The 288,358-nt window shown below is 38.3% G+C and overlaps 3 protein-coding genes, 1 long non-coding RNA gene and 1 pseudogene across 8 annotated transcripts; 3 read left to right on the top strand and 2 right to left on the bottom strand.

The window, feature by feature from the left end:
• Nucleotides 1-49,019: 49,019 nt before the first annotated feature.
• Nucleotides 49,020-146,899, top strand: STAT4 (signal transducer and activator of transcription 4). Of its 2 annotated transcripts, XM_024564177.4 has the most exons (24): nt 49,020-49,092; nt 51,533-51,661; nt 52,976-53,120; nt 107,416-107,514; nt 109,736-109,828; nt 110,745-110,823; nt 113,719-113,804; nt 115,266-115,417; nt 117,024-117,182; nt 118,115-118,207; nt 122,963-123,022; nt 123,328-123,345; nt 123,433-123,526; nt 125,600-125,644; nt 135,982-136,065; nt 137,560-137,658; nt 139,201-139,336; nt 141,255-141,304; nt 141,933-142,027; nt 142,334-142,470; nt 142,739-142,930; nt 145,307-145,373; nt 145,743-145,851; nt 146,776-146,899. In XM_024564177.4, exons 2-24 carry the CDS (start codon nt 51,534-51,536, stop codon nt 146,800-146,802), a joined length of 2,247 nt encoding a protein of 748 aa, XP_024419945.1. In that variant the 5' UTR covers nt 49,020-49,092; nt 51,533; the 3' UTR covers nt 146,803-146,899. The 2 variants fall into 2 exon arrangements, with proteins under 2 accessions (XP_024419945.1, XP_045054437.1); XM_045198502.3 differs by lacking the exon at nt 125,600-125,644.
• Nucleotides 146,900-159,328: 12,429 nt separating this feature from the next.
• STAT1 (signal transducer and activator of transcription 1) lies at nt 159,329-198,766 on the top strand. 2 transcript variants are annotated; one of them, XM_024563939.4, is made up of 24 exons: nt 159,329-159,486; nt 163,493-163,621; nt 164,551-164,695; nt 165,994-166,092; nt 172,340-172,429; nt 173,450-173,528; nt 174,669-174,760; nt 174,976-175,127; nt 177,430-177,588; nt 179,196-179,288; nt 180,773-180,832; nt 182,869-182,898; nt 182,991-183,084; nt 184,289-184,330; nt 185,551-185,634; nt 186,085-186,183; nt 187,275-187,410; nt 188,816-188,865; nt 189,560-189,654; nt 190,391-190,536; nt 192,075-192,260; nt 193,232-193,307; nt 194,199-194,301; nt 197,691-198,766. In XM_024563939.4, exons 2-24 carry the CDS (start codon nt 163,494-163,496, stop codon nt 197,703-197,705), a joined length of 2,253 nt encoding a protein of 750 aa, XP_024419707.1. In that variant the 5' UTR covers nt 159,329-159,486; nt 163,493; the 3' UTR covers nt 197,706-198,766. The 2 variants fall into 2 exon arrangements, with proteins under 2 accessions (XP_024419707.1, XP_024419708.1); XM_024563940.4 differs by having other exon boundaries at nt 159,330-159,486; nt 193,235-193,307.
• On the bottom strand, nt 160,615-161,256 carry LOC112307782 (U1 small nuclear ribonucleoprotein C-like; annotated as a pseudogene).
• A 4,824-nt stretch (nt 198,767-203,590) lies between the features above and the next one.
• LOC128780263 (uncharacterized) lies at nt 203,591-206,728 on the top strand. The gene is made up of 3 exons (XR_008426196.1): nt 203,591-203,896; nt 205,504-205,639; nt 206,119-206,728. It is a non-coding gene; the product is annotated as an uncharacterized lncRNA (long non-coding RNA).
• GLS (glutaminase) lies at nt 205,184-286,288 on the bottom strand. Of its 3 annotated transcripts, XM_024563941.3 has the most exons (18): nt 285,678-286,288; nt 272,647-272,743; nt 272,169-272,290; nt 267,382-267,511; nt 266,583-266,662; nt 261,862-262,025; nt 252,505-252,563; nt 244,727-244,759; nt 244,586-244,644; nt 240,949-241,015; nt 240,337-240,387; nt 237,796-237,972; nt 235,915-236,046; nt 234,608-234,700; nt 209,910-209,971; nt 208,734-208,810; nt 208,582-208,645; nt 205,184-205,604 (listed from the first exon to the last, which is right to left on the bottom strand). In XM_024563941.3, the coding sequence occupies exons 1-18, from the start codon at nt 286,079-286,081 to the stop codon at nt 205,448-205,450; spliced, it is 2,028 nt and encodes a 675-aa protein (XP_024419709.2). In that variant the 5' UTR covers nt 286,082-286,288; the 3' UTR covers nt 205,184-205,447. The 3 variants fall into 3 exon arrangements, with proteins under 3 accessions (XP_024419709.2, XP_053774856.1, XP_024419710.2); XM_024563942.3 differs by lacking the exons at nt 205,184-205,604; nt 208,582-208,645; nt 208,734-208,810; nt 209,910-209,971 and adding an exon at nt 232,430-233,578 and having other exon boundaries at nt 285,678-286,287; XM_053918881.2 differs by lacking the exons at nt 252,505-252,563; nt 261,862-262,025; nt 266,583-266,662; ... (2 more) ...; nt 272,647-272,743; nt 285,678-286,288 and adding an exon at nt 245,567-249,666.
• Between the last annotated feature and the right edge of the window lie 2,070 nt (nt 286,289-288,358).

Raw genomic sequence — 288,358 nt, 5'->3', positions numbered from 1 at the left:
TGGTAGGGCTGGGATTTGAAGAAAACTGCATTTGAATTTGGATTTGAAACAGACCTGCATCTAACCACTACACCACACTGTGTACCTGAGAACTCTTTTCTCCTCCACAGCAAAATAGGCAGAGCGCACTGTTGGGTGTCTCCTGGCTCCCCAGTTAGCCCTGGATGCAAAGCTGTGGGCCTAGGGCCAATACACTATTTGAATCTTTGTACCAGGATGAGGGGTAGGAGTGTTGACAGCACAGTCAGAAACGCGCCCACCCACACCCCTCAATTAGAGGCACTAGCGCCACCTGGTGGAGACAGATTTTGTGCTATTTTGGATCCTTAACATTTATCTTTAACGTAACTCGTAACTCGACATTCACGTGGGTTTTAGGAACTTGTTAACAGATTTTTACGCAATGACATGTGTAAGCACCGTGCTAGGCTACTCAGGGATGAATTATTTTGTCTTTTTTATTGCACTTATTTTTACTGAGTCTACATTGAAGTTTGATAAAAAACAAACAGAAGAAACTTTTCCGTCATTGTCATTTAGCACTTTTTTCGTTTTTATAATAAGAAAGGCACAATTTACATGTAAGTGGACTTAAATTCCTTGGTGCAGTTTCTTTATTTTTAAAATGGTCATAATAATAGCATTTACCTCAGAGGGTTGTGGTGAGAATAAAATAAATTATCTGTATAAAGTGATAGACCAGTACCCAGCACACAATACACATTCAATAAGTGTTATGCATCTATTATTTTTATTATCTCACAGGGGAATTGGATACTTTCATCTCCTAGAAGACTAAGACAAAGATAAACATTTCAATATCTGGCATGCTCCAGAGTCTTTCCTTTTGAAAACAAGGGTGGGATCAGAGAAAAGATTAACAGTTACAGCCAGGCATAAAACAATGGATTAAAGTTTCATTCATTCTGTATTTCCTGAGTCTACTATAGGCTGTGAAAGGCTGGAAAACAATGCTGAGAGACAAGAATCCCTACATCCAAAACACTTAGAGCCTAGGGACAGGCTTAGTAGGTTGACCGGGCAAATAAACCCAATGTGATGCACACTGTCAGAGAATGCAGGGACTCCGCCAGCAAACCACCGAGGCACCCAACGTAGGTTTATGGGAAGGGTTGGTTGGAAAAGAGGCTGGAGAGGTGGGATTTGTCTCGGATGTGAACGCTCCCTCCCTGCCTGGAGGCGTCTGCCTCTTATTGCTAACTTCCTTCACCACCTTAAAACCCTTCTCTTTCTTTCCAGGTAACTGCCAATCAATGTTAAGATGTGAACAATGACATTTTAAGCTGTTACCTAGTAACATAACCTTTCCAAAGGGCATTTGCATTTAAGGAAGAACTCTAGAGATCTCACAGTCCAAGTCCCCGATTAAAAGATCACCAAATGTCCTTTCCTACCTTAAGATTCTTCGTTAAAACTGAATTCAACAACACAGTCTATAGAATGGTAGCCAAATGATCATTAGAAACAAAAAAATTAACAGTGAATTTTAGTAACAACACAGTTAGAGAACACAACTGTGTTGTGTTTTAGAAACAACACAGTTTCATGTTCTAATAGATGTGAAATTCTTTTAAAGAGGAAAAAAGCACTATGCAAATGTAAGGCATTCTTCCCTCTCTGTAGGCAAACTCACTCCTTCACGCCATGGGTGTTGAGAGGTTCAAACTGGGACAGTGTTTCTGGCTCCTGGGTCCGGGCAGCGTGGTTGTAACAGTTGTCATATGAACGAGCTCCATAAACCAGAGTGGCCTTTTTGAGCTAAATACCGCCTGACTTTTTGAAAAGATCCCTTTGAATAAAATCTTGGGTTGAGTCCTGACCAGTGTGGCTCAGTTGGTTGGGCGTCATCCTGCAAAGCACAAGGTCTCTAGTTCAATTCCTGGTCAGGGCACATGCCTGGGTCACAGGTTGGGTCCCGGTTGGGAGTGTGTACAGGAGGCAACCAATCCAATGTTTCTCTCTCACATCGATGTTTCTCTCCCTCTCTTTCTTCCTCCTTTCCCCACTCTCTAATATCAAAAATATATATATTGGATTGAAAGATTTTCACGACATCGGTGTTACTCTTTGGTACCAACTAATAGGACAACCCATAAACAGCTTTTTGTTCTTCTGATTTAAACATTGAAATTGGCACTCTCTCTCCCATTCTCTCTCTCTCTCTTATGCTCATGACTTTCCCTACCCCCTTCTTTAAAAAAAAGAAAAAAAGAAACATTAAAATTGTATTTTGTTATTTTTGTCATCTTATCTACCCGCTTCCTGCCTCATCTTTCCCTTTCCCAACATCAATCATCAGCAGTTAAAAAAATGAAAATAAAACAAAACTCTCCTATTCAGACAGAAAAACTCCAGAATAGAAGTACATAGTCAAATAAAATTAATGGTGGGGGGATAGGGATGCAGAAGAAATGTGTGCCAACCTATAACAGTGGCCACAAAATCCTGTTAGTATCCAGTCCCAGGTCCTCATCTGTCATTGAACAGTAGACCCTAAGATTTTTATCTCCCCAAATCCCCAAACCATCACATCCCTCTCTGCTCCAGGCTTCCTGCCTCAAGTTTGTTAGAATTTCCTCTGGGGAGGTCGGGACAAGAGCCACACCCCTCAAGTTCTCCACTCACAGGGACACACAATGTCCCTCTTTTCCCTAATCTGTTCCGTTTTTTGGAGACAATAGTATCTCCTCCTCAGAATAACACAGGAGACCTCCTTATAACCTATTTGAGATTTCCCCAACTTGCCTAGTCTAGTCAGAAGTAACCCAGCAGTAGCAGGATGCCTACTTCAGAAATGCTACATAATAGGCACCAAATTAACGTTAGTTTAATTAAAAAGTCTAAGAGGCCACAGCCAAGTAGATGCATGAGAAACCATTGGAACCTGTTTGAACTGTGTTACTAATAAACACAGCTAATTTATCCAAGATATTTCGACTCCCCCAAACTGGCTTTCCTCTTCTCCCAAATACTTTGTTGAGCAAACAGTCTGGTTCAAACTCAAGAAATTGTTCCACTGAATGTCTAGGGACTTGGCAGGGGGTGTTGACTCTCAAAAGATGGCAAATTAACCTGACAATTACTGTATTCCACCTACATTTTCACATGTGATCACTTAAAAAGAAAACAAACCTCCTGCTGTATGGCTATTTTCTGATTCAGCAAGTCAAGCCACTTTCCAAGTCTAATTGGTATAGCCTAGTGTTCTCCTGGCTGGAGAATGCTTCTTCCGAGCCATTCCACGTTGCTCAAATTGCCTTATGCAGGTCAGCATGAGGACTTCAGGAGTAACCAGGCTCCCCTTCCAAGGAGTGGCTGTTTTGAGCCAACCACAAATTACAAGTTAATTGCTCTAGTCTCAATAAAACTGGCTAATCCAACTTCTTATTTTGCAGTTAAAAATCTCCCCTTAAAGACAGCCTTAAATTAACTACAATTTGCAAGTCTTGCTCAAATTGTTGGGTTTTAACAAAGTTACTCAGAAAACAATAGCAATGTTGTATGGACAAATTACAAAAAGATGGGGAGATTTTTGTTTAAAAAACAAATTTGGGGAAAGTCTGGGTGTGGTGAATTAAAAACGTAAATTCAAGACATTACAGCCTAGAAGCAAGGACTTGTTTCTGGGATTAAAAAAACAAGATCTGAGTATTGGTTCAGCTGCTTAGTAGGATCACAAAGTGCTACGCCTTAAATGCCACTCAAAAGTACATTTTATCTACTTATCTTTGAAAGTCACAGACCTTCTAGGAAGAAAGTATATGAGTTTGCTTTTCCCCCTGTTCCCATAGGGAACCCCCAGCACCCACCCCGAGGGTCAAATTACAAACTATTTATAGCAATAAACTAAACAAACAGTTTATTTCCAGTACTAGAGATACCATAGAGGGCAGATTTCCAAAAAGCTCTTACTTTACATTTCTTTTAAATGATCCCTTGGTTTCAGCAATCTATGTTTGGAATAGTTGATACATATACTATATCTTTACCCACTCACCTATGGATGGACACTTAGGTTCCTTCCATACCTCAGCTGTAAATAACGCTGCAGTAAACAAAAGGGTGCGTACACGGTCTGGACAGAAAGTATCCAGCCATGTACTATGAAAACAGAGACATTTATTTAAGAAGATACAAGAACATTGTACATAGGACAATGATGCCTCAGTTGCCTTCAAAGTAGGCGCCCACAATTCATCTCCAGGTATGACCTTTTTGAAGAAATCTGGTTCATCGGTTTGAATCAAGTCACTAGCAACTGCAGCACGATGTTCCTTCTGCTCTGGTAGCAGAAGCTGTGGAACATTTCATGCCAACATCCAATGTCAAACTCTCAGACACGGTAGTTTTTGGAATCCCCAGATCAGCTTCTATGTAGTTCTTGCACTGTCAGTTTCTGATCTTTGCTGATTGTGGCCCCTACACATTCAATATTCTCAGGTGTTCTGCTTGTTGCAGACCTTCCAGAACATGGATCACTTTCAACAGATTCTCAAACATCTTTGAAGCATTTATGCCACACTCTTATTTGCGCTGCACTCCTTGCATCGTCCCTGAAAACCTTCTGAATCATCCAAATAGTTTCCACAAAGGAATGTTCAAACTTAATGCAAAACTTGATGCAGATTCGTTGCTCTACTCACTCAGTCATTTTGAATGCCATGGCCAGACAATACAAGTACTCACTCAACAGCATCTACAGCCCCCACTGACTAGTACAGTGAAGTCATTGTTCACACATGCGCATTCCAGTCCATTCTCCTTGGCTGCCAGGTTTCATGGATGTCATGCAAACCATTCTATTCTCATTATATTAACAACGTGTGGACTTTTTCTGGACAGACCTCATATATGTTTTCAAATTAGCATTATTATTTTCTTTGAATAAATGCCCAGAAATGAAATTCCTGGGTCATATGATAGTTCTATTTGTAATTTTTTGAGGAACCTCTATACTGTTATCTATAGTGGCTGCAAAAATTCACTGTCCCACCTGCAGTGCATGAGGGTTCTCTCTTCCCACATCCTGTCCAACCTTTGTTTGTTGTCTTTTTGAGACACTTCAAATACAAAAACATAGATAAGGTAAAACTGAAAAGATGACATAAGACATACCATTTAAACACTACTCAAAAGAAAGCTGAAGTTGAAATATTAATATTATATGACATAGATTTCAGAAAAAGAAATGTAGTGATAAGGAGAGAAATTTCATAATAATAAAAGAATTAATTCATTAAATGAATATAAAAATCCTAAATGTGTATGAAATGAATAACAGAGCTTCAAATACACAGTGTAAAAACTGACAAACCAAAAATAGACAAATCTATATATTTTTTCAATACTGTATTTTCAGCAATTGATAGAACTGACAGACACAAAATAAGTAAAAATGTGAATAACTGGAACTGCATCACCAAGCAAACTGCCACAGAACAATACATCCCCAAACAGTAAAATACACATTCTTTTTGAGAGTACATGATACATTCACCAAGAAAGATCGTGTACTGGGTCATAACTTTTTAAAAGCCTCAACTTTAAAATGAATAAAATTATAGAAAACATGTTCTTTAGCAACAATAACACGAAGTTAGTAATCATTCATTAATAGAACAATATTTGGAAAATGCAGAATATTTGGAAAGTAAGCAACATACTTCTAAATAATTCATGCATCAAAGAAAAAACACAGATTAATCAGAAAATATTAGAACTGAATTAAAATGATGACATAACATCAAAACTTTTGGGACACAGTTAAAGAAGCGCTTAAAGTGAAATATGTGTATAGTATAAATGTTTATATTAAAAAGACAAAAGTCTTAAATCAATGAGGTAAGCATCCATCTTAAGAAACTAGAAAAAGAAAGGTAAATTAAGCCCAGAGTAAGCAGAAGGAAGGAAATAATAAAAATAAAAGCAGAAGTCAAATAAAAACAGAAAAAATAATAGTTTTTTCTGGGCAAAATGGGTGAAAAAAGATGCAGATTTCAGTTATAAAATAGGTCAGTTGTGTGGATGTAATGCACAGCATGCTGACTGTGGTTAATAGTACTGTACCGCATATTGAAAATTGCTAAGAGAATAAATCTTAAAAGTTCTCATCACTAAGAAAAGAACATTTTTTGTAACTATGTATGGTGATGGATGTCAACTAGAGGTATTTTGGTGATAATTTTATAGTGTATACAAATATTAAATCATTATGTTGTATACCCAAAACTAATATAATGTTTATGCCATCTCAATTTAATAATAAATTAATTAAATAAAAAAATAAGTGAAAAAATTTCAGAAGACCTAAAAACAGTGGGCCCCAGAGCAAGAGCCCAGTGGAGCCACTCCAGCTGCCTGCTTTGGCCTGGCTACAGGCATTCTCTCTTTGGATGCCATCCCCTCCCATCCCATTATGTTCCTGCCTGGCCCCTGGGGCAGCAGAGTTTTCCACACCTTCTAGAACAATGCCTGGGATGTGTTCAGGGATGACTGTTAACTACTTTCTTGGCTTACTGCTGAGTGTAGAAACAGAGGGGCTTTCCTATTGCTGTCAACAAGGTCAGGTCCTCATTCATGGACCAGGTCCAGTCCTGAGAGCCACAGCTGAGAAGAGAAGCAAGGAACGCAGCCAGGGCACACAGAGGAGAGATGATTAAAGGCTTGGAAAACAGAGCCTACGGGGCAAGGTTTAAGGAACTGGATTTTTTCCTGGAAAAAAAAGAGGAGAGAGGATGACTCAACTGGCATCTTCAAGTCTACGAGGGGTAATTATGATGGGAGTGATATCCCAGCTGCTCCCCATCCCAAACCCACCAGAGGAACTGGGTTCACCCTGTGGCAGGACGAATACAGCACTTTCCTTTTAAAGTAGGAATTTAGGTTGATAGGAGCCTTGGTCTGCCTCAGGCCATCGTGAAGGCGGCAGGCTAGACACTTCTGTCTGAAACTCAAAACATAAACTGGGTGACTGCTTGAATTCTTTCCCAACTTGAATTCTTCATGCTTTCATCTACCATATTCTCTTTTATTTTTGTAGGCTTATCAGAAGAAATTTAGAAAAAGCTTTCTTGAATAAGGAAACACGGTATATAAATCACTTCAAATTTTCTTTAGCAGCACTGATCCTTGATGTTACCCCAGTGAGAAAAGTGTGCATGCTTTTTCTAAACATACAATTAAAACACGTCTGAGAACATATTTAAGATTTTTCCCCCAAGCTAACTTTTTACTAGGCTCAAGGAGAATAGTTTGGAGGACTTAATCAAGCACAAGGCTTATAAAAACTATTCCCTAGATTACCCATTTTTAGTTGCTTTTATATAGTTTTGAAGACAATCGCAGGTTTTCATGTCTCTGCTGGTGAATTGTGGAGTCTATGCAGAGGAGTTGGAAGAATTTCTCAGGATGTTAAAACTACTGAATCAGGCATCTGGCACAATAAATTAGAAAACAGACCTTGAGGAGATAAATGGTTAGCAGAACAGCAATAGCTGCCCTTTGTTATGAGGCTATGGGTGCCAAGTGCCTTTCATGTTAATCTTGGTAATGACCTGGTGAGGAAGCTATCAGTATCCTCACTTGACAGATCAGAATACAGAGTCAGAGAGATAGGTAACTTGCTCAAGGTCACATAGCTAGTAAGTGGTGACATCCACATTCAAATCCAAGCCTGCTTGACTCCAAAGTCTGTTATTTTCATGCTGCTGCCCTGCTCCTGGTTTGTGGATTCACTTTGTTAGGATGTGCTAGCTTTCAACACAGGACCATGTCATTTAAAGTTTATTTGGTCTGTCTTGGATATCATTATTCTGCTCAGTAAGAGAGCTCATTAGCTCTCCAGGGTAATAGCAGCAATGATTGACAGACATCACACCTCTCTGCAGTTTATTTCCCACCCTCTCCCATGCGATCATCATTTGAATTCCTTTCACCTACGACTTTAAATCTCCAGAGCTATGGCTTCTTAATTCCCACCCAGAAGCACAGCCCTTCCTCATTTTCGTTAAGCAATCCGGGGTTCTTTTGTCATGTTCCTAGTGGACTGGTCTATGGTCCTTCTGCAACAGCATCACCTAGACGATTGACTAAAAATATGAATTCTTGGAGGTCTCACTGTGGAGCTACTGAATCAGAATCTCTGGGGGTGGAACTACATATTTAACAAGTACTCCAGGTCATTTTTATATATGAGAAAAATTGAGAATTATTGCTCCTAAAAGTAGTGCTTCTTAACCTTAGATGCACATTGTAATCACCTGGGCAGCTTATGCCTGAGCTCACCCTCCAGAGATTCTGATCTGTCTGGCCTGTGGCCTGGGCATCAGGTTTTTCAGAGCCCCCCAGGGTGTTCTTATATGCAACCGAGACTGAGAATCACTTCCCTGGACCTAGAACACCGTTTCTCAAAAGTGAGCAACCATGAGAACCACTGGGAGATTGTGTTAAGCACAGACTGCTGGGCCCCCCTTCCAGAGTTTGTAATGTAGTCGGCCTGGAGTAGAAATGGAGAATTTGCATTTCTCACAAGTTCCTAGGAAAGGCTCCTCCAGGAGGCTCATTTTGAGTACCTTTGGTCTAAACATGCTTGAATATCAGCATGCATCACCCACTGCTAGATTTTAAATAGTTAAGGAAAAATATTTTTTGCTGCTTTGAGACCTTCAGGGACACCTTGTACTTTTCAGCCCTAATTTAAATAATTTTGCATATGTTAGGTCTGCGCAGACTAGATCAAGTCAGCTTGGTAAACAGAAGAATTATTAACCTATTTTTCCTGGAGGAGATTTAGACATTCAAGGGAGTAAAAACAGTATTTACCTGGAATAATAAATAATTACATTTCTAAGGCAAAGCTAAAAGAAATCTGATGATTGGAAATTCATTAAAACACAGGTTACTTCCAATATCCAAGTATGTACTAGGGCAAAAAAGATATAAAAAAATTAAACTGTTTGCACAAGCACATGAATAAATCTTGGTCTTGAGATTTTTAGCCCTGCTTCCTTCCCTGCTATTGCCTGACACGATGGGACAGTAACCCATTCCTCTGGGACTAGGGAATCACTGGGTAGGGGAAGGGTCACTCCACATGGCCCCGCAGGCTCTGCACTGCACTCACCTGCAGCACCATACCTGTAACCTTCGGTGTGAACTGTACCCTCTGGGGTCGTGCTACAGAGCAGACCTGGCAGAAAGCTACACAATTCTTGGAGCTACAGAAACATTTGCGATTTCTCTCCAGAAACAGGGACCTGGAAAGCTTTACAACACAGGCCTCAGAGGTCAAAGTTCAGTCTACTGTTTCTCCTGACAACACCTGCTGCTCCAGCTTCCAGGCACTGGATCTGGGTGACCCCCTAGGGGAGGAATGGGGAGAACAGAAATTCCTACAGTTTCCATTCACATGCACAGAGAGACATGGGAAATCTAGATGGGGGAATGCTGATAGTAGTCTTGAGTGCCAGGGAGGCACAGAAAGGAGGTCTTTTAGCAAGCGTGCAGGGCCTCAGTGCGTACATGTGAACCTCAGCTCCTTCTCAGAGCAGTGGAGAGAAGTTAGATCTTGCAGGCCAGAATGGGTTGGCAAGAAATATTCAAAGTAATGAAAAACAAAGACCTACAACCAAGGTTACTCTACCCAGCATCATCATCATCACCATCATCACCGTCATCATCATCGTGGCTCCTCACCATCTCTACCACTGGACTGCAAGCGCCTGAGGGCAGGGCTGGATCTCAGTGCCATACAGCCCACCCCCACCCCCAGCACATAGCAGATTTTTGTCCTGCAGTGATGTGTGAGAGTCCAGGCCGCATGCACAGTGGAAGTGGTACCTACAGAGGCTGCAGAAGGAAAAGGTCTGTGTCCTGTTTGTATTTCACCTTTTACTTCTAATGGTATATCAAGAAAACACTTATTCCCACTGCTGAAACTCCATGTGAACATGTTGAGGCCAGGAATGGCTGAGATGCTGAAGTCAAAACAGACTGAACAATGGTCATTGTGTCAAATGCAGAAGACAAAAAACTCTGCATCATCTGTCCCAGCAGATGTCCCCACAGGCACCTGTCTCATCAGGCTTGGCTGGGAATTGCTGACCCCTGCTCTGGTTGACCACTTGAGGTGCAGGATATGGTGTGTGGGTGGACTTCCTCCTAAGAGGGCTGGAAATCTTGCATTAGGGAGACATTGGTATATAACTGGGAAGATCTATCTAATCCTTTCTAGGGGAAAGGTTCAAATTATTTAATACCTGGCAGGGAAGTTGTAAACAATTAGTGAAGCTATATTACCACATAATAACTGCTGATCAGCCCAGGAGTGAGCTAAAGGCTGTTTCCACATTTGCTTCACTACAAAAGTCATATTTGTAAGTGCAGCTAAAACAGGACAGTTAAAATCCTGCCTGGACAATTCACCAGAAGAGAATGTGTGTAGCCATGAGAGCTACCCACAGGACTAAGTCACTCAGAGTCACGGGGTACGAGACCCAGGTCTAACACAAATGCAGTTCTCAGTGTTCAGCGTTTGGCTTTGCTAGTGTCGGTGGACAGTCTCTTTCTGTTCTACGATAAGCTCTTGTTTTGGCCACTGTGAGTTTTGTTCTAAATGTTATATGCATCCAAGTTTATCCTAACAAATATGCTCAACATCTATCAAAAGTAATAAAGTGTTAGTTTTGAGGTTACAGAAGCATACACGTGGTATCTGGGAGAAGGAAGTCTGACACCCCTAACAATGAAGGAGACACCAAGAAACCAGAAAAAATTGTCCAATCAAACCCATATAAGTTTTCATGTAAAACTTCTAAAGCATAGCATTATAGTCATACATAGTAAGAAAAATTGTTCTAGATCTCTTAGGTAGGCCCCAAGGGCATCGTTATCCTATGGAAAACTAGAATCATCTGAATTAACAATTATGCTTAGAATCAGCAAGAAAAGAATAAATTACATTTGGTTTAAGTGATAGGATGTATCATGGAAATATTTTAATTCCAAAATACCTTAGTTTTCTTAAATTTAAAATAAAATTTGTTCACAAAAAATCAAGCAAAAGGAGCAAGTATCCTGGAAATTCTGTATTAGGGAGTAACACATTTTTCTAGCTTGAAAGTAAATGAGTTGTCACTGTATAAGTTTCTGTCGTTTTGAATGTTGTGCTGATTTTATGTAGGAATTATTTTCTTAAAATACCTTTACATTTAAGTATTCTATTCATTTCATTTAGTCAGCATTTCAATTAGATATACATTTTCCTACAAAATAAAAAAATTAAAGCAAAAGGAAAACACAAAATAATAGAGAACATAAAACCTCAATCTCGAGCCTTGGAGACATCAAAATAAAGCAAGTAATTATGCTTTTCCTGCTCCTTTAATTTCCTGGAAAGTTTTAGTTCTTCTATTCAAATCGAGTGAAATTCTCACCTGAGCAATGCCTTGCACAGATGGGTAGAGAAAGAGCCAGCTCTTTCTGGCAACCGTCAGGAGTAGGCCTAAAGGCAATTTGATCTTTAAGCCAAACCCAGATAAATGAGAAAACTATTTCAAATGGGGAATCTACTGAGAACTTGCTGGCTTGAAAGGAGATTCTACAAACAGAGCTAAAGATAGTAGTAGCATAAACAATGGAAGCAACAGTTAAAGAACAAGAACATTTGAATAAAACCCCTTAATAGTGCCTTCATTCACACAGAGTAGCAGGAACTCTGCCTTCGAAGGCTTTACCTTCCAGGAGATAGATGCACCCACCACAGGCCCTCTTACAATCCCCGACTGCCAGGATTTTTCAGGTCTCTTATCAATTATCATTTTTTTTCTATAAAAGTTTTCAGCTCCATGAGGGCAAAGGCTCTGTTGCTCTTATCCACAGTTACCCACCTAGCAGAAGCCCTGGCAAACAGTGCATACTCCTTTAGAAGTTGGATGGATAGATAATGGATGAATGAGAAAGAAATTTAGAGGAAGGTATGACTAAGCACATAGGCAAGGGGAATTTAACCCCTCAAAATGATCCTTAATTCCGACTCCCTCCAATCTAACTTTGAATCTCCAAAAACATCAGGATTCATTAAGAAGAAATGGAAAGAAAATGTAAAGAAGAAATAGAAGGAAAGAAGATGGTAATGAGATGTTTAAGAAGTTGACCGAATTGATTCTCTAATATTCATCCCTACACACACACACGCACATACACATACACTTCTAATACACAGAGCTGTCCAACACAGAATGGTTACTTTGAATAGACTATGGAAATTAGATACTAGCCAATAATAGGCAAATTTCTGTAACCCTAAGTCTGACAATGGGTCCTCAGAAGGGACTTTCCTAGGTGGTGGTGCAAGGTCCAGGAACCTCATTTGGGGTGAACAAATTTACATTTTGTATGTCACTTTCCCTCTGGCTCTTCAATGTTCTGGTTGCTGAGTAATAACTAGCCTAAAGGCTGGACAAGAAAATCAGGAAAAGGAGGAAAAGAGGCCCAGTTCACACAGAAGCTGAGTAATAAGTCTGTAAGAACCCAGAGTAAACCACAGCTTTATAATTCATTTCCTCAACCAGGAATGTAAAACTCAGCAAAATACAGCCACAAAAGAGACAAATAAAGAATGATGTAGTGTGTGATAGACATGAACTGCTGATGTCAGAGTTTCTGATTCTCCTCCTCTAGGGCCACAGGAGGACCACTTCCCCACCTCCGTCTGTTGAGCTTAGACGTAGCTGTATAATTTTCTAGAGTCAATAAAATGTGAGTGCAAGTGATACGGGTCACTCCAGGTGAAGCACGTGAGAGCTGGTGCTTGGATCTCCATGGCCCTTGTTCCTCCTGCCCCTGTGATGAGTGGCATGTAAAGTGATGGAGACTCCCCCAGCCCGAGTCCTGAAGTGAGGATGAAGTACAGCAGGGATCAGCAAACTACAGGTTTAGGTTGACTGATTGTTTTTGTAAATAAAGTTTTATTGGAATGCAGCCATACCCATTTGTCTACACATGCTTGCGTTCAAGTCTCAGAGTTGTTGCAACTGAGACTATGTAGCTTGGAATCTTAAAATGTTTACCAAATGGCCCTTTAAGGAAAACTATGCTGGCTCTTGAGCACCCACCACCCCCACTTACTTGAGTAGGACATGTAGGTAGAAGGGAAAGACAAGCTTTTGTAATATTATACTATCCAAAACTGGGGGCTGATTTATTATTTATTTACAACCCTGGTTATCCTGACTGATACAAAACTCTCAAAAAAATCACACAATTTGTGTGTGTGTGTGTGTGTTAACAGAAATATATTATTCATGAAATAGCGAAAACCATCAGCACACTGTCTGGCACAGAGGAAGAACTTGGGTAGAAGTCTCTCTTTTCCCCGTTGAAAGGGGAGAGAGCAATGAGGGAATCGGGAATGGACTAGTGTCAGCTCCCTCAGAACACACTGTCTGAAAGTGGTGGCTCATCAACAATCGTCAAAGGAAAGGTGTTGACAAGACAGTTATTAGGATCTTCTAAAAAAAGCATTAGAGGAGGCGGAGTGAAAGCAAAAGTGAGTCTGTTCAATGCAGGGTTGAAATGTCACCTGTCAGATCCTGCAGCAGGAAAGAAATGAGGCCGAGTGGCTCCTTCTTGTGTGATTACTCCTGGGACTCTGGGACCCGGCTGTGCATTTGAGGCAGAGGTGAGAAAGCTGGACTGGACTCCCTGGCTGCAGTAATGGAAATGATTTAAAGTTTTAAACCGTAAAAAGAAAGGTTTCTTTTTTAAAAAATTCTGGAAGAAAGAATGGTTAGGGAATATTCACTAACTTTTTAATAATAATACCAGTAACAAATACTTTTATGGTTCTTATAATGTTCCATCATTGTTCTGAGCACTTGACATATTTTAGCTCTAATAATTATCACAGTCCTAGGAGTTAGGCATCATCATTATCTCCAGTTTACTGATAAAAGGGTGAAGCATAGAGAAATTAAGCAGCTTGCGCAAAGTCGGAAACTAAAAAGAGGTGGAGCTGGCTCCAAATGCAGGCATTCTGGGTCCAGCGCAGACTGTTAAACACTTTGCTCTGCTGAATGTGCAAAGATCTTACTACTGGGCTTGGGCAGAGCATGAAGGTACAGACTTGTTGCTAGGCTGCTGTGTTTACTAGGATGCTTTTGGCTCTGTGCGTCAGAACGCCCAACTGAAGCTAGCTTAATCATGAAGACATTTACTATTTCGTGAAACAGAAGTCAAAAGGGTAGCTGCAGAATTGGTTGGTTGAGTTAGTGGCTCATTGATGTTATAAAGTACCCAGGTTCTCTTTGTCTTTTCATTCTGTGACCCGCAGCACCGATCGGTTGTGCTTGTGGTCAATGACAACCAGTGGCAAAGGGTGCCTATGTGCCCCTTGGTTGCCACCCAGCTAGAAAGAGAGATCCACCCACCCTCTTCTGTCCTTTTTAATAGGTCAAATTCAGTCCATGTTCATGACTTGGGGGGAAAGCAGTTGACCATGATGCCACACACTATTTGGCTTAGAAAAATCAGGGTGACTGGAATTGGAGAAGGGATCAATTTCCCAGAGGCAACCCTGCTTCATGACAAAGGGACCTAATACCTGCATAAAGTCAGTTTGGTTGGGAAGGAGGATGGGGGATGGATTGGTAAGTAACCCACAGCGTCCACCAGCACCGGTGTGTCTGTCAACTTGGTTATCTCTGCCGTCCTTTCCCTGGGGATTCTTCCACAGAGAGAACACACTGAGGTGGGAAAATTCATACTCTCCTTGTACCATGAATTTGAATCTTAATTCTGTTACCTGTTCATGGAAGTTGCTGAATATCTTAAGAGACTGACTATACAAATGAACAATGGTCAGACTCTGTATATAAAAATAGAAGTGTAACCCACAATCTGCAGCAGCCAGCCCAGAAAGCCAACCTCTTCTTTGTAGTAACCAGTCCAGGTAACTAGACCCTTATCTCTAGCAATCAATCCGTGAAACTGAGCGGTACTCCTGCAACGGTCAACTCCAAATGGTCCGGGCTTGATTCACACCTGACAGCTGTCATAATTTTTGCCCCCCACTTCCAATTTAGGATCAACCAGAGAAAGCCAAATATGCCCTGCTAACCAACTACATAGGATGTTCCACTTCTAGTTAATCCACCTACAGCTTCTCCATGCCAACCCCCTCAAGGACTGAAAATATGTACTTCAGTCCTCATAAATATTTCAAACTACAAAAATTATAAATCATTCCCCCTACTGAAAGAAAGACCAGAAAAATCTAATTGAAATCTAATGAAGAAGAGAAAGACATGAAAGGAAAGAGGGAGGGAGAGATTTCCCCCCACGTATGTTACGAGATCCACAGACAGGGAAGCAAGATGATCCCCTGGGGAAACGGCAAGGGGCAGGGTGGCGTGAGCGTCTTGCAGAGAAGGAGGAGAGAGAGGTGGTCTATTCCCCCAAGAAATTCTAAGTGTCTGTCGTGTGTACTCAGCCATGTTACAGATTATTCTGATTAAAAGGAATAAAATTCTTGAGAGCATGGTAAAGAGAGCAAAGATAAAAGCAACTACAACTGGGGGAGATTCCAGATTATAGGCACTTTATTCTTCAATCATCTTCTTAGATGATCAAAGAATATGAACAAGTTCAAGGCAAACTCATGTCAATTATACTGATTCAGAGAAAATACAGTGAGGCATCTGCTTGAAGTAAAGTGAATAGGGCCAGGTTTCTAGAAAATGGGTCATGGAGTCCCCTAGATTCCTGGTGCCCTCGTGGCGTGAAAAACCCTGAGAGGCATCCCACTCAGCCACCCATCTGGACCCTAGCAAATACATGGGCAGCAGGGACTTAATGGGAGAAAACACCACTTTGAAGGTACTGATTGCTGCCTGTGGGGAAACACTGAGAATGGAAAGAGATACCCTAAAAATTAGTCTTTTATCATCTGTAGCAGAAAGTTCTGAGAAATCAACAGTCTTCAAGTGACAACACAGTGACAATAGGGAGGCAGACGATTCACTGCAGACCTCAGCAATTGCCAGGCAGGTGTTCCCTCTGTGCGCCAGGTTCTGTGCTCACCCACTCAGTCTCCATTCAGTTCTGTTACACTAATAATCCCACAGAGACCCCTCTTCTTTCACACACACAGTGAAGTAGTCCCTCCCACTCTCCAGCTCTCCGTGTGAATAGGTGCCGGGTAAAAACGCTATTGACACCCAGAAGCGGACCCACACAAATACATCCCACTGATCTTTGACAAAAGCACAAAAGCAATTCAGTGGAAATAGGATAACCTTCTCAACAAACAGTGCTGGAGCAACGGGACATTATACATACAAAGAAGGAAAGAAAGAAAGAGAAAGAGTCTTGACCTAAACTTCACACTTCACACAGAAATTAACTCAAAATCCATCATAGTCTTAAATGTAAAACATAAAACAATAAAACTGTTAGAAAAAAACATGTGAAGTCTTTGTAACCCAAGACTAGGTAAAGGATTCTTAGACTTGGCACCCAAAACAGAATCCATAAAGGGAAAAAAATCAACAAATTGGGACTTCATAAAATGTAAAACTTCTGTCCTACGAGAGGCCACGTGAAGAAGATGAGAAGACAAGCTACGGATTGAAAGAAAATATTTTCAAATCACAGGTATGGTGAAGGACTAGTATCTATAATTTGTAAAGAATTCTCAAAACTCGAGTTAAATAAACAATCTAATTAGAAAAGGGGCAAAAAGACATCAATAGACATTTCACCAAAGAGGGTTACAGAGAGTAAATAAGCACAGGAAGACGTGTTCGGCTTCCTCAATGAGGAAGGAAATGCAAGCTGAAACCACAGTGGCTTTCATTACACCCTCAGTCAGAACGACTGAAGTAGAAAAGTGACAATGCCACACACAGGAGAGCATGTGGGGAAACTGAATAATTATTCGTCCACTGCTCTTGGGAATGGAAAAGGATATGGTCACTCTGGAACACAGTTTGGAAGTTTCTTATAAAACTAACTATGCAATTACCGTATGATTACAGTCTTTGAATATTTAGCCCAGAAAAATGGAAACATATGGTCACACAAAAACCTATATACAAAGGTTCACAGCAGCTTTGTGTGGAATAGCCCACACCGAGACGCAACCCAGGTGTCCTTCAACAGGTGAGTGGTTAAAACTGGCACAAAGGAACCATGAAATACCACTCAGCAATGGAAAGGAACAGACTGTTGTAAGGGCGGCAACTACCTGAATGAATCTCCAGGGATTTGTGCTGAGTGAAGAAAGCAGATCCCAAAAGGTTACATTGTCTCTAATTCCATTCATAGGACGTTTCTAAATGACAAAACTTTAGAAATGGAGAACAGGTTAGAAGTCACCAGAGATGAGAGATTGGGGCGGTGGTATGAGGGAGGTGGATATGGTGATAAAGGGCCACAGGAGGGGTCCTTTTGGTGTCGGAACTGTGTAGTATCATAACTGCGGTGGTCACAGACCCATATGGGCGATAAAGTCACATAGAACTTTATACACACGCGCACACGAGCCAAGTGCGTGCATGCGTGCACACACATAAATAAGCACAAGTACACTGGGAAAATATGAATAAGATTCATAGATTACATCAGTGCCAACATCCTGGTTTTGACCATATTCTGTAGTTTAGCAAAACATTAGCACTGGGGGAAACTGGGTGAAGTACAAGGGATTTCTGCCTTGTTTCTTACAATGGCTGCACGTGAAGCTGCAATTATCTCAATTAAAACAGATGTACATATACCAATATTCTGTTGATGGAATAGCAACCAAACTAACACATGTCAGCAAACTAACCCAATCTTTTTTAAAGGTGATTCTGACCATCCCAGATATTTGTATGTTTACTCTGAGGCTGTGTTCATATCACATCCAAAGAAACATTTTTTTAAACAATTTTAATTTTTATCCTAGAGGTAATATTGAATTGGAGATAAGATAAAATATAGAAATAAAACTAAGATAATAAAGATTACATCTAACTCTCCATTCAACAGTAAGTTGAATATAGTATGCTCTTAAGATATATGCCATAATTTAATTTATTTTTAGTTTTTGCCATTTGTGTTATAATAATGCTCTTGCATGTGCTTTCAGAAAGATATGAACTTCTGTTTCTTAGAATATTACTCTTTAAAGAATTCGTACTTTATTAATGACACAATCCCTGTACGTATAAATAAGACGAGGAGACTGTCACAATGGCACCCATATCCCCATTACGACATTATCCCACGGCTGTGCATTTGCACATGCAGGTAGAACACGTAGTTCATCTGCCCTAGTGCGCGGTGCTCATGAACACTCTTGCTCCCAGTTTTGGTGATTATTCTGCACCCGTGTTTCTGTAGGCGGTTGAGACCCTCTGTGTGGACTTAGAGACAATAGATTCTAACCTCAGAGACACACCCGGGAATATCGCTCGTGCTGTTTCTCCAATTGTTCTACTAAGGGTGTATATTTAAGGAGAGGCAGAAAGTCCTCCAATATCTACCCAAAACTTGGACATTATTGCCCCTCCTGGATTTCTCCAGGCTTTACCTCACCTCTCAGGTCTGAGAAGCACGTGCATTCAACAAACACTCTCAATATAAAAAGAAGGGGAGGAAAGCCAAAAAACACACTTCCTGGAGGGAGAGTCCAATTCTGCAGCCGTTGTTCAGCGTCTTTTCAGGGCTAAGGTCTTATTTTTCAGCTCCACTTGTGCAAGCCTGCAATGGATTTCCCTGGGCAGCAGGTAATAGACCTTTCAGAAAGGCTGTAAAGTAGAATTCACTGGAAAGAACACCTTGCATAATTCAGGAAACAACAAAAGAAATGCGTGATTATACATTTCTTAGTCTTCAGCGTCATAGGAAACAAAAGGGGAATAGCCTTTCTTAATCGCAAAGGGGTAAATTAGGAAACTCAACATGCTCAGAAGTGAGTGAACTATTATGTCCAATCCAAGAGAGGTTTTCAGCATCCAGGGTAGCACCTGGCAGGCCCGGGGAAGCGAGCATCCTTGCTGCGGTGAGAACACTAGTTGAAATGCTTTGCTTGCACTGCTGATGTGACAGTCTTGCCTGAAAACTACCTGTGCTTGTTCTCACACTTCACTGAATTTAATCTGTATTTTTCCTGTTGCATAGAATTGTGTAAAGGGTTATAAGGAGGGAGCCAACGGTTTAAAGAGATGCTGTTTTCCCTCCTGTCTACAGGTGTCTTCTCATTCAGGGTTTGATTTGCTATGGAATCAGAAGTGAAACTCTGCCCTTGGCAAAGCATCTGAAACCAGCGCCAGGGAGCACCGCGGTTGGCATGCTCTGGTGGAACTTCGGAGCTAGCTCATCAGTTTCGTCCCACAGAGCTGGGGCAGATACGCACACACATTGGTTCCAGGCTAATTTAAGACATGATAGGAAACAGACTTTACCAAGAATTATTTTTTAATTTTTTCCAGTCAGGAAATAAAAACAAGAAGTTTCCAAGGATATTATTTGGAACATAAAATGAAAGAAGATTGGTGCATCCTAGGGCAGCTTCTATAGCTCCAGAAATTGAGGCTGTCAGAAGGTGGAGTTCAGGTCTTTATACCGTCAGCGCACATGCCAGGAGGGCAAGAATCTCCAGGTGCCGCTGTACGCAGCGTGTCCACCAAGGGCAAAGCAACAACATGTACTAGAAATGAGGTGATTTTTAAGGAATGACAGGCTTTCTGCTCTAGGTGCATATTGACCTTTTTCACAGCTACGACCCCGGGAGAGAGCTGTGCTAAAAAGGGGAGACAGAGCTGTTTCCACGTCAATGTGAACATAAGGATGCAGGAAGGAGACCTCTGTACCAACCCTTGAGAGTGGCTCCCCACAATCGATTTAGAATCAAAGGGAGCCAGTAACTCCACCTGACACACTCACCTTTCTTTATTGCACTTCCTTCTCCGCATCATACTCTGTTTCATGACCAAAGATGAGATCTGGCCTTTGGAAATGTTGATTTTTATAACACTCACTTTGATTCACCAACAAGGCAGGCTAGTATTGTTTAAAGAATTTTTGTTCCAAAACTAACAATAGCGCTTCAAAATTACAAAGCATCTTTCCTTCAATGTTCTTAAAACAGCTTCTAGACATTACCTCACTAAGCTAATACCCTCAAAAGACTTTGATAAAGGGCAAAAGCAGGGTGCCAGCTAACCTGGCCCTTCCACCTGCCTTATCAGTGTGACATTGTGGAAGGATGCCTGGACTGGAGGCAGGCGGTCAGTCTTGCTTCTTTGTTTACTCTTTGACTTGGGAGTGTCACTTAAGCTTTCTAAATCTCATGCTTCTCATCTGAAAAATATGGAGGCTGACTCAAATGAGTTGCACAGACCTGTCCAGTCTTGAATCTATGAAATTCTGAAATGAGGACAGGTTCTCTTTGAGAGAGGTAGAGCACCAACTTGCTACACCTTTGAGAAGTGGACTTAACATCAAGCTCTATTTCCTTGAAGAGAAAATGAATATACCAGACCCAGTTTATGTGCCACGCAGGTCCACTCAGTCCTTGCCTGTTTTCTGAAGCCTGGCTTTGGCCATGAATCTTCTTCCCTAACTAGGAAGATCCTAGCACAGGACTCCCATTGACACAGCCTTAAGGCCTGGCTGCTGCTGGGGTTGTGCCCATAGGCTGAGACACTTCAACAGGCACGACCATCTAAGGAAAACAGACCACTGTGGCCACATGCTGCCTGGACTGGGCCTTCAGAAGCTCCAGTGGCTACCTGGAGGGGTGTCAATGCAATTCGGATGTTGGGGGAAGTTGCCACAATGGGGTGAACTTTGACCAATGGTAGACAAGAAATGAGAAACCCCATTTACATAAATTGTTTGTTCTTTCTCCTGCACGGAAGTTCTAGGACGCAGTTCTTTTCATACAGTCTGTCCTCTCAAAACTAATGTTTGCAGTGAGGCTCCAGCTGGGTGGTCCTGCGCCTTTTTGTGTTTGTTGCTATTCTCTCCTGACTCACTTTCTTCCCCCTGGGATTCCACCCTGCAACAAAGCATCAGCACATACAATTTTGCCTCAAGTTCTGGAGAACCCAGGCTTAGACAGTGGTTGTGCGCTTAGAAAGCAGGCCTTCATGGCAGAATTTCGTATCCCCATTTATAGTTGCAAGCTGGCTTTCCCTAATCCCTGGCACGCAGTGATGCCACAGTTGCTGAAACATTCACCTGGGCTTAACTGGTGTGTGGTACAGGTCAAGGGCAAGGTATTGGCAATCAGGTTGCTGCTGTACTTGATTAGTAAAGGGGAAATGGTAATTATAAGGGTTTACGGGGTGGCTGCTTTTGATGGCATGGGAAGGTTTGAGAAAAAGGAGTAACAGACTCAGAGAAGCTAACTGCCCACTTAAAGCATGTCATGGAAACCAGAGGGCCTCTATGGCAGATTTCAAAAGCCTCTTGTCTCCTGCAGCTGCAAGGCGGGGAAGGAAGAAAATCGCACCCAGGACTGCATGTTATAAGGTGGCCAACCTGCAAAGGAAACAAAGGCACAGCCTCAAAATGCTCCTGTGTCCAAGTGAGGGCCCTGCTAGAGAAAGAGTAGTAATCTGAGACGTGGAATGGGGACATTTGAGTGGACAAGCCTGGTCATCATGAATGTCCAAACATCCCTGCCCTGCCCTGCCCAGCTAGCAAAAGCAGTCCTTCCCTGCCCCAACCCCCCAGGGGAAACACTTCTACTTGCTCCCAGACAAAGCAGTGATTTTATCTGAAACTCTGTGAGAGGATACTTACTGTTCTCAAGATCTGCCCCATTGCCTGTAGGCTGACAATCAAGTAGAGTAACAGCTCAGACCAACCTGGCAGAGGCTGCTCTGATCCTCAGGGATCCCTGGCGATGGGTAATGGATCCTGACCTTCCCAGGAGTGAGGTAGATAGACGGCCAGCTTGAAGGTTGGATTCTCGCTCTCTCACTTTATGCAGCTTTATCTTTACATACAAAGGCCGGTTTCACATGCGGCCCAGAGGAAGAAAGGGATCCGTAGCAAGCCCTGGCTGCAGTAAAAGCTGCTTTGCTACTTGAACCATACAACTCACCTGTTTGAGATTTCTAAAGTTACCTGCAGGTGAGAATGCTTTGTGGAACCTCTTAGAAGACTCTCAGAAAAGTAATAGCCCAGACCCTTAGGGTTCTGGAGCAAAGACTTATCTTTTGTGGCAGAGAACATCTCTCTATTTGAAAAATAACATGACGCTGGTCAAAAATAAAAATTTAGTCCTCATCATGGAACACCGAGTGACTGTGAAATACAGCAGCTCGTCATGAGCTGTTATCATATCTACCAAGTCATAAGGCCAGGTGGGTACGACCACAATCTAGTATATAATAGTAGGGCACATTCTGGATTGAACTGAAGTCAGTCTAGAACACCTGAGTAAACTACATGGACAGGTGGCCTAAGCTCAATTCTCCTATCTCTGTTGAACCAGTTCCTGTCGTGTAATCCACACATATGAAGTCATAGGGGATTCCCTACGGCCGACAGAGAAAGGGAGAAAGGACTTGGGCCTGGTTCAAGAAACTGTTGGTGTAGTATGTTGGTGCTAACTAGAAATGAACTTCTGCTGCATGAAAACTCACCCTGAAGGAAAGTGGTTAAGAAATCCTCCCGTTGGACAGAGTTAAGAGCAATACACTTGGTTACCCACTTCACGATGGAGAAGTGGCCTGAGGAAAGGATGTATGCTGACTGCTGAGCAGTGGGAAATAACATGACCCAGTGGTCAGTCCACAGAAGGAGCAAGACACAAAGACACAGGACAAGGATGTCTAGCAGGAATGTATGTACGTAGACTAATGGGAGTTTACACCGTGCATACAGATCTTTTGTCACATATTAAGGCCCACCAGGAAACAACAATTTCATACAAAGCTCAACCAAATAGACAATGAATGTCAGTCAGCTTCTTACTGAGTCATCCCAGTGCTTGCGCGATGGGCCCATGAAGCTGTGGTGGCAAGGATGGAAACCAAGCATAGATCAAGAAGCATAGACTCCCTCTCCGAAGACTGACTTAGGCACAGCTGCTACTGAATTCCCTACCTGCCAGGATCAGAGACTGATGCTGAATCTTTGATATGGCCCCAATCTTGAAAAGATCTGCCAGCCAGCTGCTGGTAGGTCAATTACATCAGATTCCATCCACCTTAGAAAGGGCAGTGATTCATACTTACCTAAATTGATACTGTAGAAGATGAGTTTGCCTTTTCTGCCCATAGTGTTTCTGCCAACAACACCGCCACCTAAAGATCTGCAGAATGTCTGATCTACCAACATCACACATGTGACATTTCCTCAAAGCAAAGGAATTTAGAGCAAAGGAAGTGCAACAACAGGCTTGTGGCTATAGAGGTCACTAGTTTTAAAATGTATTCTATCACTCAGAAGTAACTAGCTTGATAGAATAGTGGAATGGCCTGTAGAAGTCTCAACTAAGGTGTCAGCAAAGGGACAACACCTTGTGGGGTTGGGGTGCTGCCTTTTATGGTGTGATTGATTAGATAGAAGGAAGGAAAGAAGGATAGAAAGAAAGAAAGAAAGAAAGAAAGAAAGAAAGAAAGAAAGAAAGAAAGAGAGAGAGAGAAAGAAAAGAAAGACACAATGATATAAGATATATCTAATGATATAAGAGGTCTGCATGGAAAAAGTCCAGCCATTGGTAATACGACAAGAATAGTTTGTATGATATCGATGTAACTTGGCAGCCAGGGAGAGTGGACTGGAATACACATGTGTAAACAATGATGACTTCACTGTATTAGTCAGTGGGGGGAGGTAGATGCCACTGAGTAAGCATGTGTACTGTGTGGCCATCGCATTCAAAATGAGCATGTACAGCAACGAATCTGCATCAAATATGGTTTTAAGTTTGAACATTCCTCCTTGAAAACTATTTGGATGATTCAGAAGGCCACAGCTATGGGCAACTGGTGATTGGCAGCTTCATCACAACAATGTGCCAGCTCTTGTGTCACATCTCATGCAGAGTTTTTTGGTGAAACATCAAATCACCCAGGAGACTCAGCCCCCTATAGCCAAGATTTGGTGCTCTCTGACTTCCGGGTTTTCCCAAAACTAAAATCACCTTTGAAAGGGAAGACATTTCAGACCATCAATGAGATACAGGCAAATGCAACAGGGTAGTGGATGGCAACTGGGAGAACTGTGTGAGTCCCAAGGTGCATAAACTGAAGGGGACTGAGGAGTCATTGTTCTATGCACAATGTTTCTTGTATCTTGTATCTTTTTCAGTAAAGGTCTGTATTTTTCATAGTACATGGCTGGATACCTTCTGGACAGACCTGGTAGGACTGACTGTGTTCCACTGTAACTCCAAGTGACTTAACCTGCCGAATTGGAGAGTCTCATCCCCAGAACCTTAACCTCTGCTGGATTAGAGGTTCTAGCTCCCAGGTGGGGACTGTTCTGCCATGAGTGCCACTGAACTGGGAGCTACAGCCAGCACCCGGCCCCTTTTGGGCACTACGTGTCAGTGAGCCAGCAGGCCATGAAAAAGGAGTTACTTTACTGGCGAGCATGATTGATAGTGATTGCCTTAGGGAGGAGGGCTTCTGCTACAGAGAGGAGTAGAACCAGAGGATTTACTGGAGCTTCTCTTAGTTCTTCTGTGTTCAGTAATATCTCTTAAAGGGTAATTGCATAAAAATTACTTGATAATAAAAAAGCAGCTAAGGACTGAAACCCCCCATGAATGAAAGTCTGTGTCACCACACTAGGCGAACAACCAAACCAGACCAAAATGTTGGCCAAAGGTAACGAAAATCTAAACTTTGTGATAAGGAAATGATGAACATCAGCTGCATCTGCAAGGGCTCTAGCTTGGTCTGCTGACCTTCAGATGTGTAGGAGATTACAACTGACCATTACCTTGAAGGAGTGAATTTGTGCTTCTCCTTCTGGGAAAAGTAAGAACTAATTCTCATACAGATAATAAAGTCAGGATATCAGATCCGAGTAGCCCCAGGGAGGCATCGTGACAGGTCTCTCCTCCCCTGTTGTTTTGCTGCCTGTGGAATGACAACAATCATGTTGCCAGCATGATGACCGCTCTCAGACTCTGTTGCAATGCCTACCAGCATCAAGAGAAGAATCAAGGTTTTTCCGTGAAACCAGTTCATACAGTAAGCCCTTACTAAGTAGAACGAAGGCTGCGCTGAGATCAGGGGAGGAGGCAGAAGGCAGAGTGATTTGGGAGCCACTTCTGATTCCAATATTGATTCTAGGAACAGCAAGAAGAGACTTCATGTGCTGCTCTGAGAATGTGAATTGGCTAAAAGTCTAAAATGTTCTTAATGTGGAACAAAGCTAAGGCTTGCTCACCTAGTTCTCTCCAAGAAATTTAGAGTCACTGAGGAGAGAAGAGACCTCGTGTCAACAAGATCAGCTGCCTCAGAACCAGGATGTGGAATAAAGAAAATGAGAAGATCTTTGCACATTACGTTTGGGTTAAATAAAAACTCAGACATTTTCTTGTATGTGTGCACATACCCCCCACGCCTACCAAAATGTACAGGGTAAAAGCAAGAAAACTTCAACTTTATCTCTCAGAAGAACCCAGAAAAGCAAAGTGGGAAGATTCCAAGAGAAGTATAAACGCATATCAGTTTGTATAAATCTGCATTAAAGCAGAAGAGGAAAGGAAGACAAGAGCTTTGTTTACCATTGGAATCTCTACACAGCCACTGGACTGAGGCTCAGGGGGCCATAGAAAGGGCTGTACTTGGGGTTCAGAAAGCAAAGACAATGAACCCACAGAGTCAAGAAGAATCCAGTCTATGTGACAAGTCAAGATTCAATGATCTAAGTTGGAAACCTATAAAGGATCTCCCTACCCAGTACCCCCACAGTTTCTGCTCATGCAGTAAATTGATTTTATATTCAAAATATACAAGGGTGTGATGAGCTATAGGAGAGCTCAATAAATATTTATGGAATGAAAAGTAGTTATTGCCCAAATTCTAGGGCAATGCTGGAAAATCCCTCTAAACTTCTAAAGGTCCAAACAAACAACTTTATCAGTTTATTGGTTTCTAGTAAGACCTTTTTATTTTTATCATTCCTGGTAATTGTAAAACTCATTTTTTGGAAGAGATGACTTAAATTGTGTATTAATCGTCTATTATGGTTCTCTGGGGAAACAGAACCAATAGGTGTGTGTGTGTGCGTGTGCATGTGTGTGTGTGTGTGTGTGTGAGAGAGAGAGAGAGAGAGATTTTAAGGAATTGAAAGAATTGAAATCGGCTCACGTGGCTGTAGAGATACAAGCCCAAATTCTGTAGGGGTGGCCGCCAGGTTGGAGACTCAGAGACACGTAGCAAACTGAGTCCAAAGTCTGCCTGCGGGCAGAGTTCTTCTTCATCAGAGGGCATGGTCTTTATCCAATCAGAGCTTCTACTGACTGGATGAGGCCCGCATTATGGTGGGTAATGTACTTTCCTCAAAGTCCACTGATATAAATGTTAACTTCAACTAATAAATATCTTCACAGAAACATCTAGAATAATATCTGACCAAATATCTGGCTACCATCATTAAGCCAAGTGGACATATAAAATGAACCATCATAAGTGGCGAGTGAATATTCCAGCATATCTAATTGGTTTATAATTGTTTCTTTGCATTGAGGCAATGAGTGTACTCATTGAATTTGCAACACAAATGCTTTGACTTGGTTGTTAAAAGGGGGAAAAAAAGGGATTTGTTCTCTGTGAACTCCGAAACAGCAGCTGGCCCTAAGTGTGGTCAGTTAACACCCTAAAGTTTTGTGGTGTGTTGGGTTGTGGTATGGTAAATAATTCTTCTTGATTTTCCTGGGACTTTCTTGGTTTTAGGAGTAAAAATCCCATTTCCTTAGAGATTTTTCAGTCCCAGCAAATCCCAGTCACCATGAGACAGGATAGCAAGAAGCTAGGAAAATTCCTGGACAAGTAGAGTAGAAAAACTGAGACAGATAGCTGAACACAATGGCCGAGCAATTTCCAGGCAGATACAGAAGGTCACCTCCTAGAGGTAACATCTAGGCCTCAGTTGTGTTTCAGCTCCAGGCCCAAAAAAGTAGCAAAACCAGGTGGATGAAGCAAGAACCAGCTGCAATGACTAAAGATCCCCTGTCCTGCCACTGACCAATCAGTGAGGACCACAACCCTAAAAGGACACACCTGGAAAACTGATGCAGCTTCTGCTGAAACCCTCCCAGGAGAACTCCCCTAAGATTCCTAACTACAAGAAAGAGATGAAAGCCTCAATACAAAGGACCTGACTGGAGTGCTCTCTCTCTGGGGAGCAGCCCACACAATTTCCTTTCCCTTCTTCCTCCACTCCTTTCCCCAGGTACACATCTCCTAAACTCTGAGGCAATGGGCAGCTGGCAGCCTGTCCCAGGCTAATCCTCTGATCCTGTCCCCAAAGCCACCTTTTTCTGACTTCCCAGTGAGCTAAGGCAGCCCAACCTCACCTCTCCAGTTACCTCTATGCTAAGCCCTCCTTTGTTTTGCTGTCCCCAGCTTTAATAAAGATACCCTCATAGTCACCTGGACTCATGCTGCGAAGTCTTTCCTACATGAAGTCAAAAACCCACTCACTACCAGCTGGCCCAAGGCAGACCCACTCAGGGCCAAGGCCCCCTGTCTGGTGGCAATCATAGTGTGCTGTGCTAAACCCTCCTTCCTTTTGAGAAGAGCAAGGATTTAGGGCTGGCTTCTGCTGGCAATAAAATGATTTATGTTTGAACAGGTGTGAATCATTTTATGATGCTTCTGCCTCTCCCTAGGAAGGAATTCTAAAACAAGAAAATGGGGGATTGTCCCCGGGTGACATTATCATTTGCTGTGGTTAATCGAGGACTTCACCAAGAACAGTGTTGACGATCTCCCACCCACAATAAGGTTTAATCTCACTGTCTATGTCTGCGTCGTCCAAGAACCAAAGTCAGAGCCTCTCTAAGGAGGTGGCTGCCCTGGCTGTGGGCATGGGCCAGGCCTGTGATTGGTTCTGCCCTCCTCTAAGTCATAGGAACACCCTTGACAACACAGGAACAGGTCTACCAAGAGGCCAGAGCCGTCCTGCACAGCCACAGTACTCCACTGTGGCAAAGATACACCTCTGCCACCCATATATGGCATTCGTTTGCTTCCTGGACCCTAAAAATTATTTGGGGCCATAGTGTAGAGCCACAGAACCCTTGAGTTTTGGGAAGATGCTTGAGAGATGGGAGGATGCTGATGCGTCAACAATCTCCTGCCTCCAGGAGGCTCCCTTCCATGTATTTGACCTGAGCATCCACACTAGGTTTTGTTCAATGAAAATATTCTTTTTTATTGTTAAAATGTTTGAAAAGAACAAAAATAGAGTATACAAAGTATTTATAACATTTATATGTACATATATATTAAGAATAATTTAAACCACTTGAATGCTCAAATGATCCCACTATGCAATACCTTCAACCACATAAATATTTGTGTCTTTTCCTTTCATTTCCAAATATGCCATTCCTCCCCCTCACTCATTGTAAATTTAAAGGCCAAGAAAGTTGCAGGGTTATGTTCAAATTCTAGCTGTGCAGTTTTCCAGCTTTGTGACTGTGACAAGTCGAAAAAAGCTACTTAAGTCTCTGTTTCCATATGTATAACATGAGTATAATGATCTCTCGGATCTGTCAGGATCAGATGAAATAATGTATATAAAGTTCCTGGCATGTAGTTGCTTATAAGGTACATCGTAGCTACCATTCTAATAACCTGGCCACCAAGCTTCACAATCGAGCCTCCACATAACTCTCCACTCTAATCTCTCACCATCCTTTCACAGTTCACCCTATTCTGGCTTGAACATCCCTTCAAGTTCGAGTGGAGGCTTAAATCACTTCCAGATTAAAGAAATAAGGAGTTTCTTTGAGGTATTATTGTGGGTTAGGCAACGGGTGGCAGAGGATGCTCAATGGGTGAACTTATAATTCCATCCTGCCCCCAAATCATTGGGTGTGTTTTAGATATTCTCATCTGCCTGTGGTCCTATTTCTCCTCTTCACCCTGCTAATTACCTGTGTTCCCCCAAAGTTCTGTTGAGGTGTCACCTCCCCAGGAACTGCCTGCCTCCTCCCTTTTAGGTAAGAGACCCGTCCTCTGTATTCTCCCATGGGCCCCCTGAGGAGGCGCTGCCAATGTGTGCTGTCACATTTACCCCTCACAAGGCTATTGCAGCAAACACATTTCCTGGTGCCAGTTCTAAGAGGACCTCCCTTTACTCACAGCCCCTGGATGGCCAAGTTCGGCACAGTGTGACCCTCCTCCCCACCTCATCTTCCTTCTCCCCAGCGGACACTGGAATACTTATGAGCACCTGACCCAAAGTCTTTGCCGTAAACTATAAACTAGGACTTGTCATATGGCAGTGGTTTCAGTCCCATTTGCCACCACTGGAACTGTAAGACATGTGCACATGCTGGCCTTTCCATCCTCAAAGATTCTGATTCAGTGATCTTGGGTGGTCCCATGCATTGGTATTTTTTAAAAGTCCCTCAGATGATTCTGATAAGCAGCCAGGCTGAGTGAATCTCTGAACTGGCATAGAAAGAAGAGCTGATCTAATTAGATTCTGTTGGAAATCTGAATGGAGGACATTGAGCACATTGTGTCATGGGCAGTGGAATGGAGAGTGACAGAAGCACATGGGCTTGAAGGAGGGCTCTGAGAAGTCAAAGGGACATGTGATCTGAAGTTCCCAGGGGGCAGAGCATGTGTGAATCGTGAAGAAGTTGGTCATCAGAGAGAGAAGGAAGCTGATGTGTACAGAGAAGCTGGCAACACGAGATCGAGAGACAAAGACGGAGATGGAGTGTCATGAAGGAAAACAGAGGTATACAGAAAAATAGAGCGGAGAAAGAGAGACTAAGAGTCATTAACAGGCAGAGAGAGAGACAGACAGACAGACAGACAGACAGACCTTTTTTGGAGCTATCCATCAGCTTAGTCCCCCAAACTAAAAACATCCAGTCTTGTCAGTTTCACCTCAAAAAAAAAAAAGCCTTTGAAATGTGGCTCTTTTTTTCTCCAATCCTGCTATCGGTGCCTTCGTGTCGGCCTCCATCAATACTTGCTGAGACTATGGCCAAACCTCACGTCTGGCCCCTCTCCCTCCCAAATCTTCCTGCCCCAGTCTGTCCATCAAACTGCTGTCATTCGCGGCCTTATCCTTTGTTTTATGAAAGGACAGGCCTTGCTGATCTGGCACAACCTGCCTGCCTCATTGCAACACCTACCTTCCTCCCTGTCTCACACTCTTGCCCCAGCAGCCTGTCTCACACTCTTGCCCCAGCAGGCAGGGCCCTTACCTTTAGTCAGCCTTCTCTTTTGTTTTGGGCAATTTCCTACTGAGCCTTCAACACCTAGCTCAAAAATCATCTCAGTTATACCTTTTCACCTCCTTCAGGCAGTGTTAGCTTATTTCAAACCTCCTGCCTTCCCAATAGACCCTGAGGTCCTCAACGAGAAGGACTCTTTTCTATTTCTCTCTGAATTCCCAGGGCCCTGGATTCATTGACTGAATTGGGGGAACTGCAGATAATGAAGGATCAATAATTTGAGAGCCTGGGCGTACTGGATGGGCAGGCCAGCCCTGTGTAGGATTCTGTGCCCCTAGACTCTGCTCCTGGATTGTCAGGGCCTTGTCCTTGGTCACATTTATATCCGTAGATCCTCTGGAGGCCCCAAACAGATTTTTCCCAAAGCTCCATGGAAACCTCACAGAGGCTTCTGGGGCTGACAGTTCTGAGATGCAGAAAGAGCAGATGGGTTCCAGCAGCCAGTTGTCCGTGTGGGTAGTTGGACTGCCCAGAGGCACACAGGAACAATTAACTTCCTTTCTACTTTGAATCCTAAGAAGATGTTTCAATAAGAAAAACTCAGTCTTGAAAAAGGAAAAGATGGCAATGTGAATCAACTCATTCTCCATGACCCGAACCACTTAACGCCTCCATCGAAGTTTGGGGAGGAAATCTGAGTTCACTCAACCTTGAAACGATCATTCTGATGCAGAAATGCACACGCAAAGAGCAATTTATGACTGGCTTTTATTTTGCATATTTCGTTCCCTCAGACAGCGATGACAAATGGAACAAGATTTTTGCTCACTAGAGGGAACTCCTAGCATGTCTTCGGGCAATTAACTTAGAAATCTCTAGTGGAAAAGCATGAATCAGGGGCCGATTGAACGTCAATTTGAAGACTTTCACAAATCCTGGTCGCTTCCATTGGCTGAAACAATACTTTCAAATCTTGAATTATGTGCTAATAGTTTTCATTTTGGTCATGACTCCCCCTTGAGTCACTTGGTATTAGACAGAAAATGAGTAGGTAAGGGCAGATCTCTGCCAACTAAAAGGAGAGAGGCTAGTCTGGGCAGAGCTTTTTGTAGGATGCATATTTGATAGTAAGCCAACTTTTAAAAAAAATCTTCACTCTTGGAAGGTAGCACATGAGCTCTCCACAAGGGTGAGGAGGTTCCAGAGGTACACACTGGAATCTGGAGTGGACTGTGCAATTCATTTAATAATCCACATCGCTGTGAACTTGTGATTAATCATAGCGATGAACAAGAACATGCTGGAACAGAGAGGTCAGTTTCATTCGATAAGAATGGAGCATGTGGTCTAGCTGGGAATGCGCTGACATTCATTATATTCAGGAAAATTCTATACAGCATCTCCCTCCGGAGAGGATTCCTGGAAAAGAAAAGCCTCCCTGTGAGGCCATAACAATGAGAACCCCCTGAAAGCCCTGGCTTTTGATGCTGTCCAGAATCACAGGGATCCTAACAATATCGGGTGCTGCTCTTTTTTGGTCCTGCAAGGGCAAGCATCTCCCCATCCATGCCTGCGGGGTTTCCTGTGTTTGTTCAAATCATGTTGGAAGCAGAATGTCTAGTTAGTAATCAAGCACCAGTTGGAGCTGTTTCCTACCAAACGTATGGTTTTAATTTTGAAGCTCTCTGTTCCATTGTTCTTTAGCATTATAAAGGGCTTATAGCCCAGCTAACTACATCTCCCAATTTGGCCTGGGAAACCAAGCACAGATCTGGCATAGACTTCAAGCAGACTAGAGCCACATTTTGTTGGTTTTTGTTGCTGCTGTTATTTGTTTTTGAAAGATGGGAGGACAGAAAAAAGCAGCAGTGGGAATAGTATTTGAAGTTTACTTTTGGTGTTTGGGGGAAATAGGCACTTACCACTTTAAAAGACATTTCCTTCAATAACGTGAAAGAACTCCTCATTGTTTCTCCTTGACTCTTGAAATGGAGATGTTTAGGGAGCAGCAGACATCTGGTAAGATATCCTGGACTTATAGGGGTGAGAGAAGATTTGAAAAGTCACCAGATGTAATTCTTTACTTTAGTAAAACCATACAGTATCTGTAGTTTCCTTCTGAAGTGATGCAGCCTGGACATAGATATTGCAGATAAGTGTGGGTCCCTGTACTTCTCTGCTTCTATGTCTTAGAACTCTTACTTACAAATTCCACTCTTGTCTCTGAGGATGACTTTTGAATCTGTGTGTGCAGAGAAATTAGCATCAAATAGAAGCGCGTTAAAATCTCAGCTTTGCCACCTGATTACTGTTGGACTTTGCATAAATTACTTGAAACCTCTGACCCTCAGTCTACTCGTCTATAATATGGGGACAATGACTACCTTGCAGGGATGAGTTTAAGACTAAACAGAATAATGTCCTTTCTCATTCCTGGGTAATGCATACAACTCCTTTAAAGTAAAATGTGTAAAATTCAGTGTTTTTTTAAAAATTATTTTTATCATAATGTTATTATTTAAGCACACACAAAAAACTAGGTAAAAATTCATTAGGAATACATCCATCCTTACTTTCCACCATATATAACTCAAATTCGTTAAATTAAAGTGAAAATGTAATCTATAAAATTTAAATTAACAATATAAATTTAATATAACTGGGGTGGTTTTATTGAAATTAAATGCATTTACAATGTGAATTTGACACAGTTATGCGAAGCTTGCTTTGAGTTCTGTAATATTCAGTTCCATTGTTTAAGTATCCTAGGAATTCAATTAGTCCCCAAGATCTCTCAGCCTGTTGCTGGGAGATCTGTCACTTTGGCTAAACGGACATCTTTTTTACCCAGCTACTGACAAGGCCAGGCAGGGCCACTGGAGACTCCACCAGGCCAAATTCAGCCAAGAGGACCTTTGTCTTTGTACTCAGTTGAGAACAGTCTCATAGACGCCCCTACTGGATTGGTCTTAGAGACCCACACCTCTCTAAAATCCACTGAGAAATCTGAGGCAGAAGAATTACATGTTAACTCTGTCTTCCAGGAGGATCTCTTTGGCAACAGTTTTAAGGACGAGCTGGAGCAGCTGAGAGTGAAGTCAGAGGAGGCCATCTGGGTCATAGAAATTTCAGACTCATGGGCCTGACATTCAACACATCACACTTTGACTCCTCACCAGCTCCATCCACTTCCACTTGTCAATATGGACCTTCTGTTCCTGCCAATATGGCTCACTTTACCTTCCCCGAACACATCGTATTTTCCTGTCTATTCAGCCTTTACTCACACCTTTCTCATCACCTCTAAGTTTTCTCTCAGTTAGTTAGGACTTATCAAAAGTTCTAACTACCCTTTAGGGTTTATCTTCTCCATCCAGGCTTAGTTTGTTCAAATGACCTATTATGAATTACAAGTTACCTTGTTGTGTTATTTATGATCAGTACTGTAAGCTGTTGTCTCTTCCAGCCATTGGGACCAATTTTTTTTAAAGATTTTATTTATTTAATTTTAGAGAAAGGGGAAGAGAGGGAAAAAGAGTAGAGAAACATCAATGCGTGAGAATCATGGATCGGTTGCCTCTCACACCCCCCCAGCGGGGGACCTGGCCCAGAACTCAGGCATGTGCCCTGACCGGGAATCCAATCGGCAACCTTTCGGTTAGTGGGACAATGCCCAATCCACTGAGTCACACCAGTCAGGGCCAACTGGGACCAGATTTGACAGCAGGAATGTGTCTTGTACACATATCTCATCTGGTTTCAACTTACTACAGCTCATTGTTCAGTGTTGCTTCTCAGTAATTTACTGAATAGGTGGATAAATGAACCACCCTCTTACTCATCTTGTAGACACCTATCTGTGAGCACAAGGAATTTGTATTCAAATGGGATGTTTTACATTAAGTTCATAAGTGTAAAGTAAGAGTTCATTTAAGACATAGAATCTTGTCAGAGATCTTTAGCTGAGGCTTTTTTTAATGAGTTATTTTGTAAAAGAACATATATAATAATGGAAAGCCACAGAAAATGGGAAGCTGTGGAAACATGCTTTCAAGTTTACTGATTTATAAGGAAAGTAAAAATAGAAGTGAACAGTGAAAAGACTTAATCGTTTCTCCATATGTTTTGCTTTCTTTTGCTTCTTAACAAAAACAAAGTTGCAGATAAAAAATAACACAGGTTAGCAATATGTTGAAACTATATAAAGCAATAAATAAAACAGTACTTTATATAATCAGAAATCTTCAGACAGGGCTGTAGAGATCACTTTAAACTGTAAATTAAAAATAGTCAAAAAGGAGCCAAGTTGTGATTAAAAGAGCTGTTTAAGACATTGATTCTTCTTTGAAATTTTGTCCTAGCTAATACCAAACTTCAAGTAATGGAAAAAACTAATCAGGACTTAGTTACATTCTTAGCTGTCATTCCCTTGAAAAAAAAATTGAAATAGAAAAGTCCAATGCAGCTATTCTCACTGGAGACACACCTAACCAATGGTTCATTTTTTTTTACTACCTGGTAAGGTGCATTGATAAACAAGGTACTTCATAAGTGTTTGGCGGATGAGTGAGTGAATGAATACAGAACGAATAGATAACAATGTGCACAGCAGTCATCTAGTGACAGCTCTTTCAACGGTAGACACGGTATCTCAAAGGAACTGAACAATCTTCATAGGCCCACGCTTAGAAATTCGATTTTTTAAGGGACAGAAAATGGCACAGCATCTTTGATTATTTTACTTCCCTAGGTTTTTAGCCCCCGGTGCACGATCTCTCTCCAGCTCTGGTCTCTACCTCTCTCACTCGGACCTTGAGACCCCAGTCTTGTCATGACTTCTTTGGCTTTGCACTGCTTGGTCCCACCTCTGACACAGACATCATTTACCTATCATTTGCCAATAAGTTAAAATCTTAGATTGATCTGCAGGAAAATGTTGTTCATGTAAAGTCAGTATCTTGTTCCATTCACAGTTTTCACTGTGGCCATTTTTCCTTTGCTATAAAAGTTGAGCTTACAAGTCTTTAATTTTCAGAATTAAACCTTTCTCCCTTTTATTACATAGCCATTTTATGTCGGCTCTTTTCCCAGTGTGCTGGCACTTCCTCAGTCCTTCATGACATGCTAAAGAATAACAGATGTAACCCTACAAAACTCCAACCAATTCAGCAAGTTCTCTGTGAAGTAAGTCATAGTTCTTGTGAGTTTGAATGCAGCTTCTTTATAAACAGTCTACTGTCAGCCTCTTGTTCTAGTTCTGGGGATCTCTATCCTTATTTTTGGTCCATAGTGTGGTACTATTTTGATACTCCATCCATCAGGCTATAGCTGGCTGCTTCTGATAGAAATTAGCTCTAAATTGCTTAAGAAAAAAAGGGAATTTATTTTTGCAGCTAACTGGAAGTTCAGGAGTACAGGGCTTCAGCTATGACTGGGTTCAAGGACACACATTGGCTTTGTTCAATATCCTCATTGAACAGGGAAGAAGCCACTGAGAGCTCCAGGCCTACATGTCCCTACCCTCTCAATCCCCAAAATAGACACTCAGATTGACTGCTGTGGTTGGCCATCCTGGCTCCCACCCTGAGTCCGAGGGCACTCTGGGGAATAAAGTGTTCCTGGATTGAGACTTCTGCATTCGTCTCAGCAAAGCTCGAAGTGGAGTGGGAATCAGGCAGCCAGTCTGGATGGTTCCAGTCTCTCACCCCCAGGCATTATAAAATCTGTTGTGAGAATTTGAATTAGCCCTATATTTGAACTTGAGAAGAAAATATACCCAGGAACAAGGTAGACTCTCCAGTTAATATAAAGAGCAAAGCCTAGGGGTGAGAAACCAAGCAGTTCAGCTGTGCTATTGAATGAATTCAATCAGGTGAGTAAATAAGCCAGAAACAATGGCCTTTTCTGAGCCGGTGTTTACACAATACACTATACAGCAAAGGTCAAAGCTCTCCAGACAGGAGATGGGTTCCCTGTGTCGGCCTTGTCTCATCAAGGTGTTCTCTGTGGTAACCTGACCTTGAGTTTTGCGCAGGCATCGTTTACAAGAGTTAATTACCTTCCACTAGAGAGCAGTTACTCTATTGGTTATGTCCAACGATGAGAGCAGCACTGTGTGGGAAGCTCCTGTTTAAGGACTTAAGTAGGGCATAAGTGCAGCCAACTAAAACAGTTCGGGTGCTGTCGGTATTGCTAGGGAAGACAACGAAGTCAGTGTACTCCTCACTACTTGGCCCTCTGCCTTAAATGAAGCGTTAGCTTCCCTATCTGGGGATTCTGCCCTTTGCTGGAAAGATGAGTTGACTGGATGATCTAATCGTTTTTTCTCCCTTTGCCAACCACTGTATGTAATCCATTGTCATCATTATGAAGCAACATCCAGCGGCTTTCTCTGGGAATGGCATAGGAAGTTAGAAATACAGACACAGGGAGTACAGCTTTCCCCTTTGATGTCAGCTTCTGTTTTAGTTTAAATATTTTTAGAGGATATCCCAGTGAAGCCAGACATCTTGTCTACAATGGGGCAGTACTGCAGATGTGGACAAGAGGACAGAACACTGACAGTACAAGTTACCACTGTGCAATTCTGTCACATCTGATTAACTGGCTGCCTCCGATGCGGCCAAACATGGCAAGCTTCTCCACCCTGAGAGAATCTGTGGACTGAAGGCCATCTAAAAGGGAGTTTGAATAGAAAGCTCTTTGGTCCGGTACCATAGATCTTAGTTATTTTTGAGAATGAATGTGACTTTTATTAATTAAGCTTTTATATTATAGCAACGTTTGACAAAGATGACTTCTGTTTTTGTAATTTCCTCATGGATTTTTCTATTTCTTGTAGCACTGAGAAAGTGAATGCAGAGGCTTTCTCTCCTTATGAGAAGTGAATTAGATTAGAGAAAGTTCTCTGGAAAAGCCAACCACCCACCCAGCAAGCAGTAGTGGCTCTAGAACTTCCATAAAGAAAAGACTTACTAGTGGCAACTTATTTGGAAGGGACAGCCGGGGGCTTGTCTTAAAGGTGCCTTTGTATAACAAGTATACCATCTTTACTCATTTCGTGTGTGTTCTAGGGGGGGATTGGTGAATGTTATGAAGAAGCAAGAGATCCTTCCTGGTCTCTTGGTATTACCACTTTTTGTGAACAACCCTAAATAAATAAAGTCAAGACAAAAATTTTATCTACATTGGCCAAATTCCTGGCTCAGATCTCTCTTAGGTATGAATCTGACAATGTCACCTCTCAGGTATTCAGGTTAAGCAGAGCCAAGAATACGTCCCACAATCCTTTGACCTAAGCATTGTTCACGTCCACTCTCCTTTCCCCCACATTATCCTTTCCCTCATACTCATCCTGTAGAAATTATTGTTTTGTTTTTTTCTATGTCCATGAGTTCTTTCTCTCTTTTTTTTAAATTTTAGCTCAATCCTTCCACCCCCTCGCCTGTGCCTCCCCACCCATCCTGTATGAAGTATTATTACACAATACACTCTCCACAGCGGTTGATCAAGTGGGTGGGTCTAGTTTACTAATTCTGTCTTCCCTGTGATGGCTCAGAGGCAAGGTCATTAGACAATCTCAGGTGACAAAAGCCTCAAGAACAATACGAGGCTCATTTAAATGTGAAAGGAACTCTTTTATAGATAACTCAGAAGCCTCCAATTTTAGCCAATCTGTGAGTTGGTTTCCCTGTGAGAATAGTGCCCCCTGGTGCTTATTCGATGTTCTAGCCTGAAAACTGGCTAAGGAAAAGCAAACCTTTACAATCCAACCAACATGGAAAGATTTGTGTAATGGGACAGACTGTCCTTAAAATAACACTTTTCCATTAAAAACTGTTTTCTTAATTGTATGTTAGACTTTCCCTCTATTGCTCTAATATAGCATAAAATTAAGAGAGAACTTGGTAGTTCACCTAGAAAGACCAATGGAGGCTAAAGCCAAACATTTGTGCACTGAAACAATTCTTGAGAGAAAGAGGATAGCAACCCTACCTTAGTAAGATTTAGTCCATCATTTTCACACCCAGTGGAGCCGTAGACATACATTCATCTCCCGTGGAAGCACCTCGTTTAGTTGATTCCTTTTGCTTAGTTTGGTGTCAGGCTGTGTGGTCCTTGTAATGTCTATACGTGGGGAAAATGAGTGCTACACTCAATATTGACAGGGTTTTTCACAAATCAGGCATTTGTTACAGGTGGTTATTTTGGGGGGTATTTTTATTTATTTTATTTATCTATTATTCTTGTACCAAGAAATTCCAAGCTGCTGAAGATCTACTAGAGCCTTTTTCTGTAAAGATTTGTTATAACCACCTTCACAGTCTCCAGAGAGGGATCCTAGCCTGAAATTTTAGCAATAAAACTAAATATGAAACTATTGCTCCAATTAGTTAAGTCTGCCTCTGGTTGCCTCACTTTTTTAAAGGCCAAACTGATAAATAATAAGAAGGAAGAAAGCAACCATTTAAGTTCATGTCTTTCAAAATACTTATATTCACCCGTATTGTTATATAGGGGAATATTTGCCTCTTTCCTCTCTTTTTCTTTTTCTTGGGCAACCTCCCATACATAATGTAGACAGTGTATAGAATAATTAGGGCTGGGAAATAATGCTTTAGAACAGAGAAGGCACGCGAGTAGCTTTCACACCTATAGATGTCTATTAATTGGTTAGAATAGTATCCATTTACATTGTTTTGTGGGTAGATGTGTGGTGAAATTCTTTGAATCATGCCAACATTTGAAATTCAGGAGATTGTTTTCTTAAAAATTCAGATACAGCCTCTCCTGAAATTTTTTCAAGATAAAAAGATTTTCAGGTGCCTGTAAGAAAGATTCCCTACAAGCCTGCCTGCCCCACGAGGGCCTTTGACTTTGCAGGACTGGATTTAGGGCCATTTTTAGTCTTTACTAAATGAGTTTTTGCTAATGCACCGACCCCTGGGCGCTGGTGCTGAACTTCAGAATGGTTCTATTAAAATACTCATCTGAAACCCTATCAGCTCCATCTCACTCACTTTCTCCAACCATAAAAACAAATTTCATTCTGTCCCTTTACACTCTTCTTTCCACAGTAGTAGAGGAAGAAGGCTCACTGCTCAGGCATGACGCACCTTGGAACCTCTCCACCCACCTTCCCCATAGTGACGCTCATGTTGAAAAACCTGAGTCAGGGGTGCATAAGTAATTGTACTGTGACTGCCCAGAAGGAAGATACTGAAGTTCCCACCCAGGAACTTAGATGTCTCATAAGTACTTAGAATTAGAAAAAAGTGTCCCTTCCTTTGACTGGACGCAGCCCTGCACCGAGGTAGCTATCCTGGGATTTACAGCAGCTCAGGTTTCAGTCCTCAGTCCCTTGTCCCAACCAGTCACCCTTGTGCAGTGAACAAACGGAACGACTATCTCAGAGGCTTAGGTACCACAAGAGGCCTTGTTTATAATGACTCTCTTGTAGCATCCATTGTTCAGGTTATTTTCCTTGCTGTTTAGAAAGATGCCGGTCTTAGTCCTGCATCAGTGTCATACCTTCTTTAGGCAGGCTGAGCATCATTGTCCTTCCACCTACCTGACTACAACTCTCTCCCTTCGCTTTGCTGTCGTTGCTGTCATTCACCGTGCCTCCCAGATTTTCTGACTACTTCAGCTCATTTGGTCTTCAATGCTTCCGAATTCCTGCAGCATTCATGTTTAGCATTGTATTTCAGCTGAGCACTTACAAGTTTCATATGCTTATCTTGTTTTCACTGCCACTTTGATATCTCCTTGAGGAGATTCCTCCCTAAATCATTGTCATTGTGATGAGCACAATGTAGGAGCTCAGCAAATATTTCATATTGAATTGAATGAAACAAGTATACAGCTCCAACACCTGAAAGAGTCTCTGAGGACTTCTGCTTTGGACATGATAGATTAAGAGGGATTAGGGTTGCCAGGTAAAAGTCCAAGAAGCCCCATTAAATTTGAATTTCAGACATACTTACAGTATAAGTCAGTCATACATATACTAAAAAAACCTGTTCATTGTTAGTCTGTCATTCAGATTTAACTGCGAGTCTTGTTTTGATTTGCTAAATCCAGCAACCCTTTCAGGGGTGGATTTACCCTCTTACTTTAAACAACTTTTTAAAAAAACCAGAAAAATATAGGAAACAATGGTTTTCAGACATTGGAGAACAGGCAGTCCGAGACAACAGTCCTTGAGGGACGTGGAGAGATGAGACAATCTCTATGGTTGCCGCAGCTGATCTTCTGAGAAGGTTTCCAAGCAGCATAGAAAGAAGGACCTCAGAGCCGAGCAGTCTCCCTGACATGAGGAGGCAGAGGAGAGATTGAGGGGGCCAGGTTGGCTAGAATTCAAAGAGCAGAGCACCAGAAACTGGACTGCAGGGGCGCCCCTTGATTCTTCAGCTGAGTATTGATGAGCACATGTATGTGAAGCGAACTACCCAAAGTTGGCCTGGGAGGGGGTGTGTGGAGAAGGTGAACATTAAAAAAGAACAAACGGAACAATTTCTGGAACTCACACAGGGCTAGGCATAGTTCATATTCTCAACAGCCACACAGGATAAGGCTTGTAATACGTGATGAAGACAGAAATGGTTAAATTGAACAAAAAAGCAAGACCTAATTATATGCTACCTATAAGAAATCTACTTCAAATATAAATAGATAAGTTAAAAGTAAAATATTAGGAAAATGATATACCATGAGAACATGAACCAAAGAAAGCTGAAGTAGCTATATAAATATAAGACAAAAAGGACTTCAGAGCATAAAATATTAATCAATGAAACCAAAAGCAGGCTCTTTGAGAATATCTAGAAACTGATAAACTAGTCAGATTGTCCTAGAACAAAGATATGAGACAAAAAATATCAGTATTGGAACTGAGAGAGGTGATATTACTTTAGATTCTACAGATATTAAAACAATAAAAGTGGAATGTTATGAACAACTTTATGCCTATAAATACAACAACTTAGATGAAATGGATAAATTCTTTGAATGATACAAACTGTCAAAGCTAACTCAAGAGAAAGTAGGTAACCAGAATAGCCTTATATCTAAAAAATAAATTGAATTTGTAGTTTAATAATTTCCCACTAAGAAAACACCTGGCAAGGATAGCTTCATTAGTAAATTCTTTCAAACATTTCAGGAAGAAATAACATCAATGCTACAAAATCTCAGAAAATTGAAGAGGAGGAAATACTTTTCAACCCAACCAGAGACCAATATTAGTCTAATAATAAAATCAAACACTGACATTACAAGAAAAGGAAGCTACAAACCAATATCTCTCAGGAAAATAGATGCTAAAAATACCTTTAAAATAAAAGCAAATTAATTCTAGCAATATGTGCCAAAGAACATACATCACAACCAAGTGGGGTTTATTCCAAGAATGCAAGACTAGTTTACACATGAAAATCAATGTAATCAATCATATTAACAGAATAAACAAGAAAAACATAAGGTCATATCAACAGATGAAAAAATAGATATATTTGACAAAGTTACACACTTATTTATGATTAAAATTCTAAAACCAATTTACTAAGAATAGAAGTGACTTCTTTAACCTAGTGAAGGATACGTATGAAAGCCTGACAGCTAATATTACACTTAATGGTGAGAGACTGAATGCCTTCCTCCCAAGGTCAGGGACAAGGCAAGAACGTCCTCTCTCTTTACTTCTATTCAACATTGCACTGGAAGTCCTAATTAGTGTAATAAGGAAAGAAAAAGAAATAAAAAGCATGCAGATTGGAAAGGAAGAAATAGTCTTTATTCAGATTATATGGCTCTGTATGCAGATATCACAAAGAATCTACAAAAATACCAAGAGAACTAATAGGGGAGTTTAGCAAGTCACAAAATACAATGTCAATACATAAAAGTTAATTTCAATGAACGACTAGAATTTGAAATTTAAAAATGCCGGCTATAATCACACCAAAAAGAGAGGTAATTTTGGCATAAATCTAACAAAACTGTGTAGGATTTATATACATAAATACAAATGAAAGAAGATGTAGACAAATGGAAAGATAAACCACACTGCCTCTTAATACTCCTTTTTTTCATTTTCTTCAGTATCACCACAAGAAACACCATATGGGTCATTCACGAAGCCTGGGCAGATGGAGGAGGTATGCAACAGAGACAAAAACAAACAAACAAACAAAAAACCCTTGATATAGATAACTAGAAATGGCTTATTAGACCCCACTACTAGAAATTTTTCACTGACACCTGTTTGGGGGCAAATTTTGTGCCCTGTTTACTTCTCTCTGACCCATTCTCTCCCCCTCCCTCTTCAACTCCTTTTGTATCTTCTGTTTTCCTTTTTCTTTTCTCTCCTATCTGCTCCACTCTCCCAGCTTTTTTTTTAATGGAGCCCTTTAGCTGTTTTTTTCACTTTTTCCTACCAAATCCAGTAGCTTAACCAATGCCTTTTTCTCAGCAAAGAATTCTCTCCCTAAAATATTTGAAAGAGAAAACAAGAAAAGAGAGAAATTAAAATATATAATTATTTATACACATTAAATCATTATATCAATTTATATAGTTATATATAAACTTATAAATGTGAGATGTTATTATAATTACCAAATATAGTGACAAGCTTGGTGGGAATGAAGGGCCTGGGCAAGGAAAGTCACCAGAAAGAGCCATTCCCAGGACAGACTATGATGACAAAGCTCTCTATCAGCTACTCCATCTTTCAGTGAACATTTTTTTTCTTCTAATTTTTTAAAATTTCACTAACTTTTTAGAGAGGTAGAGGAGGAAAGAGAGCAAGACAGATTGATTTGTTGTTTTACTTATTTATGCATTCATTGTTTGCTTCTTGTATGTGTCCTGACCAGGGATCGAACCCACAACTTTGGCATATCAGGACAATACTCTACCCAACTGAGCTGCCTGGTTAAGTCAGTCAACGCTTCTTGAATGCCTGCTCTATGCCAGGCATTGAGCTGAATACTGAAGAACAAAGAAAAATAGTATATAATCCTAACCCTTTATTCAGTTCAGCGAGTAGGAACAACATGAGAAATACCTAAAATAGAATAGGGTGGTTAAGGGCTATTTAACCGACCAGACAACTAGAATTTTTTTGGAGGAGGCTGCAATTCAAATATCCTAGCCTGCTGTCAAATCTTATTTTCTAATTTGTGACTCAGCAAAAACAATCATCTTATGTAGAGTACAACAGGATGCTATAGAACCACACACTTCGCTAAATGTTTTGGAACCCATGTTGGCATCATGATATATTGAGGACTTTTAAATGCATGGTTATTTGTCCACATGGTCCAAGGGAAGGATGGAGAATCAGGGCATTATACGAGTATGTATCATCTCTAACCAACCAATAGACTATGTTGGTTAGCCTCTGTATTTTAGAATCCAAATTTATATTGTTAAACTTCTTCCATAGCTCACTGAGCAATTTATTGCTTTTCTTTTTTAATTTTTAAAAAGATTTTATGTATTTATTTTTAGAGAGAGGGGAAGGGGGGAGAAAGAGAGGGAGAGAAACATCAATGCATGATTTCCTCTTGAGCACCCCCTACTGGGGACCTGGTCTGAAACCCAGTCATGTGCCCTGACTGGGAACCGAACCAGAGACCCTTTGGTTAGCAGGCCAGCACTCAATCCACTGAGCCACACCAGCCAGGGCTATTGCTTTTCTTATATGAGCAGATAAGATTTTTTAGTAAAGCTGAATGGTTTCAAGCATTGTTTCTGGAGTCAGACAGTCCTGAATTTGCATCTGGGGATCTGCCCCTTAATGTCTGATTAACATTGACCAGGTCTTCTAGCCTCATTAAACCTATTGTCTTGTCTGGAAACTGGAGGTTATAATGATACTTAATCTTATGGTGTGTTGTGAGGATTAGGTAAAACAATGCATGTGGAGTTCAAGGCACCTTGTGTGGCGTGGAGTTAGAGCTCAAAAAGTGCTGTTGTAAGAAAGAACGCTGGTTTGTACGTTGTAATACTTCTGAGGTGGCAGTAGAGGGAGCACTGTCATTGGGAACTAGATTTGAGAAAAGTTAACAAGATGGACATTACTAAACCAACCCTTCGTACAAGACATTGTCCCTATTTCGATGGAGCTTAAGGATCTGCACATGGATGAGCTGGTAACTCCCACCCCAGATTGTCTTGCCCCAATAAGCCTTCCTGTACCACTCATTTGGTATTAGCATATACTATCCCAAAATTCAATGTATCTTTCTGTATGTACATATTCTGTCTGTCCAGCATCCAGCTCCAACTCTCCCGGCTTCCTCTGGACACTTAAGAGAGGAAGCTTGGACAGGAGAGGTAAGGTGCTATCACAAAAATGAAAACCAACAAATGTTTACATTCTTTGTAGAAGAATTGGGAGAAGGTAGAGCTGGTTTGCAACCAGCAGCAGGGAAAGTGATATCCCCCTCTTCCTCTCTCACTGCCTCCAAAATCAGCAGCTCTGCTTAGCAGAGTGGGAAAAGCACAGTCAGAACTGACTTTGCATCCTCTCTGCCTGTGATTTGCAGGTATGAACCTGTCTACCTTGCCTGACTTCCCTTCATCTCGATTTGAAACCCCTTCTCTCTAATGAAGGAGGAGGGAAGATTAACCTAGGGACCTCCAAAGTTCCTCACAACTTGCTTATTATTGTTCTATTTATAACTGCTCTTATTGAGCATTTTCCCTTATCTCATTTCTTACATTAGATTTTTGCATCTTCTAGCAATTTTGTGTGGGATATAATATCCCGTTTTATAGAAAGTTTGGGACTCAGGTTAGGTAGCTTTAAAGTGGTGACATCAGAACTAGAATCTGTTTTTCTTCAAGTCTATAACCTGAGATTTCTGTCTTGGGAAGAAGTAAAAAAAAAATAGGAGTAGGATTTATAACTAAAACAATTACTGGATAAGTGGCAGGGGACAGAGGAATCTGTAGTGGCCTCTGAGTTTGGGGAACTTTTATGAGGATTTCACTTTAGGATGTTTTTCTTTGTTTGGTTTTGCTTTGTATTTTTCTCCTTTTCTTTTTCTCTGAGGGATTCCTGAAGTCAAGGCAAGCCTGTAGTTATTTAGACTTGATTTTAAGAAGGAGAAGCAAAGCAGAAAGATACCATTTCTTAGAAGCCTGGCTCAGTTCATGAAGTAGGAAGGGAGACAGGTTTAGGGCGGACACTTGTACCAAGAAAAAAAGTGTTCATTTGGGTTGAGAGTTCCTCATGATACCTCCCTCTGGGTAAATCGACTACAATAGGTAGGATATGGTGGACAGAGCAGAGATTTCGAAAGTATTGTCTGTGGATCCCTGGGGGTGGACCCTAAGACCTTTACAGGGAGTCTGAGAAGTTAAAATTATTTTTATAATAATACTCTTCTGCCTTTTTATTCCGTTGACATTGGCACTGATGGTTCCAAAGCAATGGTGGGTAATGATGGTACCATAGCATGAACTAAGGGATGGTGCCAAATTATCCTATAGTCATTGTATTCTCTACCACCACAGACTTAAAATTTTTTACATACCAGTTTGACATAAGAATGTTTTCAATGGCCTTGGCTGGTGTGGCTCAGTGCATTGAGTGCCAGCCTGCAAACCAAAGGGTCACTGGTTCGATTCCAAGTCAGGGCACATGCCTGGGTTGTCCCCAGTAGGTGGCACTCAAGAGACAACCACACTTTGATGTTTCTCTTTCTCTCTCTCTCCCCTTCCCTTCTCTAAAACTAAAATGAATAAAATCTTTTTTAAAAAAAGTTTTCAATGATGCATGAAAATTAATTTTATTAAACCTCAGACCTTGAGTACATCTCTCCTTACTATTCTATGTGATGAAAGGGAAGTGAACTTGCTAGCATATGATGTTGGTCTCAAGGAAAACACTTGGATGATTGAGTTGCCCACCGTACTGGCCACTTTTCTTTACAGAACACCATTTTTACTTGAAAGAACAACTGACAAACTATACTAATTCAGACTTGGATATTTGGAAGACATTTTTCTGAAAATGAACAAAGTGAGGCTCTCTCTTCATGGAAAACAATTGGCAATACCCGTTTCCAAGAATAAAATTGGAACTTGCAAGCAAAATTAGAATTTGGAGAACTTGTATCTTCACTATGAGCTTAACAGCTTCCCAATACTTAAAATACTTTTCTAATGAGATCACTGGTGACGTGAACTGATGTGATTTTCTGATAGTGTATGATAAAGTGTGTTGGCATTAAAAAAATCTGCGTAATTCAGTGGACCAGTATTTTCCAAATGACCAAAGTGTGATATTCGTGAGTGGCTGAAAGTTCCATTCAAAACACAAGATACATGAATGGATTTGGTGACAGTGCTGTACACATAGTTTGCTGACATGTCTTCACATTCCACAGAGCAAATAACCCTTAAAGAACTACCACTTGTTGGATTTGGGTGTGGCATCTGAGAAGGATATCCACAGTATCCAAAAAGGCCACGGAGCTCCTCCCTTTTCCCATTACATATCCGTGTAAGTCCAGATTTTCTTCAGATACTTCAACCAAAACAGTATTTTGCAGCAGATCACAGGCAGAAACACCTATTAAGAATCCAGCTGCCTGGCTTGGAAGCCAGACATTAAAGAGATTTTCAAAAATGTAAATCACTAATTTTCTGTGTGATGGAAAATATACTTGTTTTTCATAAAAATTGTTTATTTTAACACATAATGGTTTTATGATTGTCATTTTAAATGAAAAAAATTAATTTTTTCCTAAGATTTAATTTTAATACAGTAAATAAAAATTCAATACAGAATAGTAACATATATTAAAAAAAACCTCCAGGGCTGTCAACAGTTCTTAAAAGTATAACGGTGCCATGAGATCAAACAGTTGGAGAACTGCTGGGGGAGCCCCAAGGTGAGGCTCGTACAAGGAAAAGGGAACAAACTCTCTGCTTTGTACAGCAGACACTCAACAGTGGAATACAGTGGTGACAAAGACCTGCAAACTCAGCATGACTAACAATGAGGCAGGAAATGAAAAGTGCTAAATGAGTGGTGTGGACCACGCTGTCCAATAGGGTGGCCACTAGCCCCATGGAGCCGTGGTCCCAGCTGAGGTGTCCTGAAAGCGCCAAATAGGCACCAGACGTCAGAGGTTTAGTATGAAATAAGGAGTGAAAGTATCACAATAATTATGTCTATTGATTCTATGCTGAAATGTTCATATTCTGTATGTATTGGTTTATTTATAGTACTAAAATTAATTTCACCTTTCCCTTGTTCAATGTGGTGACTAGAACACTTAAACACATGTGGCACAAGTTTTATTTCTTTTTGGACAGTGCTGGTTTGGATGGGAAGTGCAATGAAAACTCAGAGCAGGGAAGAGTTGCTGGCGGCAGGGGGCGGGGGGCAGCCATCCGTGAAATCTTCCCTGAGAAACATATGGTTTCAACAAGTAGACACGTTAGAGGAGGAAACTGTACATGAAGGAAACACCAATACTGAAATATGAGAGGTTAATAATCTAGGAAGCAGAGAAGGCTGGTCTGCATCGGATCAGGGGCTCCTGTAGTGGGCAGAGGTTTCCTGGGTACCTAGGGACCAAATTGTACAGAACTTTGAGTGCTGAGAACGTGGTCTTTTTTCTAGAGACAGTGACTGCTTCCCCAAAGAAAACCAGGCTTTTCCCCGTAGGTAATGGAGTGGTCTGAATTAGGCACTTTTTTCACGTGGGGACACAGCCGCCTAAGCTCCTGGAAAACACCCAGTGTGCAAGTCGCCAGGACCAAGTCTAGCTGACCAGAGTGTGCCTTTGGTGTGCCTTTGGGGTTGATTAACTTATTTTTCCCAAGGGAGAGGAGTGGAATATTGGAGCACCTGATAATTATGTCACCTGGAAGAGGAGGAGAATCCAGAGGCTGTAGGTGTGTGGAGTCTGGTTGGGGCGAGTCATGAAGCAGGCCTTCCTTCATACAGCATTGCTCTGGGCAGGTATGGGAGCAGACTGTGAGGGAGAGGAGCATATACCACAGCAACCAGGTACAGGGCTCCTGGGGTGGGAAGGAGGATGTGGGGCCAGCAGGGCAGGCTTCAGTAGCCTGCACAGGAGCTGGCCCACAACTTTGGGTGAGGCTGTCCTCTTCCCAGGGAGTAGACCCTGCTGAATTGGAACAAGGCAGAGTCTATGAACGAGTTTGTTGTTTTGATCCTGGCCACCCGTCCCCTTCTGTCCCAGGAGCTGGCTCCAGGGTGAGTTGAGTCTGAAAGGAAGAAGCCAGGATGCCAGGAATTTAGCAGCAGGTAAGTAATCCTGCAGGAGGTCTTAGATTGTCTGGGGAAACCACTGAAGAAAATGAGAGTGTGTAGCCCCCGCACACCCTCCCACCTCCTAACCACCTGGGACACCTGCAGTGGCAGGTGACTGATGGGGATGAGAGGGGAGGGGTGCCCTCTAAAAGGGCTTGAGCACAACTCTTTCTGCTTTTTAGCATTTCTAGAATAGAGAGTGGGTGGGAACCGACCCAAGTAAAGTCCCATAGACGCTAACACTGACGCACAGGAAAGCCTCAAGTGGGAGGAGAAATGCAAATCCCCTACTGAGGATGGTGTCAGCGTCTTTGCCCCAGTGACAGTGAGGGGTGATTCTGGCTTTGGACTTGAGCATAGCTGGGACCTGGGCTGAGAGAGCCAGGTAAGTGAGCAGATCACAACTTCATGTTTCTTTTTCAGAGAAGCACAGGCCAGGAAATGCTCACGCAGGGTGCTGCTGAGGCTTTGCTGTTTACTTGGTGTTTTGATAGTTACTTCATTTTAACTTGTTTGAGGATGAGTGATTTTAAAACGAGGCATCCGACTCCATGATTTAAAGATGTGCCCAGGCGGAGGTCTCTCCGGAATCTGAACAGTGGGTGGGATAGTTGTGGCTGATACGGAGGTGTGTCCTTGCCAGCTGCTGAGAGTGAGACCCTCTTCACTTTCTTAGCCAGCTTCTGTGAGTTATAATGTCTGACATTAGATTGCATATCTGGGTTTCAGAAAAAAGCCCACAGCTGAGATAATCAGTGATTGTGGCTTTGATGAGAGCAAGTGATATTTCAGGGCAGATCATCTGCTTTGCAAGCTCTGGGTCACAGAGCCGACAAGGCACAATTAGCTCCCTGATAATGGAACAAAATGCCTCTTTATATAGATCTTCTAGGGTCAGGCATTCAAAGAGAATAGACAGACACTTGGTTTTCAAAAGAAATGTTCCATAGTTTTCTTGGGATAGAGGAACCAGCTCTCTGGAGAGTGAAAGCGAAGAAAGGCACTGAAGAATGTCCGACGGCGTTTCTGGAGGCTGCAACAGAGGAGGCAGCCCTGTGAATACAAGCCTTATCCTTCCTTTCCTTTCCCAGAGTGGAGTTCAGCCCTCTGGGAGGTGGACTGAGGTTCTAAGAGTGATCTAACTTTAGGATAAATTCAGTTCAGTTAATTCTTTGTTAGAAAACAGATTTCCATCCAAATCATAGCAGATTTAACAATAGCACCAATTACAGTTGTAATGCTGTTTTCAGCTCATGTTCTCTCTTGTCATTAACTAGACTAAATGGAGGGGATGTAGCAGGACAATGTTGATAGTAGCATACGAGCAAATGTTCCAACTCTGTGTGGGGTATATATATGCCCAGCGTCCGGAAGGAGAGATGTGTCTGGTGTCAGGAGACCTCGGGTCATTCATAAAGCTGTGCACCTTGGGCAGAAGTAATTTCTCACCCTCAGATTTTTTTCATTTTTAAGTTGGGATAAGACCTGCCCTATTCACAACATTAGGAGGGCCACTCATTCATTTGACAAGCACTGTAGCTGGGCACTTACAATATGCCTAGACTTGTCATGTGTAAAAGTCTTCATAAATATACAGTTATATGCAAATGAAATATTTTTTTCAAAGTTTCTTTTTTTTCTTTAGCATAACATTGGCAATAATTTTCTTCTATACATTTAAATTGGGAAAAGGAGCCACAAAATGGTTTCATGTGAAACCTGGAAAATACATATATGAATTACATTAAATTAATTATGAATGTTCTTCAAGCAGAAATAAACTTTAACTTACCTACAAGATAGATTGAAAAACCATGGTGATTAATCCTATAAAACTTTTTCCTTTAATCTAGAATTGCTGACAAAGCAATAAAAATTTGACTTTCAAAACAGCAAAATACTGTAACTTCAAGGAGACGTCATATTAATTTCCCTGGGTTAGGAAGTATGTGTAAAGCTTCTAAGTTGGCCAGAGTGGGGTTATGTGGGGAAACACGTAACTTTTGCTTTATGACAGGTTACCAAATACGCATCAAGGGTGGTTTCTTCTTCATGTAACTTGAGGGTGTAGCCAGTGTCAGAGCACACCAGACCAGAGACTGATTAAAAGTAAATGTTAAAGGCTTTCCCAGCCACAGTGGATCATCACAGAGATAAATGAAAATATCCATTGGTTCATAGATATTTTGAACTGAAAGAATTAGAGCCCACAAAAATGCGTGCATGAAACTCTTCATAAAGCCAAGATGGAATTAGACTAGGCGTCTAGAAGCATAAGGCTGAATCTAGAAGTCAGACAAATCTGAAATGAAGACAAAAGGATTGGGCAATTCCATATAAAACAAGCTTTTATTGGGTATTCTTCACATAAAAAGCCTTAAGAGGGTCTTAGAAGGTATAGTTAAATATGCTATTTGCCTTTAAGTTGCTTAAAGTCTACTAGTGTAGAGGGAGCAAGGGATAGGGAAGGAACTTGTTGAGAAGACAAATTGGTGTAGACAGATGGGGGTGGGGTGGGGAGTGAAAGCTTCCTGGACAAGGCTGACCAGGAGTTCCTGTTAGAGCAAAGAAGGAGGTGGTTTGGGGCCAGAGGGAGAATCCTGTTCCCTTCATTAGGGATGACTTACAGAAAAGTTTATAATTGCTTTATCTTTGAATTGAAAACATTTTCTCTTTTACTTGACTGACTATAAAAGGTAAATAATCTTTCTTCAGTTACTTAACTAATGGACAACATTGTCTTTATTGAAATCTAAGAAAAGAATAATATGTATCACAGTCATTAACATTCTTTTTAAACTCTAATTTTACCCCTTGTTTTATAGCATGTCTCAGTGGAATCAAGTCCAACAGTTAGAAATCAAATTTTTGGAGCAAGTAGATCAATTCTATGATGACAACTTTCCTATGGAAATCCGACATCTGCTGGCCCAGTGGATTGAAAATCAGGACTGGTAAGATCAAACATTATTGTATTTCTCCTAGAGGTCAATTCACAGATGCTTTATATTCTATCCATATGGATTTATTCTATGGGTCACTTTTCACTCAATTGGTGCATTCTTTTCAGATGAACAAACTTTTTCAAAGTTTTGCAATACTTTTTCAAAGGAGAAAAATCATTGTTCTTTCTGGTTTCATCCACTGTAGATGAAAACTTAGTGGTGCTGGTGCTTTGTTTTCCTGTGAGTGAAAACTCCAATAATTTTCTAAATATTAAAAAGCCATGAATTAAATCTATTGTTAATATCAATTCTCTATCACAGAATCAATGTAAATAAATTTTTTTCTCAGTATATTTTATAAACATTCTTTAAAGCTCTATTTACCTTGTGCCACTTAATTTTTTTAATTTTTGCTTTAAACTGTTGTCTGATTTTTTTATTATCATAACATACACATAATATAAAATGTATCATTTTACCCATTTCTGGGCATAGAGTTTAATGGCATCAAGTATGTTCACTTTGTGTGCATCCATCACCACCATCCATCTCCAGAACTTTTCCATCCTTTCAAACTGAAACTTTATACTCACACAATAAATCCTCGTTCTCCCTTCCCCAGATCCTGGCAACCACCATTCTACTTAATGTCTCTGTAAATGTGACCATGTTAGGTACCTCATGTAAGCACACGATATTTGTCCTTTTGTGACCAACTGATTTCCTTTAGCATATTTTTTCATGATCTATTTCATGTACCATGTATCCAAATGTCCTTCCTTTTTAAGGTTGAATAATTTTCTATATCACATGTTGTTTATCCATCTGTCAATAGACATTTGAGTTATCTCCACCTTTGGGCGATTGTGAATAAAGCTGCTATGAACATTGGTCTGCAAATATCTGTTCAAGTCACTGCTTTCAGTTCCTTTGGGTATCCGCCCAGAAGAAGAATTGCTGTGTGTAATCCTATATTTATCTTTTAAGGACTCTTCATCCTGTTTTCCATAGTGGCTGCACTGTTTTACATTCCCACCAGCCATGCACAAGGGACCCATATTCTGCACATTTCACCAACGCTTATTTTGTGTTTTCCATAATTGCATCCTATTATACGTGAGGTAGTAGCTCCTTGTGTTTTGATTTGCATTTCCCTAATGATTAGTGATATTGAGTATCTTTTCATGTATACCATTCAATTTTTAAAAATCTTTAAATGCTTATCACTGTGGAATAAATTTATCACTTTAAAATTAGTGGGGTAGAAAGGTAGACATTTTACTTCATTGTTTCCTACTGTGTAATAACACTTTTATTTTTTAGGGAGGCAGCTTCTAACCATGAAACCATGGCAACAATTCTCCTTCAGAACTTGTTAGGACAACTGGATGACCAGCTAGGTCGAGTCTCCAAAGAGAAAAACTTGCTCTTGATTCACAATCTGAAAAGAATTAGGAAAGTCCTTCAGGTGAGAATGCATTCTACTTTTTCCAAATATTTGGGTTCTTAAGTCCTAAATTCATTTTTAAAAAATCAAATATGTACTTCTATATTATTTTCAAACCAGATTTAATAGGATAAAATCTGAATTCTCTTACCATTTTAAATTGTGTTAAATTTTATTTCAGTACTCAATGTTTGTTTTTTATGAAATTTTGAATCTAAAATTCACTATCAGCGGGGAGGGCGTGTGTGATCCGCATGTGACTGTTGGATAGTTATGACCAAAGTTGACAATGCTGCAACAGGGGTCTGAAGGATCACGGCTAGCCCCCAGTCCTCCCTTGCCTTTGTCTCTTACGTAACAATTTTGAGTTAGCATTGTTTTCATTCATAGATGGAGACATTATGGTTGCATGTGATTTCCAGATTTGGTTCAAATCCCTAGCCAACCTATTCCAAAGGTCCACACAGGCAAAACCTGAAGCACCTGAACAGGTTACACCATGCATTTAATATATTCTACATTAGTGTTATTTCTGTGTTTGTCTTCTCCCTCAAACTGTGAGGTCCTTGAAGCAGAGACTTTAATATTCAGCTTGGAATTCCCAGCACCCATCACAAAGCTGAACTTATAGTAGATGTGTAATATTCGTTGATTAAAGGATGAATGAAGAATGAATGAAGTGAGTCAGGGATCTAAATAATTAAGGGGGCCAATACTAAGCTAAACCCAGAGGTGCTAACACAACGAACTCTGAACACAGACAGCTGTAGTATGTACTGACTGCCTGTACAGCACATTGGATAACATGAAAAGTACATGTGCCATTTCTCGGGGAGGCATTCTTAGTATCCCAAACTACACTGAATATATTCTTAGAAAAACGTGCCTAGACTATAAAGAAATGTGTTTGAAGTTTCTAACATTTGTGAAAGGGTCATATAGATTGTTTTTTCTTATTATGGCTTGAATTGCCCTGAGCCAACTTTGTCCTTGTAATTCCGTACACATTTACGAGATACTTCAGCACGGGCTAGAAAAATAGCTTGTTGCCAATGAAACAGGATCTTTCACAGCATGAAGCAAACTGTCTGCTATGGAGATGAAACATTTAACCTTGGCTTCATTAGCTTAATGCCCTAATCAGTAAACCTGAATGGCTTCCTACAAGACAAATGTGGCCCCTGCCTGGTTTTTGTGTGACTGAGAATGGGTTTCACATTTTTAAGTGATTGAAAAAATAAAAATAAACCAATACACAAGTATGATCAAACACATCTGTGACAAGAGGATGATACGAAGTTGAACTTTCTGTGTCTTAGTGGAACGCAGCCCACGGTGGCTAGCACTGCGTTTGCACTCCAGCCACAGAGTTGAGAAGTTGTAACAGAGACCGTACGGCCCCTAAAGCCTAAAGTAAAAATGTGTGTGTGTGTGTGTGTGTGTGTGTCTGTGTCAAATGAATCTTGCCCTTCACAGGGAACTCTGCTGACCTCTGGCCTAGAAGCATACTTTGCTAGAGGGGCAAAGATGGGGAAAATGGGTAATGCATGGTCTTTGAAAATTCTGACTCTCAAAATGTGTCCTTGGGCAAATCATTTAAACTTTCTGGATTCCCGTATCTTTCTATGTCAGTGAGAATGATTGTTACTTACATTTTGAAATTATAAGGAAGACTGGGGCTTTCATTCTGGCAAGAAAAAATTGGCTTTCGATAAATGATTTGTGCTGTTAGGGAGAAGAGCAGGACCTTTTTAGTATAGATCAGGGGTACGTGTACAGCCCATCCTTTTTTCTGGGTGGGTATCAGATGACAAGGGAGCTTGGGAACCCACAGTAACTCCCAGTCACATTTCAGCTCAAGCACAAACTCTTCTGCATATGTCACTGGCCTTTGGCATCTTGCCTTTGTAGACCCTTCCTAACAAATGATTTCAAGCTGCTCAACATCCCTGCCTTAGAAGAATAAATATACAAATAGATCTACTCTTTGTTCCCAAAGCCCACTCTTGAATGACTTTGTCCATGATGGTCCCATGGCCAGGAATGCTCTGCCATCCCTCTTCCTCCATTCCAGTTCCCATGTATCCGTAGGCGAACTTTGGAGGTCTCCATGCAGCAAGGAAACCTTCAGCTGCATGTAGGCCTTATTCTCAGCCTTCCTGGAGCGCGGGTTGCAAGATAAGCAGCACCTCATCTGTGCTGGTTGTGTCTAAGCAGGTCACAGGCGTTTTGATGGTAAAAGCCTGACCTCCTTTTGCGACCTTCCTCCTCCCTCGCTCTTGTACTCAGCATGGTTCTACTACAAAGTGGGAACTCAAAACATAGTGTGGTTAGTTAAGATCTTTTGAATGGACAGAAACACTTGTTTCTTGTGCTTCTACATATTTCATTTTATTTATATTAGTTATATTTATTTATTTATATTTATTTATTTATATTATTTATATTATTCATTTAGTTATTTCTCTTAATGCAAACACAGTAGAAGATAGTAATAAAGAACATCATCACCTATGGTCTTACACCTAAACAAACCCTGCATTTTATGTTTCCTTTTAATCTGGCATATTCCCGTGGGTTTTGTTTTCTTTCTGATAAGACAAGTCTTTTTAATAAAACACCATACTGTGTTCCCCACCCAAAAAAAGGAGGAAAAAAATCTATCAAAAGATTACTGACACTGTGTTTATCTGGTCTAAGCATTTTCATCCTCTGGAATTTAAAATACGATTTATTTTCACTATTATAGCAAAAAAAAAGAGCAAACAGTATGGTACCAGGGGAACTAAGCAGGTATAAGGTATATTTATTTTAGTTCTTTATAGAGCAACTGAAGTCTCCAATTTCAATATTTAAATTTTCTATTTTATATCACATCTTCTTCTGGTAAGAATTCAGAATGGCTTTTATAAAAGACAAAAAAAACACTGAACCAAGAATAGAAGCAAGCTCCAAGATGGGAAGCTGTGAGCACTGGGTCTAGGTAGTCTCATACCCTTTAAGGGGAGGCAGCCTGAGGTCAAGGCCAAGAGCAAGGACCCTAGGCTGAATCCTGGCTCTGTGACTTACTTTCTGCGTGTCACAGGGCAAGGTATTTACACTCTCTGGCCGAAAGTATGTGGTAAGGGCTGTGTTAGGATTTTCTAAAAATAAATTATGTGCTCCAGATATTTCACAAATGCTTTAACTTATTCTTGGACATTTTTAAAAAACCAATAGACATTATTTTTTTAGAGCAGTTTTCGTTTTATAGAAAAAACTGAGCAGAAAATACAGAAAGTTCTCATATAATTTCTCTCCATACCCCCCTCCTCAGTTTCTCCTATTATTATCATCATGTTTGTTGCATTGGTGTAATACATTTGTTACAATTGATGAATCTATTGGGATACATTACAATAGTCCTCAGTTTCACTTCCTGTGGTTTCAGTTAGCTGAAGTCCACTGAAAATATTACATAGAAAATTCCAGAAATAAATAATTCATAAGTTTTAAATTGTGTGCCTGCTCTACTGAGCAGCATAGTGAAACCTCACACATCCAACTCCAGCCTGCTCTGGATGCGAATCATCCCTTGTCCAGTGTCTGTGCTGAGCGTACTGTCCACCCTTTGGCTGTCTTGGTTACCAGATCCGGCTCTACTGTCACAGTACCACCGTGCTTGTGTTCTTGTAGCTGTTATTTCACTTAACAATGGCCCCAGCCCACAGGAGTAGTGATGGTGGCAATTCAGACATGACAAGGAGAAGCTGTAAAGTACCTCCTTCAACTGAAAAGTTGAGTACAGCACTGTAAGACATGTTGTGTGGAGAGAGAAACCACCTTCACTTAACTTATTACAGTATATTGTTGTAATTGTTCTATGTTATTATTAGTTATTGCTGTTAGTCTCTTCCTGTGCGTACTTTATTAATTAAACATTATCATAGGTATGTAGGTAAAAAAAGAAAAACATAGTACAAACATCATCGAGTTATGGTGATTCGACTTAGGATTTTTTGACTGAGGATATGCATTCACTAGAAATCATTCTTTGAATTTTATGTTTTGATCTTTTCCTGGGCAAGCAATATGCGGTACAAGACTCTCTCGTGACGCTGGGCGGTGGCGGTGAGCGTAGCTCCCAGTCAGCTGCGCAATCTTAAGGGTAAATTACTGATGCTCTACCGTACATTCACTGTGTTACGTGATTTTGCCAAATGTAGGCCAATGGAAGTGTTCTGAGCCCATTTAAGGTAGGCTGGGCTAAGTTACGGTGTTCGGTAGGTTAGGTGTATAAAATGCAATCTTGACTTATTTTCATCTACAGTTTTATATGTAGGATTCAGTCCTTTCTGTGATTTTAGACATTCACCAGGGGTCTTAGAATATACCTCTCACAGATAAGTGGGGACTCCTATATTACAATTTCCTTATGCCTTTTTGGCAGTTATGAATAAACCTGCCATTAACACTTATGTGCAGATCTTTGTGTGGGCATGAGTTTATAACCCATCCGCGTAAGTGCCTAAGACCTTGATTGCTAGATCTTTGTTCTTGACTTCCTATCACAAACCTCTTTTCCTTGTTCACCTTCCTCTCTGTCTCTCGTTCTCTTTGGGCTGCCATCACAAAAACACAACTTATGGGTGGATTTTAAACAACAGACACTTATTGCTCATAGTTCTGGATGCTGGGAAATCCAAGATTTGATGTCTGAGTTAGTTTCCTGGTTCGTAGATGGCAGTCTTTTCACTGTAACCTCACGTGGTGGAAGGAAGGGGCCGGGGAACTCCCTGAGGCTCCTTTGTAAAGACACGACCCCCATCCGTGGGGCCCCTGCCCTCGTGGCCCTCATGACCCCATCACTTCCCAGAAGCTCTACCTCCTACTATCACTAACATTAGCATTTGGGGAGACACAAATGTTCAGTCTATAACAACTTTTCTCTCTGCCTTTCTCCCTCCGATAAAAAGACTTTTTAAAAAAATGGGTGCATATTCATAATAAAAGTTGTACAGAAAAATGTAAAGAAAATGTGAAATAATCCAAAATCTGCCAAGATAAAGTCACCTATACATGTACCATACGCAGCTAGGAGGTTGGAGTGCAGGCTGCTCTTGACATTAAACCCGGTAGCTACCAGTATGTCTGAAGTCTCCCCATTCTGCACCACCTCTACTCAGAGTTACCACTAATCTAAATTTTGCTTTTATCAGTCTCTCCCCTTTTGTGACAGTTTTACCACATATATTGGGATCCCTAGAAAATATAGGCTTGCCAGTTACCAAGCCTCACATAAATGGAATCACACTATGTTTATTCTTCACAGCTTTCTTTCTTCATTCAACAGAGTTCCTGGGATTCACCCATGTGGATGCGTGTAGCAGTCATTTATTAGTTTTCGTTGCTACAGAGTATTCCATTGTGTGAATACATCACAGTTTATCCATGTTGCAGTTGATGGGCACTTGGATTGTGTCCAGTATTTCTTTGGTGTTTCAAACAATGTTGGTCTGAATAGTCTTGTGTGTGCTCCCTGGTGTACGTGTGCACGAAATTCTCTAGGATCTATACCTAGGACTGGAATTGCTGAATCATGGAGTCTGTGCATCTTTAATTGTGCGAGATGATGCCAAAACTGCTTCCCAAAACAGTTACGCTGGTTTGCACGCTTTGCACGCTCCCAGTACAGTTAGCATTCGGGTTCCATGCCTTTGTCCCACAGGTGCTGTGATCATATATCATTCACCTGTCTGGGGGTGCATCCATCTTATTTCTTCAGTTTAACTCTTTAGGTTACCTAATTTCTTTAGTCAAGTGCTTACTTCATTTACTTTCAGCATTTTGTTTTACAAATGAATGTAACTATACATTTTTGAGAGGTGCTTTATATACTTTATTATTTAGTGTTTTCATTGTTCATATCTAAATAAGTCCACAATTCAAGTTTTGACTTCTATTTCTAGCTAGGTAAACTTAAAAACAATTCTACTAAAAATACAGAGAAATTCTAGCCCTGACCAGTGTGGCTCAGCTGGTTGGGTTTTGTCCCACAAAGTGAAAGGTCGCTGATTCAATCCAGGGTCAGGGCACATGCCTGGGTTGTGGGTTCCGTCTTCCAGTTAGGATGCCTATGAGAAGCAACTTCTCAATGTTCCTCTCCCATCAATGTTTCTCTCTCTGTCTTTCTCCCTCCCTTCCCCTCTCTCTAAGAATAAATAAATAAAATCTTTAAAAATAAAAATACAGAGAAATTCTAAAGAAAATATAATAGGTGTTTACATGCACAAATAAGCTTATCACAAATTAAGAGGAATTTTTACAGTCAAAAAAATTTAACTATAAAACAGAACTGTAAGTAGGAGCTGCCATGGAGACGACCATATATTCTTAGATTCTAGAAATACAGGTCCCAAGCATGATAAATAAAAAGAAACCACAAAGAGAAAGAAAATATCCTAAAAGAAGCACAAGAGAACAAGTATATTTCCTACACAAAAATGAGAGATAAACTGAAAGCCAAATGAAAACAGTAAAAGCTAGAGAATACTAGAATAATTTCTTCACAGAGCTGGAATACAACACCCATCAACTTACAATTCTGTGCACGGCTAAACTGTTAGACAAAGGTGAAGGCTCCGCATAAAGACACCCTCATGGAAGGAACTACTATGGGAAATTAAACACATCCTAAGTATGCATGGTGAACTTTCAGAACGACTAATACATCAAGTGACAATTGAGTGCATAAAAAATTAAAAGCATTGGAGGAGGATGGGGGTGTAAGCAGATTGAGCTAAAAAGGAAAAAGAAAAGAGAAAAAACTCATGAACATGGACAACAGTATGGTCATTGCCAGGGTGAGGGAGGTGGGGTGGAGGAGGTGGAGGAGGGTATGGGGGGTACGCGGTGATGGGCGGAGACGTGACTTGGGGTGGTAAGTTCACAAGACAGTGTACAGATGAGGTATGGTAGAACTGTGCATCTGAAACCTGTACAGTTTTGTTCAAGTGTCATCCCAATAAATTCAATAAAAGGGAAAAAATTAGAAACTAAAAATAAAAACAAATGAAGACAGTCTAAAAAATTTGAAAGCACAAAATAAGATAGAAAAATTCAAATAATATCTATTACATGTACAAATCAGCAGTTATAAGACAACTTGTGGTTTTTACAAGGATGCACTTAAAACACGAAATAAAAAGGTGAGGAGATTAAAGAGGCGAGTGAGCTCGAGCCATCTTGTAAAGAAGCTCGTGAGCCTTGCTAAGGAATCTGAGTCTTATTCTGAGTGAGATGGGAAACCGCTGAGAAATATGAGCCAGGGTGTGACATGAACTGACTTGTTTTAAAAAGCTCACTCTGGCTGACAAATGAACTTTTGTTAGCCAAGAAGGAATCAGGGAGATGCATTAGGAAGTTTTACTGATTTTTGAGAGTGGATTTATCACCTCTCCTAAACCTCTAGAAATTTTTGCTTTATGTATTTGTTCCTGTGTTGTAAGGAGCATAGATACAAGATAATACTGGTGACTTAGGCTTTTAAAAGATCAACATAAAACACCCTCCTTTAACCCACTTGCTATTTTTTCCTCTTTAAATTTTATTGTATGGCTTTTTTTTGTTGTTACCATTTACTAACTGGCAAGTGAATCCATCTATATTTTCATACTTTCTGCGTCATTTTGTATTACGTCTTTTATAAATAAATATAGTAAATCTTCTTATTTAGTGAACAAATATTTAATGAGTCCTTACGATGTTATCAAATTTTAACACTAGGAATACATTGGAGAAGTCATGAAGTTTACAGTCTAAAGAATTCACATCTCCTGTGTTCTTGTTTTTAATTTACAGAAACTTCTATGGCTATTATTCAAAAACTAGTGTTGGGGAAGTAAGGAGAAACAGGCATCAGCAAACTTGGCTGATAACAGAGAAAAAATTTCCATTGCTTAGAAGGCTGTGTTCAGAGTTTTGGTGTTAACCGACCAGGGTAATGACTCTATTAGTGAGAGTTTTCAAATAGGCGAATGAGGGGGCATGTGCAAGTGGAGCTAGCCCACACCTCATGTGTTCTGTCCTCTGTGCCACCGTGGTCTGGTTCTCAGAGGTCTTTTGGGTTTGCCTGGATAAAAATACATGTTGAAGCTGAAAGATTCTCAAAAGGTGAACAAGTGGTGAGTTTCTTCTTGCCTCATCTGTAAAAATCCTATTGTTGGTTCTGAGTATCAGGTGAAGTGAGATTTTTAACATAATTTGGAGGACTCAAAACACATTTTTGCAATACCAGGTGCAGGGGGAGTTGCTTTAACCACGGAGCCACTCCGAATCTACCCTTTTCCTCTAACCTGTGCTACTTTCTCAGTTCACACTCCTTTCTCCCCCTCTGTGCACCATACACAATGAAGGGTGAAGAGGGGACCTCGACCTGGGACCCGGTGTACCAGCATTGGGTTAACTCTGAAAGAGCTGAATGCAGGTTCAATCTGTCAGGTCATTTTGCTGCGCATGGGTGGCAGCCAGTTTGTCATTCACTCCAGTTATTTCCACAAGTCCCCCCCCCACATGCCCAGAATCTCTTTTCCTCCGAGATGATTACCTGATGCCATTCTCACAATGCTCATATTTCATAGGCTCCGAGACCTGTATATTGTGTCATTTAAGATGAAATGGGAATTAATTGTCAAGATTTTGGTTGCTGCACAATTTGGGATAGCCAACAGAAGGTGGGTGGGGTACGGTGCAGGTCTTTGTCCATGGTTCATGGCACAAAACTGGAAGTCCAGCACGATCAACTCAGGACCCCACCCACCCAAAACTGCATTCACGAACCATTTTGTGCATATTCCTCTAAGCCTTTATTGTATCCAACCCTGCCTCCCTCCATATTAAGTCTTCTCTAACAGTTTACTACTTAAGCCTATGATCATTCGTCCATTCCCTGAATTCTGATTCTCATTCTCACTGAAGCATATGTCAGAGTCTAGCGGACCTTCAGCTCTCTGTTACTATAGTCATCTATTTTTGTTGTTGTTGTTGTTGTTCTCACTCCCAGCTGCTGAGTGGGCTTCTAGGTACACATGAGATGCTAACGTGGTGCAGGTGGTCAAGAACTATGCTGGTGCCTAAAATATGACAAGACCCACTGTGTCCCTATGGACTCAAGAAGTTGCCTATTTTCTATCATTTAATCTGTGATCTTCATCTCAGTAGAAAAACACAGGAATAACAAAATAAACACAGTACCATATCCAACTTTTTTTAAAAAGCCAGCTGCTTTTCGTACTTACCAGTTTTTCATAGCCTACCTCATCTGTATCAGGATTTATTTTGGAATAAAATGAATATCTCATCGGTTCTCTGTAGCTCAGCATTCTTCAAATCACATCTTCTCCTTTAGATTCTTGTATTTCTTTCTTCGGACAACGAAATGCCTTTCCAGAGAAAGCAGTAGCGATAGAGAGAGACAGAGATAGAGACTTCACGGCAGCAATGTGGAGGATACTGTGGCAGAGATGAGAACGGAGGCATGGAGGCCTGTTTGAACGTTATTGCAACAGTTTAAGGGAAAGGAAATAGGATACTGAACTAGGTGATGGGAGTAGGGATGAAAAAAAGGTGCTGGGTTGTGAGATAATTTTGTAAAAAATTGACATGTAAATGAATGAGTAGATAACGAAATATGTAAGAGAGCAAGAAATGAGAGATGACGGTTTCAGTTTGGATTATTGCATGGATATTAATGCATAATGAAGATTCGGTCTGTAGAGGAAAGTGAGATAACAAGATGAGTTTGATAAATTCTAAATAGAGTGCAGTAGAAAGTTATTGGGAAGTTACTGGAACTAATATACTGGCCTGTCTCCTCCACAAGGCTGTGAGCTCCTTGGGTACATTCATCTTTGCATTCTCAGCATGTACTAGGGGCTCGGTGTCTTCTTTAATAAATGAAGAGTTGAGCTGACATTGAAATGTGGATACTGACGTATCGCAATAAGTACCCCTCACTATTTTTACTACATTCCATCTTTCAAATGCCAAGTCATTATTGCAAATGCAGTTTAGAATACATAAGTACAATTTAGATTACAAAATTTTCTTGCTACAATCAGCAGTTTCTAATGATGAAGGGAAATAGCTTTGGGAAGAAGTGTTTTGAGAACGTATGTCACATGTGAGAGAAGGTCGGGCTGGATGGGACCCGAAGCAGGAAGAACTGAGAAAACTGTTCAGAGGAAGGAAGGAGACACTAATCGGAAATCCTGGGGGAAATGTGCTAACTTGGGAGAGGAGCAAGGACTGAAGGAAAGGGAGCCGGAGACAAACATCCTAGAACTAGTCTCCACCTGGGAAGGGGGAGGTGGTATTTCTGAACCAATAACCAACTTCTCAGGAGCTAAGTCAAGGGCTCTGACTCTTTGAACTCCAGGAGTACAAATGACATTGAAGTTCCTCAACACAATGAAACTCAGCACCATGGCAAAGTGATTGTGAGAGATTCACTCATTAAGAGGGTGTCTGCTAACCCTGTGCAAATACAGTCAAACTGAAAGAGGTGTAGATGGGGGTCTAATATTGTGTTGGATATTTTATTACAGTGCATTTAGAGCAAAGTGCGTCACATTTTAAAAAGCCCTTATATTGATACATGATATATAGAGAGTACACAATCTTAATTGTATAGCCCAAAAAATTATTTTTTATATAATTCCTGTAACTACCACCAGATCAAGATGTAGAATGTTTATTGCACCCCCCAAAACGCTCTCATACTTCTCCCGGTCAACACCACTTGCAAAGATAGCTACTGCATGTCAGTAGCTTTGTCATGACTGTTTGGAAGTTCACACAAATGAAATTGTACAGAATTATATTTTAGGGTTAGGCTTTTTTTACTATACTCAACATTTATTCATGTTGTTGTTTGTTGCTATAGTTTTGATTTTTTTAAATTACAGTTTAGTATTTCATTGTATGAATGTGCCACAATTTATTTGTTCATTCTTCTGTGGATGGAAACACACTAATACCAGTTTTGCTCATTAGGCATACAGCTGTTACGAACATCATTCTTTGCATCCTTTAGTACTCATTTGTTTTGAGTATATTTTCTGAGGTATAATTGGATAATAGATATTATCTATGACATAGACGCTGGATTTAGGAGATGCTGCCTCACCGCTTTCCACAGTGGTCGTACTAACGTGCACTGCCGACGAAGTGTGTGAGTTAAGTTGCCCTGTTTCCTCACCAACTCATGCTGTTGTCAATCTTTTTTTTATTCTAGTGTGTGTATAGTGGTATCTCATCACAAGTTTACTGCATTCTCCTAATGATTAACAGTGTTGAGAATCTTATGCTTGATGGCCCTTTTGATATCCCCTTTTAAAGTGACTGTTTTGCTTATTTTAAAATTGTTCTGTCTGTCTTTGTTTTATTGGTCTGTAGTTCTTTATATGTTACGAATGTGTCTTTTGTCAGATACATTATTAAAATATCTTCTCCCACACTGTTGCCTGTCTTTTCAGTCTCTTCTAAATATTGTCTTTTGATAAACAAAGTTCTTAATTTTAATAAGGTCCAATTTTCACTCATTTAAAAAACTGTTACTGCTCTTTGTGTTCTGTTTAAGAAATCTTTACTAGTCCAAGATCATACAACTCATTCTTCTAGTTTTCTTCCGAGATCTTTATTGTTTTAACTTTTCACACTTAGGAATATGATTCATTTAGAATTGACTTTTGTGTCTGGTGTGAGGTAGGGGTCAAGGCAGACTTTTTGCATATGGACATCCAACTGACTCAGGACCACCTATTTACATGAGTATCTCTATTGCGATGCAGTGACGTTTGACTCGTGTTTCTGTGAGTCTCTAGTGCGTCAGACTCTTTGACTCTGCCCGCACCGGTGCTGCATTTCAGGCACGTACCGTGCATTTGCCATGAGTCCTGGGATACTATGATAGTAAATGCCCACAAACTTTGTTTTTCAGAATTGTCTTGATTTTTTTTTGAACTTTTGAAATTTCATGTAAATGTAAATACTAGCTTGTCAATTCACACAAATAAACCTGCTGGGATTTTCATTGGCATTGCATTGAATAGATAGATCATTTGGGGAAAAATTGAGTCTTCAAGTCCATGAACATGAAACTTCCATTTAAAAAAATTAATAGCTTTGACCATGCTTTCCTACCTGTGATATATTGTCATTTTCCCCCTCCTCTTTCCTCCTCCTTCCATTCCCCTTTCCTTTTGTTTATTGCCCACTAAGTTGATCTTATTATCTGTTAATGGTTCATAACCTGCACTTTTTAAAAAACTGCTCTAGGTTATGCCTGGAAGGGGAGTTCCCGGCATAGCATTGTCTACTGTAGTAGACGTGACCACATGGCTCTCCAAAGCAGTTTAATCAATTTATTTCCTTGCCAGCAGTGTATAAGTGTTCTAGTTTCAGTACCTCCTTGTCAGTACTTGTCATTTTCAGACTTAATTTTTACCAACTTATAGTTGAAATGGATGTATCATTGTTGAATTTCTCTGATTACTATTCAAATGGAGCAACTCTTCATGTTTATGGTTTATTAAGGTATTTTTGTGTAGATTAGAAATATAATTTTTAAAATTTTCTGTACTAATAGCCAATGATTCCAGCACCATATATTGAATAATCCAGATAATCCCACTAATTTTTAATGTGTCAGTTTTGCCTATTTGCGCAGGTCTGGTTTTAGGTCTTGCTAGTCTGTTTCATTGATCTACTTGTCTATTTATTTGCACCTATATCACACTCTTAAATTACTATAGCTATATGATAAGTCATGATATTTGATAGGGCCAAACTACCCATTTTGTTCTTCAAAATTATCTGGGTTGTTTTTGTCCTTTTTGATTCCATGTAAATTTTAGGATCAATGTTGTATGTTCATAAAAGTTTTTGCTGGAATTTTTATTGGAATTAAATTTATACTTTAATTTGAGGAGACTTGATATCTCTATGATACTGAATTTTCCATGGGTGAGTATGGTATGTCACGGCATTTATTCAGGTCTTCTTCTATGTCCTTCGGTGCTATTTTTAAGCCTTCCCTATAAAATTATAGCATATATTTTCTTTGCTTCCTTCCTAGATTTTTGCTTACACATTATTGACATTTTAAATGACATCTCCTTTTTTCTATGATATTTTTGGTATCAATATTGCTAGTCTATCGAAATACCGACGTTGGAATACAAATTTTCCTGAACACTCCTAGAGATTCTAACTTTGTGAAGATTTTCTTTTTTCTCTAGACAATCATGTCATCTGCAAATAAGGAGAAGTTTGGTTTTTCATTTCCAAGTTTTATGCTTCCTATTTCTTTTTTTCTCTTAGCAGTTAGGAACTTTATTATAATTTGAAGTGAAGCAGTCAGAGTAGGTGAAATGTTTTACTAAGATCATGCTTGCTATAGGTTTATGGTGTTCAGGGAATTCCCTTATAATCCCAGTTTACAGAGATGTTTAGAAATCTTGATGAATATAACATTTTTTCAAATGATTTTTTGCATGTTAAGATAATTTCATATTTATCTCCTTCCATTCATACTTAAGATGTATGACACAGAGTTTCTTATATTGAACAATTGTTACGCTCCTGAGATAAATTGTTCGATTTTTACGTACTGCCAAGTGATTTGCTCTCCTTTTATAGTCCTTGTCTGGTTTAACATCAATGTTATACTCACCTTATAACTTACCTCTTTCATTCTCTAAAGCAGAGATTACCAAATAAGATACAAAAACACAATCTAGTTATTTTCTTTTATAGATTATATGTATTTAAATTGTATATAATTAAGGTATACAATGGAATGATTTGCTATACATGTACATAATGAAGTAATTACTACAGCCTCACATGTGACATATCATCCCCTCATTAGTTATCCTTTTCTGTGTGATAAGCCACTTGAAATCTACTCTCAGTGTGTCTCCAGTATTCGATGCAGGATTATTTACTATAGTTATCACACTGTACATTTTCTCTATAGGCTTATTCATTTTACAAAACTGCAACGTTGTACCCTTGACCAACGTCTCCCCACTTTTCCCTCCTCCCCCAGCTGCTGGCAACCACAAGAAACAGTCATTTATTTAGGTCTTTAATTTGTCTCCGCAATGTTTTACAGTGTTTTTTTGTAGATCTTTCACTTCTGATGGATGTGTCATCGTTTAACCAGTTCTCTAGAAATGGGCCCTTAGTTTCCAATTTTTACTCCGTTACATCTTTCAAGCACAATGAAATTTAAAACCTCAGATCTAACTTTTGTTTGTCATTTTTAAGTGCTGTAATGATCATTTTTAACTTCTACAATTGGTATCTCACACCCCTAATTCTCTCCTCCTACATTCTCATCTACAAGCAAGAAGTCAAAGGGCAAAGAAGGGTGTCCCATCCTTTGGTTTGTGAAAGCACAGCTGAGCCACCTCGATCTGTCTCCTGTTATTTAAAATCTCTAGGGAAGGGTACTGCATGCACAGAGTCCATAGCCTTTCCAAAGTCTTACCAACACGGCCATCGGGAAATGCCTTTTTGTGTTACTCTGCTGTAAATTAAACCTGTTTTCACACCACTCAGTTATCAGTGAACAAATGAACTTTTCAGTGAATGGGAGAGCCTCTGGTTCTTACTTTTAAAAAATGCTCTCCACACATTGCACGAAACTGTTTTGGAGAGTAGTAATTTCCCCTGTCTATAACCCCTTTCTAATCGCCAACCTTGCAACTCAATTAGACATGTCCTTGGTGGTAAACTGCTCTGTAGAAGGTCTTTTAATAAGATGTGAACCACTTTGGTTTCAGGGCTTCTCTCAGAGGTAGCCAACTTTCATAAATTAAGCCTCAAACCACACGAATCAAGAGCCATTGGAGGTGGTTTATCTCTGAGTTCCTGTAGGTTTTATCTTTTTGCTAATGTAGTTTAATATCACACCTAATGATTTTTAAAGAACTTTCTCTTTTTTTAAATGTCTTTTTTTAAAATCTTCACCCAAGGGTATGTTTATTGATTTTAGAGAGAGAGGGAGGGTTTGGGGGTGGGGAGAGAGAGAGAGAGAGTGTGTGTGTGTGTGTGTAAGAGAGAGAGAAACAACAGCCAGGACAGGACTTTCTTGTTACAAAGGTGATGCATATCCAATAAGAAAATTTAGATAACATAGATAAATAAAAAGGAAAAAATCATCTGTAATTATGTCTTTCACTGATAACCACTGTTAACATTATAGTATACTTCTTGCCAATATTTCTACTCATATATTTTTAACTTACTAAAAAATTGTTATTGTCTTATAACTCCCTTCTAAGCTTAATACATTCACTTAAACAATCAACCAACCATAAAATGCATTCCATGACATTAAATATTTTTTGGCATTGTTTGGAATCACCTATTAATTGGACATTTATAAGTTTTTTCAACTTTTCACCAATATAAACAAATGAAGTAAACATACTGATTTTTAAAACTTTATTTATATTTACAACTATTCTGTTAGGACAGTGGGTCTTAACTTCATGCATCAAAATTGCTTGCAGAGTTGTTGCTTTTAATGTAAATGCCACTGTGACACGCATGTAAACTGACATATTAATGAGGTTTACACTAGTTACCACATTAAACTATTAGGCAATAGGATTTCATTTATCATGAATATAGCAATCCAATATTGGTTATTCTGTAGATCAGTGAGTGATTTTCCTTTTCATTATGACTCAGGAATCCAAGTTCCTTCCATAATGTGGCTCAATTTTTCCAAAGGGGCCTGGGTGTCTTTGGAGACAGATAGGAGATGGAGAAGGAGAAAGAGCATGAATTCATAGCTACATTTGAGATTTGTTGGCCTAGAAATGACACATTATATCTGCTTAGCAAGAACTAGTTACATGCCTTCCACACCAGGCAAGGGATGCTGGGAAAGGTAATCTCTAGATAGGCTGCCACTCCCACTTCCAAGGACATCCTGTCAGAGAGGAAGCAGGAGTTCTGGTAGGCAGTAAGGTATGTCTGTCATATTTGGTAAAACCATTTTGGAAAGCAGTTTGTCAATGTCAAAGTTTAATGTGACTCAGCAATGCCATATCTCAATCCTTACTGTATAGAAATTTTCATTCAGGTAAGAAAAGGTTATCCATATAAGAATATTTATTGTTTTTGTTAATCACAAAAATGTCAAAATGATCTTCAAATGTCCATCTTTACATGTCTACAATAGTTGAATAAATTGAATTATTTCATTGCACTCTATACAACTACTAAAATATTAGATTTGAATGTACAGAAGTGGAAGGACAATTATAATATATGTATTGAATGAAAAAATACAAAACAACATGTTCAGTGTGATTACCCACAAGGAGTTAGGGGAGAAAGTGGAGGATGATGTTCTCACAATTTTTAACTATTCTATTACTTCATATTAAAAAAAAATAAACCCACAAAGGAGTTCCCAGAAGACTGTCAGCTGATTGATTTCTCAAAAGAAACTTTGCAGGCAAGAAGGGACTGGCAAGAAGTATTCAAAGTGATGAAAGGCAAGGACCTACATCCAAGATTACTCTATCCAGCAAAGCTATCATTTAGAATGGAAGGGCAGATAAAAAGTGCTTCCCAGATAAGGTAAAGCTGAAGGAGTTCATTATCACCAAGCCTTTATTATACGAAATGTTAAAGAGACTTATTTAGGAAAAAGAAAATCAAAACTATGATCATTAAAATGACAACAAACTCGTAACTGTCAACAACTAAATCTAAAAAACAAAAGCAAACTAAGCAGACAACTAGAACAGGAACAGAAATTGAGATCACATGGAGGGTTATCAATGGGGAGGTGGACGGGGCGAGTTGGGCGGGGGGAAGTACAGGGAATAAGAAGCATAAATGGTAGGTACAAAATAGACAGGAGGAAATGAAGAATAGTATAGGAAATGGAGAAGCCAAAGAACTTATATGTATGATGCATGGACATGAACTAAGGGGGGTGTTGTTGGAGGGAAGGGGGGAACCAGGTGGAGGGGGACAAAGGGAGAAATTGGGACAACTGTAATAGCATAATCAATAAAATATGCTTTAAAAAATAAGCCCAAATTACATGAGCATTTTCAAAACTCAGATTCGCGGACATCACCCCAAAGTCTCCCGGGAGTGGATCCCAAACATCTCTAGTTCATAAAGCTCCACAAGTGACTCTGATAAATTGCCAAGGTTGCAACCACAGCCTTAGGATAAGTTTCTAAAAGTGTAATTACTGTGTCAAAGAGTGTAAAAATATTAAGACTTTCTTTTTTTTTTAATATTTTTTAATATATTTATTGATTATGCTATTACAGTTGTCCCATTTCCCCCCCACACTCCACTCCATCCTGCCCACCCTCCTCCCTCCCACATTCCCCCCCTATAGTTCATGTCCATAGGTCATACTTATAAGTTCTTTGGCTTCTACATTTCCTACACTATTTTTACCTTCCCCCTGTCTATTTTCCACCTATCATCTATGCTACTTATTCTCTGTACCTTTCCCCCTCTCTCCCCCTCCCACTCCCTTAATGACAACCCTCATGTTCTAGTTGTTTGCCTAGTTTGCTCTCATTTTTGTTTTATGTGTGGCCGTTAATAACTGTGAGTTTGCTGTCATTTTTACTGTTCCAATTTTTGATCTTCTTTTTCTTAGGTAACTCCCTTTAACATTTCATATAATAAGGGCTTGGTGATGATGAGCTTCTTTAACTTGACCTTATCTGAGAAGCACTTTATCTTCCCTTCCATTCTAAGTGATAGCTTTGCTGGATACAGTAATCTTGGATGTAGGTCCTTGCATTTAATCTTGGGTAATGTAATTATGATGTGCCTTGGCGTGTTCCTCCTTGGGTCCAGCTTCTTTGGGACTCTCTGAGCTTCCTGGACTTCCCGGAAGTCTATTTCCTTTGCCAGATTAGGGAAGTTCTCCTTCATTATTTGTTCAAATAAGTTTTCCATTTTTTGTTCTTCCTCTTCTCCTTCTGGCACCCCTATAATTCGGATGTTGGAACGTTTCAAGGCGTCCGGGAGGTTCCTAAGCCTCTCCTCATTTTTCCAAGTTCTTGTTTCTTCATTCTTTTCTGGTTGGATGCTTGTTTCTTTCTTCTGGTCCACGCCATTGATTTGAGTCCCAGTTTCCTTCTCATCACTATTGGTTCCCTGTACATTTTCCTTTGTTTCTCTTAGCATAGGCTTCATTTTTTCATCTGTTTTTCGAATAGATTCAACCAAGTCTGTGAGCATATTGATAACCAGTGCTTTGAACTGTGCATCCGATAGGTTGGCTATCTCTTCGTCGCTTAGTTGTATTTTTTCTGGAGCTTTGAAGTGTTCTGTCATTTGGGCCATTTTTTTTTGTTTGTCTTAGCGCTTCTGTTACTTTAAGGGGCGGAGCCTTAGGTGTTCACCGGGGCGGGGTAATGCTGGTCGCAGCGCTGTGACGCTGTACGAGGGGGAGGGGCCGAGTGGGAGCAATGGCGCCCGCCACACTCTCCTCCGGCTTTCACTCTTTCACTCCGCTACCCACAATCAAACTGGGCCACTCTGGTGCTGGTTCCCGAGTAAGTGGGCCTGTGCACACTCTAGGCCCCTGTGGGTCTCTCCAACCACCTCTCCTGTGAGGCTGGGAGTCTCTCCTGCTGCCGCCCCAACCCCCACGGGCGTTTTCAATCAGGTTTGAGGCTTTATTTCCCTGAGCTGGAGCACTGGGTTACACAGTCTGCTTCGCTCCCTGCCATTTGTCCGGTTTATCTGTGGGCGAATGTGGTGCCGCAGGGTGCTGCCCACTGCTCTGCCTGCCCCACTCTCCGCCACTCTGAGTCCGGCCCTCTGGGTTTATCTGTGCAAATGTGGGGCCGCAGGGTCTGCTAGTGCTCGGACTGCCTGCGCCATTTGTCCCACACTCCGCCAGTCTCAGTCCCGCCACAGCCACGCGAGTCCTCTCCACCCCGGTGCCCGTCTCCGCCCCTCCTACCAGTCTGGATGAATGGTTATTTTCTATTTTCTTGGTGTTGGTCCCCCTTGCTGTTCGATTCTCTGTCAATTCTGGTTGTGCGAGGAGGCACAGTGTGTCTACCTACGCCGCCATCTTGGTTCTCCCAAGACTTTCAATAAGAATTGCCAAATTGTCATTTAGTGATGTACCAATTCCCATTCCCACCAGCAGTGTGTAAAAACTCATTCCATCATCAACCCTGAGTGGTGCAAGAGTTTTAATCTTTGCCAGTTTGATGAATGAAAAATGATGTGTCTGATTTATGTCGACAGAAGTGCTAGTTTGTTGCATTTGGTTCTCTTTCTGAGGCATTTTTTCCCATGTATCTTCCCCTTGAATTGTGTAGATAGATTTATTCCCGTAAATTAATGTTTCATTACTAAAATCACTTGGGGAATTTGTTAAAAATGTAGATTTCTAGTCCCCCACTTGCGATTTTGATTGAGCAGGTCGAGGATGAAGTTTGGGAATATCAATAGGAGGAGTCAGATTCAGAGTTTACCAAGAAGAGATACATCCCAGGGGAAGCATGAGAAGAAAAAATAAGCAATGGAGAATTTATGATATGGGTATTTTGCATATCTAGAATAGACCTTTTTTTCATGATTTGTCATTCCCAGGATGCAGTTCCCCTTCCCTCCCATCATCCATCAAGTTCCAGCCCCCGTCCTCTCTACGTGCCATTAAAATCCACATCGATTTCTCCCTCCTCTGCTCTCCCACAGCTCTTAGCGTCCAAACCACTCATCCCAACAGTTAATCACATGCTGCAATTACTTTCGATAGATGAGAATTGATTTACAATAATAAAGATGTAGTCTAAGGAAAGTTGTAGAAGTGTTATTTCAGGACAAGAAAAAATGCCCCGGGATAGCCTGGAAAATAATCCTTCAGTAAATTACCTTTGTGTTGACAGTAAATTAGAAGCAATGGCAACTCTATAGAAGGTGAAATTTGGAGTCATGCCGCCTTAAAGAATTAGAAATGAGTGTTTCTCTGTTAAAACAAACTAGCACTTTTAATCTTCCAAACAGGAAAAACTTAAAAATCCTCAATACCACTCAGGGCTGATGGTGGACTGGTGATTTTATGGTCAAATTTGGGAAAGAGTGCCCCTCAGTCAGTGTACTCAACATTGTTTACTTACTAGAATCATCAGAAGTATACTTAAAAATCAGCCAGGCTCAGTCACACCTGAGATTCTACTTCAATTGGGATTTCTTTTTTTTTTTAACAGCTCCTCAGGTGATTAGAATATATAGCCAAATTAAGACTCATTAACCACAGTAATGAAAAAAATTATGTGTAGATCTCACAAATATATTTCATTGTTCTTTGCCACTTTGAAAAGAGGGGATAATTTGATTTGCTTTACTAGCAGAAGTGATGGATGTCCAAAGAATCATATACTATCTCCCTCAACTCCCTTGACATTTGTGGGAAATTTGTCCAGGTAGATTTACATTCATTCATTCATTCATTCCACAAATATGCATTGATGAGGTTCTCTGCTGGGAGTACTGCTGATGCTGGGGGTAATGCCCCCATGATGTGCGTAATCTACCAAAGTGGGCAGAAATTAAACAAGTAATTGTAACTAATCATACTGGAGCCAAGTCTAGGGAAGGTATCAGTGGTATCCTGCTTCATCGAAGAAAGTGAACTTTTTACTTTTAGGGAAGGGAAGGAGAAAGAGAGGGAGAGAAACATCAGTGTGTGGTTGCCTCTCGAGAGCCCCCTCCTGGAGACCTGGCTTGCAACCCAGGCATGTGCCCTGACTGGGAATAGAACCGGTGACCCTTTGGTTCACAGGCTGGCTCTATTCCACTGAGCCACACCAGCCAAGGCAGAAAGTGAACTTTTATGGGCCATTCCCAAAATGTGCCACCTTGTCTAAATTAAATGCTATGTACTTTTTAAAAACTTTTCTATTTCCATGAGGTTATTCCTTCTAATTTATTGCAAATCTGCACTTATTTTATTAAAAGATACTTTCTTGGGTATTTCTTTCTAACCTGAAATATTTCTCAGCTTTCACTGGGCTTTTTTTCATTATATCTAAGCTGATTCCTCTTTGTGTAAACTTTGGATTGCAAAGGAATTGTACAGTAACAAGACCAGCTGACAGGGCACAGTCCAGGTTGGAATTGTAGTGGGTGGTATGAGCCTAGAGATCACAGGTCTAAAAGCTTTGCTGTATCAGACCATTTCTCCCTTGTCAGCACTAGTGGACGAAGGATATATGTGACCTTTGCTTCACATTAGAAATGGACACAATGGAAAGGATTCGTCAAGATTCCTACCCTGTCAGACACGGCCCTTACCAAAGTATTTCACATTCTGAGCAGCGTGTATTCCCAGGAAATGCAGTTTTTCTAACAATCCAAAGTTTTTTCCATGACCATAAGGTTTACTTCAAAATTTTCATTTGACTAATCCTTTACTCCTGTAAGAGTTGAGCAATACTGTATAATAAACAGTCTTACCTGACCTTTTCACATATCTCTACTTGACTAGCCACCAAGGCAACTAGTATTTAAAACCAGAATACATTTTTTTGGACCTTTGAGAATTGATGTATGTTGATTACTATATTTCTAGTATAACATATATGAGGAGATACATAATTTAATTTATTATGGACTTCTTCATTGTCTGTGCATTGGTAGAAAGTCAATATTTCCAAGGACTGAGGTCATATACCAGCCCAGACCCCCAAAATACTAAATGTAGCCTAAGATCGTCGTCGTAAATGTGGAGCTGTAAGCTATTAATGTACATGTGTAAGCTATTGTTCTGTCACTATCGTGGGAGCAGCATTCTGTTCAACCATGCTCAGGTAAATAAGGACTCAGCAAGACACAACAGCAATGGCTCCCAGGCTTTTGGGGATTCTGATGAAGTGTTATTGAGCACAAAACCAATGCAGATGGGGTTTTTTGTTTTTGTTTTTTAAGATTCTATTTACTTATTTTGTGGGGGAAGGGAGGGAGAAAGAGAGGGAGAGAAACATTGATGTGAGAGAGAAACCAATCACCCGAACTGGGACCAAGCCTGCAACCTAGGCATGTGCCCCGCCCTTCAAAATGGATCCAGTGACCTTTTGCTTTGTGGGATGACACCCAGCCAACTGAGCCATACCAGTCATGGCCCAATGCAGGTGTTTTTAAACTGGTAAAGTCTTCGAAGTCTTGAAGCATGGCTGACAGGTTAATACCCTACACAAATGCACCACATAAGAGGGACAAGTGGGGACCCTTCTTAGGAAGCTGTGTGTCCTGGTATGACACTGCCCGGGTTGCTTAGTGTAAGTTATGTTAAGTCCTTACATGGACTAACAGCTGCCTTGGTATTCCTTACCCTCCTATCAATCAGCCTGTGATCTCTGGCTCTTCCTCAGCTGAGAAACATCCAGTTTCTTGACCACTTGAGTTGGCATCGTTATGAACTTGATTGACATCATGTGGCAAGACATGACCAGCAGCTAGGCAGGTACTGCTTAAAAGGAAGAGCCCAGTGTCCAAACAGCTACTCTACAAGCAGCCAAAGTGTGTCACTGAGGTCTGAACTTGTGAGCCCATCCAATTCAGGCCTTTCTATGCATACCTAGGAAATGGCTTGGCCAAAAGGTAATGCACTTATATGCTTGCTGTAAAAAAATCTAAATGCAGACTATACAGAGGATATTAATAAATTTACCCTTTTAAGCACACAAACTAATATACATCAATACATCAATTCTGAGAATAAAAAATAGCAATGGCATTGATGACAACAGAGAAACAAAGGCATATGAAATTTTGCCATTGGGGATGGGAACATTTGCCATTGGGGATGGGAACATACCGCCCACCTGACCCAACAACACACTCTGTGGCTGCTAAACTGAATTGGAAACAGAATTTCACCTGCTTCCATTTCCATCTTTGCTGTCTCGGCACTCCGGAGGACACACTTAATCCCTGCATCCCCTGAGGGGCACCTATGGCCAGTAAAACATTTTGGTAGGAGAGCCCAGTGCTTTGATTGCAGATGAAAGTGATGTCACATGTGATAAAATGTGTGTTCTCACTAGAACCGACTTCATATTTCTAATAAATTCTCAGCTGAAAAATATACAGAGAATGGAAAACACGAATTATGCAACTGAGAGTTGTGACTTCCTGTTAAACTTTATGGAGGAGGTGAGAATAGAACAGTGGGAGGGAAACTATTCTTAAATGCTTCTTTTTTATATATTTCTTCTTTTGTTTTCCCCGCTATTCCATGTTGTGCACAGAGTATCCTAAGTTATCTGTTTATTTCCTATATGTGCAAGCATCTTAGAAAAATAACATTCTAGGTATGGAAAATACCTTGGACATAATGAATGGGTATGTAACCAATAACCAGCAAACATTTTTTAGGGAAAGGAACAATCACTTGATATATGGTGATATTACTGTGACTTTGATAAACCTTCAAGCTCTAAATTTCCTTAGGTTTTATGACTTGTTCTGCTTTTAAAAATGTATCAGCAACTTACTATTAAATACAACAACATTTAAGACTTGACTTTTTCACTATTTTTACTGATAATTATTCCCCTGCCTTTGTTGCACTTCAGTTGGATAAACTAAGTCTAAAAAGTTACCGAAGTTGTAAGGCAGTTGTGGCCCAGACTCAATTATAACAGCAGCTTCCTGTAGATCACACCTTTGCTCAGACCACAGCTTTCTTAAGAAACAATGTATTTTAAACATCAGATTTGATCAGCTAGAAACTCTAGGGGAACCTCCTGTCTGTGGTAGTTTTGAGAAAAAGGGAGAGGCGTATCAAAAAAAATATGTATGAAAACATTTTCTCTATATAAATCACTTTATCACAAAAACCTACAACATTTTATAGCAGTCTCTGCTGCTCTTTGTATAACTTACTCTGTGAAAAAGTTACTTTTAAAATAAAAAATTTCCACAGATTTTTATTATACTGCTTTCTGTAGTTATTTTTCCTCTATTCTTCTTCCTCAGCCCTTTTCCTGAAATTCCAACTTGAAGGCTTTTTAAGTTTTATCTTTAACCTATTTAATCCCTTTCCCAGATGACAACGAAAGGCAAAAGTTGGCACTGGGGCACCTAGGTGTCTACTTACATCTCTCTGTGAGGCCAAATTGCCCTACAGTTCCTTATACCAAGTCAGCCTTCCTCAAGTTTGGCTGCCTTGGGTGAGTTTCTGAAAATTGTTTACATAAAATACTTTTTATTGTGCCAAATTCAACACTTTCCCTTCTCTTAAATTAATACATTTTGAATAAGAGTTTTTCTTCCATGTCTAGCCCTGTACCATAGCTCTCAAGGGTAGAGGAACAACTACACTATCGATACTAAGAAAGAAGGTCAGATTCAAAGAGGGAAAGATGGAGGAGGTGATGCTTGTTTGGTGTGGTTTTCTCAGCAACCAGATCAGTACCTGGTAATAATTGTTGTTAGATACAAATTTATGGGAGGGATGAATGAATGAATGAACGATGTCATTAACGTCTGCCAACCCTGGCAGGATCTTCGCAAACAGAGTTGTGGGCAGGCGTGATGGGCAGACGAAACCATGCATGCAAGGGCACAGAGGCAGGGAAGCAATGGGGGAGAAATAGGAGCCTGTACCAGGGGTTGTGGGCGTCTTGGCACACGCACTGGAGTCATGGGCAGATGAGCCAGAGCAACCAAGAACTATGGGAATGCCCTTCGTGGGAGGGGGCATGGTGAACTGGCAGTGGGGCGCAGGACAGAAGGGTTCTCTTCCATCGTATTGCTCCACTTTAGGACTAGAAACTGTGTATTTAATCTGAGTCACCGAATAACTATTAACTAGTTTTGAGAAAGGAGCTTGAATTTTCCTCCTATGGTTTGTCCTGAAGCTGGAATGTCTGTTCTACTTCCAGCTGTGCCACTCACAGTTGGTTGACTTCACCCTACCTCTGCTTCAGTTTTTTTTTTTCCTTTTTTTAGCTGCAGGATGAGAGTAATAATAAAACTTACCTTACATAGTTGTTAAAAATTAGGTGATGTTTGGGAAAGTAATAATAGTAATCACAAGTATCATTTTTCACTGATTGACTCATTGCTTGTTCTGGGTTCATCACTATCCTGTGCTCTACATAGATTGAGCCACATTTTCAGCTTATGTAAAACGTCTATGTGTATATAGGTGTGTGTATATATATGTACACACACACACATATATGTATATGCAAATATACATCTTAGAATAACGGTGAGTGCTTGGTGCATGTTGAGGACACTGTGCTAACTACTTTCATTAGTTCATTTGATCCTCACAACAACCCTGCGGGAGGCTGCTGTCATTTCCCCATTTTCCACACGAGGGAATTGAGGCTTAGAAAGGTCACATAGCTAAGAGGTGAGAGAGGTAAGACACAACCTCAGTTTTTCTGAATCTAGAGCCTGTGCCCCAAATGTTATTCACATGTAGGTAATTTCTTCAAATTTTGTCTTGATATTCTCTAAAATATATGTAGTTTATGATATTAACAATGTTATTGAGGTATAATGACATACAATAAACACATATTTGAAGTACAACTGTTGACAAGTTTTGACAGGAGGTACCCATCCATGAAACCATTACCACATGCAAGATAATAAACACGTCCACTACCCTAAGAGTGTCCTTCGGCCCCTTTTTAATCTCTCCCTTCCACCTCTCCCTCCCCTGGGTCCCATCCCCAAGCAACCACTGCCCTGCCTTTCTTACTAACAATTGGTTTGCATTTTTCATGTAAACAGAATCATACACTATACACTCCTTTTATAACTGGCTTCCTTCATTCAGCATAATCATTTTGAGATTTCTTATTTTTGCACGTATCAACAGTTCATTCCTTTGTATTGCCGGTAGTATTGCATTGTATGATGTACTATAACAAGTTTATGATACTTTTTAATACTTTATATTCTGGAACATGCAGGAAGTAAAAAAGAAAAAAGGAGTATTCTGTTCCTTAATTTGTATTTATAAAACAGCATCGTGTTTCTCTAAAATATTAAGTAGATGTCGAAATGAGAGAAAGAGATAGGGAGTTACTACGGGAGAGAAGCGGATGGGTGAGAATTCATCTCCCAGGTGTGATATCACTCTAGTCTTTCAAAACCGTAAGTTAGTTTTGAAATTTCATGCATAAATGCATATAAAACCTATATTTAATTGTCTCCACATAAAGTTCTACATTTGAAATATTATGTTTAAAATTAAATTAACCCAGTGTGGTGCTATAAACTATAGAAACTTAATTATATAGTGCTTCAATTGTATCTGTTGAAATGTATACATCTTTTCTTTGGTGCTATAGTTCTAAGTAGCCAATAAATTCTTCCACTTTAGATATATTCATACCATGAGAGAACACTTTAAAGAAAGACAAATGATGCCCGCTTCAGATCGTGTGTCAGATAGGCTAGGATCTGACTTCCCTGAGCTTCAGTGTTTCCCTGTTTGTGAAACAAAAACAATTACTGTCTCCAAGGGCTGCATTGGGCTTTACATAACAAGGCGTCTGAGAGCACATAGCACATAGAAGACATTTATAACTGGTATTTTGCACTCCCTTCCCTTCCCAAATCCTCCCTGAAGACTTCTGTAGGTTCCCAGGAAACGTAAGGACTTCTTTTACCCATTCTTGTTTTAGCAGTTTTCATATACCTTCTTTTCAACATTGACCACAGAGTGAGGCACATAGCTGGCACTGGAATATTTGTTGAATAAAGACTAGAAGGAGACATTTCTTCCCAGCACTGGCAGCAAACCAAATCCATGGTTGTGCAGACTGAGGAATGGGAGGGATTATTTTGGCCTTGTTCTCGTGACAGCCATGAAGAAGTGTCTTCCTGGGGGGTGAGGGTGTTGTGTGGCTGGCATTTGTCACAGGACCTTGCCGATGGTGTGGTGGTTGTGGTTGGGTCTTGGGTGGAAGGTGACAGCTCATATTGGAAACTGGGGCTTTGCCTATTGTTGTCTTTCTTTGTGAATGGACGCCCCCCTGGGAAGTGTAATAGCTTATTAAAGGCTGTTTTGAATAGATGGTGTTGGCACACCCTGAATAGATGGTAAAGGCTGATTAGTAAATCAATTAAGTACCCTGCCATTGTAAGAAACCCATGAGTTTCCAGGGAGCCCATCTAGAGACCCTTGTGAGACTTTAAATGCTTATAAACTTGACAGTGCTGAGTTACAAAGAGATAATGACAAAGTTGTTTTCAACATCGATGGGTTTGCTAGACAACATCTCCACCAATGGTTTGTTCTGTGAGAAGCAGAGATTCGCTGCGAGCACTGGTTCCTCACAGACATGGGAGGCCAAAGAAGAAAGACAGAATCCCGACTCTAAATGGCCACCTACAGCCAAGGGTAGGGCTGTTTTTGAGAGAGGGACTGGAACATGGGAAATAATAGATTTGAGAAATAAAATGTTTTCAGAAACATTTTAAGAACCACTGAAATGAGACGAATCCAATGCAACTTAAAAATTAAAGAAGACTGGTTAATGTGTTTAAGTGTCTCCCTCCACTATTATAGACAGGCTTCTGGAGGGGCAGTGAATCTTGGTCTGAGTTCCAGGTCAGCCTCTAACAAGGTACATGAGTGAGGGAAGCCACTTCACTTGGAGAATGCTCAGTTTCCCTGTCTGTGAGCTGGTGGTTCATAGTGTTTATCTTATCCAACTACTTGGAAAAGGCCTAAATGAGATCAGTGTGAGGATAGACAAACTGGACACAGGACTTAGCACATAGTAGGTGTGCAGTAGGTTGAATGAATGCCTGAAGAGGCCTCCTCTTCTGAGCTATACAAATGGAAAACATCATTTTGGCTTCTCTGCTTCTCTTCTAAAAGTATTTGATCATATTTTATAAGTTTCTACAAAAAGCTGAACAAATTTTCATCAAAACTAATAGAATTTCCTCTTACTTCTGTTCTTTATCCGTAAAACTGGGATAATCCTACCTGCCTTCCAAGGGGTGCCGTGAGAGCCACGTGAAATCAGTGAAAATGCTCAGGGCCCATCGTCGCTCAGCAAACACCTGAAAACGCTCCTTTTCTCAGTCCCAGAAACACACGGTTGCATTGCTAAAATTTGTCAGCGTGTGAACAACTCAGACAGGTGGAGAGTGTCTTTGATAAATAGGAAAGTAAATAAAGCTAATATTTTGTGATTTTCCATAGAAACCAAAAGGTTTCTGTTTTTGCCAAATGGAAAAAGATTTGTCACACACGTAGTTTTATTTTTCAGGTAGTTTAGTAGACATGGAAAATTTAATTAAGAAAAATGATTTTGTTAGTGAATCTTTATCAAATTTTTAAGGGCATGTACCCAATGTTTTAGAATTTTAGGGGAGTTTCCATTAGTGAATTGTGCTTATTTTGGCTGTGACCTTTGGCTGATTTTAAAGCTGTCAGGCCTGACCACAGAATCATGGTCCCAGGGGCCAGACTTGTTGAACCTCTTCATTTACTCCTGTTGTACTGATGCTCACCAAGATGCTCCCTCCCTTCCTCCCTCCCTCCCTTCCTTCCCTCCTTTCTTCCTTCCTTGTTCCTTCCTTCTTTTTCTCTTTTTCTTTTTCTTTCCTTCCTTCCTTCCTTCTTTCCTTCCTTCCTTCCTTCCTTCCTTCCTTCCTTCCTTCCTTCCTTCCTTCCTTTCTTTCAAGTTCTTATTTTTTTTCACTTTTTGATTTTTAGAGAGAGAGAGGAATGGAGAGAAAGAGAGAGAAACATGGATTTGTTGTTCCACTTATTTATGCATTCACTGGTTGACCCCGGTATGTGTCCTGATCTGGGATAGAACCCACAAACTTGGCATATTGGGGTGATGCTCCAACCAACTAAACTATCCAGCCAGGGCAAAAGGTTTTCTTTTTTAAGAAAAATGCATCTGCTTAGCTTTGTATAATTTGCGTGCATGAATGGAAGTGAAATAAGCAACATTGCACATGTCCCTTCTCTTCTTACCCACCGCCTCCTCCTCTTCATTTCATATTTGACTTATTTGTTCTGAACCCTCCCAAATCAGTTTCTGAATCTGTTCTGAAAGCATCGCTATGTGTAAGTAAAAAAGTATCTGTTTCCAAAAGTATATTCATCTATAAAGAACAGTACTGTAACTATCCTCACATGTATAGTTGTGTTCTACCTTTTTCTAAATAAATTCCCTTATTTTGTTACCTCTCTATAAGTTAAACAGTGGATTTTCATCCTTGGTATGTTTTACAAATTATAATAATAGTTTTAAGATATCATGGAAATACCCTTTTTTGTAAAATATGGGCATTGATCAGGAAAGAAACATTCTATAAAACTTGGGGCCCTTCAACCTATACAAAATTTAGGACTTTCCCACATAGTAAATACTTGCTGAAAAACTAGAACCATTACTGAGGTCTCTTCCTGTGACCATACATTAGAAGAGCAGAAAGGGATGGGAATAATCTGAATTGAAAAACAAGGAAATTATACCTTGAATATCTCCACTTAGCCTGGGTAAACTGATGCCACGCTCACTGACTTTTTTAAAAAAATCAAACTCCAGAAGTAGAAACAGAATTTAAAAGTAACAGCATAACATTTAAGTGCATATGTGTTCCTGGATCAGACTACCTGGGTTGAATCCTAGCTCTGATTTTCTACCTACGTAACTTCAGCAAGTTACCTAATCCCTCTGCACCTCCCTACCCATATCTTCCCCATCAAATGGGGAGAGTAATGGTGCTGTGCCTGCTACCGTAGGGCTATCACAAGGCCTAGATGACATGATTCATCTAGAATTACGAGAGCTTATTAGCACAGTGTCTAGCACTTAGAAAGCCCTAAATAAACGTTATTTTATAAATATTATCATATCTACAACTGAATGTAAATGAAATGTTTCTTTAAGATTGGTAGCAGGCAGGAAAATAATAAAGAATAAATACAGATCATTTGGCAAATAAGAAGGCTAATCTCTAACACTTTTAAACATTTTTCCTCACTGGATACTGCATAAGAAACAGATACCTATTTTTATTTTGGGTAATCACAAGTTTCTACTGATGGTGTTAAAGGTTTAGAAATACTTGTGTTTTCTTTTTTATCTATGAAGGTTTATTTATTTTTTGCTTTTTAAAATAAAATGTTTTAAAATATTTTATTGATTATGCTATTACAGTTGTCCCATTTTTTTCTCCCCTTTATTCCCCTCATCCCTGCATTCCCCCACCTTAGTAGTTCATGTCCATGGGTTGTACATATAAGTTTTCTGGTTTCTCCATTTCCTGTACTATTCTTAACCTCCCCCTGCCTAGTTTGTGCCTACCAATTATCCTTCTTATTCCCTGTACCTTTTCCCCCATTCTTCCCTCTTCCCCTCCCCACTGACAATCCTCCATGTGATTGCCATTTCTGTGATTCTGTTCCAGTTCTAGTTGTTTTCTTAGCTTATTTTTGTTTTTGTATGTTTTTAGTTCAGTTGTTGATAGTTGTGAGTTTGTTGTCATTTTAATCTTCATATTTTTGATCATCTTCTTTTTCTTGGATAAGTCCCTTTAACATTTCATATAATAAGGACTTGGTGATAATGAACTCCTTTAACTTGACCTTACCTGGGAAGCACTTTATCTGCCCTTCCATTCTAAACGATAGCTTTGCTGGGTAGAGTAATCTTGGATGGAGGTCCTTGCCTTTCATGACTTTGAATACTTCTTTCCAGCCCCTTCTTGTCTGTGGAGTTTCTTTTGAGAAATCAGCTGATAGTCTTATGGGAACTCCTTTGTGGGTGACTGTCTCCTTTTCTGTTGCTGCTTTTAAGATTCTCTCCTTATCTTTAATCTTGGCTAATGTAATTATGATGTGCCTTGGTGTGTGCTTCCTTGGGTCCGGCTTCTTTGGTACTCTCTGAGCTTCCTGGACTTCCTGGAAGTCTATTTCCTTTGCCAGACTGGGGACGTTCTCCTTCATTATTTGTTCCAATAAGTTTTCCATTTCTTGCTCTTCCTCTTCTCCTCCCGGCACCCCTATGATTTGGATGTTGGAAAGTTTAAAGTTGTCCCAGAGGTTCCTAAGCCACTCCTCATTTTTTTGAATTCTTGTTTCTTCATTCTGTTCTGGTTGAATGTTTACCAGAAGAAATTCAACCAGAAGAAATGGTTGAATGTCTTCAACCATTTGGTAAAAGAAATTTTCTTCTGCTAAAAGAAATTTATCAGAAGAAATGTCAACCAGAAGAAATTCTGGTTGAATTTCTTCCTTCTCGTCAAAATTGTTGATTTGGGTCCTGGTTTCCTTCCTGTTACTGTTAATTCCCTGTACATTTTGCTTTATTTCACTTTGCATAGCCTTTACTTCTTCCTCTATTTTGCAGTCATACCTAACCCCATTTCTGTGAGCATCCTGATTACCAGTGTTTTGAACTCTACATCTGATAGGTTGGCTATCTCTTCATTGCTTAGTTCTATTTTTGGAGCTTTGATCTGTTCTTTCATTTGGGCCATATTTTTTGTCTCTGCAAGCCTGTTACATAGTGAGGGGAGGTGCCTTAGGTATTCACCAGGGCGGGGCAACCCACAGTGCTATGTGTGGCACTGTATGTGGGGAGGGGTCCAAGAGGGAACAATGCTGCTTGCTCAGCTCTCAGCTGGCTTTCAGTCACTTTCTCTGCTACTCACAAGCAAATTGGGCCCTTCTGGTGCTGATTCCTGAGTGGGTGGGCTTGTGTACATTCTAGAACCCTGTGGGTCTCGCCAATGAATTCTCCTGTGAGGCTGAGAGTTTCTCCACCATGCAACCCTCACATGTTTTTATATACAGAGGTTTTGAGCCTTGATTTACTTGGGTTGAAATCTGCGGTCTGTCTTGCTCCCCTGTTGTTCTTCTTGGTATATCCATATTCAACAATGGGACTGCCCAGTCTACCATACACCATGTTGCCTAGTCCACCTGCCAGCCGCTGCCTTGTCGCAAGTACTTTCCTCTCCACTGCCCATCTCCACCCCTTCTGCTGGTCTGGATGAATGTTTCTTCTTTAACTCCTTGTTTATCGGACTTCCATTTTGTGATAGTCCTGGTTATTTTTGTTTTTAAATTGCTGTTCTTCTTTTGGTTGTGTGAGGAGGCAAAGTGCATCTACCTATGCCATCATCTTGGCCAGAAGACCCAGATACAGAAATACCTGAATTTAATAGATACACCTATCAATAGCAAGTCCAATATCATTTGACTGATATGCTAGTTATACCACCAAGCACTGAATATGTCACCTCTTCAGATACCAACATTCTTGCATAGTTTGCTTTATAAATTATCTATCTTGCCTAGAGATTTCCAGGAATGTTTGCTCATAAAAATTAGGTTTCTCCACAAACTGTGATATTCCTAGTGGATCTGGCCTAATTCGGTGCTGGGCACAGGCACTCTGTAATAGGGATGCAGTCTTATTCTACCCCTGAGAGATGTATGTCTGCTTTTCCTAAAATGATTTGTTGACTCACACATTTTTTTTAGATATATCGAATCAGACATGTTTTATTTTTTTTCTAAGCAGCCACTGTGAAATTTAAACAGAATTAGGCATGTGTTTTGATTTGTCTCCTGCTCTGCCAAATTGGAAAAGTTCCCAGTACCAAGTGATTTATTTGCCAACAAAGCCAAAAAAGCACAAATGAGACCCCAAGGGTTACAAGTTCTTTTGTAATATCTGTGTTCTGTTGGATGGCTAATTATTTTTGGCTTGAGACAGATAGCAAAATAGAAATTAGGAGAGCTGGAATTCTAACAGTATTTAATCCAACTCTTAATGTTACTGATGATTCTGAGGACATAATGCCACAGAAACAGAGAAGCTGTTTCTTGTTCTTTCTCCTGCAGTCCTCCCAGCAAATCCCAGCGAAGCACCCTCAGTCTCAGACCATTGCAAACCCCCTATGCTGATGCCAACACTATCTCTATCCAGAAGTTAGGGGTTATTTATTTTCAGTTTATGGCTATTAGCAAGGATAATTAAATACTGTATTTAGAAATCAGCAACAACCTAAATGCACATAACAGGGAACTATTCCCACAGACTGTGGCCTTGCCAGATAATTCAGTAGCATATACTTATTCAATATTATGTTTTTGAAGACTATTTAATGACACAGAAAATAATCCTGATTTGTTATTTACTAAGTGAACACTATTAATTATACACATGCATCTCAATTTTATATCATACTACATATATGAGGAAAAATAATTTTAAAATACATGAAAATGGTACTTATCTTTAATGGGTAAAATTAGGGATAATTTTAATTTTTTGTGTACACTTTTCCTGTGTTATACATATTTTATACAGTGGATATAGATTATAGTTATAATCTAAAAGACAAAAATTGTATTTCATACAATCCAATGTTATAATCAACTGGAAGAGAAGAGTTGGTAGCTGTAAAGACCAACCCCTTTTTCTAAAGAACACGTACGTCAGCATGAATATGATGCATAATGTATGTGCCATCCATTCACTACTTTGGCTTGGGTAGGACAATGTAAAGACTTTGACTTTTATTTTGAAATGAGAAAACACTAGAAGCTTTTGGTAAAGGAGTGACATGAATCGACTTAGCTTTTAACAAGACTGCTCTGGCTGCCATGGTTGGCCAGGCTACACAAGGATGCTCATGGTAGAGGTGGTGAGAAGGGATGGATTCCAGCTAGAACTTGTGATAAAACTGAAAAACATCAGGTGAAGCAGGTCTTCTCCCTGAAAATAATAAGAGTCTGATTTTAACCAACAGTTACTCTGTTTCTATGGAGCCACATAAGATGGGCCTTTGGGACTTCCCTCTACCCAATCGCCAGGAGAACCAAGTCTTAGTCCAGAAGCTCCAAGCACCAGCCACAGCCCATCAGTCAGCAGCAAAATAAGAAAATTGGCAGAGTCAAATGTATTCCTTTTAAAGAATTTTATATTCTATGACAATATATATCCTTCCCAATCATTTGGGATAGGAATGTTCTGTCTTTTATGAAATGATGATGATGTATAATACATGGTAGTGATTGTGGAACTTTCTTAAATATATACTTGTGTAGCAAAATGAAAAGTTGACAACGTTTTCTTAATCTCCAAAACTTCTACTATTTTGTGGCCCATGAAATCCTCAAGTCTGCAAACACAGCATTGGTCTGTAGGGCAAAATCTTCACATACACCTATGATTGTGAATCTTTTTTTTTTTGTATTAAAGAAAAAATGACCTCTAGTTCTAAAACTTTGTATCTACAATGTATTCTCATCCTTTCCCAGAAAACAAATGTTCATTGGAACTGAAAATGGGTAAGGCATAATTCATTAGTTTAATTTCTTTGTCATTAAAGCATTGTTCAGTTAAAACAGAGAGGGTTTTTCTATGAATATACAAGTAATGCCTATTAATTATACAAAACTTGGAATTCAAAAAAACAAAATAATTATTCATAATTCTACCATACAGATTTCAATCACCGTTGATACTTTTACTGTATTTCTTCCTATCTTTTGAAATGCATTATAGGTAGATAGATGCATTTTTTTCACAAATTGGAGATTATATGATTGTTTCTTTAGAATATTACATCAAAAAGCTATCATTAAGACTCTGATACCTATAAAACTTAGCAACCCATTATTTATAGTCTCAAGCCTTGGTTTCTCATCAGATATGTGCAAATGAAACTACATATATTTTCAAGGCTGGGGTGATGAGAAATTTAGACAAACTAAAGAAAAACTAGACCTCCTAATGTCTGAGAAATTTCTTTCAAGTTAAAATACACATTACTAGACATTAGAGACACATTAGCATCTCAGTAAGACTAATATGGTAAAGATGTTGACAACCATTTGTTTAAAATCAAATTATGCTCTAACTTGAAAGAGGACTGACCCTATGAGTAAGAGAATTAGGTCATTCTGTTTCTGCCATCAGGGACTCTGATGAGAGATTTAAATTTTCGCACTTCCTTAAATATGTGCTTTTTCAGTCTTCCATAATACCTGGAAATCATGCCTTTGACTTTGGTAACAAAAACTTCATATTTACAATTATATATAAAAATCTCTCCAAACTTCTGGATAAAATGCATAAAAGGAAAAAAAGACAAACACAAGATTAAAACGAAAAATGACTGAACAGTTAAATGCCAGATCATGAGTAAAATCTGTATCAGTATCAGACAACTAAAATTATAAGAAAAATCAATTCCTCATTCATCTAATGAAACATTGCCTAAGGATACATGCCTGAGACTTAGGGAAAATATTCATAATAAGAAGCTTTGGCTGCTGTGGCTCAGTTGGTTGGAGTATTGTCCCATAACAGAAAGGTTGTGGATCAGATTCCCAGTCAGGTCACATACCTAGGTTGCAGGTTCCATCCCGGGTTCGGGCACATGCAGGAGGCAACCAATCAAAGTTTCTTGCACTGATGTTTCTCTCTCACTCTCTCTCCCTTCCTCTCTCTCTCTCTCTCTCAAAGCAAAAAAAAAAAAAAAAAAAAAAAAAGTCCTCTGATGAGAATTAAAAAAAAAGAGTGAGAGAGAGCTTGGCAAACTCACCTTGATTTATTAGAAGACAGTATACTTTTGATAATGACCTATTCCACAGTACAAAGGATTTCTCGGGAAACGTGTACAAGATAGGAGCAGAAATCTAAAAGAGGCAAATAGGTTAAAATGAAAAGTTCAATGGGATAATACAAAAAGAGGGAGATGGTAACTAAGATAAGAAAAATTCTAAGAAGAGAAAAAGAAACAAGAATATAATTAAATCTGTGTTGGACACAGGGAATGATAGAATTGACACCATGGAGAATAAATAGATGATGTGGGAGGCAAACTTAAAGCACACAACGGTGTGAAGTGAGGGAAAATGGTATATGGAAATCAGAGACAGAAGGGCCAACACACATACAATTGGTAAAGAGACCAAAACAAATGGAACAAAAATGACAATCCAAAATATATTCTAGAAGAATATTTTGCTAGGTTGAAAAAGAAACCATGTGGATATATGAGAGGGGACCCAAAATAACCCAAAATTTATTTATAAAAAATGTTGTATTTATTCTTACATGTTTAAAATTCATTCACCTTCAAAGTGCTCTCCATTTGATGCAATACACCTACTGAGACATTTTTTTCCACTGCTCAAAATAGTTTTCAAACTCATCAATTTTGATGCATTTTAGTGCTTCTGCCATTTTTTTTACTTTAAAATAGTCCGTATTTTATTTATTTTTTTAACATTTTTTTATTGTTGTTCAATTACAGTTTTCTGCCTTCCCTCCGCCCCCCACCCCAACCCTCCCTCCCCTGTTTCCATCCACCCCTGCTATTGTCCATGTGTCCTTTATAATTGTTCCTGTAAACCCTTCACCCTTTTCCCCCATTATCCCCTCCCCTCTCCCTTCTGGTCACTGTCAGCCTGTTCTCAATTTCAATGTCTTTGGCTATACTTTCCTTGCTTGTTCATTTTGTTTATTAGGTTTCCATTAATGGTGAGATCGTATGGTATTTGTCTTTCGCCTCCTGGCTTATTTCACTTAGCATAATGTTCTCCAGTTCCATCCATGCTGTTGCAAAGGATAGGGGCTCCTTCTTTCTTTCTGCTGCATAGAATTCCATTGTGTAAATGTACCATAATTTTTTGATCCATTCAATTACTGATGGGCACTTACGTTTCTTCCAGCACTTGGCTATTGTAAATTGTGCTGCTATGAACATTGTGGAGTGCATAGGTTCTTTTAGATTGGTGTTTCATTTTTTAATTGGGTTGCTTGTCTTCTTAGAGTGGAGTTGTGTGAGTTCTTTATATATTTTGGAGATCAAACCCTTGTCTGAGGTATCATTGGCAAATATGTTTTCCCATACAGTTGGTTCTCTTTTAATTTTAATGCTGTTTTCTTTAGCCGTGAAGAAGCTTTTTATTTTGATGAGGTCCCATTTGTTTATTCTTTCCTTTATGTCCCTTGTTCCAGGGGACATATCAGTGAAAATATTGCTATGTGGAATATCTGATATTTTCCTGCCTACATTCTCCTCTAGGACTTTAATGGTGTCACGACTTATATTTAAATCTTTTATCCACCTTGAATTTATTTTTGTGTATGGTATAAGTGCTCGAGTTTCATTTTTTTGCATGTAGCTGTCCAGCTCTCCCAACACCATTTGTTGAAGAGGCTATTTTTGCTCCATGCATCTACCATTTTTTGTTTCACCTCTTCCACATTGGCAAAATGTCTCCCTTTTGAGGACTGTTTTCATCCAGGGAAACAAACAAAAAAAAGTTGCTTGGGTCAAGATTGGGTAAACAGGGATGGTGGGATATGGGGATCAGGCCATTTTTGGCCAAAAACTGAACACTCAGCATGGAGTAGGCAGGCATCCTCATAAATCACCCATCATGAAATGGGTAAACGTGCTGAAAATATCTTCAAAAAAATTCACTGGAGCCGAATGCAGCCTCTCACAATGACACCAGCTGGTACACTGATACAGATGGGTTCCTAGGAAGCGTGTGCTGTAAGGGCTTACCCTCCAGAAGATAATCCCATCTTTTGGGGGGTCCCCCCTCATAGACTGAACAAATTTAATGAAATTATGGTAAATTCTTTATTTTGACATGGCAATTTTAAAAATGTAGCTTTTGCTATGGACACTAAAAAGGATGTTTCAATGTCACTATTATACAACCATGGCATCTTGTGATTGGTGCAAGTGAAAATGGTCAAACAAGGAATGGTGCCACTGGTAACTGGGCATAAATCACAGCCAATTCTATCAACGCAGCAGTCCAGGCCACAGTGAGAGGAGTTGGAGTGAACATGAGGCTATCGAAAAAGGGGTTGTGGTGAAAATAAATAGTTGTGAACAGTTTGCATGGAGCATGCAAAAATACTTTTGACAAATTGAGTGGTAATTGCTATAAGCATGTGAAACTAGGTATATCTTCTAAAACAGTGGAGAAGATAAAAGAAAAGAAGTATGAACTAAATAGCAAAGAACAGACAAAAGAAATAGAAAACAAGGTGACAAAAGTAAAACCAAATATATTAAATACAGTAATTAATGTAAGTGGGTTAGGCTCTTCTGTTAAAAATGAGAAGATTCTCACTTAACATCACAACAGAAATTTAATAACATAATGTTTCAAGCTACCCCTAAATGAGGTGTTAGAAGAGTTAAAAGTAAAAGGTTGGGCAAGGACATATCGGGCACATGCGGACAAAAAAGAACATATGGTCACTACATATTATGTTATAATAACATAATAGAAAAATAGGAATGAGGTATAATAGCTAACATTTATCTAGTACTAAGGACATGTAACATCTCATTTAATCCTCATGATGGTTATGAGTTTGTTAGGTAATGTCAAATTCCAGTCCAAAAGCAATAATCAGGACAAATGTTGTATTAAAAAAGACATAATTTCAAATGAACAAATAACATTCATGAAGCAAGATGCATCAAATAATATTAAATCAAAATATAAGGGGAAATTATAAATACAAGAAGAAATGAGAGAAATCAAGTAGTGGTGGGACACTTTAATACACTTATAATACACTGAGAAGTTTCTGGCATATCTAGTAGGCAAAACCATAAATAAACAAGATCTAATTATTATAATTTAATGAGGTTGATTCAACCAGGAATATATCACAGCCTATTTTTAAAAATATTTTATTTATTTATTTTTAGAGAGAGGGGAAAGGAGGGAGAAAGAGGAAACATCAATGGGTGGTTGCCTCTCATGCGCCCCTTACTGGACACCTGGTCTGCAACCCAGGCATGTGCCCTGACTGAGAATCGAACCAGCAACTCTTTGGTTCACAGGCCAGCACTCAATCCACTGATCCACACCAACCAGGGTTATATCACAGGCTATTAATGGTGAAAATTTATAAATCTAAATATCAACAGTAGAGAATTTATTAAATTAATCAGATGGACTATAATAACCATTAAATAGCTATTAAAATGATATTGTATGTAAATATATACATGGAGTAAAAAACTAAATGGGCACATCAAAATGTTAATATCAGTTAACTCCAGATCTTGTGATTATGGGTGATTTTTATTTTCTTAGTGATGTTCACATTCATTTTTTTCAAAGGATATTTTTGCATCTACAATCAGAGAAAAACATAATTGACCTTTGTTTAATGATTGTGATCTTATGAACATCCCACTTGATTCTCACAACCTAGGAGAAAAAGGCAGGGTACAGATTTTATTGGGGAGGAAATCAAGGCTCAGAGAGGTATAGTGGCTTTTTTTTTAATGTCATAGTGAATGACAGAGCTAGGTAAAACCCTGACTTCTGACCTCAAATCCTGAGGACTTTCCAGTGTATTTTTTGGGTAAACCATGCCTCCACATAGGCTTTGTTTAAGTGCAGCTCGTTCAGCATGTCTAGTGATTAAGGCCCTGAGGTAATAAAATATATAATACAGTTTAATAAGGTTTTTCATCTGAGGCAATAGAAGTGAGAGGTGACTACATCTGAGTAATTAGCTCTAAGCAAGGTAAGAACTGAGGGAATGAGATAAATACATTCTGATGGAAGCTGAAATTAGGAATCGTCGTAGAAGCCAGAATGGGTCAATTTTAAAGGCTCTGGCACCTGAGGGTCGAATTTCACCTAGTTAGTGTCTTTTCTAGAGTGACCCCGAGAGAAGAAGTCACTTTAAATATAAGCATGTTAGTGTGCCTTGCAGTTCAGGCCAGCCTAGGACCACTTGGAAGTGTCACTCTGGGTGTCTTTACACCAACATCAGGATTCACAGTTCTAGAACTGGCTCAGGACCTGGCTTGATGTTCACAGTTGACGAAATAGGTCATCTGGGCACTCACCTTCCATTACTTATGAACTATAGTATTAGCAGTCCTTCAGTTTCCATTTCCCTCAGTACTATCTGATATTAATCCTTCCGCTACAGTTCAAACAGATTTCAGATTTGTGTTCAATGGAAAGTGTACAGGGACACTTTGAGGGTTGCTTTGTAAATGTCAACAGTCTTCAGAGACTGGTTTTATTTCTTTACGTTGGAATGATTTTTCCACTTCTTGCTTTAGGAGTTGTAATTTTCTAATTTCCACACAATATGTAAATTAATAAAAAAATTTTACCAATGGAATTTTTGCTATGATGAAAATAGCTTTTTGATTTTTTCCGATTCCTTAATAATGCATATCTTTGTAAAAATTCAAACAATAATGCTAAGTCTAAGAAGAAACTAAAAAATCCCCTGAAATTCCACCAAAATCAGCTAACCGTCATTAACATTTTGGTCACCACTATCTTTTCACACTTTTACTCCATAGACAGTCATATATAATTTACCATAAATTAGATATTCATACATACTGTTTTTTTATTCCAAATTCCTTTTTCCCCTTCTTTTTTTCCTACCTCCATCTATGCTGTCACCTCCGAAGACATCAGTGTTAACAACCAATGTAGTCTCTTAATTAAATAAAATGGGAAAGTGGATGATTTATCTCCATGTGTATTGTGTTTTGGGAATTTTGTAAATGGGGAAGTCAGGATTTTTTCATTTAAAAATGAAGTTTTATTACTCATTTCTCTGCTTTCCAAATTTTACATTGCAGAAATCTCTTGATTTTAACAGGAGCAAATGGCCCATGGAGTGGGTGTGTCACAGGTTATTGAGCCATTCCCCTTGAGTGAGCAAAAGAAAGACCTCCAGTTCCTCTTTACCTCCATTAACAGCATGATAACAGACAACTTGGTACATGCATTTCTAGGATGGGTTCCTAGAAATGGACTTACTAGTCAAAGATACAAATATTTTAAATTTTAATAGATATCATCAGATCATTTTCCAAATAGGCTATAAAATTCTCATTTTCATCAGCAGTGTGTACGAGGACCCTCTTCCCTATACCATTAAGAGTAGGTGTTTTCATTCTTGCCTACCTGATTGTTGGGAACTAATCTCTCTCTCTCTCTTCCCCGTCACCTCTCTTTCTCTCTATCCCTCCTTCCATCCCTCCCACTTTTCTCTGCATTCTTTATTTCATTTATTGGTTATTTAGATGTGCCTTTTTGACAATTTCCAATTCACTTTCTTCTATGGGCCTTCTCATCAATTTCAAGTAGTTCTATATAAAGGAGGTCTGTCTAGAAGGTATCCAGACATGTAACATGAAAAATAGAGACATCTATTGAAGAAGATACAAGATACAAGAAACTGTACACAGGACAATGACGCCTCAGTCCCCTTCAACGTAGGTACCTTGGGACCTCCCAGAGTTCTCCCAATTGCCATCAGCTGCCCGATCATATTTTTCTGAATCTCATAGATGGTCTAAAATCTCTTCTCTTTCAAAGGTGATTGTAGTTTTGGGAAAGCCAGAAGTCACAAAGTGCCAAATCTGGCAGTAGGTAGGCTGAGTCACCTGGGTGATATATTGTTTTACAAAAAACTCTGCATGAGACATGATACATGAGCAGGCACATTGTTGTGGTAAAGCTGCCAATCACCAGGTGCCCATAGCTGCGGCCCTCTGAATCATCCAAATAGTTTTTGAGGAGGAATGTTCAAGCTTAGTGCAAAATTTGACGCAGTTTCATTGCTCTACTCGCTCATTTTGAATGTGATGGCCACACGGTACACATGCTCACTCAGCAGCATCTACCTCCCCCTGACAACTAGTACAGTGAAGTTGTCATTGTTCATACATGTGCATTCCAGTCCACTCTCCTTGGCCGCCAGGTAACATCGATGTTGCACAAACTGTTCTTGTTATATTAACAATGGCTGGCCTTCTTCTGGACAGACCTCAAATTAAAAATATTACTTAAAAAAATATCTTTCATGGTAAATAATTCTTTCATATGCATTACTAATATTTTCCTCAATCTAAGATATTTCATTTGGCTTTATGACATCTTTTTCCATACAAAAATATTTAAATATAGTAAAAATCCATCTTTTTGTATAGTTTCTGGGAGTACTGTCTTGGTTTAAAGTTTCTCATTAGACACATGTTCTCCAGAATTTATTCTAACCTTCTAAAAATTTTTAGTCTTTAATCCACATAGAATTCTTTGTATAGAAATCCAACTTTTTCTTCTGGATTGATAGACATTTATACCAGCAAGATTTTTTAAATAATCATTTTCCCCCACCAAACTGAAATACTGCCTCTTCCAATGTTAATTTTCTTATATGATAATTTCCCAGCACTCTCTGTTATGCTCTGCTATCTGGTTACATGTCAATACTATAGATTATCATGTGGACTTTGTACTATATTTATGCTTTGTAAAAATACACTTTACCGTGTATTTCAAGATCTTGTATGGCAAGTCCTTCTCTCCCCACTCGGAGACAATGGCCTAGTGGTTAACTGTTTGAAAACACAGTCTGGAGTCAAACTGAATCCTGGCTTCAAGTTACTTAACATCTCTCTACATCAGTTTATCTGTAAAATCAGGGTGGTAAGTATTTATCTCAAACAGTTGTGAAGATTAAGTAAAGCAAAACAGAACACTTTAGAAAATGTCATGACATCAAGCACTGAAAAATTAATAAGTCTTTTTAATTTTCTTAACTATTGTGCAATACTTCTTCCATGGGAATGATATTGATTCTTTTGTCTAACCCGAACCCTCCAAAAGCAACTCTTGAGAGCCTAACTTCAATTTCATTAAATATATGTACATATTTTAGGATGATTTATATTTTTATGATACTAATACCCATACCCTAGAATTCCATATTATGTTTATTCTATGATATTTTTAAAAGTTTTCCCCCTCAAATTTTGTTTAAAGTCTTTAATATGATCTTAGTTTAATTCCTGTAAGACTTGTGCCTCTCTTGTTATATTTATTCCTGTTTAACAATTCTTTTTTGTATTATTTAAATGCAACATTTCCCCCATTTCCAGTTCTAGATGGCTTTTGCCAGTGTAGGCAAAAAGCATGTTATCTTGTTTATTTATTCTAGAATTAGTTTATTAGAATCTCTTATTTTTTTCTAGATATACAATTATATCATCAACAAGAGATAAGTGTATACTTTCCTTACCAATATTTACATTTTATATTTCATTTTCTTGTCTTGTCTAAACACTGTTTAATTATGAGGGTGTGTCTTTGTTCTCAGGAGAGTAAGGGCGCCTAAAGGACCTTACCAGACCTAAGCAAAGGACACCAAATCACTCACCATTAGTAAAAAATGTGTCAAACTATACAGAAAGCAGGAGACTCAGGGTATCATCGCCATTGGAGAGACAGTCCTCACAGTTCAAGTCTCCCCAAGGTGGCCTCACTACAATGATGTCGATGAGCCAGGGCCTTTGAGAAGCAAAGTTGCCATCTCCAGGGTTATTTCAAACCTTGCTGTCTTCTTTCAACTAATCTCAGGAATCTAGTTTCTTATCTCCCTGGCTACTAGGGATAAGTGACTAATAAAAACTCCAGAGGGATTTAATGACAGAGGTCTTTACCACCACAGAGATTGAATAAGATGCTTTTTCTATTTTCTCTCAGTTAGAAGAGGATTATTTAATTTATTCATCCTCTCATTTGATCATTCATCAAGAATTAGTGAGATGCCAAGCAGGTGACAGCTACTTCAAGATTAGTCTTGAAGGAAACCAATCTCTGCTTATGGAAGATACAGAGTCTAGACAGGAAATCAGACATAGAAATAAATAATGGAAACACTATGTGAGAATTTTACAGCACAAGTAGGGTATCAAAAAGTACTCGGGGTCTGGGATTTTACTCTCCTTTCAAGTTAACAAGTGAACTTGTTACTGTTTTGTGCATGCTAGGAACTGACATGAGGCTCCTGGATCAGAGACAAAGACTTTATTATTCAGAGCAAAAGCAGTAGTCAGAGCTTCATGCTCATTGGCATAGGTTCCCCATTTCTCTGAAGTCCTAAAGGGGTGACACGGTGGGTCCATCATGGTTGTCTGCACCCTCAGTGGGTTGTGCTCCAGAAGAGGAACACTGAACTCGAGGAGTCCACCGTTTTTATAGCTAGGGGAAGCAAGTCTGCTCTTGGCTGCGGGGAGGCATGGCGTCATCACTTAAGATTGTTTGTTGCAAATGCAACCCTGAAGAATGGTCGGTCAGGGCCTTGCATTCTCGGCATGCCCAGCACGAACATGAGGGACACCCAGGGTCCCTGGCATATTGCCTCTACCAACAGCAAATATAACTGCCAGAGGTACTAAAACCTAAGTGGTCCTAAGAAAAGTGATTTAATAATTTTGTAATTAAACACAGTCATTTCTGTTTGGTTTAACTGCTGCAGCTATCTTGAGGTTCCATAAAGAATGGTTAGTCCTTGAACAGACCTAACATTTCCAGGGAAAATAAAAGTAAATGCAGTTGTGGCTCAAAGGGTCTGGTTAAATAGAGAAAGAATGCATTAAAAAAAAAAACAGTAATATTTGGAAAGGTCATAGTCTGTAGAATGAGACACCTGGACTTGAAGAGTTCCTTCTTAACTTCCACATTCTATGATTTTTTCACCAATGACACTACCACTGGGCTTCCTGATATGTACCTTTCAGGCAATTGTCAGTGTTGAAAACAAAGCTTATAAAGCACCCTGCACATCATAGATGTTGACAAACGGCAGGTTCTGTCATTGTAATGTTCAAACACATAAATGATAAGTAGAGTTTGTTAGCACCTACTTTGTTCTCTTCCTGTCACTTTGAATTAAGCAATTCATTTATCTCTTACTTACAAGGCTGTGAATTCCCCAAGAGCACTGAATTTTCATCATCACAATTATCTAACGAGGCTCCAACTCTCTGTTTTTCCCTCTTTTCACCTGAACTACAACTGTTTAAAGCAAACATCTTTTACAAAAACCTCTGCTTGAATCAAGCAGAGAAAGACCTAATATGGAGTATGTATGTTTAATTTATCACATCTTGTTTAGTTTTACATAAAAGTAAAACACCCTTAATTATTTTAAAAATCCTAACGATACCAAAGAATTGAGATAAAAGTGTAAATGCCCATCCCACCCATCCCATTTCCCCAAGGATGATCATTCATGAGATTTTAACACATCGCCTCCCAGGCCTTTTCTCTGTGTACAAAGCACAGTGCTGATTATTTTTTTCCCTAGAGTGTATGAACTATGTCCAGGAGAAAGCACTGTATTATTATTTCTAATTACTAGCTTCTGTGTGTTAATTTTTTATTCAAAGCAGCTTTTAGTGTATGTGGGTGCGCCTATGAGAGTTAGTCCTAAAGAAATGCCAGGAAAGTCCCCATCGTCTAATGTTTTGAAAACCCTAAATGCATAGTCGTCTTTTTTCTGGAGTTTCTTTTCTATTCATGTAAATATATTTCCTGGAACACAACTCAGTCTTCATTGGCTTTATAATTAGTTTTGGTCATTTCTGTGAAACTAATAGGAAGCTTCTTATCTTCTGTTGTTATTGATTTACCATTTACGAGATATAAATTCTCCTAACAGCCCCATGAGGCAACATAGAAAACTACTTATATTTATATACAGGGCTTTACAAGTTACAAAGCTGTTTCTGAATTGTCTGGCATGCTCCTCATAATGACTCTATGATGAGTGACAGGTATTATTTTTCCAAGTAACTAACAGGGCAATAAAGTAATGAAGGTTAAGAAGCGACTTGCCTAAGATCACACAGTGAGAGCCACAGGCCCAAATCCCTTGGCTTTACACAGCGAGGGATTCACAGAAAGATTGTGCAGGATGAGGTGAACTTTCACAGACAGAGAACGTGGATGGCTCAGGAAACATGCTCAGAATTTGTAGAAGACATACTTGATGCTTTTAAGAACTACTTTCTTTTCATTTAAAAAATAAGTTAAGGTAAGCTGTATGTACCTGAAGCTAATTTTTTAGCTAGTTCATTTTAAGGTAAGTGTATATGAGTAACATAAATAGGGCATTAATCATTTTTATCAAGAAAACCTTTGTGGCGATGAGAGAATTTAATGCTAACTAAACAAAAGAGGCAAGCAATTCTATTCATTTGCATTTGTTCATTCCTGGCAAAAGGAATAGCATAAGGATATGTCAGAACTATGACTTCAGTAAGACAATTTTTAAAAACATGCTTGATGGAGGCCAAGATGGAGGCATAGGTAGATACGCTTTGCTTCCTCAGACAACCAAAAGAAGGACAACAGCAAATTTAAAAACAAAAAACAACCAGAACTGCCAGAAAATCAAACTGTGTGTAAGTCCAACAATTAAGGAGTTAAAGAAACATTCATCCAGACTGATAAGAGGGGCGGAGAGGACACACGGCAAGGGGCTGGACTAGGCAGGCCCATATTCGTGTGCAGATAAGCTGGGAGGAACAACTGAGGAGTGAGACAGACCACCTTACACGCAATGAAGGGGCTGGAAAGAAGTAATTGAAGTCATGAAAGGCAAGGACCTACCTCCAAAATTACTCTATCCAGCAAAGCTATCATTTAGAATGGAAGGGCAGATAAAGTGCTTCCCAGACAAGGTAAAGTTGAAGGGTTCATCATCACCAAGCCCTTATTATATGAAATGTTAAAGGGACTTATCTAAGAAAAAGAAGATCAAAACTGTGAACAGTAAAATGATAACAAACTCACAACTTTCAACAACTAAACCTGAAAAAACAAAAGCAAACTAAGCAAACAACTGGAACAGGAACAGAACCACAGAAATGGAGATCACATGGAGGTTTATCTGTGGGGAGGGGGAGAGGCGAGAATGGACGAAAAGGTACAGGGAACAAGAAGCATAATTAGTAGGTACGAAATAGACAAGGGGAGGTTAAGAATAGTGTGGGAAATGGAGAAGCCAAAGACCTATATGGACAACCCATGGACAAGAACTGGAGGGGGGGAATGATGGTAAGAGGGGGGATGTAGTGCAGAGAGGGATAAAGGGGCAAATAAAAAAAAATGGGACACCTGAAATTAGCATAATCAATAAAATATACTTAAAATAAATATAGGCTTGATTTTTTTTAGAGCATCCTCAGGTTTACAGAAAAATTGAGTGGAAAGTACAGAGAATTCTTATATACTCCCTTAGTCTCTCCCCTCCCCTGCAAGAGTTTCCCCTATTATTAATATCTTACATTAGGGTAGTACATTAGTTATAACTGATGAGCCAAAAATATATTATTATTAAATCAAATTGGTAGTTTACATTAGAGCTCCCTCTTTGTGTTAATGCAATTCTATGGGTTTTAACAAATACATACTGTCATATACCTACCATTACAGTATCATACAGAGTATTTTCACTGCCCTAAAAATCCCCTGTGCTCCACTATTTATCTCTCCCTCTCCCCGCAAATCCCTAGCAACTACTGTTTTTTTTTTTTTACTGTCTCCATCGTCTTATCTTACAATATGTAACCTTTGCAGATTGGTTTCTTTCAGTTAGCAATATCTTTTGTATTTTTCTCCATGTCTTTGTGTAGCTTGATACCTTATTTCTTTTTATCACTAAATAATATTCCATCCTATAGATGTATCACAGTTTGTTGATGTATTCACCTATTGAAGGACATCTTGGTTGCTTCCAAGTTTTAATAATTATGAATAAAGTTTCTATAAACTTTTGTGAGCTGGTTTTTGTGTGGACACAAGTTTGTAATTCATTTGGTTTAAGTACCTAGGAGCATGGCTGCTGGATTGTATGATGAGAATAGCTTCAGCTTTGTAAGAAACTGCTAAACTACCTTCCACAGTGCCTGAACCATAAAAGTTCCTGTTGCTTTGCATCCTCACCAGCCTTGGGCATTGTGTTTCAGATTTTAGCCTTTCTAATAGATATGTAGTGGTATCTCATTGTTGATTTAATTATTCTAAAAGATAATTGCTCTTTAAATCCACTAGGCTGACCATTCTATATCTAAGTCTGCTTAAGATACTAGATACACTTGTCGATGTAATGTGTTGTTTTTTTTTATTTCACTTATGATTCTAGTGAGGAAACATTAGGTGAAAAAAGAACCATTAAGAAAAAATTGTGTGTTCAGAACAAAGAGAAGGAAATATTAAGAGGCTGAAACTGAGACTATGTTGTCATGTAGAAACTGGCCAGTGTGTCTGACACTGGTAAGGGGCAAGGATACAAATTATTTAACGGTAGTATTTGGGGTAATAAAAAGGGAGAGAGCTAGTTGGCAACCAGAACTGTGCAGTAGATTATAAATTGCCAGTAAAACCATGAAACATTTTGCTATGTAACTTGAGACAACTGCTTCATATTCCAGAGACACTGCAAAAGAAGAAATATCAACATCTGAATGCAGTATGGCTGCAGGTAATTTAAAAATGAAAAGTCCAACATGTCTAAAATAGAGGTTAGGAAAGAGCTGGTATAGCAGAGGCAGGGAGTGCCTTGACCACATCGTTTTAGTCAGGTGGACTGATACGTGCCAGCATCTGCATCTTTTTGCTTCAGGGCTAATGATGACGAGAGCTGTAAAAAAAAAAACTCCACTTCCCAAAGCCCTTGGGTAAATAAGTCTAAATCACCTATCTACACCGCTTACCAGAATAGCTTGATAATACACCATTTACTGCGTGCCTTCTCTTCCTTGACTCACTTACCTATTCCCATAACTGTGTCTTTTTGGAGGTCAACTCCCAGTCATACTTCTTTACTAGAATCCTTGTCTCAGGGTTAGCTCCTGGAGGAACCCAAGCTCAGAATAGTTGTTGGTTACATGGTTCTTCAGAATCCCACAGCCTCCTTGGTTACTATTGCTGCTCTCTTTCAAGGCTCTGCTAAAACCTCTTCATTTGTTTGTCCTGGGACCCATTTCTCTCCTCTTACAGTTGCTAAGTCATTGCAGCTAGAGAACAACATCTGGTAAATCTTTCACAATGCAGAAGAAATTAATTAAATGTAGTGTTAAGTCTCCCTCACGTGTTTGCATTTTAAAGGGGATCCTTGGAAAAAGAACTCAAAGGAGTAACTGTCTAGTTGTGAAAATTCAGATTCTGGGCCACCTGAATGGAGGAGATTATTTTAAGCAAGCCTTCTCAGGTCCTTTACCTCTGACTGGTACTCCTACGATCACTTGGGAGAAAAAAAGCAGATGAACTAGTCACTTTTTACTGACAAGTCAAATTTAGAAATTACTTGAAATGAGAATTTAAATTAGAAAAGGAATTTTTAGGAAAGCCAAGGAATTTAGCATAAAGCAGCAAAAAGATTAAAACAGTATATTCATTGATTCCAAGACATCTTTCCCCCCCACATTTTAATGTCTCTGAAATCAAATTGCATCTTATACTCAATAGCATTCCATTGTCAGGTGGCAAACACAATGTCATTGTTGTTGCCTGTGATGTGAAATTGGGTCATAGCTATTCATGTTGTTGTCACTTCACTTGGATTATGCACGCTGTCGGTACAGCACATGTTGAGTTTAATTGCTGTTTAAAGTGTCATCAATTTAACACTATGATTCAGAATTGAAAGACATAGTTATCACATGTGCAGAATGGAATGGAAACAAATCAGTAGGGTATAAATTTGACATTAAGCAATTATTTGTCACTAGATGGATAATCCTAAATTCCATATTATCTTGGAAAGCAACAATAAAGTACTTAGGATGTAAGTACTTAGGATGTAAAGTACTATAGGATGTAAGAAGGAAGAAAGATGCCAACAAGGAGAAGTTATATTATCTTTCATTACTGAGATTCATGCAAAAGGTATACCTATCATACACAAAGCAACAGTGGCAAGCGAAATTCCCAAATTCTTCACAATAGATGAATGAAATCTCAAAACAATAGAAAGCTGGAGTGAACAAATATTGTATTGTGCAGGATTATCATTAAGATGAACAATATTTGAATAACAATAAAAAAAAAAGCTAAAAAAAAAAAAGATGAACAATATCCATTTACCAGAAACTTCCTGCTGATTTTGAACAGACTGCACTTAACTTCCACCATGATATCATTAAAAATTACTAAAATACGTATTTAATCAAATAAGCATTACTGGGGATGCGGGGGGTTGGTTTTCTCTGACAAGACTTAAGATTATACTGTCAATGCAAACGGATCTTTAAAGGGATCATGGGTATGTGTTTGAGTAATCTTATGCCTAACTGCCAATTTCTGGTTACTACTCCATTGAATTTAAAGTGTAAGGCAATCTCTATAAATAAGAACTTCTTGGTTCTTGGGAGTGAACCAAAATATTATGAATCATGGTTAGGCCAACAGAGGACTGGTTAGAAGTGTTCTGGAATAGATATCTGAGAACCCAGATATCTAGTTCTCAATGATTTTTATAGACATGTATCTGAATAGTTAAATAATAATTTCACCTGAAAGTATAATGAGGCGATTGTTAATCACGATGACATGATTTAGACTACAACCCCTCAATGCTTTAGACAACAAACCATTAAGGACCATTTGCAGAAGGAATGTGAGTCTTTGTCTAAAAACTTTCTATTGAGAACTTTTGGTAAGATCAAGAAAGTAGGCAGGGGAGAGTAATAGGGAGGGGAATGGGATAACTGTAATTGAACAATAATTTTTTTTTTAAAAAAAGGAAAGAAAGTGCCATCATCAAAACTTACACAATGGAGAAAATAGTTGTGCACACTTTAAATAAATGTTACCTCATCAACATTCTTGATGGCTCAGAAGACATTATTTTATTTAAAAAGTATAGATGCTTAGATGCTAATAATTTAAGCTCAGAAAAGTTGAATCCTAAATAGTGTATGTGAAGAAGTTTTAGGAATACATTAACCAATTTATTTCACGTATATTCACCCTTTTATATGAACAATACTGATAAATGATTTTAAATATCTATATGTTGAGATAAATCAAAAGAATTCTTTCAGTAAGGATAAAATAAAATACTAAGTGATAAAAAATAGTATCATAGTTTACACATTTTTGCCCCAAGGCAAAAAGAGATAAAGGTCAGTTTATAGCAATGAAAGATTTGACTCATTAGTAATATATAACAAGTCTGAATGTTTTTGACAGAACTACAAAGAGAAAATTCACAAAATAAATTTTAACATGCCTCCTTCAATAATTGATAAAATTAATACAGCAAAAAATCAGCAAGGATTGATAAATTTAAACAGCAGAATTAACAAACTTGGGTTAATGAACCTGTATAAGACATTTGACCCAACAACGGCAGAATTCACATTCTTTACAAGTTCACATGGAACATTTATTTACGAAAGGTCCATATGCTGGGCTACAAAGCAAATCTCAACAAATTTTAAGTGATTAAAATCATTCAGAACATCAATTCTGACTAGAATTTTTAAATCTATAAAAAAATCAGTTTAAGAAAAAAGGTAAATAGAAAATCCCTATGTTTGGGGATTAACCAATACATTTCTTTTTTTTAATGCAATAACCCATTTTAAAATTTTTATTTTATTGTGTTTTTTCTATTACCATTTATCCCCCTTCACCCACCCTCCTCCCCACCTCAATCACCACATATTGTCTGTATTCATGAGTTCTTTCTCTTTTTTTTCCTTTTTTGCTTGATCCTTCCACCCCCTAGTCCAAACCACCAATACATTTCTAAATCAGTCTTTAGGATGAAGGTGAAATCCTGATGGAAACTATATCATTGAAAAGGAAGAAAAATTTATCACTATTTATAAAATCTTATATATATATTATGATTTCTAAATGCAAAAAATCCAAAAGAATCTATAAATAAATTTTAGAATTATAAGAGATATTACAAATAGATTACTAGAATTAATAAGAACTTAGCGAAGTTGCTAAATACAAAATTAGTATGTAAAATTCAAATATATTTCTATACACCAGCAAAAACAGGAAAGACGCCATTTGCTTCACTATCAAAACTACAAACTACATAGAAATAAACCTGCCAAAATGTGTAAGATCTCTGTCAAAAATTACAATGCTTCATAGAGAGACATTAAACACAAAAAATGAATTAGAACACAATTATAAAGATGCCAAGTCTCCTAAATGTATCTAAAAATTTATTGCCTTTCAAATTTTGAACATAATTGTGAGTGTGTGTATGTAGCTTGACAAGCTGATTCTAAAATTTATATGGAAACGCAAACAAAACTTATTCTACTTGACATCAAACCTATTATAAAGCTCTAGTAAGTAAGACAGTTTGCTAATAGGGAAGAGATAGCCAGAACCATAAGATGAAATGGGTTTCAGTGTAAAACCGTCCATATGAAGACACTTGATTTATAACAGAGCTGGTCTAGCAGAGTGGTGGTGAAAGAACAGAATGTTCAGCAAATATTGTTGCAACTGAGTATCCGTCTAGGAAAAACTGAAAGGGACCTCTCATTATTAACAGGCTCCCAGGGAACTAAAATTAAAGGCAAAACTATAAAGGCTTAAAAAAATAATGTAGGAAAAAACAACCCTCCATGACTGCAGGTTAGAGGAAGATTTCTTAATCATGAAAAGCACTAGCCATAAAGGGATGAATTTGACTTCATTAAAATGAAAAAGTTCTATTCATTGACCCTGTGAGATAGTGACAAGATAAGCTATAGAGTAGAAGATGTGTGTAATACATATATCACAATCGAAAATGGGTAATTTCTCTTCCTTCCCTCCTTTTACCAACACTTACTTAGCTGTGCTTTTTGTCTTTGATTTTTGTTATGTTGTTGCTCTTTTTGTGTGTGAGGTACATATATTAACTAGTGAAAGGGGACCATGAGTGCATCTTTGATGCTTACAAAAATAAAAAGTGCTAATTTGGTTTTGAATATGTAGTGATTGATTTTTCATAAGATGTTTTTGTCTCAAATCATTTAAGTGAGGGGCTAAGTTAGGAAAAATGCAAAAGGAAAGTGAAAAGATAGCCTGGATGAAAACAATGGTGATTCTTTGTGTAAACTTACAAGACATGGGGAGCAACTAAACCTGAAAGGAAAGGTGGAAGTTTAAGTAGGAAAGAAAAATGAAAAAGTGTACACAATGGAGCTGAGAAATGTTGAAAGATAGTATCTAAATGATTAACAACAACAAAAAAGAACTGTAACAGTGAGAAAAACAAAGACCAGATGGTGATTCTTGGAAGGTATATGGAAAAAAAATCAGTGAATATGAAAATTAACAACAGGAACTAATTCTACCTAGAATGAATCTGAAATTCTCAGCATACAGAAGTCAGAAAGTTGGTGTCCCTGCTTATAAGTAGGATCATTTAAATTTATTTACCTAATGAGCTTCTGTCAATTCATGTTTTTCCCCTCTTTGGGAGTTTTCTGATTTAAGGGGGTGTTGAGAAGAGTTTTGAAGGTCATAGAATATGGAAGAGCAGAAATTCAGTTACTTGTTGTTTACTATAGTTTTACAAATGGAAGTGCTAATTAACAGGCATCATCTAATAAAATCGTGACAGCAGTCAAGGCCAGTAAAATGTTTACAACCAATAACTTCCTTTCTTTTCTAGAAAGACTTTTTGGTTTACTAGTCTGTATAATCTACTTTTGATTAACTGCTAATTTTTCACTTTATAGATTGTTTTTTTCCCTGCAATTGACCTTTTCACCATTTCATGGATAATTAGCATCCTCTTCAGAGAGGAAAGCAGAGGGAAACTTAAATAAGTGCATTTGTCTGCATTTACCCTGCTTCCTGTTAGTCCTGCCTTGGAAAAGGTTCATAACAAAGAAGTTTAGTGCTATGACTAAAATGATGGTGTTGTTCAAATTAGTCTTGTAAACCCAGAAAACACAGACACCTAAGGGGCCTGGCAGGTAAGGTAAGTGAGCGCTTGAGACACTCAGTGGTGGACACTAGGGCAACTGTGGGTAACACATCCTCCCTTGAAGGGATTAGAATATTTCAGTTGACACAATATCCCTGAGCTAGTCAACATGAACACCACCAAACAGGGACTAAAAGAAATGCTTAAAGCACACCAGGAAACACATAGTTAACCAGTGAATAGCTGGGACCAACATGGTTCATAGTAAGTAATTCTTTTTACCTAAACCTGACCTTAAGCCTAAAATAAAATGACTTTTGAAGACAGAGGAATATGCCCCACAGGAGTCTACATTCAAATATACGTTTCTGTGGTTTTATAAAAGATTGTTGGAACAAATCCCAAATAATTTCCCATATTTATTGGGAGATCATTTTTGATTTGCAAGCAGTAATGTTTCCTTATGATGTATATATTCAGGCTTTTATCTTGTTTCTACTCGCTTTTTTCAGGGAAAATTTCATGGAAATCCAATGCATGTAGCTGTGGTTATTTCAAATTGTTTAAGGGAAGAGAGGAGAATACTGGCTGCAGCCAACATGCCCATTCAGGTAATGTTTTCTAAACTTGTAATCTTGGTACCACCTGGAGCTCAACTTTTTTTGAAACAGAAATTCTTTTCTTGCAAACCAGCCTCTCCTGCCTGTGTTACTGGTGCCACCATCCTGCCAGTCACTTGTAATCAAGGCCTATGGGTCTTTGAGTAAGATCCTTTTCTCTGCTTCTTTTGTTTTTCCTTAAAAAAAAAAGATTTCATTTATTTATTTTTAGAGAGAGGGGAAGAGAGGGAGAAAGAGAGAGAGAAACATTGGTTGCCTCCTGCCCACCCACAACAGGGATGTGACCCGAAACCCAGGTCTGTGCCTTGACTGGGAATTGAACCAGCAACTCTTCAGTTTAGGGGAGAATGCCTAACCCACTGAGCCACAGCAGTCCGGGCTTCTCTGCTTCTTTATTGAGATAATTATCAGGTTTTTCCAGAGTTTGTTTCTAGAATCTTATCTCTACATTTATTTTTCTGTTTCCACTGGTTACACTCTGGCCCATGGTCTTACAACATTGGTTCAATAATGTAGTAACTACCTCCTAACTGAGTTCCTACCATTTGGACCCTGCTTCCCTCAGCACATTTACCCTCAGGGATTGATCTTGCTCAAAACCCTTCAATAGTTCCTGATTTCCTACCCCACCAGTCCAAACTTCTCCACCAGCAGTAATTTTGTCTTACAGAAACTCCCTAAGTACTTGCTTGTTAATTGCTTGAATATAATTTGCTCTTCTGTATTTTAGATTATATTTTACCCAATTATTCTGAATGAATTCAGAACTTCCATTAAAGACAAGTAGAAGAATCAATGAGATCTTTAATGAATAATCCTTATAAAAAGAATATATCAATAATCAATTTTCCAAGTGACAGCTTCCACAATTTAGTAAATCGTACCACAGTATTTATTTTTAAAGGTCCAAGAATAATTTTTAACTATTTAAAAATTCTTAGGTTTGGTTATTGTCAGGTTATGGTTATTTTGAGAAAAGTATGAAGTTTTAAAAATGTACTATTCTTATTTTTAGATGAAAAAAGAGAATAGTATTATTTTTATTTAATTTAAAATCTAAAGTATAGTAAGGTTATAAAGTAAATATAGTTTGATTCAGTGCTTTTGGATAAAATTAAGATACTATTACTAATACATTATATTCTCATATTTACATTCTAAACTATCTTTTTGTATCCCTCTTATCTCTCATCATTTTAGTGTGTGTGTGTTGTTCCCTTCAAATGTTGGATATCAATTAAAGTAGTGACATTAGCTTATTTAAATAGATGCTAATCAAAGTCACTCTGCAAATAACCTACCAGTACCACATGCTGCCACAAAAGGAGATCTGGTTTGTACATTTCAAAGAGGTAGACAATAACGGAGGCTAAACGAGAGTGAGGGAATTTTATAAAGGTTTTGCAATCTGAACACTGTGGTGTAATTGAAAGAACATTTGATTGACAGTCAAGGATATGGGTTCCACGTGAAGCGCCACCACTGATTTGCTGTGGACTTTAGTTATGTCGTCACCTTTCTAATCAGAGCTCCCCACCCAACTGTAATGTAAAGAGGATGCTGACATCTCTAACTCTTGTTCTAGATGTCAATGTAACTTCATATCTAAGGAACACATTCAATGCCAGGTTATTAGAGTGGCCACGAAATGGTGCTTGGAAAAGCTGGTTAGCCTTTTTATTTAATGAGGCTAACATTTTTGCATATTCTTTAGTAAACTCCCTTTGTTCTAGTAGAAATAATTCTCATGCTGTCAGATTCGTCTGAATTTAATTCTAATTCTAAGTTTAAGTCTAACAGTGTAGCTTCACTATACTAATTTGTAAATTACATGTATTAGTGTTATAGAATTTATAAAGTAATATAGGTCTATTATAGCAAATTAAGAAAAATAACTATAAAATCATCTATATTTTCACTATTCATAGATAACATACTTATAACATTTTGGTGTGTGTTCTTCCAATCTCATGTACTTAAATATATATGTCTATACAAATATCCATATATTTATAAATATATGTGTAAGCAATGGAGATCATAAACATATGATATGGCATTAAATGTTTTTCTACAGCATGATTGTTAATGGCTATAGAATATTTCGTATTGCATTGATCCAAACCTCAGTGCAAAGTATACTACATATACTACATTCATCATAAAACTGTTTTTTCAACATCACTGAAATTTCAAGACATTCTTTTTCCAGGGACCTCTGGAGAAATCCTTACAAAGTTCTTCAGTTTCGGAAAGACAGAGGAATGTGGAGCACAAGGTGGCTGCCATTAAAAACAGCGTTCAGGTGAGTGATCTTACAGATGCCTGCAAAGTCTAGCTATTGTGCCCATACAACTACCCTCCGCCCATGCGCCCAAAGTCAGTGCCTACAGAAACGATGGAGCAACTTCTTAATAAGATAAATGTCTTTCATACACTATGCTCATATTAGAAAAGATTTCTTATGGGGAAGCATTTTAACTTCAATTACTGGAGACTGAGTCTACCCACCACCACATTCCACCACTGGGGAGCCATGCGGCCTCAGGCAAGTAAGTTACCTCACATCTCTAAAGCTCTGTGTCTTCATCTGTAAAAGAGAGGATAACCGCCTTCATAGCGTTGTTGTGAGGACTGCGGGAGATAATACATGAAAAACCTTTGCCCAGATCTCGACACCAAATACCTGTTATGTCTGAGCGAAAAACATCAGCAGGTTTGGAGAAAAGTAAAAATCTCAGAGAGAAAAACAAGAGACAGAGGAAGCACAGAATTTTTTTTCTAAGAAGTAGAGAAGAAATAAAAATTATACTGAATTGTCATAAACTGCAGCAGATTAAAAAGGAGACTTGAAGCAAAAATGATAATTAGTACACTAACAGAATTATATGGAAACTAAAAGAAAAAAGTATTCATATTCTCAGGTAAAAAATGATATTAGTAGCATCATTTGGAACTAATTGAGAAACAAGAGGTAAGATGCTGAAAGATTTCCAATTAGGTAGAGAAAATGGAAAAGCAATTTCAGTCTGGTTCTTCAAGTTTTATTCAACTTTTACAGGAATTAGCTCTTTATAAATGTAGGTTCTATACAAGTATAGTTAGTCTAGGATATTACTGGAAACTGGAAGTACAAAACAGTATATTTTGAAATATTGATGATGTTTCATTGACATGCTTAATTACAACAACTGAGAGAGTATGTTTTCTTTTGTAAAAAGATAACAGAACAAGACACCAAATATTTAGAAGACCTGCAAGATGAATTTGACTACAGGTATAAAACAATTCAGACGATGGGTAAGTTTTTGTTTCATCTATAATTCTACATTGGGACATAAAAGCAACATGACTAGGGTTTCTTCTTTACTGACAGACTTGATGAATTGATCTACTTCTCTGAGTTTTTGGGTTTTTTGAAGGAAGGGTTCAGGAGAAGAGCATTTATTTTGCTTCTTCCTTTTCTGTGTGTGTGTGTGTATTTTTTTTGACAAACCAATTCCAAGTAAATGATTAAACTGTTGAGAAAGCAATTCTTTGGCATGAAACTTCAAAAACTAAGCACATTTTCCTATAGAAGCAAAATATCATTATCACAATTAAAAAGAATAATAATACTTGCTAATATGATCAAGAAATTAGTAATATTATCCCTAGGTGAGTTTTTAAAATATAATTTTTTAAAATTTTAAAGGAGAAAAGTGACCCACTGTAGGAAATTTGTAAAATAAACAAAAACAATAAAATATTTAAAATCACACAAAATTCCACTGTTTACAGATCAACATGGTCAAAATGGTAGAATATTTCCTTCCAATTTTTTTCTAAATGTTCAAATACATACCTATTTATTTGCAAAATATTGAGATCATCTTGTATACAGTTTTGTAATTGCATTTTAAAGTTTTAAGTATTTCCCTATATCATAAAAAAATCTCCAAAAGGTCATTTCAATAATTATATAAATGTCAAAATGTAAAGACACTGATTTATTTGACTATCTCTCTATGGTTAAACATTTCAGTTGTTTACAAGTAGGTGTTTTTTTTAAGAAATGGAAGGAGTTTCATTTTTTGCATGTAGTGGAACCTAATTTACAAAACAAACAAGCAAGCAAAATATAACCAGAAACATTGAAATAAAGAGCAAACTGACAGTAACCAGAGGAAAGGGGGGGGGAAAGGTTAATGGGGGAAAATAGGGGAAAGTCCATCAAGGAACATGTATAAAGGACTCATGGACAACGCCAAAGGGGGTAGGTTCAAGGGTGGGAGGAGAGGATGGGTGAGGCAGGGGGCCCTTGTGGGGTAAAAATGGAGACAACTGTACTTGAACAACAATAATTAAAATTTTTTTTTTAAATGGAAGGAAAGAATGAGACTGAGCTAGGTTCAAGATTTACAAGTAATAATGGATCTTTTAAAGTGTGTTGCGATTAGTGGGACAATTGGAGAAATTCTAATTAAGTCTAGGTTAGTTAATAGGGATTGTATCAGTGTTAATTTACTGGCTTTGATCATTGTACTATGCTTATGTAAGACAGAGGAAGCTGGATGAAGGATATATGACAAATCCATTATTTTTGCAACTTTTTTAAATTCTAAAATTATTTTTAAATAATTTAAAAACAAGTTGTGTATAAACCTTTCATTTAAAGAATCATCTTTAACTACCAAAAGATTAATTTAAACTGTGTCTGGAAGGCAGTATGGATGACTGTGTTCAAGTGCTTACCTTTTTGTCTAAGATTTAAAAGAGAGGATATTAGGAAACTTGTTTTTCCTGGCATAGGTGAGGAGTGACATGTTCTTCTGGCATCTTCAGGGTGTCTTGATTCCCATCAAATGTTATTTAAAATGTTTATAATCGTTTGTATGTATTATATAATATTTTTCTCAGAAGAAATGACACAAATGTGGTTTCATCAGGTTATCAAAGGGGTTCACGATGCTCAAACGATTTAGAACAACTGCAAGTTTAATCAAGCCTTACAGTTCATTGAAAGCAGCCTTGTGCCAAATTTCATATGCAAACTATCAATTTTGAGAATTAGAATATAACAAAATACATCAAACAATAAAATTACTTTGAACTTCATATATTGCAATTAGAGCTAACTTAATATCTTTCAGTGCTCCATGAGCATTATAAAGGATAAAAATAATCATTTTATCACTTATATCCAGTATTTATGTTGTTGGCTATATGTGAAATAAAATGAAAGATACATGGACAATAATTTATATCCTTGCTAGTAAAGATGGGAAAGTATTAGCTAAGGAAGTTTTGAGTTGATAAAATGCTATATAAGCAATATTCTGCTATATGTGGGGATTTAGGAGCTAGTGAGTTTGTGAATTAAAGCAACCAAGAACGACTTCCTGTTGATCAGTGCCAATCTATGGAGAAATTTGGCACAGTGTTGTTCTGGTGCCTGTTTTTCAGCGACACAAGTCAGATCAGCATTCCCAACATTTACTTTTCATAGACATGAGTGGTTATAGAAACTGTCATTTGCTATATACCAATAAAGCTTAATGTTTAAATTAAATAATACAATTTTTATTGCACATCTCCCATTTAAGAGGATAAATCATTTTGGTTTTTCTTCAGCCAGAGATTCTTTTTTAAGATTTGCAACTCTTTCCCACTTTTAGTTTTACTGTGAGGGTAGCCTATTCTGCAAAGAAAAAGGAAAAGCAGATGCTTTAGTCTTTGTTTTCAGTTCATAAGAGCACGTAGATAAAACCCTAATTCCATCAGGCAATTTCCTGTCACTTTACTGGGTGTAAGGTAGAATATCAGGAGGAGTTAAATATGATTTAATCATAGGCACAAAGAGAGGTCCCTTTCTTTCCTACTTAAACCAGGCAACCTGGATTATTATCCAATGTAGATATCTCATTGTAATAAGGAATTGCAAAAACTTTTTTTTATCTTCTCCCTCCTCACCCCAAAAAGGAACATGTTATGAAAAACAGTCTTCTCTCGGGGTCTGTAAAATAGAGAGCTCCTCTCAGGAACACTTGGATATAATCCTTCTGGCAAAATGAACAGACTTACTAACAAGCTCATCTCTCATGCCCCCATTTGGGCTCTTGCATTTTAGGAGAGTGGATTGCTGCCAACTTGGCTTTCAGGGCAGAGAGCTTTGTCTTGGAGAGGACTCTAAATCTGATCTCTTTTCCTTGGTAGACCAGGGTGACAAGAACAATGCCCTAATGAGTCAGGAAGTTGTGACTCTACAAGAAATGCTCAACAGCCTTGACTTCAAGAGAAAGGTTAGTGAAGAACTTTAATTTGGCCTTTCACCTATTTTCCTATTTTTCCTACAACTAGTCCTACTGAAAAGAATCAAGCTCTTGGGTTTTATTTGTTCCTTTTATGCTGAATGAATAAATGGTTATGTTTCTAGGAAGAGTCCACATTGTTTGCCATGCTTCTAAGTTTACAAAGCTGGTACTCTCCAGAGTCTATTTATCGTCCTTACGTGATACATTTACTGTAGCTACCATTAATGTCAAGGTAAACACTTCACCCAATTTTTATTTGCCACTATTTCAGACATAACTCTTTTATTTGCTGCACTTAATATGCTGAGATGGGTTCTACTACATATGTATAATTAAAATATTACTTGAACACTACCAAAATTTTATTGGAAAAAATAAGTGTTCCAATTTCTATGCTGAAAAAAATGACATTTTGTTAAACAATCTTCTAGATTTCAGGATAGTTTATTAATGACTGAATTTTTCAATCTAACCTCCTCCCAAGGAGAGGAAGAACTTTTTCTGGCTTGATGAAATGTTTTAAAAGAGGGAAAACATCTCTATTTTATTTTCTACCTCTCCTTGAAATTCAATGCAATTGAAATTTAACCAGTCACTGATAAATCAATGCTTTATTTCTAAATGTTCAGCTCCATTTTTTATGCAGGAATTTGTGTGAGCACAAATAAATATAAAATTTACCCTAAGTTATAAACTTAAACAGTTATATATCAGATTTTAAACAAGCAGATCATTAATCCAAGAAAAACTTAATGTTTTATGCATAAAGATGTATACTGTATGTTTTATGCATGCCATCTTATTCAACTTTAGGATTAAGATTTTAAGGAGAGAAGGAACCTTGGAAATAATTTAGCCTATTCATCTGATTGCATAGATCATAAGCCCAAGTTCCCGCAAAGTTAAATGGTTTATCCAAATTCACATAGCTTGTGGCAAAACCAGGGTAGGAATTCACATCTTCTAATTCTTGGACCTTTAACAATTATGCATCTCCACTATGCTTCCCAAAACCCAAATAAAGTACTAATAAAAACTAATACAGAAAAACTCAAATTCTAGTCAGTACATTTAAAAATAAACATATTTATAAGAATATAAATTCAACTTATAAGTATCTTTTTAAAAAGCAGATATATGGCTTTATGAGTACAAGATTCAATATTGTCACAGGAGTTACAAATTCAATGGTACTATGAGAATATTTTGAGATATTAAGAGGATATTAACTGTGACCATGCTTTTCTCTTCATCATTTGGTTGTAATAACTTAATTGTTTGCAAAGGCAGTGTTATGGCAAATAGAACATGGTATTTGGTAAAATATTTGGTCAAAATTTTAAGCAAGCCTTTGTCTCCTAGGTTAGACAACTTGTTTTATAGGTTCAGTTTTAAGTGACTTAGATTGTGTCTCCTAAAAATCTTTTCAGTAGTCATCTCTGTTTTTAGGAAGCCCTCAGTAAGATGACACAAATAGTAAATGAAACAGACTTGTTAATGAATAGTATGCTAATAGAAGAGCTCCAAGACTGGAAGAGGCGGCAGCAAGTTGCCTGCATCGGTGGTCCACTCCATAATGGGCTCGACCAGCTCCAAAACTGGTAAAACCATTGACTTCAGTTTCTAGTGAAAACCACAGGAAGTACAAAACTTCAGTGTCACTAAGCCAGAGAATGCAGACTTAGACCAGAATGTTAATTCATTAAGCTTATTAATGGTTTATTAGCAGGAGGGAACTCTATAGTTGAAAACAAATAGATATAATTGTATACATGTTCTTAACTTTTATTCCTTTAGAGAGAAAAAGAAAGCATCTATAGAAATCTATAAAATGCGCAAGAATTGCTTAATTTTCTTATATGCCAATCTTAAAAGACTCATGAATTTTTGAAACCAGCCATAAATATGCTTTCTTTAAAAACATAAGAAACACCAGCTTCAAAAGCTTGAAAAGATAGCTCAGTTTTTAAAGGTGTATCTTAAGAGGTCAGAATTAAACATTGGTTTGTGTTTTCAACAAAGCAATCTATTTTTGTATTTAAATGAAAAATCGCAAAGGGCTATTACAACATGGCATCTGCCGCCTATGTATGCACAAACACAATCATATTTACATTCACTCCTTTGTATTAGAAGGAAAAAAATGTTGATGGGTATTCCCCTTCATCAATGCAAAAATAAAACTATCTGATTGAAAGAAAAATTAGAGAATATAATTTAAACAAGGAAAATGTTCAACAGAAATCTAAAATTGTTTTCAAAGAGTACAGCTCGATACAATGAAAATATGTAATAACTGGGGCCACTTGCACAAAAAGCTTATGCTTCTCAAAAAAAGTAAGGAATTGGGCTCTTTTTGGAACATACTGATTTTCCTTGGGGAGATACATTGTTTCTCTAACCTTACTGTACACTGTTGTTATGAAAACAAGATAAACAACAAAGGGAGCGATAAAATGATGCCCATACCAAATTCAGTGTGGGGTATGGTGGGGGTAGGGAGGTGATGACTGTTCTTTCCACAGTGTTATGTGGGGAATAAACCTTTTAGTTGGAAGAGCTGCTATCAGAACCAAATGGACTTACCAAGTATGTCGAGACATTCTGCTTCCTCTGTAGTTGGAGGCCCTTCCAGTCTCCAACATTTGCACCTCCCCTTCCTTAGACTTTCGGTCCAACCTCCCACTTCCATTTATGAGGTGAGATCACCACATAGTGAGGAAAACTCCTAGCAGATACCTTTCTCCAGAGATCTCCATTGATAAGTCCTAGGCTGATACCTAGGGTTATAAAAAACATATATGTTTGTTTTATATTGTTTTTCTTCTTCAGCGTTCTTACACATAACATTCCTCATACCATGTATTTTTAAAGTTTTAAATTTTCTCTTTGTTTGTTCGTTAGTGAGTGCCAAATTCTTAACATCTATATTCAACAGACTTCTATATGTTAAACAAAGGATACTTAAAAGGGATTTCTTTCTGTAACTAAAGGTATAAATTAGAAAACATTCAAAATATTTAACATTGTGCTGTGCATCTTAGAGAAAAATGGATTAAGGAAAAATATAAGGAACTGTCACTAATCTTTAATGGAATTCAGTAATTAACATAGTTTAATATTTTAATATTGGCTAAATATAGTTAATAGTTAAAATGGTAGATTAAGTGAAAAAACTATATGTGATTTTCATTTGCTGTTTAATAGCTTCACACTCTTGGCAGAAAGTCTGTTCCAACTCAAAAGACAATTGGAGAAATTAGAGGAGCAATCTACTAAAATGACATATGAAGGTGATCCCATACCCGTGCAAAGACCACACCTGCTAGAAAGAGTCACTTCCTTGATCTACAGCCTTTTTAAGAAGTAAGTGTTATCACTCTGGCTGGTGTGGCTCAGTGAACTGAGTGCCAGCTTGCAAACCAAAGGGTCACTGGTTCAATTCCCAGTCAGGGCACCTGCCTGGGCTGCGGGCCAAGTCCCCAGCTGGGGGTGCACAAAAGGCACCCACACATCGATGTTTCTCGTCCTCTCTTTCTCCCTTCGTTCTCCTCTCTCTAAAACTAAATAAATAAAATCTTTTTTAAAAAGTAGTGTTATCTGCTTAAATGTCTCATGGCAACTTCAGTCCTGTGGGGTTGTAGGGACACCCTAACTGGAATTTTGGTGTGAAGGTGAAGGAGTGGTAGGAACCTAAACAATGAGCCTCGGGGTAAACTGAATTAAAGCTCCAGAGAGTTCCAGAAACATTTCTACTCTTTACTATTCATCCATGTTTCCCCTATCAACTGACTCAGTTTTCCATGAGCCAAGCACATCACCCACCTAAAGTTCATTTTTCAACATTTAGAAAAGAAGATTTCAAGGACTTTTTAAAGTTCATATCCAAGAAATGAAGGGTGGTGAACATGTTTGTATTTATATGCTCATCTAAAGAAAAAAATTCTGGTATGTACCAGAAATCCTAATATCTAGTTCAAAAATGTTATGAAATTAACTTTCTATTTTATGTTTAGTATGATAAAAATAGACAGGAGCTTTTATTCTTGACTCAGTTATAACAATGAAGAATTAACTACTACTGTTACTTAGAGGCAATCTTTAAACATCTTCCTATCCCCTGGCAATTATTTATAAGAAGTCTGGAAATATCTGAGTTTTAATGGGGGGTTTGAATGTATTCTAAGTGCAGGGAGTTTGGTCCTTGTAAGGGGACAGCATCCTGTTCCTCTGTGGTTTTCAGCCTGTCAATATTTTCAGTGTTTTCGAATGACACGCTTTATTTCCTTTTACTCTAGCTCATTTGTGGTTGAACGACAGCCATGCATGCCAACCCACCCTCAGAGGCCGATGGTACTTAAGACACTCATTCAGTTCACGGTAAAGCTAAGGTAGGCAGAACGTGTTCTATCATTTCATGTGTTTATGGAGACAAAGCCACTATGTAGTTTAGACTAATTTCTCTCATTGTGCCTTTCCTTCAACTATTCTTTACTGAGTGCTTCCTGCTTGCCCAGCACCAAGCTTTGCAAAATACAGAAATCTTAAGAGGAGGTTCTCCATGGGTAAAGAGTATGACAATGAAGATGAGTGCATGAAGGATTTAGGATGAAAGCATGAATCACACAACATTGGGCATCATGGAATTCACTGCTGAAAAGATTGACTTGAGAGAAGGCTGCAGAGATTAGAGAATGCCTTGTGGTCATTGTGAGGAAGGACCTTGAGGGAAGAGCAGAGGCAAAGGAGAGCAGGATTGCAAGAGAGTAAGACTAAGGAGATAATGACTTCCTGGGTCTGTTTCACAAGCACGTGGAGCAAGGCAGGGGTAGAATTAAGAAGATAGACTGGAGACAGATCAGGGAAGGCTTCAAATATCCTAATCAGGAAATACAGTGGCACATTCTTCCCCTGTGATTACCCAGCAACTAGCTTATTAGGTTTTCTGAGAAAACACTCAACACTACATTTTTTAGTATTATTTACTATATACCTGATGTAAAAACATAGGACTTTTGTGTTATTTTTGCTTTATCTGTGTATTTGATCCTTTCCATTAGCATCAGCAACCAAAATGTATAGTTTTCCATAATGACATTTAAAATAATGAGTTTGAGTTTACACTTTCAAAGATTTTCACCATGCTTCAATTTCCAGGGCCCCAAAGTTTTAAATTACTAATCATTAGTTCACCTCAGAAAAGTTGATGGTGATTTAGGGGTTCCATGATAGGGCCCCTGATCATATACCACTATTGCAATTCCATTTTTATTTTAGTTTTTCAGTTTTCTTGAGATATAAATAATATGCAACACTTAATAAATTTAAGGTGTACAGCATAATGACAACATATATAACTTGCAAAATGGTCACCACAATAAATCTAGTTAACATTCATCACCTCAGAAGTCCATTTTGAAAGGGAAGGCATTTGTCTTCAGTTTGCATTTCAAAAACCCAACTTGGAATTCTCGATCATTTCCTTGTATATTTTACACTAAGACTTAAGAACCAAAACAAAGTCCAGGTTCCCTTTTAACATTTCATAATCTTCAAGGTTGCTTATTCTTTAACCCTGCTTCTCTATTTAACCCAGAAGACAGTAACAATAAAGGGGTAGTGGACATTCTACTTTTCCTTGAGACACCCCCACAGATGATCTGTTAAATCCAAGATGCTCTTTGGAACAAAAAAGAAGATGGGTAGGGATTACGTACAAAGAGTTCTGAGTGAAAGAGGTCCCCAAATGGGTACCACTTTGTACATGGTTTGAACTGATTGCATGAGGCAAAGACCGTTAGTCCCTGGTTTGGGTGTTCTGCCCTTCTCTTCTACCTGACTATTCCATTTTTCTTCTCTGTACCTGTTCCCCACTGTCTTAATAGATGATCCTTTACTTAGTATTCAAGATTTTCCCATAAGCCCCCCGCTACCATAGCACTGCATCCTCCTATTTCAAAGGGAGGGGAAATATGGGACTCCCTTTAAGTTTTTACATCTTACAGTGAATCAGACCCTTCCTAAAAGAAGATAAAGAAGAAGGCACAGAAGGGAAACATCTTGCCTTATTTCATACCAACCCTCACTACCAACAACTACACACTTGTATTGCAAACCCTGAAATCAACCCTGTGCTTGGCACAAAACTTTTAAGCGACCTTTGTAGCATTCTACCCGCCCCTTTGTTTGGGCTATTATCTATGATTATATTTCTCTAATGCCAATCAGTTGCTTATCAGCACTCTCTATATTCCATCTATTTGACTGGACTTCTTCTTTTTATGTAGAGCAGTGTCCACACTTCTCCCTTCCCCAATCTCACTACACCAGTACTCCAGCACCAAGGGCACGTACTGGGTATATATGAGGAGCTCAATACATGCTAGGTGAATGAATGAGGTTTGGGATGAGTGCATAAGTGAATGAGTGAGTGAGTGAGTGATTCAAAGATCATCTCGGAAGCTCAACTGAACCTACAGAGAGAGGGTATATCAGAGGGTATAGTTTAGAAGAAATGGGGAAAGCGAAAGAAAAAAGGAGATGACACCGGAAGAAGGAATTAAAGGAACTGTTACTCCAACCTATAATCATTTGATTTGAAGTTAGGCCTTTTGAAATTATGAACATTTTTGCTGTTACTTAAATATAGTATGTTTAAAGATTGCCAGTGTATCTAAATGGGAATTTTCCATATTCTACCAGAGGCTTTGTCTTTCTCAGTATTTTTACTATAAAACAGTTATCATCAAGATGTTTAGTTTTACTAAGCTTAAAAAATGTGTTCTTATAATATGAGGAAAAAATGAAGCCCTATTAATTGACTTTGATTTTTCTTTGGTTTATACATTTATCCCAAATTCAGGCTTTCACCAAATATATAGCTCTTTTTCTGACCTAGCCAATGTATTATCCAGCACCCATCAACTAAAGCAAGATGAAAACACTTCCCAAGTGTTTGTCAATATAGCAAGTGGCTGATGCCAGTGTTAGTAACACGGCAAACTGAAGAGGAACTGGATGTTTTAAAAAACACACTAACATATAACTGGAGATAATGTAATTTGATTTGTGTATATACATTATAAATATATTTAAATCTCTAAATAGAAAAAGGCTTTTAGAACTTTTAATTTTAATCTTTCTTTTTTACAATGTATTTTATTGATTATGCTATTATAGTTGTCCTAATTTCCCCCCTTTGCCCTCCACCTGGTACCCCCATTCCCTCTAGCAATCCTCCCTGCCTTAGTTCTTGTTCATGGGTCATGCATATAAGTTCTTTGACTACTCCATTACCTATGCTGTTCTTAACATCCCCCTGTCTATTTTGTATCTACAAATTTGTGCTTCTTAATCCCTGCACGTTTCCCCCCATACTCCCTCTTCCTCCTCCCAACTGATAGCCCTCCAAATGATCTCCATACCTATGATTCTGTTCCTGTTCTCTTAGTTCATTATTTGGAGTCAATTATTGATAGTTTTATGTTCATTATTTTGATCTTCTTCTTTTTCTTATATAATTCCCTTTAGCATTTTCTATAATAATGGCTTGGTGATGATAAACTCCTTTAGTTTTGTCTTGTCTAGGAACACTTTATCTGTCCTTCAATTCTAAATGATAGCTTTGCTGGGTAGAGTAATCCAGATTGTAGGTCCTTGCTTTTCATCACTTTGAATACTTCTTGCCAGTCCCTTTTTTCCTGCAAAGTTTCTTTTGAGAAATCAGCTGAGAGTCTTATGGGAACTCCTTTGTAAGTAACTATTTCTCTTGCAGCTTTTAAGATTCTCTCTTTATCTTTCACCTTTGGCGTTTTAATTATGATGTGTCTTGGTATGTTCCTCTTTGGGTCCATCTTGTTTGGAACTCTCTGTGCTTCCTGCACTTGTATGTCATTTCCTTCACCAAATTAGGGAAGTTTTCTTTCATTATTTTTTCAAATAAGTTTTCAATTTCTTGATCTTTCTCTTCTCCATCTTGTACCCTTATGATTTGGATGTTGGAACCTTTAAAGATGCCCCAGAGGTTCCTAAGCCTGTCCTTGTTGTTGTTGTTTTTTTTAATTCTTTTTTCTTCCTGCTGTTCTGATTGAATACTTTTTCCTCCCTTATGTTCCAAATTGGTTATTTGATTCTCGGCTTCATCCCCTCCACTGTTGGTTCCCTGTAGGTTTTTATCTTGCTTATGTAACCTTCATTTCTACCTGCAACTTTTTTATGCTGCTGAAGTATTCAATGAGTTCCTGGAGCATCCTGATAACCAATGTTTTGAATTGTGTGTCTGACAGGTTGCTTATCTCCATTTCATTTAGTTCTTTTTTGGGAGTTTTGTTCTGTTCTTTCATTTGGACCATGTTTCTTTGTCTCCTTGTTTTGGCAGCCTCCTTGTGTTTGTTTCTGTGTACTAGGTAGAGCTTCTTTGACTCCCTGTCTTAGTAGTGTGGCCTATTGTAGAAAAGCTCGCCTGTTAAGTTGTATGGGGTAGAGCATTAGGTAACTGCTGGGGTGGGGCCACATGTCACTGGTCTATTCCTCTGTGTGAGAGAGGGCTGGGCAAGGGGAAAATGCCGCTGCCTGGCCTTTGCAGTTCTGCCAGGGAGGAAGCTATCTCCCAGCACTCTCACTTCACTTTCTCCCTGTATGCCACTGGCGCCCTTCCAACTATTGCCCTGGTGCTGAATCCCAGATCAGGTGGGTCTGCAGGAGTCCTAAGTCCATTGTGGGCCCTTTAAAGAGGAGTCTCTTGAGAATCCCACAGTTTCTTCTGCTGCTCCAAACCCCACTGGTTTTTACAGTCAGAAGTTATGGGAACTTATCTTCCTGGTGCTGGAACCCTGGGCTCAGTGTTCTGATCTGAGGCTGGGATCCCTTGTTCCCAAGGTATCCCTCCTGATTTTTATCCTCCACATGTGGGTGTAGGACCTCTGGTTCCCATCCCCAAATCTCTGGCCCTCCTACCAGTTTGGATGAATGTGGCTTCTTTAAACCCTTGGTTGTCAGACTTCCACATAGCTCAATTTTCTGACAATTCTGGGTGATATTTGTTTTGTAGTCCAGTTGTATTTTTTGCTACAGCTGTGCAAGAAGGTAAGGCATATTTCCCTACACATCCATCTTGACTGGAAGTCTGATTCTTTATGTCTTTCCAGACTACTGATAAAATTGCCAGAACTAAACTATCAGGTAAAGGTGAAAGCATCGATTGACAAGTAAGTGTCTAATTTCATTCTGAAACATGAAAATGTAAACTTTTTAAAAAGAATTGTCCTTATTTTATTGAATAATTTCAAACTTTTAAATTAACTTCTCTAACATTACATATCAATGTGCTTCAGATATTTGACTTTGAAGTTCAAACATTCAACCAAACTTCAATGAAGCCTTATTTTTAAAATTTTACTATAAAGACTTGAAATGAAGGTTTATATACTATCCTCTGAGTCTAACATATCATAGGAAGTTTTTACTAGGTCTATTAAACAGCTCATTTTAAAGAATCTTCTTGGTTTTACAGGAATGTTTCCACTCTAAGGTAAGACATTTACTTTAGAGCTCTTTTGCTGTTCTCATAAATATATTTTACCCATGGTCATGTAAATAGCTAAGATTTCTTCTCTAGTAATCGAAGATTTGTCCTTTGTGGAACTCATGTCAAAGCCATGTCCATTGAAGAATCTTCCAATGGGAGTCTCTCTGTAGAATTTCGACATTTGGTGAGTAAATTTACACAGTAAAATTATACAAACTTTCTTTCAGATCGGACAGATTTTTACTAATAGGCCTTGTAACTCAATATATGTTGTGTACTAGTGTTCCTTGTGTGAGATTAAGGGACATGTTGAGAAATAAAATATGCCACTATTGAAGAATTTAATGTGGTAGAAAGAACACTGAAGCTAAACTCAGAAGGCCTGAGGTCTTAACAAAGGTGAAGTAGTACCTAAATATATATAGTAATTGGTCCATAGGTTTTGGTGATAATGACAGAAGTAATTCATCTTATAATGGATAGACATTCCTGGGTTCACATTTTAAATCTCCTTAAGAAATGATATCCAGTAACAAGTCTGCCTAGACACTTTCATTTTAGGACAATTAGCTTGGGGGGAAATAGGATGTTCCTGGTATGACAATTGCACAGTGTGGCTTGGCATGTCTAGAAAGCTTCTGACCCAGCCTCATCCTGTTGCTTCTTGTTTTTACCACTTCCTCTTAACCTCGAGTTCTCTTCTTGCTTTCTTTCTAATTCTTTGCATAGTTCTTAGATTCCCAAAGACACTATTGCTTCTTTCGCCAGAAAAATGTTAACTGGTTTGTTAACATGTAGGAAATATCTCACCTGAATGTTGGAACACCCCTGAATCAGCCTCAAAAGGTCTGTTTTTAAAAGATAAAAAATTTATGTTAACAGAAACGTATCTGCATACACAAATTTATGCTTTTGTTTTGTTTTGTTTTTGTTTGGTCTTCAGTATTGAAAAATAGATTTCTTTTTAACCGAACCCTACCATGTAAGACTGTCATATAAAATGTAATAAGGACTCATATCTTATACATCCTTATAACTAGCACTTTTTTTTTAGTTAGGTTTAATTTCTGTCCTTAAGGAATTTTCAATAATGTGCAATGTTTGCTAATAAATTAGTAAAGCAGTAAGAGGCCCTTAACTTAGAGATGTCTGTCTCCCCAAAAAAGTCATGTGTAAAAGGAAGGACAAGGCACATACCAAAAAGTGGTTAGGTCTTTATTCTAGCACATATAATATGTAAAATAAGAACATCTTACTTTTTACATTGTTCTAGTTTCAAAGCATTTATATATATATATTTTTGTATAACTTTAATCTTTCTTAATACAAAAGTAAACATAGAAAGTCAGAGAAGCAAAATTTTTTTTAATTTTATTTATTTATTTTTAGAAAGAGGGGAAGGGAGGGAGAAAAAGAGGGAGAGAAACATCAATGTGAGAGAGAAACATCAATCTTTTGCCTCTCGCACATGTCCCAACTGGGGACTGAACCTGGGGAATGTACCCAGGTGTGTACCCTGACCAACAATTGAACCAGTGACCTTTAACTTTGTGTGCTAAGACCCAGCAAACTGAGCCACCCCTGTATGGGCAGAGAAGCAAATTTTTTAAAATTGAAAATCACCTGTAATCCCACCACCTTGAAGCTACACTATTAATATCCTTATTTTTCTTTCTATTCTTTTTTCATATCAGATGAGATTTTTTTAAGTCAGATGAGATTGTGCACACTATATAATTTGTTTTGTTTTTTTAAAAATTAAGTTCCAATCATGAATATTTTTGTGTCAGTACATCTCCTTCTCTTCTGACATTACCTGGTGCTCACCGTACCACATGGCACCCTGCCCCATCTTTTATTTCCCAGTCCTCTGTGTCAAACTGGCTTTCACAGGGACTGCGAATCTTCAAGGCTTAGCTCAGATGGTACTTTCCAGGTTCAAAGGAGTGTTGAAGAAATTTGAAAACATTCCAACATGATTTCCTCTTTCTAAAATATTGGCTGAAAAAACATAGTCTAAATGTTATACAACCTTCTCATTTATCTCAATGAAGTGTCTGAACTGGCAACCCAGCAGGTGAAACACGAAGCTTCTATCTGTTGGATGTGGGCACCTCTGTCAGGTTTCCATGAGTTAGAAGACATCTGGGTTACTGTCAAAATTGTGACTAAGAAAATTGCTATAATAGGTACAACCAACTTGGTATTTAGCTGATAATGCTTCTCCATGTAAATACTGTTGTTTTCTTTTACAAAGCAACCAAAAGAAATAAAGTCCAGTGCTGGAAGCAAAGGAAATGAGGTAGGAAATGTTTTCTCCTAAAGAGTTTTTCTAGAAAATAATTCTATAATATCTTTTTTTAGAAAGCTCTTAAACTGTCCTTTATATTTTTATATAAAGTCAAATGCATGTTTCTCTGATTACAAAGTAAAGCTTGATAATTGCAGGCAGTATGAGAAATTTTGTTTTAAAAAGGAGGAAATTGCATATAATAGCATCCTTCTAAGGAAATGACTATGAACAATTTGGTTCCTATCAGTTTAAACTTTATGCATATATTACTTTAAAATATACATATGAGCACACTGTTTCATAACCTGCTTTTTTTTCACATAGCAATTTAAGGTGAACAGCTTTCCAGGACCTTCAATTCTCTTGGAGAACATTATTTAAAGTGGTTGAATTATATTACATTTTACAGGTGTGCCATAGTTTCTTTAGTCATTCCTCTGTTATTATAAAATATCTTAAAATCACTCATTTTCTGCAAATAAGAGGTAAGTCTCGAACATCATAACACATTATGTGAAAACTACAGGTAAAACACAGTCCTATTACTACTTGGTATCAATTGCCTTGCTTTTACATTTAAGGTTTGCATTTCACTGAATTAATTGATTAAAAGAACAAATGGATGCAGTCCAAGCATTCACATTTGAGTCAGTAAATGATAGAGGGGTCAAGTCTTGGCTTGGAAGTAGTCTTGGAGATCATCCATTTAGTTTGCCTAGATACTAGGGCATATGCCTGTGCCCTACATATTTAGAACGAGAAAACCTGGGTTCGACTCTGTTCTGACAGTGACTGAAAATGTGACCCTCGCCAAATGATCTGTTGGAGAAATACTGCATTTTCTTCCCAAGAGATCAGGGTAGTACTGCCCAGCGCTCTCTGCTTGGAGATGCTGCAAATGTAATACCATCTACACAATACAGTTAGAGAGCAGTGGGGTTTATTTCTGGTGTGATTGGTGTGTGGACTCTTCTGCTGGGCTTTATACCTCCCAGCTCCTATGAGGAATCTCTTTGAATTATTTGGAAGAAAAAAGCACTTTATAAATCCAACATTCCGCTATAATCAATCTAACCCACCCCACAAAATCACAAAGATCCATCACAACAAGTTTAACACTCCACATTTTTCTTTCCAAGAATTCTTCAGTCTCTACAGATCATTTAGCAAATAACATAGCCCCACACAAGATGAGCTAAGCCTCCCTCCCAGCCAGGGTAGCACCTTGGCTTGAGGCAAAGCTGCGCACAGGTCTCCACCTCAGGTAACACCTGAGCAGAGCCTTTGAGTTTAAGAATATTCCAGTACACCAAAGAAGTGGGAGTTATTCTCCCTACCTTATAGAAATCCATAAAGGTTTTCCAAACTTCCTGATTGAAACATTAGCACATTATAAATAAAAGCCCATTTCACCCCCTCACTGGAATTTTGGCCAGAGTTATAAATGGCATTTCATGCTGTGTGACATACCTGAAGAGTATCGACTAAGTCTGAGTAGACTAAACACAATGCTTCTGAACTCTTCTTAAGTAAAAAAAAAAAATCAAATGGTCATAATCTGAATAGCTCGACTCTTTAGTACATTGTTATCATTATGAATATAAAATCAGAATCTTGGATTTCCCTAGAGATAGAAATCTACATGAATCATTTTCTACTGTAGAAAAATCAACCAGTCTTATTAACACTGTCTGCTTATATTAATTTGAAGTTATTTCCTCTTATTTTCCAATTAATAACAAAATTGTACAGTAGATATCAGAATGCTTTTATTTCTTCCCTTTTTTATCAAGTTTGTCAAATCAGGATAATTTTATTTTAAGGTATTCTTTGAGCTCCCCCTGCTGATAGAATTTTAATATGACTCCTAGGTACACTTAAAAGCCACAGACTTGAACACCATTTTATGTGCTATAGAAACAATTGGAAAAAAAAAAAAAAGAAACAATTGAAAAGGCACAATATATAAAAGTGGACTCAGAAAAATGAACCAATAAATCAGGGGCTTAGCCAGGCAGTGGAGGTAACCAAAGGAAAGCCAGGAAAGAGCTGGGGAAGATTTGGTGGTATAATGGGGTTCGTGAAGTCATGATACCAGGAATTGAAGTAACCAAAATTTCAGAAAAACAGGAAATTAAGAGATTATAACCTCATTTTAAATCCAAATAGTACCTATTGTTTCTCTGTGAGCTGTTGTTTGCCTGTATCAAGAGTTCACATCCTGATAAAAATTTATTTTTAAAAATCTTCTTGTGGCTTCTACTCTATACCGGGCACTAACTGCAAGCTTCGCCGATGTTGATTTATGTAACTCTTGGAACACCGCCACGAAGCAACGCTATTTGTGTGGTACTTATTTCAGTTAGGCAAACTGGGACACAGAGTGGTCAGGTCAAGAATCAAACCTTGGCTCCCATGTCTGTGCTCTTGGCCATGAAACCATGCTAATCTGGGATCCTAAAACCTTCCCTGGAAGAAGCTGTGCTGGTTGGCACTCCCCTTTGACTGCCTCACACCCCTTCACCTCATCATGCCCCCTCCATTTGCTGGGATTCCTGTGAGGGAGATCTTTGCATGTTTGCAGGTAGCACCTCAACCTTTCCTCTCTGCTTCAGCTGCAGCTGCTGTGGAATTCACCCACTCAGAAATCACACAGCTACCTTGCACCAGAATCCTTACATGGTTTAGAAGGAAGTTAAAATAATGTTTCCTCAGAAAATGTTGCTTACCTCTCCCTTACCTCCTGCAGACATTAGTGGGCTTGTAGAAATAGCATCATGTTGGGCTCTGCCTCAGAAAGGCAGCTGACCTTGCACAAGCCATGTAACCTCACTAAGTCCCAGTTTCATTATCTGTAAAATGGGGGTCAAGTTAACCTGCTCTTCATAGCTTTGCTGGGAGGACAAAATGAGATGGTGTGTGTGAGAGGCAACTGTGATATGCTGTGCAGATGTCTGCTATAGCTTCTCCTCATCAGCGCTCCAGGCTGGCCCCTCTGTAAAGAGTAGGTAGTGTATTTACTCTGGTGGGGAAATGCTCGAAAGGAGGGATATCTGACCCAGGAAAAACTGCTGATCCTTAGCCTTCTCTGCCCATCTGCCGAAGGGCTTGGCTGGAGACATGCCCTTTCACGGGCCCCTGAGCACATCCCTCTTATGGCTCCAGGTCCCTGAAACCTCGGAGCGCCGTGATCACCGGGTCTTCACCAGCCTCTAGTTTATCAGCCTTCAGATTAGGGTTCGGTGAAGGGTGGAGCTCTGTTTTATGTATTCTACAGATTGGAACCCCGGTAGGAAATTTCCTTTTACGAATATGTTTCAACGTTAAATAACATTTGAAACCCATGGGACTGGACAATCTCTGAAACTCCTTTCTCTAAGAGTCCATAACCCACAAAAGTGCAACACAGAGTGGGGTCTTTAGATTTTTTAAAAAATAAATTTAAGTCTACGAATTTGCTTTGGAATTTTACAACACCCCTTGAGGAATCTGTAGACACACTGTCACAAAATCCACGTTGGCAATACTGCCTCTGTCTCCCACCTTTGCTCTTTTCTTGTAAGAGTGTCCATAGAGAAACAACTGCATTACCTAGCAAGTGGTCAGACTTTGAGGGCGTTAGTCTGTCCCCGGAAAGTAAACATTCCCAGGGAGCAACCTTTCCTGAAGGTCCTTAGAGAGGCAGCTGAAGAGTGATTGTTGAAATGTGGAAACTGTTTGAACAGGGAAACTGGAATTGCAGTCTCTGTAGTTTGTTCTTTGTCAGCAGGCTGTAAATAATAAATGACAGTTTTAGCCACAGACTGAGCTGTTAGGTAATTTTGTGTATGTGGTGGAAAGTCATGAGGCACACAGAGGCTATTAGTAAAGCCTGGATGACTTGAGTTTCACTTAACAAAGGAGCCAAAACAGGTGTTCTTTCAAGGCTCAGTGTTCTCAAACACAAACACAAGACTCACACTGCAACTAGCCCAGGCACTTTCACCGGCAATTGAGTTCCTCCTGAACTAATTTAAGTAGTCGCAATGCTTCTTTAAAATAGAGATGTCAGTACAAGAAAAATACTAACAATGTAGATTTTTTTATGCAACACCCTCCATACAGTCCCCTTATTTTATGGGCTGAGAATTAATCGTCATTTTACATTCATTTGTTATGATCCTGTGACGAAGGTCAAGTTCATGTGATGGTACCATTATTTCCCTTCTTATAATTGTTTCCCAGCTTCTAACTCAGTGACTAGCCCATGATAGGTACTTAATGAACATTTATCAATTTAATGGAGTATTGTAATTGTGGTCGTTTCCACCTAGTTTTCCTTGTGCAACATTATCATAGATTATGGCTTGTTAAGACATGAGCAAGAAATTTAGATGAAAATCATCCTTATCACAGTCATATTTACTTAGCAGAGGTTTCCTTCCAAATCAAAAGCCACAACCATTTGTTAACACTCTAAGATTTCAGGGTGTGGTGTCAGGCACAGAGCAGGGCAAACAAAAAAAGGATATGGTGGCATCCATCCCTGGCTTTCAAGAGGTTGTGTATTTTTTCCAGGTGGAGTCCTGCTCAAGTTGTTCAGCCAGTTTTCCAGTTTCTTAGCAGATTATCCAATGGGTACTTTTCTTTAGAAGTGCAATACAGACAATTCCATTATAATATTCAATGTTATATAAGTATCATAAGTATGGATATTTTAAATCCATAATCATCTGATGACTAGAATGGCTTTTAATACAGACATTAATGGTGCATCTTACTTAGGATACTTTCTTCATCTGTACGGCATGAATCCTGGGAATGTGAAATGGAACAGTGTAATGGAGATTGTGAGTGGTAGCCATGCAAGCTTTGAAAATCAGTGATGCTTCCTTCTGTTACAGCTGCCTTTCTCCACTCACGTGTGTTGTAAGCAGCTTCCTTGACGGATTTTGTTCTAAATGTGCCTCACAATTGCATTAGGGGTTTCAGTAAACCTTAGAAATTAGTTTGAATCCCTGAGGAAACCTCTCACCATCCACATTCCACATTCCAGTTCAGTAAAGTAACGCCTAAAACACAAAGTTGGTTCCCAAAGTTAACAGACAACTTTGCTCTGTCTGTTGCTCTGTCTGCGGAGTCTCAATTTTTCACACTTTGGATGGGTGCCATAACTCAAAGACCTGAGGAAATTATCCATAATGAATGATCATGTCATATATACAATTAACCATATACATTAAAGTACAGAAGCTAGAATCAGGGAGGGGTGAGACTTCATATTCAAAAAGGCTCCCTTTGGCTGTCTTCCAGCCACGCCTTTCTACAGAGAAAGATGTCTCTGGGTTCCAGGCAACATGCTCACCCAAAATCCAGGACCAGAATTCCCAGCCTAAAAGACCTCAAGCCTCTTCTCCAGGTGCACTTACCCAAGTACAGGTGCCACCATCAAGGCAAACATTCCCAGGCACAAGCACCTAGGCCTTGAGGCCAGAATAGTCACATGAGGCACCTCACAGGGGTGCATGACCACACTCTCCCAAGCCACCATGTTCCAGCGAGACTCGGAGAAGTTAAAACCTGGCCAGTTCAGTCATGTGAAAGCTTAGATGTCAAAGCAGGAGGCTAGGCTATATTTTAGCAGTTTGTTAACTTATAATGGTTAAATATTTAGACATATGCTCTGTGGGTCTCCATCTGTGCGCTTGCCTCAGGCCTCTCCACTGTTCTGCACAGTCTTGTATCATCCTGCCAGTGAATTCAGTGCGAATGTGAAAGCCACCAGTTAGTGAACGTGGAATTGTGGATTTCACAGGCCGATGAGATTTTCTACTGTTTAAAAAACATGTTTTTTTCCAACTTGATGCCTAAACACAAGCCAACTACGTTATCTCATGCTCAACCAAAGAAACAGCTATGGATTTATTTAAACAAGGGGTGGGAGGGATGGGGGTGAGGGCCTGTCTGTTTGGTGTGTTGAATATACTGGGATTTTCAGTCAAAATTTTCATTTAACATAACTTTCTACTAACCCAGTAAGAAGCAATCCCATTCTAGTGAAGGTAACTACCTACCGAGAACAAAAGGTATCACAACAATCTACCAGGGGTGTCCAACCTGCACCCCGTGGGCTGCATGCAGCCCAGGATGGCTGTGAATGTGGCCCAACACAAAATCGTAAATTTACTTAAAACATCATGAGATTTTTTTGTGATTAGGTATTGCAATGTATTTAATGTGTGGCGCAGAGATGCCAAAAGGTTGGACACCCCTGAAACAGAGGAATTTTTAACTCTCTACTTCCTTCTCAGTAACAAATCCCGAATTTAACATTCACTGTCAATAAAGTCTTCCTCATGTAATTGTTATTCATGTCATTATAGCAGAACTATTTTTAATATATGAAGTTTAATCAAATTGATTCTCCCTTGTCATTACCACATATTCAGTATTAGATCTCCCTTCCTCCCAGAGCTGACTCTGCCATCGCCAACCCCACCCTGACTTTTCAAGTCAAATAATTCCACTTTTGTTTACATTTTCACACAGGGCTGATTTATAAAAATTGTTCAAGTTTTCTACACCACCTCCAAATTTCTCACATCCCTTTTGAGACTAAACACCATGTGGATATACCACATTGAGAATAATTTTCTCACAAATTCTACCTGGGGTTCTTGCTGAGCATCTGACTCAACAAGATGGCCTGGGGTGAGACCAGAGATCCTGTTTTTCTCCCGAGCTCCCGATGATGACAGTGCTGATGGTCCCGGGCACACAGCGAGGAGCTGTGCAATTTCATCAGGGAAGAACAGCAGTTTCTGTCCCACTCCCTCCCACTCCAAGTGCACTCTCCAGAGGTGATCATTCGGGGGCTGTAAATATCATGCTAATATCATACTGCCATTTCTTAATTTCTTATTTTGTACATTTAACTCCTGCATTCTTTCTATACAAGATTTAGCTATGGTTCTCTTATATTAGCACTCCATACATATAAGTTTCTCCCAGTCCTCATAGTATCGTTATATGACACATTCTAGTTTAGTTAAAATATTCAATGTTTACATATCTATGATCATAAAAATTAACAGCTGAGCCATGTAACATAGTATTATTGTATCCCCGTTCTTGTATTGCTTTTAGTTTTCCCTGTATTTATTAGCTGCCTCAATTTTTCTTGATCAATTTATTTTATGTACTTGTCACTAATACAGCCCCAAACTTTTCTTCAGAATTTGAAAATTTGGTCAAGCAGGTCAATCCAAATTTCTATCTTTTTCTTTTTTCTTGACATCATCCCACCAGGAACCCTCCATTTGTTGCTCTGATCTGGGCCGACTGTATTCTGATCCTTTTGCACAATTGTTTTTTTTTTTAATTTCCTTTCACCATCATCTTAGAGAGTGTATCTTCTCCTTTACTAGATAGTGAGAAATTATTTTCCAAAGTGTACCAACTCCCACCAGCAGGGTATGAGAAGTTACCGTTGGGTTCTGTCTTTGATATGTCCTCTATTCCATTTTCTCTGTTCTTTTTCTAGAACTTCTGTTGATTTGTTGTTTTTATATTAATTCTCTGTTATCTTTTCTATCCTATCTTTCATTTCTTCATTTTTTGTTTTATTTTCTGGAACATTTCTTTTACCCTACTTCCATTCCTTCTACTGACTTGTCTATTTCTCTTATTATATATTTTTTAAAGATTTTATTTATTGATTTTTAGAGAGAGGGGAAGGGAGGAAGAAAGAGAAGGAGAGAAACATCCATGTGTGAGAGATACATTGATAGGCTGGCTCTCACATGCCCCCAGCTGGGGACCTGGCCCAAAACCCAGGCATGTGCCCTGACTGGGAATTGAATGGGTGACCTTTCATTTTACAGGCCAGCACTCAATCTACTGAGCCACACCAGCCAGGGCAAATTTATCTTATTATATTTTTATTGTTTATTATTACTTTCTAAGCATTTCTTTCAAAAGCATCCTATTCTTATTTCACTAATGTAATATATTGTTACATCTATAAGGATATTAATAAAGTTTTTTAAATATCTTTAAGAATTCTTTAATAAACTGTATAAGGAGGGACCCAAAAAACCCAGAATTTATTTATAAAAAATTGTGTATTTATTCTTACATGTTTAAACCCCAGTCACCTTCAAAGTACTCTCCATTTCATGCAATACACCTATTGAGACTTCTTTTCCACTGCTCAAAACAGTTTTTGAGCACATCGATTTTGATGCCTTTTAGTGCTTCTGCCATTTGTTTGTTTGTTTGTTTGTTTGTTTTGCCTCCCCCACATCAGCAAAACATTTCCCTTTAAGGACCTTTTTCATCCAGGGAAACAAACAAAAAAGCCTCATGGGGAAAGATGGGGTGAATAAGGAGGGTAGGGTATGAGAGTCAGGCCATTTTTGGTCAAAACTGCTGAACACTCAGCACAGTGTGGGCAGGTGTGCTCATAAATCACCCATCATGAAATGGGCAAACATATTGAAAGAGTCTTCAAAAAAAATTCACAGAAACTGAATGCAGCCTCTCACAACAACACCAGCTGGTACACTGATACAGATGGGTTCCTAGAACACTCACCTAATAGGGAGAGCCTGTGCTACAAGGGGCCTGCCCTCCAGAAGATAATTCTTGTCTTTTGGGGGCGCCTCTTCTATGCATCTACATTACTTCTAGTACATTCAACACAAATATATGCAGAAATATAGTAAGAAATACAATGAACCTTCATTTATACATCACCCAATTTCAACAGTGATTAATGTTTTGCTTATTTTATTTCATCCATTTCCCCCTATACACACACATTTTTTCTGGAGAACTTAAATTCTAGATAGTATTGGATCTTAGTAACTGATACTTCGGTAGGTATCTCTTATCTAGAAGATAAGAAGTTTTAAAAACCTAACCTCAATACGCTTGTCACAAAAACAAAAATAATAAATTTGTTAAAATCTTTCTTTAATAAAATGTCATTACGTGTTTAAATTTCTCCACTGTCTCAGAAAGATCTCTGTATGGTTGGTTTGTGCAAATCAGTATCCGAGCAGTGCCCACTCGTTACAGTTGGTTGATTTGCCCCCTTTCCATGCCAGTTATTTGTTAAACTGATATATAAAACTGAGCTTGATTTGGTTTTTTATTATATTTTGTCTTAAACTCTTTATTTGCTTTTTGCATTTTTCTCTTCTGAGTTCTTTGTTGTTGGTTTTCATATTTGTATTTCATATGGAAGGCTTTGTCAAATGTTTGATGATCGTTGGCTTGCTGTTTATGTTTAAGAGAAGCACACTAAGAACTGGAAGCTCTGTGTGCATGGTTGCAACTGTAGATGTAAGGGTGGTTTTAGGACCCGGCTTTCTCACTCAGGGACCCCCAAAGGCAGTGTCTGTACGTTGTCTCCCTAGGCCTAGTCTGCTTCCCAAATCTTTCCTAGAGATGTCAAAAGGAAGGGGCATGAGTTCTCCGCACACTTTTATAGGGTCTTCCTCTCCCAGCACAGCACCCATCTCTGCCTTTGGCTTGATCTTATATCCAAAATGCAGAGAACCTCTTTGGTTCCTCTGCTTCATGAGCTCGAGAGCAGTAAACCTCCTGCCCCCAACCAGGGCTGGGGAGGTGTGTGACCTCATTGCATGGACTGGGGCTCATAACCACTCCTCCTGTTCAGCCCTCTTCGTTCTCCAGCCTCAGGAGCTCAATGCTTCAGACCCCTGGTTCTACGGCACATGGAGCCTAATTGCCACCCTCACTCCACCCTCCCCTACCTCTCACTAGGGAATCTGGATTAGAATTTTATTTTATTTTAAAGTAAAAAAAAAAGCTCCAGCTATTATGCTATTGATGTTTCTAGAGGGAGCAGAGAAAATATGTTTTCTGCCTACCATGTTTAACCAGAAGGAAATTTTGCTTTCTTTCTAAATAAATTCATTATGACACTGATTTGTTTCTGTTATATCTATATATCTATATCTATATTTATATATCTACATCTACATATGTACATAGATATAGATATGGCTTTCTTTATTAATAGTTGGTAAGTCAAAGGACTAATTTCCAAAACTTAAAAAAAGAACTATTTCAACTGATGAAAATATGCTAGAATTTTAAAAGCCAGAAATTATATTGTTTTGGAGATTTAAAATTATTGTGTTTTTGGAAATGAAGATTACTCAAACTCTATACTATCTGTTCTAAATAACTTGTAAAATAATAATAGGAAATGTGCCATCCTGGGGAACATTTGGGGGCATGTACTCTAAGAATTTGTTAATTTTTATAGAAGCAGGCTTAAAAATAGGTAGTAAGTTCACATTTGTAAGATAAAAACTTATTTCTTTCTCCTTTAGGGCTGCCACATGGTGACTGAAGAGCTTCATTCCATCACGTTTGAAACACAGATCTGCCTCTATGGCCTGACTATAGATTTGGAGGTAGGTATTTCAAGAAACATCTACTATTTGCTAATAACATTTTCAGGAATTGGTCAGCATTTGTAGATACAACCTCAGTCTTTTCTAGGTTTCAGTACATCCCTGTTCATAACTTTGTCTTAATTTAGAAAATCAATATGTCAAATATTTACTGATTAATCAACATAATACTATTCTGGTTAAATATGAATGTTAAAATCTCATGGGTATTATCAAGTCAATACACACATATATTGAATAGTTTGTTGGCCACATTGTGTGTTTGTTTTGCTTCCTGGGATCTTCTGAGTCATGGATGCTCAGTGGAAAGCCTAAAGAGAAATAAGTATTCTTAAGCCATGTCACATAGTGATACACTTTCAAAAATCTAACTTGTACATAAAGATCCCTCAGAAAGATCTAATATAATCAGTAAAGATAAGTGATAGGAACATTAACAGACATTGTTTAGATCCTCTTATAACGTTCCCCATTGAACTCAAAGGAGTAAAGAAACTTTAGGGAAATTGAACATGACCGACTGTGAACTCCTTGAAGGCAGGACGTCATGCCTCATTAGTCATTCCATTGCCAGTGCCTAGCACAATGCCTGCCACATGGCAGTTGCTCAACGTTTGTTGAATAAATGAATAAATAAGAACAATTTCACACACCTGAATATGACCCTGTTTGCATGAGATGTATTATTTTAGAGTTCTACCTTTGCTTTTTATCTTAATGAATGTGAACATATTCATAAAATCTTCCATGGATTCCTTGCTCATCTCTTTTCCCTAAACATGTTTCCATGAGCTATTAAGTTCCTCAACTGGTTATTTCACTGTCTACAGCTGTCTACCCTCTGTTGCTGGGTAGGGACTAATGAAAGTTGCTTAGTTTTCCAGATAAGTCTGGGAAAGTCTATTTATTACAAAGGTTAAAAGGTACAGTGCCAAAACTATTCAGTTGATTTCTACACCAACAGATCAGGCAGCACTGTCTCCCATAATGCTTTGTATCCCAATATTGCTTACCCAGCTATCTTCTACAATTAAAACTCCCATGTCTAGTAATTAATTACATGTCAGATCATAATTTGAACATATTGATCCATTCCAGAGATAAATTTAAATCTGGACTCTTTAATGTAACTTATTAAAAGAATAGTTGCTAAATTAATACAAGCTCTAATTACTTGCATTTTAGGCAGTATACCATAAGAAAGTATAAATAATTACATGGCAACAGGGAAGATATTAGAGAAGCTGACTGGCGAAGCACTTTCAAAAGGATTCCTGTTTATATAGTTTCTTCTTATCTGTACCTCAATTCATACATGCTCAGAAAGTTCCAGTGCCTTCACAAGTCATTTTAGTGACCCCGAGGGCAGTGTAGACACCAGGACTGGCGGAGTGGGATGGGCTTGAGATAGCCCTTTAGGGGAAAGGGTCAAGTTTAAAATCAATGTAAGATGCAGCTACCTGTAATAACTATGCCCTTTTTGCTTTTAACCAGACCAGCTCATTACCTGTGGTGATGATTTCCAATGTCAGTCAGTTACCTAATGCTTGGGCATCCATCATTTGGTACAATGTGTCCACCAACGATTCCCAGGTAGAGTCTCTATTGCTGTTCTCCTCCCTTCATTCTATTTGATTTGCTTTGTCAACAAAACCCATCTGCATCGAAAGATTTTTTAATATATACTATTTTATATATAAGCTTTTATAAAATATATGTGTATAGATAAAATTTTGGCATGTCTTTTTCAGTTGTTTTATTTCAGAACTCCAGTATATCTAGTTGTATGATTCCTCTCTCATTCACATTCAAAGTATTATGTTCAAGTGTACTTGGACCCTGAGAGAGTTCTGGTTAGCAAAAGTGACAGAGGGTCTGGTCAGTTCCCAAATATGTCCAGCAGAGAGAGTTCTAGGGTCATCCTGTGGCTCTGCTAACTGGGCCACAGGGATTCACCTTGCTCCAGAATTTGATATCTGATTGCTGTGTTTACCTCCTCAACTACCTCTGGCCATACCTCCACACAGGCTCTTTACAGAGGGAGAGAAGGGGTTTCCAAATAACTATACCTCAACTTTGCCCAACTACACTCTGACTATACAAATGTTTGAGTTGATTGTAAATTTGATCCCTTGATGTTAGTTACAGATTTAATCCATTCTAGGCTCTAGGTGGGCTTTAATGCCATCTTGTGGTTATATGAGACATTGATCAAAACTTGGCCTCAAGTAACAAAGCAAGCAGAGAATACATGCCCTTCTTAAAAGCCAACCAGGGAAGGGCGTGGCAAAAAAGATGAGTAAGCACTTCCCCCTATTCCCTCTTACAAAACCTTAGTGTGTTGTCCTGGAAACCACCAAGGTCTAGAGAAAATAGGTCAGATGTAAATAACAAATTTCTTCTTAACTCAGAGCAAATACTGCTTCCAAAGGGAAGACTTCTTTTACTTGGTCCCAGCAGTAAGAACAAGACATAATGAGTCAGCTCTAAGTGTTCTTTCCCTTTAATTGAATGTGCCTAATAAGGAAACAATGTAGAAAATGACTCAGCCATATGCCTTCTCATCTTCCTGTGCCTTGACATCTGACATATTTAACTGCAGAGGAAGGCTGTGCCGAAAAGCACTGTCTTGCTCCCTCTCAGCCTGCAGTGAGAAGAATAGAGCTCACTAGAGAAGTCACCTGGTTTTTACAGCCCAAAACAGCCATCACCCCTGAAATTAAATGTTATTCCCTATTAGGAGGTACATGCGTTCAGAGCTTTTATTCAACTCCAGGATGTAGGAAGGAGATAGGATGCATCTCTGTTCTCCAGCCTAAAAGTGGCTTTGCTGCACTTAGGTTTCTTCAGCATCCTTCTTCTATTGGAAAGCCACCAAATCTGTTACACTAACCATCCCCAATTCTGCTCTGTTCCCAGATGAGGAATTTGGGGATGCAGATCACATACAGGTCCTAAAAGGTCGGTGCACAACCTACCTCAGGAGTCTGGCATAAAAACTGACCCTAGTTTCTCTTCTTTATTCTGTATTGTTAGCTTAGGTTGGCCTAAAGAGTTTAAATCAGGAATCCTATATATTGAATTACAGTGTGTTTGATGTGATTAATAAATATAATCATTACAACTCTATTTCAGAACTTGGTTTTCTTTAATAATCCTCCATCTGTCACTTTAAGTCAACTCCTGGAAGTGATGAGCTGGCAATTTTCATCATATGTTGGTCGTGGCCTTAACTCAGATCAACTCAATATGCTGGCAGAGAAGCTTACAGGTGAGAGCTGGTAGATATGGGGGACTTATCCCTGTTTTTGGTACTCAAGTCTTTTAAAGAACCAAGGTGATTACTATTATTAATAGTAACAATGATCATTACAATTTACTGGTTGCCAAGCACAGAGTTAAATACTATATACCTTTTTTTTAAAGTTCTTTAAGAGAGAGTAATGATTATTAAGGCAGAATAACCTATTTTATAAATGAGGATAGTCAAGTACCTTGCCATGGCTGCGTGGCTAGTTTATGGCAGTTAGGGCACAGGCTGGAGCTAGGCCTATCCAGTTCTAAAGCCCCTTCCACTGCGTCCCACACTCGAGTCTCCAGGGTGTTCTTATGCCATTTCCACTGAGTATAATGTGAAGTCTTAATGGTGCCTTGATCTTTCATATTAATATCACTATGGTCAATAACCAACTAGAAAATAGGTGATTCCAGGACCACAAAATTTAATAGAAATTAAAAACCACCAGGTAGCACTTTATATTACTGATATAATTCTTTTTATCAAGAAAATTTCAGTTTTGGCTGGTGTGGCTCAGTGGATTCAGTGCTGGCCTCTGAACCAAAGAGTCACCAGTTTGATTCCCAGTCAGGGCACATGCCTGGGTTGTGGGCCAGGTACCCACCTGGGGGCGTGTGAGAGCCAACCAATCAATGTATCTCTCACACATGGATGTTTCTCTCTCTTTCTCCTTCCCTTCACTTCTCTCTAAAAATAAATAAAATCTTTTTTTAAAAAAAGAAAGAAAATTTCAGTTTTGACATTTCTGAAATTTGCAAAATAGACTTATTTGTACTCAGTGTAGTAACTACGGTGTTAAGCTTTTTCTAAAAGAGTTTGAAAAGACATCTATATTTTGACAAGTTTGGCGTAGAGACCTTTAGCACCAAAACCAAGTTAAACTTGGATTTGTATATATTTCTAGTTAAAGTAGGGTCAAGGATGCATTCAAACGGAGAAGCCAAAGAATTTATACACATGACCCATGGACATGAACTAAGCGGGGGAGGATTGGTGGAGGGAAGAAAGTACTGGAGGGAGGGGGGCAAAGGGAGAAAAATTAGGACAACTGTAATACCACAATCAACAAAATATACTTTAAAAAAAGAAAAAAAGAAAATGTGTGTGATTTGGTTAAGTTTGGCTTACTGGGTAATGCTGGGTTGCCACTTATAACTATGATCAATAGGTATTTAAATAAATCAGGGCTTTAAGAATATTACAAAATTTACTAATGTAAATATCCTTTTGATCCTTATTTAATTCATAAACCACGGTAGTAGGAAATCAATAAATATTTGTTAATGGGTGGATAAATCTTTTAAATATGTAACATACATAGCCACCATACACGTTCAGATCATTATCAATGTATTCCTATTGGTATACTTTTCTTAGAAACTTAGATAGAAACTCTTGTATCCTTCCACCTCCCTGGATCAAAACACTCAATGGCTCCTTATTGCTTAATAGATCTCTGGGCCATTCTTTGCATGGTAGGTCAAGACTCCAGGTACTCTGGCTTAGTCTACTTAGACAAATTGATTTTATGTTTATTCACCAACATCAGGCTGCTCTTACTGTCTTCTATATAAGCCATATTCATGTCCACTATGTTTCATCCTCTGTTATTCTTGCTCCTTCTCTTCTGACATTCATTTCCTACCCATTCATGGAGACTTGGTCCTACACACCTACCCCCTTCCCAAAGCTATCTTTAGTTTCTCCATGGAAAAGAATTCTCTCCCAGATAATAAATTTCATAAAATATTTTTACTGTTTCTAGCATTACATACATTGTAAACACATAGCAGTGCATAAGAGATGCTTGAAAGAAGGGGGATCTACACTGGGCACCAAATTGAAGAATCTAATTGTTTAATAAAATTTTCATTCTTTTCTTTCATTTTAGTCCAATCTAGCTACAGTGATGGTCATCTCACCTGGTCCAAGTTCTGCAAGGTACAAACAAGGGAAGGGGGGATATCATTTATGGGTTTTTTCAGAAGTAGTGTTCCCTTTTTTTCCTACCTGACAATTATAGATAGTGTTTTAAGATCAACTTGCAGCATGGATTTAATTTGGAAAAGTATAGGATATACATTAAAACAACCAGTTGGATACCAATGTTTACAATTTTGGTTATTTTTTTAATGTTACAATTAGGATCTTGTATATACCTTTTTCTACTTGTCTAAATATTTCTTTCAGTAAAAATCCTAAAAGATTGTTGAGTAAACAGTTAAAGGAATATTTAAAGCTTTTAATATATCTTGCCTGATAGCCTCATAGAAAAATTTGTCTGAATTTACAGTCCTGACCAGAAATGAGATTTCATATTCCCTTGTGTCCTTGCCAAAATTAGTCTTATCATTTTTTACATTGCAGATCTGAGGGGTAAAGATACAATAGTGGCCCTCTTTGAGTCGCCATATCCTAATCTGGATTCTGAGGATTTTCTGGATCAGATGATTTTAGAAGGAAACTCTAAAGTGTCTCGAAAATCTTTCACTGAAAAAAAGGAACTTGAATTATTATATCAACATTACTATTGAAATAATTATTGTGCTATATTTGTTTATTCTAACAGGAACACTTACCTGGTAAATCGTTTACCTTTTGGACATGGCTTGAAGCAATATTAGATCTAATTAAGAAACACATTCTCCCCCTTTGGATTGATGGGTGAGTTACAGGTTATATTTTCCATGAGTACATTAGGTTTTTATTTTTATGCTGTTGGGTTTTTTCCCTTTCTTTTTAAACATGTTTAGTGTCATGGGCGGGGCGGGGGGAGGAACAGTTGCAATTTCTTACATTCCTCCTAGAATGTTGATATTGACTTTAATCTGTATAAGAGTATTTCAGACATCATTAACTTTTGGTTATACTAAAAATAAATTTAGGCCTGTTCTTTGAAAATGAAATAAATGCAAATGCAGGAAATTAAAGCTTCTGACAAGATAAAACTATCCTTCGCTTCATTTTCAGGTATGTCATGGGCTTCGTTAGCAAAGAGAAGGAAAGACACTTGCTAAAGGATAAAATGCCTGGAACCTTTTTGTTAAGATTCAGTGAAAGCCACCTTGGAGGAATAACTTTCACTTGGGTGGACCACTCTGAAATCGGTACATGCTCATTATTGTTTATTCCTGTGAAATAAGTATTGAGTTCGGTTACTGGTATTTCAGTTTTCAAAAGTGTATAGTGTGTACCCTGAGTTTCTCCCAGCCTGTGTGGGTGTCCTTTATCAGGTGGCAATCACTCCTGTCCAGTCAGCTGAGGAGGGCTGGCATTGTTTTATAACCAGAGACATGAAGATAACGTGGGCAGGAAGAAAGGCCACAAAGAATGCCTACGGAAACATGATAATTCCCTTGCTTTCTGTTTTTCCAGGAGAAGTGAGATTCCACTCTGTAGAACCCTATAATAAAGGCCGGTTGTCAGCTCTGCCATTCGCTGACATCCTTCGAGACTACAAGGTTATTATGGCTGAAAACATTCCTGAAAACCCTCTGAAGTACCTATACCCTGACATTCCCAAAGACAAAGCTTTCGGTAAACACTACAGCTCCCAGCCATACGAAGGTTAGGCTCTTTCTGTTTACTTTTCTTCTTAATATTTTGGAAAATAACCTCGTATTGGATAAAAGTAAATGGAGTTCCTTTTTTTTTTTATGTTTACTTTGATCATTACAAGATCCAAGGGTTATGTGGAGGTCAAAACCTTAACAAGGAAGTGGTATGTCAGCGGTTACTAAAAAGGGACTGCTAGGGCTAATCAGCAGCTGTAACTGTTACCTAACCAAGGTGAGGGTTCATCTGCCTGCTGTCACACAGGCAAATTCTAGAGGCAGAGGCTGGTGAGAAAGGAAGGAGGTTTTTATTTAAATGCAGCACAATCTGGGAGAACGGCAGACTCGTGTGTCTAAGCCCATCCCTTCTGGGACCTGGAGGAAAACCTAGCCAACCTCAGCCAGACCAAAACCAAAGGCAGTGCCCAGAGTTCATTTTCTCCCATTTAAAGTGCAGTCTTTTGGGAACTGCTGAGTAGTCCTCCAAGGAGCTCAGCTTTTCTACTGGCCAGTGTCAGCCCTCAGACTCCCTCCTGGAACCTGCATATGGGGCTGGCGCTGCCATCAGCCATGTGGCTTCCAGAGTCAGAAGCTCCCACAAAGGCACTGGCTAGTATGGGTCTGATCCTATCCCTTTCTTCCCTTTGGATTACATTGCATTCAGTATGGGAGGGACCAGGTGCTTTCTCAGAAATCCTCAATTAACTTCCCAAACTCCTGAGTACTCTGGGAGGACCCATCCTCCCTCCACCCACTCACCCCCACCTCACCAACCCAGTCTTTCCCCTGGCTAGACTGACAGGTTTCTCTGGTCCTGTACCTCTCCCTGCTGCCATTCTGACCTCTATGACACATGTGCCTGCCTTCCCCTGGTCCCACCCCCAATCAGGTGTCAGAAAGGGGTAAGAGGGGTTTTCCCCTTATCCAGTTATCTTGCTACCCTTGCCCGTGCCTGCTGCAATACTTCCTCCTGCCACCGTCTTGCCCTGGGGTGAGAGATCTGTTACCAAGAGGAGGATGCTCTGCACCAGGGGTGGAGCTTCCCAAGGCACCAGTTTGGTTACAGGGACACCACAGACCCACCTGCTGCCTCAGGCAGTTCTGCGATTTCCTCTAGAGGCCCCATCTGTTTCCCAGACTCCACTTGTTCCCCACAGTCTGGCCAGGTTATTAGTATCATAACCAGATTTCCCCATGGCCATGGGAGCCTCTCATGGCCACTTGTAGAGTTTTGGTTTTCTCCTTCCTTTTATGGAACCACAGACCTCACTTCTGTGATTGGGGAGAGGAAAAGAAAGAGAAGGTAATGATTAGAAAGCCGTTGAAAGTTAAGCAAGTCTGTTTTTTGCAAATGAAGCCCAAGGTTTATAAGCTTTACATATATATTTTTTACCTCACGGTAGTCTCACAACTTGGTATTGTTCATTTGCCTGGGAGGAAACAAAGGTGCCTGCGGAATATCTCACACCTCCTGGCCCACCAATAACAAGTGCTGACCTGCCTGCCTTTCCTGGTTATATGCTCACGGCCTAAAATAACACCTGGCAAAAAAAGGCATTTGAAAAATATTGGCCGACTACATGGAATAACATTCATGAAATTATCTACATAATTGTAATATAAGTTCGCCATTCTGTTTCTTTAACGGAAGTATAAACAATCCATTGGAATGTTCATCTATAGCAACCAAACCCGTGAGCACCATCTTGTGGAATACACCACAGTTGTCACTCACAGAGGGTGACTGTCACCATCCTGGGACTTCATCCCCTTTGAAACAAACAAAAAACAACATAAAGCAACAACAACAAAGCCTAAGTGTCTTTACATCTGATCATATGAAACAATAAATGTCAATGAAACAAAAGACAGTTGGAAAACTTTGATCCACTTTACAGTTGGATCAAGCACAAGTTCGACATAGTATACCAGAGAAATTTGGGAGTGTTTCCAAGGTGAAGCTTGCACATTACTGTGATTTTTGAAGCACTGATGTCTGTGCTTCAAAAACTTGTCTATTCATATGACTGGTATCAGTTGTAATGAAAAGTCCTGAATCACTACAAACCCCCTAATACATAAATAAATCAGTCCTCACAATCAGACTTAAATGTAACATAGAAGCCAGATATATAGTTGATTCCCAACTTTTCTCATGCATTTTAGAGACATTAATATGTAAATTCAGACTGGGCCCACTAAGAGATGCGTTTTTCTCTTCTTGCACATTTTATGCTCATCCAAAATACTCGACTGAAATATTTTGTGAATCACTAAGCTATTGTATTATCTCCCTTCTTTTTAACATGACATATATTTCTAGACTTTTTTCTAATTTTATCAATAACATTGATAACACTGTTCCCAACATTGTGCCTTTCCTTTCCAGTTTCAAGACCAACAGAAAGGGGAGACAAAGGTTATGTTCCTTCTGTTTTTATCCCCATCTCGACAATGTAAGTAATGTCAGTCACATGTAAAATGTGTATGATTGAATTCATCCCAAAAGAAAAGCTTTTCTATAGGAAATGTAAGGGTACCGCGGAATACATATGACTGAGAATAAAGCATTTTAATTCTCAATATCCCGTTTTCTTTAATACGTAAAGCTGGTCTTCAAGACACACCACAGTCTGTTATCACTGGAATTATAAAGTTGCCTTTGTATATGCCGTATATTTCATAGTAGGCTGAGTGATGTGATATCAAATGATGAGTTAGGCATCTTAGTGTGACAAATAGGTAAAGTTCTAGAACTGAGTTCCTGACAGAATGAGCTATGGTTTTTTAATCCTGCTCGATATTTACCTTGTTATTTCTTTAAGCCGAAGCGATTCAGCTGAGCCACAGTCTCCGTCAGACCTTCTCCCCATGTCTCCGAGTGTGTACGCAGTGCTGAGAGAAAACCTGAGCCCCACAACAATCGAAACTGCAGTACGTTCCCTTCCTTTTCCATGGCTGGTCAAGGGCATCGCTACGTGAGCAAGGGTGGGATGCCAACCAAAGGGACTGAAGTTCTGTAAGGTCCTGTGTGTTGCTGACAGTACCCACACTGAAAGCAGACACCTTCACTTACTTGAACTGCTTTAAATTCTTTCCATCACAAGCCCCCACAGGGCAAAATATTCCTGTACCCCACTCAAATACACTTTGTCCCTTGCCCACCATTCTCTTCACATATCAGCAGACAACATGTATTAGTCAATATTTATTAAGCCTAGTTTATTATTTATTTTAGCAGTTCAAGCACAACACATTTGAATTTTTTTTTGATTAATTGTTGCTTGCATTGTTCCTCCCGGGAGCCTCTTCAAGTAGTGTATGAGTAACAATCAAAAGCAGTATACTACTACTCTTCTGAGAACAGAGTCCTAATTGTAAATGCAATAATGAGATTTAGGATGCATTCTATCCATTCTCATACCCAATGCTGTTGAGCAGTTCAAACCACCAATTTACACAAGGACGAACATACATTAGAATTTAGAACAATAGCATCTTGGAGGTACTCTGTGCCCCTAGAGATTTCTGACTATAAATCAAGTGGGTTTCAGTCCTTTTCTTGAAGACTTCTAGGGATGAAAAATCCATACTCTCCATGGGCAGCTTATTCCAAAACGTGTAGTTAGGAGAGAACCTGTGCTACCTTTTGCACCTGTTTCTTCTTACATTTTTGGTGGGATGAATAGGCCTTCTTAAAACAGCTTTCATCTACTTAAAAGGTACCTTTTGAACACTTAGTTAATTGGTAGAATGATTATGGAGTATTTAGTAGACACAAGGATGTTTACATAAGAAATGGTAATTTATTTGCAAAACAGTAGTTTCCTCAAGGTCATTTTTGTTTTTCACTTTTAGATGAAGTCTCCCTATTCTGCTGAATAACAGCATAAAATCTTGACATTCAAAAGAAGGAAGCAAAAAAGTGTAAAGACTGATCTTTGCCAACAATCACATCCTATTCCTTCAGCTTTGTAAATACCAAAGCGACTGACGTCTGAAGCTCTCCTCCCTCTGGCCGGACACCCTCAGCTGGGAGCGTTGTGACTGAAATGCTAAAAACCAAAGCTTCAGATAAACGTGCCAGATAAGACACTTAAAAACCATGTGTTAATATAGTATTAACTAAAGACTCATTTGTATTTGTTTCATTTCTGACTTTGTTTATGATTTTGGCTCTAGAAGGTTTAAGTGTTAAGATTTCAGAATAGATCAGGAATAACAAAGTCATACTACATTACTGAAAAATCAATAGGAAGGCCTGAGGGAAAATCCAAAGAAGCCAGCGTCCCGAGTTCCAGCAGGTAAGTCATCACACTAGACACACATGGAGTTAATAATGGGGCATTGACAGCAAAAGTGCCCGGGGTATCCAGGGGTGAATTATGAAGCCTCTTGATTGCCATGCCAACATTGTCCCCACGTCGTGGTTCACAGCTGCTGATACGGCTGCCAGGGATACCTCCTGCTATAAGGAGGGACCCAGAGTCATTCCTGGTGTTTATCTAGGGAACCAATAGTATGGGCCAGACTGGATGCTTAGTGGTAACATTGCCCAACTGGCGCCCTTAGGAATAGTATGGGATCCCCCAGTGCCAGGATTTGGGGTGCTCCCGATGTCTGCCAGGCCCCAGGGAATGGGCTGAGCCAGGCGATACTAAGGCATCTGCCGTGATTTACTGCAGGAAAGTGCTGAGGCTGGTATCCAAGGTGAGCCCTGGCTGCACTCGAGGCGACAGTCCCCTCTGGAGGGCTCCTCTCTAACTTCTTCCACCCACTTCCCGTCCCCCAGGCAAGACAAACAGGAAGAGGCTAATGTTTGATGAAAAATGAGTTCCAAAAGAAAAAAAGATTTAATATAACCTACCTTCCTAATAGGAGTTTTCGTCCCACCAATCTTCTCCTCTCTACCCCAGAATAGTTTTTTTCTGCCTGCAAGGAGCAAATAAGCAGCATGGAATGAAACATAAGGTATATTTTCAACATATTAATCATATTTTCACTTTTCCTCTCACCCACCATATACTAATCACAGATGTCCATTTTGCTAATCCCTTTTCAAATTCTTTTTAATGTAAAGAATTGCTTTGGCCAATTTTACTGAATATTGGTGCCTTTATCTGGAATAAATGCTGAAGAAAGATAGCTGCCGGTAGATTTCCTCAAAGTCTTAAGGTAGCAATGAAAGTCACCACCCCCCCCGCCCCGCCAAACCCATAAAGAAGAATGTAAGTCCACTACCCCAAGGAACTTTTCTTTACCTCACATGGCTCAGGAGGCCCCTGCACTGCCTGTGGTGGGAGGAACGGAATTAGGAGTCAGGCCATTCTTCCGCTGTGCTCTACCAGCAGGTAACAGTGGGCCAGACTTAGTAAACGGGCCTCCGTGAGCACGCACTCCAATTTCTTCACAGCCTGTTTTCAAACTGCCCATGAGCATTGATTGATTTGACTAATTGCATTTTATAACGTCTGGCTTACTGAAGTATAACTTAGAGAGTAAAATGCACCCCTTTCTGACAAACCCATAGTTGTGTAACCACCACTGTGAGACCTGGAACATATCAACCAGAGTCCGCACAAAGAGGACACTATAAAAACTGATGAGAAGGATGTTCCCTGCACCACTCTGCCAGTAAATACAACAAACGATTCCCTGTGGCTTCCTGTGTAGACAGAGGGCTCTTAATAAGTGAATTGGATCATTTCACTCCTTACTACAATCCTCAAGTGGTCCATGATGCTCTTGATTAGCAGTTATTACTTGGAGAGTGTGGGCAGAATGGTGGAGGTTCATGAATTTAGATGGCAGTAGATAGAATTTTATTTCTATACACTTTTTCTGAAACAGAATTTTCTTTAATTAGGTATAAAGGCAACAAACCATAACCTACACCGTATTTTTTGTCATACTACACATTTAGCTCAAAATATTGCTTATGCTAAGCACAACTTTGAAATTGCATTCCTCAGACCCATTGCTAGAATTTATTTAATGCCATTAATAAAGAAGCACTTATATTGCTACATTACAAAGTTGGTTTCAATATTTTGAAATCTCCATATCAGTGTATTTGGTTTCCTTTTTAATCTTATGTATTTTATTTGACTAAAAACATTATTCTTTGAAGGAATTCATAGGTTTCATTGGACTGCCAAAGGGGTCCATGGCACAAAAAAGAGTTAAGAATCCCAGTTCTGGTCGAAGACCATACCTCTTAACAGATCTTTTCAAAGTCATTTTTTAGTCTCTTTTTACTCTGCAACTGAATTTTCATCTCCTCTCTCATCACTTCTCCCCCAGAATAGCTTCTTGTCCTCTAAAACATACACCCAAGAGACTGACTGAACTACTTTCATTTTCTTTGATGGTCCTGCTCGCATTCACCTCCCTCTACTATAGCCTCTTAATTCACCAACGCCATTTCATCTACCCGGATAAGGATCATACATCCTTCAGGCTCTGAAAAGCTTTCCTTTGAAACACACGCACATAGATGGCTCAGGTCACATCACACCTTCCTATCCTGTAGATGCCCCAGCACATTTCTTATCACCTTTGTTGTAAATGCACGTCATCTGTCTTCTTCAGGAGACTGTAAGCAAGCTCTGTATGTCCAGGGACTAAGAAGGCTGTGTTCATAATACTATCCCTAGAGTCTAGCACAGCCAGCCCTTTAATAAATATTAGTTAATGATTTGGTGTTTGCACACACAGATGACAATAATTGGTACCTTCCTTTCATTTGCTTTTCTGTCTGCCTGCAAGACTAAGCTGGAATTCCCTTTATAATGCTTCCAAACTCTAAAATCATGGAACGGCCCCCAATATTATTCTTCAAACTGAATAACCAAAACCTGCTTGCTATTGCTCAAACAACATAGTACTTCCCCTCTACTTTACCTCACTCTTAACTTCCCAACTCTGTAGAAATGCTCTTGAATGATAATGCTTGATTATTATCTTACTCTAGCTTCCCTTTAATTTAGGTATCTCATGTGTGCCAAACATCCACCCAGTCAAGTGTGCCTGAAGTTTTCCCCTAACTCCTACTCATTAAATGATGGTCTTTACTACTCCTGCCTCGATAAAAATTCTACACAACACTCTCTTACATTAGGTTTGACAGTCAGCCACGTAGACATCTCACCAACTGCCTCTGATGGAAAGACTCTTAAAGGACATCTAGACAGGGTGGAGATGGGGAGAGGTTAAAGGGGGTGGAAGAATGGTGCTTTCATTAAAATCCTTTAGGGGAGTGTTTCATAGTACAAATGTTCTTTATTCTCCTCCCCCTCAATTCTAGCTCCATAGGCCTAGTGCCAGTGCTGGGAACTGAATGGTTGAATTAACCTGTGATTCCTGATCCCAGCTGGTCAATGATGTTATTCACTCATTCAAAAAATGTTGAGAACTGCTCTGAATCAGGCATTGCCTTTCTCAATGAGGGTTTCCCATCTGAACCACAGACACAGATAGCAATTTGCTTAACTGTTTTCTCAGTTTCCCAAGGATGGTACATAGTGTCATTCGAGATGTACAGGAGAAAAGGTAATTCACAATCAGATATCTCAGGGCATTGGGCTTAATATCCTCTTGGAACCAAGGTGAGACAAGCTGTAACAGCACAAAGTCCCTCCTTCTATGAGGGAAGAGAAAAACAGACAAGCAAACAATAAAGGACAGATTTAATAAGTGCTAAAAGGAATAGAAATGTGATATCAAGTAACTGGAAAAAGGGGGTAAATGAAGGTCTCTCTGAGGAGATGATCTTTGAGCTGAGGATCTAAAGAATGAGGAGCCAGTCCGTGAACACAGCCAGGAAAACAGCCTCCCCAAAGCATGGTACACATAGGACCTAGGCAGGTAAAAGCCTGGGTTACTTGAGGAGCAGAAAGAGGCCCTTGGGAGGAGAGCAAAGTGAAGCATGAAGGGAGTGGGACAAGATGACTAAGAAGGGAGGCAAGGCCCCATCATGTAGGAAAGCTGAAGGCTAGATGTCATTCCAAGTGCTACGGGAAGAAGTGGTGTTATAACCTGTTTCTTCATTGTATATAAGTTTCCATTTAAGTAAATATGTAACAATGTTTCTACAGGAGAAATCCTCCTCCCCAGATTCCCACACTAGGGACTTAATGGGTGTGCGACCTACCCAGTCACACAGAGCCAAGTACTCAGAAGGGCCCATGTTTGGTTTAATGCTTTGCTATTGACTTCTTGGAACTCTTTCCATTCTTTTTAAGATTTAACTAATTTATTTTCAGAGAGAGGGAAGGGAGGGAGGAAGAAAGGGAAAGAAATATTGAGGTGAGAGAGAAACAATGATCAATTGCCTCATATGTGCCCAGTCTTGGACCAGGCCAACCTGCAACCAGTCAAGAGCCCTACTGGGAATGGAACTGGGGACCTTTCACTTTGTGGGACAAAGCCCAACCAACTGAGCCGCACTGGTCAGGGCCTTCTTGAAATTCCTAATAAATTTTGAAAAAGGGGCCCCCATTTTCATTTTGTGCTGGAAATTATATAGCAGATCGTGTCCTCTCCTTGTAACTGGAGAAGATAACATCCATCTGCCTTGCGGGAATTATGGGAAGTGCCCTCACCAGTGTGTTTGTGTGCAGCCGTGGGGACTGGTGCTCACTCTCAGGAGAGGCGAGCAGCTGTGGTTCAGCAGGATGGGTCTGCTCACATTGGAGGTCCCAGGTTGGTCCCTAGGTCACCGAAAATAAGTAGGGCCCTTGAAGAGTGGTTGAACGAAGCCCAAAGAAACTAGGTCAGTGTCTCCTGGAACCATTCTATAAGTAATGCAGGTTGCAGGCAGGGCCAAAACTACTTTTTCCTGAGCATGCTAAACTTTTGAAATCATAGTCTAGTGATGAAATTATTCTTCTCCATTATACTTCTCCCCCACCCTTTCTGGTTTAATTACCATAAGGGACAAGGCGAGGGGTGGGGAACGAAAAGACCCCAGGAGAAAGAGGAAAGCCCCTTCTCAGGTCTAACAAAAGGACAGCTGAAAAAGCGGCCAGCCCCCACCTTCACCCGTGGTTTAAGGTCAGAGCTTGAAAGACCAGTAAGATCTGGCTTAGCACGAATGCAAGTTGGGTACATAGAGAAGTGAGGTTAGGAAAAGGGAACGATTCCAGGCCAAGGGAAGGAAGAAAAGGTGGAAGTGGGGTGGGTGAGTTTCCTAGCACCTTGAGCAATTAGCAGGTGTCCCCCTCCACCCCCCTAAAGTTAAGGCCACCCACCCCGCCTCAGTCTTTCATTTTGTCCAAGGACCACTACTCTCAGATTCGACCCAAAAGAGAGGGCGCCCGGCCGCAGCGAGCCGCAGCGGGCCGTCTCGGAGCCAGAGTGCGTTTCCTGCCCCTGGGAGGCTGCGGGGGTGGTGGGGAGGGGGGACCGCAGGCCAGCCTGCCCACTGCCGGAAAGCCCCGCGTCCGAGCCTGCGCCTGCGCCCTGCTCCCTCAGTCTGTGACTTTCGCTTTTCGATTTCCTCTCAAGCCCGCTCCTTCTTGCTCCCGGGCGGTTTCCCAGAAAGCACGTGGGGGTGGCTCTTCTGAGCATCTGGGTCCCTCCCGCCGCGCGCCGGCCCTGCTGTTTTGGGAAGTTTTCCAAGAGCTCGACACCGCCGCCTGCCCCAGTGCACCTCTGGGCAGGCGTTGGCTGCTCCCCGGAAAGCCCAGGACTTAAAAAGTGTTTGTGAGGGTGTTTATACTACAAATGTAATAGTGCTCATAGGCATTTTTTTTAGAAAAAGGAAAATTATAAAGAAGTAAACCACCACCCAGAAACACATTTTAAAATATTTTTCTTTCTCATCCTCTTTCTCTTCGTCTGTTTCCATGTATTTACATTTCTGTATATTTTTGCAGTACTGGAATAATACTACTTTTTCTATCCTGCATTTTAATTTAATTTTATACTTGGGTATTTTCCAATGTAACTAAATAGTCTTTAAAAGCATAACTTTGATATTTTATCATGAGAATCAGAAATCCAGAAAACTGCAGGGAATTTTAGAAACCCTTCGTTTCAATTCCGTTATATTACAGATTAACAAATATGGCTTACACTGATGAAGTGTAATTCCTATTAGATATTTAGGTTACCAGCATTACTACCAACATCAGAAAAAAAGTATGTCTGAAATGCAATATGGTTTCTGGGAGGAGAGGGGAAGTTTTAAAATATCTATTACTACAGGTTTTTTCAATCAGATTTGTAGCTGCTGTTTTGAAGTAGACCAAGGCCGTGAGGACAGAAGGCAGAGCTGGCGTCTGTCCTAGGTGTGTGGTGAGGACACACAGGATAGTGTACTCCTGGGGGTAAGAGATCCCTACAGAAAATATTTGGGGTGGGTTAATGGCAGTGGGCCTGCACCACTTGAGCCATTTTGTTTTAAAATTCAATAGTAGGATGCTTTGCTTCCCCAATAAGATCTGTATTAGTCATCTATTGCTACATAACAACCAAACTACCCCTATAACTCAGGGGGATAAAACAACAAGCATTTATCATTGCTTGGGAGTCTTGGGTCGTCTCTGCTTATAAACAGTTCTGCTTATTGTGGTCAGGCCACCTGATCTTGCCGAGGCTCCTTCGTATGCCTGAGGCCTAAACCCTGACAGCTTCGGGACTCGGTTATGGTCTGTGTGCCACCCTGTCCTGCAGCAGGCTGGTCTGACATGCCATGGAGACAGCATAGGGCTGAGTATGTAAGGCCCTTTGAGGCCTAGGCTCAGAATGACAAAGTCACAAAACTGTTGTATAATATTGGTTAAAGCAAGTCACAAGCCAGCCCAGATTCAAGGAGTGGAGAAATAGCCCCCAATTCCTGCTGGAAGGAACTGCAAAGTCACATTGCAAAGGGGTGTGGATACAGGAAAAAGAATAATGGGGTCATTATTGAAAACAATCTGCCAGGAGATACATTCTCATTTCTTATCATGAGAATGTGTAACTGATAATATCACTCTTTTTTGCCTTGGCTTGTAGGCAGCATTGTATTCTTTATATTTATTTTTCTAGTGATTGTAAATATAATTACATAAATACAACTGGGTACTTGGGAATAAAAGAAGAGATAAATGAAGAATAGGAATGAATGACAGTGTCTTCTTTTCTTCAAGCAAAAATAAATTTGCCCCAAATGGGAGGGCTGACATGGTTTCTGATTATCTTTCCACTGTAACATGATGTGAATTTATGAGTTACTCCAGTGCCTTCAATTCCTTATCATAAAATGTGGCTTCTAGACTCCTCACAGTCCTTGACTCTCCTTTGAATATATCCCAGTTCAGGCATGGCAAACGGTAAGTTTCATATTACCTGCCATTTCCGATTTATTGCTAGTGATCAGCTAGATGCAGTGCTGAGAACTATTCAGAAGGTGGGCACTGGCAGCAAAGAGTATTGTGTCATTTGCTATCTTTTTTTTTTTTTAACCCAAACACAGGTCTTTGAAACCATAAGTTGTATCCAGTTGGTTTCAACCCAGAGGGATTCTAGCCTGTTAAGGTAATTTAGAATTTTGATTCTGTTGTCTATTAATTAATTGGTCAGCTATTTCAGTGCCAGAATAAAAAGGTCACAGTGATTTACAACACTGACAAGCAAACACATCTCACCATCTCACTTATGTCTGCATGGATGGGCTGCAGCAGTTTTGCTCCAAGTGGCAGGTTCAGGGGGGCTCCACACATCTCCCCATCCAGGACTCTGGCTGGAGGAGCGGCAGCTGCCTCAGCCTGCTGTATCCTAGCGCAGGGAAGAAGCACACAAAAACAAGTTGGTCACACAGTACAAAGTCTCAGGCCGGGAGGTATATCACATCTGCTCACATTCGTTTAGTCAGAGCAAGACACACAGCCAAGGCCATTCAATGCAAAGGGAGGCGCACTCCACTCTTACTAAACCATGGCAAGGAGTGAGAGGGAAAGAACAAATGTGAAAAATAAAATAGTCTGCAAGACATGGTCTAAGCTATGAGATGGGGGGCCAAAAATGGAATTTATTAAATTGTGTATTTATTCTTACATGTTTAAACTTCAGTCACATTCCAAGCACTCTCCAATTGATGCAATATACTTATCAAGAAGTTTTTTCCCCCACTGCTCAAAACAGTTTTTGAATTTGTTGACTTTGATGCTTTCTAGCACTTCTGCGGTTTTTTTATTTTGACCTCTTCCATATCAGCAAAATGCCTTTGAGGACTTTTTTTATGTGGGGAAACAAAAAAAAGTTGCTTGGGGTGAGATCAGGTGAGTAGGGAGGGTGGTAAATGGGGGGTTATGACATTTTTGGTCAAAAACTGCTGAACACTCAGCATGGCATAGGCAGGTACAGTGGTAAATCACCCATCATAAAATGGGCAAATGCTTTGAAAGAGTCTTCAAAAGAAATTCCTTGAAGTTGAATGCGGCCTCTCACAACAACACCAGCTGGTACACTGATACAGATGGGTTTCTAGAACACTCACCTCCTGGGGGAAGCCTGTACTACAAGGGGCCCTCCCTCCAAAAGATAATTCCAGTATTCTGGGGATCCCCCGTGTATTTTTTCTTGATCTGTGTGTCCTTTTGCAATGTTGACATATTTGGTATAGAGATATAGCTTCCCAAGCTGACTCTTTGAAGGGGGCCATATTTGGGTCTGTCATTTCTGGATTTCTAGTTTTTTTGTTTAATTTTTTAATTATTTTTTTATTTGATTGCTTTTTAAGCAGTCAATATGTTAAAGAATCAACTTAATAAAATACATATAGTTTGCCCTCCAGGAACTTTGAATCTTGGAGACATAAGACTTTAGACACTTTAGAAACCATACTATAAAGGAGTGTGTAATGGCTGTCAGCACAGAGACACCTACTTATCACATTATTTCAGAGACCAGGTTGGTCACTACAGGTTGAGGTGGTACCAGAAGGAGAATGTAGGATTTAGGCTTAGTTTTTAAAGTTGTTTAGGGATTTGATAAGCAAAGGGAGTAAGGACTCACCATTTGGTATGTGCAATACTTGCCGGTAGTATGGGCAAAGGGGCAGAAACGGGAAAATTAAAAGCATGAGGGGAGAGCAGGGGATAGAGTTTAGTTGGGTAATGGGACAATGGGAGACAAGGCTGGAAAGAAAGATAGGGACATTCTGTGGAGGATCCAGAGTACCAGACCAAGTTTGTGTTTATCGTAAGTGCAATGAGAGTTGTCAAGGCTTTTGAGCAGAAAATGACTGTAATTGTGGTGTTTTAGAGAATTTAATTTGGAAAATATAGTGGAGGGGAAAGGGACAGGAAGTAGGTAGTCCACCTGGTGTCTATTGCAACATTCCAGTTCTCAGGCGATGAAGGCCTATAACAGAGTATTGTCAGCGGTGGTAGAACTAAGGAGGATAAAGGCATAGGGAAGCAAGCATCCATAGAAGTTGATGACAATCAGAATGTGGAGAGTCAAAGAGAGACAACCTGTTTGTGGATGTTAATATTATTTAGTTCACCCATCAATATTGCAGCTAATCTCTGTGCAGGTTTTACAGTGCCAGAAAAAAATATTTTGAACATATTATCTACCTTTCTTGGAATCAGCTTTTCTCAAACATTGTCTGGGCCTTTAGTGCAGGTGAGTAGGAGGGGAAGGGCTCTTTTTGATAGCCTAGCACCTCTTTTTCACAGAAGGTTGCTACTTTGGTACCAAAGGTCATTGCTATCATCAGCTCAGTACTGGCTTTGTGAGGTTAAACATGTGACAAGAAGGAGTCCGCAGATGTGAGAAGAGGGGGAAAAAACTATAATAGATACACGTATAAGCAGAACCCTGGGAAATGATTTGATCCTTTTCCTACCCAAGTTGGCTTATTATTCAAGGTCTGATTTAAATTTCATCTACCTGAAGGAAACAATTTATTTTATGGGCATACACTCCAAGAAGACCTAATCTAGGCTTTCCTCAAGGGATACCTACCAGGAGAAGTGGCATTTAAGCTGAGACTTTAGCTGAGACATAAAAGATAAGTTAGCCAGCCAAGAAGCTGGGGGAGGGGAACTTTGACTCAAGGGGCTTTCCAAATGGAGAACTGCTGGTGAGAGGGCCCTGAGTCTGGGGAAAGAGCTTGGCGTATTCGAAGAACAAAAGTGCTGAAGTAAGAAAAGGAAAGAGTGGCACAAGATAGGGTTAGAGAAAATGATAGGGGAACCAGGATTTTGCTATGTAGGGTATATTAAGAAATTTGGATTTTATGAGAAAAACCATCAGAGGATTTTAGGTTGACAAACACAGATGTACTTTGTCGGGGGGCTTTAACGCAGCCCCCCAGGTTCCACCACGGATGAAGAAAAAGACTACCAAAACATGATCTGCTTGGGGAGGAAAGGTGGCCGCTTCTCTCAAGGGGAGAAGGGCCCAGAGCCTCTCTCTCCAGGAGGTTTTATTAGGTTCATTTGCATAGGAATACGGATAAAGCTCATCAATCATTGTCAGCCAGTAAGGGTTAAACAATACATGATTTACAGAGAACTCTGAGGGCTTATTCTGAGTTACAGCCAATTAGTTAGAGGGCCATAAAACTTTAGGCGCCAGACTCATCTCAGGTCTGGACCCTTATCTCTTAAACTGAGGGTACAAATTAAGTAGGTTTCACAGGAATGTATGTATTTTTCTTAGGCCTGATTCCCCTGGGAATCCGCCCCTCCCAGCACAGGACTGCACTGCCCTCTGTTATTGCTTCAGGCTTAAGTCAGGCAAGGGAAGTAAGGCAGCCAAGAGATTAGGAGACTTCTTGCAGACAGAATGAGGACTCAGGCTATTTCAAAGCTGAGGGGTGAGGGTCCATCACCCCCTTTTTCCACAGCCCCCCCGAGCCCTTCCCTGCGGGCCTCTTCCGTGACCAGAGCCTGTCTTAGGCTGATCCTACCTTGAGGATTCTTACCCGTCATTGGCTAACTGGCCAAGCTCAGGGCCAAGCAAGGTGAAGTGGGCAGAAGTGGCACTTCTGCCAGGGAGACAAGCTTTGTCTCTTTAGTGGCTTATGGTTCCAACTCTCACTCAGCCTTAACCATGAGGGGTTACAGTCTCTGAAACCAGGCAGGGCGGTTCCCAACAGTACTTTCAATTAAAAAAAAAAAAAGAATTCATTCCAGCCTTGGCCGGGTGGCTCAATTGGTTGAGTGCTGTCCCATACACCAAAAGGTTGTGGGTTCAATCTCCAGTTAGGGGCACATACCTAGTCTGCAGTTTGTATGCCTGGTCTGGGAGCATATGCGAGGCAACCTATTGATTGATGTTTCTATCACATTGATGTCTGTCTGTCTGTCTCTTTTCCCCTCTGACCCCTTTCTTCTCACTCTAAAGTCAATAAACACATCCTTGGGCCAGGATTTAAAAAAAAAAATCACTCAAACTGCTGTAGCAAATATGGATTAAAAGAAAGTTAAAAGCTGAGTTGAGGCAGCTATTTGGAAATGTATCACAATCATTCAAATGAGAGAAAAGGGGAGATGGCATAAGCGATGGAGAGAAGTGGTAAATCTTGAGAAATATTTAGAAGAAAGAATCAAACAGGACAGAGTGTGACACTTGAAGGAGAAGGCAATGCTAAAAAATGATCCCTAGCTTTCCAGCATGTGCCATTCGTATAAAAAGGGCAGGTTTGAGAAGAAAGATGTAGAGTTAATTCTTAACTAGTTTGCAGAGCTTACCAGATGTCCAAGTAGAGAGTCAAGTTAGGGGTTGTGTATGTGGGTGTAGAGCTCGAGGAGAGGTGTGAACAGGATATACACATAGAAGCCTTCCACACCTAGAAGAAAATTGGGAAAATGTGGGTGAGGTCATCACAAGATAGCATGAGAAGTGTTGGTAAAGCTGACCAATATCTGGACTCTGACCAGTTGGACAGTACAGGTGGAGCAAGAGATGGAGAAAGAATGCCTGAGAGGAAGGAAGAAGCAAGGAGGATGTGTCATTATGGCCAAGAAACAAGTGTTAAATAATGGAGGCATCAACTGTGCAGGTTTCTGATCGTTCAAGTAGGTGAGGACAAGAAAAGCATCCGCTGGGTTTAGCTACACGGAGGCCGGCTGCTAAACTGAACTTCTAGAATCACAATATCCTCAGCCTCAGGTTCTCAGATATGGGGTACTAATGCAGGGATCTCCAAGCTGGTCTTCCTTTTCCGTTGCTCTCTAGGATGTGTAAACACAACTGTAAATCAGCCAGTTGCAACACGGAGCTGAGCCACACGTCACTCGTGCGTGGTTTCTGCCCAGAGGCTAAGGAAGGACCCAGCGGACTGGATGTTCAGTGGCTGCGGGGGGGAGGCAGTGCATCTGCGGAACAGCCGCGTTCGATTGGCTGAGTGCTGGAACGGTGATTGGTCCAGGAGGAGGAGGCGGGGCTGCCGGCAAACTTTTTCTTCCTGCTGGTAGTTTCGTTTTCCTCCGTGGAGTCTGCGGAGAGGTGCGGCTGCACCCGGAACAACATCCATCAGACCCCAGACCTAGGACACATAACCTGGTGTACCCGGGAGAGGCAGCACCACCGCTCCTTCGCCCTTCCCTGCTCCACCCAGCGTGCAGAGTGAGTGAGCCTGAGGTTCCGGGTGCCAGGGTGGGATGGACCTGATCAGCGCCCCTGGGGCTGGGTCGCTGGACACCGGGCGAACGCGGGCTTTGCAGTGCTGTCAGGTTAATCTGTCATCCCGGCAACAGTGTTTCCAGAGTATCCCAGTATCCCAGGTGCTCTTCTCGGTGATGGCACGGTTGCTTCTGCCAGTCGTGCTCTGGCAGTAGAGATGTCTTGTGAAATACAATTATCCCCCAGAAAACACTGCATCTCCCCATCTCCTACTGTCACGATTCCCTCCTTCCGGCCCCTTTCCACTATAGTCACGCTTCCTAACTTTGGCAGAAAGTTTTTATTTGCTGTGTTACACCCCTGGAGAACTTTGTAGGTTAGAAGTTCGGATCCTGTGCATGCACACCCAGTAGTCCTGACACCTGAGGTGCTGTGTGTAGCTGTTGTTTAGGTTGAATCCCCAGCCCCTTGCTGGGGCATAAGGTAACACAGGTCAGTTCATTCATGGAAATGAATGAATGATTACATGACTTTGGTTATATTATGTATCTACGTTTAAAGATGGAGGAGCTTAATATTTTCCTAGAATATAAAAGTGTATTTCCTCTCTCTTTGCAACTCCCCCCCCCCCACATGATACAATTAGTCTTAATAGTACCAGAGACTAGTCTGACTAGTACCGGAGAGTTTGGAGAGATGCATAGGTTGTGGTTGACGGTTCTTTGAATGTTGTTTGTATAGGTTGGAGATTTTTTATGGGATAGAAATTAGACTTGAGCATCCAGCATAAGCCAGTATGCAGCCATTGTTTAATGAGGATGCAGGACTCAAACTTGTTAGGCCATAACATGGTTTGACCTTTACTTTCTTTTGCAATCTGAAATATACTAGATTTTCATTTCTTTTTAGCTAACAGAGTTTACAATTTTATTTTCACATTTCACAATAGAAATGAAAAAAAAATTTTTTTTGTCCCACTACTCCCCTCCAAAACTATTCTCTCTTTGACAGGAAAAGGGAGTGAGTCTTCCTTGTCACGCTATTAGGAAACACTCAGAGTCACAGTACCACACTCTCCTGGTGAACTAGAAAAGTCATGGAAAACTGACAGAAAGAGGCTCCCTTCTCACCTTATCTGTCTGGTCAAGTCATTCCTGGCCGAGTGGGCACCATCATGGGATGGGCAGGAGGTCTCATCACTGGGGGCCCAGGCATCATGGGCATGTGCCCTCCCATAGGTGGCCTCATTCCAGGAGCGGGTCCCACAGGCATCATCCCAGAAGAGGAGGGCCCATCATTGGCATCATGGGAGGGCCCCCATATGGGGTGCTGGCATCATTCCAGGGCGAGGAGGATCCAGGAGACTGGGGGGAGGTATTGCCCCGGCAGGAGGGGGAGCAGAGAACGGAGTGGGAGGTATCTTTCCTTGCTGAAATGCTGAAATGCTGCGGTTGTCTTTTTGTCGATAAGGCTCTGAGCCTGCTCCTCCATCCATTTCTGGTAGTAATCTTTCACGTTCTCTTTGGGTTTCCTGCCACTGCAGTGAGTCTTTCTCACGGACAGAGAGTCATGGGTGAGGTTTGTATCGCAGTAGTCACAATAAAACTTGGGCATGTTGTCCTGCAGGCCGTTGGCCACTGGGTTCTGCACCACCGGAAGAGATGCCTAGATTTTCATCTTTAAAAAAGATTTTATTTATTTATTTTTAGAGAGAGGGGAAGGGACAGAGAAAGAGAGGGAGAGAAAAATCAATGTGCGAAAGAATCATCGATCGGTTGCCTCTTGCCAGCCCCCAACTGTGGACCTACTGGCAACCCAGACGTGTGCCCAAACCAGGAATCCAATTGGGGACCTTTTGGTTTGTGGGACGAAGACCAGCCCATTGAACCACACCAATCAGGGCTGACATATACTAGATTTTCAATTCAACAAACTATTATTTAGTGCATTATATGTGCAGGACATAGTCCAAGGAGCAGAGGATTTTTTAAAGTCCTTGCAACTCGGGAGCCTATAGCATTCCGGGGAGAATCACAGAGCTTTATGAGGAAGACGGGTAGTGACGCTCTGGTAGAGGTACAAAAGTCAATGAGGTGTAAGTCGAGGAAAGCTCAATTGTCTCTGGTAAGGGTCAGGAAGCTTTATGGAAGAAGGGGCATTTGAACCTACCTTTAAGTACTGGTAGGATTTAGAGAGCCAGAAATTTGTGGGGAGACTATTTTGAAGAGTGATGACAGCTGGAGTGAAGCAGAAATGTTGAGTTTAGCCAAAACCCCAGAGATGATAATTTGGTGATGGGGTTGCTTTGTTGACAGATCAAAATAGGTCAGCATGGAAATCAGCATAAGAAGGGCAAACTGTAGCAGTTTTGATCAAAAGAGTGATGTTATCCAACCTGTGTGCCGAGGAATGCTGGATTGGGAGATAATACTGGAGGCAGGGAGATAGGAAATCTTGGGACTAGGGGGGAAGGAGGCAGCCTGAAAGTTGGGATTTGAGCCAGGTAATTGGGGGACAGTCATACCAATCCCTGTGTTAGTAACACATTTTGTAAGAAATTAAGATTGATTCTAGTTTTGTTAGCATGACTTTATTTACTGCCTGCTCTGTGCCAGTTGCTGTGCCTGAACTACTTCATCCAGTCTTAACCTGTTGATTGGGAAAGTGAGTCATCTGAGGTCACTTGCCTAACAGAGCTATTGCAGCCTCCTCTGGCAGACCCTCCAGACAGCCTGTTTGCTTTAGGCAAATCTTTATTAGAAACTTCTGCTCACATACAATAAATTTGAAGTGAAAATCAAATTGCTACAGAAAGTGCCAAAAGAGTGGGCTTGGTTCCATTTCTACTGGAATTCGTGATGGTGACTTGCTTTGTATTCCCACCACACCCTTATCTTCCTTTGGAAGGAGATTTGTAGAGATGTGAGTTCATCATGCTCATATGTGCTCACCAGCAAGTGTTCATACATTCTTACAAGCCCCGCTTGAAACTCCAGACCCCTTCCTCAGAGGCCTTGACAGGACAACGTTCACTTATATTCACTCTGAATATTCAGACGTGCCTGATGAAAATCCTAAATTATGCCATGGGGAGGGGAGGCTCTTAGTTTTCCTAATGAATTTTAGGACCTCCTTAAATTAGGTTTTTGTTTTAATTTTTAAACTTCAGAATTGCTATGTAAAAATTGACTTACAATTATCCAGAGATAGTATTACTTTATCCTTTCAATTACATTTAACCATGTTGTTTCAATCTTTAAAAGTTATTACTGAAATTTAAGACTTTGTGCCAGATTTATTGTTTGCAGTTGGCAAAGAAGAAATTATATCTCTTTTAAAAGGTATAAAACAAAAATAATTCATTTTACACTATGAATCATAATAAAATACCAGTTTTAAATTTTTGGAGTTAAATTATAAATGTACTGAAATTTGTAAGAGAACAATTTTGGGAGAGTTCTTACTTTTTATCCTAAAGTAAATTAAATAGTGTTTTCCATTTATTTGTTTGATAAAAGTGCAGATTCATTTTAAAGACGTATTTATTGAACACTGTTTTGGGGATACACCAGTGAACAACACCCCCTGCTCCCGAAAATGCTTTTTTTTTCATGTGAGGAAAACAGACAGTAATCAAAATATAAAAGAAAATATATGGTAAGCTAGATAGTGGCAAATGCTATGGAGAAAAATGTATCAGGAAGAGGGTCAGCGTTTTCCAGGTGAGAGGTGGTGTCTGTTTAAATAAGTTAGCCAAAAAAGGCTTCCATGATAAGCTGATTCTAAGCAAAGACCTGAAGGTGTGTTTCCTGGGATAGAAAAAAATATTGACTCCAAAACTCAATTAAAAAAAAACAGGCATTAGACTATAGACACTATTTAAACCCTACAGTTCAGAAACAAATTATGTTTTGGATTAAGCAAGGTATTTAAAAGAAGCACAGTGCTAAATATTCCTTCTTTGGAGCTGTGGATGTCCATTCGTGATCTCTGTTCTGTTTTCCTACAGGATGTCCCAGTGGTATGAGCTTCAGCAGCTTGACCCCAAATTCCTGGAGCAGGTTCACCAGCTCTATGATGACAGTTTTCCCATGGAAATCAGACAGTACCTGGCACAGTGGCTAGAAAAGCAAGACTGGTAAGGAAAACTCACTTGACAGAGGCTGAAGTTTTTCTGTGCTTTTAAAATAAGTTGTCGATTAAGTGACTTGGAGCCACATTGACTAGATGAATCTCATCAGTGGCCATTGGGATTATCTGTCACAGAAAAGAGTGTTGATTTGAAAAATGGCATGGGTCTCTACAAAGCCAAATACATTAGTCATTAAGCCCTTCTATGCAGTTTTGTTGATTTCATTATGATACATACTCCCACATGCTTTGGAGAAGTTACATAAATGCTGACACCAATTATTTTTCCAGTTAGGATCCAGGCAATAGAAAGAAATAAGTTAAAAGAAATAATTAAAGCTAAGTTATGGTAAAATATTGATTAGAAAGATGAAGAGGTAATAATATTCAGAGACTAGCTCTTAAAACTGATATATGTCCTGTTTTAAATTAATTGGTTGCTAATTGCAATATTTTCAACATTCTGAAAGTATTTGATGTAAAACACGAAGTCCCCTAATGACGTTTCCCTTCCAGAGATGATCACCATTAACAGTTTTGTGCACAGCCTTGGCATTCTGGAATTTTTCATGCAACTGTATGTAATAGAAATATTGTACAAACTGTTGCTAAAAGCAATGTCAATTTCAAAAGAAGGAAATAAAGTCTAAGAAAACACTTGAAATTACTTTTAATAATTTCAGCATGGAAAACAATGATTATTTTTTTCTGTTTAAAATAGTACCTAGGAAGGTGAAGGGATTAGCCAAAGAACATGTATGCATAATCCCCAGACACAGACAACAGTGTGGGGATGGCCAGAGGGAAGGGGGTGTGGGGAGTGGGTGGAGGTGGGCAAAGGTGGGTAAATGGGGACATCTGTAACAGTGACAACATAAAAATAAAGTTAAAAAAATAAAATAGTAGCTAAATGAAATTTGTAAATTTTAAATCTAGGGAACATGCCGCCAATGACGTCTCATTTGCTACCATCCGTTTCCATGACCTCCTATCGCAGCTGGATGATCAGTACAGCCGCTTTTCTTTGGAAAATAATTTTTTGTTGCAGCATAACATTAGGAAAAGCAAGCGTAATCTTCAGGTATGACCTGGGTTTTGTGTTTTAGTTGGAATGCTCCCATGTGTGCATAAGAGAGTTTTTTTATTCAGCAAATACTATTGAGCACACACTCACTGATATTTAGAAAAGTTAGAGACTATAAATAAACTCCTTTTATGTGGCGAATATTTTAGAACATAAATAAAATGCCAGTTCACGTTGTGAACACGTAAGGGATTTTTAGGTTTAAGTGTATCACTTCTTCGGCATCAATAATCCTGAGGAAAATGGGATGTTATAAACTTGTTTTACTAAAAGTTGTCAATTTTTAAAACAAAGAAAATGGGTTACATTTTAAGAGCAGTGAGCTGTAGTAACATGTCAAAGCTCAAAGAAACTTTAGTGATGAGTCCATCCTAAGTCTTTGGTGTACAGATGGAGAATAAGTCCAGAAAGCTTTGACGTCCCTAAAGCCCAGTAGTGCATTGGTGAATTGGAATGAGAACCTGCCCCCCCAGGCCCCCGCTCCTTGCCTTGCTTCTGGTGGAGTTGCCATGCAAGGGAAAGTCAAAGGGAGTTCCAGGCAGGAAAGAATGTGCTATGGAGGTTTGGGATTACTTCAAAAGTACTCCCAGTGTTCTTTAAGTCTGGCTACCATATTTATTTTGGTATGAATGGAACTTTCCTGTTTTAATGGAGGTGAACACTGTTGTTTTGCTTTATACAACACAACCAAACTGTTCAATTTAGGAATTAGAAGTTTGTTTTTTTTTCTGTGAAGGTATCTAGGATTTCATAATACCAATGAATGGGGAAGTCAGATTAACTTTACAAAAATTTGTTCTCCTATAGGCTTTGCTTGAATATACCTGTTATAAAAAGCCATGATTGCCAGTGTTTTGCAAACTAGGTTTTCCAAGAACACAGAAAAACTGAGAATATCTTTGGTCTAATCCAAAGCAGAGACTAGACGTTAAATCTATTGAGAAATATCATGGATAATTTTTGTATCATTTGTATGGACTCAAGATCCTAACAAAAGATAATTGGACTCAAGAACAATAGGAATTAAAAATATTGTAGAAATCACATATAAAAATACTTGGTTTTAAAATCAAGAAGTAATTGAGGTACCTGTACTTAATTGGACAGTTAGAGCAGTTTTGGTCATAATTTGTGAAAAGAATATTTTGATTTTACCAAAAATAACCTCGGTAGAATTTAATAAATGCGAGATGAAGTTTCTCAGTAAATATGAACAAGTTCATTTCAATTGATAATACGTAGTGGTTTAAACTTTCTGATATTGAATTAGTTTTGCTCTAACAACCCATACACAGGATAATTTTCAAGAAGACCCCATACTGATGTCTATGATCATCTACAGCTGTCTGAAGGAGGAACGGAAAATTCTGGAAAATGCCAAGAGATTCAGTCAGGTATTTTTGTTTTCGAATTGAACACTGAAGATAATAATTCAATAAAAATTTGTTTATTTATCCAACAAATGTTACTGAGGTCCTGTTTAAGTCAATGGTGAGGAGTCCTCTGATTTTATAGCCCCAAGAAGGGGGGAAAATCAGAAGTAGAGATTTTATAGACCCAGGTTTCATGAAAGGACCCTAATCTAATGGAAGTCAATCTAATGGAGACAATGAATAAACACGATTTTTTCCGATAGTAATAATTGCTATGAAGATAATAAAGCAGGATACTGTGTAGACAGTAATGGAGCATCTGGGGCATGGGGTTATTTCTTTAGATCAGGGTAAGAAACTTCTTTGAGGTGCTGGAGCAGGAAAGGAGGCAGGCAGGCAGGCAGTGGGCCCTTGCTACTGACCAAGGGCTGGGAGGTGGGAGTGCACACAGTGGAGGTGGGCAGAAGTGGACGGATTCAGGTTATGTTTTGGACATGCTGCCAGTAGGGCTTATCCTGAAGGATCAGACGTGGGAGTGAGAGGACTGTAAGGTCAAGGATGGCTCTGATTTGTGACATGGGTTACTTGGAGATATTGTTTACTGAGCTGGGGAAGACATGAAGGGGAAAGAGGCAGTGATTTTTGCAGGGTACAACAGGTTTTTGGAGGAGAACAGGTAGATGGGAAAATCAAGAGCTTTGTTTTAAATAGGATTGTAATATTTGCTAAATTTCAAAGACATCCAAACAGTGAATGAGGCAGTTGTACTAACACAAGATTTTTTATCATGATTTGCTAAAGCTAATACAGATCTTCCTGGCGATCAAGTTCTAGCAGTTTTTTGAAGTTGGCATGGCACTTATTCATCCCCTTCTTGAGTGCTGGGGTGGCGGGAACAATCCAGCAGTCAGACAGTTGAGAAACCACTGTGGTATGGGCTGTTCTGGCTGAGACACTCCCAGTAAGCGGGGGAGTGTGCTGGAGTACACAGTGGAGTCTGTCCTGTGGGCAGTTCACTAACACATGACTGACAAAGTGGACCGTGAGGTGGGGGGAGAGAGAGAGAGAGAGAGAGAATTTAAGCAGTAGTGAATGCCATTCTACGTGCACTTCCTGGGCTTGTGCCTAGTCCTCGTGAATCTGCCTGCTCGCCAGGCATTTTGTCCTGTCTCTCTGTCACACAGAACACACCTTGCTGCACTGAGCATGTATTGTTTTTTCTAAACTCAAGCTGACTTGTCTGACTGGTACTAGCCTAGTGAACAAACGTGTGTATCAATGTGGAGGAAAAACTGAACGTATTGTCTTCTGAGAGAGGCAGCGTGCTTGCCTTGGCAGGCACCTGGGAGATTTGCAGCAGGAAATTTTCTTTTTTAAACAGATTTTTTTAAGTTTATTTTTTTTAAAGATTTTATTTATTTATTTTTAGAGAAGGGAAGGGAGGGAAAAAGAGAGTGAGAAAAACATCAATGTGTGGTTGCCTCTTGCATGCCCCCTACTGGGGACCTGGCTAGTAACCCAGGCATGTGCCCTAGACTGGGAATCGAACTGGTGACCCTTTGATTCACTCAATCCACTGAGTCACAGCAACCAGAGCAGGAAATTATTATGTGGGATTTTCATCTTAATAGCACCGCGTGTGATGGGCCACTCCTGTTTCTCATATAGACTCAAGAGGATAGCCGAGAATAGGGATGGCCAGAAGAATCGACTGTCCACTTTGGCACCCAGGTGTTTCTCTCCTCATAGTTGGTCCTGGGGCCCAGAGTCGGCATCGAGGGGCAGAGCAGATGCCTTCTCTCACAAATCAGCCCCGTCTGTGGGGTGCACTTTGGGTCTTGAGCACTTGTCAGCTTTGGAGAGGTTCATTTTAAGCCTCTCAGAGAACACCAGTGAACACCTTGGAGGAAGTTTAGTTGACTGCCCAGCTGAGAGCAAGAGAAGCAAGGCCATCTCGGGGTTTGAGGGAAGTTTTTGGATGTCTTGGGGTGTCTGGGAAATGGGAAAAGCACAATAGGTGCCTTCTTTCCAAAGCACTCAGCTGACTACTGTCTGGGAAAGTTAGAATTATTTCTTCACCATTTCCCCTCTTGTTGAGCTGATTACATTTTAATAATATATCTTTTAATCATACTGATATATGTATACAATGAATGATGTGATGTATTTTCTTCCAAATAATCTAGTTTAGGGGCCAGAGGAATAGCGAGACTGTAAATGAAACAAGAGTGTCCATGAATTGATAGTTATTAAAACCATGTGTAGAATACATAGGGATTCAAGAAATTCAATATATAGGAATTCAGTAAATTCAAGTGAAAACATGCAAAATTCAGAGCCAGTTTAGAGCATTTAAAGAGCATAGAATTATGTAGAAATGCTGGGATAGGAAGTACTATTTCCATTATTTTGGTTTTAATAGAAGTTTTGGAAAATATGTTTAAGAGAATACAAGTGTGGGCAAAAGTAGGTTTATAGTTGTGAATACACATAACAGTTTATTCTTGTATTATTATTTATTAATTATTGTATTATTTATTATTATTAATCTACCTTTGCCCAGCCCTATATTATATTATACACAGATACTTCTTAGTAAGCTATAAATGTTTTAGCTTACTGCTATTATTATAACACTAAGCATTCTTTTTTTTCCTCCTTCTTGTGGTGAAAGAGCTAGTTATATGTATAGACAAAAATCTAGGTCCATAGGGTTTACCAAAAGGGATGGTGATCATTTCTTTCAGGTGAAGTGGATCTAGGCTTCCCTTTGCTATTCCATCTTCATGGTCTTGGGTAACAACAGAGTTACCATATGCTGAGTGCTTATGTTGTAGCCCCTGTGCTAAGTTCTTTATATATATTTCATTTGAATAAATATTGTTGAAGGTAGATATTCTTATCCCTGTTTTATAGATGAGAAAACCAAGGTTTAGAGGTCAAGTACTTTGCTCAAGGCCACAGAACTAATATGGTTTGGAATTTAAACCTGGAATTGTCTGACTCTGAAGACCATTCATTGGAGAAGTCACTAAAACCTCTTTCCAGTTTTCTGATCTATGAGATGGGGTAGGAGGGCACTCTGACTGGGACTTCCAGCACCCCTTCGGTGCCTGTCACATACCCCCTGCCTTGGAGATCTGCTCGTTCAGTTGAAGAGCACAGCCTCCCTGAGTAGATTTTTCTTCCGGGGGTGTGTAAGTAACCGAGTTCTAGTCAAAACCCTCCTAAACCAGGTCTCTAAAGGTATAAGTGTGAAATGAGAAAATCAGAGCAGATGATGGCTAAGGTCCCTTCCAAATTTAATGTTTGATGTTTCTGTGGTTTCCTGATGTTTCCTGGTTTGTCAGTGAGTTAAAAAGTTCAAGACGTCCTGAAAGTAGTATCAGAGTCAAAAGTATAGAGTAGTCGAAATGATACTATTGTAATTTTTTAAGTGCATGATGGTAAGCAGCCACTTAACAGGTGGGAGTGGGGTAGGGGGATGGAGTGGGCAGTGAGAGGAAGGAGTAAGAATACCGAAGGGTTTTAGTAACTTGGATGGACTATGGCTTAAGTTTGAAGCAGGAGGCTTTTTATACCTTCACCTCAATCACCAGATTTTTCCACCAGGCATCTCCTCTTGTGACAGCAGGATGGGAATGTGGTAGATGAAATACAGCTGCATTCTTCCAACCGTGATTGGTTATTCCCCTGTTCACTAAGCTAACCTTTGATAGTTTAGGGAGGAGGGTGAGGAAGTTGGGATCCTCCAATGGGTGAAGTGTCCCAGCTGTTAGCAGAGCCCACAGGACACGGCGTCCACGTCCAGCTGGCTTAGAAAGTGACAACTTCAAAGATTTCCCTGCAGAGGCAGGAAGCCTTATGGGAGCTGCTAAGGTGACGGCTCATTCTGAATTCCCAGAGCAGCCCCATTTGTCCCTTAGAGACATGTGGTACCTGGGGATACCAATCATTTTCGTGTATTTCTAATATACAGTCTACACTGTATTGCATATGATTTGAGTTTGTGCTATTGCAGAGTATATAAAATGAAGGAAAACAATAAATGTTTTCTGTAAACAAAGAATAACTTTGATTTACCTAAGCCTAATAAAGATAGAACAAAAAAGGAAATTATAAACCAATTTTACTTATGAATATCAATGTAAAAATCAGAATCATAATTAAATATCATATTAAAAAAATAACATATCATGACCAAGTATAAGTTGATTTTGAGACTACAAGGGTAGATTGTAACAGGGTAGTTCATTAATGTATTTCATTATATAAAAAGATAGAGAAAAAGATAAAAAGCATATATTCATCTCTATCGATGCTGAAAAGGTCTGACAAAATCCAATACCCATCTCTGATTTAAAAAAAAAAAGCAAAACCCAAACATTCAGTAAAAAGGAAATGATGGATAGCTTTTTAACACATTAAAATATATATCTCTCAGTTCTAGATATAGTATCTTACTTAATTGGAAAACCATCATAAGTCAGGAGCACCACAACGATGTCCACTATTGCCACTGCTATTTAGCCCTGTGTTGGTGGTATTGGCCAATGCAATTAGACAAAAGAAAACCATTAGAAGCAGAAGAATTAAAAACATCTGCCCTGGCCAGTGGCTCTGTTGGGTCTCATATACCAACAGGTTGTAGGTTCAGTCCCTGTCAAGGCATGTATAGGAGGTAACTGATGGATGTTTCTCTCTCACATAGATGTCTCTCTCTCTCTCTCTCTCTCTCTCTTTCTCTTTCTCTCCCCCCCCCCAAATCAGTAAACATATCCTTGGGTGAGGATTAAAAACAAACACACAAACAAAAATCTCAACATCGTAAACATTGGTTCTTCCTGAATTAATTCATTCTCAATGTGATCCCAATAAAAATAACAAACTGTCTTCTGGAGTTATACACATTGACTCTGAAATTCATATGAGAAATAAACATGCAAGAATAACAAGGAAGCCTGTGGAAAAGACGAGTGATGAGATGGGACCACCCCCACTAGATATACTATAAACACTCCATAATTAGACATTGTTTACAGGGTTGAGCTTATGAAGAGAAAGACCAGTAGGAAGGAAGAGAAAACCTAGGTGTATATGGAAATTGATTTGATAAAGGTAGAAACTCAAAGCACTGGGGAAAATCGGAACTTTTCATTAAATATTAATACAAATGGATAGCCAATTGGAAAAAAAGTTGAAATTGGACCCATACTTCACATTAAGCATAGTAAATTTTAGCCGTTAAGATAGCTAAATGTAAAAATACTGAAACCATGCAAGTACTCGGGGAAAAATGGGTGAACTCTTTTATAAGCTGTCAGTAGGGAAAGGCTTTCTAATATGAAGGGAAATCCAGGTATAAAAAGAGAAAAGACTGATAAATGTGAATGTATAAAAACACCCACATAGAATCTGCTGGGCACCAGGTAAGATAGGTTGATGGGCACAGTTTTTGACATGGGAGGCTTTAACTATAAACAAAATTAAAATATTTCTGGAGTCTAATCTCTTGGAGAACAGGGTCTGTCTTGTTCTCTACTCTGTCACCTGGGCCTAGGACATTGCCTGACCTTGACTTAGTACCTGTAAGTGTATGCTACATGAGTAAATTAAGGAACACCATATGTAATAAACAAATAGGTACTGCTGTGTTTAAGTTTTCTGATTAACAGGAATGAGGACTAAATACTCCCAGTGAGTCTGGGCTGATATTCATTACAGCAGATATTCACTGAAGTCCTTTATAGCAGGGCTGTTATGCTTCTGAACCACCCGAGACCCTGTCAAAATGGGGTTTCTGATTTAGTAATCAGATTAGGGCCTGGGATTCTGCATTTCCAACAAGCTCTCAGGTGACAAGATGCTGCTAGTCTGGGGACCACACTGAATGGCATGCAAGGCTTTAGACAAATAAGTACAGGGTTAATAGGAATCTTGTCTACAGAATTTGAGGAACCCTGAAATAAATTCATATGTGGTGCCATGCAACCATATGAATCAATGGAAAATTTCAGAAGTACTGTTTGTTTATTTTAGACATGAACTGAGCCTAGTCTTTCTGTAGCGTTAACAGTTTGCCAGCATTTTCCAAGGCCTGGAGAATGGAGTCGTTTCTTATACTCATGTGGGAAGCCTGTGTAGGGAGGTTTTGGGAGGGCGCGGAGGTAGTGGGGAACACAGGGTACAGACTTGACTTTGGAGTGTTACCAGCAGGTAAATACATGAGAGGAAAGGACGACTGTTAACCATGTACCTCCCATCACAGGCTCAGTCGGGGAATATTCAGAGCACTGTCATGTTAGACAAACAGAAGGAACTTGACAGCAGAGTCAGAAATGTGAAGGACAAAGTTATGGTGAGTACTGAGTAAATGTATACATTTATTCTGTAATTTTTTATAGAAGAAAAACAGTTTCAATTGATCCAGTGTAAATGTAGTAACTGATTTCAGTTCTTTAAATAGTTGAGAAGAAAAATTAGCTCAAGTTCCAAACCTTAAGGAAACAAATTGGGAAAACCAATGAGTAGATAGACTTTTATAACTTCCTGTTGTAACTTCCAAACATTGAGCTTATTGTTCCCTCCATGTGGTATCATGTTATAACTGTTGACTTTGTCCCGTCACTCAATGAGGTAGATGTTGCTCCTCTAAGTAGCCCTTTATGTCTCCGCTTCTCAAACTGCAGTGTTCCTGGGATTACACAGAGCTGCAGGAAAAACATGGTCCATCCTCCTCAAGCACCTGTTTTATTCTAAGACTTGGAGGGGGAATAAAATCATTTCATTGAAAGAAACTGTGATACAGTTCCAATTAGAATAAAACATCCACAATAATTTTGAGATAAACTTGCAAGACAGTTTGTGGAAGCAGAGGGCTGCTTTAGTGCCTTTAGTGGGTTTTGTTCACTCCCCTCCACTGGCTGAGCTATCTGGGGGGAAAAGATGAGGAAGCCTGCTTTATACCAGGCCTGTATCTGTGGAAAAGGCCTAGATGAGGGCTGCGATCTCCCATGGGTCTCTGGGTCACACCAGCATGGCGTTGACTTGATGCTTCAGACAGCGTCTTTCCAGACTCCAGATTCTTTGGAGCAACTTCATCTTGCAGCTTCCGACGGAACCACTTCATTAAAGTAGAAATCAGTGGGCCCAGTCCAGAAATAGCCATATAGTTTTCTTTTCTAAATAAAGTTATTATATATTTAGTAGTGAAGTAGAAATTACTTAGTACATGTGACTAGGATTATGCAAGTCCAGTCTATCTTTGAAGGAACAGGATTATTACCATGGTTTACTGGGTCTTACAGAAGCAATAATTTGTTTCGTAAAGTCTTTGGAAGCTGATCAGCTGCAAACCTTTTTATATCTATATTTGTAGTGTATAGAGCATGAAATCAAGACCCTAGAAGATTTGCAAGATGAATATGACTTTAAATGCAAAACCTCGCAGAACAGAGGTAAGAGTTAATATTTAATGCAGTGCTCATTGGTTATAATTTTTTGTGTCTACGTTAGAAAACACAGACCGATATGCTTTCATATTTTGACACTGAATTGCTAGATTTGGCTTCTTGCAGACCCAGGGTTTCTTAACCTCAGTACTATTAACATTTTGGGCCAGATAATTTTCTGTGTCCTGTGCACTATAGGATGTTTAGCAGCATCTCTGACTTCTGCCCACCAGATGGCAGTAGAACTATCCCCTTATCCTCAGTGGTGCCCTGGGCGGCATGTTTTGCGTTATTCTTTACTTACTGTGTGTAGCCCACGGATTGACAGAGACTGGTAGGAATGTGGAGTCCCATGCCCTAATACTTAAAGCTCCTTCAAACATTCCAGCTCCGTGTGTATACTCTGAAAGTATACATTCAGCATTTTTCTCATGTTTTAAAGCAGTTTAGCTCTATTCTGTTGTTGCTTGTTCTTAATGATTACAGCAACTGAAAACAACCCACAAGTGTGCATTGTTTAGAACACGTAGAGTGCTGCTGTAGCCCTAGCAGTCATTTGGACGATAGTGTGGTTAGTATTGGAGAGTAAAGGGGGGATAAATGGTGATGGAGACTTGACTTGGGGTGGTGAACATATAGTACAGTATACAGATGATGTATTATTGAATTGCACCCCTGAAGCCTTTATAATTTTGTTAACCAATGTCACCCCAATAAATTCAATGAAAAATATTGGGGAGATTATTGGTGGGATGGATTAAAACTGTGAGAAAAAGGAACCTCAACTACTTTTTTTTTTTTTAATTGTCTACTTCTCTTTTAAAGCTACGAATTTGCTTCGCTTTTTTATCTGCCATTTTGAATTTGCCACTTAGATTCATTGAGATCATATTTTGACAATGACTCTAGAACCACACGGTGCTGTTTCCAGTTTACGTGAGTCATTGAAAACCGGTGCTTTGTTGTAGTGTATCCAGTTTTTACACTTAGGACTTTTTTCTTATTTTGTTCAAGAAAGGTTGAAGAAGACCCAACTTTGAGCTATCCCCAGATAGCATTTGGAGTCTCCTAAATGCATGTGGATCTTGGCCTTTGTTCATCTTGTCTTCTTTCACTCTTGTGTTTATCCATCGTCTCTCCCAACAGAGCATGAAACCAATGGTGTGGCAAAGAATGATCAGAAACAAGAACAGATGTTACTCCAGAAGATGTATTTAATGCTTGACAATAAGAGAAAGGTAGTGATTCACTTTCCAGAAAAACATGTTTGCTTTTGTCACAGACTGTAAATAATGGACATGAAGTTTAGAATAGGGGAAAAATTATTATCATAACCACTTGACTTTGAGCTTCAGTTGAGTTGAAAGTATATTTGTTTTACTGTAAAGTAATCCTTTGAAATTCATTGATTCAAGGTCAATTTATTTTACTTTGTTTCTGCCTCTCCCTTTAGGAAGTAGTTCACAAAATAATAGACTTGTTGAATGCCTCTGAACTGACCCAGAAAGCCCTGATTAATGATGAGCTAGTGGAATGGAAGCGGAGACAGCAGAGTGCCTGTATTGGGGGACCACCCAACGCTTGCCTCGATCAGCTGCAGAACTGGTAAGGTTCTCCAAAGTAGAAAATCAGCAGTTGACTGGATAACCATATAAGAGTGCACATTTGAGCTGCAGTAGTTGGATGGATCTGTCAGAACTTTGGCGTAGAATTTGACGCAGTCCAGCTTCTTCTTGCCCTGGAAACACTCATTGGGAGAGCCCAGCATTATTCATGGCTGTGGTTGTGTTCAGCCATGTTCTACTTGATTAAGAGCATTCCTCTCCTTGCTATACCTGTACCAAGGGATGCATCATTTGTGCCAAAACACCAGTGACATGGTCGTCACATAACACATTTAACAACTTGAATCCTAATGTTTTATTAAAAACAAAATAGCTGGAGGCATTTTCCCGGATTATATGAAATAACATTTTGTCATGAGTCATTCATTCAGTCATCCGTTCAGTAAATACTTATGAAATGCTGTTCGCCAGGCGCTGGGCTAGGATGTGGGGACACAGGGATGAGTGCTTCTTGGGACTTGCTAGTAAGGAGCTCTCAGCGTGGAGACAGGAGATAGACATGCTAATAATTCTATGCAGCAAAATGTTGCCAGTGCTCTAAAAAACATCTTTCCAGAGTTCTGTGGAGGACAAAGGAAGGGTTTCTAAGAGGAAATGGACTTGTACAGGACTCCGAGAATGGATAGGAGTACTTCATGTCGACCAGAGAGGAGAACAGTGTGGACAGAGGCACAGAGTGAGGAGCAGTAGGGCACGAATGGGGCCTGCAGCACTACACGTTGGGTGGCTGGCGAGTAGGGTACCCAGAGGGCAGAAGGAATTCAGAGCTGGCAAGAGGCTGGAGCTGGTCATGGAAGTTCTCACACCATGCCAGGAACGGGCTTTATTCAGTGGGTACTGGTGGACCGGGCAGGCTTCTTATTTAAGTGTAGGCTCATTTCTCTGGTTTTTGATTTAGAGAGGTCATTCTGGCATTAGTATGAAGGATAGAATAGAGATAAAGAGGCCAGCTGGGCTATTGTAAGTACATTCGTGTGGCCTAGGGCAGTGTGGCTAGAGCACGTGGGATGGAAGAAGGAGAATCCTAGTGGATTTGAGGGGATGGTGGCCTAGAACAGTTCCCAGGGGCTCAAGGGCCATCTTGTAAGATGATTTTCTGGATTGCTATTTTATTATTTTTTTAATCACAATTCATATTCAGCCATTTATTTGTATTATGTGAATTGCCTGTCCATATCATTAAATTCGTTGTGGGTCAGAACAGAGCTGCCCAGCCCTGCACACCCCATGTGCCTTGAGCAGCTCCCTCCAGGTCCCAGGGAGGCCCGGGGCTGTCTGAAACCCCTTAGCAGCTGGTCGTTGTAGGCCACAAGGAGCCTCTCCCGGAGACACAGATGCCCTCCAGCACCCCGCACTGTGCTGTACAAGGATTGTCGTTTTCTTGTGTGCCAATGCAAAGTAAATCAGGAAGCACTGGGTCTGAATCCCTCTGGAACTCACCTACCCTACCGCCACCCTGCCTTCTCATGTCGTGGCTAAGGGCCGCACTCTCCGTGCTTGGCACTGGACTCGGAATGAGTCCACAAAGCGAAGATGTTTTTCCATGGGGAGATTTTCTTCTGTCATTACTCCAGGCAAATAAAATGAGACTTTCACATCCTGACTTGGCTTAGAGGCTACATCACCATTGGCAGTTTACTGTGAGGAAGGAGGAAACTGGAAGCAATTGCTAAGTTTCCTCCTTGGTTTATATTTTGAGTGTTTAGATAGAGCATTTTGCCTTCTTCCAGTTCAGTGAAATGAGAACCTTTGTCTCCTCCTCTCCTCCTAACCTGGGCCTTGTAGCCCTTGTGCATGGCTTCCACCGACCGTGGGCTGCCCTCTCCTCACTGTCCTGACATAAAATCCACAGCAGCCTCCTCACTGTCTCCTGCATCACCTCTGATGGCATCTACCTTGTTGTGTCCCCTACCTCTCCCCTCCTCTTGGTCCTCTGTTTTTAAATCCCAGTTATCTTATAGGTCAGTTGAAGTCACAGATCTTCCTAGAAGCCCCCAACCCGACGCATCTTGTTATTTAAGTCCTTCTCGGCAGCAGGTGTGTGTGGTCTGGGCTGTGTAACTGCAGATGTAATTGGACAGCATGTGTTAGTTTTTTCTCCCCAAATAACAACTTAATATTTGTTATTTGGGAAGACGAGCCTTGTTCTCCATCTCTCCCTGCAGTGTGGAACGCACCTGTGTAGATAATGGAGCATGTTGCCGGTTTCTGTGATTCCCTTTAATCCAGGCTCCTTTGGGACTGTTTTCTGTTTGAGACCCCTGTGTCTTGTACCTTCCCAGGTTCACCATAGTTGCAGAGAGCCTGCAGCAGGTTCGTCAGCAGCTTAAAAAGCTTGAAGAATTGGAACAGAAGTATACCTATGATCATGACCCCATCACAAAAAACAAACAAGCATTATGGGACCGCACCTTCAGCCTTTTCCAGCAGCTCATTCAGAGGTAACTTAAGGGAAATTTATTTGAACTTTCTGCAATTATTTTACCCAAAGGAAAATTGTGTGGTAATTCTGATAATTAAGAAGGGTTTAATGGGTTATGTAAATTTTTTGTGGCCAATCAGCTCTTCCTGAATTCCTCATTTATGCCAAGGGCCCTTCATCTTGTGGCACCTAGAGTGAGAGCTAGGAAATTTTACTCTTTCTCTGTCCCTTCATGGTCAGTTTATGCTGAGACAGTGATGTCTAATCTCATATTTGTCCTCTCCCTCCATGGCTTCTCCTTTTTTCAGGCTTTCAAATCTTCTCTCCTGAACTCTTACATAGTAGCCTCCCCCATGGTCCTGTTCTCAGCCCTCACTCACTAGTCCCTGTGACCTGGCACTGAGTTCAGCCTGGAGTTTTGTCACCTGCTAATCCAAGTGGAGTCCCTCAGCTGGACACTATGCCCCACCCCCACTGCCTGGCCCTCAGAGGCCACTGCAGAGGTGGCTTCCACACCCCATGTCCAGGCAGGCTTGACTTTCTGCCCACCCTGTACGTTCACTTCCCCATGCCTGTCCTAGCAATTTATCCTCCCTCTCAGAGCCTTCTTCTCTTGTATCTGTTTTCAAAATTGTATCATCCTGAAAGTTGCAGCTTTTATTTCATTATGGAATCTTCCCAGAGTTCCCAGACAGATGTTATCCCCTTCCCAGATCTGCACAGTTCATTCTTTATCCCTCTCCCATTCTGGATTTTGTTACGTAGTTGTCTGCATATTTCTGTTTGTTGTAAATTGGAAGGTCCTGGAAGACAGTGGCATGTCTTTGTCATCCATTCTGCCCCACCAGGGCCTTGCCAATGGTAGGTGTCCCAAATATTCATAGTTGAGAGATGGCACCAAGTCGAAGAGTGGAGTTTGTATTGCAAGGGTAATTTTTTTTATACTAACTTGACGTAATAAAAATGTCTTCACTTCCCTGTAGCCGATGTCCAATCCAGAATGCCTAGGTGTTGGATTTTGAAATAATCAAGGACATTTACTTGGGTTTTAGAATGCACATTTGATTTCTTAAATGAAAATTAACATCTGGGAGTGATTATTAGATAGTAAATATTACTGAACAATTTCACTAGAAAAAATTTTTCAAAGGATACTAAAACTTTAATTCCAAATTATGGTAGAAAACATGGCTTATTTTCAACTTTAACAACATTTCTTGTTTGTTTTATTTTAAATTGAGATAGAACGAGCATGTAGCATCGTATCGGTTTAGGGTACAACGAGATGACTTGATGCTTGGGTACATCAGGAGATGATGATGACAGTGAGTCTTACCACCAAATTTGACTCTTGCTGCAGATTTGTGAACGAACACAGAGCAGCGACAGGTTTTCACTGTGGGAGCGTGGCATAGTTCACTATAACTACTCTGATTTTGTTGGGTGAACATTAGTGAGGTTTTCTTTACTGACCAGAAACCTCACTTTATCCAACTTGTTAGAATCTTTCAAAACTATTTTTTTTAGCTTGTGCCCTATAACCCCCTTTCCTGTTTAGGGGGAATGATTTTTTGCTGCCTCAACCTTAATGGAAATGCTTATTTACACTTTGCTGGGAATTTATAGCTCATTTGTGGTGGAGAGACAGCCTTGCATGCCAACTCATCCTCAAAGGCCATTGGTCTTGAAGACTGGGGTCCAGTTCACCGTGAAGTTGAGGTAAGAAGGAAAAGCTGTTAACCCCTGTGACTCCTATCACGAAGTTCGCACCCCTGACTTCTTTCACAGTGCTGTTGTGTAGGGCCCGTTAGAGGCAGGAGTTTTGTAGTAGGCATTTTATTATGAATTGTCATTTAGAACATGTAAAAGTCAGTCTTGTCTTTTCACACAGGAACTCTAATAATAGATATATGTGCACACACACACACACCTGATTTTTTTCCAGTTGTAAATGGGATGCCTGTTCCTTGTACAAGGAATTCAGAATCGCAGAACTGCATATAATAGTGAGCAGAAGTTCCTAGCAGCTTCATTTCCTTTTGTGGCCTGAGCTTTATAGGCCCCCAAAACTGCATGCAGTGCATGTGGGCCTGTGACACATACATTTTTCTGGTGAGTGGGTTCATAGCTTTCATCAGATTTTCAAAGTGATCTGTGACCTAAACACCCGTGGACCACTGTGGTAAACAGCCTGTGTGAGTTCTCCCAGAGTTTTATCCACGGCTACATAAATACACAAATGCGCACATCTGTGTGTGTGTTTATACATAAACACAAATATCTATGACATGCAGTATTTTATTTTGAAGAGCTAGGATTCTGCTAGTTACGTTGTTTTGCAGCCTGTTTTTCTCCTTGATAATAAACTGTAGAAATGTTTCCACGTGAGAACACATGGCCACATTCCTTTCGATATGTCCTCACAGATGAGCAGCTGGACTTCAGAGAGTGCCACTTGCCTTCCATGTTGGACCTGGTCCCATTTTGGGGGTGCTACTCAGTTAGGTCCACGGGTGCTGCTTCCTGGCTACTGGTGTTAGAGTGCCACACTCTAGCACCCGGGGGTTCAGCACTCACTGCCACAGCCGGAAGGGGCACCAGAAATCTAATCCCATCCTTCTGGTCCACTAAATGCAGCAGACCAAGACCTGAGCTCTTTCCCAAGGCCTCCAGCTCAGCAGAGCAGACACACCCCGAGTCTCAGCCCAGAGCTCCGTCTTCCTGTTTTTCCAGACTGCCCTGGAATGATTATACATGAGACCCTCATTTCCCTGATTACAGGTGATAGTTTTAGTTTTCTCCCAACAAGACAAAACATTAGATACAAGTTTTAGTAAAAGTAATGTTTGTTATATTTTACCCAGTTACCCATATAACTGGCCACAAATAGAAATTTTTACACAGCCCAGTGTAGGGAGGTGGGAATGTAAATTCCGTGCTGCTCTCTACCAAAATTTAAAGTTATAGTCTTGCTCTGGTTTAAATTCTTGTTTAAATTCTTACACAGCTAAGAATTTACCCTACAAATACACTTCTAAAACATCCGAGTAGTAATGTAAGGAGGTCCACTCCATTGTTTGTAATAACCCAAAACTAGAGATGGTGGGGGTCATTGAAATGTTTATTGACTGGAAGTTGGCAAAATAAATAAATTATAATACATAGTTTTTAAAAGTAATGATGATTTTTATTTTTCTTTCCAGACTGTTGGTGAAATTGCAAGAACTGAATTATAATTTGAAAGTCAAAGTTTTATTTGATAAGTAAGCTTTGTTTAATATTATCTAAGATACATGTGCTGTTCAAATGGTGGTTTTGTTAACCAATCACAGACTGAAGCACCAGGCCCATTTGCAAGGGATTCCAGCAGATTTTAATTGGTAGCGCCTGTTCTAAATCTTGGGCACTTCCTCTAGAACTGTTAACAACAAGCCCTGCCTTTTCAGGCTACACAGGAACAAAAGAATGAGTATGCCGTATGCATATGAACTTGTAGTGATCAGTCTCGAAGCACCGCCCTGCCTCCTGGGCCAGCCCCAGAGGAGGGGCCCTTGATCAAACAGGAGGCTGCAATTCTGCAGCCACTTGTGGTGATGTTTTTGGAATGAAGTTGACATAATTTGAGGGGCCCTGTGTGGAGTCTACTGGATTCACCTTCTTCTCTTCTGGGCAGTAGGGACCCAGGAAAGGACAGGGTCTCTCACAGGGTTCTAAGTGGAGCAGGCCCATCCCATTTTGCCCTTCGACCCTGGAATAGCACTGACCTGGCCACTTACATTAGGAACAAGATGGCTTCCCCCTTCCTTGATATATTTAATGCTTTCATTGGCGTGTATAGCACACTGGATTTTCAAAACCATGCACAATAAATAATCCAAATAATTTTCCTCTGGCTTTGTCCTGTTCCTACTCCTGTAACAATGTTCTTCCTCATAGCACAGTTTGTGCCTTTGTCTTTTCCTGCCATCATCTTTGGTTTCTTTATAATATTTTGCTGCATAAAAAATTGCCCCAAAATTTAGTGACTTAAAACTCAAAAACTTATTTTTCTTATGCTTTGTGGACTGTAGGTGGTCTTGGTCTGGGCTAGCTTGGTTGTTGCCCAGGTGGTCTAGTGTGGTCTCATTACATGTGTGAAGTCTCAGCTAGGATAACTGGGCTCTTCTCCAGGGGCCTCTCAAAGGCTGGGCATTTCTGCATAGTGACACATTCCAGGTGGGTAAGAGCAGCTGTGTGCTAAGCCTGCTGGGCTAGACTTGGAACTTTTACAGCACCACTCCCATCTATTCTATTGGTGAAAGCACGTCGAAGTCACCTGAGATTCAGGGAACAAGGGAAGTACACCTGTCTCTTTAAGGGAAGAGCCGCAAAGACTTTGTGGCCCTTGCAGTTTTCCGCACTCTGCTTTAGCTCAGCGTCTCTTTCAGTTTGGTTGTGCTCTTTGTCTTTTTTTGATTCTTCCAGCCCTGACTTTTCTTCTTAGTTTTGACAAGGCAGCTTGTATCACACTGTTCCTTTGATTTTAAATTCTTTTTTTTTCCACCCAGGAGAAAATGGGTCACTCTCCTAGCTAATGGTGATTGTCATTCACAAAAATGTTGAATTTCCAGTTCAGACAGGAAAGGAAGCTAAGTCATTCCACTGTGAGCACTAATGATTTCTAATCTGCGCCTACACCTAGCAGACACGTCATCTGCCCGGAATGTCACATAGTAATCCCTGAATTTATATAGGATGCACGATCTCTCAAGATTTTAACCTCAGATTTAAAATTTAAGCTTGACAGTTTTCCCAAATAATTAACTATTCTGTTATTTTCATGAAAGCATCAAACAAAATGGGGAATAAAAATAAGGATTAAGCTGTCACATTGGAAGTTCCTCTCAGTTTTATAAGAGCTGAGCAGGGCTCTCTGCTGAGTCCTTAGTGCTTGCCACAGCGCCTTGTGCAAAGTAAGTGCTCATTAAATGCTGGTAACGGAAGCTTACATTTTTTGAGAGTGTGCCATGTACTCTTTTTACGCATTAGCTAGTTTACTCCTCACAATATCTGGTACTGTTTGCACGTTGCACAAATGAGAAATGTGAGGCCCAGATAATTTATTACCCAGCAGTACGTGGCAGAACGGGTGTTGGGAGTGAATGAGTAATGAAAGGGCAGGAAACCCACAGGTACAGATCTATTTTTTATTGACCTTGATTTATACGTGTACTTTTACACTGTTGTTAAAAGGCTCATGTCAAAATTTAAATGCATATATGTGACTTTATATATATATATATATATTTTTTTTTTGCAGAGATGTGAATGAAAGAAATACAGTCAAAGGGTATGTAAAGTACTTTGTACTATATTTTACTGTCTTCTTTGTTCATTTAATAGTTTCAAGCCTTGTAAGTATTTCTGCCCTTTTCTACGTAGGTTCAGAAAATTCAACATTTTGGGCACACACACAAAAGTGATGAACATGGAAGAGTCCACCAATGGGAGTCTGGCGGCGGAATTTCGACACTTGGTAGGGAGACCAGTTTCCCCCTTGTAAGCTGGGTCTGGTTCATTAGGACCTTTGACGATAGAGCGGCACTTCGTGCACTGTGGGATGTGCAGGGCACCCTGGGAGGAGACTGTCACCGCCTGTGGCTGGGGACTTCACCAGTACTTGGGGAACCTCAGTTCTTCCTTATCCCAGGACTGTTCACTCTGTTTTCTGCTCCTTCTCTCCCAGAGATACTCTTGGGGTGCAGGATCTCAGCACAGTATTCTGCAAATCAGTGCTCACATAAATTATCTGCACTTGGTGCCTCTATGACCTCAGTGATCACTCACTCTAGGCACTTGCAGTTTCCTCAAAGGTTGTTATTGCTCCCATGTCCTGGTTGTTCCTTCTCCCCAGTCCAAGGATGGCAGACCCCAGGGTCTCTCCTCAACCCCTTCCTCACATTTATCTTCCTGGTGGTCTCCACAACTACTGCCGCTACTGCTTTGTCTCCATGGGAATAGGGCCCGTCCCACCGGGCAGTAGACACCAAGCAGGGGAGTTGAGGAGGGCAATGCCTTGCCTGCCTCTGGAAACCCCGGATGCCAGTTCTGAGGATGTGTTGGTGCTAAGCCCTGTGCGTTCTCGAGGCCAGAGCCTGCAGGGAGGCTCAAGGAACCCTTTGCAGTGGCAGCCATCCCGTGAACCAGCAAGCTCAGCCAGGAAGCTAGACCTTGTGTGACAGCCTCAGTCCAAACGCTGGAGTCTGAGGCTGTCCAGAGCTGTTCTCAGGACTCTAAGTTGTTCCCTTGAAAACTCAAGGATTAAAGTCACTGAGGTCCTTTTGAGGGCCGTCTTAGTTGGCCTGGAGTTGCTGAGCCTAGCCTGGAAGACTGTCCATGGAAGGGAGAGGGACAGGAGAAACTGTGCCCTGAGCTTGGGGAGCATAAAACAGCTAAGGAAGGAGATGGGGGATCATTCAGGAAAAGTTTGCACATGGGAAGGGAGCAGGATGCAATTTTGGGGGATCCTTCTAAACTCCGAGGTGTTAGCGTGATATCAGGCTGCTGGGGAGAGGCGCTCATGCAGGTGAACCCACACAAGGGTCATTTCATTGTTTGCTCTGCATTCTGAAAATAATTTCACATTCTTCGCGCTAAGTCCTCACTTTGGTTTGATTTGTAAATGAAAAGAGCAGCTTTGAAGATTGTGTGGTTTACTAAGATGGTTTCTTGTTTTATAGCAACTGAAGGAACAGAAGAATGCTGGCAACAGAACCAACGAGGTAGGAGTCTGTCTCTAATCAGCAGGGGTGTCCAGCGTGGTTGGCTCAGTACCCTGGTGGCTCGGGACTCCTCACACAGGCATTCAGACCCAGCAGCAGAGAGCAGTGAATGTGTCTGGGGAATGTGTCTTGGTGTGTTTGTAACAGCAGTAAAAACACTCTTCATTCATGCTTTATGGTTTTGCACACTAATTGACTAGAGCCTCACAGACAGCTCAGTGGAGTGGGTGTGGTGCTGTGCTTCTGCGTTACTCACAGCTCACAGGTGAAGACATTGAGTCACAGGAAGTCTGTAGGATTTAGCTAGGGGTCCAGAGGGATTACTGTCAGGAGAACTACAGGCCAGTTTTTCTGACTGCCATGCAGAAAACCAAGTGAACCAAGAAGGTTGTCTTGCCCTTGCACTCTCTACCCTGGGACGTGGTCTTTCTGTTCATTTCTTTTTTAGAGCTAGATCCCTGAGGAGTTATGTCTGAGATGCACTCAAAAATGCACTATGGACAGGGACAAAATAGAGTCTGCAGTTGTTTTGGTTTGGAATGTTATAGTGCGCCATGCTTCCTCACCACAACCAGTGGAGGTCGTGGGGAACAGGGGGACAGGCCCTGGCCTGGGCGGTGCCAACATGCCGCTGTCTGGCCATGGTTTGGACCTTTACTACTTTTGTGACCTCACTTAGTGTCCTCTCCTGTGAGCAGGGTTAGGGGCTGCACCTCTCTGGTTCTAAGTTGCTGTGATGCTTGCATGAGCTAATATGTAGGAAGGCGCTTGGAAAACAATAACAGTTCCCCCCTAGTCAAGGTACTTTATGATCTTCCAGGCTTATGCAAATCAGCCCTTCCAGTAGGTAATCACACCTGCTGGAGGTGTGCAGCCCACACCTGGTGGGGCCCTGGCTGCAGAGAGGAGCTGAGGGCCGGGAAGGCATTGGTCACACAGATAAACCAGTTAGAAGTTGCTATTTCCCTGTTGACATTTCTCTTCCTTAATCTGTAATCCTTGCCATAATTTCAGAAATCTTATTTCTGAGAGAACCCTGAGATATTTGCAATGATCAAATCAAATCTGGGATAGATGATGAGAAATTGGGGTCTTTTTCTGAACTGCAGCTGGTTGGGCCCAGACTTTCTGCAGCCGGTTGCAGTGCTTATTAGACGCCTGAAGGTTACAGGATTCGTGGATGAACCGTTCTGTTCCTTTCCCCCTTTTTTTCTTTTAAGGGCCCTCTCATTGTTACTGAAGAGCTTCACTCCCTTAGTTTTGAAACCCAGTTATGCCAGCCTGGCTTGGTCATTGACCTTGAGGTAAGACTTACATGATCTAGCTGTGGAAAACTTTATTTATTTTTCCTTTTAACTGTTACATGTATTTATTTCTTAATTTTTGCTTGAGAGGTGTTTACTCTATTTACCTTTTTGGTAAAAAGATGATCTTTCCCAGCTAATACTATCTTAATTTAATGATTCATGAAGCTAGATAATTGAATTAACTTTCAAATCCTATACGCTAAGTGTTTTGGTTGAGTTATCTTATGTTAGTTTTTATATGAAGCATTGAGACATTTCTTAACTGAAAGATGTATCCAAAACAAATTAAACGATGAACAAAAGAACATAACTTTACATTTTTAATTTTCGAGTATAAAATATATGCACATTTACAAATAATCCCTTGCTTAGTTTTGAGGCTGCACAGTGATCTCAAGCTGATATATCTGCGATTCAGAGGATTTCACGGTCTTTGTCATCTTTTAGACTACCTCTCTGCCCGTCGTGGTGATCTCCAACGTCAGCCAGCTCCCGAGTGGTTGGGCCTCTATCTTGTGGTACAACATGCTGATGACAGAGCCCAGGGTATGGACAACACATCTACTTTTGTACTCGGGGGCAAGCAACGACCCCATGTTCTAGCTTCTGCATATCCAAGAGAGCCCCTAAGGGCCAGATGTTGAGGGACACGTGGCATAATTCAAGTGCTTTGCCAAGGATCTTAAGTAATTCTGGAAAAGTGAAGTGTGGGTACGTGTTTCATATGAGAATTATGACTTTCCTTCTGTGTGAATAAACACAGGCAATAGATGATTTAATATAATTTTTTTGTGGAAAAGTTCCTTTATTGTTATTTCTTTAAAATGTATACATCCACTAAACAAACATGTTCATTTTTAGAGTGTGCGTTCATACTGTTGATTAATTACAGTCAATTCTCATTATTCACTGTACTTAAGTCCCTTAGTCACTGTGAACACTCGTTTAGCAAATACTGAACCCTAAATATGGGGGTAGGTTCCTGCAAGCCCCTGGTCACAACCTTTTGTCTTTCTTGTATATGTATCTGTCTAAAGACGCCCAATCTGACATATGTGTTGGTTCATTAACATCAAACTCATGACCAGCAGCACTGTAACTTATGCCTGAACACAGCTCATCTAGTACATGCATTTTCTTCTTAAGGCGCATCATGGCCTTCTTGTGCTCAGAAACATTAGAGAGCCTTCTGCACTTGGGGTCCATTGTAAGCAACGAAATCACCAACAAAACAACACAGAAGTGCAAAACAATGGCACCGTTTAAATAGACCTCAGAGAGAACACTGTTTATCCTACGAGAGATGAAACAAGAAGGCAGAGTGCCGCTTTGTTTGACCTCAGCTGGAAACTGTTGGTTGACTCAAATTTTTCACCACTTCATGCACAGGCACAACCGCGAATGAGTGCGGAAGTGCCGTGACACTTGATTTTGGAGTGACAAGTAAATATTAGGGAGTAGATGAATTCCTAGGTGTGAATCTGCAAATAATGAGAATCAATTATATCTCTCTTGCCTACCGTGAAAACTCGTGTGTGTTACAGAAACTGGAACTTTGGGACAGGTTCATGTTTTAGTGCCTAGCTTGTGACTGGTGGTTCTCAGGAGCCACTAACTTGTGGGGGTTTTCTCTCTAGAATCTGTCCTTCTTCCTGAACCCGCCTTGTGCACGGTGGTCTCAGCTTTCAGAGGTGCTGAGTTGGCAGTTTTCTTCTGTCACCAAAAGAGGTCTCAATGTGGACCAGCTCACCATGCTGGGAGAGAAGCTTCTCGGTATGAGCATACTCACTTTTTATGTATATGACAATGGCAACTTACAAAATATCTCTACTTGCTCCTTTCTCCTCTTTGCTCCCTATTTTGTTCAAAGAAGAAGAATGTTAAACTCTGTTGGCTTTTCCAGCTACAGCTTATTATGGCTGAGTGGGCACTGCATTTTACCTCACCTTGGAAAGAGATATAGACCTGATGGAAGATTGAAATGAATCACTTTCCATTATTTCAGTTAATATTTCTGGGCAGGGCCCCTAAGAGAAAGATTTTTGCATTGTGTAAAATATATTACTTGTGTCTAAAATAAGTTCCTCGATGAGAAAAGTGAAGTCTTTGTAACCTTGGAGAGAAAAAAGTCCCCAACGTGGGAAGAATAAGGTCCTGGAGTGCCCACGGGACAGCATACGCCAAAGGCTCTGCCTCAAGTGGCCCAGATGGGAGACACTGGCCACATCAGGACGCCCCTTGACCAGCAATTTTATCTGACTGGGCAGGTCCTGGCCATAGTAGATAATTCCTTTTCAGTAGCTAACGCCATGGATCAATCAGTCTCCCACCCTAAGCAGATAAAAGACCTGCTAGTCTCAAGGTCATCGATGAATGGGAGTATTTACACTATTTCTTTAAAAATTCACAGGCAACCTTTTTTCAGATTTGCTTTTTGCACAGCAGAGCTGCATGTATATTGCAAGCGCCAGTAGGCTCTCCCTAACCAGATGGGGCGCAGCAGCGCCTTCTCTTGAATGGTGGCTGTTAGCATGGATGTCTTGTACTATTTAATAAAAAGTAAGAAATTGCCATATTTCATCTCTTTACTTGGTGAGAATTAAGAAAGACATCTTTTCTGTCATGTATCGGCTTATTCATGTTTCTCTTTGTGGAGAGATGGGCTCACCACCTCTGATGGCCTGGGCCGCTTTCATTTGTGTAGCTCATAACCCCTAGGCTTCCTCCCCTCTCATTTCCCTCACTCAGCTTTTGATTTTCAATGACCTTCCTGAGCCCATGTCCTTTTTAGAGAAGGAGTAAGGGAAATGCCTAATTAGTATTTAAAACAAGTTTATAGAATCAAATGTTAGTTAAATAGATTACCTAGGGATGATCTTGGTCTTAGTTTGAATTTAAAAAAAAACGAACTGCAGGATCAGTGGTGGAGGAGACCCTCTTGCAGGAGAGGGAGGAAGTGAAAGAGGATATTGCACAGGGAGGAACCAAATTGAGACTTCTCCAGAAGGTGTGATTAATTAGCACTAGTGTATCTGAGAATATCTACCATGTACATACAACCTTCTTTTGTTGGGTGCTGGCTCTGTTCTTTGAGAGCAAACACAAAAGCTAAGCAATTAGTCCAGCCAAAGCTTCAGAACTGATTTCTGTTTCCTAAAAAATCTTATTATTTGTTTAGGTCCTAATGCTGGCCCCGATGGTCTTATTCCGTGGACGAGGTTCTGTAAGGTGGGCACTGTCTGGATTTTATTCTCTCTGAGTCTGTTTTGCTCTTTGCTAAGGTTCTCGTATTTTTCACCATGGTAGTTCCTTAACTGCTTGCTTATTTTGGCTTGTTCGCCTCACCCAGGGACCCCGTAGGGCAAGTTGTTTACTTTCCTTCAGCACAGAAGGTTGGTCTCCAAGTGTGAGTCTGACAGGAAGTGCCTGCCTGCGTGATAACATTCTTTCACATCCGAAATGAGCCTTCTGTTTGCTCACAGGGGCCCCTTTTGGCAGCATTTTTGCCCTGTCCATGAGAAATATGTGCTCTGTGCTGGTGTAGATGGTTTGGCAGCCTGATGAGTTCCCCCAGCCAGTTCAAGCAGAGGAACCAGTTGGAAGGAATCACCAGACAGTGCTGACGAGCTTGCTTGCGCTACTGTATTTTACTAGTCCGAGAGCAGGTTTTGTTCTGAGATTCACCCTGGAGGCCATTCCCGGGCTGGCTTGCTACTGTTTGGAGAGGGAAGCAGCTAAGGAAATGGAGAGCTTGGTCTCTGGGTACCAGTAAGAGAGGAGGGACTACTCGGTGCAGGACAGCGTGCAGCTTTGGCAGTTAGGCAGTCTTTGCAAATTAAAATCCAGTGGTGGGAGGAGGAAGGGTAAGTCACTATTATTTTGGATTTCCTTGTTCCTAATGTGTATTCATGTTTACTTGCAGGAAAATATAAATGATAAAAATTTTCCTTTCTGGCTTTGGATTGAAAGCATCCTTGAACTCATTAAAAAACACCTGCTCTCTCTCTGGAATGATGGGTAAGGGCCATTGACAGATGAGATTTTGAAACATACTTTCAGCACACACTCCCCTTGTTGCATGGCTGACACCAGCCTGACCCAGACAGACTTCACTGTTGCCAAGACTTGTGTGCCTCTCACAGGAACAATGCTTACAGGCTGTCCTCAGGGCTTCATGATAGTGGAACCTCATAAGATTGAACTTATACTTTCATAGTATATGTATGTGTATTTTGAAAGCTAAATTTGAAAAACTCCGAATGCCTTTTATGCATTCATTCATTCCACAAAAATGTCTTAAGCACCCAAATTATTGCCCCAAGAAAGGAAGAAAACACTTTTTTAGCTCAGTAAATTATTTCTATCGAACTTAGTCTCCACATTAGTTGATATTTCAACAAAGGCTTTAACTGGATCGGAAGTGCTAGAATACGAGTATGTATTGTTTGAGTCTTCTTCTCCAGTGTAAAATATGCATACATTCAGACATTTTCCTGGCCAAAATAAAAGGCTCGTTCATCCAGCAAGTATTTATTGATCATCCATAGCATTCTGCTGGTCCCATATTAATGAGCATATATATGTATAAGTGAAATCCTTCCTGAAGTGTCAATTAGATTTTAAAGCAACTAAAATAGTCTATCCATTTTTAGCCTATGTTCTTCTGTCAAGTTCTAGTGATCTTGATTTGAAAGTTAACATGAAAATTAAAATCATAACTGAACCTCAAAATACCTCCATCCCTCTCATCAAGGTGCATTATGGGCTTCATCAGCAAGGAGCGAGAACGCGCTCTCCTGAAGGACCAGCAGCCTGGGACGTTCCTGCTGCGTTTCAGTGAGAGCTGCCGGGAAGGGGCCATCACGTTCACATGGGTGGAGCGGTCCCAGAACGGAGGCGGTGAGCAAAGGCACTACACGCCCCCCACAAAGTCCTTCTTTATCTCTGCAAATCAACTCATACAAATATTGAGCTTTGACATAAAATCATAGATCCTATACTTATCCCCAGCTGAGCCTCTCAGATAGGGTTTAATACATCACCATGCGTATTTGTAACTCATTGCCTGGAACATATTTTGCAAGTGATGGTTTTTAAATGACAAGGTCAAAGTCTTTCCTTTTTTCTGGTTTGTTACCTGTAGATGAAAGATGTGAGTCAGTATGACTGATGGCCCATTCTTGTAGGAAACCCATTTTGCACAGGCATAAGCTTCCAGCCCCACTGAGGGAGAGGCCGCCTGAAGGGCACAGATGCAGGCAGGCTCTCCGAGAGGGGTCCTGCAGCCAGAGTGCAGCCCTCCACCCTGCCATCAAACAGAGCAGTCGCAAGTTCATCCTTGTTATGTCTTGGGTTTCTATTTAACCAAATGAATCCATGACTGAAAAATACTGGTTTGGGGGATAAGACTGAACAGCAGAGAACTATTGTTCTCCCGATAGATATCTATCGGGAGAACAATAGACAAGCTAGTTACTTAGTGTGGCCTGTAGTTTGCTCTGTTTGAAGGACTGGAGGAAAAGCTGATGCGTTTGCTGAAGTTTATGCTTTCAGTGGGAAGATGGAAAGAGATGGGATACTTTTCTTGGTCTATTTATTTATTCTTCTGGTTGAAAACAAACAAATGAAAGACAGTAGATGCTAGAGACTGCTCTTTTCATTTTCGCTCCTGGTTCTTGCCTGAACTGGCTGAGAGATGGAGCTGGCAAACCAGGTAACAGTGAAGAAAACTATTGGCAACCTGAAGGTTTAAGCACTGCCAGCTACAAAGCTTTAGGGTGCCAGTGTAGTCTGAAGTTCTAGGGCAGAGTTCCCAGGGCCTTAAACAGTGGCCTCAGGCATGTCGAGATCCTGGATCACTTAGGGAGCATGATTAGAATTAGAATTCCCTTGTCTGGGAATAAGACAAGGAGTGGCTTAAATTGTGGTAAGGGTTAGAGAAAAAACTAGCGAATAGGATCTTTTGTTTGTTTTAAAACTTGTCGTCCATGTATTGTCATTGTTTATTTTAATAAAAAGTTATACTTTTCAATATGAAAAGAAAAACAAATAAAGTGAGCTTATCTTTTAACAATTTACGGCTTGAGTCAAGACGACCCAATTAGTAATTAGTTACTTACCTGCCCGTGGGCGGCACACCATTGAAGATGCATGCTTTTAAAGGTGTTTATCAGACTTCTTTTGGCTGTGTTTATAAATCTAAGCAAATAGTGACAAATACAATGTTATTGATAGTAATGACTGCCTTTATTGTTCCTGTTTTAAGAAAGGATTATAGTTCATTTAGAAATAAAGCAGTACACTATCTGTGTTCCAGCTCCTAGACTGTGATTAGTTCTTAGCAGTTTCTCTCAAATCCATACATTCTGCTGTGTTTGTTCTTCCCTCTATTGTTTTAGGATATTCCAGGGGACTCACTTCACTTTCCTTTTTTTTAGAACCTTACTTCCATGCAGTTGAACCCTACACAAAGAAAGAACTTTCTGCAGTTACTTTCCCTGATATTATTCGCAATTACAAAGTCATGGCCGCGGAAAATATTCCAGAGAATCCCCTGAAGTATCTTTACCCAAATATTGATAAAGACCATGCCTTTGGAAAGTACTACTCCAGGCCAAAGGAAGGTAAGTGGTGATTGTATTGTCATCTTGTCATTGTCCAAAGCTTTGCTGGAGACAGGGTGAAGTGACGCACTGCTCTTCCTTCCTGTAAGTGCAGGGCCAGCCCACGCCGCGCCCGTGCTGTGTTATTGACCCACCGCTTTCTTTCCAACTGGGAAAAGCATAAAGACGGTGCAGTTGTAACCTAATGCATTACTCGGCCTGAAATATCTAGTCAGAAAGGAGTGAATGATTTCTTATTTTAGAGGTGTTGGAAAAGTTCATTTCTGGTTCTGTATGTTTCTTACATTATTACCTTTTCCACATGGAAAGGAGTGAAAGGTAAGACCACTATGGCCAACTGATTTATGCCAGCCTGCTCCTATAAAATTGAGGCAACTGAGGCCCAGAAGAAGTACAGTAGTTCATTTAGAGTGACCCAATACATTATTAGGTCATATTGTTAATAGTGATTATTGTTAAAAGCAGACCTAGGCTGAGAACACAGGTCTCTTGCTTTTCTGTCGCCACTGAATGGAATTTGAGAAAGTTCAACTTAGGCTAATCTGGTTTTGGAACATGCCAACAAAACTAATTATTTTTTAGAATCAGAAATCTCAACATTAGCACAATCACTTTGGGGGAGAAGTCGCCCCCAGCTTGACAGCTGTGTATATTACAGCAACCAGGGTAGGACCGTAAAACTAGATATAACTTAGCAAATTTTGGGATCCAACTTCGGGAGGATTTCAGCTGTGGAAAGAGAAACCACTCAGCTTGACTTCTGTTCTAAACTTTACTCACCTTTTCTTCCAGTTGTTTCCACATTCTACCCAGAATTTCAGGTTACTTAGTCAGGGAGGTCGTAACCCCTTAAAGTTATAGGACTCTAACCTGACTATCAAGAAAAATAGTAAAATTTTGATCAAAGAGGAAGTTGACTGTTGTGTGTGATTTCTGCTAATGGAAAGTGTATACGGTGTGTTTGCTTCTAGCAGCAGAGCCAATGGAACTTGATGGCCCTAAAGGAACTGGATACATCAAGACTGAATTGATTTCTGTGTCTGAAGTGTAAGTGAACACGGAAGAATGCCATGTTTAAAGCCTCAAGCCAGCCCTGCTCCTGGCTGGGGCCTGTTGAAGATGCTGGTACTTTGCTTTTCCATTGTAATTGCTGCCACCGCCATCACAGCTGGACTTGTTGGAAAGATCCTAATTAGAGATCCCGGTGTCACTGCCTGTCAGCATTTTACTGCCTTTATTAAAAAAAAAAAAACCAAAACCCAAAACCAAAGTTGTATTTAAGGTATATAAACTCTCCCCAAACTGATACTTTGAAAAAGTGTGAATAAAATGAACAAAACTTGATCAGAGTGGGAAAGTAGTTCTTTCAATCTACAAAAGGCCAAAGTAATGATTGAGATACATTTTTCCGCTTGCTTTTATTTTGTTGTTTCATTTTATAAAAGGTAGAAAAAATTTTGGAAAAGTCATTGTCAGTAATTTGGCCTGCAGCACTGTCTTGGGGTGAATGGATGTAGCCTTCATGTAAAAACACTCTGGAGCAGCCTTATCTGCATACACACCTCAAGGTAGGGATGAGGGACTCCCCAGACATTTCTCTGGTGCTTCTTGGGCCAGGGTCAGCCCGAGGCGTTGGCATCGCACACCCCACACGGCTCACACCCAGAGTTAACCAGGCAGAAGCGGTGCAGGTTCCAGTCTGGCTATTTCTTTCTCGCATCTCTAGGGCCTAATACATTCCCCAAGGGGCCGGGCTGGGGACAGGAACCTCCTGTGATCTGTACTTAATTAAAATGCATTTTATAAGAAGACCCATTTACCTGAAATAAAAATATAAGGTGATGATTTAATCACAGGCCAAAGATGAAATGTGTGAGTTGACACCACTGATTCATGGTCTAGGTGTTAACATTCCCCTTTCATTTCTCCCCATTTTAGTCACCCTTCTCGACTTCAGACCACAGACAATCTTCTCCCCATGTCTCCTGAGGAGTTTGACGAGGTGTCTCGGTTCGTGGGCTCTGTGGAATTCGACACTATGGTGAGTAGCAGGTGGGAATGTCTGAGACTGGGAGGGTGCTGGGCGACCTTGGGCCCTGTTGCAGGATATCAGAGGGAACCTCTGGCAGAGCCAAGAAAGGTGTTTTTTAGATTGGCTATGATAAGTTGGAGCCTGCTGTGCCTAAAAAAGCTGCACCATCACCAGGATTTTTGTGCCTGGCATTCAGCACCTTCCAAAAACTAAGTGAAATTTCGTAACATTAAGGAACTAAGATTTCTCTGATAAGAAAATGTTTTCCTTTGGCCTGTTAATTCAGTGCTGTGTCTGAAGGAGTGTTATTTTTAGGAAGGGAGGGACTGTTTGGTAATTACAATAATGTTAGAGACTTCAGCTGGCAGCAGTGAAACAATTTCCCAGGCTCTGTGTTTGAGAACTAATTTGCACTGCTAACACCTGCAGCCCTGAAGGGCTTGCCAGGAGCAAAAGGTTCCAGGAGTGAAACAGTTAATGAGTATCAGGGTGAGAGCGAGTCTTCTTCCAGAGAGTGTTTTCCAGTATATCCAATAGGAGTGTTTGCTTGTCAGCCTGAAGTCCAAGTCCGTCCTCTTAAAGATTTTTTTGGTTAACCAGATTTTTGCTGATGCTGTTTAAAAATTTTAAGCTCTCTTCTACATAAAGGAATTTCAGTTCATTTTGAAAAAAATTGTTTCATGCTTCCAAAAAATCCTGTTTGTGTCATTCCTGGCCTTTCTTCATCTCTGTGCGCCTGGTGCCTGGCACAGCCTCGGTGACCAGTAACGAGGGAGGCTGGCAGGGAAGGGAAGGAGAGGTGGGGAGAGGGTCTGCTCTTCACGCGTCAGGGGTCACAGATCCATGTGTTCAGGGAGTGCGTTTGTGTAACATCGGTAATATCTGCTTCCAGTTAAGTTTCTGGCATGTAACTTTTTTCTTCGATCTTTTTCCTCACCTGAAGAAGCACAGGCTAAAATCCTTACACTATCCTTTTTTATGCCTTTCCTATTGTTGAGGAGGAAAAAAAGTTACTTAGAAAAATGCTTAGTGTAATAGCAAAATAGTTACGTTCTTACTAACAAGTGTAAATTGAATCCTCTTTTAGAATGTCCCCCCCCCCAACTCTGTTTTAAAGTGCTTCATAAGCCTGGCACAAAAATGGCATAAGTATAACACCTATTCAGAATGTGTAAGACACATTGACGGAACCAAAAACCAGGCTGCTTTCCTTTTAAACCTCCTGTGTTGTTCCTGAGCAAGTTACCGCGTCATCAGGATCCTCACTACCACTAATAGGAGACACTTATTAAGCACTTAGTGTATACCAGGCACTCCCCGGGAAATAACCTACTCAGTCCTCACAACAACCTTCTGAGTTAGGTATTATTGTTATTCCCATTTTTATGGGTATGGAAAAAGAGCGCCCCCAAAATTAGGTAACTTGACTAAGCTCCAACAGGAAGTGATGGAACAAATAGTGAATCTACCCAGTGTGTCTCTAGAGCGCCTGCCACAAAAGGCTCATCTTCGCTTCCTTTCCAACATGCACCCTGGATGAACTGTTTGCACAGGACTCAGTATGTTTTATTCTGATGTACTATGACAAAGGCTTTGTTGCCTTTGGGTGAGAGGCCTGTGCTGGGATTTGGACATCAGAATTCTAACTCTGTCATCACTATTATTTCCTGTGACCTTGAGAAAATACGATGGATTAGTTTCCTCCATCTGTGCCAGCAGTGTGATTGCTTTCCCTGTGCTCTCAGAATGACGTTGTGAAAGCAATTTAAATAAATCCTAGGAAATGGGTTTTGGTCTCTGGATGTCCCCTGGAGCCATCCCATTCCATTCCAAAGGATTTCATTCATTTCAATCGTAGAATAAAATAAACCTGTTTTACACACACACACACACACATCCATATCTCTAAATTAAAGCCACAGAAAGCTAAAAGAGCTAAAAAGAGGCTATAATACGGGTACAGCACTTGTTAGACAAAAGTTGGATTCGTCTCCAAAATGAGTAGATCCCCCTTTTCTGTGTGCAGTTGTAACCTCAGCCATGGTTTCCGTTCAGCTCCCACTCTTGGAATTAGGGCATATGCTCTGAAATAGAACAACCTCTCATGGAGCTGGCTGGTTTCAGTCATGGCTGAAGGTTGCAGCTCTGGACTCGGGTGATACTGGGGCAGGTGCCCGTGCCACCTCCGGAGCAGGAGGGTCACATGCTGCTGAGGAGACTGTCCAAGAGAGACAGAGCACCACTGTTTTCTACAGCGTGACCTCAGTATTTGTTTGGTCTGGGTTTCCTGTACAATGAGCATTTCCTCTTCCATGACTTGAAAGCCAGTCACCTCTCCTAGAGGCCTTTGGTCAAAGCTGATGATAATAATAACAGGAACATTTATTACTTGTTTACTATTTTCCATCTGTGTACTAGGCATTCTACATATGCTATCCAATTTAATCCTTTGAACAAATCTATTTGCTATCTACTGTTAGCCTTCTTTGAATATATAAAGATGTTGAGATTTGGAGAGGTTAGTTAATATAACTTATTACACAGCTAATAAGAGAGGGTGACAGGATTTGAATCCAGGCTCTCTCTCCCTGTCCAAAATCTCCCATCTTAACTACACATTTTTGGTGTCAGCCACACTGAAACAGGGCCAAAATCTTCATGTGCTTTTAATCCAAAATAATTTTTCTAAGGGCTCACTATGTACCACCCACTATTGAGCACTTGAGATTTAAAAAAAAATGGATGCAGTTCTCAAGAGGCTTATAGTCTAGTGCTGTATTTCTTGTGGTACTTTGGGCTGAGCAATTCCCTGCTGTACGGGGCTGTCATACGCATTGGAGAATGTTTAGCGGCATCCCTAGCCTCCACTCACAGATGCCAGCAAGCATACACATCCCCACAGGCAGCTGAGCAGGAGGCGCTAGGAGAGGTGAAGGGGCTCCTAACGGTTCTATTTCTCTAGCTCCACCTGAAAGACATTCAATTGTTATTCCTGCTGAGTGGCCTTTCAGGAAAATCCATCACTTCTCCCACATCCCTCTCTCTGTCTGGCATACAGCTGAGCATTGCCTCACCCTTATTTTGCATGAGCAGATTTGCCTCCAATGCTCTGTCCCCAGACTTGCATAACAACAAAAAGCTTTATGTAGCCTGGATGGATTAACAGAATTAAGCCAGCAGGCTGCAGAGAATAATCCATCAGCTTGGAGGATATAAAAGGTCTCCTTTAGTCCAGGAAAAAATGATAACACATGCTAAAAATCCTCTAATCCCTTGGCTATGTGCTGTTGGAAGTGTCTTCTTACTACATTGTTGAACAGACTAGCAATGTTAAGTATGTGAATCTGCATTTAACAAGATCATTATGATACATTTAACGGCATTTTATCTTTTTACAGATGAATGCTGTATAGAGCATGAACTTCCTCATCTTCTCTGGCGACATCTTTCCTTCCCACCTGGCATTCCCTCCTGCTGTTCAGTTCCTTCACATCCTGCATTTCTAGGGAAATGAAAGAAAGGCCTACAAATTTGCTGCAACCTGTTGATAGCAAGTGGATTTTTCCCTAATTCAGAAACATCTGTTACTCTGAAGGGCTTCATGCATCTAATTAAAGGTAAAAGTGAAAACTCTCCGCAGAGTGGGTTTTACAAATGAAAAACGTGCAGATACACCCAAAATAGGACAACTGGAATGACTGTGCTTTGGGAAGGTGAGATGTTTATGCTTTACGTAAAGTCAGTGCCCAACTGTTGTAGGATAGATCACATGGTTATTTAGGGAACTTCTTGCTGTAGGACTGGCAAATTCTGGAGAATTCTTATTTGTTTTCTCTGCTTGAAATATGGCTGCAAGTTTTTCACTGGTTTCGTATGAAATAGTTCAAAGTTAAGTTTATCTAGAATTACATCAACTCTTAACAAAGGGAGCCATCCTGTATCTGGACAGAAAAGTTGTATTATGTATTTTATTACATCTTCCACACTAGCCATTGAAAGGTAAAGACAAATTTTCTCTCTTGAGAGAATTAGCTTTCCCGAGTGTAAGGCTTTATGGTGTCGGCTAGTATCAATAGAAAGAAGTACCAGTGATCATCGCGAAGGCTCCACGATCTCTGGTAAATGAAATTGCCTTCGCAGTTCCATCAAGGGAGCCAGGCTATCACGAACAACTCTCTCAAGGCAAATATTCATATTTTTTTCAAAAGTTGAAATTAATCATAGATGTAGATGAACTCAGAAATGTAACTGATATTCTTAAATGGGTTAATTTGTCTTTATTATTATTACCTGGTATTTACTATGTCATAAAATGTTCAAATTGGGAAGAAAGAATAGTTAAGCAAAAAATCATTAGCAAGAGATAACATAAATGAATAACTTGAAAACTCGTCCTATGTAAGTGTTCAGAATTTCATGTTTTTCACTCTTAAATGTGTTTCTATGACAAATACATTTGCAAATGGTTCCATTATCTGGCCTGTGCCTTTTCTAAATCTCTTTTTGACTGAACAGTATTTGTGAAGTGTGTTATGTTATGTACCTTCTTCCTTCCTTAGTACTGACACAGAAAAGTGGTGTGTGGGGGGGGGTGGGTTGGGCATGTTTCTCCCAGGCTCCCTGCACGGACTGCCGCCTTTATGGCCGCGTCTCAGGATCCCACTGTCACTACGCGAATGTGTATTGTTCTGGTGGGAGTAAAGTTTTATTGATGTCTATTCTGAAATTAAAGCTAAAGTACATGTATTGCACTAAATATGCACCATGGTACTTTGTACTGAACACATATTAAGGCTGCCTCCCAGTTCTTCTTACATAAAATGACATAAACCTGGCTGGGTTTGCACTGACTTATTGAAGTGGTGAAGGAACAAAGACATGAACAAAATTGTTTGTAATTGCTGATGTTTAACTATTGGGCATATTTTTGTCCTTTGAGAATGATTTGGCATGGTTTCATACCACACTAGCCAAGAGACTTTGTTTACTTTTCAGAAGTGTTAAAATGCTAGTGTTAGTCTCTTATTAATAGCATTTGGTATAAAGATTTTAAAGGTTACTGGCGTTATGTGTAGGCTCAGCGTTTTCTCATTTTTTTAAAACTTATGATTAAACACAAAAATATATCAGCCCTTACTTTCAAATACGATTGGTGACACCATTTTTTAAAGTGCTGTTTTTTCCTACCTTGCTTGTACTCAAATTGCTGTGGTGCGTGAAGATAGTGAGTAAGAGAGAGCAGAGGGGAAGCAATATTAGAACGGGCTGTCACGGGTGCCACAGAAAGCGACTGGAAAAAAGCAGTTTGGCTTTGGCAACCACAGCTGCCTCCAAATGCACAAATAATCTGACGCTTATTTTAAAATGAATTTCAGTACTGCCAATGTAAGTTTTTAATTTTAAAATGTATGTAAAATGGTACTCTGTCTTGTCTCCAAAGCAGCCATCTAAAATCCACACCTCTGTGATTGGATGAATTATTACTGGGAAGTTATCACACACAAAAAGGAGCCATTTTTCTCCAAAGACGTTATAAACTGGAAAGCCGTGACCTTCTTAAAGTAAAGACACCATGTGCTGGAAAAAAATAGTGTAAGAAAAGACAATCACCAAGTTAGACGTAACTGTGGCAGGTTAGACTTAACTATTGTGTGAAGAGCTATCAGGGAACAGTAGTATTATGAAGCCACAACAAGCTTGAATTCTGGCATTGTAACAACTATTCTCATCTCCATATCTGCCGTGCTTACATCTCGGAAATACGGCGTTTCTTTATAAGGAACATGGAGAGCTATTTTTCTCCAGGGAGTAAAGTAGATAATGCCCTGCATAGCTAGCCTAAGTTTGTATTCCGATGTAATTGGTCATTGTAAGAAGTCACTAAGTAGATCCTGGCTTAGGGATGGATTAAGACTATTTCTGGTATGGAATTTGCAGGGTGTTCCATAAGCATAGAGCTTATATGTGTAACACTTGGGAGAAATTTCTCCTTACTAAGAGAGTTTTCTGAAATGGCAATAAATAGATTTTGCTATTTATCTGGCATTAAATGAGCAAAACCTGTTTATTGTCTGTAAGCTGAAGTGGAATATAAAGTCTTAAGGAACAAAGCGCTTCTTCCACATTTTCACATTTGACTGTCCCAGGGAAAACAAGAACGAACTAGAAATTGTTTTGAAAACTCTGGTGGCTACCGTTTGAACTGAGATGCTGTTCCCAAAGAAAGGGGTAATTTACTCGAATAGCTTCTTTTGGTTATTCATTCATTTATTAGTTTATCAAATGTATATTGAGTACCTACAATAAGCCAAGCACTACACTAGATGTTTGGGAAATGTTGGTAAACAAAATCAGAGAAAGGTCCCTGATTTTGTGGAATTTTAAGATGTTTTAAGATACTGGATCATATGTTCCAGTACAGTCATCTTACTTATTAAAACTGAAGAGCTCGTGGCCAGAGTGGCTCAGTTGGTTGGAGCATCATCCCGGATCCAAAGGGCTGCGGGTTTCATTCCTGGTCAGGGCACCTACCTGCCTCGTAAGCTTATCCCTGGTCCCGGTGAGTGTGGGAGGCAACTGCCTAATTGACGCTTCTCTCTCCCTTCCTCACTCCCTTCCTTTTTCTCTAAAAAGCGATAAAAAAATGTTCTCGAGTGACATTTAAACATTTTTTTAAATTAAGAATGATTTTGTGAAGCAAACATACAGCCAAAAGCAACAAAAATTTAAATGTTATATAGAATATACACAATTTCAAAGAAATGGCATTTAAAGCAGTTTTAGGGAGGCTAAAGATAATATATTTTAGAACTTTCTAAGATGAGTTTATATAGCTCTTAAATGAAACTCACTCAAGACTCAGCTTCCAAGTTCTGGTGAATTAACTTCAGGTTATGTTTCTCATACTGAGCAATTAAATATCTATTATGACCAGCTGAAGAAAAGAACCATACTTAAACAGTTTTAAACTTATATTTTAAGTTTATATTCAGCATACAAAGAATTTATAAATGTACCTAAAAGGTACCTTTGACAGAAAGCTGTCAAATACCTATTATCATACTGTAAATTCTGTATTTCTTAATGCTGTTATAACACCCTAATACCGTGGTGTTAGTGTCTGTTTACAGCCTTTCCCCATTTCTTGTACGAGAAGGAAGTAGTCTTGATGTTCTTTTGCTATTACGACTGCTTGTTGGACTCACGTCCTAGACGACTCTTCACTGACTATTTGGAGAGGCAGCAAGGGGCAAGTCGAGGGCTCATGGAGGCCTGGGGTCAGGTTCAGGATCCAGAATAGAAACAAAAGACCCAATCTTTGCCCCTTTTTAATAATTGACAACTTCTAATCCTTCTCATCTAAAAACACACGTACCTTCCCTGGTGTTCTAGTAAACCACATCCTTTCTGTATATAACTGTAAAATACACCTCTCCCCCAAAGCCTTTGTTTTCAGTGCCACCTAACACATTCATGGGCTAATTTCCTCTACCACCTGGGTCTATGATTTACAAATTTACTCATTTTACTATGAGGGTTAGCAGGTGACATTAGGATGATTACCCTGGCTCCCCCCGCCCCCAAATCCCACAAAAATAAAACAATCATGTTATATTACGAACAAGTATAATTCAGTTTTTCACTATTTGGGATTATTATTCATCCATGTGTTTCCCCTGCATTGATGTCAGGCTTTTATCTGAGCATGTGCATATGCACAGTTCAAGCTGACTTCTTGCAAGACTTAACAGTGTAGCATTTATGCTTCTCCTTAAAGTGACACAGAGACAAGATTTTAGCTAACAGGCAGATAACTGGATATTCTATCCATAGTGTGCACTGTGTGGTAGGATGGAAGGAAGGAACATGGGACTAAGTTCGTATTACATCCCACTCTTAGGTCTCAGCTTCATCTGTGAGAGAACTGGATTAGATTCAAAATTTCTGATGTCTCTTTCAGTTCCAAAATGTCAGCAATGCAGAGAGATTAACACTGTTTGACTGCTATAACAAAGCAAATTACTTTGTGACAAATAGTTTTTGGTAGTTGAAACTGGACAGCTGTGGTGTTCGTGTACCTTCTCTGTGGTGAGAAAACCAGACCCTAACCCTAAACTTGGGGACCAGGGGTTTCGCACATTGGAAGCAAATGCCATTCCCCACACCCGTGAACCAGCCTGGAGCTGCAGTGTACCTGCTGGTCCCGCTCAGACCCTAGTGTGGCAGCGGTAGGTTCAGCTCCCTAAGCAGATGGCAAGGCTTTGTGAAAAGGACCTCTCTACTCTTTAGAGGTTTTAGAACCACTCCTAGCAAAGGACATGTTCAATATTTCAATTCAACTGATATGTACTGAGTACTTCCGAACTATCAAGGGATAGTGTCAGCTTGTAGGGGAATACATGCCTGCCCATCCTGTCACCTTCAAGGATTGAGCTCACATACAATTCTCACCTGCATCACTATGGTAACCACACCTAACACCTTGTGTGGTGCCAGCCTCACAGTAGGCATTGGAAGTGGATCTGAACCAACTGAACACAGTCCCCATCTCATTGGAGTTCCCAGCCCCATGATATAAGAGAAAACCTTAGCTTTTTTTCAAAAATTTCATTTTCACAGGTTTTGTTTTTTTGATACATGTATTTATTATGCCGTAAAAAGCAACACTACATGATTTCATTTAAAATAAATATTTCCCGGTTTCAAAATACTTACAACTTAGAGTTTTAAGATTAGATTCACTTTGGGAGGTTCTGGTGGCAAATACATTCATAGCTGTACAATCCCCAGGAAGAATCTTAATCCAACGTCGGGTCATTCAGTCCCTGCCGGACATACAACAGCATCAAACGGTAGATAGGGACAGCTCATCCAGCTCTGCAGCCAAGAGCAGAGGGGCAGCGTGAGCTACAGCACGTTTACACCCAAAGATGAGATCGTTGGAACCGAAAGCAGCAAAAACAACAATGTATACAAAACTTGAAATAAACATGACCACATACAGCTTTCATGATACAGAAAAAAAGCACTAAAGCCAAAACAAAAAGGTCTTTGGAGTATACAGATGGCAGCAGTTAACAGCATAATCAAAAGCATTTAAACAAATGTGTTCATTATCATCAGCCAACAGCAAACGGCCAGAGCCGGAACCAGTGTACAGTCACACAAATAACCTCGTGGGTGAATAAGGGCACATTTAACTAAACCAGAATGATTTTACAAAACAGTCTTGATCTGAGAAAAGATACGAAAACTATCTTTGTTCCAATATAATAGTTAGAACCTCATTTTATTAAAGAAAAGCTTCAAAATCATTGGTAATCGTTAAGCCACACAATTGAACCATCTTAATGTTACATTTTAATCACACAAAGCAAGCTGCTAGTTGAGCCAAATTATTTCAATTGATTTCAGTTCAAGTGTGTCTACCCCATAATATCTTGGGGGATATCTTTGTTCCTCTGCAGTATTTTGCAAATGCTACCTGTCTACATGGCTTGACATAGATTCATGGGGCAGGAGCACAGCAGCTGGGCTGGATGCCCACCCACCTTATTCCCACAGAAGGACACACGGGAGCGGCTTCGGGCCTGATGCAGCTCAGGTAAGGAACACTGGCCATGGTTCCACTAAAGGAGGTACTGTCTGTGGAATAGGAGGGCGACGGCAGAGCAGCTGACTTAGACTGGAAGCAAAAATTGACACTTGAAGGCTAGCAGAGTGGGAAAGGGGCCATGAGGCACGATAAAGCCTGGAAGCAGCTGTGTGTGCCGATAGGAAAAAAAAAAGGATTTGCTATATTAATGTAACAACTAACATTCATGTGGTTGAGGTTTCTGCTTATTTCACTAAACACAGCTTCAAAGAAGCTCATTTGTGTGTGTGCGTGTGTGTGCTTAACATCAGAAGTTCTCATTAACATACCCTTTTCCCTCTGAGGTACGATAGATAAAGTGTGTGTGCAGTTTCTCCCCAAAACAAACGCTGGGTCTCAATTTAAAATGAAATGAATGGCCTTTTATTATTATTAAATGATAGAGTCCACCAAAAATCATCCACTACAGAATCAGGAGAAAACTGGAGTGATCTAGTGGTCCCTAAATAGAATAAATATCTCGATGCAGTTTTAATGACAGGTTTAAAAAACAAATGTTATTTGTAGCAGTTCCAGTACCATTATAATAACTTTGGTAACTTAGAGCACTTCTGAATTTATCCTGGAAGCTGAAAAATACCTTTTTAAAGAGCTGTGTAGCACATCCCTTCTTTAGGCTGATAAATTTGACTACTTTGTACTTAGTAATTTGTCTCTGGCTCATCTCCTATAGAGAAGTGGCATAGTTATAGCTTAGATGCCGAATAAATGAGGAATTTTTTGACTTATTGTGGAAAACATGAAAACTGCATAGATGCCAGCATCCATTTTCCCAGCTAAAGGAGAGAGGCAAACAGCTCAGCGTCTGGGAAGAGAGGCTGGGCAAAGGGGACATAGAAAAAGGAAAATTTTCAAAAGTATTATAACTACATTCGCAAATATGTTTTGGTCACCAAATATATCTTAAACAGATTCCCTGATAAAGTCTAGTCAGAACTGGTCTATCCTACTAACTGTTGTTAACTATTATTATAAGTTTCAAAGTCACATCATGAAGCTAGGGCGATGGGAGACATTTTAAACACACTACCATAAGTGCATATAGTTGTTCAAACACTCAAACTAAGTCTATATTTGAAGTCATGAAAATCACACTGTTTTGCTTCTAAAGGCAGCCTTGACCCACTTGGACGGGCTGTATGACAGAGCTTAATTTACAGAGGCATGTAAGCAGCTCACCATGAACTGAAAATTCAAAAAACACAAAAGTAAATCATGAAAACCTCACAGTTTAGCTAGCGTTGGTAACTATTTCATTTACATCAAATTATACAATGCACGAGGTAAATTATCGCTCACATTATGGAGGGAGATTTGTTTTATTTCTATTTTTCCCAAAGAGATCAGATTTGTCCTGTGCGTACAATGAAGAAAAACTCCAGTAACACTGAAATGACAAATGTAAAATATACATCACTACCAGATAGAAACACACACGCTCTTTGTAATCATTTTCCACAATTAAATAGGTAAGCGATTTAAATCTTGGGGTTAAGATCATTACAAGAGTCCATCAAGATTCTTATGGACGGTTTGGTTTTCCTTTCCATCGTCAGAATCTCCTTGAGGGGTGTACTGGACTTGGTATTCCTGGAGGATTTTAAACACGTCGTGGTGTCCAAAGTGCAGCGCTTCATCCATGGGAGTGTTGTTCCACCTACACAAGTAGCACAGCACGGACTGGGTCATTAGGTAATTGCTGTACAATTCCTGGGTCATTAGGTAGTTAGGTAAAGGTGAAACCGAGCATTCTGGGGTTCCAAATGCAGGTTAAAGGGCCATTCAGATTTAGCCATTTTAGCAGTGACGTAAGTAAAAATTAATTGAAATACAGAAAGGGATTTATAATTCAGAAAGTGATCTCAGAGCCAACTTTGGGATATGAGAAGGAAGAGAAAATTATGTTCTACAGGAGGATCTTGTTCACATGCCTAAGTGCTTTTGGAGGGGAAGCTCTAGTGATGACAGATAAACAGACTCCTCTAGATTCCTGAATTGTAACTTCATGAAAAGCTCAAAGAATCTGTCTTTAAATAAAATGTCCAAAGAAAATTCAGGTATATAGCATTCATCACCCTAGCCTTTGATAGAACATTTGTGTTCCTATCACAGTAAATCTCACGAGTCTGGAAATAACCACCACCTCATTAGAGCTCAAATACACATTGCAGGAGCCAGCTCAAGCCCAGAGGAATGGCCACTTGCATCATCTCTGGTAAAGAGGGGAATCCAGGGGCTCAGCTGCTCAAGCAGAAGCATAGCCACCCTTTCCATCGTGTGTTTCTGGGCAGTGCTCCTTAGGCTGACAGAGATGAAGACGGAAGACAGGAAGAGTTGCCAGCAGTGGTTAAAGGGCTAATTAGCCTCGTGAAAAAGGAGACAAGACTACGAAACCCAACCCAAGTAAATGACAAGAGTATGATAATTAAGTTCCCAAATACTTCCCAAACTATTATGCCTCTCTTCCCATCCTCTCTACTTCTGTCACTTCTCCTTGGCTACCAGGCTCTCATGGGCCACTCACAACCTTCTGGTTTTCCTTCTTGCTATTTCTTTCCATCTCTGTCGTTACCCTTTTACCTTCTTAAGGAGGCCACAGTATGGATCCAAAAGGTTTTGTATATAGCTTCATTTGAAAAATATTTTTGGATAAACCTTGGTAACCTGTTCTTAATTTTTTAAATCAGGTAAGTAACATTTCACATGTATTTCCTCCCCCCCAAAAAAGCTGAATTAAGTTGCTTTTTACTTCTATGAATTGGCCTTTAATTTAGGGAGTCAGTGGCCTTAAATGGGGAAGTGGGGGGACTTTTCAATCCAGCACATAATTATGTCTTTCTGGAAAAAAAAATACTGAATGTTAACTCCAAGTTATTTTCTTTGCAACTCTTTTTTTTCTGTGAATAATGCAAAATAAGAACTTTACAGAATACACTAAATTCACTCAAGCCTGTTTTACAATTTGAGGTGACACTGATTCGATGCAATAGAGGAAAGAATTGTCTTGGTCTAACTTACATTCTCAAATAGGTGAACACCTAGTTATTTATTTTGCTAACTTTTGCTATCTACTTCCACATTCCAAGTGGCCAGTTAGGGTAAAATCAAAATGTTTCAATCCTTAAATATGCAAAACACAGTAAATACTTCCACATGTGTTAAATAATGTTTTAGGTGGGATTATAAACACAGGTGAGGAAAAAACCACTTCAGTTTCTTGCTCTAGAAAGAGCTGTTATGGGCATTACATTTGGGAATAAAAGGGTGGAGGGCTGTAACCCTAACGCGAGGTTTAGAATACTGCCAATAAAGGTTATGATCTTAGATGACCGAAGTCTCCCCACACTTGCAAAATTGCTAACAGTTTTTAGACACTGACATAACTTGTCCGCATTTCTTGCAAGCTGAACTAATAAAAGCCAAACCTCTAATTTAAAAAAAAATGAAAAAGAAAATAATCAGCATGCCCCAAACTTAACACAGTCCTCAATTATCCAATCCAAACTCATTAATATCAAATCTCTCCAAGTATTTCTTTCCTTCTATTCTTCTAAACCTTTATCTCATTACTCACGGATTCATGGATTAAATGCTCCAACCAAAAGGCACAGGGTAGCTGAATGGACAAGAAAACAAGACCCATATATATTCTGTCTACAAGGGACCCACCTCAGAACCAAAGACACACAGACTGGAAGTAAAGGGATGGAAAAAGATATTTCATGCAAATGGAAAGGACAGAAAAAAGCTGGGGTAGCAATACTTGTATCAGACAAAGTAGACTTTAAAACAAGGGTTAAAATAAGAGGCAAAAAGGACACTAAATAATGATAAAGTGAGAGATCTAACGAGAATATAACCCTTGTGAACACTTACGCACCCAACACTGGAGCACGTAAATATATAGAGATAGTCATGCCATGTGCAAGTATATGAGTGCAGATTTCCACTATATACAGAAGCTTCACTCTTACCCCTCCCTTGACCACTGTGTGGACAGCATTTACTGCAGGATGAATGGCAGTTTGCACCCGGACCAGTGTAAAGCAGAGGAGCAAAATATATCCCAGGCCAGTACCTCCCACGAAAGATCAAGGAGAGCCCTTCTCTTCCGTGCCTTCAAACCTCGTCTCTTCCCCAAAGCACCGATTAAAACCTCACTTCCATGAAGCCTTCTAAAAGTGACTACCCAAATCCAGGAACTTCAACAAACTCCAGTATATTCACTTTAGGGTTCTATAACAGTAATATTCATGTACATTTTAAATATGGTCCCATAAATGTCGATCTTGTCTACCCCATGTAGTTAAAAATCCCATGAAAACAAAATTCCTATTCTCTTTCCAAACGCAAAGAATTGTTTTCTTCATACAGTGTACTGACTGACAGTCACACTAACCTGAAAAATTCTAGATAAGACACCATCCTTAGACAAGAAATAGAATATGGGAAAGAGAACAATTTCCCTAGCAGAAATAAGGTTTTGTTGCCTTTGTAAGGAATCATACCAAGTTCAAGAATGTCTCCAAGATATACATAATGGATTTCAATATACTGTCACTTAACTATTATACCCCAGTATAATAAAACCCTGGCTTGCCAGTGATATGTTAGAAGGTAACATTGGTGCTCACCTATCCTTGGGAAAAGGATTTACTTTGCAGGCCTCCAGCAAAAATTTAACAACTTCAACATGACCTATGCCCAAAACAAAACAAGCAGATTTTAGTATTGAGTAGAAATTAAGTCTGAGAAAAAGAAATAGATGAGTGGTTCATGTAATTACCCTCTGCAGCAGCTACATGGAGTGCTGTTCTAGAATCATAGTCTCGCTGTTCCATGTCCATGGCTGACAAAGCAAATCTGAAAATTTGGAAGCACAGCCGTTCATTTTATATGTACACAAAATTTAGTTCACGTGCGGAACATTTAAACCATCAGGTCAGTCTAAGTGAGACAGGTGCCATCCTTCACGAGGCTCACTAACTGCATCTGGAGACCCTATTCAACCAGTACACAGCGCCTCAGGCAAACACCACCTCCCCTCTCTTCCTTAGCTTTGCTCTGGGTAGGAGGGCATGTTCACCATCTCACAGAATGAAGCTTCATGACATTATTGTTCAAAACTCAAGAATAGTGGTACAACTATACCGAAGTTTGTGCTTCAGAGGGGCAAGTAACTAATACCTACACTAAAGCTGTGTTTTCACTAAGACTCCCATCCTTGTATGTTTTACAGTCTACAGTTTACAAGTACTAATCAGACTTTATTTTTGTAAAATGTCTTTGAAGAGCACATTTTTATTGAGATATAACTGACATAACATTATGTAAGTTTAAGGTGTACAATGTGTTGATTTGATACATTTATATATTACAATGTAATTATCAACAAAGTGTTAGCTAGCACTCCTATCAACCACATAATTATCAGTGGATTTTTTTTTTGTGGTGAGAACAATTAAGATCTAGTCTCTTAGCAACTGTGAAGTTTATAACAGTATTGTTAATACAGGTACTAATCAGACTTTAAAACAAAGGTGGAAATTAGGCACAGACTTTTTTTCACATTAAAGTTCAGTTGCAAGTCTATAGAAAAGTCTTTATGTTAAATACGCAGTACTAGGCGACCTTTCTAACTCTGGTGATCTGTAGAACCCCCAATGCCCCTGTTTGCACACGGCCCCCTCCAGAGATGGGGTGGGGAGATAGATGGGGGTTGAGAAAGCATTTGAACAGTTATCATTTAGGAAAACAGGGGACTAGGCTTTGATAGGAAGTAGAAAAGAACAGGACTGCACAGCAACCCTACCACACTGGAAGTGGAAACAATATAAATTTGTCTGAGTCATTTTATTAGAGGGAAATGCGAGTGAGATTTTAGCCTTAAAAACGGCCATTTGCCCAGAAGCAACTTCATAAACATCTATAAACCATATGCTAACCCACCCCATTAACATACCTTCGAAGTGCGGACACATCTCCAGTATACGCAGCAAACAAAAGGTTTATCACTGACTTCACCTGTGAAGAAAAGAAAGTTCAGGCTTCCACAGCAGAAAGTAAACAGAATGTAAGTCGTTACTGGTAGGTGATTCCAGGTGCTTTAAACGTTTCAGCTGGTTCACACAGAAAGTTATCACAAGTGCACAAAATGAAGGCATATATGCGTTATTTTTCTTTTTCCAATAGAAGATTATGAGCGGAAATTCAACAATAAAGATGCGATACACGAGGGAAGGAATGAAATGATACCAATTTGCCCAAAAGAATGGAAAGCTGTGACCTGTGACGCACACACAGTTGGGGCAACTAAAATTTGTTCAGAGCCTTCCTCATTCAGTGTGTTTCAGTGCTGTGACATTATTACAAACTACATCACGCTACCTGAATGTCTGATCCCTATCAGCAGTCACTGTCCTCGCCAATCACTGGCCTGGCAATCTTGAGAGACAACATTCAGTATGGATCATCTCAAACTTGAGACAGGACTGTATTTCACTGGAAGGGCAGTCTTCACTCCGAAGCCCAGGCAGCGTACGTTGGGGCATTCTCAGAGCCCATGGCACTGCCTCTGCTCACAAGGGGGGTGCCCTCCCAGAATACTAAGGCACTGCTATTGAGCGCTCCAAGACTTCAACATGTATCTTCGTTTCACAGTTATCCACTTTGTTGTCCTTATAACAAGGAAAAAGCTAGTTTATCCTAAAGCCACTGGATTTTGGTCTGCTTTCATAAAGGCTTTTTATCCAGTCATTTTTGAGAAACTGAATTATTGAACATACACTGTTTGTGAATCCTTCATAAATTCCCACTTTTATCTTATACTTTGCAACTTCAACAGCTGACATTGAGCTTAATAGAAGAAAGGGGAAATTTAATTGGAGGGATGGAAAGTAACCCAGCTAGCCCTGGCTGGGTAGCTCAGTCGGTTACACCAAGGTTGTGGGTTTGATATCTGGTCAGGGCACATGCAAGAATCAAGCAATAAATGCATAAATAAAATGGAGCAAGGGGTTGATGTTACTCTTCCCCTCCTCTTCCTCTCTCTACAATCAATCAATCAATAAAAAAGTAACCCAGTTATCCACAAACAAAGCCATGGCCCTGGGAGCTGCTTTTGAGATTTTAACCCAGACATTCCTTCTTTTCCACTATGGCTTCCCTTTCCCACAAGCTGTGAACTTTTATACCAAACTGAAACTAACCACTGCTGGACTCTACTTCAGCATTTTCAAAATGTGTTCAACGGAAATGAGACCACAGACGCTCCACGACAAAAAGGGTCCTGGGGGAGGATGGGTAGAGGCAGGCAAAGGTGGGGGAAATGGGGACATCTGTGTTAGCGTCAACAATAAAAATAAAGGGGAAAGCAGCGTCCTGTGGTCAGGTATTTTTTAAATATTAAATCCCCCTTCCTGGGAATTCATGAGCATATGAAAGACTCCGTAAAGTTCTGCAGTTTAGGGACCTAGCTGGCTGAGCACATCCCCCAAATTTTAATTTTACTACTGCTTACTATTATTGTTGGTATCACTAAAAACAACAAAAAACCCTTTTTATTCTTTCAGTCCATTAACTTTCCTTCTGGCTACCCGGTACTACTCTGTAGTCAGTCTCCTGCAAACCCGAACAGTTTTCTCAGCGGGAAACAGTTTTTCTCCCCTCAGTGTGGAGGGGAGCTTAATGGAATGAACCAGAACGTTCTAAAAGTCTACACACGCATCCCTCCTCCCATTTCTACATTTACAGGAAAACAGTTTTTGAAAAGTCTCCAGGTGATTTTAATAGGCACTCTGCTGGGTTATGGACCACTGGTCCAGGTGCCCCTAACTTCTTTTTTTTAATTGGATCAATTTGGAATTCTCAATTCCCTTTATATTCTTGCACCGCCCCCCCCCCCCAAAAAAAAACCCTGATGGGCCATTACAGATTATTCTCCATATTCCAATTGCTTGACAATTTTTTCTTGGTTCCCTTTCACACTTTTCTCAGAATGTTATTACCCAGGCTGACCCCTAGAACAGATGACTCTGCCCAGTTTTACTGAGATAACAAACTGTTCTCACCTCTCCCTCCTGTTATGCTAAAACCTACTTCTTAGACCTATGTTCCCTTCCTTCCCTGCAAACCTCAAAGCAAAAAGTATCTATCTTTCCTCACTTCTGAGACACACTTCTTTCCTCTTTCTTCAAACTTATGCCCCCAGGCTCCCTGACTTTGCTCCCTCCTTTACCCCTTGTCCCTAGTACCTTCAACTTTCCCCTCCTTCACTGGTTCCCTCATCTCTGCCTTCACGTCACAACTTCATCCTGTTCTGAAAACCAACACATAACCCTATTGTTACCACGTTCAGTAGCTGTTTTCTGAAAGTAGTTTGTATTTTTAATTCCCTGGAAGTTAACTTCACACCCACTATCACCTCTAGATAGACAGTACCTTCAAAAGCTCTGGCAGCTGTCCTAAAGCCTGATTACCTCTGACCTCTCACTCCCAGTCTTCCACGATGCTGGCCATCCGGATCTTCCTCCTGGCTGTTGCTTTGCAGTCATTTCCCACTTCCCACTGCCTGGTAATACGCCGAAGGCAGTCTCCATCCTTCGTGTTTTTCAACATAATCCCCTCAATGATTTTATACATTCCTTGTGCAGAATGACTGCACTCTACATCTTTAAATCTTTGTTTAAATCTTTGTGAGCCTTAACCCTATGGCTCCACTTGCTTGTCATGCTGTCATTTCAAACTCAAAAAATAGCAAACCTCTCTGCAGCCCTGATGGCTCCCCACCTGGGCTCCAAAAGTCCTAATCAGTCTGCCTGCTTCACGTTGCCTCTGGGATGTTATTAATAGGCATCTCACACTTATGCCCAGAAGAGGACTTCATTCCACCAATTTCCCTCCACTCTCCACCCCACCTTAGCTCCTCTTCCTGTCCCCCTCACTTTGAAATGACACTACAATTCACCCAGTAGCTCAGGCCAATAACTGAGTCACCATCCTGCTGCTGCCCACCCCCCCCCCCACGCTGCTGGTACCCTGCAGAACCCAGGTACCTGTGATGGGAGGAAGGGAGCCTCCACACAAATGGGCTGAGAGGGTCTGCTTACACCGGGGGGCAGAACTGTCTTTTCTTAGAGACACAAACCCACCATGTAGGCCCTGGAGTTATTCCTCAATTCTATTTCTCACAACCCACATCGAGCTCATCAACAGATATGTTCTACCTCCCAAAGACATTTGGAAGCCCACCACTTCTCACCCCCTCCATTGCTGCTGCCCTAGGCTCAGAGCTACCAATTTATCTCACCTGGGGGATGGCAATAGCCTCCTAACTATAGTCATGCATTGCCTGATGTTTTGGTTAACCAAAAGACTCTGTATTCCACGGTGGTGTATCACAAGAGCCCAGGTGTGTGCCCATACCACCTAGGGTTATTAAGTGCACTTGATGGTGCTTGTGCAACAATGGATTCGCCTAGTAACACGTATCTCAGAACATATCCCATCGTTCAGTGGCACGTGACTGTATTCCTCTTGTTCAACTCTGCTCCATAGTGATCTTTTGAAAATATAGATCTTGGCACTCCCAATGACCTTCCAACATAGCTGCAATAAAATTCGAACTCAAACTCTCCACCATGGCTTTCAGGACACTACATGCTCTATTCCCTGGTTACACTGTGTGTCTCATTCCCTACCACTCTGCCCCTTGCTCTACCCCAGCCAGGCAGCCTTCCTGTGGGGCACCGGGCATTCAAGGCCACACCTGCTGTGCTGCTGCTGGGGATGCTCTTTCCCAGGTAGTGAAGAGCCTCCCTTGCTCACTTCATTCAGGTCTTTACTCAGATGTTATCTCAGACTCTGAAACACTGCCCTCTTTTTCATCACTCCTGATCGCCTACCTTGCTTTTTCTCTTCAGAGCCTTTATCATTGCCTATTTATTTCTTGTCTCTTTCCCCATTAAATGTAAGCTTCATTTGGGCAGAGACTTTGCCCTTTTCTTCCCAACAATAAGCCCCGTGCCTCCCACACATAATAGGTGCTCAATAAATGTGTTGACCCAAAAATGATATAAAAAGTGTTGACTCAAATGAACACACTGTACCCCTTAAACTTACAGATATGTGTTGTTTACATCTCAATTTTTTAAAAGTGTTAACTACATGAACACTTTCTCCCAAAGCATCAAATATTCAAATTGTTACCACCATTTTGGGATTAAATTATAACCATTATTTATTCTTCTATTTTCCTTCATTTTACTTCTTCATATAGTGTTATCAAATTTATTCAATTCCCCTGACAGGTGCCCTGTTTCTAGTCTTCCTTCCACCTTCACAAAACATTGCTCTGATCACTAAAAGTTCCTCAGCAAGGGAGTGTCAAAAAATAATCCCCCAAATCATTCCTAATAAAATTTAAATTCCTTAGCCTGGTACTCAAGGCTCTTCAGTCTGCCAACTTACTGTTTTCTCTCTCAACCTCAACAGAGGAAAACTGGTCTTACCACTGCCCTTGTTTTTATCTAGTGTCTACGCTCCTTTCTCTCCTGGGAACACACAGATTCCTAATCAAATCTCTCCATTCCCATAAGGGCTAGCGTGAGTGCCTCAGAAAGCCGTTCTTGGCTGCCACCCTTCCTCATGCATCTCATCCGGCAGCAGCATCCACGTAGCTTGTTGCCGGCTGCCCACGTAGTGCTTTGCGACATCACGTGGCAAGGAGTCATCAGCTAGATCCCTTCTTTCCCACCACAACCCTGACCGTACCTTCTGCTCCCCCAAGCCACAGCACGTATGATTTATTCCCCGAAAACGTCTTTTCTGCACCCATTTTTCACTGCAATGTCATTCTCAACCCTTCCTCTCTGAACTCTAATCTCTTAAATCAGAAGTCATATATTTCTCCGACCTTGACTTCACCAGCACACATGATACATTTACTTGTGTACCTTATCTCCCCGACTACTCAAGAGAAATCCAGAATTCTGATGTGCACAGCATTAATATTAACTACCTGTAGTTCTTATTCTTCACAGTGTGTTAGCAGTGAGTCCTTGAGCTATCTGTGACTGTATGCATGAACTACACCTCTAACAAACTCTGAATTTAGGTCAAGCTCGTTTGAAAGGCTATACAATGTGTGTATCAATTATTCAATGTTTCTAAAGTTCTAAGAGTAAATTTCTTATTAATAAGGCTCATGAAAGGCTGATTTTAGAATATAACCAGTTTATTGAGAGAATACTAATATTTTTTCATAAGCATGTTTCAGTTCAAAGAGATAAATATAAAATAAGTCAGAAAACTTTAATGTACTTTAAAATGCTTTGTGACTAACTTGGTGGGGGCAGGGAGAACTAGTTTGCCTTAAAAAAATTATTAAAAGGTTAACGTGGGGGCTTAGTATTCTTTCGATGAAAACAAAAAGCTAGCTGCAGGTCTGAATTTAGCCCAAATCAGAAGACAGAAGCGTCACTGCAAAATGAGGGTCACTCATGCCAACACAGAAAAACACCAGGAGGCAGCACCTGCACAGCACCATTTAATATTAACGTCCCAGCCCTGGCGGGTGTGGCTCAGTGGACTGAGGTCCGGACTGCGAACCAAAGGGTCGCAGTTTGATTCCCAGTCAGGGCACATGCCTGGGTGGTGGGCTAAGTCCCCGGGGGAAACACATCGATGTTTCTCTCCCTCTCTTTCTCCTCTCTAAAAATACGTAAAATCTTAAAAAATATATAAAGCCCCAAATGCCTCTTCATGCCAGCGATAGCCACCTACATTTTTAAGGTTTACATAAATCAAGAAATGAGCTATTAGAATGCCAAGAAAGAAAACAGAGCAGTTCAACAGCTTTGAGACGGCGAATGGATTGTCATCTCATTTAGGGGCAGCCCAGTCCCTGCTCTGTTACAAGAGCTCCACAAATATTCCCAACGCTACTGGTACACTCTCTGGAAGGACCACAAACTGAGGGGGAGGACCCCTAAAGGATGACTCCTCCAAATCCGAGCCAACTCTTGCAAAGGATGTAGGTGTGCTAACCATTGATCAAGGCCCTCTGCCCTAATTCCCCAGTGGACCCTCGAGTTACGTTAATTTTAAAATACCTGTCAGGAAGGCCAGGGTCTGGAAAACAGTGAGTTAACAGCAGCTGCCAGGAGCATGGAACCTGTGTTTAAGTGAATCGCTCCGCAGTACAAAGAAGCAGAGCCTACATGGCAGAAAGGTACCCTGTATGAATTGGTGCCCTTATGTTTACCCTATGCCTCCCCATAGCGAAGACAAACTTCATCTGGGCAAGTGGCCTCTAAACATTTATAAATTAAACATTAACAGTTTTCCTTTCATATTGCAGGTTTTCCAGTACTACCGCACTTTCCCTTATCAGACCTTTTTATCAGAACCTGCCAGAACCACATAACCTTATCATAGTTTATTTGTACAAAGTCATATAACAGGGTACAAAAATGTTCCAGTTCACAAGTTCATTTAACACTGGCATGTTTGGAGTATCAAAACCACACTTTTTTCCAGTTTGACGTAAGCTGCTCTCTTGTTTCCAGCTCACTACAGTATCTGTTGCTGTGGAATAGATACTATACTCTTCGTCATCTGTTAAATAAACCATCATCACCCCAGATCCAATTTTGTTTTAAAAGCTTCACTACAGCTTGGCTTTTTACAGCCTTCTTTCATAAATAGTTTTCGTAAGGCCAGGTTAAAAATACACACTTACTACAGCATAACTGAAGAAAAATGTAGAGTTGTCAGTAAATGTCAATTAATTGCTTTGTGACAAGGGTATAACTATAAACCTGTACAATGTGTATGTGATCAAGGATATTTTCTCTTTCCCTTATTACTGAGCTGGTTTAATATTCATATGGACGTGTAAAACAAAACATTAGTACTTTCGCCATTAGACAGTTTAAGATCAGTACGGGCCACACGTTCCTAAGCTTTCTCGTGAAATCACAGAATTCAGACACAATTATTAACATACTATAGTAGTTAAAACTAACTAGACAAAACTAATCCAAACTGATGTGATCAGAGGACTACAGAAAACCCTTTATGAGTAACAGTTCAGCAATTTCATGACCACATTTCAAAATTTTTTACACAAACACAGGAGGTTCTCATATGGTAGTTTTAATAGAGTGGTAAGTCAAACAGTAAATTTTACTCTAAATGAAAGTACAGAAATTTCACTTACAAAATACATTTCATTAAAAATGTCAGCTCCACACACTGTACTCTGCTCATGATTAGTGAAGTAATAAATCTCTTACCCATATCATTTTCAAAATTTCTCAGTGATTTTTCTTAAACTAAGTCATAATTATATCAAAGGAATCTGACAACCCATGTTGACAAAAAGTTAGGATTATATTTTGTTTACAACAAAATAGCCAACATGAAACACCTATTCTCTCTGAACTAAGCTGAGTGCTGTTAAGTGTTATTATCCCTGTTACTGTTATTCAAAGGCCAGGAAACTGAAGGCTAGCATGTCTAAAACCTGAGCGAGATGACAATGCTGTTAAGTGGAAGAGGGAGGGCTCTGGCGCAGCCTGCCTGACGCCGGTATTCAGTATCTACTAGGCCAAGAGATTTCCTAAGAAAACCTGAGATGAGATTTCCTCACCAATACAATACCAAGACGAAAACAGGTTGTGATGGGAAATCAGAAATAGCAACTAAGAAACAATTTATAGGGAAATCGGAGATACTATTTTTTTATTGAGATGCTAACCAAAGCCTTTTTTTTTAATTGAAGAAAAAATAAAGGAACAAAACAAATTACTCAATTTGGCATATTGATGCCACAACGGGAAAATGTTAGTATCTTCATTCTTTGTGTTGCAGTTTCTAAGATGAAATGTGAGTTTGGGTTAATGTGAATAGAGCTCTGCTAAAGCACTGGCAGCTAGTGAACAACTTCTTATCTCAGTGGTTCACATGATTCTGGCAAATGCCAATGAAAAGTCTAAAAAGATACCAATGGGCTCATAAGCAAGTCTCCTTTTATATCTGAGTATAAGTAGCTAACAATTATATCTTTGTGTGGTCTGACAAACAGCAGTCCTAATTAAGATGTAAGCAGCCAATAAGAGACAAATAAAATTGAGCAAGGGCAAAGGTAGCTAGCTTATTCCTCTGAATCCAAGTGGATTGTCCATGTGGCAGCCCTGAGTGTCGGGTACTCCACTGACAACCATCCAAGTTTCTTACTCATTATCTTTCTGCGTTTCTCCTCTCTTATGCAAATATTTGCAAAACTCCATGAAGATTAGTTAACATTATATCAGTGCTCAGAGAGAGGACGAGGTGCCACACTTCTCTCATGAGAAAGCATCATTTTTGTTTATAATTATTAACTAATAAAAACCAAGTACATAAAACCTCAAAGAGTCAAAGAAACTAAAAGCAAAGAAGAATAAGAGAAGAAATTGGTCAGCAAAAGCCTACATGTATTACTTCAAAAAAAAAAAAATCAGGAGCAGGGCCACTGGAACCAAAAGATTCTGAGTCTGGTAAAAACTTAAATGAATACAAAGAAGTCCCTGAAAAACGATGGGGTTTTCCTTCTGCTGGGAAACAAAACAAAGTTTTGGCAGTGAAAGAGGCAGAATTAAGGTTTCAACTTAAAGGGCCTATCTCTACTCTGCATGCCCTATCAGGGATGTCCAACCTTTCAGCATCTCTGAGCCACACTGGAAGAAGAGTTGTCTTGGGCCACACATTAAATACATCGTGACACGTAATCACAAGAAAATCTCATTGTGTTTTAAGTAAATTTACGATTTTGTGTTGGACCGCATTCACACCCACCCTGGGCTACAAGCCAGCTGGGACACACTGCATACTACTACAACAAAGCAAGGCACATGGACATGAGTGTCCTATAGTTATTCGAAGCACAATACATCCTCGCTGCTTTGATTTTGGAAATAAATCCCTCATTTTCATTGGTATTCGGGGAGCCATACGTAATTCTCTACATTCCTTAATGCTTATTCACAATTGTATTGTGGAAAGTCCAACATGCATGCTTTTTGCACAGGACACACAGAACAGGCACAATAACGTTTCTCTAGTGCTATGTACTTTACAAGGTGCTTTCATAGACATTTGATTACTTTTCAAGTTTTAATGGCATGTTCCTCCAGCATATAGTACAAGAAGCTGTTGGAGAATAGGATATTTTTAAGACCCTTAAAAATAAAGCAATGTAATGTTTGAGGGGAATATATGTGTATATATGTATGTGTGTGTATGCCAAAAAAATCACTCAGCACTATTCTCAGGGCCTTATGCTTAGTGCTCATCTTTAACCTTTATAATTCTTATCAGTACTATTTTATTCTGTGAAGCAAAAAGAATGGGTGTGGCAAAATCACACACAAGACTCACTTGTCAGTGTAATCTCTATTAACAGAGTTGAAAATTCTTTAAGTAGAATCAAATTCTAAAAGGAAAAAAAACCCTAATAGGATGTCTTCTATGTAGGTTGGCTCTGAAGTAGATCCCAAAGCCTATTGTTAAAATGTTTCTGGTAAATGCTCTAAAATCCCTTGCCTGATTTTCTGCAGTTTCTAAACCCAAATTCAGGATGCAGGCACTGGATTGGGTGGGGGGAAGGTTTGGGAGCAACAGAGATTGCCATCCCTCTAAATCCATGACGACCAACCTCAACGGTATTCTGACAACATTCCCACACTGCCCTCAGCACCTCCCCCCCCCTCCAAGATCAAACATTTCCTGTCTTCTCTATTCCCTGAAACCTCACAGCTCCTTCTCAGGAGAAAAATCTTTTCATACTCTGCAGGAAAATGGAAGCCAATGGACAGAAACTTCCTCAGCCTTCCCCCATGTCTGCAAACCTACCTACTTGCCTTTCAAGGTCCTATTTTATTGAAGATGTTCTTCCACCAAACCCAATCCTCTACTTGCACTGAGAGCTCCATCTCTTCCCAGAGACTCAAATTACTGGCCATTTCCTTTCTCGCATCTACTTCAAGCTCTCCTTCTTCACTCCATCTTTTCTAATCAGCAGCCAAATCAACCCTCACCCAGGAGTTCTCTGAATTACGTTTGAATCTCAAAGCCAATACAATTTACTTAAAAGTGGGGGAGGAGGGTACCAATATGGGCTATCAATTTTTTATTTCCCGAATGCAAACAATAAAAACAACCTTACCATGTACTATTATCAGTTACTAAATTAAAGGACATTTTAGCACCAAAAGAAAGAAAATTAAGATCATGTAAATAGACACCCCTCAAGTTACTTTTAATACTTATTCTACTTCTTGAGATACTTTTTCCTTGACTTCTGATACCACACTATGCAGGGTTTTTTCCTCTGGCCAACAGTGTTCCCTAGTGGGAGCCCTACTACTCTATCCTACTTTCAAAATGGGAGTTCATACCAGTTTCTTCTCATTCTACATGGTCTCCTCGAGCAATCTCACATTACCTCTAACAGCTTCGAAGCTACTCTCTCCATGCTGACCACCCACAAAACTCAATCTCCAGCTCTGACCACTCTAAATTTGAAGCCTGTATCTGACAACTGCTTGGATATCTCACAAACATAGACATGTCAAACAGAAGTTAGCTTTCACGCACTGCTAACTGCCTACCATTGCCTATCCCCTACCCCTATCCCCATCCATACTAACAGAATCTCTATTTGTTAGGGGTAGCAATGTGTTCAACTAAAAATACTTCCCGAAATTCCCTTGCAGCCAGTCTGGCCAGTGTGTCAAGATGGGTTTCTGTAAAACTTCTTTTACCTGACTTAGGTGTCATTCTCTCCTTTCTCCTTCCACTGTGACCATACAAGTGAGGCCAAAGGTGGACGAGCTACCTTGTCACTATAAGGTGACAGGCATGAGGTCTAATGCCGACCCACCAAGTTTGGTCAGAGCAGAAGCATTCTTTGCTGGTAACGCTAGTCCTGGATTGTCTACCCCCCGACTTCTCGTTACATTGAAGAAAATCACTCCATTCGTCTAAACCACTGTTAATGCACCTCCTGACACGTAGTCGAACAGACCCTTAATTGTTAAAATCACCAAAATTAATTTTTTCCTGTACTCCAAGGCTTGCTCCTCCTGTATTCTCCATCTTAGTAAATACAGCAGTGGCTGTCCTACTGTCATATTAAAAGCCTGGTAGTCAATTTGTTACCTCATTCTTTCTCACGAACCACATACTATCACCAACTGCTGCTGACTTAACCCCACCTACCCTTCTCATCCTGCTTTCCTATTCTAAGCCACCATCACTTCACATCCCAGACCCAGAACTTCAACTTTTGTCTTCTAATCCATTCTCCCTAAGTGTTTAAAAACCAGTCATGTCATTCCCCTTCTTAAAAGCCTGTAAGTTCCCCATTTCACTTTGAGTAAGTCCAAAACTCTTAATATGGGATGTAAAACCCTACACAAATGTTTCCCAAACTGTGTTCAGAGGGCTACCTACAGCAGAAACACCTACGGTGATCATTAAAAATGAAAAATTTAAAATTGATCTCTAGGGCTGGGCCTTAGGAATCTGCATTTTAAAATTAGGACACAGGAACAATACGAATGCACATTAAAATGAGGCCTACCCTATGTAACGTGGTCTTATCTCTAAGACTCGTCCAGGGCAATTGCCACTCACCTTGCCTCCCTTTCTCATCACATTTGCTTTCTTTCACCTTCTCCAAATGTCCTAAACTCCTTCCTCTCCTGGGGCCTTCAAGACAAACTATCCTATTAATCCTACTCCATTCTCCTTTAACTCAGTCAAAACTTAACCATCACCTTTCAGGGAAAACCAACCATACCTACTCATCCAGATAAAATGAGGTTTTCTTGCTGTACCCTCTCCTAGCACTCTACACTACTTTCATCACCATCACATTTGCTTAAGTATTTTTAAAAGAAAATAAAATGTTAGAAAGATACAGCTAACTAACCCCCACCCCCATCCATTCCCCTTCCTCCCAAAGGTAAGCTTTATTGAAGATGGGTGCGCACACTCTTACAGTTGAACTACATTGGATAGTGTCTCATAAAGTCTACTTTGGCATATAAAAATGGTGTCATATGGTATATACCATTTTACTTCCTTCATGAATTAAAATAAACTAGATATACATGTACAGTATTAACAGATCATTTACCACTATTTAAATTACTTTAGTAATTACTTATTCAGTGTCTGCAACCCCTTCTGGGTTGCAAACACCAAGAGCTGGATCATACTACTGCATATCCTAAGCATATCGCAAGTTCTGGCACATAAAAGGCAAGAAACAAATATTGGGGGAATGAAGAACTAATTAGTGGACAAATAATGAACAGGGTAATACTAAGGTTAATTTATATAAAATATGAACTACTCCATCACATTAAATGGGCTAAGTATCTTGAACTAATTCTCGTTGTATGCTGTTTAAACACAAAAACTAATGAAATAGTGAGGGATAACTGGTCCTTAGTAGAGAGGGAAAAAAAAAGTAAATTTAAAGGTTATAAATTTTCTTTTATGTAGAGGGATCTGATCTTGGACACTGGTGGGAGATCTACACTATAGTACCATAAATGAAGAAAAACCACATACCAGATGAACACAAAATTGCTGGTATATTGAGATGAAAAATTGGTAAGGAAGTATAACAAGGACTAATATTAACCTAGAAAACAGAAGAGTCCTGGCCACTTGCTTACAGTAACATAAATGGGAAATCAAGTTCATAAAAAGAATGAGGTATTTGACTACTCTTGTACCATTGCACTTTGCTGCAAAAGCAATAGTGGAAGGAGAACCATTTAATTGGAAATGGGTACATTTGCCCCCAATTTGCCAGAGTAAGGGCACTGGGATACATAGAAGTTACTTTTTAGACACAGTTTAATTGCAGAGTTGTTTCTTCACAGTCCAGTATACATGGCATATTTTTTGTGATTTTGCTTATACTGTATTAAAGTCATTAAACTCAAACTCAAGCATATACACAAGGATGACTGTAAATGGCTCTAAATGATAAAAAATGTCTTCTTTTCATCATTGAATCATCCTAGTTCTGTTGATTTCCAATATATATATACTAAAAGCAAGTGCAGATGTGAAAAAAATACAATAATTTTTGGACATTCTAATTCATAAAACTGTCATATGTAAATAGGACTTATAAAAGCCCCTACTTTGATATCTATGAAAAGTTCTAAAAAGTAGGGTTTATAAATATTTTAATGAATTTGAGTTTAGCTGATAAACATTTAGAGAAGGCAAACAAAAGGATTTAAAAATGCACCTTCTAAAATCTTAAGAATTACAACAAAATCAACAGCAGTCTTTAGTACCATCACACTCATTTATATTTAATGCTCTAGGAACATACAAGGAAGATATTTTAAGCAATAAAAAGCACTTACATCTACAATAGAGCTAAGGAATAACTTTAATAGTAGGATTTAGGGCTGATTTTGTATCTTATAGTCAAGTACTACTGGATTTTCTCACTTCACATGCAGTTAAGTAATATTGGCTCTTCCCACTTGTATCAACACTTCAGAAAATAAATATGATCATGTCAGATCATGTCAGCAAAGTCCCCCAACAGTTTCCCATCACACCTAATTTATGAAAGGATCTCTGGACATATGAATCTCTTATCTATGAGTGAAATACATATATGCATATACTAAAATCATAGAATATTGGTAATATGGGATGAAGACACTACCTGCATCATACATATAGTGACAAATGAAATTACCACAGAATAACCTTCCTAATATAAAAATTCCCTGAATTCTTGGTCTATCAAGGCACTTTGAAGTTGTTAGTGTCATTTTATCTTCATGGAGTATCTATCCCACTTTTATTAGCAAGGACACATTGGCTGTAGTCACATGTGGTCAAGAGGATGGGCTCTGGAACCAGACTACCTGGGTGCAAATCCTGGTTCTATACACCTAAAAGCTAAATGACCTTGGGGAACTTAGAAGACCTACATAAATCTATACAGGTAATAATTATAGTACCTACACTTCATAGATTTTTTGAAGATTAAAAAATTCTCAAAACATGTTTTGCGAAACTGATGGCTAACCCACAATAAGTACTAGTCATTATTAATAATCCTAAAAACCATACTATTCAGATTTTGATATTACTAAATTTCTGCTGATGGTATACTGCACATGCCTCATTGCTAGAGTTGGCTGAAATTATTGACATTGGAAGTAGAAATCTACAAAAAACTACAGGATTTTCTGTTAGCAAACTGGACTGCCTAGGCAAACCCAGATTACCTGGGTTTAGGTCCACACTTTTGAGGACTAATCAATGTACATTCAGTTCTAGTCTGCACCCTGCTAATAAGCTTCCCGTGTTAAGGGACTGACAAATGAACTTCTGGACTTCCAAGGTCTTTGGGTACAGGCAACAGGCATGGATGGGACATCCTTTTCCATTTTACATCATAGCCAATTTAGGTATGTATGGTAATTTCAAACCTATGATTTAAGGTTTTTAAGGGATTAACTCTTATGGTTTACTGTCCTGTGTCAGAATGAATTAGAATGGTACATCTTCCTGAAGCCAATTTTATTTACTCCACCTCTGAAGAAGGAAAAGTTACTCATAGAACTGATATATACTATGTTTTAAAAACATTAAAACAGATGTTATGAAATAAAAAAATTACATGGGATTTTTGAGGTAGAAAACAAACCTCTAAAGTTCATGTTTTTGGTATATCACATTGGGCTACCTGTCCAGATATTATGCCCAAGCACCCAGCATTCACTGATGCTATTTAAATCCAAAAAGCACTAGGTAAGTCAGTTTCAAACTATTAAGAACTTCTGCAAAACACCCCAAGTTCTGAATACAAAATTCTAAGCTGCATAATAGTATTGAATAATAATTTTTAAAAGTAAAAACTTCAAAACTCAGTATGCAAACATAGCAGCAGGCCTCCAGCCAGAGCTCCTAAATACAAGGTAATGAACTAACACATGAGTAAGCAGACCATTACATGACAAAGCCCAACACATAACGGATGCCAATAAACAACAGTGCTGATTTCGTGGCAGATATATATGGTGGATGTAAAGTAAAATTGCACAACAGGGACAAAATAGAAATTAAAGTTTCTCAAGTTTTTATTTCTTGGCCCAAAACATAGCAAATTAGTTTTGTTTCTCTTTTGAAACAAGACAAAGAGAAAGTCATACATTCTCTAAGTTCTGTTGTAATTGTGTATTTTAGTTGAAACACTTCACAAACAAGTAAACAGAAAGTTAAGTAAGCTCTTCTTCCCCTCCTTCTTAATACTCTAAAGTTTTTCATTGTCATTCTCTAAAGTTTCTCTTTCAGGTAATATTAAAAAAAAAAAAGAGAGAGACATATTAAGGCAGGAATATTTTATTGGCATGATTAAAGAGGGTTAATAGTATTAGTCACTGAAGAATTAACAAAATCACTTGTTCTGTCATTTTATCAAGAGATGTCAATAAGGTTTCATTGTGCAGAAAACATAAGATTTATCTCAATCCAAAGTAGAAACATTATTATTTGTATCATTTCTTCATTTAAATTATAAATCTTGTGCATATAGCTGGACCCACAGATGAATGTATCTGAAGTTGAATGTTGAAATAATAAATTATCAACAATGAGCTATATTATATTGAAAAAAAAGAAGTTTGGACTTTAACACATTTTTTTTAACCCTTGAAAGAAAACTAGAATGGCAAATGTCAGTATTAAAAGATTTGGTAATGAACATATCGGCAATATAGATTTGAAAATAAAAACACCATTTTATGAGCAACTTTGATATAATTTTTAACTACCCGATTTTTAGCCAAAAATGAATTATGATAGAAAAGGATGAAAAAGAATACTTGAAATTAATATATTTTGAGTTTTTCAATTAGGATCTTTAATTTTGAATGCTGTGAGAAAAAACAACAGATCTTGATTGAAGTTCAATTAATAATTTATACCATGGTTTCATACATCATCATGAATTTCATTTAATGGAAGAAAGCCAAGATTTAAGTTTTATGCTATCCCCTCAAGGGATAATTTATAATTGCCCCTAAGTGGTGATTCCTGAAAGGCACACACAAAATAATGAAAACTACGAATTTTAACCTGAAGAAAGGTTTAATAAGAGGCGAAAGATCATGATTTTAATTTTGATTTTACAATGGAATTGTTCAAATAGTAGTTATACTTTCATAATTGGTGCTAATATTTCAACATCATCTAATTTTCATAAGTATAATGTGAAATAAGAGACTGAGTAAGAGCCAGCCTCTTAAAAGTTCAGGTTCTTACCTACATAAACTTGGGAGAAGGGCTAACTAGCAAGTATAAATTTTGAAAATTAAAAAAACAGTATTTTTTTATATGAACAATATTCAAATTCTAACATTTATAAGTCAACAAAGGTTTTAAAAAATTAATGCATTAAAAAAATAGAAATATAAATTTCCTTCACAAGTAAAAAATAAAAATCCCAGAATTATGAAATACATTGGTTTTGAGGACAATAAACATGGTAGAGTAATAAACAGACAAATTAGGATCCTTGCTCTGAAGACACAGATCCAAATATCTAAAATAAAAAGAAGGGCAGTAGCTATATATTTTGCAAAGTATATGCTGGGAAAGTTAACTTGTTAAAAAAATTTTCTTAGAAAATACTTGTTTACAACTCATAACCTTTAGCTCATTTAAAATCTTCTTACTTATATATTTAACCTAACCCCAAAGGAATTTATTTTTAAAAGCCAATGTTGCGACATTTATTTTTAGAGTCACATTTCTGCTACGCTTTCTTTCAAAGGTTTCCAGGGTAATGTTTATTTTTAGAACTACTGTATAATTGTAACATTCACTTCTAACTTTACTGGTCTTTATAGACTGTTGACATATGACTGCTTACTAGAAAAATACAATTATAAGTAGTTTAAATAAACACTGATGGGACAGTCTCCCAAATAACTTATATTACCTACTGCCAATTACACGTCTCGTTAAAAAAATGAACAACAAACAAAAGCCTGTCCCAACAAAACACAAAACAAACCAACTTGTTAAAGAAGAGGGGAAAAAACTATAAAGATGTTAACTGAGAAAGCGAGGTGTTAAGAAACCTGGAAAAGGGGTGTGGATAGAGTGGGAGTTTACACCAGATAATCTTTAAGATTACTTTCAAGCTCCATAACGTGATTCTAATAAATTACAAGATTATGGTAAATCAAACAACATCAAAGATCTCGAGAGGTTGAACTGTATTTTAGAAATAAGACAACTGAATGTGGAAGGTGGAAGGGTGGATAGGGCAGGGTAATGGGGGAAAATGGGGACAACTGTAATTGAACAACAATAATAAAAAGGATAAAGTTATAACTGCAAAAAATAAATAAAACAAGTTCTTCGTATGTTTACAGAATATGAATTAAAATTATAACTCAGGGTTCCTAGTCAAATTGCTGGTCAGAGAAGGTTTTCATTCTATACACAAAAATCAGACTAAATGGTAATGGAAAAGTATATTAAAAATATAGTAAAAATATAAAAAATATAATAAAGATGTATTTTTAAAAATCAACAAGAATGTTATATGAAAACATATATTTAAAACTACTTCAGGTAAGAATTTGGCCTTTCAAAAGCTAATTTTAATCATTATTTAATTAGCATTATTTAATCATATTACCAAGATAATTTTTAGGGATAATTATTTACCCCAAGATGAATATTTTGAATAATCAAATATTCAAAAGCATATTTAATCATTATACCCCAAGATAATTTTAATCATCTGAGGTATCAGGGTTGAAAGTATTTCAGCAGGTATATACTTAATGAAAAAATCATTGTTTTTAATTATACAGTGCCCAGAAAAATCATGTCTCCAGATATTAAAATTTGGCTTAAAAGTAAGTACACAAAATTGTTATCATTGAGATTTTAGCTAAAATATTTCCAAACTGCTAAATGAGATTTAAAGTTAAAAATCTAGTAACAGCGTTCTCAGATCAATTGCCAGCATTTGTCATTTCATTATTTTTTCCCATGAGCCTACATCTTGAACTGCTTATAGAGTTCATCACAGCAATCAATATCAAGGATAATTTGTTCATTTTTAAATTTAACCAATATATAACAGTTCTCATTAAGTATTTTGTAATTTATGCCAAAATACCACAAACACTACCAAAAAAAGCAATGCAACTAAAAATAATGAATTAGGAAGCCATTATAAAAGTTTTAATCAACACAGGCTTTACACATTTTGTATACATTTTGTATGTTTTTTAAGACCATAGTAACACAATCACCTTATTAAATAAATATAAAGATGTGTGATCAGTGTACTTAACATCTTCTGTTTAAAAAGTATCTCTTCTATTACTATTTAAGAAGTTAAGGACTTTAAGAAACATCAAATTTTACCAGCTGTTTTTTGTGGGATAGGTTTTGCCCCTGGCGCCCTATAATAGTTTTAAAAACGTAAGTCCAGACTAAGACTGTGCAATTTCTAAATTTCTGTGAGTCATGTGCAATTTATGGTACTCACATTAATAACCTACTTGCAGTAGCAGAGGGAAAGAACCTCTCCCTGCTCAAATTTCTTCCATTTCTAAGCAGTGTAAGAAACAAATATTTTAACTGTGTTACAATTTGAAATAAAAGTGGTTGAACTTCATATACCTGGATGTATGTTCAGGTATAATTTTGTCCTTGCACTCTTATGAAAATGGTTTACAGTAAAGCCTCTTCTGAATAAATCTCAGTGAAAATCTGAGGGATGTGCCATGATGCATCCTAACAAGTTGCATGTACCTCCAACATCTGGTTTTGCTTTTATCACACAATATAAACATTAAATTTAATATAAAATACTAACAAAGAAATTAAGCCGAAATCACATTACTTTTTATAAAATGCATTCTAGCATTTTCAAGACCTTTTCATGAAAATGGAGAAAACCCAAAATTTTTACAAATGAACAGCAGACTCTTAAAAATTATGCTAAGTGAAATAAGCCAGGTGGTGAGGGACAAATACCGTATGATCTCACCTTTAACTGGAACATAATCAACAAAAGAAAAAAGCAAACAAAATATAACCACAGACATTGAAATTAAGAACATTGTAACAATAGCCACAGGGGAGTGGGGAGGGGATAGTGGGGAGAGGGGTCTATAGGAGCTACTATAAAGGACACAAGGACAAAATCAAGGGGGAGGGTAGAGGTGGGGGAGGGATGTGGGACTGGCTGGGGTGGGGTGGAGGGAAGGGGAGAAAATGCAGACAATTGTAACTGAATACAAATAAATAAATTTAAAAAATTATGCAATTTTTAGAATAAACTATTCCATTAACTGTTCAAACTGTACATTATTTGAAGTTGAATACAATCTTTCTACATAATAAATTCTGAAAACTGTTTTACAGTCGATTTCCAAGTGAAATCTGATGTACTTTCCCTTTTATGGATTTCCCCAATATTGTTACTCTCTTACCCTGATAGTGCTGGTAGTGAACAGGAGCAACAACAGAAACCATGTATCATTAAAGTTAAATTACACAAATAAAATATGTTTTATAAATTCTGGGGCAGCAAAAATGTTAGAAGTTCTTTTACTACAAAACGTGGAATAGAAACAGACTGATGAATCATTTATGCATCATACTATATGGAAAGAACTGATTTTCAGAATATGGAAGGATGGGTGGATGGATACATGGAAGGATGGAAAGACAGACACACACACATATATATATAGATATACACATAAACATATGGATATATAACATGTACATTATATACAGATTTTCATGACACAGACCGACATATCAGTACATATGAGTGGTTCTTTTCCCATATATACATGCCTATGAGACTCTACACTGAGTCCAAGATAATTCAGGTCTTTGGGTCACCTCTCCCTTTGCATTAAATGGGTTAAAAACCACCACCACCACCACCAAACAACAAAACGCAATGTATCTTTTAAAGCAAATCATCGTAAACTATTACATACTGAATATACCATGACACAGTCTTTATTTACTAGCCCCAAAAGAACTTTATGAAAAAAAAAATCCCACAGATAAATACAATTCCTGCAAACAACAGTATTTCCCTTTCAAACAGTTTTAAAACTTCTACAGTATATTTAGGATGTCTTTTCTGGATAAGATTGGCAGATTTCACCAAACAGAAAAATTTTAGGTATTATATTTGATCTTCCAATTCATGAAGTCTAGGTATAATTTGGACCATGCCGTGGAAATATACCAAAATTTAATTTAATTTTAGTTTCTTCCAAAAATTAAATTCCTTAAAAGTAACTACGGTAAATTTCTATATTATAATTACTCCACTCAATACAAACTCTATTGAGATTATGATACTCTTCATTTGATTTAGCAATATGTTCTTCCTACCCTAGGTAACAGATTACATAGTCAGTAATATCAGTGATATTCTTCCTCAGAAAGCAGAAAGAACCTGCAAATATTGTTTTGTGTTTTAGGTTGTCAAATAGAAAAAAAAATAGGAGGAAAGTCTTTACTCAAATACTCCTACTACAACCAATAGGAAAACTCCCACCCACCCACCCCAAATCCCACCCAAAGATACACTGCATTAAAAAAAAAAAATCAGAGGAGGAAGCCCTTTTGAGTATTTCTAGTCTTCTCTTCACATTAGCCTCAGAAATAATTAAAAACATAAAGCACTTAACAGTATCTTCATAAAAGGTAATTTTTTAAAAGTTAAAATTTCCAACTATTTGTTGTAATTAAAATGCTGTAGGTGCTTTCATTAAAAAAAAAACAATAAAATCAGCTTAAAATAAATTTATTGTACAATACAAAAAATAGGCATACTAGAAAATAAAAGATACATTATTAAATATACAAAGCAAATGAAAGAAAGCTAAATAACACAAATGTCTTAATCCAAACACGAAGATTAAAATGCACAACATTTATGCTAAAAATAAAGTATTTCAAGAAGGATATGCATTTCAAATGAAATGTTAATGATGAATAAAAAGAAAAACAAATATGCTAACTTCTAAATGCTTGAATATCAAGAATCAGTAATGGCATGAAACATTAAATCCTACAATAACTGGGTACTTTTCAAGAACTGTATTTGAAAAGGCGTTTAAAAAACAGTGAAGGAATTAAAATAATGTCATTGATCTGGCAAAGATTTTTCTTTCTTTTTTACCACAAAGTTTAAGGACCTATTCACAATTATCTTCCCTAATCTTCCATTTATACTGTCCTACAAAATTTGGGGATGCTCATCCTTAATAAGATTTTATAAACGTAATAGCTTAGATAATCCTGCTTTATTGGTGAGTATACATTTAAGCTTTACCGACATAATAAAAGTGCCACAAATGAACAACAATTTTGAAATCTGTGGACACAATATTAAACATTAAATTTTCATTTTATAAAGTAAAACTAACTTACAAATAAAATAGTGAAATGTAACAATTTAGAGCATATGGGGAGGGAAGTGGGGGCGGGCAGTGATTAAAGCCTTTTTGGCAAGCTATCAGTGAAGGCATTCAGTTCCCCAAACCACAAATGGTCCTGGTGAAACTTGTACTGTCCAAAGGTATAGCAGAGGTGAGGTATAAACAGCACAAGCAGAAGCATCCAGTCAGGTTTTGTATCTGTACATTAGAGGACCATTCAAGTAACCATAAAATCCTTGGTAAAATCCTCTAAAACTTAACATATAATTATTTAACTATTCTAAGTTTTAATACTAATGTTAGCTCCGAAGGTTTTTGAACAACACCTTTGAGAGGAAATTCTTTTCCTAATTATCATAGTTCCCAAATTCAAGATATATGATCAAGAATTTCTATATCTATATTTGCACTAGTATCTAAATGACCCAGTGAAATATTTTTTGCTGTATTGTATTTACTTTTACAGACTTTGCCCTAGCACATAAATGCCATGATACTAAGAAACTATCATTTTCTCATTCTAGACCTCACCCTGCCCCTCCAAAATCTACAAGTTTAAAGATGAATTAACAAAAAAATAAAACAAAAAACACCTTCAAGCTTTGGGAAACTGTGAGAAGTGGAGAGGTATATGGAGGACGGAAGAAGTGTGAATAGGTCCTGCAGAATTTTAAAATCTCTTTGCCAAACAGACTTTAAATATTGTGAATTATTTGAAATCAGGTTGTACAGAACCCACAGTCCTCTTAAAAATAAGTTTTGATTCTCAATATTCTATTTTTATAACCAAACAAAAGGATTCATATCTGATATTTTAGTAGAATTATTACTACGTTCAGACTTAATTCATTTCCTAAGTAATTTATAAGAGTTCAAATAGAACAGTTTCTGAGATTTACTATAATTTATCATGAAAGATTCATTAACATCTGTGAAATTATTAGAATTATTACTACGTTCAGACTTAATTCATTTCCTAAGTAATTTATAAGAGTTCAAATAGAACAGTTTCTGAGATTTACTATAATTTATCATGAAAGATTCATTAACATCTGTGAAATTATTAGAATAAAATCATTAAAAGCTAAAAACCAAGATTCACCATTTATATTTAAATATAACAAGAAAAGTTAAGTGAGTAATATGAAAATAAAATTGCTCAGGTAAACATTTCACTTGAAGATACTCAATACTGCTCCTTCTGAGTAACCAAAGCTTTTTAACAGTGAAACATGTCATTATCTTATATCTGAAATTCTTTGGCTGGAATGTTTTAGTAACATAAGACACTCCTGCACATAACAATTCTGACAGAACATAGGAGTTGCAAAGTAAAAAAGCAAAGACATGACTTATAAAGTGGCATAAGACATGACTTGATAAAAATGGCATAAAATGTAAAATTCAGCTAATTTTATAATCTACTGCTATATTAAATAATTTAGGATTCATTACTTTACCTTTTTAAAAGTTTTGTTATTTAGCATAAAAATACTTTCTATTGCCACTAGAGACATCATGTCAGTTTTAAAATAAGAAAAGAAAAAACAAAATGTAATGAAACTTACAAATTCAATGTGTGGGTTTTAGAGCCAAGAAATTATACATTTCTGTTCTATTTTAAATTTTTGTTACTATTTTAAATTTGTTACTATTTTAACTCTAGAGTTAAATTTCTAATTACACCAAGAAAAAATTTTTCCTTTTTGCATTTTTTAAAATAAAGCAAATTTGCTTTATTTATTTATAAATACTTTTTAAAAACTGACGAATCCACTTTTAACCTATTGTTTTTGCACAAAGATAAAAGAAAAAGACAGCTTTCTGGCTCCAGCACTCAAAATTAAGAACACAAAAAACTCAAATAAATATTTATAGTATGCAAAAAAGCTAAAGATTATTGAAAGGTTAAATGAAGAACATTGTGAAACTAAACCCCATTTCTTTAGCTTTTCTCTCCCAGACTTTCCATTCTATACACTACAGTTGTAGAGATGTCCTCATTTGACTCAGGTGACACTTTTTTCCACACTGTCTCTTTTAAAGCAAGTTCTTGTTGGAGACTTTCATAGTCCAATGGTCCAAAGGAATGCTAGTTGTTCAAGCAACATACATAATTTATTAGTGCACTTGAGTGAAGAAAGGTCCAAGCTACAAAACTGTATTTTTCAATGAATGTTATTAGAATTGGTTAACATTTTCACCCACCACCATTTGATGTTTTGTTCCATGTTACTCCTGTTGACTCCCATGTAAGTTTCTATTCTGTTGGCTTTACATAATTCTCATATATTATTAGAAGTTACTTTGATTGGAGCTAATGACAGAAAAATTTACTTAGTTTATGTACTAAGATATTTTCTTTCTACTGTAAATGCTTCATATGAGCTTCAGGTCTAATTAGGTAACTTTATTATACACATTTTCCATATGGGATGCAAAAGGAATTTAATTAAAACTCAAAACAAGTCCCTTGGTCCAGCGAACAATAAAGACCAAAAAAAAAAATCTTGTTTCTGAAATTTAAGTCCTGACTCTTAATACTAGCTCTAAAAAAATAGTATATATGTGTACTAATATGAAGCCAAGCACACTGGTAAGAAAATACTACATTAAGAGCATCAGGAATACTGCACTAAACACTTTTTATAAAAAAATATTTCATCAACAGTGGTTTATAAAACTTATTATGAGGCTTTGCAGGATCTCTCACTAATACTATAATCCTTTTTCTATTTACATATCCATCCATGTGAAAATAATCTTCAGGACTATAACTGACAGATATTAAGATTAAAACCAGGCTTTGTTTTTATACCATGTAGCACTTTCTAATGTGTCTTAACAGAATCAATTCTTTAAAATATTGCTTAAAATAGCAAAAAAATGGGAGGGGAAACCCTGCTGCTAGACTAACAAGTTTTAATTTAAATAAAACAGCAATATTTAGTATCTATAAATTACTGGTCCAGGATGAAAATGTCAACCACTTGTTTATCCTCATTTGTGATTGGCAAGGATATGAGGCCATTACCAATTTAAATAAATTTTATTTAAACAGGTGAATCTCGTTTTCTCTTTCTTAAAAAATATTTCATAATAATCTAAGAATCTTGCTTACCCTTTGATCACCACCTTCTCTTCGAGGATCAAGTTTTTTCGCAAAGTGTCTCAAATTATCATAGTTGTGGAAATTACACAGAGAAACTAGATCCTGTAAATAAACAGAACAGGTATATGAAGTTAGCTATTCATTGGCTATTGTTTTTTCATAATTTAACAAATTATACTAATACTATCCAAGTTAAACTATTATTTCATGCAAAACACTACTGCATGTTAATAAAGCAGCATGGTATGTCTAGAAGAATGATGAAATCAGAATAAGCTATGAATACAAATTATAAGATCACTGCTTACGAGCATGATCATAGGACTCGGCAAGTCCAATTGTGTAACTTTCATTTCCAATAAAATGGGCATTCTAATAACAGGTCACATGAAAGAATTCTTCCAAATAACCATAAAACACCACAGAAATATAAATAAATATTCTGGTTATAATCTATTATAATCTATAAGCAATCTAATTTTATTTTTTAGGTGTTATAGAATATAAGAAAACTGAAAAATAAATCAGAATTTTAATTAAGAAAGTCTGCAGAAGATCCTGGGAAGTAATAAATGTAAATAAATCAGAAACTGAAATATTAGCAAGAGCTGGGTCACAACATAAAATACTGAACTGGTCAAGTATAGTAACAATTTTAAACTACACTGCTGCCCTGGCTGGTGTAGTTCAGTGGATTGAGCACAGGTCTGTGAAGCCAAGGTTCGCTGGTTCAATTCGTAGTCAGGGCACATGCCTGGGTTGCAGGCCAAGTCCCAGTTGCGGGTGCATGAGAGGCAACCACACATTGATGTTTCTTTCCCTCTCTTTCCCTCTCTTTAAAAATAAATAAATAAAATCTTTAAAAATAAAAAATAAGAAAATATTGCAGTGCTTATTTAAAACAAAAAACAAAACCACCCAGAGTTTTAAAGGTAGCTTATGGATAAAGATATTCCACCATACAGGTTTAAAGATGATACAGTAAACTATAATAATCTATAATTTATGTTGGGTTTCAAATACTTCTCCAAGTTAGTATCTTTTGCTGAGCTTTTAGAAACGGAAAAGTAATTATAATCATAAATATTTAAATATAAGCTTCAAACAAATATAATTTTCTGTGAGAATGATTATATGAGAGCTGTCTTGGTAGAGGTACTTTGAAGTCCTCTATGAGTACTTCCATGGCTACCCAGGCAGGCAGGCAGGCAGGCAAGAGTGCCAACAATTAACAAACTATGAAAATGAGTAAAAAATAGAATCATTGGATGGCTCAACTTATATGATCATTATTTTCATTAAGAAAACATGCTTACATGGCAGAAATGAATTCCCTTAACACTGTTGCCCATCTTGTCCAGGGGTGGGGACCAGCACATCATGCCCATGACATTCGGTACAACTAAAAGAATGCCCCCAGCAACTCCAGATTTTGCAGGAAGACCAACCTGAAAATAATTAGAAAAAAAGGAAATTTACGTTAACATTTTAAAATAAGTAAAGTTATGACCAACAATAAAGTAATTGGTTAAAAAATTATGGTATATATCTATACAGTAGAATTCCAACTTTAAAAATGCCATAGGTATTTACCAACATGTTTATAATACAGTAAATGAAAAACAGTTGGGATATATTTAAATACAGAAAAAATTCTGAAAGATATATTCTAAGGAATTAAGTAGACTGCATCTAAATCATGGAACTATGTTTTTATTTTATTCTTTTTGACTATATTTTCTAATTGTTTTATAACAATCATATGTTTCTTTTAAGTACAAACATTATTTTCAAAAATATTTTATGACTAAAAAACAATGAGAAATTATATCTTCTTAAAAGATTCTCTGTGATGTCACAGAGAAATTCTGAGGAATAGAGATAAGATGGTAATTCAAATTAATCCTCTTCAAAACATTTACCTTTATATTATTATACAAAACTTGACAACAATTATGATAAAATACAAAATTAGTATCATGGGAATGTTCTTTAATGGCTTAATTAACATTCAGACATCAAGTTTCTCTTGCTAGAAGTGACCTTGCACAAAATAAGCACAACAAAAAACTTACCTCAATGGGACCTACCAATTTACAGGGAATACAGGGGGCAGTGGAATGTATAAGCAAAATCTAGACTATGAGAAACTATGTAAGATAAACAACCCAGTTTTTTCCAACCAAAAACAAGAAAAAGAGGTCAAGGGAGAAAGACCGTAGATTAAAGAAGAAAAATAAAGGAAGACACAACCAATCATAATGTAAGGCACTATTTTCATCCCAAGTCAAACTGTAAAATAATAATTTATAAGACAATCCAGATAATCTGAACATTAGCTAAATATTATGATGTTAAAATTAAATTTATTTTTTTATATGTAAAAATGACACTGGGTTCAAGAGCCCTCCCTTATCACTTAGAATTACAGACTGAACTATGGCAGGGGTGGGGGAAGTAGGTGTATATGCAGATAAAACAAAACTGGTCATGTATTGATAATTATTAAAGTTGAGTGACACATTACATTAAATCTGTTTTTCTGTTTTAAAATTTTCAAAATAAAAAATATACATTTTACAAGTGGCAAATGCGCAACAGAGCTTAAAGCAGTATATTTTTAAGTTTTAACTTTAATATACTTTAAGCCCTTTAAAAACACCTATGACAGGGATGTCAAACTCATTTTCACCAGGGGGTCACAACAGCCTTGCAGTTGCCTTCAAACGGCCAAATGTAATTTCAACTCCTTAACAGTTAAGTAGTTACACTTACAGAGTCCTAAAATTATTTTGGCCCTTTGAAGACAACCGGAAGGCTGATGTGGCCCCTGGTGAAAATGACTTTGATACCCCTAGATCTATGGCTTTAACCAAAAATGTTAAACATTACAATTATGCACTCTTTCTGAAGTTAAGGAATTCTTGAGGTATACTGTGTAATGCTAAGCATTAACAAGTAAAAGTAAAGTCTATACTAACCTTGTACCTTGGAATGCCTTAAAAGAAGTGATGAGGTTCTATAAGTAAAACTTCAAGTTGTTAAGAACATCCGGGGGTAACAAATTAAACTTGGAAACAAGCCGTTCTCTCAAAAATTAATGTACAATTTAAAAGCAAAGTTCAAACTGCATTTAAAAAAAAACTAGTCCAGACTGGTTTCTTGCCATAGAAAATTAAGATTAAATGATAACTTACATGGAAAGCAAACTGCCCTGAGAAATCATACATGCCACAGGAATGCATCAAACTCAATGTATTTCGAACTGCTTCAGGGCTCAGTACTCTTTCACCAGTAATAGGGCAGAAACCACCGTTAGCCAGTGTTGCAGCCATCACACTAGCTGATTCACAAGTTACTTCAATGGAACATAGCTAAAAGGAAGCAAAAACCAATTCTGAAAATTTAGCCTCACATTAGTTTTAGTTAGTACAGCTGAATTCTAAGATAATCAAGATTTTTGATTTGAACAAAGTTATAGCCCCTTTAAGGTTTATCCTGATTTGCCCAGTTATTCAGTCTTTTAATGGCAGAACTAGGATAGGAAGAGCCAGGCCCTAAGCACTAATATTTGTAAATATCCCATGTGATATTCAAAGTTGCTTAACATTTAATGCTTTCTGTAAGATATACAAATATAATTATTAACTCAACAGTGAAAAAGCATCATATATTTTTAGATAAAGTAACATAACATCAGTACAATAAATAGCATCAATGTGAGAAATTGCCACTTCAGAAAAAAATTTTAATTGCCTGACATTTCACCTATAACAAAGCTCAGCATCCCCATATTGGCAAAGGACTAGGTGAAAGAAAATCTAAGACAGCTCAAGCTGGGATATTCTGTGGGCCTAAAGCAAAATGTTCCCTTTTAAACCATCTATTAACACTCAAATATTTATTTGATATAGACTATGGGTGCTTGATATGCTATAATGAATAAAAAAAAGCAAGGTTCAATTACAATTGAACTTTGTAGAATGAAATTTTTGTATTTATATATAATCAAACTGATGGAAACAGTTTACCTACACTAAACCAAATTTTCCCATAAAACTAAAATAATAATTGTGGTCTATTTTATTATTCATTAACAGCAACCAAAATGGAGGAATAGTAGAGGAGAAAGAGAATGTGGGAATGGGGAAGAGAAAGAAACAACTGAGATCTCAACTTACAAACTTTCCTCATTCACACTTCAAGGTCTACATACAAGAGGCTCAAAGGGGTTTGAAGTCAGCAAGAAGAAAAACTAATCAACCATAGTGAATTAGAAAAATGACCGGATGCCACTTTTTTACTGACTTTCACTTTTGTCTATATACTTTAAAACCTTTTCCCAATTTCCCCAAAAATACAGAATCTACTTACTATATTGACCCATACAACAAAGACTTAAAGTTGGTTTAATCATAAAAAGCTTTGTAAAAGAAATAAGACTTAAATTCCAAAAATCATTTAATTTACACTTAGTATTAATTGGGATTTCGTTTGTCATAAGGTAATACACTCCTAGTTTGACAAATCCCAGTTTGTATACTTTCCTGAAACTCTGATGAACATTCAATTAGATGCAGACCCTCTACAAAAAAGTAAGGCTTCTATGGCTGCTTCTTGATTTATGCACTGAAGTGTAGAAATTTCACAGATTTAGAAGCATGTAAACTGTAATAACCCAAGTTAAATATGTATACCAAAGCAAAAGACCTTTAACATACTGAAGAAATTCATATGGGCTAGGGGAAATAATAAGGACTACTGGATAAAAGTAAGTATGACACTATATAGTTTCAAAGAAATTTCATACAAATTATTTTATGTTCTTTTCAGGGCAGAAAAGTTAGGTCAAGAATATGCCACAGAAAATGAAACTGGCGCTCACTAACTGAAATTAGGTCAGATGGCTCAAAAGTGGCCAGGTTAGACCTTTACACTGATAATCCAGATTCGAAAGTTAATAGCTCTTCACACTGGACAGGTGACAAGCTCTTCACCTGGACTTCTATCAAATCTATCTCATAACAACTGATCTTCTATATTCTTTAAGATTATGAAAAGGTTAAAATTAAAATACCTTCAAAAATAAAGACAGGCAAATACAAACTAAACTAGAAATTAACAATTTGTTACTAGGCAGCTTCACATTACAGACCCATCAGAGGCACTAATGGTATTCAAGCTGTGAAAATGAACTGAACTGAAAAGTATGGGGGCTGGGGCTGAGGGAAGGGAAGTTCAGGAAGACTATCTTAAACTGAATTCTACACCACAGCAGATTGTAAGTGGGCCCTCTCCCCCAGAAATATGTAGAGAGTATAGCTTGCTACTCTAACTTCAAAGAGAACCACTATGTGACACTGCAGAAATAAACTGAGAAACTGTAACTTTAAAATACTATAAACCCTCCAATAAATAACTCCTCCAAGCAAAATTTAAAAGCTAAGAAAAGAGAGTTCATTTTATAGTAAGAAGAAGCCAATTTCTGGAACTGTATTTTTGACAGTTCTTACATATAATATGTTTACACAAATAAAAATTCTATTACATTCTGAGCCATAACTTTTTAGGAGATACAGACACGAGATTTTCTTTCATAAGCACATTTTTTTTTGGAAGTCAATGGATAATGCATATTCTCTTTGCCTAGAGCTAAGATTTCAGAGATATCTATATTCTGCAAAATGTGATACACACATTTATTTATATACACATTTCATACATTTAAAGTAAATTACCTGGAAATAGAAGTCTAATATACCAACCATGTCTGTGCCTTCTGGAAAACACTGAAAAAATAGAAAGGCAATTAAAAGCAGAAACACAGGAAAAAATATATGCACAGAGGTAAAAGATACAAGATTAATTTAAAATGTACACAAATGTTTCATTTTAATCGAGAACAAAATAGCACATAACCTATAAAAGGGTATAAACATGAAATAATAAAGAACAATAAAGCAAAATTACATCATATATAGATTTCTAGACACTAGTTTAACAGACAAAAATAAACTGGTTCAAATTCATAAACCAACTTACTGGACCAGCCACTTAAATTTTTAAAAAATCAAATATAATCAACAACACTCAGGCATTACACTTTTGAGTAAATGGGTGGGTCCTTCTGCAAAATCTATATTAATATAACTAGTCAAATATTTGAATACTGCCAGATACAAATCAATTTAGTATTAACATTTTGATAGCATTAACTCAAGGTTGTTTGGCAAAAAACCTTCTGAACCTTAAATAGTAATAGGTAGTTGCTTAAAATCTATTGTTGAGTGCTTAACATACATCTTCATGTATTTTATTAAGTAAAAGAAATAGAAACAACATTCAAAAACCTTTTTTTCTTTTAAGTAATATCCTATTGCAAAATTTCGATCTCCACTTTCTCTTTCAGACTGAAACCTAGAAGAAAAAAAAATTTGCTTTATTTTCTGTAAAAGTATGGTTTTGTAGTTTAATTTGTATATCAAAGTGCAGTATAAAGAACACTGAATTAATAGTCAAAAAGACTGCTGGTTCCAATCCCAGTTCTGTCAATAGGCTTGCTGGCTGTGTGGCCTTGGGCAAGTAATTTAAGTGATAATTCTTTCCATCTTAATTTTCTCAGCAATTAAAATGGTTAAAATGAGCCACGCCCTTTCTAATCTGCATATTTTGTGAATAAAGAAAATAATAATGAAGTGCCAAATATTCTACCATTAAAATGTACTAAAAAATGCAGAATCTTCTGACTACTTCAAAAGTACAATAAACAGTCAATTCCAACTAACAGATTCCATGGAAATTTCACTGTGACAGGGACGCATGAAATGGGCCTTATAGCATTAATTGGATTAACAGATTTCAGGTGGAAGCCTAGGCACCATCATCAACAGTTATAAACGTATAAAATATAGAATTTCACCCAAGAATAGCAAGTATTCTGGCATATCTGGGAAATGGGATTCATGAAGAAGAGTGGAGAATCATCAAACTAACAAAGGAGACTATGATCAAATTATCAAGATTGATAGATAAATGCTAAAAAATCCAATAGCTCCAAATTACCAACAAAATGAAAGTGTAAAGGCTTTTAAACAAGTTATCTTGTCAGCTCTACATTTTAGAAGGTTAGCTCTAACATCAGCTTTGGAAAGGGGAAAAAAGAAAGGAAGAATGATGCTATTAGGTGACTACTGTAATGAGAATTACAGAAAGCCTGAACTTACTTAGGTAGTGGTGATAGAAATGGAAGGAGAGGTATGATCAAACATGAGAGGAGTTGAGCAAGTCTTCAGACAAGATGGGAAAAAATAGAGAACAGTGTGGCGTCTGTTACACAGCCTAGGTATCTAACAAAGTCTACAGAAAGAATGGTGTTATCAATAGACAAGAAGATCCCTAGAACAAAGAGTAGCTTTGGAAGAAAGAGAGTGAGTTTTGACTCAGATTTAATTCCACAAATTTGAATATTATTTGAGAGCTCAACCTACAAGTGTCCAGAAAGCTCCTGAAAAAAGGAACTTTATAAATAAAGGACTAACCGCTGAACAATTATCAGTCCCTAGCACATAGTTCTGTTTACCAAACACTCTATCAAGTGCCTAATACCCGCCAGGTAACAGGATTACAGAAATGAATTGGAAGACACTCTAAGTCTTCAGGAGGACAGAGTCTGATGGTGATGTTGGGGCAAAGACAGATAGAATAAGTTGAATAAAATACGGTAATATGAGAGCACAGAAGAAGGGCAAGATGAGATTACTGAAAAACTTCCTGGGAAAGATACTTCGGCCGACAAATAAAAGTTGGTAAGGCAGACAACCTGACAATTTTTGCTCTCTGAAACATACAAAGCATCATCTAATTATTATTCATTCCAAAAGTGTTTAAGCTTTATCTAATCAAAAGGAAACAACCAGACCTATTAAAAATAGGGAATATCCATTATAGCTCCTGTGCCAGATCCAACCTGCTGCCTGTTTTTATAAATAAGGTTTTTGGAACAAAGCCTCATATTGTCTAGGGCTACTTTCCTACCAAAACAGTAGAACTGAGTAGTTGTAACAGAGAATACAAGACCAAAATATTTACTCTCTGGTCCTGAGTAGTTGTAACAGAGAATACAAGACCAAAATATTTACTCTCTGGTCCTGAGTAGTTCTAACAGAGAATACAAGACCAAAATATTTACTCTCTGGTCCTTTACAGCAAAAGTTAATTCCTTCTCTAGAAAACAACTAGTTGGCATACTTCTCAAGAAGCCATTTAACAAATATTTTTAAAAGCAAGGGACTAAGGCAGGGGGGCTGTTGTACTTTCAAAGACAAAAGAAACCTTGATTAGTTCCTAGAGGAAGAAAAGGCCATAATACATATTTGGAGGAAATTTGGGGACATTTATATATTGATTAACATCGCATTTTTAAATTAATGTTAATACTCTTAATTAAAGAGTGTTGCTGGAACTGGAAAAGCTGGTCTTCCATTTCCCATAGAGAAGAAAATAAACAGACAACCAGCTTTTCTAGTTCCATTTCTTGAATAGTCCCTCCTCCAACTAATGATGTTTTACCTCACATCTGTCACTTATCAACTGGTCATTCAACTATGGTTTGGTTTCTGGGTTCTCTAAGCTGTCCCACAGAGATTAACATTGGTTAATAAAATTATAGGATTCAGGGGTACAAAATTCTGTAATACATCACCTATATATTGAACTGTGTTCACCACCCCAAGTCAAGTCTCCTTCCATCATCACACAGTCTTTCTTAATTACTACAGCTTCACAATAAGACTCCACACCTGTAGGCAAATCTTCCTCTCCCTTATTCGTCTTTAAAATATTCACAGATATTCTCAGTCCTTTGATTTTCTCTATGTATGTTAGAATTCAGGTCAAGTTCATGAAAACCCTGTTGTAATTCTGAAGGGAATTACATTGAAGCTAGAGATCTATTTGGAAAGGATTTATATTTTCATGCGATTAAGTTTCCCTATTTATGAACACAGGATATCCATTCATGTATTTTGTCTTTCTTCAAGGTCTTTGTGTGAGCAGGATTTCTGTGTATGGTTTTACAAATTATTTCTTAGCTTTGTTCCAAAGTAAGTTACAGATTTTTTCTAGTATACATTTTTAGATATTAACTTTTTATGTCCATTTTATGTCTAGCCACCTTCCTAATCTCCTATTTTTTCCAATGGCTATAGACTTTTGTGTTATCTCCATAGATAATCATAGCATGTTCAAATTAAGACACATTTCCCTCAAAAAAAAAGGGGGGTTGCTGGTATTATACTAACAGTTATGTAGGAGCATGCCCTTATTCTTAGGATACCTGTGCTGAGTTATTTAAGAATGAAGTGCCATGATATCTACAACTTAATTTCAAACAGTTCAGGAAAAAAACCACACACATACATGTATATATGTGTATGTAGAGATACATATATTTTTAACTGTCTAGATAGGCTGATAAAAAGCAAATGAGACAAAATATTAATGAGAAAAATAAGTGAAAGATATCCAGATACTTGTTCTTTTAACTTTCCTGTAAACTTCAAAATTTCATAGTAAAAAATTGGTATAAAAATCAAGTTAGCCAGGCATAGAGAGATTAAGATGAGAGGTAAGACAGGTATTATAGATGCACATAAAATTAAGTGCTACTTACTTGAAGTAAACTTGGGGGCCCCTTCTAATTCTATTACCCACAAGAAGTTTATCAAAAAATACATAAAGCATTTTAAGTGTGCCCTCCTACCACCCCAGGTAATTTAGAAATCATTTCCTTCTAATGACCAAATTTTAAGTTAGAATTTATGCACTGAAGTAAGACCTAGAACTAACAAGGGAGAATAGGTTAATTCTAAACACAATGTGTGCATATAAATGGAGTAACAAAGCAGTATTTAAAATAAAATTCTATAATCTAGATTCTTTAAAGAGGAACGACCCATTATAGAAACCTAAGTCATAAAGCAGACTCACGTTGCATTACTGAATCCAACATATTCATTACCAGCCATCTTATTCAAAAACTGCATCACCTATAAAGCAAAATAAAAAGTATCAGTATCAAATAAGAAATATATAATGTAGCACGAAAACTGAATTCTATATTGCACTTACATAGTCAAATTTTTCAGCATTATTCACTCCTTGCTGCAAAGAAATGAGACATAAAAACATTAATAAAGGCACCATCACAGTTAAGTTTTAAATGAATAAATATCAAAATTTCAAACTATCATTAATATACTGCACATTAATATACTGCACATCAATTAATATACTGCACATTAGTACTTTAAAATCTAGTAAATACTTCTAAAGTAACTTAATATTTACATAAACTATATACATATTTTTCATTAATACCCATATGTTGAGAATGGATCTGAATTACAAAGGGAATGCTTTATTTTAAGTATAACTTTACCCGATCCAAAGTTACAGAATTTTAAATACAAGTTACTCCAAATCCCCTTATCTTTCAGGACAACAGATAATCTGCTAGAAAATGTTATATATTTAATTTCATAGTTAAAACAACTTAAAATAAAGTTTTACCCTTAGAAAAAAATTAATATATATATATATTATGGTTTAAATTAAGAACTTACTAATATTTTAAAATAACCTTACACCAGTATTAGAGTTAGAAAAATGAGTTATGTTGCAAAATTAATCTTTTATAATTCTATTATATGCAAATATTCTTGGATAATTTTACTATAAAGTTCTAGTTTTAATATATCACTTGTTACAGAACACAACTTAAACTAAAAAAAAAAACATTTCATAGTCTCTAAAAATAACTACATTTGCATTTAGCATTATTCCAATTCAGAATATGGAAGATGTATTGTTTCATCACTTCTATTTCTGACATGTTAGCTACTGCAAATGTCAGTAGGCAAAACCTATGTAATGTAGATCAGTTCAAGTAGCCAAATGGTTTCATTTTACCTCAGCGAAGTTTACAAAGCAGTAAGTTGTAGATCTGAAATCAAACGTATTAATCGGTGATATGCACCCAAGAGAAACAATACATCTCTAATTTTTAAAACAGGTTTAAAATAAAATAATTTCAAAACTATAGTTTTAAAAATGAAAAATTTTAACTTTACCCTCAAAAAATCAAAAACATTACATTCAAAATTTTATTATGGGGGGAAACCTCTATCAGAGTATTATTTGATTGAATAAAGCCAAGTTCATTCTCCACTTTGTAAGTGTATTAGAATGTGGCTGATAGTCTGTGAAACCTTACAAATCAACTTATTTAAGGAAAGTATGTGCAATCACACAATCAGTTGCTGGAAAGAATACCACACTATTTCATCAACATTAGGTATTAACAAAGCTTAAGCAAGATAAGGACAATTTAGCTACAGCTATATTATAATCATTATATATTTTCTCTAAAGCATCCTTGGACATATTTTACATTTTCTTTCCTTATAATACACCAGAAATCAAAATGTAGAAATGTAACTCCAAAGCTGTTCAATGAAAAATAATTAAAAGAAGAAATTACCAACTTCATTGAACTGTTGCAGTTGTCAAAATATTCCATAGATCCTAATGCTGTAAAATATGTAACAACATTTAAACCACAAAAACCTTTTCAACCTTTGAAAAAGCACAAAAGAAAAAAAACAACTCTTTTGGAAAAGGATGTCAGCATTTGCATTGTGATGTCACATGAATAATTATTGGTTATACAATTAATCAATGTAAAACAAGTTATATTGAACTTTCATTATCTGACCTAAACTGTGCCCTAAAATTAATAAAGGTTTCTCTATTTAGCTGTCCTGTGTAATAAAAAACAAAAACTGTTTCAATTCTAGACTATGGTCACATTCATGTTCTTTGTAGCTTGTAGCTTACTAAATTCGAATATGAGTAAGTTTTGCTTCTATGCTGTTTTTAAAGAAACCATTGATATTTACCAATGCCTATCATACAAATTTGGGTAAGCTACTTAAAATGTTCTAGGCAAAACAAAATTATTGGAATGATTATGTTGACTCAAGTCTCTCCAAAACTTCCCCATTTAAATGTAAAAGCACTTGATTGTTTGTTCCTATTATCTATCCTGGAAATAGCATTTAATTCTATAAATATATTTGCCCCAGCATGTACCTCAGGGATATACGGAATCTAACAATCATTATAATAAGTCATGTTATTTTAATTTTGAAAGTTACTGCATAAAGTTTATTTGCAAAGATGTTAGGGAAAAATACACATACAAAATAAACTAGAATAAATACCCTCCAAACAAAAAAAATATGAACTGTAAAAAAAAATCCATCATAATTATCAAGTAGCAAGGTGCAGCAGTGTGAAGAAACAAATGTGAAAAGTAAAGATGGGAATAGGTACATGGGGGCTGGTTATACTACTCTATTTTGTGTATATTTGCAAATTTTCATGTAACATTAAAGTAAAAAAAATTGCTAGTAATTTCTCAGGCTAATTTACAAAATTGTTCCTTAAGAATATTTTCTTCCTCCTTAAAACGGTAATTGATTTTTAGTTAGGTCATGTATCAATAAGTATTTTCTATCACTAGAATGAGTATAGTTCTCTCACTATATTAAATTTTTACAATGTACAAGTTGAGAAATACTGCTGACAATAGATGAATAGATGGAAATAGAAAAGGTCTTATTATCAGCAATGTCACTCAGTATTTTACACATCTACTTAATTATATACAAAAGTCACAGTAATCCTCAAAAATTATGCTTAAGGCTGACACTAAAAGTAGCAACTTGATTAAATCCTTTTTCCATTTTGCTGAAACCAAAGAACTGAAAACAACCTGGTATACAGGAGGACCTGTTCCCAGTCATTACAGTGACTCACATCCTCAATATCACGGACTCCACTATTTCAAAATGTTCTCTTTTGTTGGCGCCCAAGAGGTTTTAGAACCCGAAACAATGCACCACAGTAAAATTTGGGACATGTGAGAGGTATGGCTTTTTTCTGGAAAATGGGAGGAAATCTGGACCAAAGGTAGATTAGCTTTAAAATATGCATATATGAAAACTGAGATTTGGAAACTGATAGTCTAAAACTACAAATGCCACTTTTTCTCCTGGGAAAAATAAATCCTATACCTCGGGATGTATGTTTATCCCAGCTTTAAATCACTCTGCAGCATTAATATATAGTGTTATTTTAATATTGAAAAAGTTACAGTAGATATAGCAGAAAAACTTTTTAAAAATAAAATAGACAAAATATATTTACCAAATTTCTAATGACTTTTAAAAAGCAAAGCATGTGGCTTATTTGAAAAGAGTAGCAATCAGACCCTGAGATTAGAAAATTATATATATTTATTTTCTATAAATGTACCTACCAAATTAAAAAACTTACATTCCTTTAAAGAAAACTTTATGAATAAAATTTGATAAAGAGGCAGAGAGTTTTAACACTGGCTAATAAAAAATATAACTATATTATCAGAGTATTTTTAACAACCTGTTTTTACAACACACTCAAATTGAACCATGTATTACACATTTTAACAGGTGAAAATATCATTAACAGGGATAAATTTAATATAAAAATGACTAAAGTCACTGTATTAATCAGTTTTTATATGCAAATCACTCGATTCCATTCATATAGGATGGAGATGTAAAAGCCAGTTGACAATTAGAGATGGTAGAGAAAAGAGGCATAAAAGAGGAAAAAAGAAGTAACTGAAAATTTGATAAAATATTCTCAGTTTAATCTTGACAAAAAATGCTTTAAAACTAAAAGTAAGTACTTGGAGAATTACAATAAATACTACAGGTAAAAAAATAACATTCAAAATCTAATTTTTTTCATAGATTAACCATAAAAATAAAACAAGAGGAAAGTGAATTCTGTTGGCAAGAAATTATCTAATTTCATTTAAAAGAAACCTCAAATACATCAACTGATATAAACATGAAGTGAATAAACCAATATAATCCTTTCTTATGAATACCAGCAAGTCCAAGGCATCATCCACTGTTCCCCAGAGCAACAAACTACCTTAAAAATGTGGCTTACAAGCAAGACTGACAGGTTATTGGCTAAGATAACCAAGCTGAGCATTACATACATATTAAATTTGTCTTGATTTTCATGGACCATGATTAAATTGTTTTAAGAGACAGAAGGAAAAAACTATGATTTTTTAAAATTAAAAAATACTTCTGATTTACAAAAAATCGAACAACTTCAAGTGACAAAAACTGGAAACTACCACTAGAAGAGATGTACCTAAACAATGAGGACAATGTAACTTTAACTTCTTTACTTTTAAAATAAAAAAAAAAAAAAAAAGCAGAAGCCCTGGCTGGTGAAGCTCAGTAGATTTGAGTGCAGGCCTTCGAACCAAAGAGTTGCTGATTTGATTCCCAGTCAGGGCATTTGCCTGGGTTGCCAGCCAGGAACCCAGTAGGGGTTGTGTGAGAGGCAACCACACATTGATGGTTCTCTCCCTCCCTTCCCCTCTGTCTATAAAAAATAAAATAAAATCTTAAAAAAATAAAATAAAAAAGCAGAAGAGTGGCAATAATCTTGTAATATGCTGTCCTCATTTTCATACCCTAATGCTCAAATTATCACCAGACCTAACTTTTAAACTGAAACTAGTGGAATTTTTACCAAAGAAAAAAATTACACAAGGATACTGCTATTTCATCCAGAATAACTGTGCTCCTTTCAAATTTATTTTTCCTCTTTCCTTTAAATCAAGCAACCACATTATCATCATGAAATAAAACAACTGCATCAAAAAGTATTCCTTTAAATTTAGTAGCTACCATAGAGAAAAAGTATAGTACCTTCATGTTTTTTTTAATTATGTGCATTTTATGTACAAAATGGCATTTCTTTTATTAAGGTATTTACCTATGTAGCTTTGTTTAAATTTTTAAATATTGGTGGTTTCCTATAAGATTAGTAGTTAAGAATTTATGCAACAGGTTCCTTCTGTCCAAATCCTCCTTTTTTCCACAATCTGCTAATCCTTTTGAGCATTTGCTCTGCCTCTTCCCCCATTTCCTGAGGATCACCACCAATCCTACAAGGAGAAAATATCAATACTACAAAATTATAATATAATGAGTCTTACTAAAGACTCTACTTAATTCTTTGTGTGTGGGAGGGGAAGTAACATAGAGAGAATATTTTAATAGCACCATACTAAAGTCTTGAATTTTGAAAGAAAAATAAAGCTTTAAGGTCATTAACTAAAAGAGCTAAAAAAAGAGAATTCATATCCAGTAGCCATGGTAAAATACCCAAACTGTGGGTAGTCAATGCAAGCTCTTTGAGAAAAGGCCTGGGTCTTACGGATACTAAGTACCCACTAAGTCTCAAGAACATCTATATGCACCACCAAAAATTAGATGTGACTCTTAAGTCAATAAATTTGTATGTTTTGTATACATTAAAAATTCAGAAAATAAAATTTCTGCTTCTTGGACAATATAACCATGCCAGGTAAAGTCAATATGTAATTAAGAGAAACAGCAAACAGAAAAATCAGATTTACCTCAAGCCCGATTCTGCTACAGTTAGAACCTATATAAACTTGAGAGGGCTGGCCTTGAAGACCCTTTCAGCCACAGATTACCTCCATTTCAATTACCAATTCATAAATATGATGTGATCATATAACTTGCAGAGATCACATACAATTAATTATAAGAGTTGTGAATTCTTTTTTAAGTGTGTAAGAACAGTATTATATTGATACACTGGGGCAGTCAGTTCTACAGAGGTCTGTCAGGCTTACCCCTCTAAGATTTAGATACACACACGCACACACAGAAACCCTATGAAAACACCTTCTAGAAACAAATCAAAATAAAAATGCAAAGAAAGTAACCTTAAATATGAACCATACATACCCCAAAGCCTCATTTCCAGTAAATTTCAAACTTTTGTAAATTTAGAATCACTGATCAAATTTGTAAATACAAGGATGACTCAGTTAAGTTTTTGCACTGTTGAACACTGAACCACACTTGTGATGTTTTTTTAAATTTCTAAGTGCTCACACTAATACGGCTCAATGTACAGTTATAGATTGTGAATGAAGATGGTAAGTAAAACCAATGAAGTGACAGTGTGATATGACCAGACATGCATTTCCCACATGCAGTATTTCAGTGTTGTATATTAAACACATAAATCATTAAACAGAAGATGGTTTTGACTGCATGCAGTTGAAGAAGGCTTCTATTAATCATTTACATATGCCCTTTCTTGAAAATACTATTGTGTCATGTTAATCTTTCTCCAGTGTAAGAGTTCTTAAACTAGTATCCATGGACTGACTTCAAGGGTCTGGGAACTGCCAAAAATTTATATAAAATCATGGTATGTGAACATTTTTTCTGGGAAAATGTAAAAATGGTTCTGAACATTCTCATAGTTTTTTCATCAAGCATTATTAACACATACATTGTATTAGTGTAACTTTGCTTATCTCCAAGTTATTTGTTCAAATCTAACAATTATTAATAAAACTTTTCTCTTATTGCAGTATTTATTGCACTTCACTGTAAGGGCCCATGTACTTGTATATACTCCACACTATCATGTAAGCCACTTGAAGGCAGGACTATGCCTAGCACATATTCATATTCTAATTTTCTACAATAAACAATTAGTTTATTTTTACCTCAAACTGACAATTTTTATGTAAAAATCATAAATAACTAGATACTATAATGGATAAAATGAAAATTTCTATAGCTTATTAAAATTAGTTACATTAAAATATAATACTTGGCTATAATATTTACCTTACTAGAGTTACAGGGATAAAATGGGCCAATAGTTTTGAAGCATTTTCCATAAAATAACAGCTAAACACATATATTCTTAAGATAGTAGTCTTCTACTTTAAAGGTAGTTTCTTATGAACATATAAAATTCATGAAAATTAGCAGAGGATTATAGTATATAAAGTAAATGAATTTGTATTAGTTGGGCCAAGGGCATAATTTATATTCAAACATTCTCTGTCTAACCAGGATATCCCATCCTCAGTAATGTATCTACAAAGCCATGAATTTTTTTTTCAAGCTTGGAATAAACAGGCACAGATTTACTAAGGAAAGTATATAAATGTTTCAAATGAAAATAAAATTTACTTGAATATAACGAAAATTAATAATTAGAAATTCAAATCTAAATAGCATCACACAACAGAACCATTTTCAAATACTTATTTCAAACATTAGAGCTTCCAATTATTAAGGCAAACCAGGCACTTAAAAAAAAATCCAAAATATACAATGTAAACCAAAGCATAGGAAAAATAATATAAATAATTGGAGTAAGTCCTTTTTATTTTAGTTATTATATGACTGAAGTAAAACAAATAAAACGAATTCAAGTGAAAATCATAATTAAAGTTTATGAAAATATAAAAGGCTTGAAATATTCAAGGGTAAATGTACTTTGTTTTAACACAAAGTACCAGAACAACCTGTTCCTACATATGTTGATGACAAATATTAAACAGTAAATGTTTTTAACTGTTTACATCTGTTCATTCTAAAAGAGCCAAAAGGAAGAGAAAGAAAAATCTAAACTTTTAAAAAAGAAAAACTTCTGTGCCTATTGTTTAGTAGAGACTTCTTTTTGAATTTTTGCCAGATCCTCTGGTCAAGAGTAACTGTTGAAATTTACAATGAGTCATCTGTTTTTAATTTTGCCCTTGAAATTACATCATTTATTTATATAAAAATAAATATCTTAATCTTACACCATAAGACTAATTTTTTAACACCAAAAGAAAACTTTTTACAGTTCTATATAATTCAAAATCCACCTTTATGCCTTAGTTATTAAAAAATTTACTAGGTTAAAAGGAAATGTCAACATTTTACCTTTATTAATGAAGTCACAACAATTGCTCCAGCATTTACCATAGGATTATGTGGCTTATCTGTAACATATAAAAGCAATAGCATTATTTCAAATACCTGATAGCATTTTCGGCGACACACAGGTTCTTCCCATGAAGATATATTTATATCTTTATATAAGCCATTGTTACAGTTCTTTTGGGAGTGGGGGAAGGAGTTTGGAGGAATACATTTAAACTCACTTGCATATCAAACCAGTAATACACCTCCAGGAAGCTGCTATAATTATTATATAGGCAAACAAAGATTCATGTACAGAAAGGCAGTAATTAGTGGTGTAAGAGCATATTCAAATTTCCTAATTCTGCCTTTTATTAGCTATTTGACCATGGGCAAATAACTAATCTTCACTGAGCCTCAATTTTCCCATCTGTAAACTAGGAGTAGTAATAGCACCAATACCTGAGTTAGTCATAATCCTTAAATAGAGAATTCTGGTCAAGATGGCAGAGTAGGTAAATGGTACTGGCATCCTCCAAATGATCAGATCAAAATTAAAACTAAACTATAGTACAGCCATTAGTGAGAACTGCCTGAAATCTAGCTGAGCAGAAGTCCTATAACTAAGGATATACAGGTCAAGAAGCCAAATTGAGACTGCTAGGAGGAGTGGAGACTTGAACTGGCTGGTCCCCACACCCACATGTGGAGGTTAAAAATCAGGAGGGCTATTTCAGCTTCAGAGGTGCCTCAAAAATCGAAGGGGCCCACCCACACACCAAGCTCCCCAGCCCAGGGTTCCAGTGCCAGGGAGAGAAATCCCTGTAACTTCTGGCTGTGAAAACCAGTGGAGATTATAGCTAAAACAGAGGCTGCTGGAATCCCAGGCAGTTCCTCTTAAAGGACCTGCACGCAGGCTTACTTAGACTCACTCACTCGGACCTCCAGTGCTGGGGCAGCAGCTCAAAAGGCACCAGGGACATACAGGGAAGAAATAAATTGTCCGGCTTTGGGGCAAAGGCTAGAAGGGAACCTTTCTCACCAACAGAAGTGCTGGAAAGAAGCCACTAGTCCTTTGCTGAGCCCTCCCATTGCAGGTACTGGCAGGCACCATATCTGAGTCTCGGTCAACCTGATTATCACTGTTCACCCCATGTTGGTGAGTCCCTGAGACTCTGTCCCACCCAACTTGCAGGCCCACCCAAGTCACTTCCAGATCGCTACTGCTTTTCCATACAAATGGCCTCGCTTGGCTCATGTTGTGGACTTTCCTAAATTCTCTCAAAGGTTCACAAACCCCAAAGAAGCACCATCTGGCTTCAGCATGTCACATACCTTTAGCTAAGTATCCCAGGCACACCACTAGTGGTAGGCAGACTACATTCACAGCTTGGCTACTCATGGACACCTCCAAGCCCAGCATAAGCAGCAGCACATCACTTTGTAGTTCATGATAGGTGGCCTCAGCCAAGGAATAGGCAGAAGCTCATCTTGGCCTGCACCTCCCGTGGGGCCTCAAAGCTAGACCCAGTGGCCAACTTCAGACCATGCCAGAGACCACCCAACCACCTCCACAAGTGACTAAGCCAGTACCAGGAGCCCCAAATGAAGCAAGTCCTGCTCTGTGGGGCTGGCCCCTGCATAGCAGCAAATTCGCTATAACTATAACTGATGGTCCCCTTAGCCAATTGGCCTGAGGGTCAATTCCTCCCATTGACACACCAACAGCAATCAAGACTCAATTACAACAGGAGGGTGCAAACAGCCCACATTAAGGGGGTGGGGGGAGAGTGAGTCTGGATTGCCTGGCTTGACTGGCCAGGGAGATGAGCCACTGGGCCCTACAGGACGCCTACTACATAAAGACACCCTAACAAGACTGGGAGACATAGAAAATGCTCCAAATGAAAGAACAAGAGAAATCTTTGAAAAAAGAACTGAATGAAATTAAGGCAAACAAACTACCAGATACAGAGTTCAAAACAATGGCTTTAAGAATGCCCAAGGCATTCTTAAACTTGGTGAGAACTTCAACAGCATTAAAAAAGGACACAGAAACCACAGAAAAGAAGCAATAAGAAATGAAGACTATAATAACTGAAGTGAAGAATGTACTAGGAGGAATTAACAGATTAGATGAAGCAGAGGATCAAATCAGAGATTTGGAAGAGAAGGTAGAAGAACACACCCAGTAAGAGCAGCAAAAAGAAAAAAAAAATTTTAAATAAGGATAGTTTAAGGGACGCTTAGGGCAACATGAAGTGCAGTAACTGTAACAAGTGTAAAGAGTACCAGGAGAAGAGACACAGCAAGAGATTGAGAACCTATTTGAAGTAATAATGACTGAAAACTTCCCCAACCTGGTGATGATATACCCAAAATACCTATAACAAGGCACATCTTAATTAAAGTACAAAGGTTAAAGACAAAGAGAGAATCTTTAAAGCAGCAAGAGAAAGACAGTTACCTAAAAGTGAGCCCCCATAAGCCTGTCAGCTGATTTCTCAACAGAAACTTTGAAGGCCAAAAGTGACTGGCAAGAAATATTCAAAGTGATGAAATAAAGGACCTACAACAAAGATTACTCTACCCATCAAAGCTATCATTTAAAATTGAAAAACACATAAAGAGCTTCTCAGATAAAAAGTAAAGGAGTTCATCACCACCAAATGAGCATTACAAGAAATGGCAAAGGGTCTTCTTTCATAAGAAAAAAAATATGAATAATAAAATGGCAATAAATATATCTGTATTAACAATTATTTTAAATGCAAATGCATTAAATGCTCCAATGAAAAGACAGAGTGGCTAAATGGATAACAAAACAAGACCCTTATATATGCTATCTACAAGAGACTCATTTCAGTCAAAGGACTCACACTGACTGAAAGGATGAAAAAAGATACTTCGTGAAAAAGGAGACGAAAGGAAAAAAAGCCTGGATAGCATAGCAATACTTTCACCACACAAAATAGACTTTAAAACAAAGACTATAAAAAGAGACAAAAAAAAAAAAAAAAGACCCAGCAATTCCACTTCTGGGCATTTACCTGATGAAACCCTAAACACTAAATCGAAAAGACACGTGTATATGTTCACTGCAGCATTATTTACAGTAGCCAAGACATGAAAGAACTTAAGCATCATTCAATAGATTAATGGATAAACAAGTGGCATGTATGTACACACATAATGAAATATGAACTCAGACATAAAAAGAATAAAATCTTGCCACCTGCAATAACATGGATGGACCATTAGGGTATTGTGTTAAGTGAAATAAGTCAGACAGAGAAAGACAAATGCCCATGATTTCACTTATATGTGAAATCTAAAAAAAACAAAATAAGCAGAATGGAAACAACTCATCTTAGATACAGAGAACATTTTGACAGTTGCCAGATGGGAGGTTGGGAGGACGGGAGAAAAAGGTGAAGGGATTAAGAAATACAAATTGGTAGTTACAGAATAGTCATGGGGATGTAAAGTATAGCATAGGGAATATAGTCAATAATACTGTAATAACTATGCTTGGTGTCAGATGGGTACTAGATTTATTGAGGTGATCAGTTTGTTAAGTTATACATATAAATGCCTAATCACTGGATGTACACCTCTAACTATTATATTGTACATCAAACATACTTGAAAAATAAAACAGTATTTAAAAAATAAAATGAAAGAAAAAATAATAATGCTTGAATAAATTAAAAAAACACATGAAATACTGAGAAAGTTCCCAGCACATCCTTAAGCACTCAAATAACATTACTATTAAAAATCACCTTGGAAAAAGCACATCTAGTGCAAACCTAATGTTGCTTTATTTAAGTATTTAATTTTTGTGTTTATGTATATACATATACATAGGCAGAAAAAGAAAACACAACCACTAATAAATGCTACACATACTTATAAATTCTTAGAAAAAATATTGGGTTTGCCAAAAAGTTTGTTTGGTTTTTTCTGTACAATGGCTCTAGTGGCACTCAGCTGTCTTTAACTTCATTTGAAACAATTTTGTTAGATTGTATTACGACGGCTGTCTTATCAGATTGCATTAAAAAAAAATCAAAATTGGTGAATTTTTGTGTAGCCATTTTAATACTGAAATGGAAGAAAATATGCATCATTGTTGGCATATTATGCTTTATTATTTCAAGAAAGGTAAATATACAACTGAAACACAAAAAAAGATTTGTCCAGTGTATGGAAGAGATGCAGTGACTGATCGACCCTGTCAAAAATGGTTTGGAAGTTTCATGCTGGAGATTTCTCACTGGATGATGCTCCATGGTCAGGTAGACCAGCTGAAGTTGATAGTGATCAAACTGAGACATTAACTGAGAACAAAGTTCTACCATGCTGGAGATAGCCAACGTACTCAAAATATCCAAATCAATAAAGTTACTGGTGAAAATGAAAAATGTGCTTTTTATTTTATGGAAAAAATCATATGGACTTCTTGGCCAGCCCAATAGAATTTCAAATCTCAATTGATTACATTTTTACTCATGATATGGCACAAATGCCAAACAAAAAGCTCTCAGGGCACCAAAAACATTTATTTGAACACAATTCCTAATTTATCTGTTTCTGGTAGTGATTAATTTCTTTGGGAAAAAGAAAGTCTTATCTAATTTGACAAATCTAGCAGAATTAAGTTATTCCTACATTATTAGTCTATTTGAATTTTAAGCAAGTAACCTTCTGAGATGTGAGCTTATGGCTAAACAACTCTGAGCTCTGGAAAATAGCTGGGCAGATTTTCCAACTGTTAAATAAAGGGTTACCATTCGGCCCACCAATCCCTCTCCCAGGTATATGAAAAAGAGAAGTAAAAATATATAGGCACATAAATACTTGTACACAAATGTTCATAGGAGTATTATTGGTAATAGCCAAAAAGTGAAAAACCCAAACATGCTGATAAAATGGATAAACAAAATGTAGTATTATTATCTATACAATGGCATACTTGTCAATGATTTAAAAAAATGAAGGACTGATACATGTTATAATTTGAAAGCATCTTAAAAACATGCTAAGTAAAATAGACTAGTCATAAAAGACAAAATACATGATTTCATTTATATGAAATGTCTAGAATAGGTAAAATCTATAGAGACAAAAAGTAGATTACTAGTTGCCAGGAGTAGAAGAGAAATGGGTACTAACTGCTGATTGGTGTGGGGTATCTTTTTAGGGTGACAAAAATGTCCCAAAATTGATTGTGGTGATGGTTGCCCAACTCTATGAATATAATAAAAGCCATTGAATTTAACACTTTAAACAGGTAAATTATATGCTATAGGACTGTCCCAGAATATGTATCTCAAAGAAGCTGTTAAAATTTTTAATTAAAAAAAAAAAACAGCCATGGCTGGTGTGTCTTAGCAGACTGAGTGCCAGCCACTGGTTTGATTCCCAGTCAGGGCACATGCCTGGGTTGCAGGCCAGGTCCTTGGTTGACACAAGAAGCAACCACACATTGATGTTTCTCTCCTTCTCTTTCTCCCTCCCTTACCCTCTCTCTAAAAAAATAAAATAAAAAAATCTTTAATTAAAAAAAAATCAATAAGGACAAAAAATTGGGTAACTGACAGTCTAATAGTTTCCCTAAATAGCTATGCTTTAAACCCTATACAGTTTGGATTCCCCATTATAATAACTAGTTCCAAAAGTTAAAATAAAATTTAGTATAATATCTTAGTGTTACAATCAAGATTTCTCCTATACCAAATTATACTAAGAAAAGTTTGCTTTCTCTGAGATCACATGCAATGAGAGCAATTACTGTCACATAAGAAGAGTACATGGCAAGAGTAAGCAAAGAAACAAACATTTTTTTAAAAAAAATTTTACCTACCGAAAAGAAAAACCACATGCAGACAGAGAGTAGGATATGAAAATCCAGCTGTGCTAAATTAGTTTATCTTGTTATTGTGTAGATATTCATGTATCTGTCCTTTCTTCTTCTTCTTCTTTTTTTTGACATTATCAGGTTTATACTCTAGTGTAGTGATTTTCAATATGTGCGCCACAAGAATTTTTAGAACACGCAATACCCGACTATTTAGCCAGGGGCACTGACCTCTTTTCCCTTAGATCGTCAAATAAAATGACAACAGCCAACACAACAACAGCCATCCAGTGTGAATGAATCAAACTTATACCTATTTTTTAGTCAGGTAAGCAAAAAACACATTTTTTGGTGTACCACAGAATTTTCGTAATTAGTTTACATATGCCATAAAATGACAAGGTTGAAAATCACTGCTCTATGGGCCTAGGAGGCAGCTAATGTGTATATTCCAAATGGTACCACATAAATGTGGACATTTAATATTTTCTAAATCATAAATATTCAGCAATTACTACAGAAGCTACATTCAAGATCTTTCAAAGAACACTAAAACATTTCATGGCACGACAGATCAATTTCAGATCTAAGAGACTGCTCACTCGACCTTTGGCTCAAAAGCCAGACACCTGAATGCCTGGAAATATACCAGAGATATTATAACACAACACCAGCATTTAATGAAGTATAAAACCTCATACAAAAATTTATGACTGTAAAATCCACCTTTTTTTCCTGCTCTGCCGTAAGGAGGGGAAAAATGAAGGGTTTAATTTAGAATTTTTAATTAAAAATATTTATGACAGCAGTAGTAACACTTAACTTAAATAATAAAGGCGACTATTTAATGACAAATACTAGCTTAGTATAGTGACAAAATGGACATAAGCAACATTTAAATTTTACGGGCATATTTTAAACTAGAATATACAAAACTAATTTTATACATTTATTCTTGCTCCAAGGCATGCAGAAAGTTCTTCCATATTATATTTTCTTTTCTTTTTTTTTTTTTTTGGCTTATATTTTTTTTTTTTAATTTTTTTTTTTTATTGTTATGCAATTACAGTTGTATGCCTTTTCTCCCCATCCCTCTACCCCACCCCAGGTCCATATTATATTTTCAAACTGCTAAGAATATGAACTTTAAAAAGATATGGTTCATATTGAGGGTATGTCAAAGCTAATATATATACTAAATGTTAAAAAGTATTAATGTTCAGTTTAATATGGATGTTTCTATTTTTGGTATTATACTGGAATTTTATATGACCATATAAAAATTAAAATATTTCCCTATTTGGCTTAATCCTGCAGTGACCATTTACAACCACCCTAACTTCATTATTTTTATAAAATTCACTCCTATCATTCTCACGTATATTAATTCAACTCCTCTACATTTTCTATCCTGCTACACTTATAAACCAACATATACATCTTGGCTTCTGTCAATTACACACTTATAATTAGCAGTATGCAATGCCTGAGTTTGCCTTCTTTTTCCATGTATCACACTGTATTAGCAAGGTAAGTTACTCCAAGAATCAACACCCATATACACCCTCCATACATGTTAACAATACAGGGGAAGAAGGCTATAAAAATGTTTTGATTAACCTAATTTCCATTACAAAGTAGAAAAAGACTTCGCTAGGAGATGGTGGTTTCCAAACTGGCACCTCCATCAAGTAACTTATTTCTTCATTTATAATAGAAAAATATCAGCCAACTACGTGCCACAGGATTAAAACTTTACATGCTAGAAAGTATTTTAAAACTACTGATATGAGAAGAGTAGCTACTATAATTTCTTTAACTAGTCAGTATAGTGATATTCTTATAATTTTATGAAGCTAGGACAATATGTTTTTTTAAATTTTAGTGCTAGACACACAGTCACATATGTATATACAAAACGTGTATAGTTTCATGATAAATCTACCCTTAAAATTTTAAATATGAAAAAGACCTATAAATTGTTTTTTGCTGGAGCTAGTCTAAAACTGGACTCTAGAGCACAGAACCTAAGCAGAACTCAGGAATGGTATAGTGAGGCCTCCAATTTTCCATACTTCAAAATTCCTGGTATTGGCTCAGGACTGAAAAGGCCAAAGAATAAAGCCAAAATCTCATGTTATATTTTCTATTTCAGATACTATAAACCAGTGCTAAGTTGCTTGAGTTCTTATCATGATTTTTCTTATACTGTATCAATAAATCATAATTTCTAAAATCATAAATGCATATTTTACAATGGTTAAGTTCATTTACCCCAAGCCCAATTTATTTGTTTCTAAAATACTTCTTCATATTCAAAGTCTTACATTTCTTAATTTTTACTCTTTAAATACTGTTCTCAAAATCAATCAATTCACCAAAACCACCCAGATTATTTATTCTGTTTTACCTTATTCAGGAAAATACTAATTTTTCTTGTAAAATGTTTAATCTTGTTAGAACAAAAATATTTATTCTTTCCATATTAAATCTTGATGTCAGTAAATTCAAAAAATAAAGTATTTCTGCATGTAATATGCTTACTGTAGTTGCTACTTTATGGTAATCTTCATAAAGACAAATGTAGAATCAGGACAAAAATATTAAGATAAAAGAATATAATTGCTTTTAAATAAATAGGAAAAGAAACATAAGAAAGTACCTTATAACTTCACTAAAAAATGACTATAAATCACATTTCATTTTTTATCCAGCAGAAAGAAAAAATACAGAAGTATATTTCTTCAAACCATTACTGCAACTACTGAATTCCTTCACTCTTGCTTTCTTCAATTCTATCTTATCACACATGAGGAACCTAGCATATGCCTGAATGATTAAAAAATAGTAACAAATCCATAGGTTGGCATATAGATTTAAAACACCAACTATCAGATTATAAGTACTAACTACCTTTGCCCTCCCCTTTTCTTGTAGATTATAAAGTAACTAGGTTTATTAGTTGTCCAACTATTTTATGCAAGATGTTTCTTTCAAATATTAAATGTTATTAAACAGAAAAAGCAAAACCACTATGTCAACCAGGGCCACCACTAAAAACTTGTTATGGAAGTTTTCAAATATATACAATACACAAAAGCAGAAAGAATAGCATATGAACACTCATGCATCTATCCTTTAGCTTCAAAAATTACCAACATATAGTAATAATCACATCCAGCACTCCCAGCAACAGTCCACTGAATTATCTTAAAGCAAATACCAGACATTGTGAGGTTTTACTGTAAGATATTGCCCTATAGGTGATCAGAAAGTGAAAATTTTACTCCCTGCCCCCATTTCTCCTTATCCTACTTTCTAGAGGTACGAAATGCCTAAAATAACCATTTTTAAAAGTAGGTGATTAAACCATCTCTATAAGTTTCACAGGATTCTGTGAAAAATAAAAGTATGAATGCTTTTACTTTTCTTTAAAAAATGCAAAAAATAACTACATAGGTTACCTAAGGAAGTAAGATATTTCTTTTTCCAAGCAACTTTTATGTAATTCTTACCATCTTCATTTAAAAACAGTTTGTTGAATCTTAATCCACTTGGCTCTTTCCCAACATATCGATGTACATATTCTGTTCCAAGATCATTAACAGCAATGGCATATTTCAAAGGTTTTACACAGGACTGAAGACAAAATGGAACTTTGGTATCTCCAATAGAATGCCTATATAAAAGCAGATTAAAAATTAATTAAGATAAACTGGAAAAAAAGTAACTGAATCACTCACTAGAGTTATTTTCACATGTTAATTCCAATTACAAAGGTTTCCCCATAATTCAACCACAGGTTTACTGAGATATTAAAAAATAAATACAAGTGTGTTTACTTTAAGAGGGATAGTATGAATAAAGGCAAAAGCTTCAAAGTACTCAGGTAATAAAATAATTCCAAATTAAATAATTAAGTAATGTGAAAAATTTCCTCAGTGCAAGGGACTATGGCTCTCCTTACTCCTACTTGTATTCAATCATATAAAATGAACTGGTCCTTTTAAAAATTAGTCACCATCTTTTTTTACTGATAGCCTTAACCATGGCTAAACCATGGTTAATTTTTAAATGGAGTACAATTTAGATTCAATACCATTCTCTGAGACCCTTTCTATATGTATATCATCTTGTCAACCGTATCTACTTACAATTCCAGCTGCAACATATTAACTGGCTACCACTATAGCTGGCACTATTGGTAATCATTATCACCATGTAGATAAACAAAACAAAAAGCTTCATGGTAGCAAATTGGGATGCAAGTGAAGTAAAGCATAGGTTTAAAAATAAAAAACATCTTCACTGAGCCCATTATAACATAAGCTTCACAAGGGGAGAGATCTTTGTGTGGCTGAAGTATCCCAGGTGCCCACAACAGTACCCCACACACTACACTAGCACTCATGAAACTCATAGCAAAACTAAGCACTATTAATTACTCCTGGAGAAACAGTGGTTAACAGAGAGGTGTCAGAGGGCCACCTCACTTCTTATTATAGAAGGTAAATACATATGTGTACATATAGCAAAAGTATAGTATTTTTTCTATCATCTTTATAAAACATTTCCAATTCAGACTATAACTTCAACTTGACAATCATTGTAAAACCTGACAAAAAGCCTGTCTCCCTGCCGTGGCCGGTGTGGCTCAGTTGGTTGAAACGTTATCTCCTAACCAAAAGGTTAGGTGGGCACATGCCTAGGTAGCAGGTTTGCTCCCTGGTCTGGGTGCATACAGGAGGCAACCAATTGATGCTTCTCTCTCACATTGATGATTTCTCTCTCTCCCTTCCTCTCTAAAAGCAATGAAAAAAAGAATGTCCTCAGATGAGAATTAAAAAAAAACAAACAAACCTGGCTTCCCATTACCTTTGGATTTAAAAATATACATGCACCCAGGGATGTCCAACCTGCAGCCCAGGATGGCTATGAATGTGGCCTAACACAAAATCATAAATTTACTTAAAGCATAGTGTTTGTGTATCTAATGTGTGGCCCAAGACAACCCTTCTTCCAGTGTGCCCCAGAGACGCCAAAAGGTTGGACATCCTTAGTTCAAAGTCAACTTTTAAAATTCCCTAGGTAAGAAAACTAAAAGGAATCATCTCTACACACAAAAAATGTTTAAGAGAAAAGCCATGAGCAAGCATTACATAATAAATCATTTCCTCCAAATACAAAAACAGGAATGCTTATTGGGATGTGCTCCATGAAGATAAAGCCACGTTTCATGTATGTGTCCTTTCATAGCATTCAACATTTAATTCAACACACACACACAATGAGTGCTTATCCTCCCAGGGGAGGATAAAAGCCTATCATTATTACTAGATGTTCATGGATTAGATTAACATTTAGTGAAAATATACTACAAGGTGCTAATTTAGCCTCTTCCAGTATTATACAATCTCTGGGCCCCACATTCCTTATCTCAAGAATGAATGGACTAAACTGTGTATTTTTGTGTTTTTATCTATAAATACTTAAGGAATGTAATTAGAGAAACCCCACCCCCCAAAAGATTAATTAGAATAAAGGCATTTAAGAAATCAAAATTTAAAAATTTGTGGGGGAAGGACAAGGCTTTACTTGGACATTATCTTGAAAAATAAACCTAATATTATAAAACTAAATGATCTGTAGTTTTAACAAAATTCAGGGTAAAATTATATCTATGCTCTAAATTCATCAATCTGTATACAGTTAGGAGTTGTAGATCTTATTTTAAATGTTGTATTTTAATTAAAAAATTACCTCATTAAAAAACAAAACAAAAAAACAGAAAAATTATACCTCTGAGCTAAATCCTTGAGTAAAAAAAATATTACTTTCAAGAAAAAGAAAGAAAAGGCATCCAGATTGGAAAGGAAGAAATGAAACTGTCACTGTTTGCAGATGACATGATAGTGTACACGGAAAATCCTATAGACTCCACCAACAAACTACTTGACCTAATAAATGAATTTGGCAAACCAGCTAGATACAAAGTCAATACTCAGAAATCAAAGGCATTCCTGTATACCAACAACGAAACTGCAGAAACAGAAATCAGGAAAAAAATCCCATTTGATATAGCAACAAGAAAAATAAAGTACCTAGGAATCAACCTAACCAAGGAGGTAAAAGACCTGTACTCAGAAAACTACACAACACTGAAGAAAGAAATTAAGGAAGACACAAACAAATGGAAGCATGTACCATGCTCATGGATTGGAAGAATTAACATCATCAAAATGGCCATACTTCCCAAAGCAATTTATAGATTCAATGCAATCCCTATTAAAGTACCCATGACATATTTCACAGATATAGAACAAACATTTCAGAAATTCATATGGAACCATAAACAACCCCAAATAGCTACAGCAACTTTGAGAAAGAAGAACAAAGCAGGAGGGATCACAATACCTGATATCAAACTGTATTACAAGGCCACTGTAATCAAAACAGCCTGGTACTGGCATAAAAACAGGCACATAGACCAATGGAACAGAACAGAGAGCCCAGAAATAAACTCAAGTCTTTACGGTCAATTAATATTTGACAAAGGAGGCAGGAGCATAAAATGGAGCAAAAACAGCCTCTTCAACAAATGGTGTTGGGAGATCTGGACAGCTATGTGCAAAAAAAATGAAACTCGATCACCAACTTACGCCATACACAAAAATAAACTCAAAATGGATAGAAGACTTAAATATAAGTCATAACACCATAAAAGTCCTAGAGGAAAACATTGACAGGAAAATCTCAGACATTCCACGCAGCAACATCCTCACAGACACATCCCCTAAAGCAAGGGACATAAAGGAAAGAATAAACAAATGGGACCTCATCAAAATAAAAAGCTTCTGCAGGGCTAAAGAAAACAGCATTAAAATAAAAAGAGAACCAACAGTATGGGAAAACATAGTTGCCAATGATACCTCAGACAAGGGCCTGACCTCCAAAACATATAAAGAACTCACAAGACTCCACTCCAGGAAGACAAAAAAAACAACCCAATTAAAAAATGGGCAAAGGACTTGAACAGACACTTCTCCAAGGAAGACATACGGAGGGTCCAGAGACATATGAAAAGATGCTCAGCATCACTAGCCATCAGAGAGATGCAAATTAAAACCACAATGAGGTACCATCTCACGCCAGTCAGAGTGGCCAACATAAACAAATCAACAAATGAATGTTGGAGAAGATGCGGAGAAAAGGGAACCCTAGTGCACTGTTGGTGGGAATGCAGACTGGTGCCGCCACTGTGGAAAACAGTATGGAATTTCCTCAGAAAACTAAAAATGGAACTGCCCTTTGACCCAGCAATTCTGCTGCTGGGATTATACCCTAAGAACCCTGAAACACCAATCCAAAAAAACCTGTGCTCCCCAATGTTCATAGCAGCACAATTTACAATAGCCAAGTACTGGAAGCAACCTAAGTGCCCATCAGCAAATGAGTGGATCCCAAAACTATGGTATATTTACACAATGGAATTCTACGCAGCAGAGAGAAAGGAGGAGCTTATACCCTTTGCAACAGCATGGATGGAACTGGAGAGCATTATGCTAAGTGAAATAAGCCAGGCGGTGAGGGATAAATACCATATGATCTCACCTTTAACTGGAACATAATCAACAAAAGAAAAAAGCAAACAAAATATAACCAGAGACATTGAAGTTAAGAACAATCTAACGACAGCCAGGGGGAGTGGGGAGGGGACAGTGGGGAGAGGGGATTACAAGAACTACTATAAAGGACACATGGACAAAATCAAGGGGGAGGGTGGAGGTGGGGGAGAGAGGTGGGTTCAGCTGGAGTGGGGTGGAGGGATGGGGAGAAAAGGCATACAACTGTAATTGAATAACAATAAAAATTTTTAAAAAATTACTTTTCTTTTTGACTGAAAAAACCAAATTACAACACAATACTATATCTTTACATCTAATTCACAGCATAATAAAAAGGCATTCTTAAAAAAAATATTCCAGAACTTTATACATTTTTCCAAGGACCTCTCCTTAATTCCTTGGTTTTAAAATCAAATCATTCTCTTTCAAGTACCCTCATCATTATCCTTTTTATAATTCTGCTACATCCTCATTTGTCAGTGGCTGTACCTGTTAGTGTGAGCACTTCCCAAAGATGGCTTTCATGGAGTTCATGAACTCCTGCATGTTTTGCAACTGACTTCTTACTTTACAAATAACTGACAGTTTTCATGGATTTGAAATAAACTTACCTCTGTCCGTCTACTGTGCAAACAGATACACCCCACAAATCAGGACTGAACTTGGCCAATTGAGGAATATAATCTGCAACCTAACCAAAATATTGAAAATTAACAGATATAAGAAAACACTTTCTTCTACCAAAAATTTATCTCAGTTTATCTTCCACCAATGAATAGCTATTTTATAGCACTCAGTGACTGTGTAGTCTTTCAAATATTCATAAAAACTAAGGGCACAACAGACTTGAGGATTACCGGTGAGATCTAAGTGATTTCTCTCAGTCTCCATCACCACCTATGTTTTCCAATGCATTTTCTCTTCCTCGAAAAACTTAGTCTAAAAGAAAAACTAAGACTTGAAGTTTTTTATAAGGGAAAGAAATAGAGAATTTCTTTAATCAGGGTCATGCTGGAGGGGTTTCACTATCTAAAGTCTTTCAATATGAAGAAGAAATAAAATAGCGTGTACTATTACTTAGATGATTTTTTAAACATTTCATTCGATGTTCAAGGAGAACATTCTGCAGAAATTCCCAACAGTTACTATTTTATTAGTTAAAGATTAAAAGGCCATCTCAATCATTTGAAAATCAAAAGGAACTTGTAAACTTAGATTTCTTTTTATCCAAAGTAACAAAATTAAATATTTAAAATATTTTAAAAGCACTTTAATTCAATGGCCTCATTTAACTTAAATTTCCTAATTAGCAAAACACAAGAAAACTACACACTCTCTATACACCTCAAGTTGAGATAAATTTATTAAGTGATTATTAGTTTAGGAAAATATTCACATTAAAAATGTTACCTTTCCTCCAGACTGCTTTTTAGCGCTTTCATATAACTCATCGATATGAGAGGTAAAAGACATAAAGTCAGGAATGACAAACTTTCTTCTAAACGCTTGCGTCAACAAAACAATGTTGCTTTGAACACATCTGTGGAATGTGAAAAAAATAAATAAAAAGACTGAATGCCCTTCAAATATGAGTACTTGGAAACAACAATGTTAATCAGGAGAATATTTAAACAATAGAGAAATTCATGATTTTATACAACAAATTAAATCCTATAAATTATACTCTTCCTACATTATCTTTATTTCCTTCAAACAGGCTTTCATGTAGTTGCCTGTAATCTGTTGAACAAGTTAAATAAATAAATTAGATTGCCTAAGAATCCTATCAAAGATTAAAGCAACAGAGCATTCCATCAGGTTAAGTAACAAAACCATCTAAAAACAAGTTTCTAAATCTATGAGAGTTGACAGGCATTCAGTATGACATTTAGTTAACAACAATCAGACTTGAATATGTCATAGTTGAGATTCTACTTATTTTTCCATTAAGTAGCCTCAGACATATATCCCTTATTTCTTTTTTATATATCCCTTATTTCTATAAAACTATTACTAGTGTTTCACAAAAAGCTAAAGTTTGTGTTTTAACATATTTTTCCTAAATTATATTTCAAAAACTTGCATTTCTAAACTAAAAAATAGAGATAAAATCAACGTTTAGTCAGATTAATCTGTCTCTTAAATAACATACTTATTAAGATGCTTATAAAAATGAGTAATTCTACATAAAATATAATATAACATAGTATAATCAAGTTTATGATATCTGAATCACTAAAAATGTTTAATTACATTATTTTGCTGACTATAAGATATGTAATACATTGAAGGATAAAAATGTTTCATTGTTTAAAACTATTTAAAAGATGGTAAATCAAGTGATTGGAGGGAATGAAATCTAAGGATGTGAACTAATATTCTGCTTTGTCCTAAACAGGATTTAAGCCAGAAAATCAATGTATTAATGTAACCTTAAAGATGGTTACAGCCAACCATATACTTGAGGTTCATCTTCTTTAGAGTTTCAATAACTCAGAAATAAAATGTTTAATTGCTAAAGGAAAACTTGCTAGACATGAGCATCAAGCTATACTACCAATTTAGGACTAGATTTTAAGAGACAAAAAAAACCCAAATGTTTACAGGTGAAGTATTAAAGTCAAAGCATTAACTATGGGAAGTCATTTATGTAACAGATTTCTCACAGATAAGTGATATGACACTATATTAGCAGCTTCTTTGGGGGAAAGAAAAACACTCCAAATTGGCATTTAAAAAAATATACTTAGTTTCAAGTACTATTCATCCTGTTTAATCCTCAAAACATAAGCACTTTGAGAAGGATAATTTCCCCACTTTACAGATGAGAAAACTCTAACTTGAAAGTATACAACTTGCACTAATTATAACTGGAGAAATGAAGTAGACACTCTCAGTATTTGCTTTTTTAGTCCATGATAAATAAGAAATTTTTCTATCTCAATATTTTAATTCAAGTTGTTCTAAATAAAACATCAAATTAAAATTAAAGGCCAGATGTCACATTTTAACTATTAATGAAAATTCAGAATATATACTCACTTGGTCAGCATGAAATTAAAAAAATGATTTAAAATAAGAGGTTGTTTTCAGGGACAAGGATGTGCCCCCACACAACATGAAAAATTATAGTTCTAATTTCCATTATTAAACTATAACTGCAGAAATAATTGACACTCCAAAGATACCAAGTATTTACTTCAATAAACTTTGATAAATTGTTTTTGTGATAGCTTCACAATGTTAATCTAAAAAATATTAAGTTTTCCCATTCACTTAGTATTTAATATATTTCAAATAGCAATTCAATTTGTACACGAGAGTTGAAAGAAATATATACTGAAAATACATTTTTCAGCAAAAAAAAGTTAAGACAATTCCTGATCTTAAATCACTGTATCTGTATCAAATCAAATATACATCCTTATTTAAGAAATTATACATGAGAAAATATGAGGACTGCCAATCGAATTTAAATTATTAACTTACTACTAACTATTAAACTATTTAAAATTATCAGCACTTTTAAAAGTAGGCTTTATAATTAACAAAACTGTACAGTCAGTGAAAGTAGGGTTTTGCTTTTTTTTTTTAAATCAGAAGGTGCTGATAAAGCTGTGGTAACAGCCTTAACTGGTGAATTACTGTGGCCAACAAAAGTAATCTTAAAACTAAGAAAAGTGTCTACTTGGGTAATGATGAGCATTCCAGGTAGTAAATGTTTTTCTTGGAGTTTTTTTAATATGAATCTAGGTAGCATGAATCTAGAAAGTTAGAAGTCATACAAAATGAACTCTGAGGAGGAAGTGTTTATTCCTTTCAGTAAGTCACATCTTTCTCATGCTTTGTTCAGTCTTCTCATCTGCAAACTAGGAATAATTACTTTTTTCCCCTTCTTTAGCGTCTACGATTAACAACTGTAATGTATGTCAATATTTTACAAAATATCTCACATATAATTTTTCACTAGTAAAATTACCCTGAATTTTTAAACAAAATCAAACATTATACAAATGTAAAGACTTCCATTTGGTTACACCAAAAAATTATGATCACACAAAAATAGTTCTAAATGCTCCTATGGTTAAAAATGCATGAATAAACATGGCATTCATTTTCAACACAAATTTTCTACTTCTATTAGTTTTAAGGATAAATTAGCATTAAAAACAATTGACTATCTAGATGGGTATAGGCAGTCTCCAACTTTCAAATAGATTATGCTCCAAACAGTATGCTCAGAACTCATTTTCCCATTAAAAAAAAAAAGTCATACATAATAGCTTTCTCAGATTATCCTCAAATATTAACCAACAATGTATTTTAGGTAAAATATCAATATATTGACTCCAAATCTGTTCACCTTTATAAATTATTTCTCTGGGAAAATGGATTTCACTCTAACATCTTTTTCCTACCTGCATGGAGGTGAAATAGTTTTATTTCTGGCAACGCTAATTGGAAAAATTATTCTGAGAACAGAGGAAGAACTTCTCTGCAGGAATCACCTTTCCAGGTGACCTGAAAAGGTTAATATTCAGAGGTTTTAAATCACCTCATTCTAGGGATGAAAAGAGCAATCCTTATGCCTATCGACTTAGACTTTCCACTGTCTGCTTATATACACAACAAAGCATTTGTCAAGTTGGGAACTGCCTATATTACAATCATCAATTTTTTAAAAAAGATTGGATTAGTGTTTAAAATAATGGTAGTTGTTTTTAATATACTCACGGGTAGCAAATTTTATGATTATGTTTCCTGGATTCATAATCAATATATTTAAATTACTTTTAGTTTCAGAATTAAACATAGCAATGTGTTTATAAAGCACAAAAAAATTTAAACAGTACTAAAAAAGTGTAAAAAAGTGTGAGATGCTGCTTTCACTTTAAATTCCAAAGCAAGTCCTCATATCTATTATCAATAGATCTATCTACCATCTCTCTGACAATTTCACTATCAGATATGCCAAAATAACTCCTCAGAAGGCACCATAATGAAAAAGTCCTTTGCACAGAAAGCTCATGAACACTAAAAATAAACTTTACTGTAAAAATGTACAGCTAGCTAGAAATTATTTCCTTCTCTACACAAATAAAACAGTACTGAAGACTCAAAATTCCTAATGCTTATTCCAATATGGAACTAAAATCTACAGTTTATAAGGTTAACAGAATCAAGAACCTTGTAGTGATAAGATAAACCCAAACTGGCAGCAGTGCTTCATAGCATGCCAAGACTTTGAAGGACCTCAGTTAAATACTTAAACCTCAAATGACTTAAAATTCCAGGACATTCCCAGGAGATATCTAGAACAAATATCATCCAGCCCCCCAAAGAAAAGAAAAATAAATAAAATTACATATATACATACAAATAAATTTGCAAGGCTGACGCTGGAATTCTTTGGATATTTCAACCTAAGCCTATAGTCTGAAAAAAGCCAATGTCTTAGAGTAGTATTTACAATTTTATACTAGTTTTCATTTTATTAGTAGTTTAAAATACGATTGACCTCTTTGGGATCCATTACAAACATGCTGTCCATTAAATCATTAAGTAATTCAGACTAGTAGGAACATATTAATGAAGATAAATAATAAACAAGCAAATACGAAAATCAAAATAAATATTCTCAATCAGCAAAATCAAGGCATTAATCTCCAGTTATCTTTAGTTCTTAAGTATTTGAAGAAAATTAAAATAGTCAAAAGCCTATGTATTAATACATCTAAAGAGAGGAGAGAAGCAAATGAAGAATTGTAAATCTAAGGAATACAGGCTGTCTTAAACTCTCATTTTATAATGTCATCTAAATCACCTTGAAAGAAAGAAACGAGAGACCATGCTGAGAAAGCCTGCAAGACATTCAGATGAACTGGCGCTCAATTTCAGCCATGACAGGACAAAGAGTATTCTCCATTTAAACTGAATGCAATCTCCAGGTGCTGTACACTGGAAACAACCATGGCTGCATTTCCTTAGAGCAGTTTCAAAGTAAGTATACAATCACCCCAATGTATTAAGAGAACCTTAATGTGCACCAAGTTCTTCAAACAATTGATGTTTATAAAACCCCGATTTTGTTTCAGTTATACAGGAAACACTGGCCTTAAAAGATGCAATTTTGTTTTAAAATAAAAACCACCATATAGCATAGCAATCACCATTAAATGTTTGTCAGAAATTTTTACTTTTTAAAAAGATCTTTGTCTAGCATGACACCATCTGATGTTGTTTGAAGAGTTAATCTTAACATATCCATACACTCTTTCAACCTGGGATCAGACGTTCGCAATCCTGTAGATTTGAGTGCCTGTTTTTAAAAAAATAAGAGTTTGTAAATATATAGTGCAAATAATGTATATGCTTATTCCAACTAAAAGTTTTTATTCCTGTACATAAAAACTTCTACCCAACACCTGAATATGTATATGGCATTTTAGTGTCACTATTACCCACTTTCTGGACAAGTTTCTCATTCTTTCTTTCATTTTCTTTCACTGATTACCTTGAAATGAGCATAATGAAAATTTGAAAACATAGTAAGAGAAATAGTGTCAGTCAGAATCTACATGTTAAATGACCTTTAAGACTACATTTCAATAAATCTGTATTACTGATTCAGTACTACTTTTAAAGAGTTTAAGACAGAAAAATATAGAAACTTACTGTAATAAATTTATGAACTGGTATTTTCTCTTGTCCTTCTGCAATTGTATAGAACAGCAAATCTTCCAAGCTAGGTAACAGACCCTGTTTTATTTTACTAAAGGGGAGAAAAGAAGACAAAATTAATCCTTGCGTGAAGATTCTAATAGATTTACCTACATCTATTATTAAATACTCACTAAACCAGGCTATAACTGAACTGATCTACTCATTAAGTATACATATTATATAGATTTATCAAAATCAAACCAGTATTACTGAAACCACACTGAAAAACAAGTAAATGATGATTCATTAAGGAGTACAGATATTTTTTAATTCCAGGTTTTAAAACCTTGATTACCATTTCTTGCTGTGCTAATGCCTAGCCATCCCATACAGCAGCACCTTCCTGCACAGCCTAATATAATCACCTAATATTAATTACAGAGCTCCGCAAAAGTTCAGGTAAGAGTCAAAACTTTGTTTTTTTAAAATGACTATATTTACATATTATTCAAATATTAACCTGACTGCAAAATGTGAGGGAGATAGCAATTAAGTACTAGACAGTAAAGATTAGCAGGTAAGTTCTCAAATCCTGGCTATAATACTTAAACTAAGTCAGTTACTTGTGTAAATTGACCTTTCTGTGATTCAGTTTCCTCATTTGAGAAAGGTAGATAATAGCACCTAGCTCACAGGGTTATTCTGAGGAACAGTCAACTTACACATTCAATACCTTAAGAACACTGCCTGGCAGAGAGTAAATACTCAACTGATGGTACCTACAGTTACTATTTCTAAAGTGTTCTAGGCTTACATATACAGATCAAATGCCACAAATCAGAAAGCCTGTTAAAATAAAAATTTTTATCATTAAAATCTTAATTAACTAACTAGTAAAATGCTACGATTAACCAAACTTTTAAACAAGACAAGAAAGGAACTTTTTCCTATACATTCAGAAGCTTTCAAGTAAACAAACTACAATAAACATATTAAATGTCTTCTTTTGGGGGGGTTCTGAAACTGAAATTAACACATTTCATTGTTCTGTCCACCAATACTGTCAATAAGCATTACAGTGATGTTATAAGGACTACAGATCTAAGACAGATTAATCTGTTCCCCACCCATATTTATTAAAATGGGGGAGAAATACATACATCTGTGTATATACATATATATCTGTAAAATATTCTGGAAAGGACTTTACCTGTATTCAAGTAAGCAAGAGAGAAAATTAGAGATAAAGGAAGGAGGGAATTAAGAATACTTGCTTTCTTAAATTCAGACCTTAAGTCAATTCTGGACTAGCCTTTAATATAATGGCAACTTTAAAAGGAAAATTCTGTAGTTACTTTTGTAAAATAAACTGTTACACAGCATAAATCTGTTTAAATTTGTTTTTATACTGTTAAAAAAGCTTTTCTAGGTGTCCAAGTATGTACCGGATTACCCAAAGATTACATAATAGTTCCATACCTTAGTTAAGACTGATCACATGTATTTAGTAATTACTTAATTACTTCCCTATCATTAGTGATCCATATATTTCTATCTTAAAAAATAGAAAATAGAGTTGGTTCAGAGCATGTACATTTATACATGTAAATCTATAATTTCTCCTAAAATATTAATGTTAACATTAACATAATTTATATGTATTTTCAAAGCTGTTACAACTTTTCAGTTTTTTAAAGTCAACCTTAAAATATATGCATTTTGGGCCAAGATTTTAAATAAATTTTACACATATCATAATTTAGTGATATATCCTGGATATATAATTATTCCCTGAAACAATTTTGGCTACTAGAAAGCTTTTTAAAATGTATTTCTGGCCCTGGACAGATGGCTCAATTGGTTGAAATGTCATCCCATACGATAAAAGGTTGTGGGTTCGGTCACCAGTTGGGGTGTGTGGGAGGCAACCAATCTATGTGTCTGTTTCTCTCTAAAAATAGCCCCGAGTGAGGATTAAAAAAATGTATCTGCAATATTTAAAAAAGAAGAGCTAAAATTAATGAATAACTTACATTCTAAATACTCTCAGAGCATGCATTCTAATGTAGTCCCTCCAATGATCTTACGACATAAGGTGTTTTTATTAACCAAAATACAGTACGGTTCCTGGTACATAGTAGAAGCTTAATAAATTTACTATTTGTTGAAAAAATGTATGACTCCATCTCCATTTCACAAATGAGGAAACAGAGGCTCAGACACATGAAACTTCCCAAGACTGTATAGTGGCAGAGATGGATTTCTGTTAATGCAGAGCCCAAGCCATTTACCACTATAGGATACTGGGCTTCAAATTTACTATCTAGTTATTAGTTGTTATTACTGTTATAATATAGTTTTTCTTGACCATACCCATATCTAACACCATTAAAGTGTTCAACAATACTAATAATTTAATATTTAAAGAAAAATTGAGCCAGAAAATCAGTGAAAAATTTGAACATACCAATTATTAACAGAAAATGGTTTGTCAAATAAACTTCAGACAGTGGTAGTTTACCACTTTACAAAACTGCAGAATAAGGTTTCTATGTATTTATCACACCAGTAAATGGTTTTTGCTTTGCTTAAAAGCTATATAAATAGCATAAAATACATATATACTTCTTTAGCTTATAGAGCATAGTGTCCCCCCCACCAAAAAAAAGAAAAAGAAAAATGACTGTATTATTGCCACAGCTAGCAAGAAAGATAGTTATTTGCTTTTGGACGAGACTAAATTTTATCCACAAGAGAGAGATTTAAGCCATCTCTAAAAACTATTCTCACAAAATAAATCGTAAAAATTAATAAAAATAAAATACTACCTATCTTAGCATTCAGAAGCTCAGACTCTGATCTGAGAATGAGTTATCGTCAACAATCTGGTGAACAAATGTATAGACTGTCCCCAAACCTTCACACAGGTAGAAATTACTCCAAAGATCTTTCTTGTCCCCTTTTTCTCCTCAAATTGAGTATGGCTTTCTGACAACACTTTACAATAACATATTTTGCTATTAAAATTCAAAAGCTAAAAACTCAGTTTTCAGTAACTAGAAAATCCTATTTAAGTTTTAATGAACAAAAAAAGATTACAGCAGTCTTTCAAACCATAACATTAACATTTTAGTGTTGTGATTAATATTAATACAATATTAATAAACCCAAGTGACCCCTGCAGATACCCTCGAGAAAAACATAAAATTGTAATGACACTCAACAATTAAAACTGAACATTGATTAATAATTCCAAAGAAAAAATCCTTGTTTTGTACTTTTATTCCTTCCATTTTATCGTCTCATTTCCTTTCTAATTTCTGCCTAGTAGATCCATTCACTATCACTTTGTTCCTTCTTTTACCCATTCCTTCCCCTACTTTACCTCACAAAATATCTGCCTAAAAATACAGAAATGATTTCTTTAAAAAAATCCCCACGTATTTAACTGCCATCTATGACATGTACAATGCTGTTAGTTGTTGCTTACAACCTAAAAGGGAAATAGAACACATATGTAAGGTAGGATTATGGGAAAAGATCTATGGGACCCAATCACTGAAATCACTGTGGACTAATAAGGTCAAGCTTTTTTAGAATAGGTAGAATTTGAATTAGACTTGAAAGCTGGGTAGGAGCTGGAAACATGCCAACAAATGGGGATTTCAGGCAAAGGAAATAGAACTACCAAAGCAACGAAGGTAAGCATTCACTGCATGTTTATAAAGAACAGCAAACAATCAACACTTAGGATATATGAATTAAAGTACCTTTTTCTACCTACAAGTTATTAAAATACCTAATTTTCATGGTTGGAAGAAATCTATGTTAAGTCAACTAATAAATGACAAACTACCACCCCAAAAATGATCTTTAAAAACAATTTTTTATTTCTAAATGTTTATCATTTTGAATTTAGTGATCTTACTGTGTTCATCATCACTAGTAAACAGCATATTAAACCTGTGAGGTTGAAAGTTGAACTGAAGGTAGCTGGTAGCTAACCATATACCATTATATGTCTGACAAAGTGACAAATTCTACTTACTCTCCAAGTCACTTTACCCCAAGGGTTATTGTTGGTGGAATATAAAAGTAAGATCTTACATACTTTGAAAATTTACTGTTTAAAAAAAAAAAGCTGTTGTTTTATCTTAAAATCCTAGGCAGTAAAGCAAGGTGGGTAAACAGTTCCCAATTTACAGATAAGGGCAGTCTCAAAATCAAGCACATGTCCAATGTCACACACCTCTTGAGCCACTGGACCAAAATTAGTCTAAGAGATCTGGTTCTTGGTTTCCAGTCCTATGTCCTTCCTGCTGTGTCAATGAAAAAGGGGCCACATACTAAACCTGAAAGGCTGGGGGGAGGCCCACGTGGTGGGTCTTACAAACCCAGAAATGGAAAGTAACCACATATGGTGGCCTAACTAAAAGCAGGTCATGGTGGATGATCACCCTAAATTTACAGCTTTCTTGACAAAGGTCAATTTTTACCCTTGAAAATGTCAGATGATTAAATTTTTGTTCTGCCTTGTTAAAACTGCATCCTGAAAAAAGTAAGGATGAGATTATATTAAATTAGGGCTGCTGTTCTGATTGGACTTTATTGAAATTTATTCAAGAGCAAGCCAAAGTAAGAAGCACAAAAGCTAGCTTTATTGAGGAAATGGCTGGGCTATTCATACCAGCTAATAATAATTTGTCCACATGTACAGCTTCAGAAGTCTAACAGGTGGTGGTGGGGCTGGGGGGGGGCAATCTGGCTGTCTCTGATGGAGGGATGAGTACATGGCAGATCATGTCTCCAATGTCCAACTCTGTTTGTCCTTCTAACCAGGTATTCCTTTAGTCAAGCATCCTTTAATAAACCATTCTAGTTGTCAAAATACAGGTATTATATGAATTCTGTGAACACTGACACCACAGCAGAGATGTTTTCTTTGAAATAACTAATACATATGAGTAGATATTAATAAAAGGCAAACTTAAGCTACTCATAATACAAAACAGCTCTGAAGATGGAATGGGCTGCCTGCTAAGGAAGTGAATTCTCTTGTCAAGAAGTATTCAAGTAAAAAATGAGTAACAGCCTATAAGGGAATTTTTATAAAAGGAGAGAGAAGTACATTAGCTGGGGAGATGGTATTTTAAGGTCTCTTCCAATCTTGAACCTCAGAAAGTAATCAATTCAACACAGTGTTTTACTAATCTGCTAATACTAGATTTTTTAAAAAGTCCTAATAATGTATGAATTTGATTAGGTCTTTTAATATCTGTGGCCAGTTTATAAAATATATAAAATGAGGGGGAATTAGATGTCTTTATAATCATTTCCAACTTTAATTCTCAGTTTTTGGATTGCTAAAACAGATCTCCAATAGATCTCCTAAATTCCTACACTAAAGACCATAAATTTTATTGACTCAGGACCTATGTACATGTAAAGGACTTATGTACACACATTTTATACATAAAGCTCACCTGGGTTCTTTTAAAAAGTAAGGGGAGTACTTAATGTCACCAAATTGTATACTTACAAAATGTTACACCAGTAAATTTTATATTTATTTTACCACATTTCTCTTAAAGCTAAGGGCAATTGGATATAGAAGGTGAGAGTGAAAATAGCTATAGTAGAGACATTAAGGACAGGAACAAGATATAGAAACTGATAAAAAGATACAAAAATACCAGAAGAACAAACTCATTCAAAGCAGAACCAATCAGAGTATGAAAAAGAATACCTTACATAACCAAACACAGTTTAGTGCAGGGGCCACTAACAGCAAACTATAGCAGGGGACTACCTGTTTTTGTAAATAAAGTTTTATTTTAAGACAGCCATGACTTATTCATTTACCTATCGTCTGTGGCTGTTTTGTTACAACAGCTGATTTGAAAAGTTTTAACAGGGATTAGATAGCCTGCAAAGCCAAGATTATGTACTATTTGGCCGTTCAGAGAAAGTTTGCCAACACTTGGCTTAGAGCATCACTGTGTTTTAGCACTGTGTAGTAATGCTCACTTATAGTAAACATAATGGGAAATGTCTGACCCCATCCGTTATAATGTTTTAAAATGGGAGAAAAATATGCAACATTTTCTAAGGAGACTTATACCAAGAATAGTTTAGAAATAAAAAATTGCAGTGAACATAACTGAATAATCCCGATAAATAGCAACAGTACAAACCTATTCATAATCTTTTTTCATGTAAGTGGTGCTTACTATCATACATACCAGCAACAGGATATTAGGTGAGCAGACTAGAAGAGAATAGCAGAGATTAACAATTTAAAATTTAACAGTGTGGCCCTGCCTGGTGTGGCTCAGTGGATTGAGCACCTGCCTGCAGGCTGAAAATCTGCCAGTTAGATTCCTGGTCAGGGCACATGCCTAGGTTGCAGGCCAGGTCCTCAGTTTGGGGCATGCGAGAGGCAACTGATCTGTTGTTTCTCTCCCTCTCTCCCTATTTTCCCCGCTCTCTAAAAAAAATAAATAAAACCTTTTAAAAAATAAATAAAATTTAACAGTGTGGTTCTTCTGATTGAGATTATATATACTTATATATAACCATTACATATACTTATAAAGGGAAGTCTTAAAAGTAACTTATAAGGACACAAGAAAAATAATGTTCAGCCTCACAAACCACAACTGCTATTATTATTGCATCCTATTTCCCTCTATCACTTTTTAAAGCATTTTTTTTCAAAAGCTTAAGATCACTTGAGATATCATTAAAAAATCTGCATTCTAACTTTTGGCCTAACGTTATATTTTCTTTATATCCATAAAAAGAATCTGTATGCATTTTAAATAACCAAGTAAGAGACTTTCATGTAGATGTACCCTAATTTAACCATTCCACTAATGTTACGCACAAGTTTCCCCCCACTTTTCTGTGCCAAAATATTAGTAAATAAATCTTTCTATACTTAGCTTACCTTGTTCACCCTAGAGAATATATTTACAGTTCTTCATACAATTTAAAAACTGTTCTTCAGAAAGTCTGTACTTTTAATAACTCCTAACAAGAATCTAAGGAAATACCTACGTCACTCAAAATATCCTTATCAATATGATAACTTAAAAATCTTCTTTAGAGGCCTGTACTAAAAATTAGTATGCAAAAAATGTATTTCTAAATCCTGAAAGTTATCAACTTTTGTTCATTATGCAATATCAATAGTTCTGTATTTTAAAATTAAGTGTTTTTACTATAAACATTTTTTTAGTAAGCAGTAATGTAACATACTTACCAGGAATACATCCCAAAGGAAGCCAAGACACATTAACATTTCGTTTCTACTACATTGTAGGTGGTCAGAAAAACCACCCAGTAATCAGTCATATGCACTGTTTCATAACCAAAGCAATTTTACATCTGAGTAGATTCCAGGACAAAAATCGTACTAACAGCATCTCTACTTGAAAGCTATTTACCTCACTTAGAGATACCAATAATTAATAACTATTTTTATAAATATAAAGTTCACTAGGCTTTCTTAAGCATTCCTTTTCAAGAAAAGATTATTTGTTTTTGTTTGTTTGTTTAGGGAGGGAAGGAGGTAGGGAGGAAGAGGGAGAGAACAATCCAAGTAAGAAACATTGACTGGTTGCCTCTATAATGTGCCCCGACAGGGGACTGAACCCACAACAGACATGCCCCCTGACCAGGAATCAAATCAGCTTTCACTTTGCCAAAGGATGTCCAAGCAACTGAGCCACACAAGTCAGGGCAAACATTCCTCTTAGTATCAAATGACTTAAAAAGTGACAAGGCACAGACAAGAAACTCCTTGGTTTATATAGGATTTAGAGATTGAGCTCCTTAAAGAATACAAATCCTACAATTAGACTTTCAGTTTCTACAGACATAATTTTGCTTTACCTCAGTACTACAAGAAGGTACTGGTACATAGCTTTTTACCAATTTTGAATAGTTTTTTTTAAAAACTCTAAGAAACCCACAAATATCTTCAAGAAATTTCTCTTCAAGGTGACATTTACCTTTTCCAGACTAAAATAGTGTCCTACCCTTGCCTCTCCCTCCCCAATAACTTTTCCCTACATATTGTCTCCCCCAAAATGATTAAATTTTATTTGATTGTCATATCCTGAATTAGTTGATTCTGAGGTAGACAGACTTCTTTGTGAAACAGTAAAGCCTGAAAACAAGAAGCTAAAACTCAAGGAGACTAAATTTCTCGATCTAATGCATGCTCTTTCAGTGAACCTCATCTGAACATTTTTAGTAGCATGCAGTTTAATTACAGATCATGTATAGATGTATTGACGGCTAAATAGATGTGTGGTTTAATGTAAACATTATGCAGCAAAAGTGGTATATGTGTTACGATGCCATTAAAACAAAACTCACTGGTAACTAATCAAAAAATTTTTTTAATATTGAGGAAATCACAAATAAAATGACTGAGGGGGTTCACTGAGAAAACCCCTATCGAAATTAATTACACTTTCAATTTTGATTTTAGCTTAAATGAAATGAAAATATGCTTTTACAAATTAAAAACAAATGCATTATTAAATGATCATAACAGAATGTCATCTATTTCAACAGAGGTTGCCTTTTGATTCCAAAATGTATTATCTATATCTGCCAAACGCTATCTCAATTTTATTATCAGTACGATTCTACAGACCTAATTAAAATTTTGCTAAAATGCATAAGTATTTAATCTTACTTTGAAATTCAATTCTCAACAGAATGTAAAGATTCTCTGGCCCTCACTTTCCATTTCTTAAGAATATAAACTTCTGAAACAAAATCATAGTATCTGAAGGTAGCTGAAATCACTTTTGTGTGCACTTTCACTTTTAGTGTATTTTTAATTATTCTATTTTAATTACAAAATATTTTTGAAATGCCATGACATTGTATAGGTGAGCATACATACAATTATTGCATAAGAATATGCAGTTTTCCTATATAAATCCTAAATCCTATATAAAGTTGGTAACTTTCAAACTGCTCTCCCAAATAGCTGAACTAATTTATACTTTACCAACATTGTAAGAGTTCCCATTTCCCACAACCTTTGCATTACTTGATTTAACTTAACATCTCCCAATCTGTTAGAGAAAAAATGATGTTGTTTTAATGGAATACTTTCAACGTTGTAGAACATGGGTATGATTACTTATTTTCTAAAGAGCATTACAAGTATTGCTATTTTCCCAGCCTGGTCCTTCTGTTTTATCACTCATTTCCTTTCTAATTAAATAATAAAATGCCCGCTCATCCTCACCTGCTAATCCCTCGCAGGGACCCTAGAATATACTTCTGAGCTTTACAGAAATGAAGTATGGCATGTGTGACAGAGAAAAGACACTATGATAAAAATGACTATGTTAAGATAAGCATTGGTATAAAGGTTAATCAAGAATCTTCAATGCTATAGCACGGTCTGTGACTTTTTTATAATACTTATTCCAGTGATATTTTGAAATTAAGTCTGTAATTAATCTCAAAACAATATGCAAAATAGATTGAAATGAGACAAGAGAATGGATATGGGGCCCTTGCCAGGTGGTTCAGATGGTTGGAGCCTTGTCCCATTGATCAAAGGTTGCGGGTTCAATTCCTGGTCAGGGTGAGTACAGGAGACACCCAAATGAAGCTTCTATCTCACATTGGTGTCTTTGTCTCTCTCTCTCCCCCCATTCCTCCCCTCTTCTTCTCCCCTAAAATCAATTAAAAAATATCCTTGGGTGAGGATTAAAAAGAAGAAGAATTGATATGGGGGTACAGATTTTAAATTTGAAGTCATCAGATATGTGGAGGTAAATGAGAGAACAGAGCTTGGAGGGGAGATAGTATTACCTACACAAAGACAACAGTCAAAACAGAGAGAAGGGATATGCTCTTGAGAAGGCAGACAAATGAAAAGAAGCAAAGGCCTAAGCCTCAGGGTTTAACCAGTGAACAAATTCAAAAAGTCAGGAAAGTAGAGAGACAACTTAAAAACTGTGAGAGCTGAGCAAAGTGGTTTCAAAATGACAGAATAACAAAATCAAACAAGAGCACTACATGGAAAACTGGACAGAGATCATTATATTTTTCTGTAAGATATTAAAGATAGTAGTAAAACCTTAATCTAAACCAAATCGAAGTTGGTTGAAGGAGATGGCAAATCCTAGAATGACAATAACTCAAAGAGTTTAACCATGGGAAAAAGATAAGTAGGTAACTTGTTTATATCCCATTGCTTTCTATAATATAAGGTTGATAAAATATAGTTAGACCAAGGTAATAAGGAAAAGCAAATACCCAGCCATGTGAACTAATAAAATTGCTATATTTAAGTATTAAATTCAATCCAAGCTTACTGGTAACCAGGGCAAAAGGGTAAACAGTGCAAATCACATAGTTTCCTACAAGAAACAGTTTCTCAACATAAATTTTTTTCTAGAAACTAAAAAAGTTCCTCATGTGTGAGCCTAAAATTCAAAGACCCATGTCCTTGTCAGGTTTTACAATAGCAAACAATTTTATTCTTATTTAATAAAGTTATGTTATACTTAACACATGCCAAATACTGTTCTAAGTAAATCCTTTGCAAAATATTAACTCATTTTTCACCTGGCTATTTCTTTTAGTAATCCTCTATAAAACCTCACAGAGTCCTGAGTGAGTGCTGGCATTCCAGGTGGCTTGCTGACTGATGGCGATGCTTTGCAAGCTGAGCATTACAAAGGATAACAGGATCAACTGGAGGCTTACCTCCCAGCATAAGAAAAATGTTTATTACATAAAGGCAAAATGAGAGAAATCAAAGTAGGAAAGCTACATTTGAAGAGCAGATCATTCAGAAAACTGGATCTTTAACCAGATTAATATTTTTTTCACAATCTTAAGACCAGTGCTCTTCACTTTATACATAAACTGGAGACAGCTGGGGTTCACTCTTGAAATCCTTGACTGAAAGCTCTCAGGGTTATGGTATACAGGCATGCCTCATTTTCTTGCATTTAGCTTTACTGTACTTCGCAGGTGTGGCATTTTTGGTTTTTCCCCAAACTGAAGGCAAGACCAGCAAAAAGAGTACAACTTGCTTGTTATTGCAATACTCACTTTATTACAACAGTGTGTAAGTGAACCCACAATATCTTCAAGGTATGCTTGTTTGAATCAGTCCAGCTATTACTCCAACTTTGGTGGCAAAAAACCAAAGACTCTCCTTTGAACTAAGGTATACAAAATTATCTTATTAGCCACTCAAACTCCCAGGACATCTGAGCAAATATTCTTGAAGGATTCCCTGGCCTAGACTGATTTTCTCTGGGGGCTGGGGAGACAGGACAGGACATTTTTTAATGTAGGGATTGTCAGTTAAGTATAAGTCAGTAAGTAATTATTATCAGCCAAAATAGTGTTTCAAAGTTATTGTTAACAAGAGATCATTTAGAAAGCAATGAAGGTTCAAGCTTCTGGAAAACATGTCAATCATAAAAGGGGCTCAGATTCCTGACAAGGGAAATAAAAGGGGGCCACTAGAGACCCTGAAGACAGACTGGAAGGCATTTTCAATAAAAGGCAGTTCCTACCTTATAGTCTTCAGGGACAACTTTTAAATGCCAGTAATTGCATTTGGCAATTCTGTAACTTTGGGCACAGGTATTTAAACTAGTTACATGTCTGATAAAACAGATGATGTTCAATAAAAGTGAGTACCATATGAGATTAACCATACACATTCCAGTCTCTAAAAAACATTAGAGGTAGAAATTTCACAAAAGTCTAGCTTTTGAGATCTTGAAGGGATCTGAGTTATCTAACTGAAGATGTTAAATACGAGCCTATGGTCATAAGGTTCCTTACTCTGTAGCATGTCATCATTATCACATAATACCACAAATTTTGCCCATCAAGCAATTTTTTTAAATAGTATTTTTTCAGTCTGGGAAAAGTTTAGTTTGGAATGTTTTAGTAAGGTTCCAACTTCAACTGCAGGAAATATTAAACAGACCTGATATTGAAAGTATTAAGAATCATACTTTCGATTTGGCTTAAGGTACTATGGAGCTGGAGAGAGTACATAAATAAAAAGGAGAAAAAACCGGTCGTATAATGTTAGTACAGTATCAGAAAAATAGTAAAGTATAAAGCAAGCAGGCAGGTAAATTTGTGTCCATTTATAACACACAAGACAAAACATCCAGGGAACTGCTTCACATGCTGTGTAAGAAAAACCCGTTTTAAGACTAAACTGTTGTGTGATACAAGTCAATTAACATCCTATCATTTTAAGTTAACTCGAATGTTTCGGTTAAGTCTTTTACCCATCACATTTCATCTTCGGAATTCTGAGTTTTATTTTTTAAAAATCGCCCACCTCACGCAGGACATCAGACAGGCCGAAGCCACAGCGCACACAGGTGGTCGGTAGCGCGTGCCCCATCTTCTCCACCACGTGACCTTTTTCCTCCCAATCCTGTTTCGGAAACATTATTTCCGGTGCCCCCGACGGCCCAACACAGGCCTGAAGGAGCCACCCTGTTAATATTAAGAATACTCTCCCACACTTGGCTTCCAAAGAGATGGTGGCAGAGAGCGAAGAATGGCAGACTGAGAGGAAACTCGAGCCTGGAAAAACGACGAGTCAGGAAGGCACAGGCTTTGCTGAACGCCCGACTCCTAAATGTCACTCTGTGTAGACTGTGGCATCACCCACGAAGGGCTGGGCGCGTGCCCAGCTACTGCAGCCCGGAGCCAGGGCGCGGCGCACGCGGCGTGGGTCAGGCAGCCACATCTCCAAGGTGGGGGCTGAACCACATGGATGCCTCCGCAGCTCCACCAGGGCGGCCCGGGCCAGGAAGCGAACCGTGGGCCCGCGGAGGGGCGCCTGCGGGGAAGGCTCGGGCGCAGCGAGGCCTAATCACGAGGTGTAGACAGCGCAGGCTGCCCGGCATCTCTTTCTTTCTCCTGGAACCTCCACTCCCATCCCGCCCCACAACAGGCCCCGCCCGGGCGGACCCTACGCGGAACAAGGCCTCCTCAGCCAGGGAGACACTCACTTTTCGCCTGAAGCCACCAGCTCCTTGCCCTCGCGGTTGCCAAACGCTTCCGTCTCCCCGGGGCCGTCCTTGGGACCGGGCGCTGGCGGGGCCGCGGGCGGCGACGCCCCTGGCTGCTGCGGCGGTTGCTGCTGCTGCTGCGTGCTCCCCTTGCCCAGCTCCTGGAGGATCTCTGAGGGGGAGCTGGACAGGCCCCGGGCAAGGAGCCCTGACAGCCGGCCGCCCCCGCCCCACCACGGGTAGAGCCGCACGGCGGCCGCCGAGCCTGCGGCCTCCGGTCCCCATCCCTGAGCGCGCCTACACAGCGTGGCGAGAGGCTGCCCCCGCCTCAAAGCCGCGCTGGGGACTGCAGATGGCCGCAGGAGAAGGTCCCGCAGTATCGCCGAACCTCGAAGCCGCATCATGCCGCCTGGTCAGTCGGTGCCGGCTGGACAGGGAAGGATGCTAGGGGCGTGGGCGGCCGCTCTCCTCCCGGGATGGGTTATCGCGCAGGAGGAGGAAAGGGCAAGCGAGGACACGCAAGGACAGGGGCAGCGACGTGGGTGTGGGTGTGGTTCCGCCTCCCGAAGCCTCTGCCTCCGCTTGCGCTCCTCTCACTGCGGAGGGCTCCGCACTAAGGCTGAAGTGTCGGGGAGGGCCCGAGACATTCCGCGCTCACCCTCCTAGGTAGGAGGGAAGACCCGGTGCTCTGCCCACTTCGCCTACTCCTATTGGTTCAGATTCTCAAACTCTCTTCTGATTGGGGACTAGAGCAGTCAAATTTATCTCGGCGCTTAATGCTCGAGGAAGCTGACGGGGGATTGGCTGGAGTCGGGGAGAGGAAGCAAACTGACGTGTGAGGCGGGGTGGGGGGAGAGCCAGGCCGGGCCTCAGAATAGCCCCTTCCTCTTGCTTTGCAAATGCTGAGGCTACCCTATTGGGGAGCAAGGGGCTGAGGAGTCTCGTTATTTACGAAGAGGGTGGACTCCTGGACTCTGGGACCTCAAACTGCGGGGGAGGCTGGGGCACGAGCCCCTGCTGCTGAGGGTCTGGGGGTCAGCATGGCTGACAAGAGCTCAGCTGGTCCACACTTGCACCTGGACCCCGGCTGTCGGGTAAGGGCGTGTGGCTACGCCTCTGAGGGCCGCGGTCCCGCGAAGGTAGCCCCAGACGAGCCTCATCCCTCTCCCAAACGTTACATTTACTCGAAACTTTCCATGGTTGGCGACTACCCCGATGTGAAGTGTTTTGGAAAAAATGAGCAAAATTCTTTCAGCTCTGCGACTTAGCTATGTGGAGGGTTGGAGTTTGGAGGAGGGCGAAGAGAGAAGTTCCAGACTACAGTTGCTTTCCTTTTTAAAAATTATTTTATTAACGTACAACAGTATCAAAAATATTTTTGAATAGTAGTGATTCAACATCAGTTTGCTTGAAAGAAAAATATATATATTTTTCTATTTTAAAAGCTACTTTATCATTTAAAAATAGAAGCATCCTTCAAAATAGAAGCATTCGAATTCTGGTTCTCTGAATTGTTTCAGCCTGGTATCACTTTATCTTTCTAGCCTTTTGAACCTGTTAAAAAAGAGCCTAGGGTCTGATAAACTCTTTAAGTTTTTCTTTGAGCCTGTACATACACTCCACTCCACGATTTAAAAAAAAAAAAAAAAGTTTCTAGATGATTCCTAGATCAAGTAGATTTAAATGCATAGATCCACAAAGGTTTAATGGGATGATTTTTATGAAACAGGATGTGTGTCAGGTGCATCGTTAACTAATCAGGTTTAGTAATGAATGAATCTTAAAATATTGCATTAGATTAACAATTAGGAAATTTGGCCGACTACAAGTTATGTGACCTTTGGCGTGTTACAGTCTTGCCATGTTTAAGTTCTTTCTGCTCTTTAACCAGAAGAACATGGAAAACGCTATCGTGTAAAGCACTTAATCACATTTTAAAAATATTAAGAGAATTGAAAATTATTGAGGACTTTTACTACTGCTTCATGTTACCTGTCACTAAAATTTGACAGGAATCAAAGTAATAATATATTCAGGAAAAGGAACATCAAGTTTTAGAAGAAAACAAATATTACCTCTACCTAATCTTTCCATCCTGACTTATCAGTGACATGAACTTGAATATTCTTCCATCTCTTAGATTTAAATCAATTTTCATTGCTGACTTTCCCTAAACCACATTCAACTTATTGATAAATCCAGTTATTATTTTCCTTAGTTTCTCTAATTTTTCTATGAAAATTCTTTCCGATGATGAACAGTTTAAATATTTTATGGTATACTTAAATATAAAAAGCAAACTACATAATAGATTATTTTCTAGAGTTTCTCCTTTCAGGAATGAGCAGCTAAGAATGGACAGATGTTACTCCTAACATTTAGAAAAACTTAAGTCTGCTGAAATTTAACCCCTTTTTTAAGAAGACCAATGAAAAAGTTATAGACAGCAAATTGAAACTACTATAAATAGGATAAAAATGTGATTCATTAATGCTTTCATTTGATTCTTTTATTCATCTTATATAATTTTTTAAAATCTTTAATGTTTTTTAATCAAATACAACTTTGGAACTATGTATTTTAGTTAATTACTATTTCCTTTAGGTTAATTATCCACCTATTTAATCATATCATCATATAAAACAAAATATATCCCTATAAAAACATTTTATACATATACA

Source organism: Desmodus rotundus, chromosome 2 (genome assembly GCF_022682495.2).
Source record: "Desmodus rotundus isolate HL8 chromosome 2, HLdesRot8A.1, whole genome shotgun sequence".
NCBI classification, from domain to species: domain Eukaryota; kingdom Metazoa; phylum Chordata; class Mammalia; order Chiroptera; family Phyllostomidae; genus Desmodus; species Desmodus rotundus.
Note: the sequence above shows the minus strand (reverse complement) of the source record. Positions and strands in the feature narration are given on the sequence as shown.

Bases quoted from the DNA above. Each gene is read 5' to 3' on its own strand.
- STAT4 (XM_024564177.4), top strand. From the start codon at position 51,534: ATGTCTCAGTGGAATCAAGTCCAACAGTTAGAAATCAAATTTTTGGAG. The intron at 118,208-122,962 runs GTAGGCAGAACG...ATGTCTTTCCAG, and splicing joins CAGTTCACGGTAAAGCTAAG to ACTACTGATAAAATTGCCAG. The intron at 142,471-142,738 runs GTACATGCTCAT...CTGTTTTTCCAG, and splicing joins GGTGGACCACTCTGAAATCG to GAGAAGTGAGATTCCACTCT.
- STAT1 (XM_024563939.4), top strand. From the start codon at position 163,494: ATGTCCCAGTGGTATGAGCTTCAGCAGCTTGACCCCAAATTCCTGGAG. The intron at 184,331-185,550 runs GTAGGAGTCTGT...TTTTCTTTTAAG, and splicing joins CTGGCAACAGAACCAACGAG to GGCCCTCTCATTGTTACTGA. The intron at 188,866-189,559 runs GTGGGCACTGTC...GTTTACTTGCAG, and splicing joins CGTGGACGAGGTTCTGTAAG to GAAAATATAAATGATAAAAA.
- GLS (XM_024563941.3), bottom strand. From the start codon at position 286,081: ATGATGCGGCTTCGAGGTTCGGCGATACTGCGGGACCTTCTCCTGCGG. The intron at 266,663-267,381 runs GTAACATTTTTA...TATTTTGGTTAG, and splicing joins AAAAGCAGTCTGGAGGAAAG to GTTGCAGATTATATTCCTCA. The intron at 240,388-240,948 runs GTTTTTGAATGT...CTATTTTTTCAG, and splicing joins ATTACTTAAAAGAAAAAAAG to TGTTTTCCAGAAGGCACAGA.